The 288,358-nt window shown below is 42.6% G+C and overlaps 5 protein-coding genes and 2 long non-coding RNA genes across 17 annotated transcripts in view; 3 read left to right on the forward strand and 4 right to left on the reverse strand.

The window, feature by feature from the left end:
* Nucleotides 1–899: 899 nt before the first annotated feature.
* LOC118363125 (uncharacterized) lies at nt 900–1,341 on the reverse strand. The gene is made up of 2 exons (XR_004821357.1): nt 1,245–1,341; nt 900–1,069 (listed from the first exon to the last, which is right to left on the reverse strand). It is a non-coding gene; the product is annotated as an uncharacterized LOC118363125 (long non-coding RNA).
* Nucleotides 1,342–1,453: 112 nt separating this feature from the next.
* LOC118363678 (transmembrane protein 163-like) lies at nt 1,454–51,146 on the forward strand. Its single transcript, XM_035744791.2, has 8 exons — nt 1,454–1,748; nt 2,699–2,818; nt 11,669–11,712; nt 14,164–14,255; nt 19,192–19,288; nt 34,261–34,372; nt 41,558–41,699; nt 46,362–51,146. Exons 1-8 carry the CDS (start codon nt 1,571–1,573, stop codon nt 46,420–46,422), a joined length of 846 nt encoding a protein of 281 aa, XP_035600684.1. The 5' UTR covers nt 1,454–1,570; the 3' UTR covers nt 46,423–51,146.
* A 210-nt stretch (nt 51,147–51,356) lies between these two features.
* Nucleotides 51,357–168,469, reverse strand: LOC118363989 (alpha-1,6-mannosylglycoprotein 6-beta-N-acetylglucosaminyltransferase A-like). Of its 3 annotated transcripts, none has more exons than XM_052488511.1 (17): nt 168,330–168,469; nt 145,303–145,763; nt 138,450–138,614; nt 111,464–111,540; nt 109,879–109,968; nt 108,184–108,255; nt 106,169–106,330; nt 104,523–104,692; nt 101,215–101,349; nt 95,426–95,559; nt 80,692–80,825; nt 63,008–63,157; nt 58,697–58,843; nt 58,090–58,206; nt 56,838–56,912; nt 56,251–56,408; nt 51,357–55,564 (listed from the first exon to the last, which is right to left on the reverse strand). In XM_052488511.1, the coding sequence occupies exons 2-17, from the start codon at nt 145,541–145,543 to the stop codon at nt 55,366–55,368; spliced, it is 2,226 nt and encodes a 741-aa protein (XP_052344471.1). In that variant the 5' UTR covers nt 145,544–145,763; nt 168,330–168,469; the 3' UTR covers nt 51,357–55,365. The 3 variants fall into 3 exon arrangements, with proteins under 3 accessions (XP_052344471.1, XP_052344470.1, XP_052344472.1); XM_052488510.1 differs by lacking the exon at nt 168,330–168,469 and adding an exon at nt 160,826–161,011; XM_052488512.1 differs by lacking the exons at nt 145,303–145,763; nt 168,330–168,469 and adding an exon at nt 160,826–161,011.
* A 23,595-nt stretch (nt 168,470–192,064) lies between these two features.
* On the forward strand, nt 192,065–220,072 carry LOC118363679 (parathyroid hormone 2 receptor-like). Of its 6 annotated transcripts, XM_035744798.2 has the most exons (13): nt 192,551–192,832; nt 193,632–193,731; nt 198,096–198,206; nt 198,998–199,119; nt 199,460–199,557; nt 202,059–202,242; nt 207,242–207,395; nt 207,674–207,734; nt 208,297–208,363; nt 209,758–209,852; nt 214,353–214,491; nt 217,383–217,424; nt 219,072–220,072. In XM_035744798.2, exons 1-13 carry the CDS (start codon nt 192,743–192,745, stop codon nt 219,447–219,449), a joined length of 1,641 nt encoding a protein of 546 aa, XP_035600691.2. In that variant the 5' UTR covers nt 192,551–192,742; the 3' UTR covers nt 219,450–220,072. The 6 variants fall into 6 exon arrangements, with proteins under 6 accessions (XP_035600685.2, XP_035600687.2, XP_035600691.2 ...); XM_035744792.2 differs by lacking the exons at nt 208,297–208,363; nt 209,758–209,852 and adding an exon at nt 192,065–192,176 and having other exon boundaries at nt 192,605–192,832; XM_035744794.2 differs by lacking the exons at nt 208,297–208,363; nt 209,758–209,852 and adding an exon at nt 192,356–192,475 and having other exon boundaries at nt 192,605–192,832.
* A 34,199-nt stretch (nt 220,073–254,271) lies between these two features.
* Nucleotides 254,272–279,097, forward strand: LOC118363682 (uncharacterized). Its single transcript, XR_004821447.2, has 3 exons — nt 254,272–254,866; nt 257,003–257,125; nt 278,769–279,097. It is a non-coding gene; the product is annotated as an uncharacterized LOC118363682 (long non-coding RNA).
* On the reverse strand, nt 262,610–277,415 carry LOC118363681 (1-acyl-sn-glycerol-3-phosphate acyltransferase gamma-like). Of its 4 annotated transcripts, none has more exons than XM_035744799.2 (10): nt 277,156–277,415; nt 268,931–268,988; nt 268,250–268,477; nt 266,944–267,113; nt 266,669–266,830; nt 265,986–266,139; nt 265,803–265,905; nt 265,593–265,668; nt 265,276–265,474; nt 262,610–263,648 (listed from the first exon to the last, which is right to left on the reverse strand). In XM_035744799.2, exons 3-10 carry the CDS (start codon nt 268,425–268,427, stop codon nt 263,557–263,559), a joined length of 1,134 nt encoding a protein of 377 aa, XP_035600692.1. In that variant the 5' UTR covers nt 268,428–268,477; nt 268,931–268,988; nt 277,156–277,415; the 3' UTR covers nt 262,610–263,556. The 4 variants fall into 4 exon arrangements, with proteins under 4 accessions (XP_035600692.1, XP_035600695.1, XP_035600694.1 ...); XM_035744802.2 differs by lacking the exon at nt 277,156–277,415 and adding an exon at nt 273,449–273,853; XM_035744801.2 differs by lacking the exon at nt 277,156–277,415 and adding an exon at nt 271,981–272,206.
* Nucleotides 279,098–279,237: 140 nt separating the features above from the next.
* Nucleotides 279,238–288,358, reverse strand: part of LOC118363683 (pyridoxal kinase-like) — a 28,473-nt gene continuing 19,352 nt past the window's right edge. Inside the window, exons 7-11 of the mRNA XM_035744804.2 lie at nt 287,298–287,343; nt 285,835–285,946; nt 285,568–285,704; nt 284,209–284,275; nt 279,238–284,035 (exon numbers count right to left, since the gene is read on the reverse strand). Coding sequence (XP_035600697.2) covers nt 283,917–284,035; nt 284,209–284,275; nt 285,568–285,704; nt 285,835–285,946; nt 287,298–287,343 — 481 coding nt within the window. The 3' untranslated portion in view covers nt 279,238–283,916. The remainder of the gene's footprint in view (nt 284,036–284,208; nt 284,276–285,567; nt 285,705–285,834; nt 285,947–287,297; nt 287,344–288,358) is intronic.

Genomic DNA, 288,358 nt, shown 5'->3' on the forward strand with positions numbered 1-288,358 from the left:
GATAGCACTAATCATTAATCATATGCTGCCTTCCCTGCTCCTATGTTCTTACCTCTTTCCCTGTCTTTTACACCTCTCTCACCGCCTTTCTTCCTGTTTTTATAATACACCACAGATTGAAGTACAGATTGAACTTGTATTTATAATATTACAATTATAATATTTGTAATGTATGTATTCATAACACTTGGGTAATTAACTTCTTTCAATAAAGCTTTTCACATTCTCTACTGGTTGAAATGCCACACCTATCCTGTGTTTATCAGATCAATGCAGATAACGGGTATTAGATAGAGATGAACTGGTTGTAGAGTATTTACATGATGCTTAGGAATTGTAGTTAACTGTTAAATTTTTTTTTAATGTATATATGAATTACAAATCAGCCTTTAACTAGTTAAATCCGGTTTCTAGTCTATTAGTTGCCATGTGTAACCATTGATGTCCCAGGATCAAGATTGGTAAACACTGTTGACATGTATAATTGTAATACATACATGCAGACACAGCATCATTCAAAGACTGGAATTTGATACTCCTGGTATTGGATATGACTGAAAAATTATCTCAGACATTCATACATGAACTGCACCTTTATTTGCCAAGGTAGGTTACATGATCAGTGAATATACAAGCTACTATGTGGGGATCTCATGCATGGTAATAACTACATGTATATACGAGTTGCATCCTATACAAGTTATTATATTCTACTCAATCCATAGGCTTCATTAATGTCATTCAGACTATTTTGAAGTTGATACAACTGGCTATGATATGAGGTTCATAGCTAGGTTCTGAACTAATATGTATACCAAACGTTTGTGTCCATAGAAGGGCTAGATAGCCGATTCCAGAAGCATACAGGGATTTTTATCCTCCACTGCACAATAAGCAAGAACATAGCTAGTTACTTTATTTCATCTATATGCATTGCATGGAAAAGATCAGCAAGGCAAGCTTAAACATGTGTACATTGAATTTGCAGTAAATGCTTTAGCTAGCTAGATTCTTTACATTCACTGTTTCACAAGACGACAGCCTGGTTTGCTGGTTGTTTCAGGAGTCCCTAAAACATTAAACAACCAGAATTACAATTTCATACTCACGTCACAACACCCATAAAGCTAGCCAGCTAATGTTAGCTAGCTTGCTAAATCGCGATTTTCGAAAATTAACTTTATGATTAAAATATGCATAATCGTTTGTCTCTACATTAACTAACATATTCCTGTCAACTGTACATTTTTTTGCATGATTCGTCATGACATTCGAATCCATTCTCGTATTTTTGTCAGCCATCTTCGCTGAAGAAAGTCTCCAGCCTTGGGACGCATAGCGTCAAATTCGTCATGGGAACTGCTCCCTATGATTGGTCATCGCCCAGCGGTCGCCGCTGGTGATTTGCATAAAGTTGGGAAAAGTTTATATTTTTCACCGCCTGAAGGTACCCGGCACTATCAGCTTTCCTTCCATTGAAATGAATGGCAAGTGGTGTTTCACCGCGCGGCATCCTGTGCTAATTGGAACCGTTTTTGGCGTTGCCTAATTGGAACCGCATTTTAGAACAATGACGGACTCAACAGCCTCAGATCTGGCGAACACCATCCCGGATCCAATTATTGTCGATCAGTCGACTGTAAACAGCCAGTGCGACCCGACACATCAACTGTCACCCAAAATCAACAGCCACCCTAAATTCACTATGGACCAGGAGATGAAAATTAGCAACAACGTGGAGGGGCAAGGTAGGCCGATATCTATGACAAATCAAACAAAAATAGAATACGCATACTATTTACACTTAGACTAGGCTACTTTAGCAGAAATATCTCCACAAATTAAACTGTCAATGCAATGCATTTGTGTTACTCTGAACGCTTATGGGCTACTCCCAGCATGTCTCGAATTTCCATTATACATTGTCTCTTAGCAGACTGGATACCTGAAACAATTATGGATACGACTTTACTTGAAGGGGGTATAGTAAAGGCAGCCATAACACATTTATTTAGTTTAACACTGACCGACAAGCTGCTTGATAATATCAGGGCACTTACTCCATCACTGATCCTACACATCTAAGAAATGCATCTGAGAAGTCTCAATGACCATCATAGTATAGCCTACATGCGGACTCCAAAATGAAAATGGCCACACCCTCTAGCTCCTATATGCAATTAACCTTGTTCAAAACACATTTTAGTTGACTGTATGTATTTATTATGACAATTCTGTTGCAAAACATTTCGCAACAGAAACCGTTTACTCCAAACTGAAAAAGTTTTGCATTCAGGTAGGTTTTTTCTTCTGTTTGCTTCCAATTGGTTCTTAAACGGTAATAGTTACTTGTTGTTAGACTTAATTATCTGCTAGTGACCAACTTGATTCAATGTCTAGAATATTTTTTTTTGATGGCCCACAGGACCTCATTATCACTATTGTGAGACTGTAGTTGACTGTGTAACCATACACTACTATCACACCAGTCCTCACACCTCTGGGCTTTCAGTAGACTACAATACAAGGATCCTTCAAATTTGTGCATTGCTTCATTTTTCTTTTGTTTCAGAAACCAGGAATCTTCATGGCACGTAGATAATCATAAGTCTATTGTATGCAATCGACAAATTAGGATATGAGTGCTAAAAGCGTTCTGGAAACTCACCCCTGCTTATTACTGTGTTGCTTTTGACAGGCTTACTGGAGAGCAGCATGAGGCTGAAGCCCCACGAAGCTCAAAAATACCGCAAGAAAGCGCTGTGGGTCTCCTGGGTTTCCATCTTTGTGACGCTGATCCTGGCAGTAGCAGCTTTCAGTGAGCATACGTTACTTTGTTCTCTCTGAGGGAATAAGCCTGATCCCAGATCTGTTTCTGTTGTGTTGATAAGACAGCACAAACAGATCTGGGACCAGGCAATGTCTTCCTGGTGATGATTTTTCTATGCAACAGCTTCCTTTAAACTCTGATGAAACTGTCAATTTTTCAAATCTTATGACTTATCGATAACATGTGGCGTGCTGTTTGGGTATATCTACTCTAACACATAATATACTGTACACATACCATATTGCACATGTTTACTAAACACACTACATGGCCAAAAGTATATGTGGGCACCCATTCAAATGAGTGTATTGGACTATTTCAGTCACACTTGTTGCTGACAGGTGTATAAAATCGAGCACACAATTCTGTTGGGGGTCAAGGAGTTATTTCTAGACTGTTACTAGTTTGTTTCTGTTCAACTATTCTCCATGTAACATTACAGACATCATCTGTGGTGGACACATTGACAATAAAGCAAACAAAGCATGTTCAAATAGTTATTGAAAAGCTCAGATTTCTCTGTTTTGTATTAGAATACAATACGTTCTACAGTTCTCACAATATCTCTTTTGTGTGATATAGCTCCATAAGGTTACCTCAGGATGGGACCCATGTGGGTAAGATGACTCGTGTTGTGCTTTGGGGTTGCACTGTCGAGTATGGAATCAGCTTTTTCCCCCCAGCCAGTGTATGAATCTCAACCCTTCTCATTACAGTTCACGAGACATGCTTGTATACTATATTTCCAAGTCGGTTAGGTCATGACGTTTCAAATGGGACTGAGAATGTTATGTCATTTGCATTTTTGGGGGTGAAAAGAGCTGTCCACTCCATTGTGGAGTAATATTGAAGACATCAAAACGATGAATTAACACACATGGAATCATGTATTAACCAAAAGTTAAACAAATCAAATAATATTTTATATTAGATCCTTTGCCTTGATGACAGCGTTGCACACTCTTGGCATTCTCAACTTTTGACTTGTACTGTACATTAACCACATGTACACACCCCTTCGCAGTTCTGAATTCAATGAAAGCCAATATTGATTGATCATATTGCATTATCACACCAGTGGTGTAGGTTAAGTAATTAACGTTATTTGACATTGAGTTTAAATGGGACAATATGGCTCTGCGATCCTTTTTGGATTTTTGTGTGTAATCCAAAACAGATGTTTTGGTGTGCACTGTATCATCAGTGTGTCTTTTCTATGTAAGACAAGTAACTGGCTATTATGGATATCTATAGCACCTAGGGTCTTTCTCTGTACTGTAGATGTCTACCTGAACGATGGCAACTGGGGCATGCAAACAGGAAAGCATTAGCATTAAGGAAACACTGTCTCAACCATTTTTTTTTTTTTTTGTGCAAATTCTCAGTGATGCGTGCTGTAGCACAAATACATTTGCCTTGGGTCATATAGATTCCTTGGTGCGCAGATCAATAGGGATGTGTTCAAGGTGATCAACGTGGAAAGCACAGCTAGCTTGCTTGTGTTATTTAATTGTCCCCTGCTTCCCGAGTCTATGTGATTTCAAAGATACTTGACCACAGTCAAATCTCACTACGGAAATGGCATTTTCTAAGCTGCTTGTCATCTGTGACAGGTTTTAAGGGGCAGGGAGGTAGGGAAGAAAACGTGCGCCATCCAGGCTGATGTAGGAACAAAAATTTCCCAGATACTTCACATCGTCCTCGGGATACAATTAACATTTAGTGGCACGTCATCGGCTCTCAAATGGCAGATTCATTTGCATTCCATTTGAGGCCAATCGCTCTCTCTCGTGTGTCTGTCAATTTACTCAACTCTGACTGTTTTGACAATGTGGATTCCAGGTGGAGCTTCTGTTTCGCTCTTCCTGCCCCCTCATTCGTTGGATGTCGCAGGATAATCCGGTTCCACAATTGCCGTGTGTGTGTGTTCCTCCTTTGAAAATGTGTTGTGCTTGTTGGATTACACTAAATAGTACCTTTTTGAATTTCAATAGCTTTTCCTTGGTTTGCTTTACAAATAACTTTTTTTCCTTTGACTGCTTTTTGGGTACCCTGAATATCAATTTCACAACAAATCACATTACCCAACACAGGGCTTAGTGAAATACCAGCCACATGTCACCATGCTGTCTGTTCCCTGTGTTTTGAGTGGGAGTGCCCTACCGGTCTAGATGGTGGCTGAGCGATCGATGCCAGGGCTTACTGCCCTGAGGTACCCCCTGAATACAGATAACATCGCTCTGTGTACCCTGGAGAGAGACAGAGACACAGCGATATGCACAGACGTACGCACATGCAGTTATGCACGCACGCACACCCAACCACACAGACATACAATTGAGATGCTATATAGAACTTCAAGGCCACATGCACAGTAAAAAACAAACCAAAAAGGAACAATCTAAACTAGAGACTGGGGGAGATGCGTCCCATTATTAATGCATTCAGAACTGTGCGCGTCTATAAGCTGGAGCGCAAGCCCCCAAAGAGTCTGCAGTCTAAAAAATAAGAGCTGCAGGAGGTGCATTTTGAGAGAAAGAGGGAGGGAAGCTCTCCCTTCTCTGTTCTCACACGAACAGCAGGAGCAGACTGAGGGATGAAGGGGACGGAGGCTCAGAGTAGTGGGTGTAGGGGCATGGAGTTGACGAAGTGATTGTCTTCTGTCATGTCTACTTCACCTCCCTGCCCTTGGATGGATAGGCTGGGGGGAAGGGATTGGGCGAGGGGTTCAAATAGTGTTTGCTTTTCACATACTTTGGCTTAATCAAAAGGTCAAACTGGAGGGCTAGATGGGTTGAGTTTCTACTTTTGGGAGGTGGAGGTAGTGTGCTTCGTTGGGCCCTGTCACATGACATCAAACGCAGTGTGTCCTCATACCTGGGCAGGTCAATTCCTGAGGGGGGGGTTGACAGTATGCAGAAACTCCAGCTTTCAAGCAAGGCTTTGAAAGCATTGTTTTATACCTCTGTAGGCTAGGTAAGGGCCTACGGAATGTCTGTGCTTGTCCCAGCTATTTCTATGCACAACACACACACGCACAACATTATACATTGTTTAATAATTCAGTATCATAATTTCACAGTTCACCAGCGCTTGTTTTGCCAATAATTTTAGGGTTAGGGTTAGGGAATCATGCTGACCAAGCAAGCATTCAACCACACCAGTAAACAAATATACAAATAAAATCGTAATATTATAGTGTACTATGGAATATTACGGGGAAAACACTGTGCTGATAACCCTCCTAATTGTAAATTGTGTCATCTGGGACTGGACTTAGTCTCATGTTGGTAAACAAATGGAGGAATATTATGGGGAAAACACATCTGCGGTTATATTACCGTTTGATAGTAAAGAGTGTAGTGAACTCCATTTCAACTGATTAACCTGCTCTCAATTGCTGCTCTCACTGATGGAGATACAGCTGGCACACTGACACTGCTCTACAGGCCATGGGTTAAGCCTAATGCTCTTGGGGGGGGGGGGACTGGCATTGGCCCCAACACGAGTGTTATTCATTGATGCCAGGCTTCCACCAAAAATGTACCAATAGACATTTAAATTAATATTTGGTCTGTTTTTCTTAATTTTTCTTCTTCTGTCTGGTCCAAATGAGTATGACATTGTTGCCCCCTGTAGCATTGAATGCAAGGGCAGCCAGCGAGCACTTGCCCTCCCTTGATTTTAAATAAAAATCATTGCCAGTCAATGTTGCACTAAATTGAGTGGGCTCAACAGTGACTGGTCTTGGCGCAAACAAGTGTCAAGAGAAGCCAGTTTGGATTTGGCTTCACACCAGTCACATCACAATAAAAACCAAACATCATTGACAGAAAAAAAACTGGAATTGTTGCATCGCATTGTTTTGTTGTCGTCTGGTGGCTGGCTAGCTAAAATGGTTCCTTTCCTAAATTAGCCATGGTTGGGGATTTGGACTTGTGGTTTTACTTAATTCTCTGTACTGGCCTATGATTATAATGGTGATTCTGATCCAACCATAAATTCATACATTGTGCCCCTGGCCTGAGAGGATGAAGTTCAATCTGTAGCTAAATGTAGTTAGCTAATGTTAACTAGTTTCATTCATGGGCAACGATGAGCCAGCTAAGTGTGTAGCCAACTGTATGACAGTCAGACAATTTCGGCAACATGAAAAAGAGGAGGCTGGCATTGGTGTTTCTCTACAAGTATCGTGAGTCAACATGTTTTTTTTCTACTTATACACACAGTACCATGGACAACCACATCATATTTGGCTTACGTTGATTGGACGAAATTGTTTTAGCTACCTTTTTTTTAGACTAAGCATTGGTGATTTGAGAAAGTTGAAATGGTGCTGGAATAGTGGAGGCAGCCCCTGTTTTATTCGTGACTGGTAACTCTCCGTGGTTCTAAATCAATAGTTATTTAGTAGTCTGAAAACGTAGGAAACATTAAATTGATTGACCATGGTGTAGGTCATAACTGTTTGTTACATGCAATATGCTTTGTGTACAGATGTTGCTCTCCAGTTTTGTGATGAAACAAAGTTGTTGAATTTATTCTGCCACTCTGTCTTGTCTCTGCCTTAGGCTTACTGTATATATCACAGTGGCAAGGCATATGAACTAACATATGAACTAACAGAGCAAACACAAAGCTCACAACACATAGGTTGTAATATTGCATTCATGCTTGGCTTCCTCAGCTATTTCTATTTATTTATAACCCCCACACTGCTACTGCAACAGTCTGTCTGGGTAGCTACTCTGTCCAGTGTATTTTCTGACTCTGCCCACTGTCCCATATAGGATCTTTGAACCTTAAGGTTCCTTTAAAAACCTAGGCAGAGCTAGCATATTTGTTTAAAACTCTCTCCACTCTTGACATATTTCCTGTGACTGTGAGATTGTGTTCTCTTGGACATTTCACGTGGGTATATCTTAGCACTTGAATTTTGTCAAATCTGTGATCGCTTTCAAAGGACTTGATCATAGTCATATCCTGTCTGCATTGACACTTACAAAGATAATTGACACATAAATTAAGTAATCTGGAGTGGTTGAGGATCCAAAGAACTCTCGTCTATAATGTGGAAAGGGACTGACTTTTGTCACTGTCTCTCCGGAGACCTATCTCCCATCTGCTCTGATGTCTCTCACTCTGGGTGACCGGAGGAGATGGCGCCAGAGGGCGGAAGAGAAAGACAAAGATGTGCATGTATGAGATCATACAGAGATTAGTGTTGTCACGGTGTGCTATAGCTTGGAAAGTAAACCAATGTGACATTAGGCTGTTTGTTTCCAACAATAGGACTGTTTTCCTCAAGAAATGGAGTGCTCTTACACCCCCCCATCGTAAACAAGAAGAATTGGTTAAACTAACTCTTCAACCTCAAATACTGATGTCTGAGCCATTGAATTCCTAGCTTTCTGGTGGTGCAGCTGGTTAAGACGTGTCAATAGGTAAGTTACATGTGTTTGAGACGAGGGGTTTCTCAATATGCTCCGAGCACGCAAATTGGACCACGGGACAGGTCGGCGTATGAGTCAAAATCAAAGTATGAGAAATGGAACATGGAGGGCAGTTCTCAGATGTGTTCTTCGTTTGTACATATTTCTAAGCATGCATCGACGCAAGCTTCAACTGAAATATGACCAGTATTGTTGACGTAATATAATGCAACCACCTAAAAAAAATACGCAAAATGTCCTGAAGTCAATGGCGGCTGGTTTTGAGCTGACGTGAGAACTCGGACATTGGAATGAGAAGTTGTCAAACTCTCCTCATATGATGCCTGACTAACCATAATGTGTAAATGTTGGCCTGTTTAACTCCATAGAATAACCTCTGTGCCAAGACTGACAAAATGTGTCAATGTGGCTAGCTAGCCACCCACAAAGAATTTGTAGCTAACGCTGGCCATTTACCTTTAACATTTGTTTAGGTCGTATTTTTATTTTTTACATGTAAAACTAGTTGGCCAGTTTGATTAATACAATTCACATATAACTGATAATTATGAACTTTGCATTTTCTTTAAGTACATTTTTATGCATTCTCCACACATCCTCACAAGAACGTACTCAAGAGAACGCCCTTGGAGAATGCATATTGAGAAACATTGAATATCAGTATGGGCTCTTGAGGAAGTAAGTGGTACTGTTACTTAATCAGTGTGACTCCTGTTACACCATGATACCTACGAGTAATGTGACAACACTAAGATGAATACCTTTACTGCGCTGCGTTGGTTTAAGCCCTCTTAAACCCTTTCTCTGCGACACTTGATCTGGCTTGACAAAGTGAGGAGAATTTATCACTTCTGCCTTCATTTGTAAACGACTGGTCACTAACCTAATTTGTTCTGTCACACGGAGACCCTAGCTGTGTCCGAAATGGCACCCTATTCCCTATATAGTGCCTTATGGGCCCTGTTCAAAAGAAGTGCGCTATATAGGGGGAAAAGGTATAATTTTGGGTGTAGTCTTTCTGTTCTCGGTGTGGCTGGTGTTCTGTCAGGGTGATGTGCCAGCCTCTGTCACTGTGACGTGGAGGGTGGGAGGTTTGACATGGACTGGGATAACCCAGAAAGATCTGTTTGTCACCCACCGTGTGTCACTGTTTAGATGGATAAATGGATGGGGGCTTTACACCCCAGGAGGACTTCAGAAAGAGAACCTGGGTCTTGTTCATTAGGGCACGCAAGCTAAATCATTTTTAAATTATAGTTTCTTATTGGACAAGTCCAGGTAGTTCCTCCCTGTTTCAGTCTTTTCTTCTGTTTGGTTCCTTTATGAACGCTACCTAGAATACTAAAAGCCTTATTGGTCTCTTATCATTATTGGTCTCTTAAATAAAATGGTACTGTAGTGGAAAGAGATGAGGTAGTCATTCAAACATCGTGTTAAACACTATTGCAGACCGAATGAGCATTCAACTTATGTGACTTGTGAAGCAAATGTTTACCCCTGAACTTATTTAGACTTGTTCTAAAAAAGGGCTTGAATACTTATTGACCCAAGATATTTCAGATTTGAATTCATAATTAATTTGTAAAAACAATGCATTGTGTCTCGGCCAGTGGGAAAAATATCTACATTTCTGCAGTTTCAGGTACACCCATCCAGTACAGGGTCGGACCCCCTTTTCCTCCAGAACAGCCTGAATTCTTTGCCGGCAAGGTTCCACAGGGATGTTGGTCCATGCGGACACGATGGCATCATGCAGTTGCCCACTGGAGCCGCTTCTTGTTTTTAGCTGATCGGAGTAGAACCCAGTGTGGTTGTCTGCTGCAATTAACCAGTCTGTGACGAGGATCGCCAATTTGTGCGTTCCGAGATGCCGTTCTGCACACCACTGTGCCATTTGTCTTTGTGGCCTGCCTGTTAGCTTGCACCATTCTTGCCTTTCTACTTTGACCTCTCTCAACGAGCTGACAGGACAGGCGCTGACTGGATGTTTTTTGTTTGTCGCACCATTCTCAGGAAACCCTAGACACTGTCGTGTGTGTGAAAAGCTCAGGAGGGCGGCTGTTTGAGGTACTGGATCCGGCGCGCTTGGCACTGATCACTCGTGTTGCCCATTCTTCTAACCTTCAATCAAAAAATAACAGAATGCCTTTTCTTTATAGCAATCCACGGCCACTTGAATACAGTGTATACATATGAAGTGGGTAAAACAGTATGTAAACATTATTAAAGTGACCACTGTTCAATGACTATGAACATAGGGCAGTGGTCTCGAAAGGTACCGGGTGGTAGCCGGCTAGTAACAGTGACTAAGATCAGGGGATGGTATTTGGTGGAGGCTGGTTAGTGTTGGCTATTTAACAGCAATTGCCGTACCAGGGAGTGATACAGCCCAACAGGATGCTCTCAATGGTGCATCTTTAAAAGTTTGTGGGTCTTAGGGGCTAGGCACTTCTTTTTCTTCATCCTCCTCAGGTTGAGGCACTGTTGCGCCACCTTCAGTCTGTGTGGATGGACCATTTCAGGTTGTCTGTGACGTGCACGCCGATCTCAACTTGAAGCTTTTCACCCCATCTACTGCTTCCCTGTGGATGGGGGCGTGCGCTCTCTGCGACCTCCTGAAGTCCACGATCAGCTCCTTGCTTTTGTTGACGTTGAGGGACAGGTTAGCGCCCTATGGGCCCTAGTCAAAAGTAGTGCATTAAATTGGGAATAGGATGCCATTATTTTGGAAAGCAAAGCCAGTTGTCATTAGCCTGGACTGCATTAGTATGGACTTTGCGTAGTCTTCAGTGCTGGGTAATCCCTCTGGTTTGGGGTTGGATGTGTTTTGAATTCCATTATGTCATGTCCTGAATATGGTAATCACTCTGGAGTTCAACTCTGGGGTAAGGTTGTGTGTGTTCGCAGAGTCTTAGGCTACATTACAAACAGCTGTGTACACACTGGTGGGGTACTCAACCCTGTGAACTGACTATGGTGTGGATGCTGAATGCTAGCACTACACATCTTACTACTACACCTGCTGAATATAACTAAGTGTTGTAGTTGCGCCATATGAGACCTGGGTTTAATTACTTTGAGCATTTAATTGAGCCTGTCTTGTTATTTTGGAATGCCAGATGGGTGGGGTTTGCACTTTTGGGACTATTCTATTGGTCCCATTGTCGCAGACGTTCAATCAAGTGCAGCTAAAGTAGTTAAAAGAGAACCAATAGTGTTTGACTCCAGGGACTACTGGTAGGCTGAGTCTGTTTTGAGCTAACCGTCCGTCAGTGTTTGGTGTACAACGGGTATTCTCAAGTCATTCACAACAGTACCACTGATATTTCATGTATGAATGTTCTTCATGTATAGTAAAACTTGTTTCTCTTGTTTTTTCCCCCAGCTGTTTCCTTCATGAGACACAGTGCCTCGGCTTTCGGATTCGCTGTAGGTACTTCTTTAAAATGCATTTGAATTTCTACTGAGTGCTATAGGGCAGATGTCATTACTAACGTTACAATCAGTGTGTTTTGAGGTCAGTTTGAGCAAGGTGAGGCACAGGATCACGGATCTTGATCACATAAAGAGTAGTAGCTGCCCATCGACAGGAGCCTGGTATACCAGACGAGTTAAATTACTTCTATGCTCGCTTCGAGGTGCTTAACACTGGAACATGCATGAGCGCATCAGCTGTTTCGGATGACTGTGATCACTCTCCGTAGCCGATGTGAGTAAGACCTTTAAACAGGTCAACATTCTCAAGGCCAGATGGATTACCAGGTCGTGTACTCTGAGCATACACTGACCAACTGTCAGAGACCTCAACAACCTCTCCCTCAACGTGATCAAGACAAAGGAGATTGTGGAATACAGGAAAGGAGGACCAAGCATGCCCACATTCTCATCGACAGGGAGCAGGTTGAGAGCTTCAAGGTCCTTTGTGGCCACGTCACCAACAAACTAACATGGTCCAGGACAGTCGTGAAGAGGGCAGGCCAAAAGTGCAAATTCTAGGTCCAAGAGGCTTCTAAACAGCTTCAACCCCCAAGCCATAAGACTCCAGAACAGCTAATCAAATGGCTACCCAGACTATTTGCAGTGCCAGTGTATAGTCACTTTAAATACTCTACCTATATGTACATATTACCTCGAATAACCGGTGCCCCCGCATGAATCTGCCCCTGCATGAATCGTTGAATCCGTATCGGTACCCTCTGTATATAGCCTCGCAAAAAAATTCACTACTTGGCAGGTATTTTTCTTAACTGCATTATTTGTTAAGGGCTTGTAAAGTAAGCATTTCACTCTAAGGTATTCGGCCAATATGATTTGAGATCTTGCTAGTTACAGTGCCTTGCAAAATATTCATCCCCCTTGGCTTTTTTCCTATTTTGTCACATTATAACCTGTAATTTAAATGGATTTTTATTTGGAATTCATGTAATGAACATACACAAAATAGTCCAAATTGGTGAATTTTGTTTAAAAAAAATGTTTAAATGGAAAAGTGGTCCATGCATATATTCACTCCCTTTGCTATGAAGCACCTAAATAAGATCTGGTGCAACCAATTACCTTCAGAAGTCACATTCGTTAGATTGCACACAGGTGGACTTTATTTAAGACTCACATGATCTAAGTATGTATATGTGTGTCTGTCTGTCGAAAGGCCCCAGAGTCTGCAACACCATTAAGCAAGGGGCACCACCAAGCAAGCAGAACCATGAAGACTAAGGAGCCTCTCTAAACAGGTCAGGGACAAAGTTGTGAAGTACAGATCAGGGTTGGGTTATATAAAATATCAGAAACTTTGCTTATCCCACGGAGTACCATTTTAAATCTATAAGAAAATGGAAAGAATATGGCACCACAACAAACCTACAGAAGGCATTAATAAGAGGCAACAAACAACCCTGAAGGTGCTGCAAAGCTCCACAGCGGAGATTAAAGTAAAAAATAAGCAAACAAAAATATGCAAACAAAAAAAGCTTTTGCTTAAAGTAAGAAATAAGCAATTTGGTGTTCGCCAAAAGGCATGTGGGAGACTCCCCAAACATATGGTTGAAGGTACTCTGGTCAGATGAGACTAAAATGTAGCTTTTGGCCATCAAGGAAAACGCTTTGTCTGGTGCAAACCCAACACCTCATCACCCTGAGAGCACCATGTTTTTCATCGACAGGGACTGGTAAACTGGTCAGAATTGAAGGGATGATGGATGGTGCTAAATACAGGGAAATTCTTGAGGGGAGTCAATGCCCAGACATAAATCCAATTGAGAATATGTGGTATAAGATTGCTGTACATCAGCGGAACCTATCCAACTTGAAGGAGCTGGAGCAGTTTTGCATTGAAGAATGGGCAAAACTCCAAGTGACTAGATGTGCCAAGCTTAGAGACATACCCCAAGAGACTTGCAGCTGTAATTGCTGCAAAAGGTGGCTCTACAAAGTATTGACTGTGGGGGGGGGGGTAGTTCTGTTTTTTGTCTCATTGCTTGTTTGTTTCACTAAAGTTTCTATCAATGGTAGGCATATCTAAATCAAATTATACAACCCCCCAAAAAAAATAATTTTAATTCCAGGTTGTAATGGCGGCAAAATGGGAAAAATGCAGAGGGGGTGAATACTTTCGCAAGCCACTGTATTTGGGATGCAAGATGATCCTGCGCAGAGCAACTGCAATGTAGTCGATCTCAAAAACACACTAGTTCCACAAGGGCCTGGCCATATCGAGTCCTGCTGCCTTAGGAGTCTAAGCTTGTAATTTAGGCAAGATTTTGCATTGTCTTGGAGTTATTGGGATAAGGATAACTGAAGGGTACAATAATATAAGTGAACCCCCATTTCTCATGGGTTTCTTCTGAAAAGCTGGTGAGTGTTGATGTTTACCCTCTGCAGTTTGATGCCGCCCTGGACGTGCTGTCCTCCATCATCGTGGTGTGGCGCTATAGCAATGCCTCCGCCGTTCACTCTGCACACAGGGAGTACATGTGAGTAGATATAGCACCACCATATTTGTTGTTTTTGATGACCAGCAAAACTATATAAAGCCTAAATTATACTAGCACTGTTCTTTTCAGCACACTAAGCTCTCTTCAGCATAAGCGCTGCAGTTATTACAATGCATTTCATTCTTTGTGCAGGGATTGGGACTGTAGTGTACAGTATTAGAACTCCAGCATTGTCTCTCCTCCACCTTACTCAGTGCACTGTAAATGGCTGTGTGCCCATACAAAAAGAATACATGTCAAATGTGCGTTTTCACATGTGAATTCACTGTTTTCACATGTTGAGCTTACATTTACATGTAAAACAACTCCACATTTAAAAATGTCACTTTTTGCAAGTTTAATCATGTGAAAATGTCACATTTTCAGGTTCATATGCAGGAAAAGTCCCCCAAAAATGGTGCTATACATGATTCTGTATACATGATTCTGTATACAGTGCATTTCAATCGCAGATAAAGACGCTAGGTTACTTAAGATAGAAACGATAGGAGGGAGGTTGGTCGGGGAGGATTGGTGAGTGTACTGTATATCGCGAGTGTCGAGCAACCCGAAGGTTGCGTTCAAATCTCATCACGGATAACTTTAATATTTTTGCAAATTAGCTACTTTGCAACTACTTAGCATGTTAGCCAACCCTAACATTAATCCTTTAACCACTTAGCTAGCGTGTTAACTAACCGCAATTTTAACCCCTAACCTTAAAGCTAACGTTAGCTGCCTAGCTAATGTTATGAAGAAAGGCACACACAAAGTACATTTTGAATAAGTAATTTGTCTTTCACAATAATCTGTGATCGTGTGTTGCATGGACTCTGCAAAATGAGTGGTCCCTCAGTTGAGCAATGAAAAATACATAAATGGAACATCCCTTTTAAGCATGGTGAAGTTATTCATTACACCTTGTATGGCGTATGAATACATCCAGTCACTACAAAGATACAGCCGTCCTTCTTAAACCGCTCAGATTTAACCATGAGGACAATGGTGACTTTAAAACGGTTACAAAACCTCTTTGCCAAGGCTCCTGGCACTGCCAAGGCTGCCAACAATACTAACCAGAGTGGGAAAAAAAGGAAGCCTGTACAGAAATATTGCAAAACATGCATCCTTTTTGCAACAAGTTACTAAAGTAATTCTGCAAAAAATGTGCCAAAGCAATCAGTTGTCTTGAATACAAATGTTTGGTGCAAATCCTATACAACACATTACTGAGTACCACTCTCCATATTTTCAATCATAGTGATGGCTGCATCATGTTATGTGTGTGCTTGTAATCAGTAAGGACTGGGGAGTTTTTCAGGATACAGTAGAAATGGAATGGAGCTGAGGAATCTGAGGAAAACCTGGTTCAGTCTGACACTGGGAGATATTCACCTTTCAGCAGGATAATAACGTAAAACACAAGGCCAAATCTACACGAGTTGTTTACCAAGAAGACCGTGAATGTTGCCAAGTTACAGTTTTGACTTAAGTTTATGGCAAGACCTGAAAATGGTTTTCTAGCAATGATCAACAACCAATTTCAGAGCTTGAAGATTGGGAAAATGTCCCACAATCCAGTTGTGGGAAGCTCTTAGACTCACAGCTGTAATCGCTGCCAAAGGTGCTTCTACAAAGTATTGACTCAGGGTTGTGAATACTTACGTAAATTAGGTATTTCATTTTCAACAAATTAGCAAAAAAAAACAAATGTTTTCACTAAGCGTTGTGTGTAGATGGGTGAGAAATCAATTGAATACACTTTGAATCCAGGCTTTAACACAACAAAATGTGGAATAAGTCATGGGGTATGAATATTTTCTTAAGGCACTGTAGCTGGAAGTAGTGAAAAATGAAATGTGGGGATTAAATAAAAAATGTGAAACTTCACACGTGAATGTTTCCCCTATATTCATTTAGCAGCGGTCACCCACCACTGCAGAAAATATATATTTTTTGCTGAGACGCCCTTTAAATGGACAGTCTTTGGCTCAACGACGAAGTCTGTGGGAACCGCTAGCATGTCATTGCGCAATGCCCCCCCCCCCCGCTGGTTTCCTCCAGCGTCCAACTCCACCCCATGTAGACAGGCCAGGTGGCAGGTCCTTCGAGACCCAGGCAGAACTGTCTCACCTGGGGCCTTTGTCCCAGACAGAGCCCTTTTTTATTTTATTACAATAATAAATGGATATAGCGTTTTTCATTACAAATTGAATCTCAGTCGCTTAAAAAAAATACCGATCTGGATGTTCTTATGACGTGTTGGTCTTCCGAAACTTCATGTGATAGGCAGTTTGGAAAAGTAACATCTTGAGTGGAGGGTGCAATGATGGTGCAGGGAGGTAGAAAAACATCTGACAGCCCCCCGGTGCTCTTCACCGGGCACGTCGTCTTCGATGTTCACAGCTCCTCTTTCGTAGGTCAAATCAAATCAAATTTTATTTGTCACATACACATGGTTAGCAGATGTTAATGCGAGTGTAGTGAAATGCTTGTGCTTCTAGTTCTGACAATGCAGTAATAACCAAGTAATCTAACTAACAATTCCAAAACTACTGTCTTATACACACAAGGGGGATAAAGGGGATAAAGAATATGTACATAAAGATATATGAATGAGTGATGGTACAGAGTGGCATAGGCAAAATACAGTAGATGGTATCGAGTACAGTATATACATATGAGATGAGTATGTAAACAAAGTGGCATAGTTAAAGTGGCTAGTGATACATGTATTACATAAAGATGCAGTAGATGATATGGAGTACAGTATACGTATACATATGAGATGAATAATGTAGGGTATGTAAACATTATATTAGGTAGGCTGGCTTGTCCACTCTCAGAAGTGAAGCACCCACCTGGGTGATGAAGCGGCAACGGTAAAAGTAGCAGTAAGACCTCCATACTTTGGCAGTAGTCCAGAAAGGCCCCCTACAAGGCGAGCATCTGTGTCCCCTCACACCGCAGTCCACTTCCCTCTAGGAACCGGGGCAGGCCAAAAGCGAATGCTGCATCATTCAAATCTTATTAGCTACAGTATCTAGCCAAGCCAAATATAAACTGACTTGCCATTATCAGTCCTGCAAGTACATAGGTCACCACCATGTAGTTCAGTTAATCTCTCAAAAGGTTTATTCAAAAATGCAATAAAAAAAACACTTAAATACATTTAAAATATGTACAATATTTAGAGAGCTCTCTGCTCAGGCTTCCTCACAGCGCCATGGCAACCACATAACTGATTATGGTGTGTGAATGAATGATGGTGTCAGAGGCAAGAAGCAGGATAGGGGAAACCAAAAGGAGGTGAAGACCTGACAAGCCGCCCACCTCCCTCTTCTTCCGTCCTGACAGACACCATCTGCTGTAGTCTCGGCTGTTTTTGTGAATGCAGATCGCCATGGAGCCTCTGGTGTATTAGCCTATAGCCTGGTTAAACGAGCTTGAATGCTGATTTCACCATTTTGAGGGCAGCATTCAATCTGGTTTAACCAGGCTAATATGAGCCTTCGGTTGTAGCAGTAAACATCGCTTTGGTTCAGAATCCTAATTGGAAGGTTTGTTACCCAGCAGCTAGTAATTGGCCTCTCCTAGGTGTGTGTTGTGGGGGGTGAATGTGTGTGTAGATGTGTGATCCCTCAGGGGAGAGGCCAGGCAGGAGTAAGTCACTAGGCCACTGGACAATCAAATTACCAGGTCTGGAGACGAATGAGCGAGCAGCATGAATTTGCGGCACTTTTTTTTCTTTCTTCCCCACTGTAATTGGAAGAACATTGTTGTATTTGCCTGCTGACATGACACACGGAGCAGGAGAGAAAGGGTCGACCGACTGGATGACTGCGTGCGTTTGTCCTCAGTCTAGTCAACCACAGTTCTGTCAAGTCCTTGCATCTTGTGACTTTAATATCAAAACCATCAATCTTGCAATGTGCTTGATGCCAATTGCCTTGAGTCGACAAGACAAAAAAAAAGGGACTTTTCTAAGCAGCAGGATCTTTGAAGTTCAAATGGCTGTTTCAGTCAGCTGAGCTGTTGGTTGGGCAGGTTTGTTCTGAGGGGGAGTCTGTTGATGCACTTTACACAGCTCTGGGAGGTCTCTCTCACTCACAGACAGAGCTCTGGGTCTCCGTCTTCCGCCGCACCACTGAAACTATTCCTACATGACCGGTTTGGACCCAGGGGACTGGGTGCTGCTGAGTACGAGCCAGCTATGAGCGTAAGCGCACGCATGCGCACTGGCATCCATTATTGCTTTTGTCTGAACATCATGTATGTTATCTATAATACACTATACTTATTTTTTCAACAATTTCTCTTGTTTTTGGACTCTTGATGTGTTTGCTGGGTATAGTAAATCTGCGCTAGACTACTAGATTAAGTAGGGGAGAGGGCAGACGGTATAAACAGTGGGCTAACCTGACTACCCCAGATGACTTTTTTTTTTTGTGGGTTTACCTAATTGGATAAAACTGTTAAAAAAATAATAATTTAAAACCTCTTCTCAAATTGATCCTCTGAGACTGTGTTCACTCTCTCTGCCATAGAGAAAAGCAAAATGGTTGTTTATTTAATGGATACCTTTTCTCTTCCACGTGCATGGACGTAATGGAGACTATTTTCTATTGTATTACTTACTGAAAGTTGCAATGAACTTGTATGATGTGTCGTTGCAGTAGGTCTACTTTGTCATGGAAAGGTCTTCCAGTGGTCAAAGATTTTAGAAATGTTTTAATGCATTATATGATCCCTCACTGACATCTATATTAATGACTGGATAATGTAAATTACTGACATATTCTTTCTCTTGTGGAACTGTATATTTTCAAAGCAGAATATTCTTAATCACTGTTCTCTGACTCTATTTCCTTCCATTTCCTCTGTCTCCCTTCATCTCTCTTGCTCCCCTTCTAACTCTCACCCCCTCTCTCTACAGAGCCTGTGTGATCCTGGGTGTGGTCTTCATCCTGTCCTCCCTGTGTATCCTGGGAAAGGCAATCCATGACCTGGCTACCAAGCTAATGCCTGAAGTGGTAAGATGCCATGTCCTGACGTTGTACCCTTAAGCAAGGCACTTACCCTTAACTGCTATAGCTTTTTCAAAATAGAGACATAGGACGCAGTGTGCCACCCCTGGATTGAGAGCTATAGGTCCAGGAGCCACATGAAAAGCTATTTTTGGTGAACTTAAATAAAAGGTTAATTATATATTTTTTAAAAACTAGGCAAGTCCGTTAAGAATGAATTCTTATTTACAGTGACGGCCTAGGAACAGTGGGTTAACTGCCTTGTTCAGGGGCAGAACAACAGATTTGTTTTACCTTGCCAGCTCGGGGATTCGATCTCGCAACCTTTCGGTTACTGGCCCAACGCTCTAACCACTAGGCTACCTGTGCCATATGGTCCGGCTTAACGAAAATACTCAAAGGTAGTGCGCTACATAGCCCTATGGGAATTGGGTGCTGTTTGAGAAACAAAGCGCTCTGCTCTGCTCCACATGTCTGGGCATGTGGGTGTTCATTAAGATCAGTTCTGGGTACTGTAATACCAGTCTTGGCAGTGCCAGCAGCCTTGGCAAAGAGGTTTTACTGCAGCAAAGGGATTCCAATGAACATCTGGTTGGTGTGCTGAAATTGCTTGTCAAAAACAGAGGAGTGACTTGGTTACCTTGCCTAGTGGTTAGAGCGTTGGACCAGTAACCGAAAGGCTGCAAGATCGAATCCCTGAGCTGACGAGGTAAAGAGCTGGCAGTTAACCTCTTGCTCCTACCCGACACGCAGGCGTCCCATCTAGACATCTGGAAATGCAAATGCACTACGCTAAATGCTAATAGCACTTGTTAAAACTCAAACGTTCATTAAAATACACATGCAGGGTACTGAATTAAAGCTACACTCGTTGTGAATCCAGGCAACAAGTCAGATTTTTAAAATGTTTTTCGGCGAAAGCATGAGAAGCTATTATCTGATAGCATGTAACACCCCAAAAGACCCGCAGGGGACGTAAACAAAATAATTAGCATAGTCGGCGCTACACAAAACGCACAAATAAAATATAAAACATTCATTACCTTTGACCATCTTCTTTGTTGGCACTCCTAGATGTCCCATAAACATCACTATTGGGTCTTTTTTCGATTAAATCGGTCCATATATAGCCTAGATATCGATCTATGAAGACTGTGTGATCAAGGAAAAAAATAGCGTTTTATAACGTAACGTCATTTTTTTAAATTAAAAAAGTCGACGATAAACTTTAACAAAACACTTTGAAATACTTTTGTAATGCAACTTTAGGTATTAGTAAACGTTAATAAGCGATCAAATTGATCACGAGGCGATGTATATTCTATAGCTGTACGTCTGGAAATAATGTCCGTGTAAATCTCAACCAAAATATCCAGTCGGAGACCAGAAGAAAGGCGCTACCTTGTGTCCGTTTGACCAAGAAACAAATCGTAGGCAAATGACAAGACTGTTGACATTGTGTGGAAGCTGTAGGTAATTGCAACCTCGGCCCCATTTAATGTGGATCACTTTCAACAATGGGTTCTAGTGGCGCATGGATATATTTTCCCATTTTCAGTGATCAGATTTTCCTGTGCTTTTCGATGAAACGCACGTTCTGTTATAGTCACAGCTGTGATTTAACCAGTTGTATAAACGTCTGAGTGTTTTCTATTCACACATACTAATCATATGCATATACTATATTCCTGGCATGAGTAGCAGGGCGCTGAAATGTTGCGCGATTTTTAACAGAATGTTCGAAAAAGTAGGGGGTAGGAGTAACAGGTTAACCCACTGTTCCTAGGCTGTCATTGTAAATAAGAATTTGTTGCGCACTGTATGTGCAGACAAAGGGTTTTCTCGTCTGTACTGTATGCTACACATATTTTAGCTTCAAGACAAAAGCACAGTTGCTATAGCAGCAGTCTTCATCAAGTAACATTAGCCTATCAACAAAAATGTATGATTTAACCCTCTCATACGAATAAAAAAGTACAGGTGGCCTTCCTTAAAATGTTACAACAAACCCAGCAATTTCTTTTTGCAATATCATGCAAAGCATTACATGTGGTAATTGCAGCTGAAAACGTTGGCAGAAATGTATTCACTGACAAGCTGTTATGTGTATATCACACACACAGTTGTAAGTTTACATACACCTTAGCCAAATACATTTAAACTCAGTTTTTCACCATTTCTGACATTTAATCCTAGTAAAAATGCCCCGTGTTAGATCAGTTAGGATCACCACTTTTATTTTAAGAATGTGAAATGTCATATTTCAGTTTTTATTTCTTTCATCACATTCCCAGTGGGTCAGAAGTTTACATACACTCTATTAGTAGTTGATAGCATTGCCTTTAAATTGTTTAACTTGGGTCAAAGGTTTTGGGTAGCCTTCCACAAGCTTCCCACAATAAGTTGGGTGAATTTTGGCCCATTCCCCTGACAGAGCTGGTGTAACTGAGTCAGGTTTGTAAGCCTCCTTGTGCGCACATACTTTTTTTTCTGTTCTGCTTTGTGATAGCCACTCCAATACCTTTACTTTGTTGTCCTCAAGCCATTTTGCCACAAATTTGGAAGTGTGCTTGGGGTCATTGTCCATTTGGAGGACCCATTTGCGACCAAGCTTTAACTTCTTGACTGATGTCTTCAGATGTTGCTTCAATATATCCACATAATTCTCCTGCCAGTCGTGGTAATTTCATGTATTACTAAACATTGAGAGAGCAAACCACACAAGTCAGAGTTATATTATAAAGTCCATCTTTAATTATATATGAGATTCACCATAGCCTTGTGACTCTCAGATCAATTCAGTGTCTACAAATGAATTCTCTGAGTGCTTACAAAATAATTCATAGTATCATTTATAGCCAAGACACACCCATCTCAACTCACATGACGAAACACAGATCTCAGGAACAGTTCACAAAGAACCTTTTTACTTGAAAGAGGAGTATCCCATAGCTAGGTAATTTATAACTAAAGCTATCGTTCAGTTTGGTCTCTTTAGACAAGATTCTAATCTCATTCTTGGTACCACTTAGGACCAAAACATTACCTTATCCAATAGCATATATCAATTGTCAATTCTAGATACTCCCATCTCAAATCCCCCCTGGACAAGATCAGAAAAGACAGTGAGCCTTCTTAGGTCATATACTAGTGCTGTTGAGGCAATATGGAAAGTCTGAGAGTGGTTGAAACCCAAGTAGAGCTGTTTGATAGCCTATCTGTGGAGGATTGGCCTGCAGTTTATCTCCCTCTTAGACAAAAGGCCCACCGCCAAACACTTCTCCTCTCTTACATGCATCTTCACTACTACTATAATAAATTATAAGGGCATCCTCAGAGGGGACATACAATAGTTACAGACACATTCCCATAAGAAGACAAGCCTCCATTATGTCCTCCTCCCCTTCTGATATTCTTCATAGCATCACATGGTTTAACAGATACGTTGACATATGAAGACAAGCCTGACCTCTCCCCTCTCTGGGCAACAAGTGACAAAGCCCTGGAGAAGAGAGAGGAAAATGCAACTGCCAACAGCATTATCCAAAAGACGTTCTAATGACATATCTCACATAAGCATTATTATGTAAATAAAACATCTTATTTATCAATGTTACCTAACTAATTCTGATTCAGCCACGACATGCCTCATGATGCCATCTATTTTGTGAAGTGCACCAGCCCCTCCTGCAGCAAAGCACCCCCGTAACATAATGCAGCCACCCCCGTGCTTCACGGTTGGGATGGTGTTCTTCAGCTTGCAAGCTTCCCCCTTTTACTGCCAAACATAATGGTCATTATGGCCAAACAGTTCTATATTTGTTTCATCAGATCAGAGGACATTTCTCCAAAAAGTACAATCTTTGTCCCTGTGTGCAGTTGCAAACTGTTGTCTGGCTTTTTTATGGCTGAGCGGCCTTTCAGGTTGTCGATATACGACTCGTTTTACTGTGGCTATAGATACTTTTGTACCTGTTTCCTCCAGCATCTTCACAAGGTCCTTTGCTGTTCTGGGATTGATTTGCGCTTTTCGCATCATCTCTAGGAGACAGAACGAGTCTCCTTCCTGAGCGGTATGACGGCTGCGTGGTCCCATGGTGTTTATACTTGCATACTATTGTTTGTACAGATGAACGTGTTACCTTCAGGCATTTGGAAATTGGTCCCAAGGATGAACCAGACTTGTGGAGGTCTACAATTTTTTTTCTGAGATCTTGGCTGATTTCTTTTGATTTTCCCATGGTGTCATGGGAAAATCAAAACTAGCCTGGTAAAACTAGCCTAGAGAAACCTATGCGCTCTGACCTAATCGGTGCCAGGGGAAATGTAATGTCCATGTTTTTATAGCTTTAGCTATGTAGATATGACTGGAATTAATCAATCAACACAATAATGTATGAGTATCTTTTTAGTTAAATGCAATGGCCTACACTGTTACCTTGCATATACAGCAAGCTCGTTTTTGTTTTATTGTCCAATCGCAGCTGTTGTCTCGTCTGTGTATAGGGTTTTGTTTTCATACACCTTAAGCCCAGGAGTATTTCCAAAAGGAATTTCCCCCCTTTTTGTTTTAAACAATATGCCCTGACTATAAAAATTCTGGTCCCATCATAGCCAACCTATCACTTTGTCATACACTATCACTATACTATATCTCTCTCTTCATTACTCAATGCCTAGGTTTACCTCCAATGTACTCACATCCTACCATACATTTGTCTGTACACTATGCCTTGAATCTATGCTATCGTGCCCAGAAACCTGCTCCTTTTACTCTCTGTTCTGAATGTGCTAGATGGCCAGTTCGTATAGTCTTTAGCCGTACCCTTATCCTACTTCTCCTCTGTTCCTCTGGTGATGTGGAGGTTAATCCAGGTCCTGCAGAGCCTAGCTCCACTCCCACAGTGCTCTCATTTGTTGACTTTTGTAAACGTAAAAGCCTTGGTTTCATGCATGTTAACATTAGAAGCCTACTCCCTATGTTTGTGCTAAAGCAGTGAGTTTAACACTCTGCCAACCCAGATGTCTAAGCCGTGTCTGAATCCTGGCTTATGAAAACCACCAAAAACCCTGAAATCTCCATTGCTAACTATAACGTTTTCCGCCAAAGGGGGCAGATCTCAGCGATCACTGACTCATTGCCTGCATCCGTAATGGGTCTGCGACCAAACGACCACCCCTCATCACTGTCAAACGCTCCCTGAAACACTTCTGCGAGCAGGCCTTTCTAATCGACCTGGCCGGGGTATCCTGGAATGACATTGACCTCATCCCGTCAGTAAATGATGCCTGGTTATTCTTTAAAAGTGCCTTCCTCACCATCTTAAATAAGCATGTCCCCCTCAAAAAATGTAGAACTAGGTATATATATAGTCCTTGGTTCATGCCAGACCTGTCTGCCCTTGACCAGCACAAAAACATCCTGTGGTGTTCTTTATTAGCATTGAATAGCCCCCGTGATATGCAACTCTTCAGGGAAATTAGCAACAAAAATACACAGGCAGTTAGAAAAGCTAAGGCAAGCTTTTTCAAACTGAAATTTGCATCCTGTAGTACTAACTCAAAGTTCTGGGACACTGTAAAGTCCATGGAGAGTAAGAGCACCTCCTCCCAGCTGCCCACTGCTCTGAGGCTAGGAAACACTGTCACCACCGATAAATCCACTATAATTGAGAATTTCAATAAGCATTTCTCTACGGCTGGCCATGCTTTCCACATGGCTACCCCTACCCCTGGACCCTCTCTAAAATTATCTGCCGAAATTGTTGCAAACCCTATTACTAGCCTGTTCAACCTCTCTTTCGTATCATTTGAGATTCCCAAAGCTTGGAAAGCATCCTCCTCTTCAAAGGGGGTGACACTCTAGACCCAAACTGCTACAGACCTATATCTATCCTACCCTGTCTTTCTAAGGTCTTCGAAAGCCAAGTTAACAAACAGATTACTGACCATTTCAAATCCCACATAACTTCTCCGCTATGCAATCTGTTTTCAGAGCTGGTCAGGGGTGCACCTCAGCCACGGTTAAGGTTCGAAACGGAATCATAACCACCATCGATAAGAGACATTACTGTGCAGCCGTATTCATCGACCTGGCCAAGGCTTTCGACTCTGTCAATCACAACATTCTTATTGGCAGACTCTACAGCCTTGGTTTCTCAAATGATTGCCTCGCCTGGTTTACCAACTACTTCTCTGATAGAGTTCAGTGTGTCAAATAAGAGGGCCTGTTGTCTGGACCTCTGACAGTCTCTATGGGTGTGCCACAGGGTTCAATTCTCGGGCCGACTCTCTTTTCTGTATACATCAATGATGTTGCTCTTGCTGCTGGTGATTATCTGATCCACCTCTACGCAGATGACACCATTCTGTATACTTCTGGCCCCTCCTTGGACACTGTGTTAACTAACCTCCAGACGAGCTTCAATGCCATACAACTCTCCTTCCGTGGCCTCCAACTGCTCTTAAACGCAAGTAAAACTAAATGCATGCTTTTCAGTCGATCGCTGCTCGCCCATCCAGCATCACTACTCTGGACGGCTCTGACTTAGAATACGTGGACAACTACAAATACCTGGGTGTCTGGTTAGACTGTAAACTCACCTTCCAGACTCACATTAAGCATCTCCAATCCAAAATGAAATCTAGAATCGGCTTCCTATATCGCAACAAAGCATTCTTCACTCATGCTGCCAAATATACCCTCGTAAAACTGACCATCCTACCGATCCTTGACTTCGGTGATGTCATCTATAAAATAGCCTCCAACACTCTACTCAACAAACTGGATGCAGTCTATCACAGTGTCATCCATTCTGTCACCAAAGCCCCATACACTACCCACCATTGTGACCTGTATGCTCTCGTTGGTTGGCCCTCGCTTCATACTCGTCGCCAAACCCACTGGCTACAGGTTATCTACAAGTCTGCTAGGTAAAGCCCCGCCTTATCTCAGCTCACTGGTCACCATAGCAGCACCCACTCGTAGCACGCGCTCCAGCAGGTATATCTCACTGGTCAGCCCCAAAGCCAATTCCTCCTTTGGTCGTCTTTCCCTCCAGTTCTCTGCTGCCCATGACTGGAAAGAGTTGCAAAAATCTCTGAAGCTGGATACTCACATCTCCCTCACTAGCTTTAAGCACCAGCTGTCAGAGCAGTTTACAGATCACTGCACCTGTACTTAGCCTATCTGTAAACAGCCCATCTATCTACCTACCTCATCCCCATACAGGTATTTATTTATTTATTTATTTATTTAGCTCCTTTGCACCCCAGTTTCTCTACCTGCACATTCATCTTCTGCCGATCTACCATTCCAGTGTTTAATTGCAATATTGTAATTACTTCGCCACCATGGCCTATTTATTTCCTTAACTTACCTCATTTGCACTCACTGTATATAGACTTTTTGTTCTCTTTTGTTCTACTGTATTATTGACTGTATGTTTTGTTTATTTCATGTGTAACTCTGTTGTGTGTCAAATTGCTAGGCTTTATCTTGACCAGGTCGCCTTTGCAAATGAGAACTTGTTCTCTACTAGCCTACCTGGTTAAATAAAGGTGAAAAAAATTAAATAAATAAATAAATACAGTGCCTTGCAAAAGTATTCGGCCCCCTTGAACTTTGCGACCTTTTGCCACGTTTCAGGCTTCAAACATAAAGATATAAAACTGTATTTTTTTGTGAAGAATCAACAACAAGTGGGACACAATCATGAAGTGGAACGACATTTAATGGATATTTCAAACTTTTTTAACAAATCAAAAACTGAAAAATTGGCCGTGCAAAATTATTCAGCCCCTTTACTTTCAGTGCAGCAAACTCTCTCCAGAAGTTCAGTGAGGATCTCTGAATGATCCAATGTTGACCTAAATGACTCATGATGATAAATACAATCCACCTGTGTGTAATCATGTGGTCCTTCTGTGGCTCAGTTGGTAGAGCATGGCGCTTGTAACGCCAGGGTAGTGGGTTCGATTCCCGGGACCACCCATACGTAGAATGTATGCACACATGACTGTAAGTCGCTTTGGATAAAAGCGTCAGCTAAATGGCATATATTATTATATATTATAATCAAGTCTCCGTATAAATGCACCTGCACTGTGATAGTCTCAGAGGTCCGTTTAAAAGCGCAGAGAGCATCATGAAGAACAAGGAACACACCAGGCAGGTCCGAGATGCTGTTGTGAAGAAGTTTAAAGCCGGATTTGGATACAAAAAGATTTCCCAAGCTTTAAACATCCCAAGGAGCACTGTGCAAGCGATACTATTGAAATGGAAGGAGTATCAAACCACTGAAAATCTACCAAGACCTGGCCGTCCCTCTAAACTTTCAAGGAGAAGGAGAAGGAGAAGACTGATCAGAGATGCAGCCAAGAGGCCCATGATCACTCTGGATGAACTGCAGAGATCTACAGCTGAGGTGGGAGACTCTGTCCATAGGACAACAATCAGTCAAATCTGGCCTTTATGGAAGAGTGGCAAGAAGAAAGCCATTTCTTAAAGATATCCATAAAAAGTGTCGTTCAAAGTTTGCCACAAGCCACCTGGGAGACACACCAAACATGTGGAAGAAGGTGCTCTGGTCAGATGAAACCAAAATTGAACTTTTTGGCAACAATGCAAAACGTTATGTTTGGCGTAAAAGCAACACAGCGCATCACCCTGAACACACCATCCCCACTGTCAAACATGGTGGTGGCAGCATCATAGTTTGGGCCTGCTTTTCTTCAGCAGGGACAGGGAAGATGGTTAAAATTGATGGGAAGATGGATGGAGCCAAATACAGGACCATTCTGGAAGAAAACCTGATGGAGTCTGCAAAAGACCTGAGACTGGGACGGAGATTTGTCTTCCAACAAGACAATGATCCAAAACATAAAGCAAAATCTACAATGGAATGGTTCAAAAATAAACATATCCAGGTGTTAGAATGGCCAAGTCAAAGTCCAGACCTGAATCCAATCGAGAATCTGTGGAAAGAACTGAAAACTGCTGTTCACAAATGCTCTCCATCCAACCTCGCTGAGCTCGAGCTGTTTTGCAAGGAGGAATGGGAAAAAATGTCAGTCTCTCGATGTGCAAAACTGATAGACATACCCCAAGCGACTTACAGCTGTAATCGCAGCAAAAGGTGGCTCTATAAAGTATTAACTTAAGGGGGATGAATAATTTTACACGCCCAATTTTTCAGTTTTTGATTTGTTAAAAAAGTTTGAAATATCCAATAAATGTCGTTCCACTTCATGATTGTGTCCCACTTGTTGTTGATTCTTCACAAAAAAATACAGTTTTATATCTTTATGTTTGAAGCCTGAAATGTGGCAAAAAGTCGCAAAGTTGAAGGGGGCCGAATACTTTCGCAAGGCACTGTATATAGCGACAAAGTCTAGGACGCTGAGGATGCAAACACTCTTATTCGACATCTGTACATTGAGTGCTTTACCACTCTCCATCACTGTGGAGTACTGCTCCGCTGGTATGTTTTGCGCAGAGAGGGGCAGCTCCCGCCTTTGCAATCAACTTGTCTGCCAGGGAAATTAATGTGAAGTTGTCCATGGTCACGTTTCTGCCTTTGCCCGTGCAAGGCTCTACGACTATGAAAACCACAAGTCGCTGGCTGGTTTTATTTTTCCCCTGATATGGAAAGCCATTGAGCAAGTACTTGGTTTTGACATAGGCAGCTAACCAACACTTAACTGAAGTCACATGCACTATTTTGACATGATAACAGGATAATTTACTGTTACTCATGTTTGCTTAGTAGCCAGAGCAATGCTGCCACGTGAGTGGTCATGTGCTGAATGCATGGACAGCACAGACATTCTAGGCAAAAGTGAAATTGGAACAAGGGCTGCACCTCCTTGAATTTTTAGAGTTACTTGACAAAGGTGAGTGTCATAGAAACTGCAGAATATGCGCTTTCAGATACTATATAATGGGTCGGCAGGTAGCTTAGCAGTTAGAGCGTTGGGCCAGATACCGAAAGGTTGCTAGATCGAATTCCTGAGCTGACAAGGTAAAAATCTGTCTTTCTGCTTCCGGACAAGGCAGTTAACCCACTGTTCCTAGGCCATCATTGTAAATAAGAATTAGTTCTTAACTGACTTGTCTAGTTAAATAAAATAAAAAAATATAATGAGTTTTACCTGCATGTGACTGTCAATTACAAGATGCCCCATCTCTTCATGTACAATTTGACAACTGATAGGCCTAATATTGTCAATGTAATCTTGTCTATAGGCTAACTCGTATGTGTGAAATTCAATTTGGTGTAGTTTCGATTTGCAGGCTGACTGGCATCGTTTTCCCCGCTCATCAACTTGGATAGCGTCAAGGATATGTTTTGCAACACACACAGCTGCACCAATGTGTCAGAGGAAACAACATACGCCTGGCAAAGGTGTCAGCCTGCATTCGTCCAGACCGCCATAGGAGTCCCTAGAGCGCAATGGGACAAGGACATCCCAGCCGGCCAAACACTTCCCTAAACCAGACGACCCTGGGCCGATTGTGCGCTGTCTCACGGGTCTCCCGTTCTCGGCCCGCTGTGACACAGCCCTGTATCAAACCCAGATCTGTAGTGACACCACAAGCACTGCGATGCAGTGCCTTAGACTGCTGCTACGCTTTTCATTAAAACACCGTTGACTACAGTTATTATTCAAATGTACAAATGCGTACTTGCTATGCCTCGACTGCTACCTGAGGTCGGTCACGAAACTCGCCCGACAGTTATCCCCCCTTGAAGCAGGGAAGTGTAAACAGAAATCTTGTTGAGCCAACACTCCTACATTATAGATGGTACTAGCGGAGCAATCTTTTTGAAAAGGTTTAAATGTATAGTCATTTTGCTAATGTTTGAAAGTAGGGTATGAAATAGTTTTTAAAAATCGTTGACACTGGGTGTCAAGTAATGACCATCATAAGCATGTCATAAAATCAGCAAAAAAGAGACGTCCCTTTTTCAGGACCCTGTCTTTCAAAGATAATTTGTAAAAATCCAAATAACTTCACAGATTTTAATTGTAAAGGGATTAAACACTGTTTCCCATGCTAAAGAGGCTTTTCTACTGACTCTGAAAAACACATGCCCAGGCATGTTGCCAGGAGGCATGAGGACTGCAGATGTCGCCAGGGCAATACATTGCAATGTCCGTAATGTGAGACTTCTAAGACGGCGCCACAGGGAGACAGGACGGACAGCTGATCATCCACGCATTATCAAACCACGTGTAACAACACCTGCACAGGATCGTTACATCCGAACATCACACCTGGGTTTACAGGATGGCGGCAACAACTGTTCAAGTTACACCAGGAAAGCACAATCCCTCCGTCAGTGCTCAGACTGTCCACAATAGGCTGAGAGAGGCTGGACTGAGCGCTTGTAGGCCTGTTGTAAAGGCAGGTCCTCACCAGACATCACTGGCAACAACGTCGCCTATGGGCGCAAATCCACCGTGGCTGGACCAGACAGGACTGGCAAAAAGTGCTTCACTGACGAGTCGCGATTTTGTCTCACCCAGGGATGATGGTTGAATTGTTTTTTTTTTTTTTTTTTTGCTGAGTTTGTCTTAACAGCTGACAACTTGTCATAACCTGTTTACAATAGTCACAACATGGTCATGACACTTATATTTAGACCTGTTCTGGCATATATTGTTATTTTATGGCTGGCTATGACACCTTCATACTGTAAATGTCAAAACCCACATTTATTAAATGTAGTTTTTTTCCCTGCCAAGACGTTTCCATTATTTTTTAAAGTTTGTTTCATAAATGCTTTGATGAAAATATTGAAACACTTTAGACAGACAACGAGAACCATTACAATAAAACTAAAAGGGCTGAGCTCGCTGTATGCAGGGTTGAATTGTGTAGGCCTTTGCATTTGTAATTAAAACGATACTCATACAGCATGTCATTATTGTTGATTTAATTCCAGTTTAATGCCGAGCCACATACAGTTCGATTAACCGACGTTGGATCACATTCACATTTTCTCAGAACACAAGTAATGGGCCTATTTTAGGCTATAAAAACATGACGTTATGTTTTTCCTGGCCAGGCCCAGATGGGATCAGAGCACATAGGCTAGTAGTAGCTGTGGTTATCAGTAGACTACAGTCAGACTGAAGCACAGACAGTGTACACGTTGACACATCAACAGGCATTTTATTTTATTAAATGTTTTTAGTGTTGCTGGTATGTGCTTCCCAGTGAATTCACTTATACCCATTTTTTCAGTTACAATTTGCTATTACACATGTAATGATTTGCATAATAGTTATACAAATTAAGCCTGGTTTGTTGTCATCTTGAAAGGTAGGTTTACTGTGCTTTTATATTAATATGAGAAGGTTAATCGTAATTATTTTAATATGCTATTGTTACTTGAAGACATGCTGTTAGCAACTCTGCTTTTGTCTTGAAGCTCAAATGTAATGAGTAGCCTACAGACGAGAAAATAAACCTTTTTAATTGTCTGCTCATGTTTGTGAATTGTTCCATTCAACAGTGTAGCTAATATGTTTTAGGAGAATAATTTCTGTCATTGTTGAATAGTTTGTGCTTAGGGGCTACTGTAATATTTACGGTCAATTTCAACTGTGGACCAATGTTGTGTTGCCAGCCACAATGAAAGTTATGGTAAGGCAAGGATGGAATGTGAACTGAATAGTAGAATTCTGTTTCGCCACCCTGCTCCTCTCTCTCCTTCATATCTCGTAGTGAGAATAGGGTCGGAGTTGTTCCGAAACGGGTGTATTAAAATTCAGTTTAAGAGGAGAGACACTTTCTGCATTGACTAACTAGATTTACCATTGTAAGACAAATGCACACTTCAGGAGAAGGCTAGAAAATCGTGACTCCGCTTTTGAGATGTGCATTCGAGTCCTCACAGAAAATCCTGGACTGTAAATGTCAGGCTCTGTGTAAACGCACCTGAGTGTGTCTGTCTGCATTCCAAACAACCCCCTATTCTCAACTATATAGTGCAATACTTTTGACCAGAGCCATATGGACCCTGGTCAGAAGTAGTGCACTAGATGGGGGGTATTAGAGAGCGTGACTCACCCTCTGTATGGCGCTGATCTCTGCTCTCATCTCCTCATCTCCTCAGATGGCTTTTAAATGCCATGTGCCGGTGCTTCGTTCAACCCAAGCACCTCAGTGCTAAGAATTTTCAATATTAAAAAGGGTGTCAGAAGTCATTGGGGGAGCAGGTCTCTTTTGTGCTGTATATCTAGCTTCTACAGCCATAGAAGATCAAATGGATCTGGGACCAGGCTAGGACTTTTTGAAGACTTCCCATAAAAGAGATTTGAAATGGTGCGCACTGCGCAGCATAGTAGCATTGGGGTCAATTCAATTCTAAATTCAGGAAGTGAAATTATTAAATTCATGAATTTAAACATCCTCATAGAAAACAATGGCATTTTTAAACGTTTATCACATGTATACAATTCACTTTATAGCCCTTGTATACTATACTTATAGCTAACTACGTATATTCACTCAGGGGCACAACAATGGTTTTAGAAGTGGGAGAGGACAAACAATTTATAATCTTAAGCTAAGTTCCTGCATATTACATTGTCAGTGTGAGAACAAAAAGTTTAAATGCATTAGCTAGGGAAACTGGTAAATCAATACATGGCTAAACAGACTCATCTGAATATTAATCTTTAATCGCTTGGCCGCTGGTTTTATCTTGATTTGATTCTGGTCCAGAGTGAGACAATTTAATAGCTAGTGCTAGCTAGCCATTGGCTAGCTCTCTGCCATAAAAAGAGTGCAAACAAATACACTGACAGCAGCAGCTGCAGCAGCAGCTCTCCCATGGTCCTAAAGCCAGTCTTTCAGTTTGCTTTCACACAGCCTGCCCGACTGCTCCGAGTATTCTGCATAGTCCTAAAGAACACGGGTCCTTTTTGTATCAGTGTATTGATAAAATCTAGGAAAGGAATTTTAGAACGTGAGGGTCATGACCTTCCCCGTCCGTAGTGGTTGTTGCGCCCCTGCACTAACATCTGTTTCTTTCTGAGCTCAACAATGACTCAGGAATATACTGTGTGTTTACTGGGCTTGCAGGCTTCTCTGTCCTTCTACTTAATTGTAAACTATCTCTGGCTTTTATTTGTTGCCTGTTTTAAAATGCTTCGAGTCCCACCATCACACTGGCAGGATTTAGGTCTTCTAACCCCTTGTAAGCATTGTGTGTTTGAGCTACAGACTGCTGGGTTGTTGCATTTGATTGGTCTGTTTCTTCTGCATCATGATACCATAAGTGTGATTTAACGGGGACTGAGCTACGGCGTTGTATGTGAGACAAGGGCAGACCCGAAAACGGTTGGTCTAACAAACTATTATGACCCTTATATCACGAACATGCACATGTAACCTGTTTTGCTCTGGCACTCACAGGCCACACGAATCGTTAGAAGGTAAGGGGGGTACATAGAAGATCATTGGAAATCCCAAGACAGTGTCTAATACTGTATTAAGCGCACATAGTTGCTGTCGAACTCCACACAGTTGTCACTGGCTAGTTGGATATTCATTCCCCACTGAGCAGACAATTCCTGTACTTACAGCATTATTATAAATTCATTTTGTCCGATTTTTTTTTTGTTTTTTGGTGGCCTTATTTTGTTGACATTTTTCAAAAACTCAAATTAAACTATGGTTGTACTGAAAATGAAATGATAAAACACTTCAATGTGAGGCTAAATATGAGGGCAGAGCAAGCAGATTAATGAGTGGTGCTTTTTTTTCACGAGGGGATTTAATGGGATTGATGAGGTTATTAACCTTGCAGAAATGCAGCTTTTCATGCCTTTTAAGGCCATAGTGCAATATTAATGCTACTGCGGAGGCTCTGCAACACTTACCCTCTCTTTCTCTCTTCGTCACCTCTTTCTCTCTCTCAATCCCCCTCTCAATCCCCCTCTCATCTACTCTTCTCTGTCAGGATGACTTCCTCTTCAGTGTGTCCATCGTCAGTGGCGTGATGTGTGTCATTCTGGCCGTGGTCAAGATTATGCTGGGTAGGGTGCTCACCAGCAGAGCCCTCATCACAGACGGTAGGTATCTAACTCGGTGTGTAGCTGCTCCGTTTTTTTTCTTCTCAAATTAGGATCTTTAGAAGATTATCCTTGATCTTTAACTAGGGGAAACCTCACCCTGGAGCTACCCAACTCTGAGGAAGCATGCATACTTCTATGCCTGATCTAGGCCACTTGAGTTCAAGCCAGTTAGAGAATTGGGGGAAGGTGGAGCACGAGGTTGAAAAACTCTGTAGGTAATCTTTGAGAGAAATTAAAAGGGGAAAAAGTCTGGTGTATAGGAGGCTATGGTTGTCTGAAATGGCACCCTATTCTCATAGTGCACGGAGATGGAAGGTTAGAAGGCTTAGACAAAGGTTTAGACACCATCATGAAATCTGTGAAATATATTGGGAACTACTTAGTACACTAATATAGGGCAGTGACCATCAATTAGATTCAGCTGCAGGCCAATTTCTTTTCCTGAGCAGATGGTCAGGGGGCTGGAACATATACTGAAGATTGTGCCGACTGACATGGTGGCTCTGCTTCTAGCTCCTGAGCAACTTTGCACAATTGTTTTATTTTTTACATTAGACCAGTTTGTTTTGTGTTATTACATACAGCTGGTAAATCACTTTTGGATATCAGAGCGGCGGTATTCACCAGCATTACAACCAGGAGTACGACTTTCCCAAATTGTGTCCTTTGTTCGTACCATCCAGAGCAATTTAACTTCTCTGAGGCTGCTCCAGGACGCCGCCAGCGGAGAGGAGTTATTCAGTGGACTTCTAGTCCTACTCAGGAGGCGTGCACACCATCCACCGCTTCCGAGTATATTACTCGCTAATGTTCTGTCTCTGGACAATAGGGTGGATGAGGATCTCCTTTCAGAGAGACAACAGGGACTGTAACATAATGTTTCACAGAATCATGGCTCGCTCTGGATATACTGTTCCCGTCCATACAACCAGCTGTGTTCTCCAGTACATCACGCAGACAGGACTAAAGAACTCTCCGGGAAGAAAATAGTTGGCGGTGTATGTTTCATCATTAATTATTCATGGTGTGATAATGTACAGAAACACATGTCCTTTTGTTCACCTGACCTAGAAAACCTCAATCAAATGCAGACTGTATTACCTCAGAGAATTCTCTTCGGTTATAGTCACAGCCGTGTATAATCCCCCTCAAGCCAATAACACGACAACCTTCAAGGAACTACATTGTAGCTTGGGATTTTAACAAAGCAATTTTGTGGAAAAGGTGACCGAAGTTCTATCAACACGTGAACTGTAGTACTCATGCTGCTAAAACTCTCGACCACTGTTACTCCCCCTTCTGGGATTCCTACAAGGTCTTCCCCCGCCCTCACTTCGGAAGATCAGATCACAACTCCATTTTGCTCCTATAGGCAAAAACTCAAACAGGAAGTACCTGTGCTAAGGTCTATTTTAACGCTCATCTGACCAATCGGAATCCACGCTTCAAGATTGTTTTGATCACGTGGACTGGGATATGTTCCGGGTAGCTTCTGAGAATAACATAGACGTGTACACGGACAATGGGACTGAGTTCGTCAGGAAGTGTATAGGGGATGTTCCCACTGACTATTAATAAAACCTACCCAAACCAGAAACTGTGGATAAATTGCAGCATTCGTGCAAAACTGGAATCGCGAACCTCCATTTAACCATGGCAAGTTGACTGGGAATATGGTTGAATACTAAGTGTAGTTATTCCCTCCGTAAGGCAATCAAACAGACAAAATGTCAGTACAGAGAAAGTGGCAGGGTCTACAGACAATCACGGATTACAAAGGGAAAACCATCCAGGTCACGGACACGTCTTGCTCCCAGACAAGCTAAACCCCTTTATCCACTTTGAGGATAACAGAGCGCCACTGACACGGCCCACTCCCAAGGACTGTGGGCTCTCGTTCTCCGTGGCCAACATGAGTAAGACATTTAAGCGTGTTAACCCTCGCAACGCTGCAGGCCCAGACGGTATCCCTAGCCGTGTCCTCGGAGCATGTGCAAACCAGCTGGCTGGCGTGTTTACGGACATATTAGGGGCGGCAGGGTAGCCTAGTGGTTAGAGCATTGGACTTGTAACAGGAAGGTTGCGAGTTCAAACCCCTAAGCTGACAAGGTACAATCTGTCGTTCTGCCCCTGGACAGGCAGTTAACCCACTGTTCCTAGGCAGTCATTGAAAATAAGAATTAGTTCTTAACTGACTTGCCTGGTTAAATAAAGGTAAAAAAATATTTTTTTATCTTTTCCTTCCCAGTCTGCTGTCCCCACTTGATTCAAGATGTCCACCATTGTTCCTGTACCCAAGAAAAGCTATCGCCCTGTAGCACTCACTTCTGACATGAAGTGCTTTGAGAGGCTTGTTAAGGACCATACCATCTCAATCTTATCTGACACCCTAGATACACTTCAATTTGCATACCGCCCCAATAGAGCCACAGATGATGAAATCGCCCATCACACTGCCCTATCCCATCTGGACAAGAGGAATACTCTTCATTGACTGTAGCTCAGCCTTCAACACCATAGTACCCTCCAAGCTCATCATTAAGCTTGGGGCCCTGGGTCTGAACACCGCCCTGTGTAACTGGGTCCTGGACTTCCTTATGGGCCACCCCCAGGTGGTAAAGGTAGGAAACAACACCTGCACTTCGCTGATCCTCAACACAGGGGCCCCACAAGGTGTGCTCAGCCCCCTCCTGTACTCCCTTTTCACCCATGACTGCATGGTTATGCACGCCTCCAACTCAATCAAGTTTGCAGACACAACGATAGTAGGCCTGATTACAAACAATGACGAGAGCCTACAGGGAAGAGGTGAGGGACCTGTAGGAGTGGTGCAAGGAAAATAACCTCTCCCTCAATGTCAACACAATGAAGGAGCTGATCGTGGACTTCAGGAAACAGCAGAGTGAGTACACCACAATCCACATCAAGAAGACCGCAGTGGAAAGGGTGTAAAACCCTCCTTGGCGTACACATCACTGACAAACTGAAATGGTCCACCCACAGTGTGGTGAGGAAGGCTCAACAACCCCTCTTCAACCTCAGGAGGCTGAAGAAATTTGTCTTGACCCCTAAGACCCTCTCAATTTTACACATGCAGAATTGAGAGCATCCTGTCGGGCTGTATCACCGCCTGGTACAGAAACCACACCGCCCGTAACCGCAGGGCTCTCCAGATGGTGGTGCGGTCACACTGCCTGCCCTCCAGGACACACATAGCACCCGAAGTCTCAGGAAGGCCTAAAAGATCATTAAGGCCATCAACCAGCCGAGCCACGGCCTGTTCATCCTGCTATCGTCCAGAAGGTGAGGTCCGTACAGGTGCATCAAATCAAGGACCCGAGAGACTGGAGAAACCGCTTCTATCTCAAGGCCATTACTGTTAAATAGCCATCATTAGCCGGCTACCATCCGGTTACTCAACCCTGCACCTGAGGCTGCTGCCCTATACACATAGACATGGAATCACTGGTCACTTTAATGTTTACAACCTGCTTTACTCATTTCATGTGTATATACTGTATTTTTGTCAATGCCACTTCTGACATTGCTCGTCCAAATATTTATATATTTGTTAATTCTATTTTTACTTTTAGATTTGTGTGTATTGTTGTTAATTGTTAGATACTGCAGTGTTGGACCTAGGAACACAAGCATTTCGCTACACACATATTTAGCAGATGTTATTGCGGATGTGATCAATAGTTTGATTTGATAATTTCAAAGATTTGACTGAGTTACATTTCATAGAATGAAATCAGTCAATTGAAATAAATTCATTAGGCTCTAATCTATGGATTTCACATGACTGGTCAGGTGCGCAGCCATAGGTGGGCCTGGGAGGGCATAGGCCCACCCGTTTGGGAGCCAGGCCCAGCAAATCAGAATTAATTTCCCCCCACAAAAGGGCTTTATTACAGACAGAAATACTCAGTTTCATCAGCTGTCAGGGTGGCTGGTCTCAGACGAGGTCCTGGGCTGGCGTGGTTACACATGGTCTGCGGTTGTGAGGCCGGTTGGACTTACTGCCAAATTCTCAAACGACGTTGGAGGCCGTTTATTTAGAGAAATGAACATTACATTCTCTGGCAACAGCTCTGGTGGACATTGCTGCCAATTGCCTGCTCCCTCAACTTGAGACATCTGTGGCGTTGTGTAACACAACTGCACATTTTAGTGGCCTTTTATTGTCCCCATCACAAGATGCACCTGTGTGATGAGCATGCTGTTTAATCAGCTTCTTGATATGCCACACCTACCAGGTAGATGGATTATCTTGGCGAAGGAGAAATACTCACTTTGAACAAATTTGTGCACATTTTATAGAAATAAGCTTTTTGTGTGTATGGAACATTTCTGGGATGTTTTTATTTCAGCTAATGAAACATTGGACCAACACTTTACATGTTGCGTTTTATATTTTTGTTCAGTATAATTACAAATCATTTGTAGACTGCAATTGACCGCAAGAAGCCCAAACAGATATAACTAAAACCTTTAATTTAAAATATGCACTCTTTCTATATTTTTAGAGCCGGCAGGTGCTGGGTTTTTACCCACACAGACCGGTGAATTGCATATAGTATGCGCTGAGGGCGGCGGCCTTAACCTCAAGGCCACCCTCGGGTACTCAGCCGCACATCTATTTACTTCTACACCCGAGAAAGTTGTTCACTACTTATGAGTCTTTATTGACAACTCCGAAGCTGCTGAGCTCTTAATGTCCCTTCTCGTTTCAATAAGAGATTTGTGGCAAACAGACTGGCGTCAAACCAGTTTGAAAGGTCAGCTTTGGATGGAGACACTTGCTCATTGAAGTGTATGTGGGGTTCGTTAAATTGTATGTGATAGTGACAGCTCGCAGAATAGAGTAGGAGTTATTTGCCTACCAGATTTGTCTCGATGTGACATGAAACAAGCCATCAAAGGGGCAATCTGTGATTGCTACATACATTTTTAGACTTAAGGTAATGATATATATACACTGCTCAAGAAAATAAAGGGAACACTAAAATAACACATCAAGATCTGAATGAATGAAATATTCTTATTAAATACTTTTTTCTTTACATAGTTGAATGTGCTGACAACAAAATCACACACAAATTATCAATGGAAATCAAATTTATCAACCCATGGAGGTCTGGATTTGGAGTCACACTCAAAATTAAAGTGGAAAACCACACTACGGGCTGATCCAACTTTGATGTAATGTCCTTAAAACAAGTCAAAATGAGGCTCAGTAGTGTGTGTGGCCTCCATGTGCCTGTATGACCTCCCTACAATGCCTGGGCATGCTCCTGATGAGGTGGCGGATGGTCTCCTGAGGGATCTCCTCCCAGACCTCGAACTAAAGCATCCGCCAACTCCTGGACAGTCTGGTGCAACGTGGCGTTGGTGGATGGAGCGAGACATGATGTCCCAGATGTGCTCAATTGGATTCAGGTCTGGGGAACGGGCGGGCCAGTCCATAGCATCAATGCCTTCCTCTTGCAGGAACTGCTGACACACTCCAGCCACATGAGGTCTAGCATTGTCTTGCATTAGGAGGAACCCAGGGCCAACCGCACCAGCATATGGTCTCACAAGGGGTCTGAGGATCTCATCTCTGTACCTAATGGCAGTCAGGCTACCTCTGGCGAGCACAGGCCCCCCCAAAGAAATGCCACACCATGACTGACCCATCGCCAAACCGGTCATGCTGGAGGATGTTTGCAGGCAGCAGAACGTTCTCCACGGCGTCTCCAGACTGTCACGTCTGTCACATGTGCACAGTCTGAACCTGCTTTCATCTGTGAAGAGCACAGGGCGCCAGTGGCGAATTTGCCAATCTTGGTGTTCTCAAATGCCAAACGTCCTGCACGGTGTTGGACTGTAAGCACAACCCCCACCTGTGGACGTCGGGCCCTCATACCACCCTCATGGAGTCTGTTTCTGACCGTTTGAGCAGACTCATGCACATTTGTGGCCTGCGAAAGATCATTTTGCAGGGCTCTGGCAGTGCTCCTTCTGCTCCTCCTTGCACAAAGGCGGAGTTAGCGGTCCTGCTGCTGGGTTGTTGCCCTCCTACGGCCTCCTCCACGTCTCCTGATGTACTGGCCTGTCTCCTGGTAGCGCCTCCATGCTCTGGACACTACGCTGACAGACACAGCAAACCTTCTTGCCACAGCTCGCATTGATGTGCCTTCCTGGATGAGCTTGCACTACCTGAGCCACTTGTGTGGGTTGTAGACTCAGTCTCATGGTACCACTAGAGGTGAAAGCACCGCCAGCATTCAAAAGTGACCAAAACATCAGCCAGGAAGCATAGGAACTGAGAAGTGGTCTGTGGTCACCACCTGCAGAACCACTCCTTTATTGGGGGTGTCTTGCAAATTGCCGATAATTTCCACCTGTTGTCTATTCCATTTGCACAACAGCATGTGAAATGTATTGTCAATCAGTGTTGCTTCCTAAGTGGACAGTTTGATTTCACAGAAGTGTGATTGACTTGGAGTTCCATTGTGTTGTTTAAGTGTTCCCTTTATTTTTTTGAGCAGTGTATATATTACTCATTGATTCTTGAAGAATATAACTTTATAAATGCTTCATAGGCTTAGTTCAACTGTTGTACCCCATCGGAGCCCAAAGTATAAGCTAGTTTTGCTCCCTTGTTTTTAAGAAATGTCATTGTAAACAACCACTGTAGTCTCTGTGTAATTTTGATCTCATGGATGTTCAGTCCTTGCATCCAATCCGAGTGGTTACATTTCTCCAGCCCTGTCACTTAGCTGTTTAACACTGGCGGGGTGTCCCCTTTGTTATTGTTGTTAGTACTGCAGATTGCCCCTAGGAATAAAGCGCCATAGATGATATTCTTTACAGAGGTAATTGACGTGCCCAGTCTGGTTATCACACATACAGTATGTAAAAGACTGGCAGAGGTCCTTGTCAGTCTGTGTGTTTTTGAGGTGCAGAGAGAGCCAGTTGAGTGGGCTCTTACGAATCGAATGAGGAGACCCAATCGAAAAGGATTCAAAATCCGTCTCTGTTCATTCTGTTTTATGGACTTTCGGATTAAGATTCTGTGGCAGACTACATGTAATTTCATGAAATGTTTTCTTTGTTGTTAATGTTCACGCTAGTTCTATTTCCCTCTGTGGGATAATACAGTTGACTAAACTGCCTGTCTTGTCCGATCTACAGGTTTCAACTCCCTGGTGGGCGGGGTCATGGGCTTCTCCATCCTAATCAGTGCCAAGGTGTTCAAGCACGATCCCAAAGTGTGGTACCTGGATGGGTCCATAGGGGTCCTGATAGGCCTCATCATCCTGGCCTACGGGGTCAAGTAAGTGGGTACATTTGTGTATGGCCCTCAAACTCAACTCTGGACCTCAAAGCCAGTTCCATTTCATTTTGTCATTGTTCCCCTCTTATCAGGGACTGATTTAGACCTGGGACACCAGGTGTGTGCAATTATCAGGCAGAACAGAAAACCAGCAGTCTCTAGACCTCGTAGGGTAAGAGTTGAGTACCCCAGGTGTAGGGGGAAGCTGCCTCTAAACACTGATCTTGGGTAATTTTGTCCAGCAATGGTTAGGATTCAGGGAGGGGAAGCTAATCCTAGATCTGTATTTAGAAGAAACATATTATTCAATCACTTTTACACACACGTTGTCCCCTGAGAAATACACTTATTTAAATAACAGAAATGTTGTCATTTTAAATTGTAACCATTCAGAAGGCCACTGGAGTAGAAACTTCCATTGTACATACCAGTGGAGGCGCACGTTTTACATTGCCCGGTGCCCCAGTGGCTGGAGATTTCACCACGTTTTGCATCAATGAAAAGATGCAAAACGAACACGGCCAGTGTTTCACTTAGATTGTTTTCCAGGTGGGGCTGAAAGCAACATTCAGACAAACGGTCAATACGCTTGTAAACATTAGTGGAGACACTTTTGGTGTTAACTGTAAAAAAGTTAATTGTTTCCCTCACACAGTAAATTAACTGCTCCTAAATCAAAAAACAAATTGTCTGTAGTGTCAATAACACGCTTTTAAAAAATTAGAAGGGTATTTGACAGATTTTTACCTACTTCACTTTTACTATTCTCTGGACAGTCAGGGGGGAAAAAAGTAATGTCAAAGTATGTAGAGGGAAAAATTGTTGCGGAAGTAATGAATGTAGAACCGCAGCGCGGCAGAGAAATAGAGCTTTCCTTGCATGGATCCCAGCGGTGGGGACCCTCATCTGACTGGGCAGTCGGGGAGAGAAGATGCTGCCGCTCTCTTTCATGCTCTTCATGCGTCTTCCCAGGTAGCACATCTCAACCAAACCATCGGATAGACATTTTATTTAAAATTATTTTTAAAACAAGACATTTGGAGGACCAGACACAAGGCCATTTATTGATGTACAGTAAAAGTGCTGTTTGTCTTTCCTGATAAAGCTTGAGAAAAAATACAACTAGTTGAAAGTTCAACAGCGAAGTCAAACCAACAGAACAACACTCTGTTGATTAAATATTGCCCAGTCGATGATGTTTTTGATGTTCCTCTTCACCCAGGTAAAAGAAACAATTAATCCAAATAGTTTGACATGCTGCCGGATACAGTGTACCTCACTACCAAATAAAAGGGAAAGATGAGCTCTAGGTACAGACTTCAATTACAATACCAGGTACTGTAGACTGTGGTGAATCACACCATAGATCCCACTAGTCTCTTCACATGCTGTTTCAGTCTCTCTCTGCCTCACGGTGGATGGAGCATGCAGAAGGACAAAAATATGTTTGCCAATATGTTGAGAACAGCTAGAGGAATGTTGACTATGGCAAAGGCCAAGTAACTCAGTAAACTGGAACTGCATTTCTGACGAGACAGAGGAGCTCTCCTAGTGATATCTTCTCTCAATGTTCCAGGTGCTCAAATGCTGAACACGCTACCAGAACCTGGGATTTCAGGTATCTCTTTAGGCATTAACTAAACTAGGCAAAAAAAGAAACGTCCCTTTTTCAGGACCCTGTCTTTCAAAGATAATTCGTAAAAATCCCAAACTTCACAGATCTTCATTGTAAAGGGTTTAAACACTGTTTCCCATGCTTGTTTAATGAACCATAAACAATTAATGAACATGCACCTGTGGAAGGGTCGTTAGTGTCTTAACAGCTTACAGACGGTAGGCAATTAATGTCAGTTGTGAAAACTTAGGACACTAAAGGGGCCTTTCTACTGACTCTGAAAAACACCAAAAGAAAGATGCCCAGGGTCTCTGATCATCTGTGTGAATGTGTCTTAGGCATGCTGCAAGGAGGACTGCAGATGTGGCCAGGGCAATAAATTGCAATACAGGGAGACAGGATGGACAGCTGATCGTCCTCGCAGAGTCAGACCACGTGTAACAACACCTGCACAGGATCGGTACATCCAAACATCACACCTGTGGGACAGGTACAGGATGGCAACAACTACCCGAGTTAAACCAAGAATGCACAATCCCTTCATCAGCGCTCAGACTGTCCGCAATAGGCTGGACTGAGGTCTTGTAGGCCTGCTGTAAGGCAGCTGTAAGGGTTACAATGAGGCCTGTACTCTGCGGGATCGAGGTGGAGAGTCTGTCATGGTCTGGGGCGGTGTTACAGCCTCATCGGACTGAGCTTGTTGTCATTGCAGGCAATCTCAACTCTGTGTGTTACAGGGAAGACATCCTCCTCCCTCATGTGGTACCCTTCCTGCAGGCTCATCCTGAAATGACCCTCCAGCATGACAATCACGTTCTGTGCGTGATTTCCTGCAAGACAGGACTGTCAGTGTTCTGCTATGGCCAGCGAAGCGCCTGGATCTCAATCCCATTGAGCACATCTGGGACCTGTTGGATCGGAGGGTGAGGGCAAGGGCCATTCCTCCCAGACATGTCCAGGAACTTGCAGGTGCCTTGGTGGAAGAATGGGGTAACATCACACAGCAATGCAGGTGGTGGCCACACCAGATACGGTTACTTTTAGCATATTTACATTGAACAAGAGGAAACTAATGCGCTGTAGAAAACTAAAAGAGAAACTATGGAAATATAGAACATTGCATAAGCTTCACGCTAATGTGCGATCATTGGAGGAAGAGGAATTCAAATGTCCCCTGACAGCACTACTGGTGAACTAGAAGAACCATTATTAAAGATTCTTGAGAAACTGTTTTTGGTGTCAGGATGGCATGATATATCAGCTTTCATATCAGTATTGGAAGGTAATGGCTTAATTACTCGTCATCAGTATTGAACCGCCTTAGCCATCTTTTTTTGCTTAAAGAAATTGGGTGTAATTGTGAACAAAAGGAATATCAGACAACATCCCAATTGACGTAATCATTGGTTTGGTGAAGTTAGTGGCATGTGCTCGGCATTTTGAAGGCCCGAAGACCAGTGTTAGTGATTTCTGCAATATTGTGTTCTGTGAGGCAGTTCCATATTCAAATAGCAGACTGTATAGGCCTCTCTCCAGGGAATTTTTATTTATTTTACTTTTGTTTAACCAAGTAGGCAAGTTGAGAACAAGTTCTCATTTGCAACTGCGACCTGGCCAAGATAAAGCAAACCAGTTCGACACATACAACAACACAGAGTTACACATGGAGTAAAACAAACAAACAGTATGAAATTAAGTCTATATACGATATGAGGTGAGATAAGGGAGGTAAAGGCAATAAAAAGGCCACGCTGGCGAAGTAAATACGATATAGCAATTCAAAACAATGGAATTGTAGATTTGCAGTAGGTGAATGTGCAAAGTTGAAATACTGGTGTGCAAGGGAGCAAAATAAATAAATACAGTAGGGGATGAGGTAATTGTTCGGGCTATTTATAGATGGGCTATGCACAGGTGCAGTGATCTGTGAGCAGCTCTGACAGCTGGTGAGGGAGACGAGTGTTTCCAGTTTCAGATCTTTGTAGTTTGTTCCAGTCATTGGCAGCAGAGAACTGGAAGGATATATATATATCTGTTTACCAAACATTAAGAACACCTGCTCTTTCCATGACTGACCAGGTGAAAACTATGATCTGTTATTGATGTCAAGTGTTAAATCTATTTCAATCAGTGTAGATGAAGGGAAGAAGACAGGTTAGATGCAGCATTTTGTGTCAAGAACTGCAACGCTGCTGGGTTTTTCAGGCTCAACAGTTTCCCGTGTCTCAAGAATGCTCTTCCACCCAAAGGACAACCAGCCAACTTGACACAACTGTGGGAAGCATTTGAGTCAAAATGGGCCTGCATCCCTGTGGAATGCTTTCGACAGCTTGTAGAGTCCATGCCCTGACGAATTGACGCTGTTCTAAGAGCAAAATGAGGGGGATGCAACCCAATAGGTGTTCCTAATGTTTGGTATACTCAGTGTATTTTTAAATATGATAATCTTTTAAATAACAACCACCAAAATAAAAGCCGGACAGTGAGGGAGAATCATCTAAAATTCCCAAATATCATAGCATGGGGCATCATTGATTTTGTTATGTTTTGTTATGTTTGAGTCACTCAGATGGCAAAAGCCATGGAATTAGCTTTAAAACCTTCATTTTTCTGTCCTTTGACAAAATCTGTAGAATTGCAGGAAAATAGCTTTAAAACAAAAAAATTGGTCTCCGTGTCCAAGAGGGGTTCCTCAAAAAAAAAATGTTGTCACAGTTGGCGCCATTGGAGACTCGGGGGAGAAATAAATACAAAGATGACACCACAGAGTGCACCACAGAGTGCACCACAGAGTGCACCACAGAGTGCACCAACAAATTAATCAACAAAAGCAGCTGCAGTGGTTGTACAAATGTACTAAAATGATCTGATGTGATAGATTCAGTTACTCAACACATTCTGAACTAGATTAATTTCAGAATTTCACTACAAAGAACGGTTTTCACTCATTTAATATTGGCAATGAAATGGAGTTGTAGCTCTCATTGTGTGTGTACCTGTGAATGTCAGCTATTTTCATTAATATGAATGTCTCTTTCCTGTCCCAGGCTGCTGGTTGATATGGTCCCTCGAGTGCAACAGACAAGGAACTACGAGCGCTTTGAGTGACAGAAGACCACGGAAGGGCAGTGCGGGCTCCGAGGGGGATGGGTTCTAGGTTATATACGGTAGAATTACATCCAGTGTCTGTTCTAGGGTATGTATATCTGCGCCCAGTCCCTATCCAGCTCAGCTCCATTCTTCCTGGTAGATCTCTCCAGTCACCATGACAAACCTATTGATTGGTTTAGACCTCAAGGTGCCAGCCCACTGGCGTTTAGTCCGGTCTCTCTGACTCCGAACCTGATCCGTCCATATGAGTCATTACAAAGTCAAAGAGAAGACTGAGGTTTCCCTCTAGCTCCTCTACTGAAGCAGGGGGAGGTGGAAGGACAGAATGTGCACTGCTGAGTCGTCAGGGAAATGTCACTGCCTCTACAAAGGCACTGCACCGTCTCCACTGATTAGTCTGGTGTTCGTTCATATCTCTATCTCCCTTTGGACAACATGGCTGATTCAGATACGCATTGTAGGATTTCAGTCCTTATGGGATTTCAGTGGTTTCTAATAGGCGCTTTCTTTTGATCAGTAACATTGTGTGTGTCCCAAATGGCACCCTATTCCCTTTATTGCACTACTTTTGACCATGGCCCATTAAAAGGTGCATCAATTAGGGTGGCATTTAGCACATACACCTATTTCTGTTTGACACCACTGTTCAAAGTAGATGTGTTGCTTTTATGTAGTCATGATGTAGTAGGGGTGGCAGGTAGCCTAGTGGTTAGAGCTTTGGGCCAGTAACCGAAAGCTTGCTCGATCGAATCCCCAAGGTAAAAATGTTTTTCTGCCCCTGAACAAGGCAGTTAACCCACTGCTCCTAAGTAGTCACTGTAAATAAGAGTTTGTTCTTTAACAGACTTGCCTAGTTAAATAAAGGTAAAATAAAAATAGTAGTTGGTAAAGTATCACTTAGGGTACTAGTTGCTACTATTAGTAGCAGTAGGACATGTTTTCTATCCCCCCAAAAATCAACAGGGAAAATAGATTTCTGAGATGCCCATTGTAGACAGGCTGTAGTATGGAGGACAATAGTACAGCAGTACAGTATGTTCAATAGCAACATGACAGAAGACTCATCTATGGCCTGTGTCCCAAATGGCACCCTATTCCCTACATAGTCACTATGGACCCTGGTCAAAAGTAATACACTATAGGGAATAGGGTGCTATTTGGGACAAAACCTGTATCATTTGATTAGTGAATATGAAAGCACAAATGTCCCTGTCGCCAGCTCATGTATGGAATCGGTGTTTGCTTTATTGCTTAAGGGGTGTTGAATAAAAGCTTGTGGCAGACCATCAACAAACACCATGACTGGAGCCAAAGACTCTAGCCAGAGATTACTAATCTGGAATTAAAACAAGCCTTTCTGTGCACTACAGCCAAATCTGTTGGCTAGAACACAAATCATCCCTTTTAGGCCATTCCCTCTTCTTTAATTCCTTAACAAAATCTGAGGGGGCAAATGCGGTCTTCCTGGCAAGTAAATATACCATTATAATTACGTTTTAAGATTTCACAATCTGCCACGCTGGATGTAATTGTAGATGTAGGATACACACATGACCAAAAGTATGTGGACACCTGCTCGTCGAACATCTCATTCCAAAATCATGGGCATTAAGATGGAGTTCCCCCCCCCCTTTCAGCCCCCACTCTTCTGGGAAGCCTTTCTACTAGACGTTGGAACATTGCTGCTGGAACTTGTTTATATTCAGCCAGAAGAGAATTAGTGAGGTCGGGCATTGATGTTGGCCGATTATGCCTGGCTTGCAGTTGGCGTTCCAATTCATCCCAAAGGTGTTCGATACGGTTGAGGTCAGGGCTCTCTGCAGGCCCGTCAAGTTATTCCAGTTATTCTCTACAAAATATTTCTGTATGGACCTCACTTTGTGCACAGGGGTATTGTCATAATGAAACGGGAAAGGGCCTTCCCCAAACTGTTGCCAAAGTTGGAAGCACAGAATCGTCAAGAATGTCATTGTATGCTGAACATTTCCCTTCACTGGAACTAAGGGGCCTCGCCCGAACCATGAAAAAGCCCCAGACCATTATTCCTCCTCCACCAAAATTTAAAGTTGACACTATGCATTGGGGCAGGTAGCGTTTTCCTGGCATCCGCCGAATCCAGATTCGTCTGTCGGACTGCCAGATGGTAATGCGTCATTTCTTACTCCAGAAAACGTGTTTCCACTGCTCCAGAGTCCAATAGCAGCAAGCTTTACACCATTGCAGCTGACGCTTGGCATTGCACATGGTGATTGTAGGCTTGTGTGTGGCTGTTCTGCCATGGAAGCCCATATCCTGAAGCTCCCGACAAACAGTTCTTGTGCTGATGTTGCTTCCAAAGGCAGTTTGGAACTCTGGAGTGAGTGTTGCAATCGAGGACAACACTCGGCGGTCTCTTTCTGTGAGCTTGTGTGGCCTACCACTTGTTTCTCCTATACGTTTCCACTTCACAATAAACAGCCTTTACAGTTGCCCGGGGCAGCTCCAGTAGGGCAGAAGTTTGACGAACTGACTTGTTGGAAAGGTGGCATCCTATGACGGTGCCAAGTTGAAAGATACTGAGCTCTTCAGTAAGACCATTCTACTGCCAATATTTGTCTATGGAGATTGCATGGCTTTGTGCTCGACTTTATACACCTGTCAGTAATCTGTATGGCTGAAATAGCCGAATCCACTAATTTTGAAGGGGTGTCCACATACTTTTGTGTGTGTGTGTGTGTGTATGTGGTTTGCAAAATGAAAATAATCCACATAAATTGTTGTTATATGAATTACATGAATATAAATGTTGACATACTGCAACAAGGAGGGTGCTTAAGGGCTCTACTCAATTCGAATCGCAGAAATGTATTGAAGGCAATGTTCCCGGGTTAGAGGAGACTGCATTCATGGTAAACACTGCAGATGTCGGCTCAATAGGAAATGACCTTTTAAATCAGTAATGCTTCAGGCTACAGATTGACTAGAACCCTAAAGGAAGACTATTGAAATCTAGCTGTGTATACCTATTCAGTCTTTCTGAATATTGTACCAATGAAAGTTGTCAAGAAGACATTAGTTATTATAGTACAAATACATTTTTGTCCATATAGAAAGGGATTTTTGTTTACAGGTGGGACGGGTCATTACACTCACTCCAAATGGCTTTTTTAGACCAGGATTCAATCCCAGAGGCTTGTTATAGAGCAGTGCACTGGACAGCTGACAATGCACTTTTAAAAAAGTTAATTTACACTGAATTTAATTTCACTGCCGTGAATGCCATCTCCATGAACACCGGGGAAATTGCCTTTATAAAGGGGGCGTTGTTGCATGTCAACTGTGCTGCACAGTTTCTCTGGACCCCAGTAAGTTTGTTATTATTATATATTTTATTTTTCAAGGTCTGACCCACTGGGCACAGACACCAATTTAACGTTAATTTGATGTTAATTTCATGCTCTGGATTGAATCCCGGCCTTACTATAATTATTACCAAGACCTTTTGTACAGAGCAATGAATTATTGTATATAATGTAATATAAGTTGATATGTTTACATTGGTATTGCCAATTTAAGCAAAAACTAGATTTGTTAGTTAATCGGTTGCGCTGATGTTCTGTGTTAAGAGTGCTTAAGATAAGAGTCAATATTTGTGTTCACAAAGGAAAGTGTCATTAGATGTACTAAGTTCAGGATTTAGGATGTTTGAGTTTACTTCGATAATGTAATTGGGCAAGAGTTGCACCCTGTAACCTTTGTTTTCTGTGACGGTTTTCAGTCAAAAAGTATGGATATTACCACAACCCCCTAACTTTCTGCCTGTCGTCAAGCACAACACTAAGGCTGCGTTCCAGGCTGACTATATTACAGAAGCATTCCAGATCTCACAACCCCTAACCCTAATATTAGTTTACCATGTCATATGATAAATTAATCTGATACTCAACTCTGCAGCCGATGATGTGACACACAACCATTGGTTGATGCAATGCATGTCTGCAATGTAGTCGGCCTGGAATGTGACAAGCTCCTTGGAGTCCCATGGCTCTTTGCCCAAAGGCTAGCAGATTGGCGATATTGAGTTGTTTAATCTTACCTTCCAAACGCATTGTATGCAGCTGGCAATACGCTTGTCACTCGTGGACCACTTCATACCTAAAACATTCTCCATTCAGGCCTCAATGTTGTCAATTTCCTCAACTATATTTAATGGTGAGAAGGCAACAAAAATGCCTAGGAATGGTAGTCTCAAATGTTGCGTATCGTTTTCAGCCAATCGGGTTGCAGCAGTCTGTTTACCCCTGGCTGAATGCAGGGAGCAACATCATGAAGTAGAATTAGCCACTCTGGCATGATTGTGGAAAAAGGCATACTTTCTTTATGAAACACCAATTTTCCCCACTTTCTCACCATTAACTATATTTAAGGAGGAAATTGATAACTTTTCAGCCTGAATAGAGAATGTTTTAGGTACAAACTGATCCATGGGGGATACGCAGTTTCTCTGGACCCCAGTAAGGTTGTTATTATTTTATATATATTTTTTTCAAGGTCTGACCCACTGGGCACAGACATCAATTTAATGTTAATTTGATTTAATTTCATTGAAATTACGTGGAAACAATGTTGATTCAACCAGTGTGTGCCCAGTGGTGAGGCACTTTTTCAGTTACATTTACTAAAGCCCAAGAAACAAACACTTAGCTTCCTTGTACATATGGAAATTAAAAAATGTTTCTGAATGACTTTTGGGAGGGTTACTGTCAAAATGATGTATTACATAAAAAAAAGTCTGTCAGGCACATGGTCCCTCAGCGCTCGTGGGCCCCCTCTCGTGGGGTGTCTGGCTGCATACAATGCATTTGGACTGTGAAATGATTCAATATCACCATCTGCCCAGCCTTTGGGCTACATGGCTCGCTGGTCTCAGACACCAATCAAAGACAGTGAGGTATCAAAGGAAGCATATCATTTATTAGTAGATGGAAATGTCATCCTTTCCAAGCCACATTTTCACTGCACAGAAACAAAGCCTTTATACAGTATGTGCCCCCAGGTCAATGGATAAGTAAACTGCTCAGAACATTGCAAATAGACATTTTTATGAATAGAGTTGATGTGTTATTTTACAAGATGGAAAATCATATCTGCTCTACAAAATGCATATATTAATATTGTATAACATTGCATACCTGAACAGACCACACAATTCTGGAAACGTTAAGTTTACTTGCAGGGAACTGCTCTTGTAAACACTGTTTGATTGTCTAGCATAGTTGGTAATGCATTCACATAAATGATTCAGTGTTTGTGGTGCATGTGAGGTCTATGCTGTATGCACTCATTTATTGGCCAATAAGAAACAACCGTTTTCAATTGGAAAACACAAATGTTTTTCTCTGCATGACTTAATGAACACGACCTAGGAATATGTTAAGGTACTGCAAAAGTTAATTTGAGCTCCTACACAACTTAGGGTTGGATTCGTTGCTTATCGACGAAGTTCAGCTATATATAGTATACTTGAAGTTTAAAGGTATTTCCCATTGGGCCGACATGCAGTCTCCGCTAACACGGCTAAAGCAACGATTGCCGTTAAAATGTTACAGGCTACAATGTGGAACTTCAGCGCTCCGGATTGTATCTAACCCTCAAACGATTGTAAACTCTGCACAATGTGGTTCAGTGGTCCGTTTTTGATAGCAGTTAAGATTTGCTTAGGCTTTACACAATCAACTGTCAGTAAAACAGCAGAAAGGCAGACTACTCCTGTTTGCTAACACAGACGAGGTGTGTAGTTTTGTGCAAATGTAAATATTGTAACTAATCCTTGTAGTGTTAAACAATGTACATTTCTATAGAACACACATGACAGACCCATTTGTCACAGAAAAAGGTTTATTGAAAAATAAAGTTATATCCCACTTCGTCAAACTGAACATGTTTTTGTTTTTTTGTACAGTCGTAATTTAGTCCCAGAACAATCGTTGCTTTAGCTTTTCCATGATAGCTTCAAACAAGGTTGAGATTGGGGGAAAAAAATCTATGAATATGTATGAAGGCAAATGCAGATTTGACAACGGAGACATTTCGATGTTGGGTTAAAGAGACTGAAGGAACTCTTCTCATGTCCATAACACATCTTCCTTTCAGCTATCATTTTAGGACAAACCCATTTCAAATAGACAATTATAGAGGCTATTTATATTGGTTCTCAAGATCCCTCATTTATAAATAACCAATGAAAGGAAAGAAATAGTTGACAACATACTCTAAGTCTGACTCTAATACAAGTAGAACAAGGCCACTGCCACAAAAAGCAGATGCTTCATATGCTGTATTTTACCCTACTATAAGCCTTCGGTAAACATGTCCACAACAGCATTAAGACATTTGTTTTAACCATCAAAGTCCAACACATACAATTACTGTTTACCTTCACAGTTAATGTTTATAACATTATCCTTCTAGCAAACTATGTGAACTCGACTAACAATTCTCTGGCACTAGGTCCGGTAGATCTATTGGGCAGGTACGATAAGCGGAGTCTAGTAATAACCAAGGCACGTCATTTACTTTTTATAATGGTAGCTTGGCTGCAGATCGTATACACTAACTTAATAAAAACTGATCTGGACAGAACGGGAAAAATAGCAAGTCATTAAAATGTAAGTGACCATCTAAAAGACAACGTATCTATATTTACACATGTGCAAATGGTTTGCATTAAGATCTGAAAATAAAAACGTCACGAGGTTCTTGCTGGCATTTACAATAAAAAAATCAAAAGTGTGCGCTGCTTTTGTCCCAATGTCATCATCACCCCGAAAGCACAGTGATGAGAGGAGAGCGACATCTGTCACTACTGTCCAGCCCAACACATTTCATCAGTGTCTTTGTGGACGGTCTCAAGGTGTGTCGGAAATGACACCCTATTCCCTATATAGTGTATTACTTTTGACCAGTTTCTACGTTGTTTTTTTGCTGCCAAGTTTCCAAAACATTTGGATATCTTTGTAATTCCTCATTCTCTCTCATCACTGTTGCTGGAGGGTGGAGTCAGATTGGACAAACAACTCCCGTCTCATCCATCCACTTGAATGTACACGTTATATTATTTTTCGATAAATACAATTAGCCTCTGTAAAGAACTTTTCTATAAATAAAAAGAAACAATTCAGCAAACATATCTGTATACAAAATAAATAAAACAAATTGAAACCCATAAAGAATATACAGTATTAGTAATATATTTTGTTAAAGTAGTGCATTATTTCCATTCACAACAAGGACTACTAATTCAAACTTTTATTGTCGCTTAAAGAATAAAAACTTGGCAGGCAAATTAGGATCCTAAACGATCTCCAAATGAAGGAAACAAACTAAAGTTGCAGGTGTGTGTGTTGCTCTGTCAAGAGCTGTTATTTCTATGGATGTACTGTATATAATCTTTCGGTCTAGTGTATACATAAATACTTACCTAGAATACAAATATTCTTGATCAATATATCTTTAATTTAGAATATTTTTCAGATAAATCTATTGTGGTCAAGGCAATGGGCATGTGTGATACCGGTGATTGAGCTGATGTTTGATCTGCCTGGGTGACCTTTCCCACTACAGCACCACACTATATAATCTATGTCACACAGACTAGTAGCTATTGCATGTGACTGATCTGATAATAATTTCTTGAAACATTTGATTGAAATTTATTAATTCAAAATTATGATATTCATTGGCTACTGGCCAATTATTTTGCACACACACACCTCTTCTCCCCAGCACATCCCAACTGGTCAGTCAGGCGTGTGTGGCAGTGAATGTGTCTCGTCTGCACATTGGGAACATGAGGAGGGTCAATCTACCATGCAGGGCTACAGAGGAGCTATGGTGTACTGTGTGTATGTGAGCTGTCGTTGGGAATTCCTCAGGATTAAAAGTGATTTGTGATTTGGAACATCAACATATCTACATCTGACCACTCCCGTCTAGACGCGACTATGGGGAGCGGTACAGTTACAGTGTAAAACTCGCTTGGCTTCTTCTTCACACTAGCATTCTTTTTGGTGAAGTTTCCCTTAGGTACAGATCTAGGATTAGCTTCCACTCCCCCCAATCGTGATCTTAACCATAAATAAGGGAAAATAAAAACTGACCATAGATCAGGATCTATGGGCAACTTTCCATTGGAGTATAGCATTCAGAATACATGCCCTGTGCATTGTTTCATCCTAAGTAGTATGCTAGTGTGGACATTGAGCCTTATTGCCTGGGACAGCCCCTTATGGGTCTCCAGTGCAAACCGACATCGCTAAAAGAGTTCAAAGGGGACAGGGGCAGAAAGGAAAGCAGGCCGAGTGTGGCGACACACCAGCTCGTTGCGACTTCAAGCTTGGAGAGAGAGAGTACCACCCACTGCCATACAGCCTAGGGGCAGTGGGGGGCTCTGTTGCCATGCGCTCCGCCTCAAATATACAGCGACTCTCATTGATTCAAGTAATTCAGGCTGATGCTCAATGTCTCTTTTCTGTACCCTCCTTTCCTCCTGCCCCGTGCCTTACTGGAAACTGTTTCATTGACATTCCTAGTTCCCAGAATATGTATATAGCCCACTGGCCTCTGTCCACCGTTTGAATTTCCAGTTTTCTGCCGATTCTGTGTCTGTCTGACAAGCTGATCAAAATGCCTTAAAAAGGTCAAAGTTCAGGTGAATAAAAACAGACATAAATAATACAAATGTCTCATGGTTGTCTAGTTCCCAGGTGGCTCTTCCTCTCTCCAGAGGACTGGCTGTGGGAGGAGTTAGGCTGCAGGTGTGGAGCTAGGGGGAGGAGTCAAGCCGTCTGAGTGGTCAGAGCTAGAGGTCCCCAACCCCCCATTTCCCTGCAGCGCTCTGGAAGGGTACGGGGTCCAATCCACACCAGTTCGATCCTCTCCACACACCCAGACAGACAGGGGCTATAGGCAGCCTTTGCACAGCGCCACCTGGCCCTTCATGTAGTCCCGGCATGGGCAGACGCGTTTGAGGGAGGGGTGGGCACCGGCGCAGCTGAACAGCAGCAGGTCCGACTGGAAGACGCAGTGGTGACGTGCGTCGCTGTACGCAGGCACCACCGTGTCGCCTGACGACTCCACCGTCTGGCAGTCCATGCCGAACCTAAGACAGAAAATGGTAAATATGAAGTTCTACTTTATTGTCCACACAGGGAAATGAATTATGCTGCTGGGAGTACATAAGACACAATACACAGAACAAAGACACACAAGTAAAAATGTATCTGTACTTAAACATCTGGGATATCAGTCTGGACAGACAGACAGATTGAGCATCACTGTGTCTGCTACGATGCACTGCAGCTCAAAGAGAAAATTCCTTTACTTGATCCCCATTTTAAAAATGTTATATTGAACCTTTATTTAATTAGGCAAGTCAGTTAAGAACAAATTCTTATTTACATTGACTGCCTACCCCGGCCAAACCCGAACGACTGGGTCAATTGTGCGCCACCTTATGAGACTCCCAATCACGTCCGGATGTGATACAGTCTGGATACATACAGCCATTACATTGAGTCCTGACGTCTCAATAACCACTCACTGACGACTGAGTTTAATTTGAAATTGCTTAAGTTGGCATTTGACAACTGCAATAAATTGTTTCCCTCAGATCTGTCTCATTTTTTCTCTGAAACTTTATAAAGGGAATAGCTTGTGTGTGACCTCTAGTGATGCAAATTCAGCACAGCAGCGGACAGATATTGAATATAAATGTATGCTATACTGCCACCTGTTGTGTAGAAAGCAAAATGCATGTTAAGGTGTACTATATGTGCAGACACTAACCGGGCCAGGTCCTTGTCCTTGTTGAGGTGCTGGAAGAAGGAGGGCTCGCAGATGAGCTGCTCCTCCTGACACACCTTCTTACAGGAGCACCCCGGCTCAGCCAGCTTCACCTGCAGAGCACTGAGGGGAGGCCACATCACCTGGCCATGGCAGAAATCCTAGAGAGAAAAGGAGAGACGGAGGGAGTAAAGGGTGAACGGGGGAGAGAAAGGGAAGGGAAAGAGAGCGAGAGAGGCAGGGAGAGAGAACCCCTCTTATTTACCCCCTTATTTAGAGGTCACCCCTCTTATTTATGACGACGTAAAACATCAAACTGATCCTAGCACTCCCTACTCCCTACTTTGTTAATATGGGCCTTGGCGCCAGTCTGCTGAAGCAAATCAGAGAGGCATAGTTAGCTAGCCTTTCCCTGCCTAAACCATGATAGAAAGAAGCAGTGTGTAACAAAACTATGCTGATCTTGTTCCCGATCTGCACTTACTGGAAAGCGTGCCCAAAAAAATGACAGTTGGGGTCGGCACAATTGTGTGCAAAGGCTCTGACTGCTGTACCGGAGAATGGAGAGGACAGTAATAGCGAGGTCGTACCTGATTCTCAATGAAAGCGTTGACTCTTTGCAGCATCCCCTCACAGGTGAACTCATAGGGCAGGTAGGGCTCGATCTGAGGATAGAAAACACAGAGTCAGGCTAGAGTTGTACGCTGTCGAATGTTAGTCAGCTTGCTTAGAGTACATGCATGTCTGCTTCAGATGTGCCTATAGTGGGTCAGTGAGAAAAGAAAGGGCTGAAGAAAGGGCTGAAGAGAGAGAGAGAGAGAGAGAGAGAGAGAGAGAGAGAGAGAGAGAGAGAGAGAGAGAGAGAGAAAGTGTGTGTACAGTATGTGTGCGCACGCGCGTCAGAACTCTCCAACCCTGACCGAGGCCTTCTAGACGGACACTCCTGAAATATATATACACAACCAACTACCTACAGTAGCGCCAAGGATATCAGCGAGAACTCCACACACTATAGTCATTACGTTCTGTAGTCAACAGAGCAAAACTCAATGAGACAAACTACTGAGCTGCATCCTTGTTCCATCGAAACAACTTCAGATAAGGTGCTGTGAAACTCTGTAATTGGTGAATAAATCTTTGTGATTGGTGGAATAACATTCTACGCTCTCTGCCTTAAGAGAGAGGAGACAGAGGGTGCATGGTAAATGCCACCCTATTCCCTGCATGATGCACTACTTTTGACCAGAACCATGGCCCTGGGTCAAAAGTAGTGCACTATAAAGGGAACAGGGTGCCATCCAGAGAGAAAATTAAGCTGAGGGCTGTTGGTCTGGACACCATATGAGACACAGAAACCATGAGACTTCTCTAATGAACATACCCATTGTTTGGGCACCCCTGCAGAATAACACGAGGTCAGTGTTCCCAATGGCACCGCATTCCCTAATCCTTACATAGCGCACTACTTATGATCAGAGCCCATAGAGGAGTGCACTATATAGGGAATAGGGTGCCATTGGGGACACAGACACGAGGTCTGCTTGCCCCTGGACTTAAATATGCACGGGACCAGTGAGGGGAGAGAGAAAGAAAAGCTCTCACTGCTATTCTCAATTCATCTCTCTCTGAATTACTCTTATTCTTCTATTCGGGCCCCCTTGGAATTTGTGATCATGCTCTCTGGTACAATCGTTTGTGTATCTGAGGCTTTAGGAAATGGGACTGGGAGAGTTTTCATTTCAGACTGTGAATAGAAAGGAGAGAATGCAAGCAGGGAAACATGTATTATGCTTGCGCGTGTGTGTGTGTGTGTGTGTGTGTGTGTGCGCGTTTTAAGGGTACCTTCTGACTGAGGATTGAGCGGATGGCTCTCTCCACCTCCGCAGGGTTGTCGATGTTCACCGTCCACACGTGGGGCTGGCCAATATACACCTCAGCATATGGGTGCTGGGAGGTCAACTGCATGAGAACACATTTTTATTGAATTTCTTCAACTGCCATAAAAATATTTTTGACAAGATACATAGTGCTATGTTTTATTATTTATTCATGTTTATATTTGAGCAGGTTTGGCAGATGCTCTTATCCAGAGATGATTGTGCACTATCAATCATCGACCTCAGACAATACTGAAGTCACATTGGCTGAATAAGCTAGTCAGCTAATAAATAGACAGTCCCTTGGCAGGCTAAAAACAGGATCAAACACACGACACAGTAGTTCACTTCAATAGGGAGAGCCACATCACAGAAGAAGAACTATCGTGCACACACGCTCAACAAACTAGACCCTATCCTTCAACAAACACCAGACTGACTTATTACGGAGGACCTGTCATGAATAAAAGAAAGGAGAGGTAGCAGCACAGAAGGGAATAGAGGACTAGGTTGTCTCTCTCCCTCACACACACGCTTTGACTGGGGTCCCTGGGCAGAGTGGCGCCTCTCACCTCTCTCAGGGTGGGCTTGCCTTTGAAGAAGTCTGTGTTCTTGCTGCTCTTGGGAGGGGTGAACTTGGGGTTGAGGAAGGCACAGCCATTGGCTATGGCCTCTAGGGGGGCGGGGCCTTCGTAGGGGAAGGACAGGCCGACAAACAGCTGTGGAGAAAAAGAGCATTACATTTACATTGACATTTAGCAGATGCTATTGTCCAGAGCAACTTACAATCAATGCATTCGACTAAGTTAAGTAGGAAACAACAACTACATAGCACAGTTATTGCAAGACCCCATCAGCAGAATCAGTGCCAGGATGAAAAAAACTATTGCAGGTGTGAGTGCGAGAAATATTTTCCTCTTCTGAGAAATAAGAGGAGACACCTCTTACTTCCTGGAATTCCCACAGCCGTGTCCGTTTGTTTGCTCTGCACCAGTAGCAGACAGCTTTTATTGTTTTTTTTAACCATCCCTAAGTGTTCTGCTATAAAACTGGGTCGTAAAAAAGAGGGCTTCTCCTGTCTTGCTTTTGTGTGGTCTGTGTGTGTGTCGGCCCAAGGAGGGGCTAACGAGGAGATCAACACACATGGTAGAATGAAAACGTGCACACAGAGACAAACAATGACCAGAGGAGGAAGTAAGGGGTGTGGGTGTTGTTAGGGTTGGTCTCTGGATATGAGACTCATGGGTTTGAAACCCCTGACCTGTTTTTACTTGGGGAAAAAACACATGCATGCCAGGGATAAAATGTTAATGACTGAATTAGTGAGTGGTGAATATTATTATTTATTTATTTTTTAAATATAAATAAATAATAATACACATATATATATATATATATATATATATATATATCTTGTAGCAATAAAGATCTGTATTAAAAAAGCAGAATATTGGCATAGCCAGACTCTGTAAATAAGTGTGTTTTATGTACTTCACATTGAAGCCATCTCGTTCACGGACTACTCGGCACTGATACAAGTACAGCAGCTACAGCACTTGTATTACTCGCACTTCTCGTGAAAAAAAACGCTCAACGCACAAATACGGTCCTGTCATTGGAGAGAAGAGGCCATGCCAATCACCCCAACAAAGACTCCACACACACACACACAGAGGATAATAGAAAACCCATTGAGCTGGATGACCAAAGCAAATATCTGAGAGGCTCTTCTAACATGCTGGAACCAGAGGTGACTAGCCCGTGAAGCGTGCCACAATAATGTGTTTGTCTGAGGCCCCATTAGTAAAAAGAGAGCCATTGGAGCTGGGGTTGTTATAGCGGAGGGCCGGTGACGGCCACAATGGCTGGTCTGTGAGTCGGCGAGGGCCAGATCCCACCGGGTCAGTGCCGGCCCTGCATGGGGAGACAGAGGGTCTCTTCAGTTCGGCCCACTGTTGGCAACACTGCTGTACATGGACTCTCCCATACCATTCCTTTCTCTTCAGGCTATACCCATATCATCCTTCTCCTCAGCCACTGTACCGCACTACTCTCCTTAAGAGCTACTGGGTGTGCAGGGTTTTGTTCCAGCCCTGCAGTAACACATCTAATTAATCTAATCATGGTCCAGAGTGAAATCCTTATCATGATTATTTAAAAATCAGGTGTGTTAGTGACGAGCTGGAGCAAAAGCCCGCAGTCCCAGGAGAGTAGCTCCCCAGAACCGGAGTTGGAGAACCCCAATGTAAACACTGAACAGCAGTGGGACAAACAGTAGATAGGATTGACTGCAGCTTTCAGCGTTTTGTCAACAGGTGGCAGCAGAGGCTGACTGGTGGTGCTTCCACCCAGGCAAGACTGCAGCCCAGTGAGCCCACAGGCCTGACAAACAGCTGCTATTTATAGAGCAAACTCCTCTCAGACAGTGTAGTGTAGCATAGCACAGCATAGAATTGCACAGCATACAAAAGCATAGCGTAGCATATGCTAAATGGAAATTGTGAGAAGGAATCTATATAGGGGGTATTGAGAAGTTGAGAGGCAACCAGGCTAGTTGTAAGTGCTTCAGATATCACTTAGAAACAGGTAGCTAGCGATGTGAAAGGGAAAAGTAGTAAATACCTTCAATGAAATACAGTACTTGAACAACTTCAGAAGAAGAATGTGGTCATATGCCAGTATAAATAAGGCCGAGACCTAGGAGAGAAAAGCCAGTGATCCAGGACTAAATACTGCAGACTAATGTGTCACATTGGACTGTTATTTCCACAGAAGGGCCCTTTTGCAATAGCATGGATCTGGAGTGAAGTTTCCCCTAATAACAGAATAGATGCTTGCAAGCATGTTACTGTACTGTGCTGTGCACTGGACAAATACACTCTGATTTGATTTTGTTCTAGGGTCAGCTTACCCTCCCTGAATCTTAACCATAACCATAAGTGGGGAAAATGCTAAACTGACCCAAGATCAGAGTGTAGGGGCAACGTCACCCTACTCCAGACCAATGCTTCATCTTGGACTGTTATTTCAATAGAAGGGCCCTTTGGCATAGCATGACAGAGGAGATGAGATGAACCCGTTCGACTGGTCTGAGGGATAGGCTGGCTATGCAAACAACCCATGGTTAAACCTCATACCACACAGGGAAGACGCAAATTGCATGTAGAGCGGGAGGAAAATAATTGTAGCCTACTGTACTTCATTCTAGGTACAAAATTCTGTCTCTCAAGTCATAAAGAGATAATTAGGACCTTAGATCCAATGAAAGCGGGAACAACATGGGCCTCGTCTTCAATACGGTTGTAAACGCAAGTTAGTGTATGTTTCAGGAGAATTAGTATTTAATTAGAATCCCCATTAGCTACAGCCAAAGCATTAAAATCAAATCAAATGTTATTGGTCACATACACGTGTTTAGCATATGTTAATGTGAGTGTAGCGAAATGCTTGTCTTAGTACCAATGCCATATAATATTATACTAGGGCAGTATAATACTGGTTCATTGCCAACTCAATACAGTGCCTTCCACCCCTGCCCTGTTTTATACTGTATCTATGTATTCCATGTCGTATTGCCAAAAATCTCGTGGGAGCAATTAACACAGGCAATCTGTTAGCAGGTAAATGCTTTATTCATAAAGAGGAGCAGGGAGGAAAGCGTGGCTGGAAAACACCTTGCCTCCTTCTTCTTGTTATCCCAACAACACAATGCTGCTGCTAAACAGGTCTGGATTTATGGTGATTCATTAGCGCTCCCTCCGGGCTTCCAAACACCAGGTTAATGAGAAGATCTTGAAGATCTCCTCCCCTCTCTTTCTCTCCCTCCAAAGATCTCCTCCACTCTCTCTCCCTCCCTCTCCTTCCAAAGATCTCCTCCACGCTCTCTCCCTCTCCTTCCAAAGATTTCCTCCACTCCCTCTCCTTCCAAAGATCTCCTCCCCTCTCTTTCTCTCCCTCCAAAGATCTCCTCCTCTCCCTGTCCTTCCAAAGATCTCCTCCACGCTCTCTCCCTCTCCTTCCAAAGATCTCTGATCACTCTCTTTTCAAGCCTGAATCTTGCTATAGTTTGATTTCCGGATTTAACACAGTTTCTTGCGACAGGCTTGCACATAATCACAGCCTCTTTTCAGACTATTTAGGACCGGTATAGCCTGGCCCCAGATCTATTTGAGTGCACCAACATATGAGTGGGCTATACAGAACAAACAGACCAGTTGTGTGGCTTGAAAACAGGCAGTGTGGTTGGAGCTTCAGAGGGTCGTTGGGCTATACAGCACAAACAGACCTGGGACAAGTTGTGTGGCTAGAAAACAGGCAGTGTGGTTGGAGGTGCTTCAGAAGAAGTGAACCTTGAGCAGTTGCATTGTGTCACGAGCAGTGGCAGGCCTGGGCATGACATGAATGGAGGCCCTGCTGAGGCACTCTGGGTGAGATCACTATGACTAATGAAGTGCTGAGAGATCCTGACACTCGCCTTGACACTTTGAGCGACGTCATTATGGCAGTGACATCATACACCATCTACTCACTGCGATGCATAGTGAAGTCACGGGGGGTGTCTGTATGAACGTCTTAGAACACTTATTGTTGATGTTGTGTACATGCTGTTGATTGACAAACCAACTTTCCATCGGGGATAAATAAAGTATTTATTATCTTATCAGGAACCAAGGCTTTTTTTAAATGAGCAATCACATCACTCTTAGCAATGATTTGGTACCTATGCCCCCGAGTCCTACAGTGTGGCAAGTGTGGTTCCTCTCTCTAGGGCAGGATTCTTCAACTCTGGTGTATGTGTGTGTGTGTGTGTGTGTGTGTGTGTGTGTGTGTGTGTGTGTGTGTGTGTGTGTGTGTGTGTGTGTGTGTGTGCGCGTTGCTCTCACCTTGGTCTCCCTGAGGAGGAACTGCAGGTCACGGCCGCTCAGGATGCCGTAGTTTCTCACGTAGCTGGGCAAGTGCACAGTGCTGGTACCGTGCACGGTGGCGTGCACCTCCGTGTAGGTGTGGATGATGTCAAGGTAGGTCTTCTTGTTCTGAAACACACAGTAAGTGGTGGTTACCAGTCAGTGAGACCCTACTACTGTACATGTTGTAGTTCACACTGTGTTTTGTACACAGTACATAACCTGGCCTCATTGTTGAGATTCTCAAAACAGGGTTAAAAGGAAACAAAGTATTATATTGTTATTGTATCTGGAACTCTGCAATGTACTCTTAAAAGTGGAAGACACACAGACAACATGAAAACAATGTCTGGTAACACTTAACTTGAATGCTGACAGGCAATGCATTATGATGTGGTTATAACGCATTATAAGACTTATAATATGTCTTATTACAGTCTCCTTACAATGATTTGGATTAAATAACAGCCATAACCTATTATGAGGCCTACTATAATACATCATAAAGGTTCGTACAAGCTTATAACAATTGGAAATTACTAGACTATTATAGCTGAGACTAACACAGGAAATTATGTCAGGCAAGGAGCTCATTGCTGATAAGAGATGGCTCCTCGCTGGAGTAAACTGACTCAAAACACTTTCGAGCAAAACAAACGGAGTGAGAACTGTTGGATCAACATGATCTCTCTCGCAAACAAAAGGGAGATAAGCAGAGATCTGCGCCCCAAATGGCACCCTATTCCCTATAAAGTGCACTCCTTGTGACTAGGGCGCATAGGGCTCTGGTCAAAAGTAGCGCACTATGCAGTAGGGAAAAGGGGATGCAAAAATACGTTTCAGGGAGAATGACAACTAGTATCCACTGAGAGATGAAAGATGACTCATGCCTTCATTTCCGTCTCATTATCAAAACTGTAATCATGGATATTCATTGGGTTGGTGGCGATTTACAGTAAAAAAAAATACATCATAAGTAAGTAAGAGATTTGTTCATACGATTTGAGAAGTCTTAATTATAACACTTTAGGTAGGTCTAATGTTTGCAACAATTTCCTGAGCTGTCACACCTAAATACTTTGAATGCAGAACATTCCTAAACTAGTCCATAAAATTGGCTAGTACTCATCAGGCATATTTTTTCACTGCACTGCTCATAGAAAGAAAAATGCAATATAGTGAAGGATAGGATTCAGGCGACAAGCAGACAGCGGGAGGGGATAACCAGTTTGATCAAGCATCGATAGCGACATCCTCCCCGGAGAAACCCCTAATGGTAGGCTGCGGCAGGGCTGCCGTTTAAACTGAAGCAAGGAACAAGAGACTGGAACAGCTGCTTTCCTCTCACCCACGCACGTACATCCTTCCAAGCAGCCCACAGGTGTGCTCAGGTAGTGGCAAACTGCGCTGGCACCACACATTAGCAAGTCATTTCCAACCCGACAGGATCTGATCATTTAACAAAAAAATCAGTTTAGAATATGTGTGGACCAGATCTTGCCCTGCAAGTCAGCAGTTTTTTTTGTCTTATCTGGCAGTGAACATGCATTTTTGGTTGTAGGCCCTTCTAATATAATTTACTTGTGGTGTACAGTTTAACATTTTAAACTAAAGGCAGGTTTATAGCCTGTACAATTCAAATAGGCTACGGAAGGATGGAGTCTCCTGCATTCCCACTTCCTTTCCAACAATTGCGATTTAAGAGAACATGTCGGCCTACCGTCCAGAGAGTTAATTAAAGATTCATAATTGAAGAGAGAAGTTCTCCTGATATTTCTTATACCATGCCTTACACAATCAATAAATTGGCAGCCTTTCAACATAAGGCTACAATATTTTCTGTCTATAGGCATAGGCTATCAGTGTACCACACAAGCACACACACGCTCACAACATGAGCAGATTAACTTGGTCAAAATGTTTCTTTATTAAAGACTATCAGAAAGAATGTGTCGGTAACTCATAACTTAGACAACGTTCCCCCAAAAATTCGAACTTCTATGAAAATCCATATTCGAAACATTCCAAAAACAAATCAACCTGCCTAAAAGCTAATTCTTTCTGTGCAAAGCAGGCTGATACAGAATGTCTCCAGCGCACACAGCATCCTTTGTTAGCTTTAGGAACAGGAAGGAGAACAGTGGAGTGACTACAGTACATCAGGCTCTCCTTTGAGTGTGTCTTACACAGGCCAGTCGCCCGGCCCCTAGGGATGCCCTATCAGATGCCTCCTGGCAGCCCGTTGTAATGGGAGCCTTAGAGTCTGAGTCCCAAATGGCACCCTATTCCCTATATAGTGCACTACTTTTGACCAAAGCCCAATAGGCCTTGGTCAACAGTAGTGCACTATAAAGGGAACAGGTTGCTGTTTGGTTCTCAGACTTAGAGAGAGCAGAGATCCAGGCAGGGTGGAGGTGGCTACCTGTAATTAGATGGTGAAATGTCTACTCTCTAATATGTGTACCCCAGAGAGCTGGGGCTTGGGTGGAGGGTTAGAGGAAGGTTACGGTAGAAGAGTGGAGAGTAGGAAGGCGTGGATTGTGTACACACACACACACACACACACTAGAATGGCAAAAGTATGGAAATGGTGATGATGATATATGATTACAACAGTGAATCCCACAAGTTACCGCAGTGCAGACTGATTGTTCATTCTCAGTGCCGTGCCTATAAGGGGGTGAGGGCTGTTTAGGCCAGTAGTATGGCTACAGGCTAGGGCTCGGCTATTTGTAGTCTAGCCCAATTATTTTCAAAGACATTTCAAAGTAAGTATTTGAAGTAAGTCGTATTGGAATGCATTTGGAAATACAATTTGAAAGTATTGGCATTTTTAAATACAAATATTTAAATACTCCTTGAATTTGAAACCAGGTCTGTTTGGTCATAGGGGTATTTGAAGTAACGTATTTGGAAACAAGCATTTCAAAATAGTTTAAAATAGTAGGAAATCATTTAATAATAATAATTTGGCCACATTTGAAAAATACTCAAATACACAGACAAGAAGTATATCAAATACAAATACACATGTAATTGAACCGGAGCGGAACTTTCTCTAGGGCGAGGGGTCATGTCCGCAGGTCTGCTGTCGGTATGTGAGGACTGGAATGAGGTGTTTGCTATAGCAACATTATAGCTTACACTCGCTTAACTGGTTTGGTTTATTCATGTCTGGAGGGTCACTCATACCTTCTGTGCTGTTTTTCTGAGAACTCCAGTCAGTTGAAACATGTAAAGCGTTGGTTGAGGATGGTCATCACAAAAAAGGCATAGGCTATGTACACGTGAAGATATCATACAGCTAGGCCTATTTTCTCAAGATGGATACGGTTTTTGATACATCTTCATTTTTGATTAGCGTAACTATTTTCTTACGACAAATGTTTGTGATAAATGTGTGTGCATGCTTTCTAGTTGGTCTTGATCTATAGTCTTGGATGGATTCAGTTATTTTTTGTCAATGATCTACACAAAATACTCTATATAGTCAAAGATGAAGAAAAATAAAACATTGCTATACTTTGATAAAATAAGTATTTAGCCCCTTGAGCCAATCAATGCATGTTAGAAACACAGTCTTTTGGGGTACGTGTCTAAGACTGTGGATTGTGCAACATTTGCCCATGATTTTTTAATCAAAATTCTTCAAGCTCTGTCAAGTTGGTTGTCTTGCCATAGATTTTCAAGCAGATTTAAGTCAAAACTGTAAAATCGGCCACTCGGGATCATTCACTAGAAAAAACTGAAAAGCAAAGGAGGGGAGGAAAGGAGGAAAGAAAAGGGAGATATCATAGGAGGAAAGGGATCTAAGAAAGGAGGAAAGGACAGTCATCTCCTGCATAGACTGAGGGTGTCCTAATATGGACACTATAGCCACATTTGTGGATTGTACAACAAAACCAGTAGAAAGGGAGTCTGAAAATTCTGTAAACAAGAAATACAGATCCACAAGCAAATATGTACGTGTAATTGCACATCCAATAGTTGTAAATTGTCCTGCTGAAAGGTGAATTCATCTCCCAGTGTCTGGAGTTTGCCTGTGCTTAGCTCCATTCAGTTTATTTTAATCATTACAATCATACCCATAACATGATGCAGCCACCACTATGCTGGAAAATATGGAGAGTGGTACTCAGTAATGTGTTGTATTGTATTTGCCCCAAACATAACACTTTATATTCAGGATAAAAAAGTGATTTGCTTGCCACAATTATTTTACAGTACTACTTTAGTGCCTTGTTGCAAACAGGATGTATGTTTTGGAATATTTGTATTCCATACATGCTTCCTTCTTTTACTATGTCAATTAGGGTGGCTACTTTGAAGAATCTAAAATATATTTTGATTTGTTTATCACTTTTTTGGTAACTACATTATTCTATACGTGTTAGTTTTGATGTCTTTACTATTATTCTACAAACGTAGAAAACAGTAAAAATAAAGAAAAACCCTTGAATGAGTAGGTGTGTCCAAACTTCTGACTGGTACTGTATATTTACCAAATTAAGAGTCTAATCTCACTCCATAAAAGGTTCTTAATTAAAGAACATTATTCCAGTTCAGTGTCGTTTCTGGAATGAGGACATGCTGGTTTATTGTAAGTAACTTATACCTTCTGTGTTGTTCAGAGAAATCCTGTCAGTGTGTGTGTTTGTGTGAGAGTGTCTACGCTAGTGTGCAAATGCGAGTATGTGTGTGCGCGCAAGCACTTGTGTGCCTCCCACCTGTAAATGAAAACTGAGGGACATTGACCCGAGGACCAAGATAATGAAGACAACATGATGTCAGGCTGACTTTGGTGAGGAAGCTGATTCACTGCCTTCCTTAGCCTTTATGGGGAGTAGTATTAGGGAAATAATCAAACCAGTACATCAGCTTGGGGCAGATGATCAAAACGAGAGAGGATAGGCTTTTATTACATTGTAAATCACCTGGAAAAGTATGTGTGTGTGTGAATGTGTTCTGGAGTTGGGTTAAATGCGGAAGACACATTTCAGTTGAATGCATTCAGTTGTACAACTGACTAGGTATCCCTCTTTCCCTTTCGGAGGTTTTGTATTGTTTGACAAGACTGCGTTAGCCCATTGAGCTAAGCCGAAGAGGCCCTCGTGTTATGCAGGGCTCACCAGCATGTGTTGGGATACTGGAGCAGATTATTCTGGCAGTGGAGAGAACCTACCAAGTGTGAATACAACCCATGTACTCTCACAGGGGCAATATGACCTAACGCTAAATCATTTGTAATGGGTTATGAGCTTCATTGAATCCAATTAAAATAGAACAGCAGAGGAGCACTTCTTTGGTTTATAGTTCATCCATGAGTTGCTCTTTGATCATGGGATGAAATACTATAGAACAAAAATAAGTCGATGCTGGATAGTAAACAATGTAAAATATTTGATTGGAAGTTTGTTTGCACAAAGGCTTTTCCGGCATTGTTCACTATCCATCATTTTTTTGTTCTACAAAATAGAACTGCATTCAGTTGTAGAGAATCACAGCCCTTGGATTCTCCAGATACCGTATCTTGGTACGTTTGTAAGTCTGTTCCTGATTCATCAGTCGTGTGTTCTTTTTATTTAACTAGGTGTTAGAGGAAATTGTAGTTAAGATGATTAATTATGTATACATTATTGATTAGAACCATTTATTCTAATACTATTATGTTATGATATGAAAAGTAAAAGTTATTGGTTAAGCTGTTACTGAAAATGTAAGCAGAACTAATTTGATTGTCTGTGCCTCTTGGGAAGGTTAAGGGGGAGAAAAAGCTTTTCAGACAAGATAAGAATGTTTGGGTTTTGTTCCATTGGTAGGAGAAAAGTATATCTTCTAGACAGGTTGTAATGTCTGGTTTATGAGGGGAGTAGAAAGCATCTCCGGACCTAAACAAAAAACAACGGGGCTATCGTGGGAAACTGATGATGTCATTTTGAGTTTATAACCTGTGGAAATCTGTGTATGTAGTTAGTACTCTCTGGAATTAAACACTCTTTACCTGGCTTTTAAAGACTGGTCTCGATCTACTTCATGCATAATTAATGAACTTACAATTCATTAATGAATTAGAAATGAGTGCGAATTGGTTTTGGCAATTAAAGCATAAAGGAATTTAGAATTCCTCTATCACTAGGCAAGTCAGTTAAGAAGGAATTCTTGTTTTACAATGACGGCCTACATCGGCCAAACCCGGACGACGCTGGGCCAATTGTGCGCCGCCCTATGGGACTCCCAATCACGGCCGGTGGTGATACAGCCTGGATGTAGCCTATATTTCAGTGAGTTTTTCTGTACAGCTAGAAGAATATGTGTGGGTTTGTTTGTAAGCCTGAGTATTTGTACGTGTGCGAGTGCACACGCTAGTGTATGCGCCCAAGCGTGTCTGTGAGTGGCTCAGTGAGGAAAAACATGTCAGGGTTACATTGATGGATCTTTGTGCACTGGGAGGACTGTGGGTGCTGTCTGTCAGCCAACATTAGCATTTCAAACACCAGTGTCATCCTCCCCTGATCTAAGGCCAGGGGGACCGGTGTTTCTTTTTTTATATCCATCCCTCCCTCCCTCCCCCCCTCCCTCCCGCTCTCTGTCTGTGTCTAACTTTCTCTCTCCATCTCCATGTTCACACCCTCCCACCGTCTCTCCTTCCCTACCTCCATCTTTCTCTCTTCCTCTCTTTTTCTCACCCACCCTCTCGCTGTCTATATTCTCACCGCACTTTCTATTCTGAATAAAAATATAAACGCAACATGTAAAGTATTGGTCGCATGATTCATGAGCTGAAATAAAAGATCACAGAAATGTTCCATATGCACAAAGCATATTTCTCTCAAATTGTGTGTACAAAATTGTTTCAAACTGTTAATGAGTATTTCTCATTTGCCAAATTAATCCATCCATCTGACAGGTGTGGCACGTCGTTTTAGAGAATCCGCAGACCACGTGTAATCACGCCAGCCCAGGACCTCCAAAGTACACACAGCCTCAACCACCTAATCTCACAACAACAAGACTCAAACAACTGCTGTTTCAGAGTGCGGCAGAGCCGCAACCAACAGTCACCCTTCATCCTGCCTCGGTGAGTGTGCTCGGCTCAAGCCGGGTTGCCGTGGCAACGGCTCCTTGAGAGGCCTGCTTTTTGGCTGCTCGGTTATCACCTTCTCTCTCCCACTTCAAACATGTCTGTGACTGTTCGAGATGACCTGGTAGATTCAACCAGTTTGCATTGTAGCTCTTGGACACTGTTGGTGGTGTTGTTTAGGGCTATTAACCTGAGGGTTGCTGGTTCACATCCCATGGCTGACCTGGACAATGTAAAGGGAGTGAGTCAGCAGCCAAAGGCATCAGTATTCCACGTGCTACCTACTGCCATTGTGCACTTGAGGAGTAAGATATATAAGTGATAATGCCAGAGAAGCCAGTGTTGAGGATATATTGGAACGAGTGTTGTTAGGCCCAAGTTAAAGTCGAGGCCCGGTTAACCGTGCAAATATATTTAAAACAAATTCATTAAAAATGAAAAGCTGAAATGTCTTGAGTCAATAAGTATTCAACCCTTTGTTATGGCCTAAATAAGTTCAGGGGTAAACATTTGCTTAACAAGTCACATAATAAGTTGCATGGACTCACTGTGTGCAATAATAGTGTTTAACATGGTTTTTGAATGACTACCTCCTACCCCACACATACAAACACAGATTCAGCCACAAAGACCAGGGCTGTTTTCCAGTGCCTCACAAAGGGCACCTGTTGGTAGATACGTAAAAACAAATTTGCAAACATTGAATCCCTTTCAGCATGATGAAGATATTAATTACACTTTGGATAGTGTTACCCAGTCACTACAAAGATACAGGCCTCCTTTAAAACAGTAACAAAGTTTAATGGCTGTGATAGGAGAAAACTGAGGATGGATCAACATCACTTTAGCTACTACATAATACTACCTTAACAGAGTGAAAAAAGTAAGTCTATACATTTCAAAACATGCATCCTGATGGCAACAAGGCACTAAAGTAATACTGCAAAGAATGTGGCAAAGCAATTCACTTTTTGTCCTGAATACAAAGTGTTAACTTCGGTGCAAATTCAATACAACACATTACGGAGTACCACTCTCTATATTTTCAAGCATAGTGGTGGCTGATTCATGTTATGGGCATGCTTGTAATTGTTAAGCACTGGGTGGGGTGGTTTTCAGGATAAAAAATATACGGAATTGAGCTAAGCACGGGTAAAATCCTAAAGGAAATCCTGGTTCAGTCTGCTTTCTCGCAGACACCGGGAGATTAATTCACTTTTCCGCAGGACACTTTCATTTGGTTTGACCTATTGACATTTCTTTGTATATATATCCATAAAATTATGCCGATTCATGATTTCATGAAGCGGTATGTCTTGTCCATCCACTTTAATTCTCAATGGGACAGTGGAGATTGAATTTCAATATTGAAACCATGTTGCAAAGGTCGGAGACAGACAGCAAGGTTTTTACAAATTTCCACTGTTGAAAACCCAAGGCTAGTCGAAAAGGAAGGGGAGATGATGTCATGTTTTTTTTTACAGTAGAGATCAAGTTTATAAATTCTCTGGTTGTGCTGATGAGACAGTGGATTGGTCAGTGAGATGGAACAGTAAATAGGCATTTCAGCATCATAGCCTTGGCAGGAGTTAACTTGTGGAATAGACACCGGCTAGAACACGGTTTTAACCAATTAGCATCCACGATTAGAACCACCCCGTTGTATAATGTAGTACACCTACAGATGACACCTACAGTTGAAGTCGGAAGTTTACATACACTTAGGTTGGAATCATTAAAACCCATTTTTCAACCACTCCACCAATTTCTTGTTAACAAACTATGGTTTTGGCAAGTCGGTTAGGACATCTACTTTGTGCATGACACAAGTCATTCTTCCAACAATTGTTTACAGACAGATTATTTCACTTATAATTCACTATATTACAATTCCAGTGGGTCAGAAGTTTACGTACACTAAGTTGACCGTGCCTTTAAACAGCTTGGAAAATTCCAGAAAATTATGTCATGGCTTTAGAAGCTTCTGATTGACTCAAATGATGTCAATTAGACTATTGGAGGTGTACCTGTGGATGTATTTCAAGGCCTACCTTTGAACTCAGTGCCTCTTTGCTTGGCATCGTGGGAAAATCAATAAATAAAATAAATCAGCCAAGCCTTCAGAAAAAACATTGTAGACCTCCACAAGTCTGGTTCATCCTTGGAAGCAATTTAGAAATGCCTGAAGGTACCACATTCATCTGTACAAACAATAGCACTGTCAATGACCTTTTTTTCTGTCGCAAATGTAGTACATTTCTCAGCGTAAGGAATCAGTGATATTTAATAAAAAGTTGGTGCTGTCTCATATCCATATCTCTGCTCTCGCTCTCGTTGTCTCGGTCTCTCTCTTTCTCCCTCTATTGTCGCGCCTGTCCTTCCCCTTATGTTTGCAGTTTCGGTGGTAATGTTCTACTCGGTCACAATGTTTACAGGGAGCCTTACACTCCCGGGCGACATGTCCTGTCTTATCGCAATTGAAACACTTTCTATCGTCTGATCCTGTCCACTATTTCCCCTCGTTTCCTGGGTCTCTTCCCTTAAAGCCTCCTTTATGCTTATCTACAATTACCCTAATAGTTACTATTAGATACTCTGCTCCTTTCTGTTCTTTTCCTCTTCTGAGTCTGGTTGTGGGCGCCTGACCTTTTTCTCTCTCTTCTTGCCTTTGTCCCCTGTCCTTATTCTTTCTACAGTCTCTGTGATTGTGGCCCACCTTATCGCAGCGCATGCATGGTTCCTCACACTCCTTGGCCAAATGTCCTGTCTTGCTACAGTTGTAACATTTAGGTCCCTCTCTGTCTTCTCTCTTCAAAGTTCTTTGTCTTTTCTCACCTCCACCCTTCTCGGCTATCTCTCCAAGAGTGGCCATTAGATACTGTTGGCTAGTTACTTCTTCTTTCTTAGTTACTTCCTTTTTCTTTGCTCCCTCCGTTCTCTTTCTAGCTTCAGCTAGCCGCACCCTGGCTGTGTCTAATCATTCTACCTGCTGTTTTCCCTCATTATCCCTGCAATTCTTATGCATTTGTATGATCATGGCTTCTAACTGATCTGTGTCTAAACCTCCAGTGAACCCGTACCCCTTTCTCCATTTTGGGCCATAATATACATTTATTTTGTCTTTTGACTCCATATATCTCTCATCCCGGTACATCCCGGGACCTCCTATGAGGATTTGCCACCCATGGTATCCTCTGATGTTGTTTTTTGTTTTTTTAGAAAATTCTCCTATACGGTATAGGATTATATGGTTGTTATTTACCTACACACGTTCTTAGAATAATCCTAAACCCTTTTTAATTGGATTTCTATCTGTTAACTATTTTAATGTATCTCTACACCAATACTCAACAAGTTCAACCTAGCGGGATTTCTATCTGTTAATTATTTGAATGCATCTCAACACCAATACTCAACAAGTTCAATCCTAGCGGGATTTCTATCTGTTAATTATTTGAATGCATCTCAACACCAATACTCAACAAGTTCAATCCCCCCTGTATATTTTCAACAGTCTCGGTCTATCTCAATACAGGGTAGTTTCTTTTGGTAATGGACTTAACTACCACGAATCATTTCAGACCAGTCCCCTTGTTTCAGTGATCTGGTACGCAGTGCCGCAACACTAAAATAGATATTTTGTATTTAAAAACACTCTACATTAGATTATATGGACGGTATACCAGATACAAATCAATTCTGTTAGTTTTAAGAATCAACCCTTTCCCACTATTTTGACTAATGCACTAGAGGAATTTAATTCAGTCAATTAAAGTACATTTTAAGCAAGTTTTTAAACTTAACTTCTCTAGGGTAGGGGGCAGCATTGGGAATTTTGGATGAAAAGCGTGCCCAAATTAAACTGCCTAGAATATGCATATAATTAGTACATTTGGATTTTAAAAACTCTGAAGTTTCTAAAACCGTTTGAATGATGTCTGTGAGTATAACAGAACTCAAATGGCAGGCAAAAACCTGAGAAAATATCCAAACAGGAAGTGGGAAATCTGGGGTTTGTAGTTTTTCAACTCTTGGCCTATCGAATACACAGTGTCTATGGGGTCATATTGCACTTCCCAAGGCTTCCACTAGATGTCAACAGTCTTTAGAACCTTGTTTGATGCTTCTACTGTGAGGTGGGGGCAAATGAGAGTGGAATGAGTCAGAGGTCTGCCAGAGAGCCATGAGCTCAGACTCTTGCGTTCACGTGAGAGCGAGCTCTGGAGCTCTGTTCTATTGCAATTATACAGACAAAGGAATTCTCCGGTTGGATCATTATTGAAGATTTATGTTAAAAACATCCTAAAGATGGATTCTATACTTCGTTTGACATGTTTCTACGGACTGTAACGGAACTTTTTGGACTTTTCTTCTGTACTTTCCGCTGGATTTGCATGAGTTTGGATTATGTACTGAACGCGCGAACAACAAGGAGGTATTTGGAAATAAATGATGGACATTATCGAACAAAACAAACATTTATTGTGGAACTGGGATTCCTGGGAGTGCATACTGATGAAGATCATCAAAGATAATGCAATTTCTGACTTCTGTCGACTACACAACATGGCGGATATCTTTAAAAAAAAAATTTTTTATTTATGTTTCAAATATTTTTTATTAAAACACACACAAGAATGGTGTATAGGTATACAAGACAGGTATACAATTCTTATCTAAACATAAAAGAGCATACAGGAACAACAAGACCCAGAGTTCTGGGTGCAGAACAAATAATACAAAACACAACATACAAAACAAGGACACGTAGAAAGAAAGAGGGAAGATGTCCCCCCAAAAAAGTATTTAGTCAGCCACCAATTGTGCAAGTTCTCCCACTTAAAAAGATGAGGCCTGTAATTTTCATCATAGGTACACTTCAACTATGACAGACAAAATGAGAAAAATGAGTTTCTCAATACTTTGTTTATATACCCTTTGTTGGCAATGACAGAGGTCAAACGTTTTCTGTAAGTCTTCACAAGGTTTTCACACACTGTTGCTGGTATTTTGGCCCATTCCTCCATGCAGATCTCCTCTAGAGCAGTGATGTTTTGGGGCTATTGCTGGGCAACACGGACTTCGTTGCCCGGGCGGTGTGTTTGGGATCATTGTCATGCTGAAAGACCCAGCCACGTTTCATCTTCAATGCCCTTGCTGATGGAAGGAGGTTTTCACTCAAAATCTCACGATTCATGGCCCCATTCATTCTTTCCTTTACATGGATCAGTCGTCCTGGTCCCTTTGCAGAAAAACAGCCCCAAAGCATGATGTTTCCACCCCCATACTTCACAGTAGGTATGGTGTTCTTTGGATGCAACTCAGCATTCTTTGTCCTCCAAACACAACGAGTTGAGTTTTTACCAAAAAGTTATATTTTGGTTTAATCTGACCATATGACATTCTCCCAATCTTCTTCTGGATCATCCAAATGCTCTTGAGCAAACTTCAGACGGGCCTGGACATGTACTGGCTTAAGCAGGGGGACACGTCTGGCACTGCAGGATATGAGTCCCTGGCGGCGTAGTGTGTTACTGATGGTAGGCTTTGTTACTTTGGTCCCAGCTCACTAGGTCCCCCCGTGTGGTTCTGGGATTTTTGCTCACCGTTCTTGTGATCATTTTGACCCCACGGGGTGAGATCTTGTGTGGAGCCCCAGATCGAGGGAGATTATCAGTGGTCTTGTATGTCTTCCATTTCCTAATAATTGCTCCCGCAGTTGATTTCTTCAAACCTAGCTGCTTACCTATTGCAGATTCAGTCTTCCCAGCCTGGTGCAGGTCTAACATGTTGTTTCTGGTGTCCTTTGACAGCTCTTTGGTCTTGGCCATAGTGGAGTTTGGAGTGTGACTGTTTGAGGTTGTGGACAGGTGTCTTTTATACTGATAAGTTCAAACAGGTGCCATTAATACAGGTAACGAGTGGTGGACAGAGGAGTCTCTTAAAGAAGAAGTTACAGGTCTGTGAGCCAGAAATCTTGCTTGTTTGTAGGTGACCAAATACTTATTTTACTTATTTTCTGTTGTTTTGAATTTGGCACCCTGCATGTTCACTGGCTGTTGACGAGGTGGAACGCTACCGTCCCATGTACCCTAGAGAGGTTAACCCCGAAACGAATTAATAAAGATTACTGACCTTATCCTTGCAGCTGAGATTCAAATTTTGGTTGGATCTCATCACCGTTTCTGTCGTGTACCAGTTCGCCATCGGCCTGTAAAGAACCCTCAGAATGGGGCCAGGTCTTTAAGCTAGTGCACGGTTTTCGCCACTCCCATGGGATGACAGAAACAGGTATTGAGATCCGGCTCGAAGGACCAAGTTGTCAAGAGAATTCCCCCCACACACACTCGTATCACTTTTCTACCAGCCTTGGCAGTTTCTCGCAGTTCCTCTCCTCCCTAGATTAGAGGCCTTGGAAGGGCCCTCTTTCCTGTTGTCAGCTTTTTCAGAGCCATAACCAGGTCATGTGTAGTCTACCAGCCTCTGTTTTCTCAACCATACATTTATCCCTCTTAACTTGTCCCACACATACATTATTGGATTATAGTCTTATAATTCTAATACATTTCACACCGTTAAATACATTTCAGGGTGGAATTCTTTAGTCATTACTTTAAACATATACATTCCTTTATCAAGTACGCAAGTATAAACACCATGGGACCACGCAGCCATCATACTGCTCAGGAAGGAGACGCATTCTGTCTCCTAGAGATGAACGTACTTTGGTGCGAAAAGTGCAAATCAATCCCAGAACAACAGCAATGACCTTGTGAAGATGCTGGAGGAAACAGGTACAAACGTATCTGTATCCACAGTAAAAACGAGTCCCATATTAACATAGCCCGAAAGGCCGCTCAGCAAGGAAGAAGCCACTGCTCCAAGACCGCCATAAAAAAAGCCAGACCATGGTTTTGAACTGCACATGGGGACAAAGATCGTACTTTTTGGAGAAATGTCCTCTGGTCTGATGAAACAAAAATAGAACTGTTTGGCCATAATGACCATCGTTACGTTTGTAGGAAAAAGGGGGAGGCTTAAAAGTTGAAGAACACCATCCCAACCTTGAAGCACAGGGTGGCAGCATCATGTGTGTGGGTACTTTGCTGCAGGAGGGTCTGGTGCACTTCACAAAATAGATGGCATCATGAGGTAGGAGAATTATGTGGATATATTGAAGCAACATCTCAAGATATCAGTAAGGAAGTTAAAGCTTGGCCGCAAATGGGTCTTCCAAATGGATAATGACCCCAAGCATACTTCCAAAGTTGTGGCAAAATGGCTTGAGGAAAACAAAGTAAAGGTATTGGAGTGGCCATCACAAAGCCCTGACCTCAACCCAGTTCTATAGAGAATTTGTGGGCAGAACTGAAAAAAAAGTGTGCGAGCAAGGAGGCCTACAAACCTGACTCAGTTACACCAGCTCTGTAAGGAGGAATGGGACAAAATTCACCCAAGCTTGTGGAAGGCTACCCAAAACATTTGACCCAAGTTAAACAATTTAAAGGCAATGCTACCAAATAATAATTGAGTGTATGTAAACTTCTGACCCACTGGTAATGTGATGAAATAAATAAAAGTTTAAATAAATAATTCCCTCTACTATTATTCTGACATTTCACATTCTTAAAAAAAAGTGGTGATCCTAACTGACCTAAAACAGGTCATTTTTACTCGGATTAAATGTCAGGAATTGTGAAAAACGAAGTTTAAATGTATTTGTCTAAGGTAAACTTCAGACTTCAACTGTATGTTCATGGGGAAAAGTAGGACTGAAGGTTGATGTTATGGAAATGGCACCTTGATAACTATGATAAGTTCCTGCATTGGAGTTAACAGCCTACCTTTACTTCATCTTTCATTGCAGTTAACTACTACCAAATCATACCAGACCTTTTTTTAAATTCATTAACTCAAATCAAAACCATTGTGTAGCCTAAGTAATAAATTATACATTTTGCTCTAATTGAGATTTAATACTTCGGCAACACATTTACTAGCACGAGAGCAGCGATACGCATGGAGGCACTCCAGACAGCAAGAATAGTGGATTATTCTCATTAGAGTTTGCCGGTGAAATGATCTGAAAGTTGTGCTCGAGTATGTAGACCACACAGTGACGGCAGACAGATGCCTCCTCTGCTGTGCCTAATTACATTTAAAGCCACTCATAAAGCCGATAAATCTCTCCTATATGGATACAGCAATTACCGTCCATTCTGTACCCGTTATAAATCAGACCTCCGCACACAATTGCTGCACCACAAACGGCACCCTATTCCCTACATAGCGCACTACTTTGGACCAGGGTGCCATTTGGGACGCAAACGGCTCCATTCACACAGCTGCAGAGAGGGGAAGAGAGAAGCTAGCGGTGCACTTCAGCATACTGATAAGAGATAGGGAATATTCCCCTTAGTGAAGAGCTTCTGGGTTCTGTGTGACATTACATGGGAAAAACAAATGACCAGAGACAAAGCGATTGGAGGCAATGATGTTTGTTTGGTCCCTGAATGTTGTTAAAGTCGCGAAAGCACTTGGTACTAGATGTCTTACTACACAGGATCTCTGACCTCTTATTTTTGTACGCCCACCCCTCATGTTCTAGCCTTGTAGGGAGCAGTAAATACCACAATCCCAAGATATGAGGGAGTTGAAAGGCTGTTTCCTGGTTTCCTTGATGAAAAGCAAATAGCCGATCAGGTCTCGTGACATCATCACAGTAGTCCCTCACAAGGCACTGTAGCCAGCACCCGCAGATTCAGGGAGGGAAAGTGCGAGGGAGGCCTTTTCTTCTCATGTTCATTCATTACCAGACTCCTCTGAAATGGCTGTTTAATTAAAAACTGAGGTAATGAACACGGCGGGGTGTCTGATTAGCTGCTAATGATTTTCAAGGAGAAGTGATGGGAGTTTGGCACTCTGCCCTTTAAGAGAGACTAAATGGCCCACTGTGCTGTGCCGCATGCGGGTTTGAGAGGGCGTGTGGCAAGCCGCACTACATGGTTAATATAGGCCTGTTGTGTTAGACAAAAAGTGTTGTGTGTGGATGCTGGTTCTGCAAGACATGGTCATTTCTTTGTGTGGTCACAGACCTGAGTTCAAATAGCATTTGTTGTTGAATGACCTGGCGCAATGGCACCAATCGAATAGTCCCAAAAGTGCAAACCCTGCGCATCTGGTACACCAGGCTCAATCTAATACACCTTTGAGAGAAAATAAATACTATTTGAACCCAGGTCTCTTAACCGGGATGACCAGGTTGGGTTATGAGTGGCATGACTGGCATCTCAACTCTCATCTGCCGACTATGTGTCAGCTATGATAAAAGCTAGGCGTTGTTCGCCACAGATCTGAAATTACCTGCTTTTTTGTTTGTAGAATCTGCTTCCGCCTGAGTTCCACTGGTTGCGTCCAAAATGGCACCCTATTCCCTTTATAGTGCACTACTTTTGGCCAGGGCCCATTTGGGATGCACACCCTGTGTGTTAGACCTCCGAAAGATGGCTGGCTTAAAATGTTCCAACCGGCTTCTTTACAATGTTTGTCATCATCGCAGCCCTTATCAAATCTCACCAAGACATACAGAGTAGGCAGTAATCCAACAATGTGTAATGTGCCAATGAGCGAATCGCACGCAAAACGCTTGTGGCTGGTGTAGCTACAATCTATAAACCCTTTATGTCTTAGATGAAATAATCCCTGCGACAATGCCTCTGCACAACAGAGTCTGAATTGGAATATATTATAACTAATCAGTGAGTAGAGCTGAAATCAACTATTTATCAACATAATAATAAGAAACTTGGGAATATGGTTTCTAAAGGAATACTACTAGTCTCCATTAAATCTAACAAAAAACTTTGCCCAAGGTTTTCAAAGTGTTCCAGTGACTTTCTTTCAAGAGTTAAGGAACTGGGTTACAATAGATTCCATATACCGGGTCCCAAGAATTTATGGTGTAGCGTGTCTGGTGCTTTCATCTTGAAAGGCATTCTGTGCAAAGCAAGGCTCAGTGGACACTGTCACTTCAGTCACTACAGTCTCCTTAAAAGCATCCACAGTGTTGTCTATTTCCCTGTGATCAAGGGATGGGACCAGTTTCCTATTGAACTCAACTGAGCAGCACTTCCTTCTCTTTGAGCTCTATTCTAGTAGTGTTGATGTCTGGGAACTAGATCACTTATCATTTGTTGTTCTAAACAAGGAGAGTCTCCAGTTGGTGACATGATATTCAAAATTCCAACTGAAGAACACTACTCTACCATATTCAGCTTCACCTTCAATGCTGATGTAGACAAAAGCATATATTTTTGTCCACGACAAAACGTTACCACTGCTCCCAAATAACTAAGAGCTGAGCAGAGTTTGTACACAATGTAAATAACATTATAATAAATGCTATGTAGCAGACACACTTTCCCAAAACAACAGTGAGTGCATTCATACATTTTAAGTATGAGGGTGATCAGATTTTAACGTCAGACAACACCAAGACACATTAGGCACCCCCAAGAGTGAATGTTTAATTTGAACACTGGCCATGCCAGCCACACGGGATACACAAGCTGAAGCGCCGTACCTTCCAGAAGTTGTCCACCTTGCCGTAGACCAGCGACTGGTTCTGCCGCTTGACTTCGTCAATGTGGCGGATGTCGCTGGCGTTCAGGTGTTGCTCCACCACAAAGCCCAGGAAGCTGTTGTCTGGCGTGTGGGCTGCAGGGGAAATAAACCACACAATATAACTGTCATTACACAGCCCAACTGGGATCACAATGATTATAGTACTGAAGATAGTTAGTTCACATTCATCCATTTATATACAGGAAAAGGAAAACATGCCACAAACACAGGCTGTCATTGTACAGTTAATGGGGAACACAATGATGATTATAGGTGGGTGATGTTAGTTCATTTTAAAAAAGCAATTCAATTGCCAGCACCATATCGCTATGAGATCTGCATAGGACAACAACTATTTTTCTCTACATTAGTTGATTTATTCATGCATATGCTGTACAGAAACGAGTGAATAGCATGACAATAGGCCTAATGATTAGGCCTATGAGTAGGCTATCTGTTGTGTTAGTGAAGTAGTCGTCTGACTCATGCCTAGAAGTGGAAAGTAAATATGAGGCTTATGTTAACCAATGAACACAGTTCCACATAGAAATGTGAAGTGGTGCGGCGGAGTCTGGCGCAGTGGTAACGCTCCCAAATCCGGACCACACGTGCCCCCATGGAGACGGGTGTTTGAGTCCCGGCTCGGCCAACTGTCTATTCCTTAAATAATTTCTGTGCCCCACTCGCTCTCCCTCCTTATCTGTATCCACATCTGCCCCATCATAAAACAATACAATTATGTAAGGGGATCTCCAGAATAAAAGAGAAGAAAATGTAATGTGTTAATTAAATGTGAATTGATGATTTAACGTTCTATGATTAGAGCCTTAGTATTCCGTTTCTTCGTTGCGAAATGGATGGTGGTACTGTAACTATGGAAATTAGCTTGGCAACAGGTCAGAAATGGGCAACGGCACATACAGAGATTTGAAAATTAAGACAATGTAAAAAAAAATGTTTTAAATGGGGGCTCCCGTGACCCCCCCCCCCCCCAAAAAAAAAGCCAACAGAAATCTAATTGAAATAAAACTAGGTTGGGTCCCAAAGCCCACATGGCAGTACACTTTTGACCAATGCCCTGTATGCTGGTCCTATGGGACCTGGTCAAAAGTAGTGCACTATATAGGGGAAGGGTGCTATTTGGGATGCTTCTCATCCTGACTCTCTGGGCTTTGCTTATTGATGGACTTGTACCCTCTTAAAGATCTACACTACATTCTCTGCTTCAAGAAAGGGGAGGGAGGGTTTTAGGCTACATGTAGCATCCTGTTCCTTCTCCACCGGGCCTGTTAAGTTGTTACATGAAGCAGTTTGTGGAAGTGATTTAATATACGCTCCTCGAGGGAGTTTACTGCTATTTTAGAGCCATTGCAGAGCGCCAGTAAATCATGTGCAGAGACGACGTGTTGGGGGAGAAATTCACGGCCACCACGCAATGTGGTGATAATGGAGGCTGGCCTCCCTCCGAGCCGACTGAGAAGGAGGAAGAGTGGGTGAGAGAGGGAGCTGCCGTCAGTTTCTACGGCCCAGGTGGGAAAGGGATGTGTTAGGACAACATGAGTTAAATCTTTCAACACAACAGAGAGCATTCCTCTAGACAAGCGGGTATGGGATGTGCACTGCATGCTCCCCCCGATTGCCATGTAGGGAAGACGGCGATGTCATCTACAGCTTCCAATACTCTACTCAGCAAACTGGATGTAGTCTGACATAGTGCCATCCGTTTTGTTACCAAAGCCCCTTATACAAGTCACCACTGCGACCTGTATGCTCTAGTCGGCTGCCCCTCATTACTTAAGTCTATGATAGTAAAGCTCCGCCTTATCTCAGCTCACTGGTCACGATAACAACAGCCACCCGTATCACGCGCTCCAGCAGCTATATCTCACTGGTTATCCTCAAAGCCAACACCTTTGGCCGCCTTTCCTTCCAGGTCTCTGCTCCCAGTGACTGGAACGAATAGCAAAAAAATAAAAAATTGCTGAAGCTAGAGACTTATATTTCCCTCACTAACTTTAAACAGCTATCTGAGCAGCTAACCGATCGCTGCAGCTGTACTTGGTCCACCTATAAATAACCCACCCAATCTACCTACCTCATCCCCATACTGTTTTTATTTACTTTCTGCTCTTTTGCACACCAGTATCTCTACTTGCACATCATCATCTGCTCATTTATCACTCCAGTGTTAATCTGCTAAATTGTAATCACTTCGCTACCATGGCCTATTTATTGCCTTCCTCCTCACGTCATTTGCACACACTGTATATAGACTTGTTTTCCTATTGTTATTGAATGTACACTTGTTTATCCCATGAGTAACTCTGTGTTGTTGTTTTTGTGTCGCACTTCTTTGCTTTATCTTGGCCAGGTTGCAGTTGTAAATGAGAACTTGTTCTCAACTAGCTTACCTGGTTAAATAAAGGTAAAATATATATATATTTTTAAATAAAAATGTAGCATGCGTCAAATGGCCCCCTATTAAAGATGTTGTGCACTACTTTTGGCACCCTATTCCCTATATAGTGCACAACTTTTGATTAGAGGTCTGGGGGGGGGGCACTAGTGCACTAAAGGGAATAACTAAAGGGAATAGGGCACCAACCCCCCTGTAGTAATATACCTATTCCAAAACCTTCCTTTACTGTTACATGTAATTTTTCCAAATAATAATAGCGCTGGGGAGAAGGAGAAGGGAGGCCTCTGTCATCACTCAGTGTATAAGTGGACGTGACAGTCTGCAGAAAAGTTTTGTGGGCCCAGCTGGACTATGCCAAGACTTCAGGCCAGTCGACTTCAATCAGCCGGCCAAAACAAGACACACACCCGGGCTCGGCACTTCATAGCAGGCAAACCATGCATAATGTAATTTGGGTAATTTTGTGGAAGTCATAAAAAGTAATTGGAAAACGTCTTGCACTCAAGCTGACTGGATACGGTCAAAAACGCACCGGGAGACTTTGTTCCGGTTCCGTTGGCATGCATTGAAATGCGTTGAAAAATAACTGAATTAACAGATTTATTTTCAAATAATTTGATGACCTCCGGATTAAGGGATGCCACCAAAGGTTTTCTTAAAAAAACAACTGGGGGGTTCTACTAAGCTATATGGAATTGCTTTAAGAAAGTCATACCAAGGATCATTTTGCTATTTTATTGGGAATCTTAAGACCCCCTGAAGTATAAAAACACATTGTAATTTGGCTTTACTGCTATTAGCCCATAGAAACGCATTGAATAGCATTCACTAAATAGAACCACAGACACCAAAAAATCTAAAGGCAGTTTGTTCAGAAGTGTCCGTCCTATATCTGAGAGATATAACAAAGATCAGGAACCACATTTATTGGGGACATGCATTTGACTGCTTATTTTTACCATTAAACTATCCCCATATATACACTGAACAAAAATGCGACATGCACCAATTTCAACGATTTTACTGATTTACAGTTCATGTACAGTAGTGTCCAAAAGTTGAGAATGACACAAATATTAATTTTCACAAAGTCTGCTGCCTCAGTTTGTATGACAATAATTTGTATATACTCCAGAACAGTAAGAAGAGTGATCAGATTAATTTAAATTAATTGCAAAGTCCCCCTTTGCCATGCAAATGAACTGAATCCCCCCAAAAACATATCCACTGCATTTCAGCCCTGCCACAAAAGGACCAGCTGACATCATGTCAGTGATTCTCTCGTTAACACAGGTGTGAGTGTTGACGAAGATAAGGCTGGAGATCACTCTGTCATGCTGATTGAGTTCGAATAACAGACTGGAAGCTTCAAACGGAGGGTGGTGCTTGGAATCATTGTTCTTCCTCTGTCAACCATGGTTACCTGCGAAGAAACACGTGCCGTCATCATTGCATGGCACAAAAGGGGCTTCACAGGCAAGGATATTGCTGCCATTATCGGATCATCAAGAACTTCAAGGAGAGTGGTTCAATTGTTGTGAAGGAGGCTTCAGGGCGCCCAAGAAAGTCCAGCAAGCGCCAGGACCGTCTCATAAAGTTGATTCAACTGCGGGATCCGGGCACCACCAGTACAGAGCTTGCTCAGGAATGGCAGCAGGCAGGTGTGAGTGCATCTGCACGCACAGTGAGGCGAAGACTTTTGGAGGATGGCCTGGTGTCAAGAAGGGCAGCAAAGAAGCCACTTCTCTCCAGGAAAAACATCAGGGACAGACTGATATTCTGCAAAAGGTACAGGGATTGGACTGCTGAGGACTGGGGTAAAGTTATTTCTCTGATGAATCCCCTTTCCGATTGTTTGGGGCATCCGGAAAAAAGCTTGTCCGGAGAAAACAAGGTGAGCGCTACTATCAGTCCTGTGTCATGCCAACAGTAAAGCATCCTGAGACCATTCATGTGTGGGTTTGCTTCTCAGCCAAGGGAGTGGGCTCACTCACAATTTTGCCTAAGAACACAGCCATGAATAAAAAAAATGGTACAAACACATCCTTCGAGAGGAACTTCTCCCAACCATCCAGGAACAGTTTGGTAACGAACAATGCCTTTTCCAGCATGATGGAGCACCTTGCCATAAGGCAAATATTGATATTTTGGGTCCATGGCCAGGAAACTCCCCAGACCTTAATCCCATTGAGAACTTGTGGTCAGTCCTCAAGAGGTGGGTGGACAAACAAAATCCCACAAATTCTGACAAATTCCAAGCATTGATTATGCAAGAATGGGCTGCTATCAGTGGCCCAGAAGTTAATTGACAGCATGCCAGGATTGCAAAGGTCTTGAAAAAGAAGGGTCAACAACACTGCAAATATTGACTCTTTGCATCAACTTAATGTAATTGTCAATAAAAGCCTTTGACACTTATGAAATATTTGTAATTATACTTCAGAATTCCAAAGTAACATCTGACAAAAATATCTAAAGACACTGAAGCAGCAAACTTTGTGAAAATTTATATTGGTGTCATTCTCAAAACCTTTGGCCACGACTGTATTTCAATTGACTGATTTCCTTATATTCATTAGGCCCTAATCTATGGATTTTACATGACTGGGAATACAGACTGTTGGTCAGAGTTGGTCATAGGCTGTTGGTCATAGAGTTGATCAGGCTATTGATTGTGACCTGTGGAATGTTGTACCACGCCTCTTGAAATGGTTGTGCGAAGTTACTGGATTTTTGCAGGAAACTAAACACTGTCGTACAGATTGATCCAGAGCATCCCAAACAGGCTCAATCGGTGACATGTCTGTTGAGTATGCAGACCATGGAAGAACTGGGACATTTTCAGCTTACAGGAATTGTGTACCAGATCCTTGCGACATGATCCTGCCCACTGAAGTCGGCATTCCATTTGCAGCCTATGGCTGCCTGAATAAATAATTAACTTAGGTCATTTAAGAACTCATAATAGTAAAATAGGAAATCATAATGGTATTAATTAATAAGTGCTGCGCTTATAGCACACTATATCTTATGATCATGTTATAAATATATGTTTGTTAACAACTAGGGGTTATAATGCTATCGATTAACATATGTAGCCTATAACGATGTTGGAAAAAATGGTTTCATTTGGTTTTGTATTCAGTTAGTGCAGTATGTATTCATTCATATGATCTCATTTTAAGAAGGGATGTTCTCTACCCTGACACTTGTTTTAACCATGTCTACCAAGTTTTCAACCAAGTGTTTGAAAATCGCAAATCATAATCTCAATTCCAATATCTGGCAAAAGAAAAAGGCAATTCGATATTTTGTCCAAATCATGCAGCCCTATAAAATGTTAAAGTGTTTATCCTCGAATAACCATCGACTATTACATATCTTAGATTTTTCATCAGAAACAACAGCTTCTTGGGCTGTATTATCCACAGGTGGTAGGTGGCACCTTAATTGGGGAAGACGGGTTCACACTAATGGCTGGAACGGAATAAATGGAATGGTATCGAACACAATCAATCACATAGTTTCCATGTTCTCCATTCCAGCCATTATTATGAGCCGTCCTCCCCTCAGCAGCCTCCTGTACTAGGAACATATGGAAATTGCCAATTTCATTAATATGGTTACAATACTATATACCTATCCCTCAGCCATATTTGAAAGAGAAGATCATAGATCAATTCAGCTTAATCTCAAGTTATACCTAACCAAATTCTCCCTACTGCCTCTCAAGACCCTGATGGAGGACTCCAACTCTACTTATGGAAACCTAATTTGTTTTTCAATTTTAAATATTTGGGAGTAAATATACTATATTTCCTACCTTAGATAAAACCACTGCCAGAAACTTTAACAGAATGCTCAAATCAATCCAACCTCTACTAGATGGAATATTATACCGGTTGATTTAACTGGCAGAATATCTATTGTCTCAATGCTTCCCATGGATCCCCTTCTGGCAGGTGGGAAACATGGCTTCCGGGTGGGGCTGGAAGATGCGGGCTGGTGGATGGGGACTGAGGGGGGAAATGGGTTGGGGTTATCATTGTAGGCATTTCTCCCAAAATAATTGTACGTGTGCCCCTCTGGAATTTTTAAAAAATACAAATAAAGTTGGCCACTAAAAAGAAAGAAAGGCAGCAGCAGCGAGTGAGGACGGCCAAGTGTTGTTACTGGAGAACATAGGACAATTAGTTTGAAAAGTGATTGCCAATTCTATGAACATAAATAATGTATAGAAGCAAAAGGGGGACCAACTCCATATTAATGCCCATGATTTTGGAATGAAATGTTCGACGAGCAGACCACCTACTTTTGGTCATTTAGTGTACATTTTAAGTCAGAAGTTTACATACACTTAGGTTGGAGTCATATAAACTCGTTTTTCAACCACTCCACAAATTAATTAATCTTAAGCACCTTCTGATTATGAGCCGTCACTCCACACTGGTTGCCTCCATACCTTGCATAAGGGACAGAAAGAAGAAGAAGAAAAAGAAAACATCCTGCTTAATGAATAACCCTCACTAACTACCATAGGGTTGTCGTACACACACACACGGCCCCATCACACGCACGCTCTCAGGAAGCCAGCATGTTGTCCATTCACTAGCGTTGTCAGGGAGGGGTGTAAAGGGGATGGAATGCACAAGGCTCAGTTAAGTTATCACCAGGGCTTATGTGTATCGAGAGAGAGAGAGAGAGACACACACACACACAGAGACAGCGCGAGAGAGAAAGAAAGAGAGAGCGAGAGCGAGAGAGAGAGCGAGAGCGAGAGACCCCCTGACTCAGCACTTTGTATCCCATTGAGGAGAAAATGCTAAATGAATGCAAACATCAAAGCAGGCCCAGCCCAGAGCAGCATTGGCACAAAGGATAAGGCTGAACCTGTTGTTCTTAGAGATGAGCACTCACATTATTTGGCAGGTAATCTTCTCTCTCCCTCTCTGTATCTCTATCACTACAACTTTCATTATCTCCCTCCCCGTCAGTCTCTCCCTCACTCTTAGTGTCCCCCTCACTCGCTGTGTATAGTGGACTACTTTTTACCAGGGCCCATAGGACCAGCTCATAGGGTATAGGATGAAATAGGGTGGAATTTGGGATGACTCTCTGGGCTTTACTCGATGGACTTGGCCCCTCTGAAGTTTATGCTGATAAAATAATGCAACCGTTCCTAATCAAAGGAGGGGTAGGGAAAGCAGCCGGTGCCCTCATTCTGTAGCATCCCATTTCACTGGGTCCTTATCGTAGCTCCTGGCCAAGGAAGGATGACTACTTCACAGCTGTCATCTGGCCATAATTCATCATAATCAGATGTTTATTTCTGCCTGAATTTTTAAAATGTCAAAAAAGGAAAACACCATCTGCTGATAAGAAATGTAAGAAAGTGCACTGAGGCCATATGCATTTCTGCGTGGCTTGTTGATTGTTAAATTCAAAGATGTTGAAATTGAAAGACAAAACATTCTAGCGTGAAATGCAATTCTATTCTGCATAGGTTTTGATAGGCCTTAAAGTGAAATGCAGGTGTGTCTTTTACGCCTGCTACATTAGGTTAATGTACTCTAGACTAAATGCACGCCCCTTCAAACCTCCTCTGCTTCTGCATTTCCCCTGCTTGTTTGTTTTCATTTAGGTAAATTCAGTTCAATGTTTTTCCTGAGGTGGAAGAGTAGATTTAAAATGAAAAGGGGAAAAGTAGCAATGGCAAAAAAGGAAATAACCATCTGCTTGATAAGAAATGTAAGAGTGCACTGAGGCATGTCCTTTTCTCTAGGGTTTAATGAATGTTAAATTGAAAGGTGTTGAAATTGAAAGACAAATTCTAGTGTGAAATTCTATTCTGCATAAGTTTTGATAGGCCTTAACGTGAAATTATATTAAAAATACAATTGGCTGGACATACAGAGACAGCTTTTGATCTACCAAGACAATTTCAGTTCGACATTTAGTTTCCCTATTCAGAACTTGTGGAACATTATTAAGATTATAAACACTGAACTGAAATGACCTAAATGAAAACAAACAAGCAGAGGGGAAATGCAGAGGCAGAGGTTTGAAGGGGCGTGCATTTAGTCTAGAGTAGATCAACCTAACGTAGCAGGCGTAAAAGACACACCTGAAACTACATCCCCTACATACTGGTCTTGACAAGAAGAAAAAATAATAATAACTAGTCGGGGGTGGTTCTCTTCGGCACTGTTCAATCCAGTAAATGTGGAGGAGTTAAGATGGAGTGCCTCCTTGTTAATGTCCAAAAGCGGAAGTCGCGTCACAGGCTCTCTTGACATTTCCCCTGAAAACGGAACATCCGGGTTGTTGGGGACTCGGCAGAGGCTAGGAAGAGATAAACATCACTGTAATCAACTTCAGCATTTTACAGGGGGGAGTTTCCCTCTGACAACAGCCGGGATGTGTTCATTAGGGCACGCAACAAATATTTGTATTTACGCTTTGCAATGGAAAATGGAAATTAAGGTTTCTTGTTGGACAAGTCCAGGAATAGCAGTCCTTGTTTTAGTTAGTTTTCTTCTGTTTGGCACCTGGTAAACCCCACCCAGGGCTGGTCTTCTAAACACAAACAGAGAAGACTAGACTAGACAACCTTGGCTGAAGACCTCTAAATGCTCCATTGCGCTGTGCTCCTGGGCCCATATTCACCAAGCCTCTCAGAGTATGAGCACTGATCTAGGATCAGGTCCCCTGTTTCCATGAAATCTTATTAAATATGATAAAAGAGAAAACTGATTCTAGATCAGCAGTCCTACTCTGAAATGATTGATGCATACAGCCCCTGATACCTGTCCCTGTGAACTCTGACAGACAAAGTAGAGTTAACTTAAGTTACATCTCCAGAATACTGCAGTGTCATCTCAGGAGTTGGGTATGGAAAACATCAAACCATGGACAGTGGTTGGTGTATGCAAGTCAATGCATTTCCCACATCAAAGGGATCTGCTCGAATTCTCTGCACCGTACCATACATGCACTCACTCACTCCTGCACGCACGGACGCTCACTCATGCACACACATCCCAAACGCTGCTACCAGACTCTTATTATACTGCTCAATTTATACACTTTCCCCCTATCCCCCCCTTCCCCAATACACGTGTAAATATTGGACAATAAATTGTGCATTCCTGTATTGTACTTATGCTAAAATTGTATTCTATTCTACTGCGATTTGAGTTTGTATTCTTATCTTTTATTATTTCTTGTTGTTACATTGTCGAGAAGGAACCTGCCAGTAAGCATTTTGCTGGACGATGTTGTCATGATGTTGGCCTGGGGGTAGGTTTATGACAGTCATAAATACCTCTCCCCCCTTTTTCCTCTCTCTACCCTACTGATGTTACATTTGGAAACCCCTTGGTTAACATAGAGATTCTGGGAACATCAGAAGGTGGGGGGAAATTAACCATATTCTGGTAATCCGACCAATTGAACATATGCAGTGGTACTTAATGGATATGATGTCAGTCCGGTTGTCATCTGAGACATTCTGATCAATAATAAGATGACAAACTCTACAGTATAAAGTCTACACATCAGAGTTATCGGATTCACATGGAATTGTTGTTCAATTTAAATGTTTGAATATGAAATTATTCGTGATGGGATGAAATATGATTTTAGCTTCTAAAATGTAAGAATTGGGTTTTCATGAGTGAATTAGGCCCGACTCAGTGGCCCGCCCACGTGAAGAGACATAGGTTGTAAACTATGAAACAGACCCTTCTTCTCCCTCCACTATATAAGCCCTTGACGAAAATATAACCTCCTGTTCCGAGGATGTGAGGACGACGGTCCGATGTCAGAATGGTTCAGATAACTACAGAATGAAGCAAACATCAGTGTGAGCTTTGGTTGCGAATGGTATGAACTTTGAACTCTTATTCACTACAGAAGTGATACCTCCTAGCCGTTCAGTTAGCAACAGCAGCTGCAAACGAGGGTTAGGAAGGAACAGACAGAGTATCCCGTCTATCGCACAACGATGTTACTACAACGTATCCAATTTGACCACAAGAGACATTCTTCAAAGGACAAAGGACTTGGTTTGGCAACACGTCCTTCCATCTACCACCAACATACCGAAGTGCAGCTCAGAGTAAATATTTATTGCATTTTCCTTTTCCAAATGGGTGGTAATTTAGAATGCATAAAATACTATATTTACGATAGCACAGCGTCTTCCTTTGGTCCTCAGTCTTCCCGCTCTTTCACTCAAACCCAGCCCTTTTCTTTTGTGTAACCAGCCGTCATATCTGTTCCGCCCGCTAGGGACGTTTTCCTTTATGATATAATTTGTAATCTAGGTATAATTCATTCTTTGTATATGTAATTCTGTGTGATTAGCTAGGTATTTAGTAAATAAATAATTAAACCCAATTTTGCATTGCTGATTCAACTTTTTAGCCAGGGTTCGTGAAAATAACCAAGAATTTACAATTTACAACCAAGAATTAAGGTGACGATTAATATTGACTGCTATTGATGTAAAATATTACTAGGTCTTCAAGAGTTTATTCGGAAGATAACAGCTCTATAAATATTATTTCGTGGTGCCCAGACTCTAGTTAATTACATTTATATGATTAGCTCCATCAGGTAATATTAATTACGGCGAAATTATTCTATAGAATAGCATGTCATATCACTTAATCTGGCATAGCCAAAGACACAACAATGTACACCATGCGTATACCGTACATACAACTAATAACACTTTAAACTTACGATAGTTTTGGTTTGTTCTTAGAACTTTAAAACATATGAAGTGCTCACTCCCAGAACACACATATCCGTCCCAAATGGCATCCTATTTCCTATATAGTGCACTATGTCTGACAAGGCTCTGGTCAAAAGTAGTGCATTATATAGGGAATAGGGTGCCATATGGGACGGGCCTATACATTAGTCCACTTGGAAATGGACTTGCATGTGTTTGTGTACGCCAGCCCTGGCCAGGTGATGGAAGCCAAGAGCCAGAGTAACAGAACAGCCAGGCTAAGTCATGTACCAGCTGGAGCAAGAGCAGGGGAAACATTTGCTCACTGAAGGGGGTGTGTTAATCCCTTTGCCTGTTTATAACTGTACAGATGGATGGCCAGGGATGGATGTAGGAGAGTGGTCCAGCAGAACCCTCAAACACACACACACACACACACACACAATTCAGGCCAGTGAAACATGACCCTTGAAACCCTGCTCACACATTCGCCAACTGGGAGGGCATCGTGCAGAACGAATCTCTTGCCCGTGTGAACAGGGAGTGTGACTGGTTCCAAACCAATCATCAAATCTCACTACAGACAATGAATAACCTGTATGTACCATCTGGCTTCATTTGCATGATAGAAAAAGTATCACGTTTGGCAGATATGTACACTGAACAAAAATATAAACGCAACATGCAACAATCAACAATTTTACTGAGTTGCAGTTCAAATAAGGAAATCAGTCAATTGAAGTCAATTCATTAGACCGTCATTGTAAATAAGAATTTGTTCTTAATTAACAGATTTTCCGAGTTAAATAATGGCTAAATAAAAATAGATGGAATTCACATGACTGGGAATACAGACATGAATCTGTTGGTCACAGATAGCTTGAAAAAAAGGTAGGGGAGTGGATCAGAAAACCAGTCAGTATCTGGGGTGACCATTTGCCTCATGCAGTGCGACATCTCTTTCGCATAGAGTTGACCAGGCTGTTGATTGTGGCTGTGGAGTGTTGTACCCCTCCTCTTCAATGGCTGTGCGAAGTTTCTGTATATTGTCGGGAACTGGAACACTGACGTACACGTCGATCCTGAGAATCCCAAAAATGCTCAATGGGTGACATGTCTGGTGATTATGCAGGCCATGGAAGAACTGGGACATGTTCAGCTTCTAGGAATTGTGTACAGACATGGGGCTGTGCATTATCATGCTAAAACATGAGGTGATGGAGGCATCTCTGTGCACTAAAATTGCCATCAGTAAAATGCAAATGTGTTTGCTGTCCGTAGCTTTTGCCTGCCCAACCATAACCCCACCACCATGGAGCACTGTGTTCACAACCGGACATCAGCTCACCCACACAACACCCTACACGCGGTCTGCCATCTGTCCGGTACAGGTGAAACCAGGATTCATCCATCTTCTCCAGTGTGCCAGTGGCCATCGAAGGTGAGCATTTGCCCACTGAAGTCAGTTACGACGCCAAACTGCAGTTAGGCCAAGACCCTGGTGAGGACGACGAGCACGCAGATAAGCTTCCGTGAAACGGTTTCTGACAGTTTGTGCAGAAAAACTTTGGTTGTGCAAACCCACAGTTTTATCAGCTGTCTGGGTGATTGGTCTCAGATGATCCCGCAGGTGAAGAAGCTGGATGTGGCAGTCGTGGGATGGCATGGTTACACATAGTCTGCAGTTGTGAGGCTGGTTAGACATACTGGCAAATTCTCTACCCAAATTATGGTAGAGAATTTAACATTAATTTCTCTGGCAACAGGTCTGGTGGACATTCCTGCAGTGAGCATACCAATTGCACACGCCCTCAAAACTTCAGACATATTTGACATTGTGTTGTATACCAAAACTGCACATTTTGGAGTGTCCTTTTATTGTCCCCAGCATAAAGGGGCACCTGTGTAACGATCATGCTGTTTATTTTGCGTCTTGATATGACATACCTGTAGGGTTTTAAAAATTCTGGGAACTTTCAATAAATTTCCTGGTTTTCCCTGGAATTTATTGAAAATTCCTGGATTTTTGCAACCCTACTACACACCTGTCAGGTGGATGGATTATCTTTGCAAAGGAGAAATGCTCACATTGGCAGAGCCCTTTCCCTCTTCTGTCTCATTGGCCAGAGCCCTTTCTCTCTCGTGTCACATTGGCAGAGCCCTTTCCCTCTCGTGTCACATTGGCAGAGCCCTTTCCCTCTTCTGTCTCATTGGCCAGAGCCCTTTCTCTCTCGTGTCACATTGGCAGAGCCCTTTCCCTCTCGTGTCACATTGGCAGAGCCCTTTCCCTCTTCTGTCTCATTGGCCAGAGCCCTTTCCCTCTCCTGTCTCATTGGCCAGGGCGCTTTCTCCTGTCTCATCGCTTTCCCTCGTCTGCACCCTTTATCCAGTGATTTATGCAAGACTACTTAATGGTAATGAATGGAACCCAGGGCTAGGATTGATTTCCCGTTGCGCCTTCTTTGTCTTAATGTCCTCTGTTACATCTTAGTCTTAGGATGGAAGGAAATCCAACCCTCAGAGTTAAACATATTGAAAATACAAGTTTTGTTTATTCAAGCCCCATTGTTGTTGTGACACAACTGCAAGTGTGAGATACAATGACTTCCCCTAAGCCTGGAAACAGAGCAGTAATGACAGGATATAAAACAATACGCTGGGGATAAGGTGAATGTTTCTCCATAGGCAAGAGAAGGGGACACAAATCCAACATGCCCGATGCACCGGAACAAATCTGTGTTTCATTTCGAACTCATGGTGTTACCGATGTCCGTTTGATTAGTTACAGATATCATCTAACCCTTGCAGCTAGTAAACTGGATGACATGAAAAGACCTGCGTCGTATGAGAATGGCATACTCTATCCGCAACACAAAGGGTCTATTGAGGCTGGTCTGCTATTCCAGCCTGACGTGGGCCAAACCACTGAAACTGAGACCGGAGAGAGGTATTCATTCATTCTGGGTAACATTTTACTTTCCATCAGCCATGGGGAAAAGGTTCAAACCCCCTGGGGTGGTGGAATCTCCCTCCCCACCCCTGGGTCGTGTTCATTAGGGCACATAACAGAAAACTTAACGTGTTTTGCAACGGAAAACAAAAATTACTGTGTCTTATTGGGCTCCCGAGTGGCGCAGCGATCTAAGGCACTGCATCTCAGTGCTTGAGGCATCACTACAAACACCCTGGTTCGAATCCAGGTTGTATCTCAACCAGCCATGACTGGGAGTCCCATAGGGCAGGGCACACTTGGCCCACCGGGTTTGGCCGGTGTAGGCAGTCACTGTAAATAAGAATTTGTTCTTAGTTAAATAAAGATTAAATGTAAAAACCTTTTCTTTTTCTTGGATGAGTACAGGTTCCCCCTCACTGTTTAAGACCATTTGCTTCCATTTGGTGCCTTATGAACAATCCCTGTCATTAGGTGGGAGTAGGGTGAAGTTGTTGAATTTCCCCCACTAATGGTTAAGGTTAGGATTAGGGAGGAGAAGCTGATCCTAGATCTGTACCCCAGAACCATGAGGTGGTACTTACGGAACATGGTGTTGAACTGCTGGGGGTTGAGGTTCCACTTGCCCCAGGGGGTCTTGTGGCCCTTGGACTGAGCATAGTGGGCGTGGTTGAACTCGGGCTCTGTGCCGAAGGAATCCAAAACCCGCAGCATACACCTGTCACACACCACATTATAGTGTTAGTATACATCTGTAATACACATTATATGCAATTATAGCATTAATACACACTTACAGCTGTGTCTCAACCACTAATAAATGGTTAATGAATTACATGATGCCTATATTTTCCATACCTTCAGCATGGTCACAGATAGTGTACAAAGCACAGAGAGAGCTTCCTACTGATCAGACGGGAACAGTAAAGGTTACACATCATGACTAATTAGAGGACCAGAGAAAGGATGTTATGTGGAATGGAATGACACATTCCTGACCTTTTCTCTCTCGCTTTCTCTCAGTCCCTCTCTGCCAGCCCCCCCTTGTCTTTAGCTTTCTCTCTCGATCTAGCTCTCTCTCTCTCTTTCAGTCACCCTCTCTCAGTCTTTAGCTTTCTCTCTCTCTCTAGCTCTCTTTTTCAGTCACCCTCCCTCAGTCTTTAGCTTTCTCTCTCTCCATCTATCTAGCTCTCTCTCTTTCAGTCACCCTCTCTCAGAGTCCCTATCTTTCAGTCTCCCTGACACATGCTTTTTCAGATAATAAGTCCCCCCCCCCCGAGACCAAACAAAAATGTCTAAAGCCTAAAAATAAACACCTGGCTATGCTTCACCACTATTCCTTTCCATCTTTAATCCTTCTGGACAGAGCCCAACATACTCATCTGATTGGTGGAGGTGTAATAATGAGTATTAATCAAATTGATGAGGGGCCAGGAGTACCAGAGGGGTCGGCTAAGCTCAGTCTGGCAGCCCGGGCAAGGCCACTCCTGACCACGCAGATGTTTCGCAGATGGTGTGTGTGTGTGTGTGTGTGTGTGTGTGTGTGTGTGTGACTGTGTGTGTCTTCTCAAGATGCTCAGGAAATATGGTAAATGGATTCACAATGAGGAAACTTAAGACTAGTGAGACTTTATTTTACCTTTATTTAACCAGGCAAGTCAGTTTAGAACAAATTCTTATTTTCAATGACGGCCTAGGAACAGTGGGTTAACTGCCTGTTAAGGGGCAGAACGACAGATTTGTACCTTGTCAGCTTAGGGGTTTGAACTCGCAACCTTCCGGTTACCAGTCCAACGCTCTAACCACTAGGCTACCCTGCCTGACACTTGGGTATAGTCAGACGCAGTACAACATTCTTAGGAGATGATGCGAGAGAAAGAGATTGAGGTGAAATACTCTTTCAAATTAGATTGTTGTAGACTGGATCAGTGGCAAGGAGTACAAAACTGTCACATTTACGATATCATCGTCGTGTGTTTATAATGATTTCCATGTAGAATTGAGAATTAGACAAACTGAAATGATAGCGTATTATAGCCAGCAAATAACGATTATAGTTGATACGATGACTGACGATGACTGAAGCAAGAATTGGTTTTCTGCAGTGAGAGTGATAGACCAATACATAGATCGATACAGAAAGAGAGAGAAAGACAGAGTGAATGTGTGTATGTGCATGCATATGTGTGTGTGCGCACGTGCGTGTGCGTGTGTGTGTGTGTGTGTGTGTGCCTGCTTGCATGTGTGTGCGCAAGAGGGAAGAAGAGTGACAGGACAGGAGAGGCTCATTCAATTCTAAAACGACTAATACTGCTGAGTCGATCACTGAGATTCTCCCTACAGTCCTTTCTCTGCCCTGAACAACCACACTCACTTCCACTTTGGCCTTGGAACACAATCCTCGCTCTCAAATTCTCTTCCCTCTTGAGACTCAGACTGCTCCCTAATGGCACCCTATTCCCTATATAGTGCAGTGCACTACTTTTGACAAGTGTACCACAGGGCTTTGGTCAAAACTAGTGGACTACAGTGAGCTCCAAAAGTATTGGGACAGTGATACATGTGCTGTTGTTTTGGCTCTGTACTCCAGCACTTTGGATTTGAAATTATACAATGACTATGAGGTTTTATTGTAAATAAGAATATAATATTTTTTTTAACACTTCTACATTCGTGATTATTTTGTGCCCAATAGAAATGAATGGTAAATAATGTATTTGTCATTTTGGAGTCACTTTTTATTGTAAATAAGAATATAATATGTTTCTGAACACTTCTACATGAATGTGGATGCTACCATGATTACGGATAGTCCTGAATGAATCGTGAATAATGATGAGTGGAAAAGTTAGACGCATAAATATCATACTCCCCAACGATGCTAACCTCCTCTGTTATTGTAATGGTGAGAGGTTAGAATGTCTTGGGGGTTATGATATTTGTGCGTCTAACTTTCCCACTGATCATTATTCACGATTCATTCAGGACTATCCGTAATCATGGTAGCATCCACAATGTAGAATTGTTCTATATTAGAAGCTGTTCTGGAGAGGCTGGAAAATGAAAGACACTTAATGATGCAGTCCAGGATCATAAGCACGACAAATTTGTAACATATTGTACGAATTGGATTTGTAACATATTATAGGAATTGCAAAAAATAACATAACATACGTAATGAATCACATAGTACACAATTGGATGACGTAGCACACAAAAAAATATAGGGACCCGTTTTGGCTGGTGAGCACCCTTTTCAAAACTACTGGCTGAAATTATACAAAATGTTCTGAAGCATCACTTTAAGTGGAGAGGGAAAGAGCTGGATAGACAAGGAGGAAGGAGAGGACATATGCAAGAAGAACATAAACAAGACAGGGTTAGACTATGGGCGAGACCAAAACAGTTCCACTACGTGACTAGTCAGTTTAAAAATCTAAAATGCACATTCAACAGAAGTTGTCTGAAGTTACAGTAAAACAGTGGCATCTTTTAACCTTCCTGGAAGTGCACGTCACAAAATCAACACTGAATGAAGTGGCCAAATGTAAATGTCTTCACCAATATGTATAACGAGGAATTAATCAATGCACTCATGAAAATGCCAGCTGGATCCTGCATTACGACCACACAGTCTGTATAAAGGTTGATTCTGTGTACACAACGCAATTTCAGCCCAGTGAGAGAGAACAGTTTGATGATAGCCACTGAAACAGAGGTGATTCTCATGATAGTGAGCTTGCTTGATGACTAACCTTGCATAAGACCTGAAGACTTTTGTTAGCTTAAAAAAAATAGGGGCTTCCAGAAGAAAAACCCATCCACCCATAAAGGCAGGAGGAGCTGGCCCACCTCGGTCTGGTCTGCATGGCCCCCCGAATCTGATCTGGGGTCCCGTGTGACTCAATTGGTAGAGCATGGCGCTTGCAACACCAGGGTTGTGGGTCCGATTCCCACAAGGGACCAGTATGAGAAAAAAGTATGAAAATGTATGTACCCACTACTCTAAGTTTCTCTGGATAAGAGCATCTGCTAAATTACTAAAATGTAAATCCAGCCTGGGTTTCAGCCTTCTCATTCAGATGATAATGAGTGTGTAAATCACATCTGCCCCCCCCCCCTCTGTGCCTGGATCTTTGTCACCTGAATAGCTACCCCACCAAGTATCAAATGAGCTGCAAAAAAATAGGCCTCTTTTCATCCTGCCAACCTCTCTCCGTTGCTCTCCAATCAGTAAATGAGTAGTGGGCGAACCCTCTGACAACGTGCCTCAGCAAGGTTTGGCATCCTACAGGGAGGGACACAGCCTCGGGAGACTCAGAGGGACACAGACAAAGAGCCTGACAATGTGAATGCACCAATTTGTAAGTCGCTCTGGATAAGAGCGTCTGCTAAATGACTTAAATGAAATGAAATGTTACCACTTCCAGATTAGTCAAAGCAGCAAGGAGGATGCGGATTCCAAAGAGACCTCATCACGTGACAGACGTAAATGAGGATACTAGGAAACTCATTGGATACAAAAACTAGGATATTCATACTTGAACTAAGACATTTTATGACAACTCCATTAGATCTCAATCTGCCTAAATTAACAACATCATCACACACACTCCCGAGTGGCGCAGCGATCTAAATCAAATCAAATTTTATTTGTCACATACACATGGTTAGCAGATGTTAATGCGAGTGTAGCGAAATGCTTGTGCTTCTAGTTCCGACAATGCAGTAATAACCAACAAGTAATCTAGCTAACCATTCCAAAACTACTACCTTATAGACACAAGTGTAAGGGGATAAAGAATATGTACATAAAGTTATATGAATGAGTGATGGTACAGAGCGGCATAGGCAAGATACAGTAGATGGTATCGAGTGCAGTATATACATATGAGATAATATAATAATAATATATGCCATTTAGCAGACGCTTTTGTAAACAAAGTGGCATAGTTAAAGTGGCTAGAGATACATGTATTACATAAGGATGCAGTAGATGATAGAGTACAGTATATACATATGAGATGAATAATGTAGTGTATGTAAACATTATATTAGGTAGCATTGTTTAAAGTGGCTAGTGATATATTTTACATCATTTCCCATCAATTCCCATTATGAAAGTGGCTGGAGTTGAGTCAGTGTGTTGGCAGCAGCCACTCAATGTTAGTGGTGGCTGTTTAACAGTCCGATGGCCTTGAGATAGAAGCTGTTTTTCAGTCTCTCGGTCCCAGCTTTGATGCACCTGTACTGACCCCGTCTTCTGGATGATAGCGGGGTGAACAGGCAGTGGCTCGGGTGGTTGTTGTCCTTGATGATCTTTATGGCCTTCCTGTGACATCGGGTGGTGTAGGTGTCCTGGAGGGCAGGTAGTTTGCCCCTGGTGATGCGTTGTGCAGACCTCACTACCCTCTGGAGAGCCTTACGGTTGTGGGCGGAGCAGTTGACATACCAGGCGGTGATACAGCCCGACAGGATGCTCTCGATTGTGCATCTGTAGAAGTTTGTGAGTGCTTTTGGTGACAAGCCGAATTTCTTCAGCCTCCTGAGGTTCTTCACGATGCTGTCTGTGTGGGTGGACCAATTCAGTTTGTCTGTGATGTGTACGCCGAGGAACTTAAAACTTACTACCCTCTCCACTACTGTTCCATTGATGTGGATAGAGGGGTGTTTCCTGAAGTCCACAATCATCTCCTTAGTTTTGTTGATGTTGAGTGTGAGGTTATTTTCCTGACACCACACTCCAAGGGCCCTCACCTCCTCCCTGTAGGCCGTCTCGTCGTTGTTGGTAATCAAACCTACCACTGATGTGTCGTCCGCAAACTTGATGATTGAGTTGGAGGCGTGCGTGGCCACGCAGTCGTGGGTGAACAGGGAGTACAGGAGAGGGCTCAGAACGCACCCTTGTGGGGCCCCAGTGTTGAGGATCAGCGGGGTGGAGATGTTGTTGCCTACCCTCACCACCTGGGGGCGACCCGTCAGGAAGTCCAGTACCCAGTTGCACAGGGCGGGGTCGAGACCCAGGGTCCAAGAATTGTTAGCTAGATACTGCATCTCAGTGCTAGAGGCGTCACTATAGTCCCTGGTTAGATTCCAGGCTGTATCACAACCGGCCGTGATTGAGAGTCCCATAGGGCAGCGCACAATTGGCCCAGCGTCTTCCGGGTTATAGGGTTTGGCCGGGTTGGGCCGTCATTGTAAATAAAAATGTGTTCTTAACTGACTTGTCTAGTTCAATTAAGGTTCAATTTTAAAAAGAAAGAAAGAAAATATCACACATCCCAGCCCATAACTTATGGATGACGTGGGTGTGTATAAATACTATCACACACACACAGACACACAGACAGAGTTGATGATATGGAGTACTTACTGATAGTGGACCCAGGAGGGCCCCAGTGTCTTCTTGAACTGGGTCAGGCCCACAATGTCAATGTAGATGAGCTCCACCACCTTGTCCCCCTGGGTGGGGCAGCTGGACTTGTTCCCCATCACTCTCCTCATGATCCTGCACGAAGAGAGGGAGTGGGCTTAGTTAGGACCCACAGGGTGTATCTGAAATGGCACCATATTCCCCTATACAGTTCACTACTTTTGACCAGGGCTCCGGGGTTGAGAACAGTTTTAAATTCACTGTAACATGTACAATAAATGTTGTATTGTAATAAATATACTTTTTAAAGAGAGCAACAACATGAAAATACACAACAAACAAAGAGAAGAAAACTATGGATTGTTTACACATAGTAAACACCTCTTATTAAACAAGTGGCGCCACAGAACATGGCTGACGTTTTACATTCTCCCAACGAATTGTGCAATTTTTTTCTTTTTTTGCGCAACTTATTTTTTAAAACTTATTGTGTACATAATGTTACTGCTACCGTCTCTTACGACCTAAAATAACTTCTAGACATCAGAAAACCGATTACTCAACACTGAAAGAAAATGACTTGTTTTCCTTTAACGAGTCCGACGAGAAGGATATCCTTCTTTGACTGGAACAGGCCCAGAGCCACGCCTTTTGCGTGAAGAAAAGATGCCAGAAAAGGGGACGCAGATCGGGGATCCTTCTGAGAATCCGGAGGCGAGCGAGTAAACTCCCAAATGCCTTACATTCTCCTTGCTAACGTGTAATGTTAGAAAATACAATTGATGACCTGTTATTAAGATTATCCTACCAACGAGACATTAAAAACTGTAACATGTTATGTTTCACCGAGACGTGGCTGAAAGTAAAAACTCACAATATAGAGCTGGCAGAATTGTCCATGCACTGGCAGAACAGGGATGCTACCTCTGGTGTCTTTTTGTCAATAACAGCTGGTGCACGATGTCTAATATTAAAGAAGTCTCGAGGTATTGCTCACCTGAGGTAGAGTACCTTATGAAGCTGTCGACCACACTATCTACCAAGAGAGTTCTCATCTGTATTATTCGTAGCCGTCTATTTACCACCAAAGTGAAGCTGGCACTAAGACCGCTCTCAACTAACTCTTTCTGGCCATAAGCAAAGAAGAAAATGATCACACAGAAACGGCGCTCTTCGTGGCCGGGGACTTTAACGCAGGCAAACTTAAATCAGTTTTACAAAATTTTTACCAGCATATCACATGTGCATTTTCAACCTCTCCCTGACTGAGTCTATAATACCTACATGTTTCAAGCAGACCACCATAGTCCCTGTGCCCAAGGAAGCGAAGGTAACCTGCCTAAATGATTACCGCCCCGTGGCACTCACATCGATAGCCATGAAGTGCTTTGAAAGGCTGGTCATGGCTTACATCAACAGCATTCTCCTGGACACCCTAGACCCACTCCAATTCGCATACCGCCCCAACAGATCCACAGATGAAGCAATCTCAATTGCACTCCACACCGCCCTTTCTCCCCTGGGCAAAAATAACACCTATGTGAGAATGCTGTTCATAGTCTACAGCTCAGCATTCAAAACCATAGTGCCAATGAAGCTCATCACTAAACTAAGGACTCTGGGACTAAACGCCTCCCTCTGCAACTGGATCCTGGACTTCTTGACAGGCCACCCCTAGGTGGTAAGAGTAGGCAACAATACGTCTGCCACGCTGATCCTTAACACTGGGGCCCCTCAGGGGTGTGTACTTAGTCCCCTCCTGTATTCCCTGTTCACCCACGACTTTGTGGCCAAACATGACTCCAACATCATCATCACGTTTTTTTTTAAACCTTTATTTAACTAGGCAAGTCAGTTAAGAACAAATACTTATTTACAATGATGGCCTATGAACAGTGGGTTAACTGCCTTGTCCAAGGGCAGAATGACAGATTTTTACCTTGTCAGCTTGAGGATTCGAACGAGCAACCTTTCGGTTACTGGCCCAATGTTCTAACTACTAGGCTACCTGCTGCTGAAGACACAACAGCAGTAGGCCTGATCACCGACAACGATGGAACGGCCTATAGGGAGGTCAGAGAACTGGCAGTGTTGTGCCAGGACAACAACCTCTCCCTCAATGTGAGCAAGACAAAGGAGCTGATCGTGGACTACAGGAAAAGGTGGGCTGAACAGGCCTAACACCTAACATTGACGCAGCTGTATTGGAGCAGGTCGAGTTCCTTGGTGTCCACATCACCAACAAACTATCATGGTCCAAACATACCAAGACAGTCGTGAAGAGGGCACAACAAAACCTTTTCCCCCTCAGGAGACTGAAAAGATTTGGCATGGGCCCCCAGAATCCTCAAAAGGTTCTACAGCTGCACCATCGAGAACATCCTGACGGGTTTCATCACCGCCTGGTATGGCAACTGCTCGGTATCTGACCGTAAGGCGCTACAGAGGGTAGTGTGAACAGCCCAGTACATCACTGGGGTCAAGCTTTCTGCCATCCAGGACCTATATAATAGGTGGTGTCAGAGGAAAGCCCATAAAATTGTCAGAGACTCCAGTCACCCAAGTTATAGACTGTTTTCTCTGCTACCACACGGCAAGCGGTACCGGAACGCCCTGTATTTAGCGTCGTTATTGTTATTTAAGTGTTACTTTTTATTATAACTTTCTTTTTTAGCCTACTTGGTAAATATTTACTTCTTCTTGAACTGCACTGTTGGTTAAGGGCTTGTAAGTAAGTATTTCACAGTAAAGTCTACAATTGTTGTATTCGGCGCATGTGGCAAATAAAGTTTGATTTGATTATTCAAGTAGGAAGTAATTTGAGACAGGTTTTACCTAACAAAGCAGGACTAGAGTACACAAAGAACATGTGGTAGTTATTGCAGGTGGGTTGCAACCACCTCACATTACACTAGCTTTAGCTGTATTGTGAAGTTATACTTCTGCTCATTCCATAGGTGACTTTGGGGAGGTAATCCCTGGGGCTGTATGTATCAAGCATCTCAGAGTAGGAGTGCTGCTGATTTAGGATCAGTTTCGCCTTTTAGATCACAATGAAGACTACATGGACAGGGGAGACCTGGGCCTGTATCCCATAAAGCGTCTCAGAGTAGGAGTGCTGATGATCTGGGATGAAATCCTAACCTGTCCATATAATTTTATTCATTATGATCCTAGAATTGTTCAATAAGAAACGCCCTTTATAATTTTTTCGTTGGAAAACATTTTAACCGTTTTGCTACGGTACTCTGCACTGAACACCACCCAGATGTGTCCGAGGGGTGCACACACACACTCAACGGACTCACTCTTTGAGCTCGGCCAGGGAGGCGGAGATGCGTACGTCGTGGCCCAGCAGGTAGAGGGTGGTGATGAGGTCACTCCATTGCACCAGCTCCCCCAGGGGGCCCCCACTGAAGGCGTTCTCTGCAATCTTGAAGCCCGACTCCTTGGTCAACAGGCCCAGGTGCACCAGGATCTGATGTAGAGAGAGGGGTATAGCGTGTCAGTTCAGTTTAAATCTATTGTTTCTCATTGTGGCTCAGTTGGTTAGAGCATGGTGCTAGCAATGACAGGGTTGAGAGTTTGATTCTCAACGGGGCTATCAATATAAAGATTTATGGGAATGGGATATATTATCATCAACATATAAAAAATTCATACACTATTACTGGAACCCAATAAAATCACTGGGTGTAATATAGTGTGCAACTTTCTGTTGTTTTCTTTTTCAAGTATGTTAGGCAAATCGCCAACCATCTGGGTGTATGTCTTTAGTTCTTGAAATAATCCAAACACAAATCAATGGGTTGGAAAAATGTGATAAGGCATTTTCCCTATTCAAACGTAGCAGAATGTACGTCAAAGATGCACTCCACAGAAGACGTATCATTATTAACATCAGAGCGCACAAGTCTCCTTCTATTCACCAAGGAACACACAGACACAGGAGAGAATCCGACATTACAATGTTCTGTGCTTTCTATGGACATCTCAACACACTTTCAGCTGCTGTGTTAGCCAGCCACAATAATGCTTCCCAAACAGCACCCTATTCCCTATACAGTGCACTACGTTTGTCCAGTTCCCATAGTAAACTATGTAGGGCATAGGGTGCAATTTGGGACGGAGACGCAATCACTCAGGTGCATTGCAGTTTGTCCTATATTTATGTTGTATTTAAAAAAAATATATATATGTTTATCCCAGGCCCCCGTTCCCGCAGGAGGCCTTTTGCCTTTTGGTAGGCCGTCATTGTAAATAAGAATTTGTTCTTAACTTACTTGCCTAATTAAATAAAGGTTCAATTTAAAAAATTGTCCAGGAATTCATGGGTAGAGAGAGGATTATGACTGTAATAATATAAAAATATCTGTTTGTGCGGTCTTGCCAAGTTGGCTCCAAGTTGGCAAAACAGCGCAAAGAGATCTTGGATCAGGCTACTTTGTTCCTGCTCTGAGCCTTTAGCATGATAGAGGTAGTGCTGAGTCCCGATTCCCCACACTTCTCCCAAAGTGTACTCTTACTCACTCAAGCCAATGCTTACACCAATCACTTCTGGAAAAAAGTGAAGAATTGGAGTTTCAAGTGCAAGAGACTTTGTTCCACTCTAACTAGAGGGAGTAGGGCTCTCCCATATGTCATATCCATACTGTTTGAAGCCGTAGTCAGAAAGAGGAGGTGGAGGTGAATTATTTACAGTTCTGAAGATCACTAGGGAACTGAAACCTCCATTATTAATTGTTGGGGCCAGGTAGCTACCCAGAACACAATGGACTTTCCTTGTTTAAAATTTCTCAGTTCAGAAAGGCATGGGCTGATTCTGTTCTCTCTTTTCTGAGGTGTGTTTGTGTGTGTGAGTGCGTGCGTGCAAGTGTGTAAGTGCAAGCTTGCATGAGTATGTGTGTGCGTGCGTGCACATGAGTATGTGTTTGTGAGTGTGTCCGTGTCCTACCTTTTTCCTCTTGCGCTTGGCCAGGTTCTGCTTGGCAGCCAGGGTGCGGATGGCGTTGATCCAGGGGTCTTCCATGCGCTTGATCCGGAGCATCATCCAGCGGAACTCCTCTCGCCGAGACATGACCCGATATAGCTCCTCGAAGCTCGTCCGGATCTCCGTCTAGGAAGAAGACAATACAATTTAGACACCCCTACTCTTTAGGCGTTATGGTTTAACCCATTAACCTCTTTCAAGGTTTACCCTATAGAAGGAGAATGTTAGCCTCTGAAAGGGGGTAGGTAGACAGTCAGTAGGCACTTTTGTTTTGGATCGGCAGAAGCCCCAGGTGGGCGGAGTGTGCACATTTTTGACTAAAGTCAAATCTCCACCCACTTGGGGCACAGGACGATGACAAACGAGCACGCCCAACTGTGTTTGTCGTGATCAGTTTGAGCAAGGAGGCAGAGAATCGCTGATCTTCATTACATAATGAGTGGTTATGTGTGCCTTTTGCACACAATGTATATAGTCTCCCCTTTTTTTCTACTGTGTTATTGACTTGTTAATTGTTTACTCCATGTGTAACTCTGTGTTGTCTGTTCACACTGCTATGCTTTATCTTGGCCAGGTCGCAGTTGCAAATGAGAACTTGTTCTCAACTAGCCTACCTGGTTAAATAAAGTGAAAGTAAAAAAATAAAAATGAGTGGTTATGTAGGGTTTGAGGTCATTTGTAGATCAGTGATTCTGTAATGCTGTCAATCTCCAACACGCACATTGGTATCGAAATCCATCGATTCACTTGAAGGGATCGGTCACAACATACAGGATATAAAGAGGATTCTCATCAACTTAAACTACAAAGTGCCAAGTTCTGCCAGGCACTATTTGCATTACAAAGACATATGGCTCCTCACTGAATGCTGGAATGCAATGATAGCAATCTACACATTTCTCAGCTTCTCTCGGGTCAATATTTAAGAAAGCTTTCCCAAAGCCGGCTTGGTTGAGATGCAGCCCTGCCTACCATTAACAGCTGCTAAAGCTGGGGAAACAACGCACTAACAACACTCTGGCAGTGTATTACCATCCCTCATCAGGACAGGAAATCACTGGGAGAGACAGGTCTGGGGTTGTGTCCCAAATGGCATCCTATTCCCTATATAGTGCACTACTTTTGACCATAGCGTTATGGGCCCTAGTCAACAACAACAGAAAATCACAACCACCATCAACGGTGATCTCAAAGACAAAAGGATCACTCATGTTGACATATCCGAAGGGGGGCAAAGAGTATTCAATTTGGACTTATGGCATTGTCCATAACCGGGAGCGGAGTAATATTTAAAGCCAATAACGACGAGCCACGCCCGGAGCTCTGAGCTCAGACGGCCCTGGAGGGAGATTTGAGCGAGTGCCCATTGGCATGGCGACAGGCATCATGGTATAAATCCACTCCCGCTCTATAGTCAGTTACTAGCAGAATCATTGGAGTTACTCTACAGACAGTGTGTGTGTGTGTGTGTTAGCCTAATGTGCACTAACATTGCTTATCCATTTGTCGATACCATTTGAGCTAAAATACAAGCGGAAGAGGTCATTTCTAAAGAGCACATGATGTCATAACATTATAAAAGCAATTCAATGCCCTCGTGACTTGGCATTTGTCTTCAGGCCGGGTATTCGTCGTTATTGGCTTTAAATATTACTCCGCTCCCGGTTATGGATAATGCGATAAGTCCAAATTGAATACTCTTTGCCCCCTGGCCAGTCCCCAGAGGGGTGAGAGTGAAAAGGACTCCAGACTGTTGGTCTTTCAGCAGGGTGCAGAGACTGGCACTTTTGCCCTTTTCACTACTGTGTTTTAAGATATTTTCTTATCACACTGTCATTTTCACATGGTGTCAACCTGAACCAAACTGTGTTGGCTGTAATATTATATTTTCCTGTTGTTCTTTCCAGCGCGGTTCTAGCAACTATACTCAGTTTGACTCTGCTTGGCAGTGTGGAAAGCCCTTCAGTTCAGACACTCACCTGGCCCCTCCGGTCGGCCTCCTCATTCAATGTCTTGGTTCTCCACGGTAGGCGCGGGCACCAGTTCTCCACCTAAAATTACATTAACATCAGAACATAACATCAGAAGGAACTGAGATGTAAAATGTGACAGAGTGATTCATATGGGGCCTGTGAACTCTGCCAACGAAGAGGAGAGAGAGGAAAGGACGCAGTGTCGAGGGAGGGAGGAAAGGACACTAGGGTTGTGTCCAAAATGGCACCCTCTTCTCTATATAGTGCACTACTTATGACCAGAGCATAATAGGCCTTGGTCAAAAGTAATTCACTATATAGGAAATAGGGTAACATTTGGGATGCAACCTAGGGGGAAAATCAGGCAATTATTAGACAGGTAATTATTTCAGTGAAAGCAGATGTCATGCTGACAGAGGCCTGGCTCGCTTTGTTCTCACTTCAGAAGTTCTGGGGGGGTTGATGCATCAACTAGCTATGGTGGGACCAGCCTCACTGTTGAGTGCAGATACAGAGATAGTCATGTACTGTAATGACATCCTATTCCCTATATAGTGTGCACTATTTTGGGGGGTGTCTGGCTGATAGGGTGTAGGGCTCTGGCCAAAAGTAGTTCACATTGGGGATAGGGTGCCATTTGGATAAACTCTTAATCAATTAAGCCTCAATCAACCTCATTCACTAACTGAGCCAGTGAGGCAATCAGTGGAACCCTGATACACTACAACTGGCCCTTTCTAGGAATATTTATGTCCGTTGCGTTATGCTAATTAGTGTCAGTCGATGATTACGCTCCCTCATGCGGGATGGGGAGTCACTAGAGGTTAAAGGAAAATTCCAGCCCCACACACACACACACAGTCCCAAAATGTTTTATATGTCAGCAATCAAGTTCAAGATATATAAACTTTAAAAAAATACAGAAATACAGCCGGTGTTATGCATTTTGTGTCATATGATGCTGAGTGTTGCATCATGATGCAAAATGCATCATACTGGCTTTTTATGAAAGGTATACATCTTGATTGCTGACAAAACATTTTGGGACTATGTCAACAATGGACTAATGAAACAAATACCAGAATATAGATTTGGGGTGGAGTTTTCCTTTAATGAATCTGGTGCATGTCTTTCCAAACAGTTTTTTTTCAGTAGAGTAAAAGTACATTGCATGGTTCTTCCCCCAAGCACTGCTCTCAACCGATACAACATTTAGAAGCTCCCATATCTGACCAGCTCCCATATCTGACAGAGAATAATCAGCATAAAGAGTCAGGGACTTGAGTTTGATTAAAACAAACTACAGTTGGGTCATTGCTACTTAGCAATAAGCTTCTCATATACCACCAGAGGACAAACCTTATTTGTGAATGCTACGGTATAAATGGGCTTTACATCTCAAGTGTAGTGTTTGCATCTGAGTACCCTACTCGCTAAGGTCATCAGATAGCTACAGTACATGTTTCCATATTAACGCCTTGAAAAAAAATGCACCGCTGTAGGATAATTCACAAGTAAATAGTTCAGTCGTCAAGGGCGCGTGGAGATGCAATGGGTGAATACGTAAAGAGCTGGGGAGTTCCACATCCCCCAGGCTGTTAACACTGAATGTCAACGAGTAGATCATACCATAACAAACATAAGTGGACAACCAAGGACACACACACACACACACGGACACACACACACACGGACACTCACCTCGCTGAGATATATGAAGAAGGAGCAGGTGGAGCCGTCCACGCCGTAGTTAGTGTAGCATGAGTCTGACCGCCACATGTCCTTCATCCACTGAGGAAGAGGAGGAGAGACTTGATCAGGACTGAACACAATAGATACCAGTATAGCCTATCAATCCACATCTTGGCCAGTCCTCCCATCCCATGTCTGTGTGTGAGGACTCATCAATCCAAGAAAAAGTACCAGGCAATATAAGCAAAGAAACAGTGACAAAAATGTGACTGGGCAAAGTGTCAACAGCATTGAAAGTGGAAAAGTGTTTTTGTTAAATGGGCTGATGTTTTTTCGAGACTCAACCGCAAAATACAGTGTTTTCAGATGTTCACAGATGGAGATGTGCAAAACAGTCTGCTGAAGCCCAGTGAAGGAGTAGCGTGAAGGAGCAGAGTGGGGCTACAACTTGGCCAAGGCTACGGGGGAATATGGCAATCACTTACACATTCTGGGTTAGGAATAATGGTGTTCCACTCCAACACTGACACATTAAGGCTGAGTCTCAAATGACACCCTATTCATTATGGGCCCTACATAGGGAATAGGCTGCCATATGGGAAGTAGCCTACCTCTTTCCATCGCTGCAATTTCCATTTGATTTTATAAATCGGATTTCCATCCCATTGTTTTTGAATGACTAGGCTATGCAGAGTGGGTGTAGGTTTATATGAGACTGCCCTAACTAATTCCACTGAGATTGACAGCCACCCAAGTAAATCCCCTGGAATGTGTCACGCCAGGCAGCTGAAAACATCATTTGCAGCTAATTGACTTAAAGGTATTCTACAGGGGTTTATGAATTCCGAAGTATATTGTAATCGGGAGGAGCAAGAAGTCTTCAATTTGTCTTTTGTTCCTGCTTAAAAACCTTCTGAAAGATTTTTCAAATAATTATTATCCATCAGAGCACAATAACAGGATGGAAAAGGTTGCCAGTAGGAAGTTTGTACCATGTACAGTATTATATAGCACTGTGACAGCTGGGATTTCCACCATACCCCATAAAAGCGCCCGAGGAATAAAATAAACTGTCCGAAGTTATTTTACTAGCCGACAGTTTTATCAGCAGAAACATTTAGGCCACGCGCAACAGAATACATTGAAAAGCTGCATTCTGATTTAACCTCAATAAAACACTTGAGATGTCATGTGGTTGAAATAATCCCATAAAAAAGAGAAAGGAGATAGACATTTGAGACAAACGGAGGCTAAATAGGACAAAACAACTCATCTGTTTCCGCTATGGAGCCTGTTTGAGCCCTGTTTTGGCTCTTTTAAATGGTGATCGGCTAGCCATGCCTGCCTTTCCTTGGTGCCAGTGCCAGTAGAGGCTTGGGAGCAGCCCGCAGAGCAGATGGCCTTTATGATATGACGGTATCTGCTCCGGGCAGACTCCGGCCTGGGGCTGTAGGACTGTGATTACTGCTGCTGCTGGTGGTTGCTATGTGTGTGTGTGTGTGTGTGTGTGTGTGTGTGTGTGTGTGTGTGTGTGTGTGTGGGTGTGTGTGTGTGTTTGATTGGGTGCGTGGGTGTGTGCGTGCGTCTCGCTCACCTTGACTTTGGCCTCACAGTGAGGGAAGCCGTCCATGGGGGGAAGCTCACATTTCTCCTGAGCGCCGTTCAGCAGATCTGCAGAAAGAGAGGAGAGAGAAAGGAGAGAAAAAGAGAGGAGAGAAAAATAGAGGAGAGAGAGGAGGGGATCAATAAGGTCAGGCACCAGCGTTGGGAGCAAACCGTGCAGGTGTGGAACTGACAGAAAAAAAGACGACACAGAGAGATCAATACACACGCATGAATGAACCACACTCCTGTGCACATACACACTGCCTCAGGCATGTATGCGTGTGACACATCAAAAATACACTCACACACTTTGGGTTTACACATCAAAAAGCTCCGAACAACCAATGACTTCACTGGGTCTGTAATTCCATGTATCCTCAGGGGAGTGATGGCATTTTGAAGAGACTGAACATGGCCCAGAATTGAAACAACATATGTACACATGTGATGTGTGCTCTCTCCCAATAGCACGAGCACAGGTAGCATAACTTCAGGTTCAGATAAGCTCGCCTCACACCGACAACAGACGTGTGGAATTTAGATATGCCAGGGCTACTAAGAGGCTTCAATGGAATGGGGTGCTGGGAACAGTCACACTGCAAAAAATAAAATGTGATGGCATCTCCCATAAATAAAAGATGACTCGTTTCAATCGTTTTTTGTCCAAGAATGATTGGGTGCTATTCCATATGTAGGAAATAGGGTTGCCCTTTTTTAACTGTTTGTTTCTCTAGATTTCACAAAAACAACAAATGTTACCCTCATATTCCTGTGAAGATGAAGACACCAAGGTTGGGAGAATTTGTCCCATTAAGAAATGGCTGTTACATGACATAGGTGGTGATGAGGCTCAGACAGGGCTCTATTTTCTCGGGGGGCTGTCTGAAAGGCTGTCATCATGCCCATCGTCATTATGGGCCCTACATAGGGAATAGGACGGAGGATTGGAGAGAGGACAGGAATAGTGGGGGGGAGAGAGAGAAGAGAGAGATGAGGCCAGACGAGACAGCCGGTGTGAAGGTAACCTTGAAGGGATACTTTGGGAGACAGAGACAGATGAACTTGTAGATACCATCTGTGTCCAGTATGAAGGAAGTTCGAGGCAGTTTCTCAAGCCAATGCTAACTAGCAATAGCACAATGACTGGAAGTCTATGGGTATCTACTAGCATCTAGGGCCTCATTGCCAAAATCCAGAAGTATCTCTTTAATGACTGGCCTGTCTGAGAGGTGGACCGGATTACCCCGTCATCAATTCAAGGCTGATACTCTCTCACAGTCCGGGGGAAACTGATACTGAGGATATTGCCATTGGGTCTGTTGCTTGGCCACGAGTGGATTACCGGTATCAGCACTGGCATTTAAACAAATTCGATATCAATAAGAGAACCTTTGCAGACTACGTGTTTTGGACAAAAATCCCAAGGTTCCTGTTAAAAATCTCTTAACAGTCACTACCTGTTCTGTGATCATTTGTTCTGAAGTAAGAAGCAAAGCATCGGCACAGAATGGAGAGAAAAGAAGAGGCAGGCTTTTTACCATTTGCGACCCATGGTGAGCTTGCCAATAACAAAGACGCAGACAGAGTGACAAAATCTTGCACAGAGCCAAACATTACACAATATACATCCCTTTGTTCTATAGCGATTGAGCAGTCCCGGATTCAGGACCGGCTCGCCTCAAACTCTGAGTTCTGACGAGACCCGCAGTGTTTGGGCTAAAGATTAGACTAAAACTCTACAGCGCATAGACCAATGAGAATATATTCCTTCTGCACCGAGTAGCAATCACTAAGAAACAAAAGAGATTTCAGTGAGAGAGAAGAAAATGTATCAGAATTCTAATGAACAGAATGTCATGTGATCGCTGCACGCAAAAGGTATTCTATACGACCACGACAGGAGTGTGTATCTGTTACTGAGGGGATCTCAGGCTGATAACAGAGTATGTTATCTCTACTCCAGGAAACAAACTCACAGATTAAAATGTGTTTAATGCACACAGCGCTTTGGCTTTAATAACCCTTGATGTAATGAGCTCATGCTGCGACGCTGCCCTCTCGTCTATTTGCCTTGTTGTTTTCATACTCGCCATGAGTACACAATATATAATACACAGCATAGGGGTGGATGCAGTAAACAATGGTGATAGACAAATGAGAACGGTCCGGGGTGAAGTTCCACCTAGGTACAGATCTAGGATGAGCTTCCTCAAACTTAACATTAAACATAGTGTGGTAAATGCCAAACTGACCCGAGATCAGCCTCTAACGGATACTTCAACCTACACCGATGAGAACCAAATAAGAAGAGGGACATTCACTGCTATTCACCAACTTCCAGCGGGTCCAAGCACCTAAAGATGCCTTTGAGGCTGCTCTCTCCTGTTTCAGTCATAATCTGCTAAAAGAAGCCTTTGAACGAGATGAGACAGTCAATCAGCATGTTTGAGGGGATCAGCTTGAAGGAGGCGCTGAATCAATCATCACATAATGAGTAAGCCCGAGCAGTGATTCTGCACAGTCCAACTGCAATGGAATCCAACATGCACAATGCAACACCTGAGCCAGTGTGTGTGACATTCCAGGCTATGCGTTTTTGCATGCACCCATTTATTGATTGCATTTCGTATTTGATGCGTGTATTTCTGTAGTGCTAATTTGTAAAAGAGACCAGGGTATTAATAAGACTCCCTGTTAAAACAAAGGTGAAATAAATGCAGATATGGACAACGGTCATGTGGTCATGAGACGGCTAGCCTGAGACGAAAGGGCCTCTGGTTTAGGCATGGTTTCCCAGGGCAACAGGAGCAGGAGAACAATAGGGGGAGGCAGACAGATTATTATTGAAGTATTTTCTATCATAGCCTTTCGAACAAAAGCCTCGCACTGGACGAAGGGGAGAGTAGCGGACCTCATGCTGAGCCCATCAGCCTGTGTCCCCACACACACACGTCTCCCTCCTCCTCTGGACAAGACGAGACCAGCTGATATGAGCTGAGACTGGCTGAGATCTCACCAGCCAGAGTGTCAGAGCCAAAACATGGTTTCTTAAGTCGCTGCTGCTTTAATCAAGCAGAAAGAGCTGCCTGTCGCCGAGTGGCAGGCTAAATATAGCCGCATTATAATCAAGTGTCAGAGAGGTGGTATTTAAACCTAAGAGAGCTCTCCACATGCTGTGCCTTCTTCACAGAGCATCTTTAAGCCCGATGAGCATCTTTAGTCTGATGAACCACACAACGGTGTTTAAGATTTAGATTGACATGCTGCACTGTGGTCACGGCAACTGCAACGCTTGCATAATAGTACTCTGTGGAACATGAAGCGTAAAAGAGGGGTTGGGGGGGGGGGCGGACAATGCAAATAGTCCGGGTAGCCATTTGATTACCTGTTCAGGATTCTTATGGCTTTGGGGGTAAAAAAATGTTGAGAAGCCTTTTTGTCCTAGACTTGGCACTCTGGTACCGCTTGCAATGCAGTAGTAGAGAGAACAGTCTATGACTGGGGTGGGGTCTTTGACAATTGTTAGGGCCTTCCTCTGACACCACCTGGTGTAGGCAGCTTAGCCCCAGTGAAGTACTGGGCCGTACGCACTACCCTCTGTAGTGCCTTGCGGTCGGAGGCTGAGCAATTGCCGTTCCAGGCAGCTGTAGAACCTTTTGAGGATCTGAGGACCCATGCCAAATCTTTTCAGACTCCTGAGGGGGAAATAGGTTTTGTCGTGCCCTCTTTATAACTTTCTTGGTGTGTTTGGACCATTCTAGTTTGTTGGTGATGCGGACACCAAGGAACTTGAAGCTCTCAACCCTGCTCCACTACAGCCCCGTCGATGAGAATGGGGGCGTGCTCGGTCCTCCTTTTACTGTAGTCCACAATCATCTCCTTAGTATTGGTTACGTTGAGGGATAGGTTGTTATTCTGGTGCCACCCGGCCAGGTCTCTGACCTCCTCCCTATAGGCTGTCTCGTCGTTGTCGGTGATGAACCAAACCTCTACTTGACAGGTTGAGAGAACTAAGGCGGTGATGGTGGAGAGATGACACATTTAGCAGCATTGCATAAGACTACTTCCACTGAATGAAGGAAACATGAGGGTGCTACTCAATGACACAGTAACACTGGAGATCTTTGAGGAGGAGTTCTATGGTTTGCCAGTACAAAATGTCATCCGATCAGAGTTGGAGTTGCAAAAATTAATTCCATTATACCCTTGCTCGAAATCCAGATGGAACTATTAACAGATGATATAAGATCCAGACAATCACAAAATACAATTCTGGAATTGTACAAGCCTAAATCAGAAAGGAAGGCAGCTACTAACAGTAGTAGTGCTGTATATCCAAGGTAGAAAGAGGAAGGAGGCATTTTCTCTCCATTGTCATTTTGCTTCTCTGAGTTGATCATAAAGCTAAACCCAGGTTTAGCTTGGGTTAACCCGAAATGGACTTTGGACTAAATACATCAGGCTCAAGTTACACCCCCTCTTCTTCCTCAGCCCCCCTTCAATCTCAATCCTTTCCTCACAGTCCTGCGCTCATCATCACCCACCTTCTGACATTTTAGCTTTCTGGACGCATTATGTAAGGAAGAAGCATCATGGAATCCACTCAACAATGAAAGGTGCCGTTACAGAGTGGGAAAGATACATGGGGTGCCCTATTCACTATATAGTGCACTACTTATGACCAGAACCCTAAGGGCCCTGGTCAAAAGTAGTGCACTATAAAGGAAATATGGTGCAATTTCAGACTCAACCATGGTCCAAATCCATAATGGCAAGATATAAAAAATATATTTTCCGCGCTTTGAATCTCTCTCACCGCTTCTGTTCCATCAAGACCACAGCTCCTCGGCCAACTTTGGGTGTACTTTTCCCTGCGAGTGACGAGCAACGACATTTTTGAACACCTCATCAATTAAGCAAGAGGCAGCTAATGGAGAGTGCCCTCTCAGCCACAGAACAGCTATAGGCTCTCAGTGGGGTGACAGGAGGAGAGGGGCTCTGTGTGTGTGTGTGTGTGTGTGTGTGTGTGTGTGTGTGTGTGTGTGTGTGTGTGTGTGTGTGTGTGTGTGTGTGTGTGTGTGTGTGTGTGTGTGTGTGAGAGAGAGAGTGTACACACTTGTTTTCCTACATTATCAGGATGCAAATCTCCTAAAAAATCTTATAATGCCTTGACAAGGTAGGACTCTTTTTGTTGTTGAATTTGGTCAAATTATATTTAAATGTTTAGGTTGAGGTTTTTGGGGTTACGGTTAGGGTTTTTGGGGGTTTAAGGTAAGAGTTAGGTTTAGGGGTGATGAGGGAAAAAAAGTGGAATTCCACAAAAATAAGGCTGTGTGGACTTTGAGGGGATGTTGTGGAAGCGGAGTAGCTGGATGATGACCATAATCAGGGGTGATTTTCCAGGGAGGAAAAATATACACCCAGACAAACCTGGAGCGAAACTGCCAGCGTGGCTGCTGTTGATTGACTCTAGTCTAGAGAAGTCATCCAGAACAGTCTTTATTCTCTACAGGACTTCACAACAGTGTAAGAACATAACAACATGCCTGTTCTAGTGTGTGTGTGTGTCCGTGTGTGTGTGTGTGTGTGTGTGTGTGTTAGTTCTCGGCTACAGGCTCTCACCAGGGCTTGTTTTCCTAAAAGCATCTTAAGGCTAAGTTCAGTGACCTCAATGGTTCTAACGACGAACTTAGCCTTGAGCTCAATGGTTCTAATGATTAACTTAGGCTTAAGATAATTTTGGTAAATCAGGACCAGAACTTCAGTCTCACAGCAGCGTAAATAACAACAGTTCCCAGAGTGCCTGTGGCAGCCAAAAGCCTTGATTTATCATTTCATCATCTCCCAAGCATGACTAACGTTCCCCGGATCCAAATTAATTAAGAAGAGCTATGTAATATTTACTAATGAGACAAAGCCGCAACGGAGGGAAGAAACCATCGCGAGGATAACATTTCTGAGAATTCAGGTAGTCAGGGACTGGGCTTTGAATAGCATTTGAACAACATTGACTCTGTACCGGCACCCCCAGTATATATCCTTGTTATTTTATTGTGTTACTTTTTATTTAATCTTTTATTTTTTTCTTAACAATATTTCTTGAACTGCATTCTTGGTTAAGAGCTTGTAAGTAAGCATTTCACGGTAAGGTGTTGTAACCTGTTGTATTCAGCGTATGTGACAAATAAAATGTGATTTTAAATGTTTATTCCTCATTGAAAGGGCTTCAATGTGCTGTGTGGGTTAAAGTTGCCCCTAGATGCTGCATTTCTTCCACTAATGGTTAACAGGGCCTAAAATTAACACCATCCACCTGCGGGTAGATTTTGGCATTGACGGGTGGTCAGGGCGAGCATTTCACTCGCATTTCTGAATACAAATAGTCAAGAATTATCACATTTATAGTCAAATAAATGCTGCAGTAGCTGTTTTCAAAGTATTTCTGCCTTGTCATTTCATAGCTGGTAAATTAATCACACAAAGTGTGAACTACGTATCCTATATAGCTTACTCTGCTTTGCGCTACAACATCGCCTGGCTGGGGTGTTGAGTGAAATATACATTTTTTGAAGCACTGCGCCCAGCCATAAAAGTCTGTCTAATTTACTTGAAACTAAAGTCTGCTGAAGTGAGACTTTGTCCTTGGGTTTCTTGGCTATTTACATTGTTTTGTTCATAAACTAGGTTGTTTTTCCATGTTGGAGTGTCAACTACTAGGAAATAGAAGGAAATGCTTCTACTAGTCAGAATCAATCTCAAAAGGCACAAACGGTACTTAAGTCTGCACTACAACGGTAACCTTAAAAGTGCAGGTGGACATGTTTGTCTCCTCTGTGATACACAAAAGTAGTGGATTCAGCTATTTCTGCCACACCCGTTGCTGACTGTTCGTCGGGAGCTTCATGAGCAGCCCCACACAAGGCAAACCTAAGATCACCATGCGCAATGCCAAGTGTCGGCTGGAGTGGTGTAAAGCTCGCCGCCATTGGAGCAGTGGAAACGCTGTTCTCTGGAGTGATGAATCACGCTTCACCATCTGGCAGAATCTGGGTTTGGTGAATGCCAGGAGAACCCTACCTTCCCGAATGCATAGTGCCTACTGTAACGTTTGGTGGAGTAGGAATAATGGTCTGGGCTGTTTTATCATGGTTCGGGCTAGGCCCCTTAGTTCCAGTGAAGGGAAATCTTAACATTAAAACATACAATGACATTCCAGACAATTCAGTGCATTGAACTTTGTGGAACAGTTTGGGGAAGGCCCTTTCCTGTTTCAACATGACAATGCCCTAGTGTACAAAGAAAGGTCCACACAGAAATGGTTTGTCGAGATCAGTGTGGAAGAACTTAACTGGCCTGCAAAGCGTCCTGACCTCAACACCATTGAACACCTTTGGGATTAATTGGAATGGCGACTGCGAGATAGGCCTAATTGCCCAACATCAGTGCCAAACCTCACTAATGCTTGAGGCATTAGTGTCTCCGCAGCAATGTTCCAACATCTAGTGGAATGTCTTCCCAGAAGACTGGAGGCTGTTGTAGCAGCAAAGGGGGACCAACTCCATATTAATGCCCATGATTTTGGAATGAGATGTTCAATGAGAAGGTGGCCACATACTTTTGGTCATGTAGTGTATTTTGGTAAAAAACAATAAATAAATATATACAGTTGAAATTGGTGGTTTACATACACTTAGGTTGGAGTCACTAAAACTCATTTTTCAACCGCTCCACAAATTTCTTGTTAACAAACTATAGTTTTGGCAAGTCGGTTAGTCGGTCTACTTCATGCATGACAAGTCATTTTTCCAACAATTGTTTATAGACAGATTATTTCACTTATAATTCACTGTATCACAATTCCAGTGGGTCAGAAGTTTACATACACTCAGTTGACTGTGCCTTTAAACAGCTTGGAAAATTCCTGAAAATGATGTCACGGCTTTAGAAGCTTCTGATAGGCTAATTGACATAATTTGAGTCAATTGGTGGTGTATGTATTTCAAGGCCTACCTTCAAACTCAGTGCCTCTTTGCTTGACATAATGGGAAAATCTAAAGAAACCAGCCAAGGCCTCAGAAAAAAACATTGTAGACCTCCATGAGTCTGGTTCATCCTTGGAAGCAATTTCCAAACGCCTGAAGGTACCACGTTCATTTGTACAAACAATAGTACACAATTATAATCTCCATGGAACCACGCAGCGGTCATACTGCTCAGGAAGGAGACGTTCTGTCTCCTAGAGATACTTTGGTGCAAAAAGTGCAAATCAATCCCAGAACAACAGCAAAAGACCTTGTGAAGATGCTGGAGGAAACCGGTACAAAAGTATCTATATATCCACAGTTAAAACGAGCCCTATATCGACATAACCTGAAAGGGTGCTCAAGCAAGGAAGAAGCCAGTGCTCCAAAACTGCCATAAAAAAAGCCAGAGTACGGTTTGCAACTGCACATGGGGACAAAGCTTGTACTTTTTTGAGAAATGTCCTCTAGTCTGATGAAACAAAAATAGAACTGTTTGGCTATGATGACCATCGTTATGTTTGGAGGAAAATGGGGAGGCTTGCAAGCTGAAGAACACCATCCCAACTGTGAAGCATGGGGGTAGCAGCATTATGTTGTGGGGGTGCTTTGCTGCAGGAACAACTGGTGCATTTTACAAAATAGAGGGAGGAATATAATGTGGCTATATTGAAGCAACATCTCAAGACATCAGTCAGGAAGTTAAAGCTTGGTCGCAAATGGCTCTTCCAAATGGACAATGACCCCAAGCATACTTCCAAAGTTGTGGCAAAATGGCTTAAGGACAACAAAGTCAAGGTATTGGAGTGGCCATCACCAAGCCCCGACCTCAATCCTATAGAACATTTGTAGGCAGAATTCGCACTTCGCTCTGCAGGTTGTATAACTTTTTCATTACATTTCATTATAGTACAACGGTTGATTTGTCTAATCTTAGCAATTCTTCTTAGCTAGCTACATAGCCGTCCTTGTATCAGAGATAATTGCATAATTATCGTATTTCGTCGCCCTAACGTAGCCTTCACTGCTATTCGCCCAGGAGCTAGCAAGCGCTAGCTAACGCACACAGATTAGCATCACTGTAGTGCTATTCACTCAACTGTACGACTTGATTAGTCTAGTGTTAGCTAGCTACATAGCTGTCTTTGTTTTCAAGATAATTGTGTAGTTTAGTGTGTGTAGCCTTGGAGTGATTATCTTAATTCACTGAGGTTCGCTAGCCAGCTATTTGTCGTCCTTAACGTAGGAGACTCTGCTAGCTAGCCAACAGCTAACAGCTAACAGCTAGCCAACAACAACCCGGTCGCATTCCGCTTCGCTCCACAGTTAGTATCACATTTTCATTTCATTTCATTACAGTACAACGGTTTGATTTGTTTGATCGTAGCTAGCTACATAGCCGTCTTTGTTTCAAAGATAATTGTGTAGTCTAGAGCGATTTCCTAGGTTAGCTAGCCAGCTATTGTCGTTCTTTTAACGCAACGTAACGTAAACAACACTGCTAGCTAGCCAGCTAGCCCCCGATTAGCAGCACTGTAGAAACTATTACACTCAACGGAACGACTTGATTAGTGTAGTGTCAACAACGCAGCCACTGCCAGCTAGCCTACTTTAGCAGTATTGTATCATTTTAATCATTTTAGTCAATAAGACTCTTGCTACGTAAGCTTAACTTTCTGAACATTCGAGACGTGTAGTCCACTTGTCATTCCAATCTCCTTGCATTAGCGTAGCCTTTTCTGTAGCCTGTCAACTATGTGTCTGTCTATCCCTGTTCTCTCCTCTCTGCACAGACCATACAAACGCTCCACACCGCGTGGCCGCGACCACCCTAATCTGGTGGTCCCAGCGCGTACGACCCACGTGGAGTTCCAGGTCTCCGGTAGCCTCTGGAACTGCCGATCTGCGGCCAACAAGGCAGAGTTCATCTCAGCCTATGCCTCCCTCCAGTCCCTTGACTTCTTGGCACTGACGGAAACATGGATCACCACAGATAACACTGCTACTCCTACTGCTCTCTCCTCGTCCGCCCACGTGTTCTCGCACACCCCGAGAGCTTCTGGTCAGCGGGGTGGTGGCACCGGGATCCTCATCTCTCCCAAGTGGTCTTTCTCTCTTTCTCCCCTTACCCATCTGTCTATCGCCTCCTTTGAATTCCATGCTGTCACAGTTACCAGCCCTTTCAAGCTTAACATCCTTATCATTTATCGCCCTCCAGGTTCCCTCGGAGAGTTCATCAATGAGCTTGATGCCTTGATAAGCTCCTTTCCTGAGGACGGCTCACCTCTCACAGTTCTGGGCGACTTTAACCTCCCCACGTCTACCTTTGACTCATTCCTCTCTGCCTCCTTCTTTCCACTCCTCTCTTTTGACCTCACCCTCTCACCTTCCCCCCCTACTCACAAGGCAGGCAATACGCTTGACCTCATCTTTACTAGATGCTGTTCTTCCACTAACCTCATTGCAACTCCCCTCCAAGTCTCCGACCACTACCTTGTATCCTTTTCCCTCTCGCTCTCATCCAACACTTCCCACACTGCCCCTACTCGGATGGTATCGCGCCGTCCCAACCTTCGCTCTCTCTCCCCCGCTACTCTCTCCTCTTCCATCCTATCATCTCTTCCCTCTGCTCAAACTTTCTCCAACCTATCTCCTGATTCTGCCTCCTCAACCCTCCTCTCCTCCCTTACTGCATCCTTTGACTCCCTAGGTCCCCTATCCTCCAGGCCGGCTCGGTCCTCCCCTCCCGCTCCGTGGCTCGACGACTCCTTGCGAGCTCACAGAACAGGGCTCCGGGCAGCCGAGCGGAAATGGAGGAAAACTCGCCTCCCTGCGGACCTGGCATCCTTTCACTCCCTCCTCTCTACATTTTCCTCCTCTGTCTCTGCTGCTAAAGCCACTTTCTACCATTCTAAATTCCAAGCATCTGCCTCTAACCCTAGGAAGCTCTTTGCCACCTTCTCCTCCCTCCTGAATCCTCCCCCCTCCTCCCTCTCTGCAGATGACTTCGTCAACCATTTTGAAAAGAAGGTCGACGACATCCGATCCTCGTTTGCTAAGTCAAACGACACCGCTGGTTCTGCTCACACTGCCCTACCCTATGCTCTGACCTCTTTCTCCCCTCTCTCTCCAGATGAAATCTCGCGTCTTGTGACGGCCGGCCGCCCAACAACCTGCCCGCTTGACCCTATCCCCTCCTCTCTTCTCCAGACCATTTCCGGAGACCTTCTCCCTTACCTCACCTCGCTCATCAACTCATCCCTGACCGCTGGCTACGTCCCTCCCGTCTTCAAGAGAGCGAGAGTTGCACCCCTTCTGAAAAAACCTACACTCGATCCCTCCGATGTCAACAACTACAGACCAGTATCCCTTCTCTCTTTTCTCTCCAAAACTCTTGAGCGTGCCGTCCTTGGCCAGCTCTACCGCTATCTCTCTCAGAATGACCTTCTTGATCCAAATCAGTCAGGTTTCAAGACTAGTCATTCAACTGAGACTGCTCTTCTCTGTATCACGGAGGCGCTCCGCACTGCTAAAGCTAACTCTCTCTCCTCTGCTCTCATCCTTCTAGACCTATCGGCTGCCTTCGATACTGTGAACCATCAGATCCTCCTCTCCACCCTCTCCGAGTTGGGCATCTCCGGCGCGGCCCACGCTTGGATTGCGTCCTACCTGACAGGTCGCTCCTACCAGGTGGCGTGGCGAGAATCTGTCTCCTCACCACGCGCTCTCACCACTGGTGTCCCCAGGGCTCTGTTCTAGGCCCTCTCTTATTCTCGCTATACACCAAGTCACTTGGCTCTGTCATAACCTCACATGGTCTCTCCTATCATTGCTATGCAGACGACACACAATTAATCTTCTCCTTTCCCCTTCTGATGACCAGGTGGCGAATCGCATCTCTGCATGTCTGGCAGACATATCAGTGTGGATGACGGATCACCACCTCAAGCTGAACCTCAGCAAGACGGAGCTCCTCTTCCTCCCGGGGAAGGACTGCCCGTTCCATGATCTCGCCATCACGGTTGACAACTCCATTGTGTCCTCCTCCCAGAGCGCTAAGAACCTTGGCGTGATCCTGGACAACACCCTGACGTTCTCAACTAACATCAAGGCGGTGTCCCGTTCCTGTAGGTTCATGCTCTACAACATCCGCAGAGTACGACCCTGCCTCACACAGGAAGCGGCGCAGGTCCTAATCCAGGCACTTGTCATCTCCCGTCTTGATTACTGCAACTCGCTGTTGGCTGGGCTCCCTGCCTGTGCCATTAAACCCCTACAACTCATCCAGAACGCCGCAGCCCGTCTGGTGTTCAACCTTCCCAAGTTCTCTCACGTCACTCCGCTCCTCCGCTCTCTCCACTGGCTTCCAGTTGAAGCTCGCATCCGCTACAAGACCATGGTGCTTGCTCACGGAGCTGTGAGGGGAACGGCACCTCAGTACCTCCAGGCTCTGATCAGGCCCTACACCCAAACAAGGGCACTGCGTTCATCCACCTCTGGCCTGCTCGCCTCCCTACCACTGAGGAAGTACAGTTCCCGCTCAGCCCAGTCAAAACTGTTCGCTGCTCTGGCCCCCAATGGTGGAACAAACTCCTCACGACGCCAGGACAGCGGAGTCAATCACCACCTTCCGGAGACACCTGAAACCCCACCTCTTCAAGGAATACCTAGGATAGGGTAAGTAAGGGTAAGTAATCCTTCTCACCCCCCTTCCCCCAAAAAAAAAAAAAAAAAAAAAAAAAAAGATTTAGATGCAAGTGGCTGTTCCACTGGATGTCATAAGGTGTATGCACCAATTTGTAAGTCGCTCTGGATAAGAGCGTCTGCTAAATGACTTAGATGTAGATGTAAAAGAGTGTGCGAGCAAGGAGGCCTACAAACCTGACTCAGTTACACCAGCTCTGTCAGGAGGAATTGGCCAAAATTCACCCAACTTATTGTGGGATGATGTGGAAGGCTACCCGAAACTACCCAAAATGTAAACTTCTGACCCTCTGAGAATGTGATGAAAGAAATAAAAACTGAAAGAAACCACTCTCTACTATTATTCTGACATTTCACATTCTTAAAATAAAATGGTGATCCTAACCAACCTAAAGACAGGGAATTTTTACTAGGATTAAATGTCAGGAATTGTGAAAAACTGAGCTTAAATGTATTTGGCTAAGGTGTATGTAAACTTCCGACTTCAACTGTGTGTGAGAATGAATATATAATATATATATATATATATATATATATAAATAAATATTATTGTTTTTGAAACATTACAAAGCATGCTAATCCATTTTTGTATGTTTTATTGGTGTACTTTTTTTTGCCACAGTGGCTGGTGGACCAAAAAGTAAATTTTATGCCCTGATGGTTAAGGTTAGGATTGGGGGAGGAGAAGCTGATCCTAGATCTGTACATATAGGAAATGCCAGAGTGCAATGTGCAAGAACAGGTGTACCCATTCGTGCTCCCATTCATTTAAACCTAGGCCTATGTTTCCAAAGGTTGTTCTGTAATATCAGCATCATAAACTACTTTTCACCTAGCATCACCATAAACGACCTGATTTGCAGAGGCAAAAGAGAGGTTTTACATTTACAGCTCTAGTGTTTTGCTGGCGGCGACTTTGTGCCTTCACACAAAGGCAGACCATAAACTGGTTTAAAGTATATAGACCATAAAATATCAGAACTGTGATTGAGAACACATGACTGTTTGTACTTCTATGGGGTAAAGTCTCTCCTTGGTACAGATCAAGGATCAGCTTCCCTCCCCCCAATCCTAACCTTAACCTTTGGCGGGAAAATGCTAAACTGACAAAAGATCAGCATCTGAGTGCAACTTCACCCTACACCCAGCAACACTAGCTAGCACCAATATGACTAGCCTGTAGTCAAATGTCTCATACTGCAGCTACAATATTTGCATAGAATTATCCATGCAGGAAAACATTGGTCCTTCCCAAGGCTGCATGATAATATGTTACTGTGTGTACGTACAGCCAGCATGAAACAATCATGCCTTGTTACTGACTGTAGAGGGATCAGGCTATCTTAAGTGTATCCTCTATTATGATTCCTGTCAACAAAAACATCAGCACATTCTCTAAGACCTGCCTCAATCACTAAACCTAGGTTAGACTAGCCAGGTCCCAGATCTGTTTGTATGGTCTTGCCAATTCCTATGGTCATTGTCACGTCAACTGAGAGCACAAGATCTGGGACCAAGCTAGGGTTGTTGGAGAGTGCATTGATGAATTAAGAAAAATAGTCAAATCTACCACCGCGTACCAGAGTAGAAACAGATGCGACCTCCTCAACAACAACACATGCTGTACAAATGTAGGGCCCCAGATGAGGCTACTGTTGATCCTCTCTGAATGTATACAGAGCCACTGTTAGTTCTAACAAAACCCAAATATCTGTTTTAGAAAGGGGGGAGTTAATACAGTGCAGCGCTCTGTTTACCGCCCCCCTGAATACGGTTGCCTCGTTCAGTACGGCTCAAACAGTCGAACACAAGCCAGCGGAGGAGAGAAAAAGAGACAGAAAGGGAGAGGAGTGAAACTGAGTGGCGCACATGGCCTGGCTGCTGGAGCCAGCCAGCTGGAGCCAGCCAGCCAGCCATCCCATCCAATCCAGGCCTTGATCAGGCAGGGCACTGCAGAACACGTTTTCGAGGAGTGGCCACATTTCTCAACCTCTCGCAGTTTGTTTACATTTAGATCCTCATCCGCACTCCATATGAATAAGTGTCTATGGGGAGACCTCCAATACTTGCTCTAAAAAAGTGAGCGAGACAGGGGAAGAAAACATTGCATGTTGTACTGCAAATGGTTTGCTAAATCTGAACTGATGCAAAGCAGAGGCCTTCCTGGGCTGTAACCCCAATGTCACCCTATATAGTGCACTACTTTTGACCTGGGCCCGCAGTAGTGCACTATGTAGAGAAAAGGGTGCCATTTGGGACGCACCCCCATGAGTTGTTTCCAACTGGATCTGTTAGCAGCCTGTTCCAGGAAAAGCCTAGAAACGTTCAGCAGTGCACTCAAAAACATGCTAGAATGTTTTCCATTATGCTGTCATGCAGGTGGAACACAGAGCAGGTTTTATCTCACTTCCAGAGGAGATAAGGAAATTCAAAAGCTCATGGAAATGATTCAGAATACAAATGTCCTTTCTGGCTCCTAAGATAGCAATCTTGCTTTGTAGTGGGGCAATTTATTCAAAAAGCAAGACTATCTAGCCTACTCCTTGTTCAAAAGCCTTTTCTCTTGCCTACCTCTGCGTGGTGTCGGTTACCCAGTACCGATGCCTTTACATTTCACTGTGCAATTGCCAAACCAATTTGAGAGGGCGGTGGTGCATGTAACAGAGGTGGTTCGATGAACCACGCTGGTGTGATGAGTAACTTTGTTTGCAATTTGGATGAGACCAGAAGCCTAGGCTTTACCTCAGAGAGATGACACGTTTGCAGGAGACCCGGGTTTGAACCCAACCAGACACAGATACAGACCCACACACAGCACTGGCTTCAGTGGCTGGCGGTCCTAACCCAGTTCTCACTGTCTACACACACCCAGCAGTAAGTTCCGGAGCCTGACCCTCTCAACACGGCTTGCCAGACATGTTCCTGCAACATCCTCCAAATGTCAGACCGTGTAGCATGACGGACTGTGTATTAATGGAAAGGAGGTCAGGTGTTACAGTGAAGAAGTGACTCTCACAATGTCAGGCTGTCAAGGTAGTCAATGCGCCAAGCTATGAAGTGTTTTCTGATGCACACACGACACACACGCTCAAATGTGCACGAGGTCAGAGTCTCAAACAGGAACTCAAAACATATAATAAACAATCCATATCCGCATGATCTTTTTTTTCTCCCAAGATGGCATAGCAGTCAGACGTCCTTTGTCCTCATCTTGTCCAGTATGCATGTATACACACACACACACACACATATATATATATACACACACACACACCTTTCTTCGCATATCTTTTATATATTTTCTTTTACAAAAACTCAACTTCAAAACACCCGCCTTAGCCACCAATTGTGCAAGTTCTCCCACTTAAAAAGATGAGAGAGGCCTGTAATTTTCATAGGTACACTTCAACAATGACAGACAAAATGAGAAGAAAAAAATCCAGAAAATCACATTGTAGGATTTTTTATTAATTTATTTGCAAATTATGGTGGAACATAAGTATTTGTTCAATAACAAAAGTTTATCTCAATAGTTTGATATATACCCTTTGTTGGCAATAACAGAGGTCAAATGTTTTCTGTAAGTTCTCACACACTGTTGCTGGTATTTTTGCAGATCTCCTCTAGAGCAGTGATGTTTGGGGGCTGTTGCTGGGCAACATGGACTTTCAACTCCCTCCAAAGATGTTCTATGGGGTTGAGATCTGGAGACTGGCTAGGCCACTCCAGGACCTCGAAATGCTTCTTACGAAGCCACTCCTTCGTTGCCCGGGCGGTGTGTTTGGGATCATTGTCGTGCTGAAAGACCCAGCCACGTTTAATCTTCAATGCCCTTGCTGATGGTAGGCTTTGTTACTTTGGTCCCAGCTCTCTGCAGGTCATTCACTAGGTCCCCCCGTGTGGTTCTGGGATTTTTGCTCACCGAGGGAGATTATCAGTGGTCTTGTATGTCTTCCATTTCCAAATAATTGCTCCCACAGTTGATTTCTTCAAACAAAGCTGCTTACCTATTGCAGATTCAGTCTTCCCAGCCTAGTGTAGGTCTACAATTTTGTTTCTGGTGTCCTTTGACAGCTCTTTGGTCTTGGCCATAGTGGGGTTTGGAGTGTGACTGTTTGAGGTTGTGGACAGGTGTTTTTTGTACTGATAAGTTCAAACAGGTGCCATTAATACAGGTAACGAGTGGAGGACAGAGGAGCCTCTTAAAGAATAAGTTCCAGGTCTGTGAGAGCCAGAAATCTTGCTTGTTTGTAGGTGACCAAATACTTATTTTCCACCATAATTTGCAAATAAATTCATTAAAATCCTACAATGTGATTTTCTGGATTTTTTTCTAATTTTGTCTGTCATAGTTGAAGTGTACCTATGATGAAAATTACAGGCCTCTCTCATCTTTTTAAGTAGGAGAACTTGCACAATTGGTGGCTGACTATAAATACTTTTTTGCCCCACTGTATATATTATTTACCTCAAATCTGAAATCCACAATAGAAGTTAGCCAGAAGCTAACCAAAAGCTAGCCAGAAGCTAGCCAGAAGCTAAACAGAAGCTAACCAATTTACTGGCTAACGTTAGAATTCAGCTAATCACTGTTTTTGGTCATCAGCTATCCTTTAGCTCGAAAATCTATCGGCAGTTTTCTACAACGCGACTCAGACCAGAACATACCGGACCCATCTCTCTCTCCATATCCCCGGATTTCAACCGCAAGCTCTGGACATTTACACCTGGATCTCGCAACTGGCTAGCTGCTATCCGTGTGACTATTGGCTTACGTCTGATCCCGGAGTAAACTTCAATTATTCCGGAGCTAGCCACCTGAAGAGTTCCATCAGCCACTCCTGGGCTACAATCACCTATCCGGACCCCTTTTACTGCCGATGCTGAGCCCCACCGGGCCTTCACGACTAGACTATCGATGTTATCTGCCCGAGGGAGTTATCCAACTGGCCCCTCCGTTGCGACGTTCCCTGAACGCCCATCTGCGGCCCACTAATCGTTAGCCGTCTTATTGGCTACTATCTGAATAGGTCTATCGGACGATTTTTCTTGTGTCACTATATCCATTTTGCCAATTGGATTGATCCCCTCTACCACACGGAACCCCACTAATCTACTGACAGAAACGCACGAGGTGGCTAAAAACAAACCTCCATCTTATGATAGCTTGCTACCGATGGCCCGGCTAGCTGTCTGAATCGCATTGACCCCAAACAACCTCACTACTCACTGGACCCTTATGATCACTCGACTAAGCATGCCTCTCTATGTCAATATGCCTTGTCCATTGCTGTTCTGGTTAGTGTTTAATGGCTTATTTCACTGTAGAGCTTCTAGCCCTGCTCATTATACCTTATCCAACCTTTCAGTTCCACCACCCACACATGCGATGACATCACCTGGTTTCAATGATGTTTCTAGAGACAATATCTCGCTCATCACTCAATACCTAGGTTTACCTCCACTGTATTCACATCCTACCATACCTTTGTCTGTACATTATACCTTGAAGCTATTTTATCACCCCCAGAAACCCCCCTTTACTCTCTGTTCCAGACGACAAATTCTCATAGCTTTTAGCCGTACCCTTATCCTACTCTGGTGATGTAGAGGTGAATCCAGGCCCTGCAGTGTGTAGCTCCACTCCCAGGCGCTCTCTTTTGATGACTTCTGTAACCGTAATAGCCTTGGTTTCATGCATGTTAACATTAGAAGCCTCCTCCCTAAGTTTGTTTTATTCACTGCTTTAGTACACTCTGCCAACACGGATGTTCTAGCCGTGTCTGAATCCTGGCTTAGGAAGACTGAAATTTTCATCCCGAACTACAACATTTTCAGACAAGATAGAACAGCCAAAGGGGGCGGTGTTGCAATCTACTGCAAAGATAGCCTGCAGAGTTCTGTCCTACTATCAAGGTCTTTACCCAAACAATTTGAACTTCTACTTTTAAAAATCCACCTCTCTAAAAACAAGTCTCTCACCGTTGCCGCCTGCTATAGACCACCCTCTGCCCCCAGCTGTGCTCTGGACACCATATGTGAACTGATTGCCCTTCAGAGCTCGTGCTGCTAGGCGACCTAAACTGGAGCATGCTTAACACCCCAGCCATCCTACAATCTAAGCTTGATGATCTCATCCCGTCAGTAGAGGATCCCTGTTTTTTTTTAAATGCCTTCCTCGCCATCTTAAATAAGCATGCCCCATTCAAGAAATTTAGAACAAGGAACAGATATAGCCCTTGGTTCTCTCCAGACCTTACTGCCCTTAACCAAGACAAAAACATCCTATGGCGTTCTGCATTAGCATTGTACAGCCCCCGTGATATGCAACTTTTCAGGAAAGCTAGAAACCAATATACACAGGCAGTTAGAAAAGCCAAGGCTAGCTTTTTCAACAAGAAACTTGCTTCCTGCAACACAAACTCAAAAAGGTTCTGAGACACTGGAGAATTAGAACACCTTCTCCCAGCTGCCCACTGCACTGAAGATAGGAAACATTGTCACCACCGATAAATCCACTAAAATTGAGAATTTCAATAAGCATTTTTCTACGGCTGGACATGCTTTCCACCTAGCTACCCCTAACCCGGTCAACAGCACTGCACCCCCCACAGCAACTCGCCTAAGCCTTCCCCATGTCTCCTTCTCCCAAATCCAGTCAGCTGATGTTCTGAAAGAGCTGCAAAATCTGGACCCGTACATATCAGCCAGGCTAGACAATCTGGACCCTTTCTTTCTAAAATTGCCACCCCTATTACTAGCCTGTTCAACCTCTCGTGTTGTTTGACATTCCCAAAGAATGGAAAGCAGCTGCGGTCATCCCCCTCTTCAAAGGGGGGGAACACTCTTGATCCAAACTGCTCCAGACCTATATCTAGCCTACCCTGCCTTTCTAAGGTATTCGAAAGCCAAGTCAACAAACAAACAGATTACCGAACATTTCGAATCCCACCATACCTTCTCCGCTATGCAATCTGGTTTCAGAGCTGGTCATGGGTGCACCTCAGCCATGCTCAAGGTCCTAAACGATATCTTAACCACCATCGATAAGAAGCTATACTGTGCAGCCGTATTCATTGACCTGGCCAAGGCTTTCGACTCTGTCAATCACCACATCCTCATCGGCAGACTCGACAGCCTTGGTTTCTCAAATGATTGCCTCGCCTGGTTCACCAACTACTTCTCTGATAGAGTTCAGTGTGTTAAATTGGACGGTCTGTTGTCCGGGCTTCTGGCAGTCTATGGGGGTGCCACAGGGTTCAATTCTTGGACCGACTCTCTTCTCTGTATACATCAATGATGTCGCTCTTGCTGCTGGTGAGTCTCTGATCCACCTCTACGCAGACGACACCATTCTGTATACTTCTGGCCCTTCTTTGGACACTGTGTTAACAACCCTCCAGGCGAGCTTCAATGCCATGCAACTCTCCTTCCGTGGCCTCCAATTGCTCTTAAATACAAGTAAAACTAAATGCATGCTCTTCATCCGATCGCTGCCTGCACCTGCCCGCTTGTCCAACATCACTACTCTGGACGGCTCTGACTTAGAATATGTGGACAACTACAAATACCTAGGTGTCTGGTTAGACTGTAAACTCCCCTTCCAGACTCACATCAAACATCTCCAATCCAAAGTTAAGTCTAGAATTGGCTTCCTATTTCGCAACAAAGCATCCTTCACTCATGCTGCCAAACATACCCGTGTAAAACTGACCATCCTACCAATCCTCGACTTCGGCGATGTCATTTAAAAAAAATAGTCTCTAATACCCTACTCAATAAATTGGATGCAGTCTATCAACAGTGCCATCCGTTTTGTCACCAAAGCCCCATATACTACCCACCACTGAGACCTGTACTCTCTCGTTGGCTGGCCCTCGCTTCATACTCGTCGCCAAACCCACTGGCTCCAGGTCATCTACAAGACCCTGCTAGGTAAAGTCCCGCTGGTCACCATAGCAGCACCCACCTGTAGCACGCGCTCCAGCAGGTATATCTCTCTGGTCACCCCCAAAACCAATTCTTCCTTTGGCCGCCTCTCCTTCCAGTTCTCTGCTGCCAATGACTGGAACGAACTACAAAAATCGCTGAAACTGTAAACACTTATCTCCCTCACTAGCTTTAAGCACCAGCTGTCAGAGCAGCTCACAGATTACTGCACCTGTACATAACCCATCTATAATTTAGCCCAAACAACTACCTCTTTCCCTAGTGTATTTATTTTGCTCCTTTGCACCCCATTATTCCTCTCTACTTTGCACATTCTTCCACTGCAAATCAACCATTCCAGTGTTTTACTTGCTATATTGTATTTACTTTGCCACCATGGCCTTTTTTTGCCTTTACCTGCCTTATCTCACCTCACTTGCTCACATTGTATATAGACTTATTTTTCTACTGTATTATTGACTGTATGTTTGTTTTACTCCATGTGTAACTCTGTGTTGTTGTATGTGTCAAACTGCTTTGCTTTATCTTGGCCAGGTCGCAACTGTAAATGAGAACTTGTTCTCAACTTGCCTACCTGGTTAAATAAAGGTGAAATTAAAAAATGTAAAAAATGATCCATGGTTGGGACTCAAACAAATATTTGAATAATGTGTCTGGGCGGTTTTGTGTCAAGGTCCAATGAAAATGTAAAATTTTGAATGCACATTTTTTAATGCGATAGGACTCACGCATATTTGGACCAGTGTAGGCCATAATGCAGTCGACACTGCCAATACAGTACAGCATTACCAACCTGAGAGAAAGTGCATTGGAGATCCTGTAATTGCCAGGCCTCAGATGCTGCGTCCCAGTAGAGACGTTCTTTGTCAAGCAAATCTTATGACTGCCATTGAACCGGGAGGTCTTTAGTGGTCAACATATTTGTCCTACCTGCCCCTGACTACTGAGCCAAGACATATTTAGCACTGGCAGGTCTGGGGTTTGCATTGTACACAATAACCCTAGTCAGTCTATAGGAGCACGTACAGAAAGCTGTGGTGTAGTTATGGAGGTGAAAAGCTCTAAACTTTGCAGATAGAATAAGAATGAATAGAGCCAACAAATCTGACAGACAACCATTTAATGTTCTACACAACACGTGTCTATCTGAATATTCCGTAACCCTATAGCCTCCGGAACAGGCACCATGTTCTTGGGAGGCGGAGAGCGGCGGAGAACTGGACTTTGATTTGTTTAAGAGAGAGACATCGGATTGGATAGCGTCCGTCAGTCGGTGGGTGATGTATGAGTGTTTCTGGAGGGGACAGAATCTCCTAGAACACAGAGCGGTGCACTCTGTGAGAGGAAAACACACAGCCTCTGCACTCACCACTAGTAGACCTCAGATCATGTCTAATCCAAAGCAGGGCTAGACGGTTGGCCCAACATTTCGGCACAAAAACTCAGATTCGCCAACGTCTATATATGACATGGCAGTGACATGACTCATCCATGTTATGTCAACGGCTACATTATGTTGAACGACAACATTCCCAGAGGGTCTTTGATAGTCAACTGTTCAGGGAGAGTAGTATCCCTTCCTCAGAGAGAGAAGCACTCTCTGTGACAGCAGCAGTCTGCAAGGTGAAATTGTAAGCGCTATTATAATCCTGCCTTAGCTCTGCCATGATGCATTAGGGTTGTCGTGCCCAGGGAGGCAGCGGTGTCATTGTCCCGTGCGGCATCACTGAAACCTTAGCCCGCTGTCCATTGTTGGCAGTCATCTGTCCTAGGTCGGGCATGATGCGATCGATAAGAAGACAAAGAGATGGGCCATTCTGAGGCAGAAAAGGGCTTTTCTGTCCCCACTTACGGCCGGCAGAGTCTCAAAAACAACAGCCTACTCGCTACAAATCTCACAGAAGGCCCAACTTGCGGCCAATGCCAAAAGCAACATCCACACCTTTCAACGGCAGCCAGCTAGGTGGAGACGAGAAGAGAGCCAGCCAGATCTCAGGAGCCTGGCACCTGGCCTTTCATCCCCCCTTCACTTCACTTCCTCCATCTACCAGCATGATTGCATTTCAGCAGAGGGACAGCTAACGCGCTACGCCAACACTCAGAGGAAAACACTGCTTGGTGATTGGCTGCATCAACATGAAGCAGGCAGACAATTGTCCACACCAAGGCCGTTCTGAGTTAGGCTGAATCAATCTGAATCAATCCTCTACCACTGAGCCAAATCCAGATTGAGCCATCCTTGTGCTGTTAAGAGCCTCTGTGATCCTCTGTGTCTCTAGCCCAGCGGAGCTGAATGGTGGCAGCCAGACAGTGTAGTGGATGTGCCAGGTATCAGAAGCTCAGACCAGGCGAGTGATAGCCTTTCCCTCAGAACTCACATCAAGTGGCTCTGGACAGAGAGGAGACCCAGGCAGCTATTTAGGCCCACCCGATAAGGACCTCTCAGAATCACTTCTTAAAAAGGTAACCTTCTAGAGTTCAAGTAACAGATGGAAACTAGCCTGCTAGCTAAATCTGGCATATTTACTGAAATGTTGTGGAATGTGAATTGTCCCTGTCAAATAAATGTAATTTTAAACAGTGAAATGCTCTGATGCCCCCTAATGTAACATGGAGTAAGAAGATGTTCAGAACTTATAGAAGCAAATATACTGAAAACAAATATAAAAGTGTTGGTCCTGTTTCATAAGCTGAAAAAACAATGTCTGAAGTTTTAGTGGACCTAATGAATTTATTTCAATTGACTGATTTCCTTATTTAAACTGTAACTCAGTAAAATCTTCAAAATTGTTGCATGTTGCGTTTATATTTTGAGTTACAGTTTAAATAAGGAAATCAGTCAATTTAGCTAGCAGGCATTAGGTCCACTGCCCCTCAGACGATCCCGCAGGTGAAGAAGCTGGATATGGAGGTCCTGGGCTTGGTGTGGTTACACGTGGTCTGAGGTTGTACGGCTAGTTGGACGTACTGTCAAATTCTCTAATACGACGTTGGAGACTGCTTATGGTCAAGAATTGAACATTCAGTTCTCTGGCAATCGCTCTGGTGGACATTCCTGCATTCAGCATACTAATTGCACTCTCCCTCAAAACTTCAGACATTGTTTTTTCAGCTTATGAAACATAGGACCAACACTTTTATATTTGTGTTCAGTATAGTTGCTTCTATAAGTTCTGAACATCTTCTTACTCCATGTTACATTAGGGGGCATCAGAGCATTTCACTGTTTAAAATTACATTTATTTGACAGGGACAATTCACATTCCACAACATTTCAGTAAATATGCCAGATTTAGCTAGCAGGCTAGTTTCCATCTGTTGTCACTTGAACTCTAGAAGGTCACCTTTTAAGAAGTGATTCTGAGAGGTCCTTATCGGGTGCCTGGGTCTCCTCTCCGTCCAGAGCCACTTGATGTGAGTTCTGAGGGAAAGGCTATCACTCGCCTGGTCTGAGCTTCTGATACCTGACACATCCACTACACTGCCTGGCTGCCACCATTCAGCTCAGCTGGGCTAGAGACACAGAGGATCACAGAGGCTCTTTAGATGAGAAGATATAGTAACAATATAGGACAACAGGGAAGAAAATGGCAGATTGACATCCACACTAAAGACAAGCATTTTTTTAAAACTAGGCCTAAATACCATTGTCACAGTATAGAATCCTGGTAATGAAACTCAAAGGTATTAATGCCATGTGGCTTTTCTACTTCAGCTTATCTGCAGGTAATGTTATAGGTCATAGAATAATGTTAGGGTCTGGAGGAGGCTTGTGCAGCAGTCTGCAAACCACCAATAGCCCTGACAGGTGCTGTGCTCCCAAACAAGGAAAACATTGGGAAATGTAGACATTAGGAAGGGAAGACTCTAGATAGATATTAGTCTACTTCTGCATATCAGTCCTCTAACAGAGACCCCAATTGGCTAAGAGTAGTCATCAAATGAGGGATGCAAAATCGCCACTACATCATAAAACAAAGATAAAACCGTGTGTAAATAAGTCCGCAAAAGGACAGTGAAGCCCTGTTCTCATTAACACTTCCTTATTTCACCCACAACCCCATAAAATAGACAAAAACAAAACTGACTTTGTTCTTTTATTCCAAGTTAGGCCTACACAATACAATGTGTAACTTAAATAGTTACACCCCAACATACCTCGCATGAACTTCCTTATCTGACCTCAAATTTGCTCATCACTGCAAGGAAGCAGAGTGGCCACTGCAGACCCTCCCTGGTCACATGACCTGACAACATCTTTCAGATGCTTTTAAGGGTCCTCCTCCACCAACAGTCTGAGAAGCCTGTTAGCTCCATGAGGTTAGGCCATTCAATTGCAGAGTAGGTCTCGAATCCAAACTGTGCCAGTGCCAGCAAAAACAGATAAGCCTAACAAGTGTTTACTTTGTTTTTATTTAGTCCACACGGAGGAGGCATTGTCAAATACCTTCGTCCCAAACAGCTGCTAATGGGTGGCGGTGGGGGGGCTCTCTCAGAGTCGAGAGCAGTTAGGAAGGGACTAGGCGTTGGCCTCCGAGTTCCGACTGTGTGGCTGGTTGTGGTGACTCAGCCACATCCATACACAGCTGTGAGGTGGGTCAGGCACTGGCCAGAAGTGACATGTTTGGGATAGCTTTAAAATGAGCACATTGTAAAGCTATCTAGCTGCGACAATCAAATTCGGGAGATAGCTGTTTACTTCATGATTATACCAAAATGTGCATATTTACAGTGATTAAAGCAGCATATTTTGTCTAAGCAGTACATTGGCGGTAGTTAAGTCTGATAGTCAGAACAGAGGCCTCTCTCCATGGCTGAGCAGGGCCCAAACTGTCTGACTCAGACACAGTGTGGTAGCAGGGAAGGGGGGGGAGCACGACACCTCTTCCTGGGGCCCTGGGTGCTCCACCTTGATAGCTAGCAGCCTCTCAGAAGACATGCGTGGACCCATCACTGTCCAGATCCTATCTGGGTAATTGCCTTCCCAGCCCCACATGGCCCAGGGGAAAACAGCAAATGGGTTGGCAGGGCTGTCTGCCACACAGGACAGAGGTGGAGAGGAAGAGTGGTGTTTCAGGGACGACTCAGACTGTTGGGGCAAACCACACGGCCAAATGATACATGCGTCTATTTACAGGTTAGAAGTCAAGACAACCAGTATGGTCTCTTTCCTTTGACTAAGTCCAAAGCCAGAGTATTCCATTGGTTGACAAAGGGTGGGATTGAGATATCAGTGCACCGTTAATGTGGTATGGGAGATAACCTCCATCTTGTTATCGCTGTTGCACAGGAAGTAGCGGTTGCTGCAGTACAGAAGGACCACAATGTCCTGACCGACACAGCTAGCAGGGAACTGTCACTGATACTGAAGCAGCCCAAGACGGAGGCAGTATTCTTATTTTTTTTTAGATACAAAATCATCCTAACACAGAAAATAGGCCGAGTTGAACATTCTTTCTTTTGTTTAAGAAACGTTCTGAAGCCTGAACGGAATGGGCCTAGCTCTCTCAAGAGTAAAACGCTCCCTTTGTAACTCAATCGTCATAATGTAATTCCGACCATATTCAGTCGCCACACAAAGTCCCCATTGAAACCTCTAAATACTTCATCAACTACTGAGAGCCAATCCCAGGGCCCACCCGAGCAAACAAACACTCAGTATTTCCCAGCCGGCAAACATGTCATCTTAAAACTGAAAGAAAAATAAATGAAGGCTAATAAAATGGGGCCCGCCGCATGTGTGAATGAGAGGCCTTATTCAAGCTATGTTCAAGGCCGCGGCCTATAAGAGTGCTTTCTATGTTCTCGCAGAAAAGGTATGCAAAAGCAGAAAGGTTTTCTATGGGTTTGAATATTGGAGCATTCAACTGCTTACAGTAGATTAAGGACAGAGGGGTAACTTAGGTGAATAGAGCCATTTCAATGCAGGCTCAGAGCACAGCTTTATGCTTATCAGGATAAATAGCACTATTCACCTAAGCTCACATCGGATTCACTGGAGAACTGAGTGTCTGTTCATTTGTTTTTGTTATTTCCTTTCAATTAGTGTCCGGACCTAGAAAACCAGGTGAGTTCCTAACTAACTTAATTGGTCAATCAAGTACAAGGGAAGAGCGAAAACCCGCAGACACTCAGCAACTCCAAGAATTGAGCTTGACACCCCTGCTATAGGCCTATGTCTTATTACTTTGACATGTTCCAGAAATAGGACTGGGGATTTTCAAGGTGCAATGTCTTGTTTTGAATGTCTTCAATAAAGGAAGAGGGGGGTAAGCTCGTGAGGGAGAGAGTGAGCCTCACCTGCCACGTTGACCTTCTCTGCATTGGAGGCGCTGGGCGTGACTGTGCTGGTGCCGTTGGTCAGGTTAGCCCCTGTGCCGTTGTAGATGTTCTCCACCTTGGACTCCAGCTTGCCCAGCCGCACCATGATATTGTCCAGGAGCACCGCCAGAGTCTTCTTCAGATCTGGAGGAGGGAACACAGTATAGAATGAAGCATAGATACCTCATGTCAGTCTTACTGCTAACCAGCTAACATAACTTGAGGCTAAAATATACAGTACAGTGTTTTCTATATTTCCCTTTCATTTTCCTATCATTTTTATTGATCTCATGAATAGTCATATTCTAATCTCAGATTGACTTCTTGAAGGACAAGGAGAAAATGACAGCATAGTGATATAATACCAGTGAGTATCTCTCCACACTCACCCCCAGAGAAAATGATTTTCTATTTTTATCTTCATAACTAGGCTAATCAATATATCGTTATGGTGTGAGTAAATCGGAGTATGCCTTGTATACTGAGACGGACCGTTCTTATTGGCCTTCCTCTGAAAAACAAGAGGAGAGGATCAGCTTATTTTCAGCGACCCCAATAAATCATTGGATTTCATGCTGTCCGTTAAGGGACTCATTTAAAATGTTTAACTGAGCTGGCGGGTATCTTTGAGAATGACCTTGCTGCTTCATTTAGGTCTGTGGATTTCTATGGTCATCTCCTGACTCCGGTAGCTAGCCAAAAGGTGGGATGGACGATGGGACTGAAAAAAGTAAGCTGACATTCACAATAGTTGTGTCCCAATAACGTCTCCTTCCTGAAGTGTGCCCTCGTTCACTACTTCCCACAAATCTGTGTATTGATTTGTTCACCACCATGTTTCTTATACCACTCATCTCGTTTCAAATAGTGGACAAATGCATATTTAGGGAGTAAGGAGTGATAATTGGGACATAGCCCAGTAGCTAGCCAATAAGAAGTGGGGTGGGATAGAAAGGACACAGTGATTTGACATTCAAAATTACATCATCTCTGTTAATTTCAGTAGCATTTCAGGAAATGGTATGCAGGGCTTGGCATTTCAGTGCGAAGGCTTAATGGTGTTTATCTGATATTTACCATCCAGCAGCCATGAGGACATTGAGTGGCTTCAATTCCATTTGTTATAACTGTCAGATTTTTGTATTATTTACATATTATTGTTTATGGTGTTGTAAGATCTCACGGTTGATCAATGTTGACTTGTAAATGCAACACACATTTTGGCTTCAGTTTCAATTTTATCAGTTTGCATATAACTCTGATAGAACAAAATCCAACATGCTTAACATATTGTTTATTGGAATGAACTAAGATCTTGCCACAAAACAGTTGATCAATTTTGACTAGTAGCTACCGAGAAAATGAAATATGGCATGACCCTTCTGCCCCTGAAATGTTTTCCTTTCCTCCCACCGCTCCAAGAATATTCCAGAATGTCGTCAACCTCATTAACATTCCATGAGGCGGTGGAGCTGTGAAGACAGCGATCGCACCCAGTCTGTCACGCGTCTGCGCGCCGACTGCGGTGCAATTTCTCTGGCCGCGCGTCGCATTTGATATGTTACTCCCTATCGTTCCAGAAAGACGCCGTGGAAGGGGAGGAGAGTAGGCGTGAGGGAGAGAGGGAGGCTGCAGCGTTTTGTCTGCTCTGCACGGCTGGGTAGGGATTCCGGGAGGGAGCGTCGCTGCGTCAGACAAGGAAGAAATCAACTGAAAGCTGGACCACGGCCCAAATGCCACCCTATTCCCTATATAGTGCGGTACTTTTGACCAGGGCCCATATGACTCTGGTGAAAAGCAGTGCACTGTCTGAAATAGAGTGGTGCTGCCACTGCCAGGGCATCAGGCTGAACATAATTACACACACTAGATTGTGCCCTCGGAAAACACATTGCCCTGAGCATTAACCCGCCCGGACTGACCTCTATCAACACTGACAGAGAAACGAGCACTAGAGAAAGAAACACACTGCCACCCAGTCCAAACACACTGCCCATTCCATCAATCTCTCCCCAACCTGGACAGGGTAGAGTAGGCTATCTCCCCACATGGCTGATCTGTGTGTGTAGCTAATTAAATGTTTTACAGGTCGCAGCCAATTGAGTCTCAGAAATAAACATTCCTCGGCACGCTGTAAATAATTAAGCCAGCTTAAAACAAAGGGAAATGTAAATGCGTGGCTCAGGGCGGAGTGTGGACAGCCTCCATTCAAGTGGCCAAGTAATGTAATACAGTAGGTGTGAAAACAGGCTTGCTATAATCCATGGGATAGATGGGCTTAATTGTAAGAAAAGTAAAGTACAATTCATAGCATCAAACCACTCAGAATTGGGTATTCGGCCAAAACGTTGGTAAAAATACTACTATTACATAGATACGTTGATTTAAAAAGACAGTGGTGGTAGTAGTATGTTACTTATCCAAGTTCTTTGGTTCAGATCACTTTCTAGACACCCACTTATTAAAAGCTACTGTTACAGAACTGAATAAACATACGGTTGTGAAAGTTGTTTTATAATCACCCCATTCATCGTTACCACCTGTCTGCTAAAAAAAAAATTCATGACTTGACTTAGTCTTCATTCCCAAAGCAAAACAAAGCAATACGTTTCAAAATGAAACAGAGCTGAAATATGCATGCGAAAGCCGGACACGTTCATTCTCCACAGAGGCACCCATAGGGAGGGAGAAAAGCTTACATTGCAGTCACAGTGCTTTACAGATACCAACTGTGTTAGTTGAGTCACGTTCTTCACTCATGTCAAATGTCTACATGAGCCGATACGTGGTACGTGATGAGCATGGAGACAGACGGTCCTAAAATGGCTCCCTATTCCCTATTTAGTGCACTACTTTTTACCAGGGCCGATAGGATTCTGGTCAAATGTAGTGCACTATTAAGGAAATAAGGTGCTCATTATTTCAGTGACCCTCACGGTCAGCCAAGTGTCATCTTTCAAGAGACTGACCCACAAAAAAATAATAATTGCATACTGAGTGAGTAGACTAAAACAGACAAGCTAACTAAGAGAGCAGACCAAGCAAACTAAGAGAGCCGCTATCTGTTAATAAATAATATTCAAATTCAGACTAATTTGTGAGGTTGTAAAAATGGGGAACCAGCCCAGATCTTTAATAAAATTGGTTCAGTTAACAAAGTAGGCCAACATCAAGATGAAAAAATATATATAGGCCGATTTCCCCCCTAAAGGCACAATCTGTAATTTCAACAGCCTGACCCTGTCACCTTTTTTGGTAAACAGAGATTGAGCTTGGTAAATGTAACCACTCGAATGATGGGAGCTCCATAAAACATGATTGTTTTAAACATACTGTACAGTATTTTGAAACTATGCAAAACATTGACATTACAAAGACTCAAATGAAAGCAATACCTCCAAAAGAAAATGCATTATATTGGAGACAATGCAATAAATTACTTTCCCATCATTTTCTGATTATGTGGTGTACAAATCCAGAGATTTATTTACTTGGAGTCGGACTGACAGACGGGGAGACTAATCCATATTTCTATGAGGCTGTGTGCTCGCTCTCGGCCTAGTGATATTACACAGTATCACATCACAGTCCACTTGCACAAATCCCACAACACTGATGTGAGCTGATGGCAGATGTAAGAAATGTATGCATCTTGTAATTATAGTGACCTTACATATTACCATTGCCAAGTAACCACATGTGATATAATGTTTTTAGAATCTCTAGGAACTCTACTTACCATACATGGAGTGAAATGTGTCCCTCCCTATCAAGTAAACACCTGAACTTTTTTTTTGTCTGTTAAGGAGAGTTCCTAGAGATTATAAATATGCTATTTTTGGGGTGAAGCCAGCTACACTGTGTTATGGTGCTTTTTCATGACCACCCACCAGATCGATGCACAACTCAGGGAGTCCAACCAATACACACACTCCCGATGTTGTGTCCCAAAGCTACGTTCAGCTATGCAGTTAGTGCAGCTTCCTCATAATTCGACCTTCATTCCAGTCTGTTACAGAAGGCTTCCCTCGCTCTCTCTCTCTTATTTATTTAACTTGTATTTTAAACAGGGAGTCATGGTGAGATCAAGGTCTCTTTCACAGATGAGCCCTGTATACACATCAATATACACAAAAAAGCTAAACAATCATTGAAAACAAAACACATTCTTCAGTAAAAAGGTCCTCAATCAGCCTTTTGAAATTGCCCAAGAGGCACCAATTCATCCAATTTTAGAGAGCCTTGGATATCAATCCACAAGCAAGGTGCAAAAAAAGCAGATAGATCAAACTCAGTAGATGGAAGGGATCTCTAGAGTTAGCCCTCCCTGAGACCGGGTCTGATATCTCGTACATCTAGTTAACAATGACGTAAGGTATGGTGGAAGTTTACGCATGAGGGCTTTAGAAACAAAATGAGTCAAATCCATCGATGTACGAGACTTTTTGATACAGAATGCAGAGATGTGTACTGAACCTATTGCCTGTAATAAAAGCGTAGTGCGCCATGATAAACTGCCTCCAACACCTTCAATAGAGTAGCAGCTGCATTCAGTTATACAATAACGTCATAGTCCATAAACGGTATGAATGTCCACTAAATAATTTGTTTTCTGCTATTTAATGAAAGGCATGACCTATTCCTATAAAATAAGCTCCTTCTAATTCTTAACTTGCTCATCAACATGCATTATGAAAGATGGGTTTTCATCAAAACCAGATATTTATAACCCTAATAAACTCTTCTCATAAAAGGAAAGTGTGGAAACAGGTTAGCTGGAATTTGGTTTAGTTCAGCGCTTCTCTCTCTTCAGTCCAAATTCCCATCTACTCAAACTAATAAACAATGTTCAATGCACCACATAAAACCACCAGACCAAATCAGTCTTGATACAATATTTAATTAATGTGCACTCAGATTTTATGGGTAATTTACTGAGAGCAGAGAGGAAGTCATAATTCCCTTTAAATGCATTAATGTCATATTGAGATGAATCCTAGATCTGCAGAGGGAGCACAAATACTGTAGCATGAAGCAAATCTCTCTCCTTACTACTTTTATTTAATCGAAAGCATAAAAAAAGGATAGAACTTATAATTACATTTTTATGGCAGAGAGTAAACAGTGTTCAAGTCTCAAGAAGTACATTAAAAATCGTTCTCTCTCATTTGAACATGTCTCAAACAGGGAAACTGGTTTCATCCAGTCCATTTTAAACTGGTTCCAGACTGGTTCTTTAGACCTAGGTCAAGACATCATAAAAACGTTTCTTCCATTTGATGCATTAATAAAGTTTATTCAATGAAATTAAAAGTTCAGGCTACTGACAGAATATTATGAATCTGTTCTGATAAGATGAAACCGTATCACAGATCTTTTTTCTCATTGCCTCCCAAATAATAGTGTTTGCAGCAACAACTAATTTCATGCTTTTCTGGAGATAATTAATGACATGATTAAGCAATTAGCCCATTACATTGAGCCGATTATATCATTATACAGGTCTGGGATAAAGCTTAGGATTTCTTTCAACACCCTCCTCCAGGTCATTTAAAAACGAGTCGGAGAGCACTGGGCTGCTAGAACAACAGACTTCTCGGTTGTATTACAAATGGCATCCTATTCCAAATTTAGTGCAATACTTTTGACAGGGCCCATAGTAGCGCACTAAATAGGGAATAGGATGCCATATGGGACGCATCCCGGCTATGTACGATCAAGGGTTTCACCAAGGCAGATGCTTCAACACTCTGCATCAATGTTTTAACACAGACCCTAAGGGGAACAAGAGCAGCTAAATGCTCCGTGTTCGCCAGTCAGTACTCTTGGGGTCTGGCGATTAGCAGACTGTGGCAGAACTGAGGTTGATAGGCGGGAGGCTTCCTGCCTAACAAACCCAGATAAATTCAATTTTACAGGCCAAGAGAGTTTTAAGACAAATCATATTAGGCATGGCCTTTTCAGAGAGCTACTTTCCTGGAAGAGGACCAGTGGCGGTTGGTTGGTTACCCGGTCATTATACAGTATTTTCTTGTTTTTCGCCGTCCATTAGAATGTATTCAGAGTAATCAATTCCAATCTCATGTTTCTAATGAAGCCTCTCATTGACCCAAACGGGTCTATTAACGGCATGAATAACTTATTGATGGCTGTTCGCGAGGCGTTAATAGGTTATGGCGGGAAAGCAGCTGCATCAGCATAACACTCACTTCCGATGCAAGTGGCTGTTCCACTGGTTGTCATAAGGTGTATGCACCAATTTGTAAGTCGCTCTGGATAAGAGCGTCTGCTAAATGACTTAAATGTAAATGTAAATGTTAGTGCAAGTCAGGTTACTGGCTGGCTAGCCCCCTAATACTTTACTTTCCTTTTTCCAACATGAGGCAGCACCCTGCTGTAGACTAAATGGACATTTATATTTTCTTCTCGTCTTCCCTGTTGTCTATGCTTACATTACAACATAAACAACATAAACATAAATAGCCAACATTATACATTTTGTATGATCTGTATATCAGAGGATGTATAGGGCTGGCTATTTTGACTTTGAAGGCACTTCTACTTAGCCTACATAGTAAATCAATTCAGCCTGTCCTTATTCAATAACAGTGTGTTCTCTAAGTGAGGTTGAGCAAATATTGCAGCACTACCAACAACTGGCAAATCAGAATTCCATTCAATAAAACATTCCAAGTGAATGAATGGAACATCCCCAGTGTACCATTAACAAATTCTGAGTTCTCACAACCACAGCTTTGCAAGGTGGAATCATTCTATTTTGAAGAGAGCGCAAAGGACGGAGAACACTACTTGTGCAGTGCTCGGTATTCACCATAGGCCGTCATGGTTCCCACGTAGGGCCCGTCCATGACGCTCTGGTTCTCCTCAGCCAGGGCCTTGATGTAGCGCTTGCTGAGCTCCAGGATCTGCTGTCGCAGCATGGTGCTGCTCTCGTGCGTGGCCCGCTGCTGGATAGTGAAGTGGAGCAGCATCATGCCCCAGATGAATCCAAAGCTCACCAGGAAGAAGCCCAGCTTCTGGGACGACAGCTTCCACAGGTAGGCCGAGGCCATAGCGAGTGAGACCCGCAGCTCGACTATATCTGTGTGTGAGGGAGCGGAAGGGACTGAGTCGGAGGAGAGTTTAGGAGGGGAGGTGGGGCATGGTGGCGCTCGGCGTAGTTTAGTCGCTATGGTTCTGTTTGGCCTCTCCACCACGCCTCACCAGTGGGCTCTACTTCTTTGGCCCATCCTTATCGGTCACTCCCACCAGGTTGACTGGACAAGCTGCATTCTGCCAGAGAGGAGGAGACATAAGAAAGGCTGTTAGAGGCACACACTGCAGTTCCAGAAGCAAAAAAGGAGTAGTATTTACATGGGCATTCCCAAGGCAGGTGTTAGCTACTGTAGCTATAGCCATCCAATGTTTCCCCTATAAGTGTGGCATAGCGCCACACCTTCTGACAAGATTAGCTTTTAAAAGGGATAGTGCGAGATGTTGGCAACTAAGCCCTTTTTCTACTTACCCAGAGTCAGATGAACTCATGGGATAACCCTTTTTGTCTCTGCCATCCGCATCCAAAAACACAAGTGCACACCACACAAACTATAGAGAACCTCCTTTCCTTGCTGCAATGCGTTACAAACAACCTGCTATAATTTTACCACTTTGATTTAAGTTTGTTTTGATTAAACAGCCGGAGATAGAACTGCGCCTTGAAACGTGTGCCAAGAACTATACGGAGACAAACAAACTGTATCAAAGCTGACACATCCGTGCTAAGATTCTCATGCAAAAAAAAGATGCAGTCAGCGTGAAGTGAAAATGGTGAATAATCACTGTCTCCACAGGGAAATATAACCCAACCCAGTCTCTCTTCAGAGTTAAGCCTACTTCAATATGTTAAACATCTGAAAGAAAGCTAAATGTTATTTTATGTTATCTATGTCTATGTTCAAACCTGTAAGGTCTACTGTGTAATTATTTTAACAAAAACAATATGTTGATAGCTTGGCTACAAGAAACTGAATGAGTGGGCAGGTTACCCTTAGGACTACTGGCCAAAAAAACATTTCCATGAGACACAAATATACCGCAAGTCAACTTTAGTGGAGGTATGAGGAGTTGGGAAATATTTCAGTGATACAGTTTAGAAAAAACAGTATCCTGCCCACTCAAGGATGGAGAAAAACAGGATGTTTCGCTCTTGGGTGAAATGGCAATACTTCTTGCACATCATCTCCAGCCAAGAGGTGAGGCTATTTCGTAATGTACCCGAAAAGTCTCGCTAACCATAAAAAGTCCTTCATAAGCCTTTCAATGAACGCACTGTGAGGGAGAGAGAAATGGAGGGAGAAGAAAGGAGAGAAGAGAGAGAGAGCGATGATAAGTAAGCCTACACTACAGAAATGGAAAGTTTGAAATAAGGCTGCTAATATGGAGTTACATGTAATCTACACTAGAGAAATGGAAAGTTTGAAATTAAATAAGGGTACCTTATAAATGGGATAATTGAATGGCTACAACATTCAACGTAGTATTAGTTTTATTAAGGGTAATGTAAAAAAGTAACTGATGCACATACATTTTTAAAATGTATTTCGCCTTTATTTAACCAGGTAGGCTAGTTGAAAATAAGTTCTCATTTGCAACTACAACCTGGCCAAGATAAAGCAAAGCAGTTCGACACATACAACACAGAGTTACACTAGGAATAAACATACAGTCAATAATACAGTAGAAAAGGAGTATGTGCAAATGAGGTAGGATATGGGAGGTAAGGCAATAAATAGGCCAAATGTTATACATTTGTCGTTCAACTTCGTTATCGTGATAATTCAGTCAATTTATTGTGACATGGATTTTTGTTGCAAGTCAAGACTTCACAGGAGAGGCATTAGAACATTTATTTGTATTTTCTTTATCAAAATGTGTTTTTTGGCAGAAATGCCTTCTTGAACCTTTGAGCTTTCATTTGCCTTAATAACAAACTTGTATTCCATCTGTAAATAAAGTTGTTAAATTATGAGCCTAGTTGGTTTAGCCACAGAAAAAGACATGAACCTTCATGCTAGCCATGATTGGCTGAGATAATGAATGGGCTAGACATGCCGAGAGATGAGTTCGGATTGGTCTGCCGTGTAACGGCGATCAACAGTGTTGTCGTCAATTAAGAATTTGAACGAGATTTGAAATCAGTGGAATGTCTGGTTGAAGCAAAGTATGATAAGGAGATGAATACAATTCTGGTGTTTGATTGCAAATGCAAAGGGAGTCAAAAAGAGAACACATAAGGATGTTGTATAAAACACCTGCCTCCAGATTATATCTTCAAACTAAGGGCAACTATGGCATTGTGACAGAGAGCGAGAAAGATCTGATGATTCTTATGGCATTGCACACAGTCAGTATGAACCAGAGAGTGACTTTACAACGGGCCAAGCAAGCTGTACAAACAAAACAGAAACGACACAGGTCGTCTTACTTAATGAAAGGTGTTGCAGTCTGCCGTAAAGTGGGCATCAATGTATATGGGTAAGAGTCAAGCTACAGTTGTTTCAGATATAATACGTTTCTAATTTTGTCAGAAAGTTGTTTTCATTGCAAGTTAAAAGCTTACTTTTAGCTAGCTAGCTGACATTGTGTATGAGCTGTGTATTAATATTATCTCAGAAAGCCATTTGATCTATTGATGTTACTGATTTGCTGGAGAGCACAACATGCACTCTGCTAAACATTGCAGATCGAGAAATGTCATGAATATAGCTGAGATGATTCCTCAATCTATCAGAACATTCCCCAACGTTATGCCCTACCGAACACGTCTTCCTGAAATAAGTTTGGTTAAAAGGTACCAAAACCAGCAGACGTGTGCAGCCCCCCCTACTAGCTATAGGAAGTGAACACAGAGTAGCCACACACAGCCACAGAGATACATTACCTCACGGTAATGACTGCTTGCACCCTGCGATGCTGCCAGCTGAGACAGACACGACCATGTTCCAAAAATGTTCCAACAGATCAATCTAGCTACTTATATGATAATGTGTTTCTGAACTTCAATGTTGGGACAAACACACTCACTATGATAAGTGTGGACTTTATAATGCATGAAACAACTTCAAATTGTTCTTTAGAGACCCAATAAGCTTGATGATATTCTAAATGGAAAAATTACATTGCTTTTATTTTTTTATTCAGATCAGTTGCCACAAAGCTTTGTCAATTAACAAGCATCAGATTTTAACGCTTTGATGAGCATTAGATAGTTATAGGCCTCAAGAATTTCAGAAGCAGTTAAAGAGAATTTTCCTAATAGGTCTTTCTCCATTAGCAAGCACATTTGAAGATATAAATGCCTCGAGACATATTATAAAATGAAAATAAACTTTAGGGCCGGTATTCACAACGCATCTCTTACTAATTGTGATTAAAAAGGCAAAACTACACTAAAATCGGCACTTCTGAGATGCTTTGTGAATACAGGCCCAGGGATGAGGCAGTGGAGAACTGACTGACGGCACCGTCACATGCAACACAAAGGCCCTCTTCCCCTTCCAAATGATCCCTGGGAAAATTGTTCAGTGCTGCAATACATGAGCAGTCTTTCCTCCAGCAGTGAAATTTCACAGGCTGCGCAATACTTCTGACAGAATCTCAACACCGTTATGTGCCAGTGTTCCTTGGATATTTAGGCATACCACCCCTAACAAATATTTGTTTTTTTTCTGTTGAAAACTTCTATGTCCGTGTTGCCATTGTCACCTGTTTTGAGACGAACAAGACCATTTAACAAATCATGAAGGATGGAATAAGGGGAAAAAAAGTTTAATTATTCAATTCAATTAAAATGTAGCCAAGTCAATCTTTTTCTTCTGCTAACACCTATGCTGCAGTTTGATCATCTCGAATGTGATACAGTGCAAAAGAAATGAAGCCGTCGGGCTTGAAAAACAAAATCTCTGCACTGCGCTTTAAAATTCTCAAACCTACTTCAGCACGCTGCAATCTGCTGCACTGATAACATTGACTGTCTCTCACAGGTCTGGGTTCTGTGAGACAGAGTTAGGAGTTGCCATTCTCCGCCGATAATGAGAGAAAAGGAGAAGGGTTGGGGGTCATTACAGACGTGACCCTGTGTCAACATAGAACTGGCTCGGTAGCGGTCGCTACTTTCTGAACTTGCCCAATAAGACATTTTCGTGTTCTGTTGCAAAAGTTTTTCTATGATGTGCTTGTGCCCTAAATGCACAAGACCCTGCCTGAAACTAACAGAAACCCCCAAAGTGCTCGTTGACTTTTGTCACAACGCCTCCTTGTTCTTTAGAAGGGAAGCGTTACAGAATACAGACCGATTTCTCAGGTTTCTAATTCAGGACCTTCATTTGGCTGGCAGGGTGCCTTCTGGCTCTCAACAGCGCCTATGAAACCCTGCGTGCTGACGGCCAGCTTCGGTTTCACAAAATACAATACCACCACAACCGTTGGAGTGGGTGACATACAAATTGCTGAATTGTCTTTTTAATGGCTGGAACCCACACACACACACTCAATTAATCTCTAGAAGGGCTGAGAATCCCAACTGCTGCGAACAGATGTGATTATTTTTAGGCTTATACAGTTGTCAGATCACAAAATACTGTGTGCTCACATAGATAGGCATACAGTATATCACAAAAGTGAGTACACCCCTCACATTTTTGTAAATATTTGAGTCTCTTTTAATGTTACAACACTGAAGAAATGATACTTTGCTACAATGTAAAGTAGTGAGTGTACAGCTTGTATAACAGTGTAAATTTGCTGTCACCTAAAAATAACTCACACAGCCATTAATGTCTAAACCGCTGGCAACAAAAGTGAATACACCCCTAAGTGAAAATATCCAAATTGGGCCCAATTAGCCATTTTCCCTCCGCGGTGTCATGTGACTCGTTAGTGTTACAAGGTCTCAGGTGAGAATGGGGAGCAGGTGTCGTAAATATGGTGTCATCGCTCTCACACTCCCTCATACTGTCTGGTCACTGGAAGTTCAACATGGAACCTCATGGCAAAGAACTCTCTGGGGATCTGAAAAAAAATAATTGTTGCTCTACAGAAAGATGGCCTGGGCTATAAGAAGATTGCCAAGACCCTGAAACTGAGCTGCAGCACAGTGGCCAAGACCATACAGCGGTTTAACTGGACAGGTTCCACTCAGAACAAGCCTCACCATGGTCGACCAAAGAAGTTGAGTGCACGTGCTCAGCATCATATCCAGAGGTTGTCTTTGGGAAATAGACGTATGATTGCTGCAGACGTTGAAGGGGTGGGGGGGTCAGCCTGTCAGTGCTCAGACCATACGCCGTACACTGCATCAAAGTGGTCTGCATGGCTGTCGTCCCAGAAGGAAGCCTCTTCTAAAGATGATGCACAAGAAAGCCTGCAAACAGTTTAATGAAGACAAGGAGACTAAGGACATGGATTACTGGAACCATGTCCTGTGGTCTGATGAGACCAAGATAAACTTATTTGGTTCAGATGGTGCCAAGTGTGTGTGTGGCGGCAACCAGGTGAGGAGTACAAAGACAAGTGTGTCTTGCCTACAGTCAAGCATGGTGGTGGGAGTGTCATGGTCTGGGGCTGCATGAGTGCTGCCGGCACTGGGGAGCTACAGTTCATTGAGGGAATCATGAATGCCAACATGTACTGTGACGTACTGAAGCAGAGCATGATCCCCTCCCTTCGGAGACTGGGCCGCAGGGCAGTATTCCAACATGATAACGACCCCAAACACACCTCCAAGACGACCACTGCCTTGCTAAAGAAGCTGAGGGTAAAGGTGATGGACTGGCCAAGCAAATCTCCAGAACAAAACCCTGTTGAGCATCTGTGGGGCATCCTCAAACGGAAGGTGGAGGAGTGAAAGGTCTAACATCCACCAGCTCTGTGATGTCGTCATGGAGGAGTGGAAGAAGACTCCAGTGGCAACCTGTGAAGCTCTGGTGAACTCCATGCCCAGGAGGGTTAAGGCAGTGCTGGAAAATATAATATTCCATACGGGACACCAGGCCGAGGATCTCTAGATTAATTCCACCGCATTGCTCAGAGTCTGAAAGAGAAAGTATCCTACTGAAATGGAATAATGTTCTTTAATAAGAGCCTTTTCCCCCTCATGTTGCAGGAGCTGAACAAAAGCAGTGAGATGTGAATAGATATGCTAAATCAATAATGGATCAGAATTTTTTTAAACCTAGGCTGCATTTCCCACCTAAAAATAAGTCAGAATCAGGTGACTTAAAAGTCCAATCCAACATTTACAGGTGCAAACTCTTGATTTAGCCAAAGCTAAAAACAATAGGAATGACATTCCCTAACACTTTTAAACTGTAGGACTATAGCCTCAAGTGGGCACTGGTAAGTCCCTTCACACAGCCCTTGAAGCGTCCAGACAGCATTCTGAGGTAATGGATACGTGAAACTGATGATGGCCATGCTGCCATGGAGACGAGTGTGACTGTGCATCTTAATAGGCTACTTCTTCACACTCAGCAGGGCCCCCATTCAGTTATTAATTCCCAGCTCCAGTCTAGACAAATGGCCATACCTTACTGGTGTGAACGGCACACAATACTCTGCCCAACAACACCTCGGATTGGCTTTTGACACACTGTATTTTGCATTGTCATTCTGAAGATTTCTTTACACAAGAATGCAGTTCTGCTGGTCTTTATTAGAAATCTACCTATTTGGGATTTTTGGGTCCGATACCGATTTTAGGGAGGCAAAAGTCACCGATTACTGATAAATCTGCCAATATATCATTTTTAGAAATGGAATGAAAAATATACTTTTTTTATACAAATTGTGCTCCAAAAGATTAAAACATATTCTAAATGATGATTTCTTAACTAAATAAAAATTTACATTTTATCTGTGGTTTACAGCAGGGGTTCCCAACCAGGGGTACTAGGACCCCTGGGGTTACTTGGCCTATCCACAGAGGGTACTTGAGAAGACTCGTGAGACCATAGGACTACTGGTAAAATGCACATAAGGGGGTACTTCAGAGGTACTCAGGGCAGAGTAAAATGCAATTGGTGGTACAATAACAAATAGGTTGGGAACCACTGGTTTACAGGATATCCACTGACCATAGGCTATCTGTTCCTTACAACAATATGTTCTTACAGAAACCATATGTACATTACACTGATTCTCAATACAAAATGTATTGGCTGTACATTTCAACTGCAAATGGCATGTGCTAATGACAAAACGTTTACGCAGGCAAATGCTTACGAGCTAGCGTTAGCTACTTATCTCACCATAAATACAAGCACGTGGCCTAAATGACAGATCTGTGCAAACTCTTGTTTTTACAGATTGCGGAAAACTAACTAAATAAGCCCACTAGCTAACATAATAGACCCAGACAGTAACAGGCTTATTTTTGTATCAAGGACAAGTGTTCACTTTGGCATCAGTCCAGTGTTGGCACATAATTGGCACAGACAGCTAGCTACTTCTGTAGCTCAGTTGGTAGAGCATGGCGCTTGTAACGCCAGGGTAGTGGGTTCGATTCCCGGGACCACCCATACGTAGAATGTATGCACACATGACTGTAAGTCGCTTTGGATAAAAGCGTCTGCTAAATGGCATATATTATTATTATATATTACCTTGCTGGCATACATTGCTGGCTACCTGGCTAACTACCATGCTGGCTGGCTAACTACCATGCTGGCTAAATAGCCAGCTAATGTTAAGAATGTGATGAGGACAGGGCTGCTTGCTTGGTGAAGTGTACTTTCGATTATTTACTTATTCAAATATGCTGGCTGTGGAAAACTACTCACTGTCAAACCATCATAACTACCATCTCTCACGTTGTGACCTAGGCCTAAATGCTGAAAATATATATATATGACCGCAAATGAGCAGACATACAGTTGAAGTCGGAAGTTTACATACACTTAGGTCGGAGTCATTAAAACTTGTTTTTCAACCCCTCCACAAATTTCTTGTAAACACATAGTTTTGGGAAGTCGGTTAGGACATCTACTGTGTGTATGACACAAGTAATTTTTCCAACAATTGTTTACAGACAGATTATTTACATATACTAAGTTGACTGTGCCTTTAAACAGCTTGGAAAATTCCAGAAAATTATGTCACGGCTTTAGAAGCTTCTGATAGGCTTATTGACATCATTTGAGTCAATTGGAGATGTACCTGTGGATGTATTTCAAGGCCTACCTTCAAAGTCAGTGCCTCTTTGCTTGACATCATGGGAAAATCTAAAGAAATCAGCCAAGACCTCAGATAAAAAATATACACCTCCACAAGCCTGGTTCATCCTTGGGAGCAATTTCCAAACGCATGAAGGTACTACGTTCATCTGTACAAACACCATGGGACCACACAGCCGTCATACCGCTCAGGAAAGAGATGCGTTCTGTCTCCTAGAGATGAAGGTGCAAAAAGTGCAAATCAATCCCAGAACAACAGCAAAGGACCTTGTGAAGATGCTGGAGGAAACCGGTACAAAACTATCTATAGTCACAGTAAAAGTCATATTTCGACATTACCTGAAAGGCCGCTCAGCAAGGAAGGAAGGCTCCAAAACCGCCATAAAAAAGCCAGACTACAGTTTGCCATGGCACATGGGGATAAAAATGTTACTTTTTGGAGAAATGTCCTCTGGTCTGATGAAACAAATATAGAACTGTTTGGCCGTAGAACATCATACCAACCGTGAAGCACGGGGTGGCAGCATCAAGTTGTGAGGGTGCTTTGCTGCAGGAGGGACTGGTGCACTTCAAAATAGATGGCATCATGAGGCAGGAAAATTATGTGGATATATTGAAGCAACATCAAGACATCAATCAGTCAGGAAGTTCCAGCTTGGTCGCAAATGGGTCTTCCAAATGGACAATGACCCCAAGCACACTTCCAAATATGGCAAAATGGCTTGAGGACAACAAAGTAAATGTAATGTAAAATGTAATGTAAAGGTATTGGAGTGGCCATCACAAAGCACTGACCTCAATCCTATAGAAAATTTGTGGGCAGAACTGAAAATGCGTGTGCGAGCAAGAAGGACTACAAACCTGACTCAGTTACACCAGCTCTGTCAGGAGGAATGGGCCAAAATTCACCCCACTTATTGTGGGAAGCTTGTGGGAGGCTACCCGAAACGTTTGAACCAAGTTAAACAATTTAAAGGCAATGCTACCAAATACAATTAGTTGAGTATATGTAAACGTCTGACCCACTGGGAATGTGATGAAAGAAATAAAAGCGGAAATAAATCACTCTACTATTATTCTGACATTTCACATTCTTAAAATATAGTGGTGATCCTAACTGACCTAAAAACAGGGAATTTTTACTAGAATTAAATGTCAAGAATTGTGAAAAACTGAGTTTAAAATGTATTTGGCTAAGGTGTATGTAAACATCCGACTTCAACTGTATGTGTATTTTATGTACATAATATCACCGATTTAATCTGTGGAACCGATTAGTCTTTATATCAATTGAATCGGTTTATTCTTTGGACAAAATATAACTTATCACTGTAGGCCTAGGGATGTGACAGTTTTAGTATAATAGTGTAATTGACGAATATGGATATAGACGGTCTTGAATTATTATTATTTAAAAAGATGACAAGTGCTGTCGAGTCTGTTTCATCGGTAACGTTAACTTTTTACAAAGTTATGAAACTTTTCTGCTTCTTGTTTCAGCAAGGTGTTGTAGCAAACAACCCTACGACCAGAAAAGCCACTGCGTATTTAACTTCAGTCTGTTTAAACCAGGCAATGGCATCGTGTCCTTTGTAGACAAAACAGCAACACTAAGGCACGGGATGGGTAACTTAATACTGAGCTTGATCAGTGAGACAATCAAAACAGGCTGTTCCCAGACACCCACGCTGAGCTTAACATGACAGCGGCGGTGCTGAGTGAAAGAGCGAGTGAGAGAGATCACCATTTCCTCAGAAGAAGAGTGCAGTTACAGATCATTCAGATAGAAATGCACTGGTGTAGAACGGCCATGAGCATCTGTCATGTAGAATAAGGCATAGGCCTATTTGTCAGCTCTCGTCATTAAGTCTGCATTTCTACCTGCGAAGTGCTAGGCTTATCAATGTACCACACTGAATAATCTCCAGTTCCCACCTGACCTCCCCTTCATTGGCTGAGCTATCATTTCCCAGCAGTCTCTGCACTCAAGCGGTTGGCACCACACACACGTGAAGCAGGCGGGCACAGCACCATGACCAATCTGTGAAGGTCACCTCACCAGCCAGGCAGGGCTGCTGGCCACAGCCTGCCAGCGGAGTGGGCACCACCATCCTGCCACCGGGAAGCCACCGGCCTCTTGCCCATGCCTGGCTCAACACAGCACCACAGTCCGGGAAACAAACAAACAAACTGTTCAAAAGTTTGGGGTCATAAATAACATCAAATTGATCCAACATACAGTGTAGACATTGTTAATGTTGTAAATGACCATTGTTGCTGGAATATGGAATATCTACATAGGCTTACGGAGGCCCATTATCAGCAACCATCACTCCTGTGTTCCAATGGCACATTTTGTTTGCTAATCCAAGTTTATCATTTTAAAAGGCTAATTGATCATTAGAAAACCCTTTTGCAATTATGTTAGCACAGCTGAAAACCTTTGTGCGGATTAAAGAACCAATAAAACTGGCCTTCTTTAGACTAGTTGAGTATCTGGATCATCAGCATTAATGGGTTCAATTACAGGCTCTAAATGGCCAGAAACAAAGACTTTCTTCTGAAACTCGTCAGTCTATTCTTGTTCTGAGAAATTAAGGCTATTCCATACGAAAGATTGCCAAGAAACTGAACGTCTTGTACAACGCTGTGTACTACCTCCTTCACAGAACAGCGCAAACTGGCTCTACCCAGAATAGAAAGAGTGGGAGGCCCCGGTGAACAACTGAGCAAGAGGACAAGTACATTAGAGTGTCTAGTTTAAGAAACAGACGCCTCACAAGTCCTCAACTGGAAGAGTCATTAAATAGTGCCTGCAAATTACCAGTATCAATGTCAACAGTGAAGAGGCAACTCCGGGATGCTGGCCTTCTAGGCAGAGGTCCAGTGTGTGTTCTTTTGCCCATCTTGTCTTTTCATTGGCCCGTCTGAGATATGTTTTTTTCTTTGCAACTCTGCCTAGAAGGCCAGCATCGCAGTCGCCTCTTCACTGTTGATGTTGAGACTGGTGTTTTGCGGGTACTATTTAATGAAGCTGCCAGTTGAGGACTTGTGAGGCGTGTGTTTCTCAAACTAGACACTCTGATATACGATGCTATTGCCTCAAACTAGAGGCAATAGCATCGTATATCACAATGTTTTATGGGCACATAATCACAATAGGACAAAGGTTGACATCGCCTCAACCCTACACACCAACTCAGAGTTAGAGTTGTGTGGGTTGTTTACCCCTTACTGTGTGTTGCGTTCCAACAGAGTACAGACCAACGTTTCTGTTCTCTTCACCTCCTCTGAATAAAGAGGCAGTTGACTGCACTGCAGCGCACAGTAAATCAAACATGGTTTCCTGCTGCTCTCCGAGGGAAGGCACATTTCAGACGCCCCCTTGGGCTATGTTTTTTTTTAACCGACTCTTCTGCTCACTCCTGAGCAGTTAAACTGATTGGGATACTGTATTAGACAGTGATCATCTTAACTCCAAATCCGTTCAGGTCAAGCGGCAGTAAAACAGTCAGGACTAGTAGGTACAGTAAAGCACTCACTTTCACAGTCAAGCTTTCCCAAACAAGTGTCTCATCTCAAAAACAACAGTGATGAAGACAACAATACTCAGAAACATGAATTCATTATATATTAAGATGATAGTTACAATAGAGACTGACTTTATTTTTCCCAGAGGAACCTTCATTTGTGGACTTGTGGCTTTCAGATTACAAAAAGTTAGGCCTATCAGTTAACCAACACAGCCGTTGGAAAGATGGGTTAATTAAATATAAAGATGATCTGTAAAAGCCACAGGACTGTTTGTCTGTATGTAAGGAATAACCTAAATCAGGATGAGCATAGCAACAAGTGACCATTTAACTAAATCATAGCAATACATCCCCCCTCATCCCCAGAGATTCAGAAAGCAGCTAATATCCTGGTCTGCTGCTTGTGTTTGAAATCCACCAGAGCAGAAACAGAAGAGCACTTTATCCTGGGTGTCATTTGATCTCAGTATGGATGCGAGGACATTAATAATTTGACTGGAGCAGAATGTCATGAAAACCTATAAAGTACTGAACCGTCCTGCAGCACATCCTGTAACACAGGATGTAGACTTCCTTAAAGCTGCAATATATCACTTTTTGTGTGACCTAACCAAATTCACATAGAAATGTGAGTTACAGATCTGTAATTGTCATTGAAAGCAAGTCTAAGAAGCGGTATATCTGTTATATGTGCGCTATATCAATGCATCCCGTTACTAAGTGTAGTTTTTGAGTCTTTTACTTTCAAAACAGCAGAAAATGCAATATTTGTAGTTATGGGAAGAGATATTTCACAGCGGTTTAGATGGTACAATGATTCTCTACACTAGGGGTATTTTTACCCTATGAGGTCCAGAACCTGCTGGTTCTGTTCTACCTGATAATTAATTGCACCAACCTGGTGTGCCAGGTCAAAAATCAGTCCCTGATTAGAGGCAAACAATGGAAGAAAGCAGTGGAACTGGCTTGGAGGGTCAGAGTTGAGTTTGAGGGCTCTACACTATAGTTGCTTGTTTTGTCACATACACTGAAATTAGGGGCACTATTTAAATTTTTGCAACCAGGAAATGACGGAGCGATATCAGCAATGTTGTATAAACAAAGACCACGTAGAATAACTAGGTTATTTATATATTATAAACAGTACTAATGAAGGCATTGAATCCAGTCCCAAGTTAAAAGCTCCCATTTGTGTTCCTCCATGGCTAAGCTGAATAAAGCAACTATTTGCTTTTAATAGAAAGTTGTGTAGTATACAAGCAAGTGTTAAAATACTGACTGCTGTATATTTAGCCCAAGCTTTTCCATATGCCTTGACAAAGTGAGATAGATATGATTCAATCTACAGCATAATCAAGTGATGAATGGCTTAATTACAAGCTCTACCTTGCACTTCAAAGGAATCATTAACAGCTCATCTCTTTGATACAAAAACAAGCACCAAGGTGAGGCAATCTTCAATCCCTCTAAAAAATACTAACACGTTCGAAGCGAATATTAGCCTACGTCTCAATACAGAATTCTCTAGTGATGTGACATTTTTCAAGGAAAACCAGAGGCTTAGAAAAATCTGAAGCTTTGGATATTCCCAACCATTTAAACAGAAGGTGGTTGTATTAGGCTATACTGCGGTGTTAGCCTAAGTCAGTTTGAGCCGAACACAGTGACCACAGTGAGTTGGTGGCACAAAGGGGGGGAGCAGTGGTGTGTGTATTATGTACAGGCCGTAAGGAGCAGGACCCCTTTAATCAGAGAGACTTAGTGTTCCGCAGCTCTGGGCAAAACCATCAACAATCCCACCTCCGTTCCATCCCTCCATCACCTCCAGCCTTGCCCAATGATGGGGTCCCAACGATTTATCTTGCCAGCAGCAAAGCATGCCACTGGAGCAAAGCTCCTTTCAAGCAGATTTATACTCCCCAAGAGCTGCAGCGAAGGCACTTGACAGAGCTCTTTATAAAAAGGCAAGGAAGCCAGCGGCTCACCTCTGCTAACTGCAGTCCCAATGGCCGTTTGATAGTCAGGATAATAAGCTAAGCAGGGAGGTGAACAGAAACAGAAACCCAATATCACCTCAATTAAACCTGCCAGTCTGTCCTCCATCTTAATCAAAAGTCTTCATTACCAAGGGGATAAGAAAGAGCCAACCTCCAAGAGAAGATACTAAACATCAAAAGCTGAATGCTTTATGTTTTCATGGAACCAACCATAACTTTACCTGTAGCTGAGCCAAATTCCTTAGAGTATACTGTAGAGAATGTGGACTATGTTTGTAATTACAGAGTACACTGGACTGTTTCCAAGGGGATTTCTGGGTGTTTGAATACATCTCCTGGGTTGTAAGAGAAGCACTCTCAGATCTACTCAGAGGATTGCAGCCAAGGCAGTATTGAGCAACCCAATCACTGAACTATAGGAAGTTAGGAACGCATAGTGAGCTAGCTCTCACAGTGGAAAGTGTGGGGAAAGTGTTTTCATGCTTATCCACAAAGGACTCTTCACATCTTACCATGTTCACAAAATATTTTCATTGATAATACAATACAACTACAAATGTGAAAATGTAACATTTCTTTATGTATAAAAAATATATAAAAAGACTGCAAATTATCCAAATATAGACAGTCAAAAGACCATCAAAAGATATAGGCTGTACATAACAAAATGAGATTTTTTTTTTTTTTTTAATGACAGGTGGGAGCTACAACTCCTAAAACTAGGCAATACCATGCAGTGTCAGCCCGAACCATGCATTTTATATTCGTAGAGATTATCCATACTCATTCGATTTGGGGAAGAAAAGGTTAACACCTCTAGCTAGCTAGCAAGAAACATTTTAAACAGCAATTCTAGTGACAAAGCCGGTAGTGTCCCTTCTATCATATCAAGACATGGATCAAATTCTAAATAATGTTAGCTGTTGTTATTATTAAATCAATGCAACCAGAGCTATAATTCTGTATCATCATGAATCAAAATACATTGTTGACAACAAAAACTGCACTGGCTGGTTTGTTATTGTTGGTGAAATAACTGTCAATGACAGGTAGGCTATAACATGGCGAGCTAGCTACTCTCGTCTGACATAGCACTGATATAATCGACAACAGACAATTTTAGCAAGAAAGGAAGTAGCTCTGCTCATAACTAGACACTATGTTTTTAGGGCTAGCAAGGAAGCCAGTATGTTTGCATTTCAACGGTTTTAAACTACCAGGTTAGCTGACTCGCTGACAAGCGAACCATTGTATTGTTATGACAGGTCAGATTGATTATTAGCGCTGCGGTATGCGATTCTTTACTAGCTCGCGTTAGCTGTCACGTGCAGTAGTTTCTCGGCTAGCCAACTAACGTTAGCTATCTCAAGGAACTAACAATAACATTACTGTAATGGCTGTTAGCGAGAGATATGACATGAAACGCGAACAAACTGAAATAGCTAGCGAGGTATGAGTCTGGCTTTTTGGTCATCCTTCCGTCATTGAGCAGCACTTCTAACCGCAGTAACAAGTCGCTCGTAGTACGATTGGGAGAAGAATACTGCGACTCTGCAATGAAAATGCTATGTTGTGGAAATCATATTACAGCTTACCTTTCGGATAGTAGAGTGCCCCAAATTGACTTCAGGACTCGGGTTTTGTGTTATGCTGATATGATAACAGATGCTACAGGATTCCGTATGAATGGACAGTTACTGTAGCTTGCTATGATTTTCCGCTCTAGCGCTCGAGCCTTTTCTATCGCTCTGCCACTTCCAGCACCTTGTCCTAACGCAAAGGCTATTTAGGGATCCTCTGAATGTTGACATCTGCTGGGGGGAAAAAAGAGAGCAATATTTACCTTTATGATAAAATGATAAGAATACATTGAATTACATGTCACATCGGTCCAATTTTATTCATATTTAGAACCTTTTATATTTCGCATACACCATACACAAATAGGGGAAAACGATATGGATAAACTATTCATGTGGTCAATAATTCCATGATAACTGAAACGATATATTATTTATATAGTTTTCTTGCTTTCATGATATGTTCATTATAAGTAGCCGAATCTACACATCAGCCCAAGGCTGCGTAGTGTCATAGGACAACAAAATCACCATTCTCCCTTGAAAAGGTGAACAAAAGACTAAAAGACACGCTTAGGGATTGCTGCCATCTGCTGGCTTTTTGTATACTGAAAGTAAGCATTATAGTCACCGTCGTTCACTTCACACTTATGTCACACACTGGGTGCTACATTGGGTGCGTCACTTAATTCAGAAATTATCATCTATTTTAGCTGATAGAGTGTAAAGAAATCAAAACTGTTGATCTCAGAGGCCCACTAGAGGGTATCCACAGAACAGTTTGTTATGCCAATATTATGGGGACATGAATTAGAACATGTGAGGGAAAGGTTTTTTTAATAACAGGATGTGAAATGGCACACCAATCCTCCTTTTCCTTCACCTGGTTGATAATAGGCTATGTAGATTACTTGTCCAGCCTTTAAATTAGTGCATTGACTTGAATGATTATGATTTGATAGCAGTCTATCACAAACAACAACATTTATGATTGGCTCTGCCCACTTACGAATATTAACAGTGAAAAGAGTTCAATATATTATATTGTATTAATAAACACAAATTTGATGTTTTCCTGCCAAAATACAGCAACATTCCTGACCTACCCTCTTATCTAATCCATAGCAAGTGACACATTGATATTCAAACTAGTTTATTACAGGATTATTTTAGATTTGCTTCATATTTTTGATTTTGATGATGGTTTGTTAAAAAAAAAATGTGGGGAGCATTACCACAGTCCTTCAGGCCCAGACATTGGCAACCTATCCATATCACATTGATATTCTAATTGTTAGGCTGTGGACCACATTATGAAAGCACTCCATCTTCAAAGGAAGTATAAATTACAGATAAGCCCCCTCCCAAAGCTCAGAATTATTGTATCAGAGGATTTCTTAATGTCTTTGCCCCTCTCGATTCAAAGACATACTTCTATGAAGAGGCCCCTCTCAAATTTGAGAGGAGAATGTCTTGTACTTTCCATTGAAATCCAAAGAGGCTCCAAATAAAACCTGCGTGTGTAGTAGGCCTTGTGCACCACCTTACTCAAAATGGACCGCATTTAGTCAGGATCATTAGGAGATGATTATGATAAGACATTATTAGGGAGTCATACATGCTCTTTATGACAAGTCTTACATTGCATTATAACTGCATCACAATGCATTAAATGCTTTAAGTAAAGTGTTACCAAAGTTCAATCTAATCCAAACTAAGTGTAAAGTAGAGCACCTACTGTATCAATTGGTAGCTACCAGCAAGTTAACCTGTAGGAAACTGGGTCCCATTGGAATGTTAATGATACTATGGCCACTAACCATCTCTGCTGCATATTCCCCCTCAATGCAATAATGACTCATGGCTCAGAGCCTCAGACACATTCACTGAACAATTCATGCAGAGGGCTCATAATAATTTGTCATGGTATGTACCCGCCCTCTGTGAAATCTGAGTAAATCATGTTGCTCCTCAGCATAGAAATATCATCTATTAATCTTCTAATCATGATCTTATTATCTAGTCATTCTGTGCCAGTTGGGAAGTTGATTGACTATATAAGAGGTGATTGTAATGGTAACCGAATTGAGTCAATTCAGAAAAGCAAACGATAGGCCTACTATGATCATCTTCCTTTTGTGCAGTGGACATGGTCCCCATTTGTGCATTACTTTTCACCAGAGCCCTGATCAAAAGTAGTGCACTATGTAGGGAATTGGGTGCCATTTGGGACACAGACATGATTGTGACCATTTTACTTTTCATCAGCCTAAATATACTGTATTATATCCAGGGAATTATGGTAATTTACAACTTTGGATAACCCTAAACATCCTGTAACACATCTTGTAACTGACACATAATCAGACAAAGGTTACAGTCAGTGGCAACTCATCATTTACGGCAGGTGTTTTGCATGTTATTTTGCCAATTAATACGTGTCACATATCAGTTTGCAAACAATGTAAAAAAAAAAATATATATATATATATATATATTATTGAGTTAATAAAGCGGCATACAAACATGGTCTCTTTTTTGCTTTCTTGAGTAAGCCAGCTCCAAAATGCAGGCGTTTCAGCCTAGCTCAGTGCTTTCTGTGGTGGTGGGGCAGCCAACAGAAAATACGGAGCGTAGGGGTTGGTAATGTTCTCTAGTTGCGCCGTGATTGGCTCAGTGTTCTGTCACTCATGGGGACACTACGAGCCATACCATACCATACCATATCATAGAGTTAAATTAGAAGTGCACATCCAAGAAGGCTCAATGTCATTGGCCACAGATAAAATTACGTCAAATCCCATGATATCTACCATAGCTTTGATTAGACTGATCACGTCAACAGCAAGCTAGCAGTCATCATCATGAATCAAGTTGACAATTTACTGGCAAATCATTTTCAATCCTTGTCATATGAAGAGAAATTATGAAGAGAAAATATAGATAAAACATATCGGTGCTCATCGACCATTGGACATAAACATTACACAACAAGTTGGAAGTCAATGAGTGATTTGGAAGAAATCAGTGGCTAACTGCAAGTGTTACAAAGCAATCACTAGCCGGCTATTCAGTGGAGTGGGTGTGTGGTCCAAGTCTGGGTTTAAGGGTCTCTTTTCCAAGCTTAAAATGATAAACATTCAACATTGGCCATGCTGTCAATCCAGCATGACTTCTGCCGCGTTCAAAACAACTGAAAACACAGGAACTGGGAAATCTCAGACTTCAGTGAGTTCAAGAAAACTGGGAACTTGGAAAAAAACTAGCTCCGACTGGGAAAATACATTTTGAACGGTCATCCAACTTGGAATTCCAAGTCGGGAACTCAGGCCTCTTACTAGAACTCTGGCCAGAAGATCACTTACGTCATGATTCAACCTTGTTTTTTTCCCACCCGAGTTCCCAGTTGTCTTGAAAGCACAATAAATCCAGAGAATCCCGGACTATGATCACAAAGTTTGATGACAAAATTTGCCCATGCCACTTTCCTGTTCAAGTGAGCACTGTACAACAAGGTGAGTCCAATAATGTATTGTATGCTGCTGCATAAATGATGTTATATGCCAGGGAGAAATATATACTGTAGCTACTGTATGAAAGTAATACTAAGTTGTGTAGTAAACTGTTAGTAGCCCATGTGCCTCACCCTAATAATTTGGTCCCTTTCCTCCTTATAATGTAGCCTACTGTTCTGATTTGGTGGTGCACATGTAGCCTATAACCTGTTTTAGAGAAATGTCTTCATCAAATATTGTAAGCGCTTTCATTGTCTGCTTCTATGCCCCCTTTATTTATTCTACGGCTCTGACTTGGTGTACAGGGAGAATACTGTAAGAACGGCCCATGTCCTGAATTATGTCACTGTACAAAAGTGCTGAACAAATAGTTATATTGACTACATCTGTCCTAGCTCGCTCATTAATGTCTTAATTTAAGTTACGGATTGCCTTTTATGCGCTCGTCTTCCCCTTATGCCATAGTTTGTACTGTACATCTCAATTGTCAGTAGAAACCACATCAAATGTTGTTTAAGCAAGTCAACCATATCAGCTATATTTTATAGGCAGTAAATGAGGCTGAATTAACTGTTTCCCTGCCAGAAAAGTCTCAGCAGATTCACTCCATGGTGCTGAAAAGAAACTGTTGTTGGGACAGCTTTATGTAGGCCCTAACAGTTTTTTAAATGTATATATTTTTGCATTATTATTTATTGAATATATGAAACATACAATATACTTGCAGTGAAGCCGCTCAACACCTACATCATACCAGTCATCCAACAGATTCCCATTCAGAGCGACACACAGAAGCATCCAGGGTCAATGCCCTGCTCAAGGGCATGTTGACAAATCTACCACCAGGCCAAAAAACGTGAACCCAAACCCTCCAAGATCCCCCCACAGTTCCCCAATTAGCTGTCCCTCAACCATTCGAGACTCCTCGCACAGCCTCCCCCCCAAGAAAAAAAAATACAATTAATTCCATTCCCCACCCCCAAGAACCACCCAATGCACCAACAACCAAGAGAATGAACTCAAGAGAAAAAAGAAAAAGACTAGGCTACTTGCCTACTTGCCTCCACTATATGTATGTGTACAAACACCTGCACGGCATCAGCCTCAGACAAACCGGCATTAGTTGTAAAAAAAAAAAAAAAAAAAAAAAAACTACCCCTCAGTGTCATTCAAACTGACTTTTTATTAAGTTGTATTTGGACTTTTAAATTATTATTATTATTATTTTTAAATATTTGACCATCATTCTATCTCCAACACAGAAACTCCATTCCCACTTGTCTCCAATTCCACATCCCAACCCTCAGCTTCCCTCAGCCCATCCCATCTATCACCCGAAGTGCTGGCCACCCACTTCGGGTTTCGATGCAACACATATCTTTCAAATATGCTGTGTTGTTTGACGTACAATTTCAATCTATATAATCGAATAGAATCCACAGATTGCGAGTTGAAGATAAATACTTTTACTAAGAGTATTAGTATATTAGTAATTGACTCTCCAGATCTCCTAACAGTACTATTTCTAGGGTCAATTTTAGATCAATGCTATGCATTTTCAGCAATTCCTGAACCTGAGACCAGAAACAGGCTACCTGAGGGCAATACCAGAATAAATGGTCTATTGATTCTGTATCCTCACAACAAAATCTGTAGAGCTTCGATTACTTTATGCCCCAAATATTCAACATTCTGTTGGTGGCAAGAATTCTATATAATCATTTTAGCTGAAAAGTACGAGGTCTTGAATCTTGCGTTGTTTTATATATCAACTCTGTACCATGGAATCGGTACATCAAAAATCTCTTCCCAACTATTTTGCAATCTGTAAGGCACAGTTGTCACCATCCTGGTCCTCAAATGAAACTGGTATACTTTCCTATTTATGCTATTTTTATTAACTCCATGAAGGACATAACTCTACCATTCCAATGTACAATATAATTTAAGAACAAAATACCCTTTTCAAACATATTTCCCACAAATACAGGTATTTTATCAACCAGCTCATTTGAGTTCAGCCATAATATTTGTTCTATCTTTTCAGGCGGATGAAAATGAAATTGTAGCCAGCTCTGCAATGCTTGTTTGAAAAAGAGAGATCCTTTGAAAAAAGTTATATTTTCAATTAATTGAAAATGAGACATGGCAATCCTCACAAAGGCAATTTTTAAACAATGGATGAGCTTTTCTTAGTATTCTACTTGAGAACCATTTAGGGTTCATATAAAACTTTTGAATGAGTGAAGCTTTTAGAGAGAGTTTTAGTGCAGTGCCAGCTGTGCCACCAGAGACTCTGGGTTCGCGCCCAGGCTCCGTCGTAACCGGCCACGACCGGGAGGTCCGTGGGGCGATGCACAATTGGCCTAGCGTGTCTCATCGCGCACCAGCGACTCCTGTGGCGGGCCGGGCGCAGTGCATGCTAACCAAGGTTGACAGGTGCACAGTGTTTCCTCCAACACATTGGTGCGGCTGGCTTCCGGGTTGGATGGATTCGCGCTGTGTTAAGAAGCAGTGCGGCTTGGTTGGGTTGTGTACCGGAAGACGCATTACTTTCTACCTTCGTCTCTCCCGAGCCCGTACGGGAGTTGTAGCGATGAGACAAGATAATAGCTACTAACAATTGGATACCACGAAATTGGGGAGAAAAAAAACAAAGGCTCGTTTTATTTTGTCTGGTTCAGTGTCCCAGATAAAGCAAAATCTTTTTTGCTCGTATGATTTGAAAAACGAATCATCAGGAGTAGGCAGCGCCATAAGTAAGTGAGTAAACTGAGATATGACTAAGGAGTTCATCTGGGCAATTTTTCCATAAATAGACAGGCAGTTATTGAATGTACACTTGGAATGCAATGAATAGATCAAGATGAATGTATGCATATCAAATGGCTCCAACAGTACCGGTCAAAAGTTTGGACACACCTACTCATTCAAGGGTTTTTCTTTATTTTTACTATTTTCTACATTGTAGAATGTCCATGGTTACAGGATCTTGTTCTATTTAAAGAGCTTTACATTTACATTTCTATTTAAGAGCTTATATATTTTGTGATTTGAATACTGAGTATGTCTACTTCACCATCATTCCATTTTATAGGTAAACTGCAGGGTAATGTAAAAGTTGTATTTTTTATGTAGGCCCTAACAGTTTGTGGGCACCATTTATCACCGTTATAGTACAATTTAATGTATTGTTTAGTGGTGTGTTGTGTTGTATAGTGGCTTTGCTGGCATGCATCAAACTTTTGGGGGGAGTTTGCCCCACTAAGATTTAAAAGCTAAAAGCTACAGTATATATCTTTGACACTTATCTTTCACTCCTCACAAATAGATTAGTTGCTTTAGGTGTGGCAGAGAGCAACAGAGATCAATTTTGAACATTTTATCAAATAACATACAAAGTTACATGTCGAAAATAAGTAGTAGCCAGTGCAGTCTATGAGTAGTGCACACATTGTGTTGAGTACTGCATAAAATTGAACCTACACTCCATGTACCATAATCAAATGAATGACCTTTACATGGATTTATAGAGAGTGAAAGAGAAGGACAAATGTATGACTGATCTTATTCTCAATCTGACAGCTTTCCTGCCAACACTAAAGCAAAAAGAGAAGAAACTGTTTCTTTAAAAAAAAAAAAATATCCTTCAGCAGTTAGGAAAGCCAGCTCTTTTGAAGTGCACATGAAATAGATGATCATATTGCCTTATACTGTCACGTCCGGACCTTAGTTCCTTTTTTTTACATCTCTATTTTAGGTTGGTCAGGGTGTGAGTTGGGGTGGGCATTCTGTTTTGTTCTATGTTTGTATTCCTATGTGTTTGGCCTGGTATGGTTCCCAATCAGAGGCAGCTGTCAATCGTTGTCTCTGATTGAGAACCATACTTAGGCAGCCTGTTTTTGCCCTTGAGTTGTGGGTAGTTGTTTTTTGTCTCTGTACCAGACAGGACTGTTTCGTTTTGTTCTAGTGTTCAGTGTAATTAAAAGATCATGAACACGTACCACGCTGCACCTTGGTCCTCTCCTTCTTCCACCTACGGAAATCGTTACATATACTGTCTCATCTGATCCTGCCACGCCCTGTAGTGCTCATCCGGTGTCTCCTTGACCTGCCGCTGCTCCCCCAGTGCTCTCTCCCTCTCCCTCTGTGTGTGTGTGTGTGTGATTGTGGGGGCGGAGACAGGTGTGCTGGAGTCAGAGCAGATCCCCACCAGCTGCAACCTGTTCCATAATCAAGACCTCTACAAATACTCAGTCCTGCCACTTCCCCACTGCCAGATCATAATCGCTGCCCAGTTTATCCATGTTTCTAGTCGTTGGTTCCTGCTGTGCCTGTGTTCCCTTGCCCGATGCTGTTTTCCGCTCTGCTACAGTTCTGCTTGCTCTGACTCTGGTCCCTGTCTCCAGTCCATCTTCTCGTCAGTCCTGCTACTCTGTCCTGGATTCCCCACTCTACGCTCCCTTGAATTCCCCTCCGGACCTGCTTACCCTGTCCCCACACCTCTCTTTCCAGCCTCAACCTCCGTACCTGGTTTCCAGCAACCCGCCCAAGCTTCCCCTGATCTGCACTCAATCTTCCTCCAGTGTCAAAAAATACCTTGGTTACCTCATTCCAGTCTCCTCATTGGAGTCTGCTCTTGGGTTCACTTGTTCTGCTCTGTGTGACAAATACAAAGGGAGATATCTCACAGTAATATGATGGGGGTTATCTTGACTACTGTGAGGCGACTGAACATGAATATATCAATAGTATAATTTGAATAAATGATTTGATAAAAACATCAAATTAATGATTTTAAAGTCAGACATAAGAATGACATTGACACGAGTGACATTCTCCTGAACCAGACAATAGTTATCATTTGTCATTTAGCAAATGCACCTATTCAGAGCAACTTACAGCCAGTGCAGTCAACAAAGGTAGGTAAGACAACCACATAATCAGTTATTGCAAGTAAAACCATTCCTTGAAAAAGCAGCTATCAGTAAAATCAGTGCTAGTAAGAAAAGACAAGTGTAAGTGTTAGTGCAAGAAAGACAAGTAAAACACTAAGAATTTGTTGTTTTTTTATTACGAGGGGTGCTAAGGGTTTCAAACAAGGTGCTCTTTGAACGAAACAGACAGCACACACACAACTGATAGGTTATTGTGGCTAGCAAAAGCAACTCAGCCAAAGAACAGAACTTAGAAACCCACCCTAAACATACCAAACAATAGCAGGTCACAGTGAAAGAGAATCACACAAAGCCAGTATAAGCCAGTCCCGCATGGGTATGGTTCTCAATCAGGGACAGCTGTCTATCTTTGTCTCTGATTGGGAATCATACTTAGGCATCCTGTTTTGCCACCTTAGTTGTGGGATGTTGATTTTTGTTAGCTCTGTGAAGCCTACAGAACGTGAGGTTCGTTGTGCTTTTGTTTTGGTGTTCTGAGAAAATAAAGAATCATGAACACGTACCACGCTGCACCTTGGTCCACTTTTTCCGATGGGCGTTACATCAATTTTCTTGTAATTGCTGAGTGGTTGAACGGTTAACGTTAAATAACAACCTTGTAAACCTGCCATGACTCACCTGTGGACTTTCTGTATGTTTTATCAATATTTTAGGCATTTACTGTCTGTGGTGTGTGTGTAAACGGGTACCAATATAGGGGAAGAGGCGGGAGAGGCATCCTAAATCCCACAAATCCTTTAAACATCCTTGGAATTGAGTACAGGAGAGAGGAGGAAAGGATGAGCGAAGGTCTGCTGTGGAGAGATCAAGAGGCAATAGGCATTGGCAGCCTTGGAGAAGAGTGCAGTGGACACATGCACACAGGGGGAAGGGCAATGTACAATGTTAAACATTCCCTGCTGGTGACTAAGCACACAATCTCATTCACACAGCCCTCTCAGAGACAAACTCTGTAACTTCCTAACTTTGACAGAATGCTCCCCTCCGCCACTGGAGCCAAGCAGGCCAAGGGGGTCGTAAACTGGCCCTTCGAACCTAAGGCTCTGGTCACCGATTGTTGGCTAGGGGTCATGGTTACTATGGGCCTTATCACATCGTGGGGTCAGCCAATCACAGGCAGTCAGCTTGGGTCCCAGATCCTCAACTCCTGCCTCCTCCTCTCAGTCTCCCTGAAGCAGTGACAGAGAGCAGCATCTCTGTTGCTGCCCATAAACAACTGGACTCAATAGCATCTCTTTAGACTTGTGGGATGGTGTGCATGCACAAGGTGACTTGTGTGACATGTATAATGTTATGTGTGCTCCCTCCCCGGCCTCTAGGTCACCAGGCTGCTCGTTATGGCGCACACCTGTCACCAGCGTTACGCACATAATGACACTTACCTGGACTCCATCACCTCCTTGATTACCTGCTCTTTATCTGTCACTCCCTTTGATTTCTTCCCCAGCCGTCTTTGTTTCTGTTTCAGTTTCATGTCTGTGCGTTGTTCATGTTTCTTGTTTTGTATTATGTTGTGTTTATTTATTAAAACACTCACCGACTCCCACGTTACATATAAATTGTTCTTAATAGTTAGTTATTGTTACATTCTGTGTTACATTCTGTATGCTGCTTCTGTATAGCTTGTAAACTGTAAACACGTTCGGGGATTATGCCATTTATACGGTCCATTATTACACCTCTCCTGATTTATTATTAGAACTGAACACTGAATAACGAAAACAACAAAGAGAACGACCGAAACAGTTCTGTCTGGTGCAGACACAAAAACAGAACACAACAACCCACAAAACACAGGTAGGAAAAGGTTGCCTAAGTATGATTCTCAATCAGAGACAACGATAGACAGCTGCCAATGATTGAAAACCACACCCGGCCAAACACACAGAAATAGAAAACATAGAACACAAAACATAGAATGCCCACCCCAACTCACGCCCTGACCAAACCAAAATAGATACATAAAAAGGATCTCTAAGGTCAGGGTGTGACATGACCACGTAAAATGCTTAATGTGTCAAATATATAGCGGGAAACGAACATTTGGAGGTCACACGTGACACCTTTGATTTCATCCCTGGCAACAACAAAAAAGCTGTCAAACATGCTCTAGCATATTCCGACGTGAGAACTACCAAGCACCCCATCAGAGGAGCAAAACAGGAAGGGGACCCAAGAAGCCCTCTTCTTGTCAGCTATAGGGGCTAACAGATGGCAGAGGTGGGATTAGGGCTCTATGAGATGAAATATCAGTCAGATGAAAGACTTCCTCGCTGCATCGACGTGCACAGGCACGTTATTACTACGTTATTATTACTAGTTTATCACAGAATGACATGAGTTCACTAACTCTACATAAACTGGGGGATTTTATACATTCACTTTGAATCAAACTGATGGACATGTCTCTTTTAGAACAACACACAGACTCTATTTGGCAATCTGATAGTAGTAATAGTAATATATACCATTTAGCATATGTTTTTATCCAAAGAGACTTTGTAGTTACAGTATATGTGATCCATGCAGGAATTGGAATTGATCACACAACCAATTGAGCCACACAGGATAATGATTGCTACATTATTCATTTCGGAGAAATGAGCACCTCTAAAAGCTCACAGCACATTACAGGGCAACTGTAATGTCAACCAGCTGTCCCCGTGGCAGGATGCAGTGATCAGAGGATGGTTACATAAGTATGCATAAAGTGGGATGCAATTTGTGCCATTTGGGATGCATACAAGTCTTAGTGTGAGTCCGGATATATAATAACCATTGAGTTGTGTTAACACCCAGTGTTACCATTATTAAACAGTCACAAGGTAACGCTGCTTTTGAGTCAAGACAGATCAAATACTTTAGATCTTTCGAGTGGCTAGGAAGTTGCAAGAATCTTCACAGGTGTACAAATAACTCTGAGTACGGATGTAGGGTAGTTGGTGCCATGAAGGGACTAATTGAATAACCTACAGAGTACTATAAGGTCCCATATGCTGAGCCCAGCATGTGACATGTTTTCTTTAGAATAATGGGTAATCACTGCTTTAAACAATCACATGAGCCTTTTCTGTGGTGTCCTCTGAATGTAATGTTACTGCTCTATTGAGCATTCTGTCATGATACTTTTTGTGTTTGTTTTGTTCTGGGTAAATTACTTTTCCTGAGGAGAAAATATTTTGAGCATTCTTTCCAACTTGTTCTTGATTCAATTTTACGTGGTTCTTGCATGAAATGTGTATTTTATTCATACATTTTTGTGTACTGTTGTAACGCCTGCTTCCAACTCACACTCTCAAACACATAGATTCCCTGAACGCAGCTCACTTTCCAGCCCACTTTCCAGCTCACACTCTCAAAACACATAGATCCCCTGAACGCAGCTCACTCTCCAGATCCCAATCACCTGAATTCTGATCACCTGTTCACACACCTGTATGTCATTTACACACACTATTTAGTTCAGTTCCTTGCAACCCATCATTGTGAGGTACTGTTTGATTTTTGTCCACATTCCAGCGAGAGCTCTGTTTATTTCCTTATTAGTCCTCCCGTGTATCCTAGTTTTTGGCCATACTCATATACGATGTTATTTTGCCTATTCCCTGCCTGTACTTTGCCTTTTTGGATTCCCTGTGTATGACATTCTGCCTGTCCCTGGACCATAGTACCTGCCTCCTCCTGTGGCCCTGTACTAAATAAACCAGCACTCTCTCCCATCATACTCATTACAACTGTGTTGATAACAAACATTGATACTAGATAGTACATAGCATATACTTGGACAAATTGGCCCAAGCGCTTATATGGGAAACCAGACCATCAAGGAGAAACAGTGTGAGGGTCTGCTCCCAGGCTTAGATGATAGGTGGCTGATGCGTACAGTACTGTAAGTACTATACAGTTCAGAATGTACAGCGCATTCGGAAAGTATTCAGACGCCTTGACTTTTTCCATTTTGTTACGTTAAAGCCCTGTTCTAAAATATGTAGATTTTTTAATGTGGAAAAAGTCAAGGGATCTGAATACTTTCCGAATGCACTGTACTTGCACTCAAACCATAAAAAGGAAAAACCAAGGAGGCAGAGATGCCAAAGAACATTCTTAATTTAATGTCATGCCCGAAACAATACAAAAAGTGCCAGTGCAAAGTGCAATAAAGTACTGAACAAAAGATACAGAATTGTTTCTGCTTCTATGCTTCTATGCCATAATTGTTGATTGTACGGAAGATGGCATAGACTCTGAAATGAATGTTCTCTTTTTGTTTTTCACTTTATTGCACTGGAACCTTTTGTATTTTTTCGAGCATGGAGTTAAATCAGCCTCTGCCTTGTTTTTTCCTTTTTACACAAAACCCACTTAGATAGTATGAATGAATATATGACAGAGATAGAGTCCATTAGCAGGACAACTCTAGTGGTCTCTTTGGATTCTGTTTTCCACAAAAGACAGGGACTTCCTGTAAATGGATAGGACATCAGAGGAGCAGTTTAATTCGTCATGTCAAATGAACTTGATGTATGATGTAGTGCAGAGGTACCCTTACCAAAAAACAGGCTTCTGGCAAACAGTTGTGTCACACATTTTAGACCATTTGCCTCTAATTTGCCTATAGGCAACCCTGGTCCGAACATACCACAGATACAGCAGTATTTAGTTCCAACCAGGCTGAATTCCACCAATGAATATGTTATTGTATTGTATTTTATGTATTGTATTGGGGAATGAGTTGTGTTGTGTATTGTATTTTTTATTTGGAGGGTGTGGTGTTGATTGTGATACTGTACTTGTAACTGGCTTGCCTTTCTTGCCCCTGGAGGGATAAATGCAGTTGTATTGAATTGAATATACCTACCTGGCCTCCCAGGTCTAGAGGTGGACTGTAAAAAACCTGAAATAACCGTGGAACTCCAGGACCAAGGTTTCCTATACCCTCTGTTGTTTGTACTTCACAAAAGGTGAATTTGTCTCCCAGTGTCTGTTGGAAAGCAGACTGAACCAGCTTTTCCTCACAAATTTAGCCTGTGCTTAGTTCCATTCCATTTATTTTTATCCTAAAAAAGTCCCTAGTCCTTGCCGACAACAGGCATACCCATAACATGGGCATACCCATAACATGATGCAGCCACCGCCATGCTTGAAAATTGACGAGTGGTACTCAGTGATGTGTTGTGTTGGATTTGCCCGAAACATAATGTTTTGTATTCAGGACATAAAGTTAATTTCTTGGCCACATTTTTTGCTTTTTTACTTTAGTGCCTTATTGCTAACAGGAAGCATGTTTTGGAATATTTGTGTTCTGTACAGGCTTCCTTCTTTTCACTCTGTCATTTCAGTTAGTGTTGTGGAGTAACTACATTGTTGTTGATCTATCCTCGGTTTTCTCCTATCACGGCCATTAAACTCAGTAACTGTTTTAAAGTCACCATTGGTCTCATGTTGAGCATTTTTCTTCTCCAGCAACTGAGTTAGGAAGGACGCCTGTATCTTTGTAGTGATTAGGTATATTGATACATCATCTACAGTGTAATTAATATCTTGACCATGCCCAAAGGGATGTGCAATGTCTGCTTTTTAAAATGTTTACCCATCTACCAATAGGTGCCGCCCTTTGTGAGGCATTGGACAACTTCCCTGGTATTTGTCCTTAAATCTGTGGTTGAAATTCACTGCTTGGCTGAGGGACCTTACAGAAAGTTGTATGTGTACAGAGCTGAGGTAGACATTCAAAAATCCAGTTTAACACCATTTTGGCACACAGTGAGTCCATGCAACTTATTATGTGACTTGTTAAGCACATTTGTACTTATTTAGGCTTGCCATAACAAAGGGGTTAAATAGTTATTGACTCAAGACATTTCAGCATTTCATTTTGAATTCATTTGTAAAAATGTGTAAAAACACATTTCCACTTAGACATTATGCGATATTGTGTGTAGGCCAGTGACACAAAATCTAAATTCGATACATTTTAAATTCAGGCTGTAACACAACAAAATGTGGAAAATGTCAAGGGGGTTGAATACTTTCTGAAGGCACTGTATACAGTATGCAGAAGTCTACTTTCACAATTTTACTTAACACATTTACTTGAGGAACAGCGCAGATGCAAAGCTTGGCAAACTAAATCTCCCTCAGTTTTTTACATAGCCACATTTTCCAAAAATTCTGTTAAATATCTAGTCTGAATAAAGATTCAAATATGTCTGCAGAAAAAGTGGGGTGTCAGCTATGAAAGGACACCTATATTTTGGTTATTGAACTACAGTAAGCAAGGTTGACTCAACACCCGGTAACAGAATGACGGTAACAGAAGACACTAGACAATATTTCTTAAACCTATAGAAGGCAAATCATTTATGCAAAACTAAGTATACATTAGTATAAATTATTAGTTTGCAGGGGCCTTTACTTCAAGATTATTGTGTTTTTATGTATTTCTAATACCTTTTAAGACTTCTTCTAGTAGATGATTTCTAAGACCCCTTTTACATTTTTAAGATGGGAAATGGTTTAAAAATGTATCTATGCCTTCATTTCCCCCAATAATAGAATCTTAGCTTTATTTGACACCAAATGCCATATGCTCTTCTAAACTTCACATGTTGGCGCTCAAATCAAATTTTATTGGTTGTGTACACAGATTTGCAGATGTTATCGCAGGTGCAGCAAAATGCTTGTGTTTCTAGCTCCAACCATGCAGTAATACCAAGCATTAAGAAACAATACTCACATAATCCAGAAAATAAATAGAAATGAAGAAATATCAGAACTAACAATGTCAGAGACCGGAATATGCATTTATATACAGTACCAGTGAAATGTTTGGTTACACCTACTCATCGGTTGTGTTGTGACAAGTTAGGGGTGGTATATAGAACATAGCCCACCTTGATAAAAGACCAAGTCCATATTATGGCAAGAACGGCTCAAATAAGCAAAGAGAAATGACAGTCCATCATTACCTTAAGACATAAAGGTCAGTAAATACAGAACATTCAAGAACTTGTAAAGTTTCTTCAAGTGCAGTCGCAAAAACCATCAAGCGCTATGATGAAACTTGCTCTCATGAGGACCGCCACAGGAAAGGAAGACCCAGAGTTACCTCTGCTGCAGAGAATACGTTAGAGTTACCAGCTTGAGAAATTGCAGCCCAAATAAATGCTTCACAGAGTTCAAGTAACAGACACATCTCAACATCGACTGTTCAGAGGAGACTGCATGAATCAGGCCTCCATGGTCGAATTGCTGCAAAGAAACCACTACTAAAGGACACCAATAAGAAAAGGAGACTTGCTTGGGCCAAGAAACACGAGCAATGACATTAGACCGATGGAAATCTGTCCTTTGGTCTGATGAGTCCAAATTTGCGATTTTTGGTTCCAACCGCCATGTCTTTGTGAGATGCAGAGTAGGTGAATGGATTATCTCCGCATGTTTGGTTCCCACAGTGAAGCACGGAGGAGGAGGTGTGATGGTGTAGCACACTTAACCAGCATTCTGCAGCAATACACCATCCCATTTGTTATTATTGTGACCATCATTTGTTTTTCAACAGGACAATGACCCAACACACCTCCAGGCTGTGTAAGGGCTATTTGAACAAGAAGGAGTGATGGGGTGCTGCATCAGATGATGAGATGGTTTGGGATGAGTTGAACTGCAGAGTGAAGGAAAAGGAGCCAGCAAGTGCTCAGCATTTGTGGGAACTCCTTCAAGACTTGGGAAAGCATTCCAGGTGAAGCTGGTTGATAGAATGCCAAGAGTGTGCAAAGCTGTCATCAAGGCAAAGGGTAGCTACTTTGAAGAATCTGAAATATAACACTTTATAATACAACGCTTGTTTGGTTACTACATAATTCCATGTGTTATTTCATAGTTTTGATGTCTTCACTATTATTCTACAATGTAGATAATAGTAAAAATAAAGAAAAACCCTTGAATGAGTAGGTATGTCCAAACCTATGTCCAGACTGGTACTGTACATATAATGTATATAATTATACATATAATGGTATGTTTTGTATGTAAACATTTGTAAACATTATTAAAGTCACCAGTGTTCAATCACATAGGGCAGCAGGTGTAGGGTAGAGTACTGGGTGGTAACGGCTAGAACAGTGATGAACACGGAACCCAAACCGGCTGTGCGCGTGCGCCATCGTGCAGAAAGGTATTTTGTCCCCCCACACCAAACGTGATCACGACACGCAGGTTAAAATATCAAAACAAACTCTAAACCAATTATATTGATTTGGGGACAGGTCGAAAAGCATTAAACATTTATGGCAATTTAGCTAGTACTTGCTAGCTCATTTGTCCTATTTAGTTAGCTTGCTGTTGCTAGCTAATTTGTCCTGGGATATAAACATTGAGTTGTTATTTTACCTGAAATGCACAAGGTCCTCTACGCCGCCAATTAATCCACACATAAAATGGTCAACCAAATCGTTTCTAGTCAGCTCTCATCCTTCCAGGCTTATAATTCTCTTGACTTTGTATTGCGATTGGCAACTTTCATAAATTAGGTGCATTACTGCCACTGACCTACTTCGTCTTTAAGTCACCTACGTGGGTATAACCAATGAGGAGATGGTGCGTGGGTACCTGCTTCTATAAACCAATGAGGAGATGGGAGAGGCAGGACTTGCAGCGCAATCCGTGTCAGAAATAGAACTTATTCTATTTTAGCCCTTGGCAACGCAGTCGCTCGTTGGCGCGCACGAGCAATGTGGGAGCAATAATTGAAAAACTGATTTCTAAATTTACGTGACGCGAGTGGTGTGGTCACTCTATAAGAGTAGTGGTGACTGTTTAACTGTCTGATGCAATTGCTCTACCAGAGGGTGATACGGATACAGCCCGACAGGATGCTCTCAATTTCTTCAGCCTTCGGAAGTTGAAGAGGCACTGTTGTGCCTTCTTCTCCATGCTGTCTGTGTGAAGGGACCATTTCAGGTTGTCAGTGACGTGCATGCAGAGGAACTTGAAGCTTTTGACCCTCCTTCACTGGAGCCCCAACGATGCACTGCAAAAAGTCAGCTCTCAAAAACAAGAAAAAAAACCAATACAATTGGGGAAATATTACTTAAAATAAGTCAAAATAAAATAAAAAATATCTAGTCTCAAGGTACGCAAAGAAATCTTTAAACTAGTGTGGCCAGACTAAAAACAAATACATTTATCTGGATACAAAGAAAATATTTAATATGTAGGAAAATGTGCTTAAATTTGGCATCCAATGCTATTGCAATCGTCTTGAAATAAGCCTACAGTGGGGTAAAAAAGTATTTAGTCAGCCACCAATTGTGCAAGTTCGCCCACTTAAAAAGATGAGAGAGGCCTGTAATGTTCATCATAGGTACACTTCAACTATGACAGACAAAATGGAGAGAAAAAAATCCAGAAAATCACATTGTAGGATTTTTTATGAATTTATTAGCAAATTATGGTGGAAAATAAGTATTTGGTCAATAACAAAAGTTTATCTCAATAATTTGTTATCTACCCTTTGTTGGCAATGACAGAGGTCAAATGTTTTCTGTAAGTCTTCACAAAGTTTTCACACACTGTTGCTGGTATTTTGGCCCATTCCTCCATGCAGATCTCCTCTAGAGCAGTGATGTTTTGGGGCTGTTGCTGGGCAACACAGACTTTTAACTCCCTCCAAAGAGTTTCTATGGGGTTGAGATCTGGAGACTGGCTAGGCCACTCCAGGACCTTGAAATGCTTCTTACAAAGCCACTCCTTTGTTGCCCGGGTGGTGTGTTTGGGATCATTGTCATGCTGAAAGACCCAGCCACGTTTCATCTTCAATGCCCTTGCTGATGGAAGGAAGTTTTCACTCAAAATCTCATGATACATGGCCCCATTAATTCTTTCCTTTACACGGATCAGTCGTCCTGGTCCCTTTGCAGAAAAACAGCCCCAAAGCATGATGTTTCCACCCCCATGCTTCACAGTAGGTATGGTGTTCTTTGGATGCAACTCAGCATTCTTTGTCCTCCAAACACGACGAGTTGAGTTTTTACCAAAAAGTTATATTTTGGTTTCATCTGACCATATAACATTCTCCCAATCTTCTTCTGGATCATCCAAATGCTCTCTTGCAAACTTCAGACGGGCCTGGACATGTACTGGCTTAAGCAGGGGGACACGTCTGGCACTGCAGGATTTGAGTCCCTGGCGGCGTAGTGTGGTATGCTTTGCTACTTTGGTGCCAGCTCTCTGCAGGTCATTCACTAGGTCCCCCTGTGTGGTTCTGGGATTTTTGCTCACTGTTCTTGTGATCATTTTGACCCCACGGGGTGAGATCTTGCGTGGAGCCCCAGATCGAGGGAGATTATCAGTGGTCTTGTGTGTCTTCCATTTCCTAATAATTGCTCCCACAGTTGATTTCTTCATACCAAGCTGCTTACCTATTGCAGATTCAGTCTTCCCAACCTGGTGCAGGTCTACAATTTTGTTTCTGGTGTCCTTTGACAGCTCTTTGGTCTTGGCCATAGTGCAGTTTGGAGTGTGACTGTTTGAGGTTGGGGACAGGTGTTGTTTATACTGATAACAAGTTCAAACAGGTGCCATTAATACAGGTAACGAGTGGAGGACAGAGGAGCCTCTTAAAGAAGAAGTTACAGGTCTGTGAGATCCCAAAATCTTGCTTGTTTGTAGGTGACCAAATACTTATTTTCCACCATCATTTGCAAATAAATTCATTAAAAATGTGATTTTCTGGAGAATTTATTTTCTCATTTTGTCTGTCATAGTTGAAGTGTACCTATGATGAAAATTACAGGCCTCTCTCATCTTTTTAAGTGGGAGAACTTGCACAATTGGTGGCTGACTAAATTTACAGAAAAATAGCATATTGTGCTTAAAATAAGTAATCCTGAGTAAGATAAATGTACTTGTACTACTACCTAGAAATGAGATTTTCTTGCTTAAAGAAAGAATTAATCTAATTTCTTTTCACTTCCTTATTGAGGACTCAGTATATCCAGCGGCTGCATATGGGCAGAACAAAGGATGCAAAAACAACAATAACAAAGGTCATTGGTGGTCAAGGTGAAAATGAAAATGAAAATGTAAGACCTATGTCAAGATAACAAACGTAACAGTGCTTTAAACCTTCTTATAATAAACAACAAACGCCCTGCCTATTTATTAAAGGTTATCGGATCGGTTCTCGGATCGGTTCTCGGATCGGCCGATACGCACAGTTCTGTTATCGGGACCGGAAATGAAAAAATTGTATCGCGCAACCCTAGTCAGTAATGAACTTTTTCCACTCGGCCATAGCCTTGTTATATGAAGAAGTCATGTCCCGGTCGTGGATGGCATCCGAGAGGACTTCTGTCTGCAGCACAGAGAGGACTGTGAGGTGAAAGGCGTAATAACACGCCAGAGGATACGTCACGCTGCCATAGATGTCCTCTTTTGGGAAGGTCAGCAACAGGCATGTTCCAATGGCCAGTATGCAGATAGTTTCGCAGACAATCACGACAGGGCTTGAAGAGTGGTCTCGCCTGAAGAAAGTTGTTGGGGTCTTCTGCAGACTGACACAAACACAAAGAGAAAAACAAATATGACCACAAAAACAATTCACACTCTTTGTATGTTATGATCAAGTAATATGAAAATTCTAATACATGTACACATTTTCTACCTCAAGGATGTGAAGCATCGCCTCACTTGCGTGTCCTAATTTCTTGGGTGGAGACACCGGTGATGGGAACATGCCTGGTAAAGCCTTCATCATGGCGATTGAGCGTTTCACTGTTAAAAAACTAAAATTGTCTCATTTGATTCACTGCAGCCAGATATTTAAACAAACATAAATACTTTCATGGGATTCTCCATTGTCAACAGAGCCAGTAATTACCTTTGTCCAGCAGCGGTGGCTTCATGACCTTTTTGAGCACTCCATAAAACTGTGCCTTGTTGTAGAAGGTCTCCCAGTGGGTCTTCGGTTCAGGTATGAAGCGGGAGTTCCCTCGATCGAGGATCCACCGGAGTTCATCCATAACTTGACACACAGACAGAGACAGAGAGAGATATATAGTCTTACACTATCTAGCTGGAGGCGTAGCACCAGACCGAATTCTCGCAAGCCCACTGTTTTACATTTGCCCGAAGTAGTTTACCTCTGTCACTGCTATGGCTTCAAACGCTGGTTAACCAGGCTAAGGAAGCATAGGCCTACTTAAAATTAATACACTTGCTTGATCCAGTTCTCTGAAGCAGGGATACGCTTGAAGTATCTTGGTAGGCCTGTCCTGCTCCTTGGTTGTATCAGAGTCGATGAAGGCCCATCTGGCTTGGAATTCAAGGTCCAGAAGCTGGGTAACATCCTTCTGGTTGGGTCTGGCCTTGGTTTTGTACATTCCCTGTACATTCCCTGTTCCTTCTAATGTCTCGCCTGCTTCTGTAGGCTCTCAGTAATGTCTGATGCCAGAAAACATAACAAACCCCATCAATTAACATTTAAAAATGTAGCCTGAAAGACCAATGTTTCATGTTTTCGCTGCCCCCCCCCCTGGTAACATTGCCCCCTATTGGTGAAACTAAATACAATTTCAAATAATAATCTGTTTCTTTGATGTGTGGTACACAGGACAACATTCAACCCGATCAGCTTCTAGCTAACTCCAGCATCACTGATCAACAACTCCATACACCTGACTCAGATGAAGGGCAAAGGGGCATTGACCAACATGGAGCTGTCACAGTGCAACAAGTAAGTTACTTGGTTGGTGGCAATCTACTGAAAATGACCATGTTTTTTTGAAAGTACTTTTTTTTAAAGCTATACTAATAGCATTCATAACCACTTCTCCTGTCACAACCATTCTACTGCACATGTCAGGATACTACATTCAATGTCCACTTTTTTTAAGGATCTGACAACACATGACACTGGTTTGGTGATAAATGCCAGAACCAAGCGTCGTCTCTCACAGGTAAGAGTTTTTTTTCTGAACAGAACACAGAATTTGGTTAGTTACATTATGCAGGGAATTTTGTAGTAGTTCAGTGATGGTTGAGTTCATTCTCAGTGCTAGGTTGTCTCTCTCTCCCTCTCTCTCTCTCTCCCTCTCTCTCTCTCTCTCTGAAAGGCATGAATGACATTGTTGCTGGGTTACAGCAATATCAATCATTAATAATGGACAACCTCAGGAATCAGATGGAGGGAGTGCTAAAGAACCATTCAGGAAGCACATCAGGTCATCTTGAAAAATATGCAATGGATATATTTGACAATCTCATTGACCCTTTTGCTGGTGTTGCAACAACATTTAGACAGGACCGTGTTATTAAAACCTCTCTGGAATATGTGGGACGCGTCCCACCACGCCAACAGCCAGTGAAACTGCAGGGCGCCAAATTCAAAACAACAGAAATCCCATAATTTAAATTCCTCAAACATAAAAGTATTTTACACCATGTTAAAGATAAACTTCTTGTAAATCCAGCCGCAGTGTCCGATTTCAAAAGCGATTTACGACGAAAGCACACAAAACGATTATGTTAGGTCAACACCTAGTCACAGAAAAACACAGCCATTTTTCCAGCCAAAGAGAGGAGTCACAAAAAGCAGAAATATAGATAAAAGTTACACTATGACACTCATAGGACTTCATGTTACAAAATACATGTATGTTTTGTTCGATAAAGTTCATATTTATATCCAAAACTCTCAGTTTACATTGGCGTGTTATGTTCAGTAGTTCCAAAACATCTAGTGATTTTGCAGAGAGCCACATCAATTTACAGAAATACTCATAATAAACATTGCTAAAAGATAAAAGTGTTATGCATGGAATTTTAGATCCACTTCTCCTTAATGCAACTGCTGTGTCAGATTTTTAAAAAAATTCACGGAAAAAGCACACCATACAATAATCTGAGTACAGCGCTCAGACACAAAAACAAACAATACAGATACCCGCCATGTTGTGGAGTCAACAGAAGTCAGAAATAGCATTATAAATATTCACTTACCTTTGATGACCTTCATCGGAATGCACTCCCAGGAATCCCAGTTCCACAATGAATGTTTGTTTTGTTTGACAAAGTCCATAATTTATGTCCAAATATCTCCTTTTTGTTAGCGCGTTTAGCCTAGTAATCCAAATTCATGAGGCGCGAGCACTAGGTCCAGACGAAAAGTCAAAAGTTAAAAAGTTACAGTTCGTAGAAACATGTCAAACGATGCATAGAATCAATCTTCAGGATGTTTTTAACATAAATCTTCAATAATGTTCCAACCGGAGAATTCCTATGTCCTAATTCCTAACTCTCACGGGAGTGCACGAAACTGAGCTCATGGCACTCTGCCAGACATCTGGTTGAAACAGCTCTCATTCCCTCCTCTTTCATAGTAGAAGCCTCAAACAAGGTTCTAAAGACTGTCGACATCTAGTGGAAGCCTTAGGAAGTGGAATATGACCCCATAGACACCGTATATTCCGTATATGAAAAACTACAAACCTCAGATTTCCCACTTCCTGGCTGGATTTCTTCTCAGGTTTTTGCCTGCCATATGAGTTCTGTTATACTCACAAACATCATTCAAACAGTTTTAGAAACTTCAGAGTGTTTTCTATCCAAATCTATTAATTATATGCGTATTCTATCTTTTAGGCCTGAGTAGCAGGCAGTTTACTCTGGGCACCTTTTTATCCAAGCTACTCAATACTGTCCCCCAGTCCCAAAGAAGTTTTAAGAAGCAGTTTAGCTGTTTGGACGCAGAGGAAATTCCGATTGCTCAAACCATATGCAGGATGAAATGTGGAGGATCAAAAGACATTTTCATCAAAGATAAATGATTTCATTATGTACCATTAGTCAAAAGTCTAGAGCACTTTTTTATCACACCCAAGGATTTTGTCTATGGTTGAAAAGGACTCCAGATGTGCTTGGAAAGTTGTTTTCATGACATTGTTGATGGTGCTCTTCTAAAATCACATCCCTTATTTTCAGAGATAAAAAATCTACACAGATGAAGAGATCTGTAACCCACTAGGATCCTTTGCATAAAAAAAACAAGTTGTTAATGCTGTACTACACCCTAGGAAATATAAATCCAAAATACAGGTCTAAACTGGCTGCTATCAGGCTACTTGCCATGGCTAGATCAGCAGACCTCCGTCAATCGGATGTAGATGTACTATTGAATAGAATCAAGGAAGACATGGTTACATTGGGGGGTTAAAATGCAAACTTTTAATGGAAAGAAAACGATATATGGTGCCATGGTCTCTCTCTGTGGAGACACCCTGACACTACACGAACTAGCAGGGTTCAGAGAGGGTGTGGGCTTTGCCTACAGTAAGCTCAGACACTGGAAATGTTCTTTTGAGGACATGCAGACACACTTCAATGAGGATGCATATACTAAAAGGACATTGGAGAAGCATGTCAGACAGTGTGATGAAATAGAAAAGGCGCAGACGGACTTGCTTCACAACAGCCTGAGAACAACATATAGGATCAATAGAAGGAGCAAGTTAGTTGAGTTCCCAGCCTTTGAAATTATACAACAAACTCCGCAATACATTATGTATGTAATTCTGGAGGGCATAGCCCCATTGGAAATCAAATGTGTTTTGAATCATCTTGTTGAGTCAGGACAGATTGATCTGAACTGAATTCTGCTATTCTTGGTTTCCCTTATTCCCCTCTCTAGATGTTAGAGATTGGCCATCCCCAATTTACGTTAGTACATTAACGTCAAGTGATGTTAAACCAAAACAATCATCTGGGAAAATGCTTGTCCTGCTAAGGATATTGCCATTTGTTTTGGAGAGTTTGGAAGTCAATGCATACATACTGTAACGATCTTCTTCATCTGAAGAACAGGAATATAAAAGATCGGACCAAAATGCATTGTGGTACGTGTCCATGTTAAATGTATTATATATAAGAACACGAAAAATACAAAATAACAAACTTGAACCAACGAAAATCGAAACAGTTCTGTATGGTGAAAACACAGACACAGAAAACAACTACCCACAAAACCCATGTGGGCAAGAGCTACCTAAGTATGGTTCTCAATCAGAGACAACGACAGACAGCTGTCCCTGATTGAGAACCATACCCGGCCAAAACCAAAGAAATACAAAAACATAGAAAAATGAACATAGAACGCCCACCCTAGTCACACCCTGGCCAAACCAAAATAGAGAATAAAAAGCCTCTCTATGGCCAGGGCGTGACAGCTCCATGGCAGCTCCGGAGTGAAGGGCAACTCTGGCAGCTCCGGAGTGAAGGGCGACTCTGGCAGCTCCGGAGTGAAGGGCGGCTCTGGCAGCTCCTGACAGACGGGTGGCTCTGGCAGCTCCTGACTGACGTGCGGCTCTGGCAGCTCCTGACTGACGTGCGGCTCTGGCAGCTCCTGACTGACGTGCGGCTCTGGCAGCTCCTGACTGACGGGCGGCTCTGGCAGCTCCTGACTGACGGGCGGCTCTGGCAGCTCCTGACTGACGGGCGGCTCTGGCAGCTCCTGACTGACGGGCGGCTCTGGCAGCTCCTGACTGACGGGCGGCTCTGGCAGCTCCTGACTGACGGGCGGCTCTGGCAGCTTCTGACAGATGGGTGGCTCTGGCAGCTCCTGACTGACGGGCGGCTCTAGCAGCTCCTGACTGACAGGTGGCTCTGGCAGCTCCTGGCTGACGGGCGGCTCTGGCAGCTCCGGACAGGAGGGAGAACCTGGAGGGAGGAGACGGAGAGACAGCCTGGTGCGTGGTGCTGCCACAGGACCCACCAGGCTGGGGAGACCTACAGGAGGCCTGGTGCGTGGTGGAGGCACCGGATGGACCAGGCTGTGGGGGAGCACTGGAGCTCTGGTGCGCAGCCTTGGCACCACTCCTCCAGGCTGGATGACCACTTTAGCCCGGACCCTCCAGAGTGCAGGCACAGGTTGAACCGGGCTGTGGGGGAGCACTGGAGATCTGGTGCATACCACTCGCATCTCTCCCTTAGGCTCCATGCCCACATTCGTCCGGCACGGGCAGGGCTCAGGCATAGGGCGAACTGCACCCTCCCAGCGCCCCGGAGACACAGCACGCAGCGCCGGCGCAGGATACCCTGGGTCGAAACGGTGTACCTGAGACCAAACACGCTGAGTTGGCACAACACGCCCTGGCTGGATGCCCACTCTCGCATGGCACTTGCGGGGGGCTGGCCTATAGCGCTCTGGGCTATGAGTGTGCACTGGCGACACTGTGCGCTTCACTGAATAACACGGTGCCTGACCAGTACTACGCCTCTCCCGGTAAGCACGGGGAGTTGTTTCAGGTCAATCGCCTGACTCCGCCAATCTCCCCATGTGCCTTCCCCCCACCCCAAAAAAATATTTTGGGGCTGCCTCTCGTGCCTGTTACGCTGCTTTACCTCATAATATCGCCGACGCTCAGGTTTCGCTGCCTCCAATTCTTCTTTGGGGCGGCGATATTCCCCAGCCTGTGCCCAGGGTCCCTTTCCGTCCACTATCTCCTCCCATGTCCATTTCTTCAGATATCGCTGCCTCTCGTTACCATGCTGCTTGGTCCTTTCTTGGTGGGTAGTTCTGTAACGATCTTCTTCATCTGAGGAACAGGAATATGAAAGATCGGACCAAAATGCAGTGTGGTACTTGTCCATGTTAAATTTATTGTATAAGAACACGAAAAATACAAAATAACAAACATGAAGCAATGAAAATCGAAATCGTTCTGTAAGGTGAAAACACAGACACAGAAAACAACTACCCACAAATCCCATGTGGGCAAGAGCTACCTAAGTATGGTTCTCAATCAAAGACAACGACAGACAGCCGTCCCTGATTGAGAACCATACCCGGCCAAAACCAAAGAAATACAAAAACATAGAAAAAAGAACATAGAACGCCCACCCTAGTCACACCCTGGCCTAACCAAAATACAGAATAAAAAGCATCTCTATGGCCAGGGTGTGACACATACAACTGATAATTGAGCTAATAGAGATTGTACAGATAGTATTTGCACCTGTTCTTTCCATTGCGACTGTGTCTAGGTTGAAGTTACTCATTGAAAAACATTTGAAGCATTGGAAGGAGCTTTTTCCACACCGCAATGTTACACCTAAACAACATTATATGATACATTTGCCATCATATATAAAATCACTGGGTCCAATGGTAAGACATATGTGTATGCGGTTCGAGTCTAAACATTGTTTCTTTAAACAATGGACTTCCAAGCTCAATTTAAAAAAAAATATTTGCAAGTCTTTGATTAATCAGACCCAAATATATGAATGCTGCCAAAATGTTGACATTTCAATGCACCCAATTTTTTCAAATGAAAGTGTAATGCCGTGTGTGTAGGTGGCAGGGAAGTCAGGCACAGTAGAATTGAACTTGGTATAAATGGAGTCGTTTAATAGACTTAACAAAACTCCATAATCAAAAATACAAGATAAATAAAAGTGGGTACAAAAACCCGTCGCGCACCAATACATAATACACGAACATACAAAACAAACCATCTCTGACAAGGACATGAGGGGAAACAGAGGATTAAATACACAACATGTAATGGAACCAGGTGTGTAGGAAGACAAGACAAACCAATGTAAAATGAAAAATGGATTAATGATGGCTAGAAGAACTGTGACGTCGACCGCCGAGCACCGCCCGAACAAGGAGAGGCATCGACTTCGGCAGAAGTCGTGACAGAAAGGGAGAGGTTAAAGATCTACAATATTTACGTGGAAAATTGAGGGACATCCTAGGTTTCAATGATAAATTGCTGTATCAGTCAAATGGCGTGTGATAAATTGTAATAAATACATAACTCAGAAGTCCATGATCTTTGCCAAAGTACTGAATGGTAATATGACATTTTTGTCGATTCTAGTGGAATATGTACCATTTTAAACTATATGCTTTGATAGAAATGTCATGGCTTACCAAGTTGAGCTCCCACACTTTGCACAGGCCACTGAATTAGTGGATGACTGTAAGTCGCTTTGGATAAAAGCGTCTGCTAAATGGCATATAATAATAATAATGATGAAAAGCTGGTTGATTTGACCTCTTATTACACAATTAGCAACAAGAGCCAAGCTTATGGACAAGTTAAATTGTCACGCCCTGACCATAGAGAGCCTTTTATTCTCTATGGTGGTTAGGTTGGGGTGTGACTAGGGTTGGTTATCTAGGTTATTGTAAGTCTATGTTGGCCTGGTATGGTTCCCAATCAGAGACAGCTGTTTATCGTTGTCTCTGATTGGGGATGGTCAGGGCGTTTATTGTTTTTGTGAGTTTCATTTCAATTAAACATGTGGAACTCTACGTACGCTGCGCTTTGGTCCGACGTTCATTATAACGATCGTGACAGAAGATCCCACCACAACAGGACCAAGCAGCGTGCCCGGGAAGAGAAGGTATCCTGGGCTTGGGAGGAGATAAAGGAGGAGAAGACATCCTGGACTTGGGAGGGAATTATGGCTGGAGACGAAAGCCTTCCGTGGAAGCAGACGCAAGCGGTGAGGGAAGGACAGCGACGACGCCAGGGTTCGCGGCCAAGACGCAAGGCCAAAAGACAGCCCAAAAACATTGTTTTGGGGGGAGGCACACGGGGTGTTCGGCGACGCTGAGGTGTGAGTCAGAGACCGAGGAGGAATATTGGGATAGATTAAGCGAGGAGTGGTTGGCGAAAGTTGAGGAGATTGATGAGAGAGAGCTGTTGGTTTGACTGGAGAGGCAAGACAGTCGCCCTGAGGAGCGTGTTAGCCATCCGATGCCACCTGTGCCAGCTCTCCGCACTCGCTTTGAGGAGAGTGTCAGTGTTCTGGTACAATGTGTGCCGGTTCTACGCACCGTGTCTCCAGTACGCATCCACAGCCCAGTGCGTCCTGTGCCAGCCCCCCGCACTTTCCATGCGAAGGTTGTCATCTGTCCAGGACACGTTGGGCCAGCTCTACGCTCCAGACCTCCAGCGCGCCCCCACGGCCCAGTACGTCCTGTGCCAGCTCCTCGCACTTGCCGTGCGAGCTAGGTCATCGAACCGGTACCATTGATGCCGGCTATACGCACCAGGTCTCCAGTACACCTCCACAGCCCAGTACGTCCTGTGCCGGCTCCATGCACTAGGCCTCCAGTGCGTCTTCACAGTCAGGTGCGTCCTGTGCCTGCTCCTCGCACTCGCCCTGAGGTGTGTGTCACCAGTCCGGTGCCACCTGTACTGGCCCCACGCACAAGGCTTCCGGCGATGGTTCCCAGTCCAGAGCTTCCGGCGAGTTTTCCTAGTCCAGAGCTTCCGGCGACTTTTCCTAGTCCAGAGCCTCCAGCGATGGTTCCCAGTCCAGAGCTTCCGGCGACGGTTCCCAGTCCAGTGCTTCCGGCGACGGTTCCCAGTCTGGAACCTCCTGAGATGGTCCACAATCCGGAACCTCCTGAGATGGTCCACTGTCCGGAACCTCCTGCGACGGTCCACTGTCCGGAACCTCCAGCTCCAGGGCAGGAGCCTTCCTCTGCGCCGAGGTCCAGTCCGAGCACGGTGTCCAGTCCTGCTCCATGGCAGGAGCCTTCCTCTGCGCCGATGCCCAGTCCGAGCATGGCGTCCAGTCCAGCTCCATGGCAGGTGTCCTTCTCTGCGCCGATGCCCAGTCCAGGCATGGCGTCCAGTCCCGCTCCATGGCAGGAGCCTTCCTCTGCGCCGGTGCCCAGTCCAGGTACGGTGGTCAACTCAGCTCCATGGCCAGAGCCTTCTTTGGAGCCGGTGCCCAGTCCGGGTGCGGTGTACAACCCAGCTCCATGGCCGGGGCCCTCCTCTACACTGATACCCAGTCCTGGCACGGCGTTCTACCCGGCTCCATATCCACGAGCAGAGTGGGTACTTCGCCTTGCACCAGAGTCGCCCCCGACGTTAGATGCCCACCTGGACCCTCCCCTATTGAGTCAGGTTTTGCGGCCGGAGTCCGCACCTTTGGGGGGGGGGGGTACTGTCACGTCCTGACCATAGAGAGCCTTTTATTCTCTATGGTGTTTATGTCGGGGTGTGACTAGGGTGGATTATCTAGGTTATTGTAAGTCTATGTTGGCCTGGTATGGTTTCCAATCAGAGACAGCTGTTTATCGTTGTCTCTGATTGGCGATCATATTTAGGCAGCCATTTCCCCCACTGTGTTTTGTGGGATCTTGTTTGTGTGTAGTGGCCTGTGATCACTCCATGACTTCACGTTTTCGTTTTCTTCTCTGTATTGTTTTTGTGAGTTTCATTTCAATTAAACATATGGAACTCTACGTACGCTGCGCCGTTGGTCCGAAATTCATTATAACGATCGTGACACAAATACCATCTTGGGGATGTAATAGAATTGTACAACAGTTCAAATTACTCATAGTGTTTTCCCCAGATATGAAAAGTTGTTTGTTCTGTACTGTTGTTTGTTCTGTACTGTATTTTGTCTACATGATTGCTGTGCTGTGTGTAAGATTGACAATAAAACAGTGAACTCCATTTGGTCATTATCTGTTCTTAATATGTGAAGAGATGAAAAGGATAGGATGCTTGAAAGAAGAAATTCTGACTTCGACAAAGCAGTTTTGCACTTGTCAGTGTTGATCAAACAGCTTTATAATTCTGGGAATTCTAGATTCAAGCATTAAGTTACTCAGAACCAGTAATAAAATCCTAGTAACAAGTTATTAAGATAATTAAGGACAAAAAAGCTTGAAACAAGTGAAATGCTCTAACGTAAAAACTGACTGGTAAAAAACACATATTTTCCTGGCATCACTCAGCTGGGAACCCCACCTCCTCCCTGTAGGCTCTCATTGTTGTTGGTAATCAGGATACCACTGTTGTGTCATCAGCAAACTTAATGACTGAGTTAGAAACGGCCGGGGCCAGGCAGTCATGGGGGAGTAGGCAGTACCAAAGGGGCTGAGCACGCACCCTTGTGGGGCCCCCGTTTTGAGGATCAGCATGGCGGGGGTGTTGTTGTCTACCTTTAACACTTGGGGTCGGCCCATCAGGAAGTCCAGGACCCAGTTGCACAGGGAGGGGTTCAGACCCAGGGCCCTGAGCTGAGTGATGAGCTCGGAGGGCACTATGGTATTGAAGACTGAGCTGTAGTCAATGAACAGCATTCGTACATAGGAATTTATTTTGTCCAGCTGGGATAGGGCAGTGTTTAGTGCAATGGCGACTGCGTCATTCGTGGATCTGTCGGGTGATCAGCGAATTGTAGTAGGTCTAGTGTGTCGGGTAAAGTCTTGGGTGCTCATGGGTCTTTTTTTGACATGGAATGACCTCGACAGAGATATGGATGCAAGGACTGACCATCCATGAGATCAAAATTATAGTTAAAACCATGTTTTGAAACTATACCGTGTTTAATACATTATTTACAAAACAAAATGTAAAACAAGCTTACAATTTGGGTTCTGATGGGGTAAAACCGTTGATCTAAACTCATGAGGCATTTGTATGTTATATTTGTCAAGAATCAATGGCTTTATCATGAATTTTAAATTAAAAAAAGTGATGCACTTTCAATCACAGACTGTAGCTTCAAGATTTCTGAACGCTGTAACCTGTTCACACAGAACATTTGACAGAATCTGACAAACTCTGAGTCTTACCAAGATTCTACATGGACATTATTGTTTGCAAACAATTTGTTCTCAAAAAAACATTAATTTTTAATTTGTGTCATTTAGTTTTTAAGACACTCATGACTTTCCCAAAATGCATTTATTTACATTTTATGTAAATTCGTTTTTAAGACACTCATGACCGAACACACACACACTGAATCCTGCAGACCGCTGCCGACATCTCTTCCCACATCGCAAGATACCAGCACCACAGATAGATAGCACCACTACTCACGCTCAGCCGAGACATGCAGTTATAGGTAGGTTGGCTAGGCTACAGTATAGATGAATAGTTATTTGGGTTGTCAGGTGTCAGCAGCAAACTCGATTTTACCCGTCTAGCCTATGGATAATTATGGTTGGAATTTTCTTGCGACTTTTTGACCGTAATGAATATTCATTCGTGTTTAACAAATATATTTTTAATGTTTAATGGTAGTTAACGTTCGTGGCCCCTAGACGAGACAACATGCCCAAACTGTCTCTGTAAAGATAAAAAAAAACTACAACAGGACACAAGTAGCCTGAATGGCCAGTCATATAGCCGATATATTTTAAGGTACACAAGTGATCAGTAAACTTTTTGAACAAGTTTGTGGTACATCCTTATTTCAGACGGAAGACATAAAAACTCTGACCAATGCTACGCTATTTCTGCGCCCTTTCCCCTGAAATCCTCTTTCAACAGACTTCCAAGAGCGGTGGATGGAAATACAGAGAGTGGGATAGGCTACCTACAGTCAGACTAGCACGAGTTTGACACAACACCTGAACTACTGCGTGCTTCAAAAACACAGCTGATTTTTGAGTTTATCGAAACCTTTGTATGCAACGTTGTCCACCAATTATCTTCAAAATGAACTTTGCGAAGTTTATTTTATGCTGGAATGCAGTTTACCTACACGTTTACGCACAGGTAAGTAGGCTAGCCAATCGAGTGATATTGTTTATGCATTTTTTGTAGAGGAATTAATCCATAGGGTTTACCCCTGTTTTGTTACAGGAGCCTACACTGTTCATGTAATAAACCATACACATACGGAATTTGCATGACCATTTTACATAGGCTACCAGCAATATGATGCTAGATGATATACACGAGTGCACAAAACATTAGGAACACCTTCTCCACGACAGACTGACCAGGTGAATCAAGGTGAAAGCTATGATCCCTTATTGATGTCAAATATTTTCATTTACAAAGTGGTGGCCATCATCCAATTTTTTTTCCCCACATTATGTTTCTTCCTTTGGTGCTATTTCATATGGAAATGTAATCGGTTATGTATTGTTATTCAGCCATGCCTGCTTCCATACTCAGTCAGTGTTTGCATATACATTGTTGACTGGTACTCAACATCCACTGTCTCCTTGAATGCATTTAAATGAGGCAGAAGTATGAGCACAGTTCATCAGCATGTGTGTATGTGGCGATTGCTTACTGTGATGTATGTGACTTGTTTTTAATTTATGAAGTATGTATGTCACTGTAATTATGACATTAGATTTTTATCAAAGTTTTTAATATCAAAGCCACTTTACCATTTCTGCTCTTGTCATCTATAAGATCCAAATGATCTCTGGGGTGAAGATTCCCCTAGGTACATATATAGGATCAGCTTCCCCTCTCCAATACTAACCTTAACCATTAGTGGGGGAAATTATTATCATCTAAGGGGCAACTTTTTGAATCAATGCTGCAATCTACTCTGTAGGTTCATCCAGAGGTCGGCATCACAGCACTGGAGCAGATGTACCTACTGTATGATGTCAAAGTAGAGTGTCATCAGAACATCTCTACACACAACCCTGCAGGTGGGCAAACACTGACTTGCGTACATAATTTTACTCTTTGGGCAGCATAGGAAATGTACCAACTTTTTTGTATGTGTTTCTGTAATTGATACCCACTAAGCAGATGATTGGTCTACCTAGCTTTACCAGAGCCCCATTGGCCAGCGTGTTTCCAGGTGGATCCAGACAGATCTTTATGGCAGAGCCACCCACCATACTTCATCCTTTCTCGAGAGACCAAATCCCATAACTTTACCTGTTATTGCCTCCTGCGTATTGGAAAAGGGGTTGTGTTTTGAGACTCTAGCCTGCTCCACGTCTGCCCACATTCTCCCAGGCTTCACTCAGTCAGAGATTGGAGTTGGTAAAAGAGACTGGATATGGTGCTGCTGCATGTACACTTTGACACACTGAACTCCTTGCATTTCTCACATTGTCAGTCAATGTTCAACATGAGATTTACTGAATTGAGTAATGCTTTCAGCAAAAAAATTCTGTTCTGATATTTATCCACCCCCAAATGTTTAATTGGGGGCTCTTGAGACAACTTTTGATACAGCATGGATGAAAACTACAACTACAGAAGTGGTCTTAGGGAGGGGGGAAAAGAACTGGGATGATGGCCACCACTTAGTAAACAAAAACATTTCTAAAAATTCATCTTAGTTTTCCCGTATAGGCACTCTTGACGAACGGAGGGAGGAACTTCTTGAAAAGCCTTTATTTACTTGGAATACCACTGCAATTTGATAAAGATGATCAGAGGAATTTTACTCGCTACACGCTTCAGCACTCGGCTGTCCCGTTCTGTGAGCTTGTGTGGCCTACCACTTCGTGGCTGAGCTATTGTTGCTCATAGACATTTCCACTTCACAATAAGAGCACTTACAGTTGACCCGGGCAGCTGAAATAGCCGAATCCATTAATGTTTACAAACGTATGTAAACATTCTGTCTTTTGTGCTTATTCTTTTACCAGTGTTTGGTTCTTATTTTTCAGAGTAAATAACACATGGACACTAGAGAAGCTAACAAAAGTTTAATTATGTCCAAAGGTTCTGTACAGCTGTAATCCCAACAACCCAACATTTCTCACATCAGATATATATATATATATATATCCCACTTAAGACACTCCTTCTCTTCAATCATTTCATATTATGGTTCTACAGGAAAAGAGTAACAGGATATTAAAACCTTATTACTCACTTCAGGTGCATCTGACCTCACCTCCTGACCTCAACCCCTCCTTCACCTAATCCACAAATGTCCATCTGTCTTTCCTGTATCAATTCAGTGCTCTCCTCCCGTACCCCAACACATTCCAACGCCATCTGGCTTTCTACATAGAACCATTAACTTCAGACATAAAACCCAGTCTCATTCACTCCTAATATTCTATGCTTCTTCTCTATCATTTATTTAATATCTCAATGTTCAAAATTTCGAATCCAACACCAGGTACTGCTGGAATGTTTACCAATGTCATGCATCTTTTTGTAGGAAATTACACTGGTCTCTGAAAACATTTAAGGTATTTAAAAAGTATAAATAGTGCTCACTTTAGATTAGGGACTGAAAAATGACTTTACTAATCACAATTTTTTATAAATGCCATAAATGGTTATGGACCCTTAATAAAATAGTGTTACCAAAATGACATCAATGAAACAACTTATTGGCTAAATGATATGCTGCCTTTCATTAGAGTAAAATAAATAAATATTTACAAAATTGTATAACACCACTTCCCCTCAATCAGTGGTGTATTTTTCTATTGTATTTGGTTTTTCCAGATAACTTAATCCAGATCTAAATGATCTTGCGGTCCCCTATAAGATTGCGTTCTCTTTTCAATTTTAAATGACGGGGCATTCTGTGATTTGTTCACCCATTTGGGCCTTTAAATTGATGATATATAGCAATTATATAGCTCTGTTTTATTCTGAGATTGTCCCTTTAAAGGCAATGGTCCAATTCTAACCATTATTGGCCACCGTATTACTGCCAGGTGTTCTCTCGTTAAACCATCAATACGAGCTAAGATCACCCACACACCTCAGTTGCAACCATTATTAGCCATCATATTACCACTCCCGCGGTGTTAACAAGGTCGCTGTTATCTTCAAAGATGGTAATTGAGCAACCTAAGTGTAACGGTTCTCTTGGTGTGAAGGAGAGTCGGACCAAAATGCAGCGTGTAGATTGCGATCCATGTTTTAATAAACAAACGTAACACAAATCTAAATACAAACACTACAATAAACGTAACGAAAACAGCCTATACTTGTGTACACTAACACATAGACAGGAACAAGGACACTAAGGACAATCACCCACGACAAACTCAAAGAATGGCTGCCTAAATATGGTTCCCAATCAGAGACAACGATAAACACCTGCCTCTGATTGAGAACCACTCCAGACAGCCATAGACTTTGCTAGATCATCCCAATTACATTTAACATAACATTTAAGTCATTTAGCAGACGCTCTTATCCAGAGCGACTTACAAATTGGTGCATTCACCTTATGACATCCAGTGGAACAGTCACTTTACAATAGTGCATCTAAATCTTAAAAGGGGGGTGAGAAGGATTACTTATCCTATCCTAGGTATTCCTTAAAGAGGTGGGGTTTCAGGTGTCTCCGGAAGGTGGTGATTGACTCAATATATACACACCACATACAAAAACCCATGCCACACCATGGCCTGACCCAATACATGAAGATAAACACAAAATACTTAGACCAGGGCGTGACACTAAGGATGGCTGTATCTACAGTATTTGAGAATCATTCTATACATCTGAAATAAAGTATTTTCTCATTTACCACGACAAATCTACAGTGGCATTTTTCCAGATACATTGTATGTATTAAACTCATGTTGGTGTACATGAGTATAAAACATTTATATTTGTTTCTAATTTATGTAATCCGTTCATTTGAACTTGGTTTAATACAGTAGGGTTATGGACATTTTAAGAGAGAAAAGTACAATATTCCTGAACATTGTCCATGTTTAAAAATTTAATTTAAATCAAGCCTATCATGATTGTTAATATTTATTTTAATCAAAAGGCGTTGTATTCTAATAAAATTAATTAAAATTGCACATTATTATAATTGTTGACATGAAACAGTTGTATGATATAGACTTCATTATTACAATAAGTATTTTACATTCATTCGGCTACAAGCGGTTACAAGCGGAGGTTTAAATAGACATTGTGGAAGAAATATTTTTTTCTCCTTGGAGCCGAGTTTTAGTATGTACATCCTTCTTGAATGTGTTTCATTGATGACATTGATGTGGACTGAGTGCACGCTGCTGGGTATTTGCCATTGAGTGGATCAATATCTAGTGTCGTTCTGTCCCTGAACAGGCACTTAATCCATTGTTCCTAGGCAGTCATTGAAAATAAGAATTTGTTCTTAACTAACTTGCCTAGTTAGTAAAGGTTAAAAAACAAAAACAAATTGACCGTCATCTTGAACTTCTTCCAACAGTTGTTGCCTTCTCACCAAGCTGCTTGCCTATTGTCCTGTAGCCCATCCCAGCCTTGTGCAGGTCTACAATTTACCCCTGATGTCCTTACACAGCTCTCTGGTCTTGGTCATTGTGGAGAGGTTGGAGTCTGTTTGATTGAGTGTGTGGACAGGGGACTTTTATACAGGTAACGAGTTCAAACAGGTGCAGGTAATGAGTGGAGAAAAGGAGGCCTTCTTAAAGAAAAACTAACAGGTCTTTGAGAGCCGGAATTCTTACTGGTTGGTAGGTGATCAAATACTTATGTCATGCAATAAAGTGCCAATTAATTACTTAAAATCATACAATGTGATTTTCTGGATTTTTGTTTTAGATTCCGTCTCTCACAGTTGAAGTGTACCTATGATAAAAATTACAGACCTCTACATGCTTTGTAAGTAGGAAAACCTGCAAAATCGGCAGTGTATCAAATACTTGTTCTCCCCACTGTATATATTGGTTTTATAAAAACATTGTTTTTACTTTTCTTTTCACCTCCACGGCTCTGAAGTCCAGACAAGTGCTTTCTGATTGCTCATTGGACCATATGTGAAAGTTAAAACTACAGTTTAAATAAGTCCATTCACCACGAATTGGCCCATAAGCAGGCAATTAAGTCACTAAGTTGAGAGCCTGTGAGAAGGTCTATGAGAGGGGTTTGTTCATGCAGGAACAGTCATGTACAGTATAGGTTTTTACATAATAGTGCAAGTTAACAGGAAGGTTAATCCAATGTCATAATATGCCGTCCATATATTGATATCAAATGCAAATAAACCAATATCATATAAAATTATCAGTATTGATGCCCACCACTAACATTACCTTATTCTCTTTTCCCACTACGTGTCCAGATGATCTTTGTCCCCCTGGCTGGGATGGTCTTATCTGTTGGCCCCAGGGATCCACCGGAGCGTTAACCAAGGTCCCCTGCCCCAGCTACATCTACGACTTCAACCATCAAGGTATTGGGGTATAGATAGGCAACACACTTGCTATACTCATGGAGACAGATTTACTAAGCGTTTGCGCTAGGTGCAAAAGTTAGCCTTTTTTTTGTTGAAAGAAGTTTTTGTTTACACTTTACCTTAAAGCTAGAATATTTAGTTGCTATATCAATTTTTGGACGTTAATGGTAGACACCCATTGATTCTTGAAGAATATACACTGAGTATACAAAGCATTAGGAACACCTCCCTCTTTCCATGATCAGGTGAATCCAGGGGAAAGCTATGATCCCTTATTGATGTAACTTGTTAAATCCACTTCAGTCAGTGTAGATGAAGGGCAGGAGACCGGTTAAAGAAGGATTTTTAAGCCTTGAGACAATTGAGACCTGGATTGTGTATGTGTGCCATTCAGAGGGTGAACGGGCAAGCCAAAAATTGTAAGTGCCTTTGAACGGGGTATGGTAGTAGGTGCCAGGCGCACCGGTTTGTGTCAAGAACTGCAACGCTGCTAGGTTATTTACGCTCAACAGTTTCCCGTGTGTGTCAAAAATAGTCCACCACTCAACCACTTTGTTTGTGTTTTCCACCACAAACAAAACACCAAATTATATAATTTATTTTTGAAGAATGGTGTCGCGTCCCTCCAATAGAGTTCCAGGCACTTGTAGAATCCATTCCAAGTTTGCTTGGAAGCTGTTCTGGCTCGGGTTTGCCCAACGCCCTATTAAGACGCTTTAAGTTACTGTTTCCTTTGTTTTGGCGGTTACCTGTATGTTGCAATGTAAATGACCAGACCGTGTGTCCAGGTCATGCATACAGGGAGTGTGACGTCAACGGTTCCTGGGTTTCTGTGGAGGGGTTGAACCGAACGTGGTCCAATTATTCCGACTGCTTGAAATTCCTTTTACCTGGTCAAGAGGAGGAAAAGGTAATCCCAATCGCCACTTCAGTCACACCAAAAATGCCAATTAACATTGTTGTGGTTGCAGACTTGACAGATGACAATACTTGAGTTGCTCTGACTCGCGCTAACAGCGTAGCTACACTGGGGCGTTGGGAAAACGGTAGGTTTTAAGCTTCTATGCTAGACGCCTAACGTTTTGCCGGTGTAAACAGTGTAGTTTGTCAGATACACTGCATGGTCGGAACTAGAAGCACAAGCATTTTGCTACACTCGCATTAACATCTGCTAACCATGTGTATGTGAAAAATAAAATTGGATTTGCTTTTGTTTTGAGCAGGCCTGTAAGATATCAATTTGTCTCTAGCAGGACTTCTTTGACCGGCTGTACGTCATGTACACCATTGGATATGCACTGTCCTTCATCTCTCTTCTAGGGGCCATTGTCATCATAGGCTACTTCAGGTAAGACTGCCTTGTGTCCCAACAATTGGTCCTTTCTCCAGAAGTTTACAAATAGTTTTTATTTTTTATTCTTATACCAGTCATTTAGTTTCAGCCATAGACCATTGCAGAACAGACATGTTCCCTAGTATCAGTGTTCCCTTCAATGACACGTTTTTGGTGCTCTATCCACCTGTGTAAATGCCACTGAGGTCATACAGCAGTAGGCCTCATCTGTTCATCACCATTTTCCAAAAACAGCAAACAAGTAAAGATAAATATCCTGCCCAATCATCTAGACTCGTCTCCAAATTCTCTGGGAAATGCCATCTCAAAGATGAAAAAAAATGCATTACCTGAAGACCAACTGGGTACAGCATGCCATTTTAATGTGGATATTTGGCAACTTTCAACCATTTAAAAGCACAACAAAATTGAATTGGTGGATATTTGGCAACTTTCAACCATTTAAAAGCACAACAAAATTGAATTGGGAATACAATGTCATATTTTATATTTATACAACAACTTAATGTGTTATTACTGTGCTTCATGGAACAAATTGCAAAAGTCACTGAAGCTGGAGACATGTCTCCCTCTCTAACTTTAAGCATCAGCTGTCAGAGCAGCTTACTGTACCTGCACACAGCCAATCTGTAAATGGCACACCCAACTACCTCATCCCCACATTGTTATTTATCTTCTTGCTCTTTTGCACCCCAGTATCTCAACTTGCACATCATCATCTGCACATCTCTCACCCCAGTGTTAATGCTAAATTGTAATTATTTCGCCTCTTTGGCCTATTTATTGCCTTACCTCCCTAATCTTCTACATTTGCACACACTGTACATAGATTTTTCTATTGTGTTATTGACTTTACGTTTGTTTGTGTAACTCTGTGTTGTTGTTTTTGTCGCACTGCTTTGCTTTATCTTGGCCAGGTCGCAGTTGTAAATGAGAACTTCTTCTCAACTGGCCTACCTGGTGAAATAAAAATAAACATTAAAATTACATTAAAAGTACATAGTGCAAGTGATCAATGCTGTTCAAGATTCTCCACAGGTTATTATAGAAATTGTAAAGATCTGCACAGACCTGCGACCTTTGCATGCGATCTTGAACATGCACACTTTCTTTGATTACATAAGAAGACATTTATAGTTACAGTAGGCTAACCTCAACATTTGGTCATGGATGTGTGACTCATTTTAAGTTTGAATTAACCCTGTTACATTAGTTTGTAACAGCCTTAACTTTAGGCTGTTTGCTGTATTACAAAATGATTATTGAATTGTGTTTGGTTGACAACTCAGCCAAATGTCAACATTTTAAAGGATATCTAATTCTTGGATAGTTTCATCTGAGCCACTGGCTTAATCCTATTCTTAACTTTTTTGGGGGTTTAGTTGGAGATGTGAATCCAACATATAATTTGTTAACTTATCGAAAAGTTAACAGGCTATTTACTGTATTGTGTTTGGTTGTCAACACAACCACATACAGTGGGGCAAAAAAGTATTTAGTCAGCCACCAATTGTGCAAGTTCTCCCACTTAAAAAGATGAGGCCTGTAATTTATCATAGGTACACTTCAACTATGACAGACAAAATGAGGAGAGAAAAAATCCAGAAAATCACATTGTAGGATTTTTAATGAATTTATTTGCAAATTATAGTGGAAAATAAGTATTTGGTCAATAACAAAAGTTTCTCGTTTCTCGCTTTTCATTATGAGTTGTCAATATTTATATTATTTCACCTTTATTTAACCAGGTAGGCAAGTTGAGAACAAGTTCTCATTTACAATTGCAACCTGGCAAATATCATGAATGCAATTAGAAAAGGAAGTATTACTCTCAAGCATCTTCTCTCAGTATTTCCTGAGTGGCTCAGCGGTCTAAGGCACTGCATTTCAGTGCTAGAGGCGTCACTACAGACACCCTGGTTTGAATCTAGGCTGTATTACAACCGGCTGTGTTGGGAGTCCCATAGGGCAGTGCACAATTGTCCCAGCGTTGTCCGTCATTGTAAATAAGAATTTGTTCTTAACTAGTTAAATAAAGTTTCAATTAAACACAGTACACTGTAAACCTAACTCAAATCGTCTGAGGAAACTGATTGTGGGGAACCATTTTGATTTTAAAAACTGTGGAATTTAGTGTATTTTACTCAATTCAGGTTATTTTATTCAATTCAGGTTACTCAATGCAGTTTGGCTTTATAATGTATATGTATTAAAAGTACATTTCCAAATTCCTCTCAACACAATAAACTAGGTTTAAATGCCAAAAATGTAGATGCCTAGAATTTCTCGGTTTCTCCCTAGGTTTCTTCCTTCGAGGTAGTTTTTCTTAGCCACTGTCCTTTTGCTACTGCTTTGCTTGCTCTTTGGGGTTTAGGCTGGGTAAAGCACTTTGTGTCAACTACTGATGTAAAGGGGTTTTATAAAATGTATTTCATTGATTGATTATATTGATTGTTGAGCCTTGAGTGTTTTACCTCGGTCTGCCTGCCATGCAGACGCCTCCACTGCACTAGGAACTACATCCACATGCACATGTTCATGTCCTTTATGCTGCGTGCCGTCAGCATCTTTGTCAAAGACAAGGTGGTCCACACCAATGGAGGTCTGCAGGAATTTGACACAGCGCTCATGGACAACTACAAGACCATCTCTGCTAAGCCTCTTGACAAATCCCAGTTTGTGAGTACAGTAATGTTCTTCCCTTCAACTGCAAGGTCAGTTTGTTTGTTGTATGAAATGCACTTAAAAGCTTGCTCTCAAGTGTCAGCAGCACAACATGGGGGGGGGGTTGATAAATACACATAGAATACAAGACATCGAAAATCTAAATCACATAAAATGTTATTGATCGCATACACATATTTAGCCAGATGTTATTGTGGGTGTAGCGAAATGCTTGTGTTCCTAGCTCTAATAGTGTAGTAATATCTAACAATACACACACATTTAAGAGTAAAAGAACGGAATTAAGAAATATAGAAATATTAGGGTGATCAATGAGTCCAGAGTATAAATATACAGTGCCTTTGGCAGGTATACACCTTGACCATTTCCACATTTGGTTACGTTACAGCCTTATTCTAAAATATATATATTTTTTAAATGCATCAGCAATTTGCACACAATATACATTTTTGCACATTTTTATACAAAATAAAAACTGAAATATCACATTTACATAAGTATTCAGACCCTTTGATATGAGACTTGAAATTGAGCTCAGGTGCATCCATTGATCATCCTTAAGATGTTTCTACAACTTGATTGGAGTCCCCCTGTGATAGATTCAAATGACTGGACATGATTTGGAAAGGCCTGTCTATATAAGGTCCCACAGTTGACAGTGCATGTCAGAGCAAGAAACCAAGGAATTGTCGGTAGAACTCCAAGACAGGATCGTGTCAAGGCACAGATCTGGGGAAGGGTACCAAAAAAAGTCTGCAGCGTTGAAGGACCACAAGATCACAGTGGCCTCCATAATTCTTAAATGGAAGAAGTTTGGAACCACCAAGACTCTTCCTAGAGCAGGCCGCCTGGCCAAACTTAGCAATCAAGGGAGAAGGGCCTCGGTCAGGGAGGTGACCAAGAACCCGATGGTTACTCTGACAGTGCTCTAGAGTTCCTCTGTGGAGATGGGAGAACCTTCCAGAAGGACAACCATCTCTGCAGCACTCCACCAATCAAGCCTTTATTGTAGAGTGGTCAGATGGAAGCCACTCCTGAGTAAAATGCACATGACAGCCCGCTTGGAGTTTGCCAAATGGCACCTAAAGACTATTTAAACCATGAGAAACAAGGTTCTCTGGTCTGACAAAACCAAGATTGAACTCTTTGGCCTGAATGCCATGCATCAAAGTCTGGAGGAAACCTGGCACCATCCCTATGGTGAAGCATGTTGGTGGCAGCATCATGCTGTGGGGGAGTTTTTCAGCAGCAGGGACAGGGAGAGTAGTCAGGATCGAGGCAAAGATGAACAGAGCAAAGTACAGACAGATTCTTGATGAAAACCTGCTCCAGGTTCACCTTCCAACAGAGAATTCAATGTTAATTTCTCTACCATATGCCACCTCCAACGTCGTTTTAGAGATTTTGGCAGTATGTCCAACCAGCCTAACAACCGCAGACCACGTGTAACCACGCCAGCCCAGGACCTCTACATCAGGTTTCTTTACCTGTGGGATAGTCTGAGACCAGACACCTGATGAAACTGTGGGTTTGCACAAATGAAGAATTTCTACACAAACTGTCAGAAACCATCTCAGGGAAACTCATCTGCGTGCTCGTCATCCTCACCAAGGTCTTGACCTTACTGCAGTTTGGCGTCGTAACCAACTTCAGTGGGTAAATGCTCACCTTCGATGGACACTGGCACGCTGGAGAAGTGTGCTCTTCACGGATGAATCCCTGTTTTAACTGTACCGATGGCAGACAGCGTGTATGGCTTTGGGTGGGTGAGCGGTTTGCTGATGTCAACGTTGTGAACAGAGTTCTCCATGGTAGTGGTGGGGTTATGGTATGGGTAAGCATAAGCTACAGATAATGAACACAATTGCATTTTATCGATGGCAATTTTAATGTGCAAAGATATAGTGACAAGATACTGAGGCCCATTGTCGTGCCATTCATCCGCCGGTATTACCTCTGGTAATGCACTCCCCCATGTCGCAAGGATCTGTACATCATTCCTGAAAGCTGAAAATGACCCAGTTCTTCCATGGCCTGCATACTCACCAGACATGTCACCCATTGAGCATGTTTGGGATGCTCAGGATCGATGTGTACGACAGCGTCTTTTAGTTCTCCTTCGCACAGCCATTGAAGAGGAGTGGGAGAACATTCCACAGGCCACAAACAGCTTGATCAACTATGCGAAGGAGATGTGTCGCACTGCATGAAGCATATGGTGGTCACTCCAGATACTGATTAATTTCAGATCCACGCCCAACTTTTTTTTTACGGTATCTGTGACCAATAGATGCATATCTGATTCACCAGTCATGTGAAATCCATAGATTAGAGCCTAATGAAGTTATTTCAGTTGACTGATTTCCTTATATGAACTGTAACTCAGTAACATTATTGCATGTTGCATTTATATTTTTGTTCAGTGTGTGTATATGTATATGATGACATGTATAGACATTATGGAAAGTATATAGATAGTATTTGTATAGCAATAGTTAAGTAAGATAGGCCTTGACTAGAGTACAGTATATACATATGAAGTGGGTAAAACAGTATGTCAACATTATTCTATTGACCAGTGTTCAATTTCTATGTACTGTACTTAGGGCATCAGCCTCCTAGGTGCAGGGTTGAGTAACCGGTGGTAGCCGGTTGGTGACAGTACTGGTGACCGTGACTAAAGTTCAGGGAAGGTTACTGGGCGGAGGCCGGCTAGTGGTGACTATTTAACAGTCCTATAGTCTTGAGATAGAAGCTGTTTTTCAGTCTCTCGGTCCCAGCTTGGATGCACCTGTACTGACCTCACCTTCTGGATGGTAGCAGGGTGAACAGGCTGTGGCTCTTGGCCTTCCTGTGACACCGGGTGCTGTAGATGTCTTGGAGGGCAGGCAGTGTGCTCCCGGTGATGCGCTGGGCAGACTGTAGCACCCTTCCGGAAAGCCCTGCAGTTGTGGGCGGTGCAGTTGCCGTACCAGGCGGTGATACAGCCCAACTGGATGCTCTCAATGGTGCATCTGTAAAAGTTTGTGAGGGTCTTAGGGGCCAAGCCAAATTTCTCCAGCCTCCTGAAGAACTGTCTGTCTCTGTGGGTGGACCATTTCAAATTGTCAGTGATGTGTATAGCGAGGAACTTGAAGCTTTTCACCTTCTCCACTGCGACACTGTCGATGTGGGCGGGCTCCCTCTGCTGTCTCCTGAAGTCCACGATCAGCTCCTTCGTTTTGTTGATGTTGATGGAGAGGTTATTTTCTAGGCACCACTCCGCCAGGGCCTTCACCTCCTCCCTGTAGACTGTCTCGTCGTTGTTGGTAATCAGGCCAACCACTGTTGTGTCGTAAGCAAACTTGATGATTAAGTTGGAGATGTGCACAGCCACGCAGTCATGGGTGAACAGGGAGTACAGGAGGGGTCTGAGCAAGCACCCTCGTGGAGCCCCTGTGATGATGATCAGCGTAGTGGAGGTATTTTTGCCTACCGTTAGGAAGTCCAGGACCCAGACCCAGGGCCCCAATCTTAATGAGCTTAGAGGGTACTATGGTGTTGAAGGCTGAGCTGTAGTCAATGAACAGCATTCTTACGTAGGTATTCCTCTTGTCCAGCTGGGATAGGGCAGCGTGCAGGCGATTGCGTCATCCGTGGATCTATTGGGCAGTATGCAAATTGCAGTGGGTCTAGGGTGTCGGGTAATGTGGAGGTGATATGTGTTCCTTCACTAGACTGCACTTCATAATGGCAGAAGTGACTGCTACAAAGGCGATAGTCAATTGGGTTGTTTCCCGCCATTCGTTCATTTTGGTACTTTGATTATTAGCTGTAGTCAAACACGTGAGTCTGGAAAGACAATTCTCTTCAGTGTGCAGTGACTTCATCCTAGGGAATGTATACTAGATATATGAAATCCTGGCTTTTACAGCACACATTTTTAGAAATGTCACATGCTATAAATCTTTCTGTTTTTACATTAGAGTACTATTTATAATGCAGGTAGGGGTATTCAGACAGGCCCAGAGACTTTTTCCCAGATGTTTTATTTTTATTTAGACAGTTCAGAATGTAGATATACTGTGGATGTATAGTTTGTGGAGGGGAGAAAGTGGCTGGGACGGGGATTCAAACCCATGTCACTCCTATGCGTGCATGGTCGATTGCAGCACTACCGCTGCGCCACACTGCTACACCTAACCAACGTCTTTGATAATGTGGATGACCTTGCGGTGGCAACGTCATATGACTTCAATGGAATGACACTGCATCAGTCATTTTCTGTGCCGTCCTCATAATCCTCAGCTTGAACTGAACTTTATCAACAGTCTCTTCGTACTGTTTCTCATACTGTGAGTCTAAGCTTAGCCGCAGTGGGAAATGACTGTGAAAAGAGGATCAACGGTTGAGAATGTCATGTTCGTGAAGACCTCGGTTGCTCTTTTCCTGTATGTCAGGATATCCCCAGGCAGGCGGCAATTTCCTCTATACAAATATCTCCATCACGACAGACCAACATCAGGGAAAGAGAATAGCATTCAATGGTTTTTCTTTTCCCAGAACTTAATTTGTATTACTAGACGAACCTAGAATTTAGTTAAGTATTTAGTTTGTATTACTAGAAAAATATTATTCACTCAGCAGGTAAATCATGACAAAAATACAGATGTGGCTTTTTGTGCATAGATGAAAAAACATCTGTTTGCAGCTAAAAATGTAGGCACCAACACATCTTGATATCCATGCTACGACTAATAATTAAATCAATATGTTTCGCGGTCACAAAGCATTGTGGGGTTCATCTTGTGGGGCTAGGCTAACAATCACATCCTTTCATTTGTGCTTTATTGATAGATAGATTAGAGTGGGAGATAAGTGACGAGGAGGAGACATAGTGAGAAGGGAGCATGCAGGGATTGAACCCTGGTTATGTGTATGGACCTGAAAGTGTTACCACTGGAACACGGCTCTGCACTACAGGATGTTTTTAACAAGCTGTTGTTTTTACCAGGTTGGATGCAAGATCACTGTGTTGCTCTTCATTTACTTCCTGGCAACCAATTACTACTGGATCCTAGTAGAAGGGCTGTACCTCCACAGCCTCATTTTCATGGCCTTCTACTCGGACACCAAATACCTGTGGGGCTTTACCCTGATTGGATGGGGTGAGCTGCTCTGACGTCTTAGAAGCGCATGCGGTCACCAAATCACAACAGCGCTCATGTTGTTGACGGCCACATGTTACTACAGCTGTTATTCGTAATAGGAAATGCACTCAGACATATGAGTTTGCTTGTTGCAGGTGCGTGGGAATAGTTTTGTATCTTAAAAGAAGAAAAAGAATCCCACTGCTCTTGCCAGTATCAATTGAATTTCTTCAGTGTACTGAATCTTGTAAGATCTTGAGATGGCAGTAAGCAATCATTGTCCTCTCTAATTTCAGGTGTCCCTGCTCTCTTCGTCGCCGCCTGGGCTGTTGTCCGGGCAACGCTGGCAGACGCACGGTGGGTGAGAGTGACGCTCAACTTCCTCCTTCACCTACCATATTCCAGACACCTCCAGCAACACAATTTAAGTGGAGGAGCCCAGCGTAGCATGTGTGCCTGTTGAGGAACTTTGTGCATCAGCTGTCTCGGCTCCCCACAATCATCTGGTTTGGAAATAGGATCTTCCAGGATGTTTTTGTTCAGGGGTAGAACAGATTTTTACCTCATTTACCTTCAGCTCAGGGATTCGATCCAGCAACCTTTCGGTTACTGGCCCAACGCTCTAGCCACCAGGCTACTTGCCACCTCAGTACTCTTGTTCTCATTCAGTCAGCGGCCTACTTGCCTTAATGTTGCAGCTGCACACCTTTGACATGACACCATTACACTTTTATTAGCCTCTTCTCACAGCCATTGTGTGTGCGGAGAGCCCTGAGACTGGCAAGAGAGACTACACTTTTGTTGCACAACGACGTACTGTTTTGAGAGCAGTAAGGAACTCCTGCAGTACAAATGTACTCTCTCTTTCTTATTCTCGCTTTCTTTCTCGCTCTCTCTTTCTCTCGCTCTCTCTCAACAGATGCTGGGAGTTAAGTGCGGGTAACATTAAATGGATCTATCAAGTTCCCATCCTTACAGCCATTGGTGTAAGTGACTTCAATTGCAGTAAAAAAAAACATAATGCCTCTCCCCAATTCATCAATCATAGCCATTGAGGCGAGAATCCCGTAGTTTGCATCCATTACTAGAAGGTTACATTGCTGACTTATCTTGATTTTTTTTTTTTTAAATTTAAAAGTGTTTTGTTCTCTATATAGCTGGATTCATGTTAAAGTTTTAGCAACTTTGGTCAAGCTTATAGCTTAGTTTGCTCTACACAGCTTCACACCTGGAGTCTCTGGGCGAAGTCCTTATTTCGGGAGACAAAGTAAAGAAATTAAATCAAGACAAATAAGAGAAGTTGAAACCTGATACCAAAAACTGCTGACATACAAAAAAGAAATGGTGGTCCTGGTGGCTTTTTGTCATGTAAAATCTATTTACTAACTGTAACTCTTGTTGTGTATAATACTCTTGAAGAACTCAAATCCGAAGAGAGGATTTCATCTGCTTTTCTCCGGGCCAGAAGGTTTCTCTCTGCCCCTTGGAAAAGTGGAGTGACACCTTGCTCCCTGGTGTATACCTGTCCCAGCTCCCTAGTGGCCTAGTGACTCCCTAGTGTACAGTATACCTGTCCCAGCTCCCTAGTGGCCCAGTGACTCCCTAGTGTACAGTATACCTGTCCCCTACCTGAATACCTAAGCCTAGTGTATACCTTCCCCTCTCTGTTCTTAGTCAGCCACCAACACTCTCAAACTGACACCACTGACTCAGTCTCAGCAGAGATACATACATTTGCATCTCTTTCAATACTATTGCTCTTATCCTGCCACATGAGGTGGACCAGGGACTTAGGTTCTCCTAATGAAATCAAAGTAGACTACAGGCTACAGTCTCTTCTTTCGATTTAAAATGTAATCTCATCCAAACCTTTGATGGTACAAGTTCAATGGTATCATGGTAGAAATGTCATGATGAGAGATAACGGTGAGGGAGTATTGATGCCCAGAATCTTGTTTTTTTGTATTTATTGAGACCAACATAACAGAGCGGGAGACAGTCAGGTGGGATTAACAGATTAATGAGTTGGAGTGGGGATTGAAACCCGGTATCCAGTGGGGAGAGGAATGTGTCTAAGCCGGGAGCTAGGCCACAGGCACTGCACAATTTGTTTTTCTATCCAGACTCCTGAGTGAGAATGCCAAAGCAGTGGGTTAGACCTTTGAAATGATGTGCTGATAGAGCCTCTCCTTCTAGTATTATTAGTGGGTTTAGTTCAGTAGGAGTTTCAGAGGACTGACTGACCCGGCTGACATCTACTCCTCAGGGCCCTAGTGCAGATCCAGACAATGTAACCTACAGAACTGTAAGCCCACTACAATGACACAATCCCAGTACAATGAGCAGTGAGTGAATCATGCAAGCCTTTTTTTTTTCCCAGCTCAACTTTATTTTGTTTGTGAATATTGTGCGAGTGCTGGCCACAAAAATCAGAGAGACGAATGCTGGGAGATATGACACTCGGAAGCAATGCAGGTAGGGTTGGTGTCTTAGTGCCTTGTTCCTTCAGTCAATCTTATTTATGTAATTTTTGTGGGGGAAAACATTAGAAACTGTAAATACCGCATTTGATTAAATTTGCCGTTTTTATAGAAATAGCTTATTCTAAATATGTGCCTTTGAGTTTAATCATTCTTCCTTCATATTCATGATCCATGTGTTTGTGTTTGCAAAGCTTTCACGTCATTTACTCAGGCTTAGGATACAGGTTATGAATTTAGAGCAAGTTCATCTGTGTCTGAAACTCTGAAGGCAGCGTAGCTCTGTGTTGTTATTTATTAAATGTATTGCGTCGTAGCCATGAGAATGCATCTTTTATTTTCTAATATGTGTATTGGAAAAGATTCATTGAACATGACTCCCATAATGCATTGCGGTCAGGCAAAAAGCTGATATTTTTTTTTTATGCCAATAACCAGTCTGAACCAGTGGAGGCTGCTGAGGGGAGGATGGCTCATAGTAATGGCTGGAATGAGTCAATGGAATGGTATCAACCACATGGAAACCAGGTGTTTGATACCTAATCTTTAGCATATTAAACCCAGTTGTGGGCATCAGGTATCTTAGCGGTTAAGACCATTGGGTCAGTAACCGTTTTTTGGAATGAACAGTCCATGCATGGCTGGGGTCCTTGATGATGGTGCTGGACTTCCTGACTACTCTGTTCATTGCAGAGGTTGAGAGCTCATTGTCCCAGCTGCGGTGTTTGTACATGCTCTTCTCATATCTAAGTGCAAGACACATTTTGACATGCTGTGAAGCCATCCCTATAGGGCTGCCTGAGTCTTTGTTTAATTCCAACTTAGTGTCTTGCGAAAGTATTCAGCCCCCTTGAACTTTGCGACCTTTTGCCACATTTCAGGCTTCAAACATAAAGACATATAACTGTATTTTTGTGAAGAATCAACAAGTGGGACACAATGATGAAGTGGAACGACATTTATTGGATATTTCAAACTTTTTAACAAATCAAAAACTGAAAAATTGGGCGTGCAAAATTATTCAGCCCCTTTACTTTCAGTGCAGCAAACTCTCTCCAGAAGTTCAGTGAGGATCTCTGAATGATCCAATGTTGACCTAAATGACTAATGATGATAAATACAATCCACCTGTGTAATCAAGTCTCTGTATAAATGCACCTGCACTGTGATAGTCTCAGAGGTCCGTTAAAAGCGCAGAGAGCATCATGAAGAACAAGGAACACACCAGGCAGGTCCGAGATACTGTTGTGAAGAATTTTAAAGCCGGATTTGGATAAAAAAATATTTCCCAAGCTTTAAACATCCCAAGGAGCACTGTGCAAGTGATAATATTGAAATGGAAGGAGTATCAGACCACTGCAAATCTACCAAGACCTGGCCGTCCCTCTAAACTTTCAGCTCATACAAGGAGAAGACTGATCAGAGATGCAGCCAAGAGGCCCATGATCACTCTGGATGAACTGCAGAGATCTACAGCTGAGGTGGGAGACATTTTACATTTAAGTCATTTAGCAGACGCTCTTATCCAGAGCGACTTACAAATTGGTGCATTCACCTTATGACATCCAGTGGAACAGCCACTTTACAATAGTGCATCTAAATCTTTTAAGGGGGGTGAGAAGGATTACTTTATCCTATCCTAGGTATTCCTTAAAGAGGTGGGGTTTCAGGTGTCTCCGGAAGGTGGTGATTGACTCCGCTGTCCTGGCGTCGTGAGGGAGTGTGTTCCACCATTGGGGAGCCAGAGCAGCGAACAGTTTTGACTGGGCTGAGCGGGAACTGTACTTCCTCAGTGGTAGGGAGGCGAGCAGGCCAGAGGTGGTTGAACGCAGTGCCCTTGTTTGGGTGTAGGGCCTGATCAGAGCCTGGAGGTACTGAGGTGCCGTTCCCCTCACAGCTCCATAGGCAAGCACCATGGTCTTGTAGCGGATGCGAGCTTCAACTGGAAGCCAGTGGAGAGAGCGGAGGAGCGGGGTGACGTGAGAGAACTTGGGAAGGTTGAACACCAGACGGGCTGCGGCGTTCTGGATGAGTTGTAGGGGTTTAATGGCACAGGCAGGGAGCCCAGCCAACAGCGAGTTGCAGTAATCCAGACGGGAGATGACAAGTGCCTGGATTAGGACCTGCGCCGCTTCCTGTGTGAGGCAGGGTCGTACTCTGCGGATGTTGTAGAGCATGAACCTACAGGAACTACAGAACCTACAGAGGAGACTCTGTCCATAGGACAACAATCAGTCGTATATTGCACAAATCTGGCCTTTATGGAAGAGTGGCAAGAAGAAAGCCATTTCTTAAAGATATCCATAAAAAGTGTCGTTTAAAGTTTGCCACAAGCCACCTGGGAGACACACCAAACATGTGGAAGAAGGTGCTCTGGTCAGATGAAACCAAAATGGAACTTTTTGGCAACAATTCAAAACGTTATGTTTGGCGTAAAAGCAACACAGCTCATCACCCTGAACACAACATCCCCACTGTCGAACATGGTGGTGGCAGCATCATGGTCTGGGCCTGCTTTTCTTCAGCAGGGACAGGGAAGATGGTTAAAATTGATGGGAAGATGGATGGAGCCAAATACAGGACCATTCTGGAAGAACCTGATGGAGTCTGCAAAAGACCTGAGACTGGGACGGAGATTTGTCTTCCAACAAGACTGATCCAAAACATAAAGCAAAATCTACAATGGAATGGTTCAAAAATAAACATATCCAGGTGTTAGAATGGCCAAGTCAAAGTCCAGACCTGAATCCAATCGAGAATCTGGAAAGAACTGAAAACTGCTGTTCACAAATGCTCTCCATCCAACCTCACTGAGCTCGAGCTGTTTTGCAAGGAGGAATGGGAAAACATTTCAGTCTCTCGATGTGCAAAACTGATAGACATACCCCAAGCGACTTACAGCTGTAATCGCAGCAAAAGGTGGCGCTACAAAGTATTAACTTAAGGGGGCTGAATAATTTTGCACGCCCAATTTTTGATTTGTTAAAAAAGTTAGAAATATCTAATAAATGTTGTTCCACTTCATGATGGTGTCCAACTTGTTGTTGATTCTTCACACAAAAAATCAAAAAATACAGTTTTATATCTTTATGTTTGAAGCCTGAAATGTGGCAAAAGGTCGCAAAGTTCAAGGGGGCCGAATACTTTCGCAAGGCACTGTATGTCTGTGGTAATGTGTTGGTTGGCAGCTCTGTGCCAAGGCTGAGGGGGTAACACTCCTGTCAGTCATTAGTAAACAGGCCCAACAACAGACAATACTTCAGATCCACGTTGTCTCTTGAGCCACTCCATTCTCGCAGGAGTAGATAGGATTAACACTGATAAGGCTCTGGGCAAAAGTACTGTACAAATACGGAATATGGTGCCACTTGGGATGCCGACTTTGTTTTCCTTTTGCTCTCTCTAACTCTTTCTCTAGCTGTGATTTTATTCCATTTTTTTAAAAACTGAGCATCTTCAAACAATTTAGATGCAAACGTTGGCTCGATATTGATACTAACGTCGCAGATTGTAATGTGCAATCATCCTTGGCTATTGACATTTGTATCACAAATCTGTTGAGTGGAAAGTGCACAAATGCACAAGGGAGCAGTGCTTCACTTGGGCCAGAGCTCACCGGAGTGGAGTACCGGCACCTCAAATGTTCTACTGCTTGAGCTCCTGTTCCTCTTATATTACCTCAAACTTATTGTGGAACATGTAGCTAAATTTAAACAGTACCAGGGACCCAAAATGAGTACCAGCATATATTCCAGTCCAAGCCAAGCACTGCAAGGGACTGTGAGATAAAGATGGCTGCCAAGAAATTCTATTATTTTAGCTCGATCCCAGCTGCATGTGGTCTTCTCCATCTTGTCCCTCTCAAACTCCATCACATGTACTTTCCAAACACATGTCAAATGCACTTTTCCAGACATATATCACGGACAGTGTGCTCTCTCATATAGCCTGCTGCAGGGGTGTCAAACTCAATTCCTGGAGGTCAGAGTTTCTGCGGGTTCTCTTCTCCCTTGTACTTGATTTATCAATTAAGGTTATTGTTGAGGTAGGAACTCCCCTCAGCCAGTTGTATAGGTCTTAATTGGACACGCATCTAAAGGAAATAACAAATATCAGCAGACACTCTGCCCTCCAGAGATTGATTTAGCCACCCCTGGCCTAATGTATTATGACAATAATCTCTAACCATGTTGCAGGTCTTTTTAAAAAATATATATATATTTTACCTTTATTTAACTAGGCAAGATCAGTTAAGAACAAATTCTTATTTTCAATGACGGCCTAGGAACAGTGGGTTAACTGCCTGTTCAGGGGCAGAACAACAGATTTGTACCGTGTCAGCTCAGGGGTTTGAACTTGCAACCTTCCGGTTACTAGTCCAACACTAACCACTAGGCATTGTTGGGTTGTTATATGTACATTGACTGTTGTATGATGCTGCACAAAGGATTACTTCAATAGAGGATTATACCGTTTTCTACTGTCCCTTTCACAGGAAACTGGCTAAGTCCACTCTAGTGCTGGTGCTAGTGTTCGGGGTCCACTACATAGTGTTTGTGGGCATGCCACACTCTATCAAAGGGGTCGGATGGGAGGTCCGAATGTACTGTGAGCTCTTCTTCAACTCTTTCCAGGTGCTCACTTTCACCCCAGTTGGGGATCCTGTTTTGTATTGCATGTAACTGATCTGTCATATATTGCACATTGCGAATAGCTTTTGAACTGTAGAAAGCAATAGTGCTGAGCGATTAGTGCTTTTTGAGGTCGGCTCATTTTCTGTTCAAATATAAAAAAAATTATCACGTTTTTTCAACATTTTTAAAAAAAAATGTTTTTTACATGAAATGCACTATGCATTAACACAGAATGAATAAAAGCCCCATAATGGTAGTGACTGCCATTACTTCTTACCACTTATTAACCATCATTTATTCACATTACTTTACTTTAATAAAATATTTGTTGTTGGGTATATTTATTTGAATACTTTGTTGTTTCATTCCAAGTCATCATCTCATCTCTATAGAGCTGCTGTCTGACAAAACTCTATTTTAGTAGTTCTTCAAAGTAAATACAGCATACTTTTATGAATGCTGAATACCAACTATCAATCACTTAGTACTTCATGTATTTTCAGGTAGAGATACCTCGCGATGCAACTGCTTCATCCCTCTTGATCATGCGTTCTCTCTTGTCTCCGGACAAGTAGGCGTGCATTGGATTATGGTAATTATAGTTTTAAATCGCACATTTTCTGCGCTAAACAATATCGAATATTGGCCTGTTGTACACTACTACTACAGTTGAAGTCGGAAGTTTACAAACACTTAGGTTGGAGTCATTAAAACTTGTTTTTCAACCACTCCACAAATTTCTTGTTAACATGCACATCTACTTTGTGCATGACAAGTCATTTTCCAACAATGTTTACAGACAAATTATTTCACTTATAATTCACTATCACAATTCCAGTGGGTCAGAAGTTTACATACACTAAGTTGACTGCCTTAAAATAGCTTGGAAAATTCCAGAAAATTATGTCATGGCTTTAGAAGCTTCTGATAGGCTAATTGACATAATTTGAGTCAATTGGAGGTCTACCTGTGGATGTATTTCAAGGACTACCTTCAAAGTCAGTGCCTCTTTGCTTGACATCATGGGAAAATCAAAAGAAAATCATCCAAGACCTCAGAAATTTTTTTGTAGACCTCCACAAGTCTGGTTCATCCTCGGGAGCAATTCCAAATGCCTGAAGGTACCACATTCATCTGTACAAACAATAGAATGCAAGTGTAAACACCATGGGACCACGCAGTTGTCATACCACTGAGGAAGGAGATGTGTTCTGTCTCCTAGAGATGAACGTACTATGGTGCAAAAAGTGCAAATCAATCCCAGAACAACAGCAAAGGACCTTGTGAAGATGCTGGAGGAAACAGGTACAAAAGTAACTATATCCACAGTAAAACGAGTCCTATATCGACATAACCTGAAAGGGCGCTCAGCAAGGAAGAAGCCACTGCTCCAAAACTGCCATAAAAAAAGCCTGACTACAGTTTGAATCTGCACATGGGGACAAAGATCATACTTTTTGGAGAAATGTCCTCTGGTCTGATGAAACAAAAATAGAACTCTTTGGCCATATTGACCATCGTTATGTTTGGAGGAGAAAGGGGGAGGCTTGCAAGCCGTAGAACACCTTCCCAACCGTGATGCACGGGGTGGCAGCATCATGTTGTGGGGTGCTTTGCTGCAGGAGGGACTGGTGCACTTCACAAAATAGATGGCATCATGAGGTAGGAAAATTATGTGGATACATTGAAGCAACATCAAGACATCAGTCAGGGAGTTAAAGCTTGGTCGCAAATGGGTCTTTCCAAATGGACAATGACCCCAAGCATACTTCCAAAGTTGTGGCAAAATGGCTTAAGGACAACAAAGTCTAGGTATTGGAGTGGTCATCAAAGCCCTGACCTCATTCCTATAGAAAATTTGTGGGCAGAACTGAAAAAGCATGTGCGAGCAAGGAGGCCTACAAACTTGACTCAGTTACACCAGCTCTGTCAGGAGGAATGGGACAAAATTCACCCAGCTTATTGTGGGAAGCTTGTGGAAGGCTACCCGACACGTTTGACCCAAGTTAAACCATTTAACGGCAATGCTACCAAATACTAATTGAGTGTATGTAAACTTCTGACCCACTGGGAATGTGATGAAATAAATAAAAGCTGAAATTAATCTCTCAACTATTATTCTGACATTATTAAAACAAGTGGTGATCCTAGCTGACCTAAAACAGGGAATTGTTACTTGGATTAAGTGTCAGGAATTGTGAAAAACTGAGTTTAAATGTATTTGGCTAAGGTGTATGTAAACTGACTTCAACTGTACCTACTACATTACACTGTATGGGCTTGATTTGATGTATCTATTCGAGAAACTAGTGAGAAAATGCGAATTGAGTTCACGGGGAGAAAGAAAATAGAATTCAAATAATTGAAATTACGTCGGTCAATTAGTTGTGTAAAAACTCAACATACATTTTGGTTAATCGCTCAGCACTAGAAAGCAATATTGATATGATTTTAAATGTGAAAATGTAAGCATTATAGCTAAAAGGGACATTAGACTTTCAATTATCTCAGATGTTTTCAGACCTCTAATGTAGTCTAATGTCAAGATCAAACCACATCATGACAATCTAGCTATGAATAAATTAGGATGTGTCAATCTGTTCATTACACTACTTTTTAGGTCTGATTTGTAGAGATCCAGGGAAACATGGTATGTTTTTTTTAAGGAATTGTGTATAATAAAAATATGAAAAGTAGATACAGCAAAAACAAACCCCATCTATCATATGTGTTTTTCCTCTAAGAGCTCTCTTTCCTGAGTGCATCATGTCGATATTCTCCAAAGGTCATGGACACCTCTCATTCGTAGAGAAGGTCACATTTATACTGTCAGACGGAATTGGACCTTTCAACACATGCCTCTAACCGAACTCGCTTTCACCTTTTCGCAGGGATTCTTTGTGTCCATTATCTACTGCTACTGCAATGCAGAGGTGAGTACTATTGACCAGACCCGGCCAGCAGGTTAATGGTCTTCTCCACTTTAAAGGTCTTCTCCGCGTTCGAGAATCTATCATGCTGGACTCTCGAATTGAACCTAGGTATCTTGCCCATTTATAAGTATAGTAGGAAGTTCTAGGAACTGACCATGATGAGAGAGCGAGAGATATGTTATTAGAACTAATGGAACTTAGTGATGTCATTTATTAGAACAATAGAACACTCATACTCTGCACAAGTGCACGCTGTGCGCACACATTGCACCCATCAGTGATCCTAACCTTTAGGGTTTGAAGTACTGTAAGAAAATAGGTTACTAGAAAATACCCTTTGTTACTACCTCATAACTTGCTGGTCAATACCATTGTAAAAACACTAGCTGCTGTAAAATAAAGTAGTATTTTCCCCCAAACTGGTGAACAACCAGGTCTATAATTTCCTCATTTATTAGTCCTCTCTGAAGCCATATACAATATTTAGGGAGTTTGTTCATTTCGATCTTAATGTTCCGAGAGCACCCCTACTCTCGTCCATGTTCGTTGCTAAGTGATAGGTTTGGGCTGTTATTTCTGATAGCTTTTAAAACCTCTGGAAAAAGTCCAGTGAAAGCGAATAAAATTTGTTGGCACCACAAAACAATAGAAACTTTGGCATTGGCAATAATATGTATTCAAGTCTCTATTGTTTTGTGTTGTCAACAAATTTCATTGTGAATGCCAGTCGGTAAAAACAACATTTGAATTTTCTTATTTGCAGCAAGTAATTCCATTGAGAATGGTCAGAGGCATTCTTGTATTGTTACATCAATAAAGGTTTCAGGATAAAGGCACTAACATTGCGTCCGTTCTAAAAGTTGTCCGAACTCTCCAATTAAGTTTCTTCCATGACCCGTACTATAGGCTACCATACATACCATGACCCGTACTATAGGCTACCATACATACCATGACCCACACAATACCATGACCGATACAATACTATAACCTGTGTCGTGGAAATTTCCTCTATTTACCAAATCATGGGAGCAAACCACACACGTCAGAGTTAGTTATAAAAGTCCATCTTTAATTATATGAGCTCTTATCACAATCCTGTGACTCTCAGATAAATTCAGTGTCTCCTAGTGAAGATTCTGAGAGCCCCTTAAAATGCAACAGAGTTCCTTTTAATAGCAAAGACACCCATAGTCAGACAGCATAGACATAATTCATCGTTCAGCTTTGTCTCCTTTCCCAAACCCATAAACCAAATCCTCCATATCAACAGGCATATATCAACTTGTCATTTATATACAACCCACTCTAAATACAAACTCACAGAGAGGGGAGTGACCCTACAGGTCAACAAAGAGGGAGCATAGAATGATTCCACCCTCCTTTCCCCCATGAGAAAAATAGGGAGTCACTGCCACACCGAAAAGACATGTTTACACATGACACTTTGACCTCTCAGCGGCCCATGCAACTTAGTCCTGACAGAACAGATAACTGCCAATGGCCACCACTATAGTACAACAAAATACATTCTTATGAGAAGTAACTTACACACATTTGATGAATATTAAACATCTTACAAATGTTACCAACAAATTCTGATAATTCCACGACACCTGACCCACACAATCCTCTTGTTCTCTTCAGGTCCAGGCAGAGATCAAGAAGACCTGGACCCGCTGGAACCTGGTGTTCGACGGGAAGGGACCGGCGACATGTGTCAACAACCGGTACGGTCTCAACCAGACCACTACCAGTCAGCCGCAGCCGCTGGCCGTGATCTCGGGCACCGCCTCCCTATTCTCTAGCCACGTGTACCGCAGCAGCAAAGCCAGGCACAGCGTCGGCACCCACACCACCTTGCCCGGCTACGTGTTCAGCAACTCTGAGGTGGATAGCCTGCCCCCATCCATCCCAGAGGAGCCAGACGAGAGAGCAAAGCAGGTGGACGACATCTCCCTCCGAGAGTCCTTACCTGTGGTGAATAACACCAGCATAGGAGAGGACTTGGAGGAGACACTGTAGAGAGAGAGAGTAGGGGGAAAGTGGGAATGTACAGCTGACAACAATTGTTTTATTTTTTTTGAACGACAGGACAGCGGGAAGGTAGAGCAGGAGATACACAAGAATGAGGGCCACAAACAGAAAGTGGCTGAGACCGAACTCAAGACCCGAATCCGCATCGCCAAGGCAATATGTGGTTCAGAGTTGGCAGCCTTACGACTCCGGCAGATATCTTTGATGTTTTGCGGCTACTTGTTGGAGGAAATTATGGTTAAAATGACTAATTATGTATACATTCCAATCAGAACTGACTAGTCCAAATGCTATAATGTACTGTACATATATGTATTTTCTCTTGCTCCCATTCCCAATTGTATATCATGTAATCAGGAGTTTAGTAACAATGACTGTCTGTTCCTTGTACAAATGAATGTACTATCTCCAGACTGTCTAGAATGCTGATTTACAGTGACTGACCTTGGCTTTAGGAGAGGAGGGAAAGCTCGAGAAACTATAGGGCCTCTACCGGTGTTATGAAGAGAGAACATTTAGAAAACGCTGACGTCATTTTCAGTTTATAACCTGTGGAAAAATGTGTATGTGGCAGTACTCTCTTGTAATAAACGCTGTTACCTGACTTTTAAGACTGGTCTCGATCTATTTCATGCATAATTCATGCATTTACAACTCATTAATGAAATGGAGAGAGTGCGAATTTTGTTTTGGCTACAAAACATATAGGAATTTAGAATTCTTCTAACAATTGGTCCTTCGATCCCGGATCTAAATACCCCTCCCTGTTATCTGGAGGTAGTACGCTGAAAATCGTGCACGGACGAGTTTGACTCGTTTTACTAAAAATACCTGACCTCCGAATTGAGGTTAAAATTCAGGCCTGCGGAATTTTCACAGAAAATCAGGAAGGGTGACTAGATACAACGAACAGCGCTTATCCCAGTCGGCAGCAGGTAAAGTAGCCTTTATTCTCGAATTTGGGAGGTATTATTTAGGATATTTATTGATTAAAATGTTATGAAGGAGTTGAATTTGATCAATAATAGGTGCTTGAATATTCTGAACAAATAAAATGGGTTTCTACTGGGGGTTTTAACCAAAATCGATAGGAAGGAAGCAGGTCTGAAATTGACCTGTGGTAAGGTGCGCTACCATCAAATAAACTGGAGCTTAATAAATCCTGGTCTTGCAAGCCAGAAGGTTATTAAGGAGGATATTGTACACATTGGAGAATTAGGACACTTGTTCAGTACAAATATGATAGCCAATAATTCAAAAGACAAAAGACATACCTAAATAAAGATTAATTAGGCTTGGTGAGAAGGCAGGGTAATTCTAGGCGAACAGAATAATTTAACCTGTACAATGCTTAAAGAAATTAATATCAAAAGATAAGTGATTAGTCTAGATTAGTGAGATATGAGACATTAACGTTGAAAGTCCCAAAAGGAATATCCTATGGGTGAAATGTGATGTCCGATCAAAAGTCTTCAATGGACGCGGTTCACAGGAAGGAAAATACATACTGATTATTTTTAAAGGAACACACACATAGGCAGACAGGAAAAGACAAAGTAACTAAGTAATGGTAAATTACAAATTTATAGAACTGCACGCACATATAATTTAAAATGTATATAGAAAGGCATAGATAAGTGATTAGATACCATAGCTACTAGTAACGGCAAGGATTTAGAATGGGTGGGAATGCTTCAAAGAAAGCCCTGGAACTAACGGGAGACTAGCGTTATATGGAACAGAAAGACAAGAGAAACATCGATTTCGGTCTAAGATGGAGAAAGAAATACGATTTTGATGGCCGTCTAAATGTAGAAAAGCTGGAATCCCTTATAAAAAGATACATAAGGAATGTGGTAATAATGTGAAAAAGCAGAATAAACAGGGGTTATACACAGCCGGAGTTTGGCTTTCGGAAGCAAAAAGAGAATGGGACGCGCAGGAAAAAGGTTAAATCTAACAAGACTCGAGAGGCACTACCCACTGCTCCCGCAGCTGAAAAAGTTAACCAATTGAGTGGGCGTGAGGGTAACAAACTATATCTTCCTCGATTATACCAACAATACAGAGATAATCCAGTCGACGAAATAGTGGTTATAAGAATACGGCTGCAGGAGCTACCTGTGAAATTACCACCCAAGTATGTGGATTCCGCTGAAGCCGAGGGAGGTATAATGGAGTTAGAGAAGGGAATAAAGTCGAGAAAAATGGATAAAGTGAGTCAAAAGAAAAATACAAGATGTTTTAATTGTAACGAAATTGGACATTTCGCCCGGGAGTGTAACACTCCCTGCAAAAGTCGTCAACAAGGTTGTAATTTAACTGTGGGGAAAGTCAGAGGCGACAATCGGGTAAAGAAAGAGAAGGTTCAGATACAAAGGGAGCGAGATTAACGAGAATTCTAACTGAGGGAAAACTTTGGGAGTCTAAATTGGGGCTTTCTGTTGTCTAAATGTCGGAGTTACAAATTTAAACAGAGAAGATGGGTCTATTTGCGGAGAATCTTAGTCAGTTCCAGGGTTGGTAGTATACTGGTTCCCGGCCGAGACGGTTAACTAAAATTGATTTTAGATTGTAATTGACCTATTTGCATGTTTTGCCTGAAAAATACGGTCACCAGTGTTTGTAAAATATATTAAATGAACGTTTATTATGTGTTTTACATAGAATTGAAAAAGTCATTAAAAATAATGGCGAGACAATTTCGATGTAATACGCTATTTTGCCCAAAATGATCTGGTGGAATAATGTATTGAGATGGGAGTCGTATTTAAATAAATATATAATAGAAGAGAAAGTCACCTAAAGTTAAATGTAGGGAATAACGGAGAGATACGATACAATTTCGGGCTATCCGGATGTTATAGCTATTTATGAATCGACTGACATATGATACGTTTAGCACAATACATGGTACGTTTAAATGTTAGAGTATGGTAAGTTGAAGTTGGGTTGGTTTTACTCTGATGATTAGAATTTAAAACTGAACGCAATCTGAATATGGAATATATATTTTCTAAATGATAACAAAGAAACAATTACGATAGATTTATGCCCATCGAAATGTTTTTATAAAATTAGCGAATTTAGAGATATTGGTTGGGGCGGTAAATTATAATTCAGGATTTGAACAGATGTGATAAATTTAGGTTTGGTTATCGAACAACAATTATTTACAATTCATTGAAAGTCGCTACGAATTGGGCTGAGGTTGAGCGCTTGATGATGACGTCACTAGCAAGGCACTTTTGTCGCCAGGGACTGGAGGTAACGTAGAAAATTGTTTGTCTGTTAGTGTGTGTATTAGTGTTTCGAGTAACCTTTCAGAAGTTGATATAAATTACAAAATATATTTTTAACAGTAATTTGAGAGTTGCCAGGATAGTCAGGAAAGATGCTAAAAACTATCAGCTGATACCTAGGTAGGCATAAGATTTGTGGCGTTTGTTTATGGGAGAGAGAGACTGGATGTATGAATCGTAAAACATCTTGGTAATGGATTCTGATGGTTATTGATTCCTGGTTTGATTGTTTATGTAACACCAGTGAATTTGAGCACTGTTTCCATAGTGTGGAACCATGTTAGGATATTTAAAGTTTGAAAAGCAACCTCTATAGAAAAACATAACTGCATATGTTTCGGGAAGTAAGCTAGGTTGAATTTGGTTATTCAAACTTTTCCCCTGATACGTAGACATGCGTGCTTAAGTAGGATTCTTCAGTCCGGGACGGATGGAAGTTATCTAAAATAAGTCAATTAAAGGAGCCATGGGAGAATGCGAATGCATATTTATTAAATATCGGGGATTAAATTAAATATTTCTTACACTGAGAAATGTACGACATTTGCGGCAGAGGGGAAAAAGTAATACAATAATGTTATCAGGTAAATTGTATCTAAGGGTAGCATGGTCATTTAAGTAAACATATACATTGACGTTGTTTAAAATTTATGATTAATGATTTTAGTTAAAGGGGAATCATCATTAGATTTAGTTCATAGTTCACTTTTGAGTTTCTGAATCGGAATTAGCATAGTGAATGCTAGTTAGGAGTGTTGTGTTCTTCTGGGAATATTCATGTTTAGGTGTCTCAATTTTAGATGTTTCCCGGGATTATAATCTTGGGGAGAATGAGGCCATAAACAACCAAATTAAAACAGGTCTGCAAGTATATATACACATAAAACCATTGTTAGGACTATTTGTTTTAGTGCAAAGGTATTTTAAAGAGGCACGCTCACATATGGAACTTTATGAGTTTTTAGTTTATGAGTTAATTATACAAGTTCATTTATTTTTATGACCTATTGATCTTATCGTGACTGTCTTCTGAGGTCTGATCAGCCTCAGGGGAGAGTCATTTGTATAATGAATGTGGTCATATTGAGTTACTCGTTTTAAGGTAAATTCAATATAATGGAGTTTTGGTTGGGGGTTAGAATTATTGTTTGAACCGCAAATGAGAAAGTGGTTCAGGATTCTGTTTTACAACATTAGCTGTGAAGTTTTTGAATGGGCTATTAATGATTTGGTATTGTAACAGAGAAGAAGTCATATTTATCATTGAGAATAAATAGGGAAGAGAAGAGAGATTAAGCCAATAGGGCAGGGAATTACATAGAAAAATAAGTTGCAGTTTAGGGGTGATAAATTACTGTAGATAAGGTATTCCACACTTTTTGCAACACATTAAATTCATGTTATTGTCAGAGAATACTGAGGGTCCCCGAAGGAGAGGGCTTGTTAGTGTAGGAAGGATTTTAATATGGTTAGCATTTATTAGACTTTGTTTGATTATTATAAGTTTTGAAATAGTATTACATTTAACAGGAATATAGGACATCTGTGATGATTTAGGATTATTGTTAGATTGATTAAGGAAATGTTTTTTCTAAAATCAATGATTGTAGATAAAGACAAACAGTTTGAAGCTTAGTGGAATTTGAGAGATATGAGAGAAAAGGGTTATCGGAATATATATATTTAAGAAAATATATAAGTAGCACAGATAGTTCTTTAAAGTAGATAAGAAACTTGACAGAGTATTGTTACAGGATTGACATGAATGGACGCCCAAGAGAGAATTGGACATGTGGAACATTTAAAAGGGGCTCCTACATGATGATGTTAGACATTAGGATAATTTACTAAATCTTACTTAATTTTACCCATGGTTTAGACGATGAGGATTTTGTTCCAAAATAAGCATAAAGAGATCCCTAGATCTGGGTAGAGGAGTTTGGGCCGGTATGTTCACGAAGGCAGGAATGCCAGATAATGACAGTATTCATTTGCACTATTTAAATCCCTAGGTTCCTCCCTTTACAGTATCCAGAGGAGATTATTACTGTTTGGCCCGGTATAGTACTCATGGAAAATATGTGGGAGAAGTTAGTACTTGTAATAGAACAGAGAATGTTACCACTAATAAGACCCTGTTGGATTTGAGAGGTTGGTTAAACTCTGAAGATTTCAGTAAAGTAAGGTCGGCCAGGGCTGACATCTGGTGGTTGTGTGGGGGAACATTTCTATGGCCAGTATTACCCACAGATTGGGTGGGGTCATGTGCATTAGTGCATTTGGGGATGCCTTTTATACTCATTCGACACCAGGACATGAAGTTATCTAAACGGGAAAAGAGAAGCACTCCATCTGGGCCATTTGATGACAAGGTATACATTGATAACATTGGGGTTCCAAGAGAGGTGCCAGATGAGTCAAAACAAGAAATCAGATCCTAGCAGGATTAGAGTTAAGCATTTCGGGGCTCTACTCTCATAAGAACGTGGACTGGATTAATTATATTTATGATAATCAACAGTGCTTTAACAAGTATACTAGAGATGCTATTAAAAGTTTTGCAGAACAGACTGAAGCAACCAGCTGGATGGCTTGGCAGAATATAATTGCATTAGATATGTTAATGGCGGAAAAGGGAGATGTGTGCGTCATTATCAGGACCATGTTTGTGCTTACATCCCAAATGACACAGCTCCGGACGAATCAGTGCCCGAAGCCTCAGCTGGTTTGACCACCCTGGCTCACGGGTTGGCAGAAACTCTGGGGTGGATACTTCTGACTGATTGGGTTTTGATAATACGTTTGGAAAATGGAAAAATGTTATGATCACTGTGGGCTACATTCACCTGTGTGACTGTTTTAGTTGTAAGTCGCTCTGGATAAGAGCGTCTGCTAAATGACTTAAATGTAAATGTTAAGGGGCTGTTGTCTAATCCCCTGTGTATGAGGCCTTATTTCCAGGACTCTGGAGTAATCTATGACAATAGATGGTGCGGTGTGGGAAGATTCCAGGTTCTGACCCGTGGAGGACTGGATGCCTGACTACAGAACAAGTGGACGAATCTGGATCTTTCATCATTGGGGAATTTATGTTTGATGAGACTAGTGTTGAGGGAATTAGATTGTACTTTGTTTCAATATTAGACTGTTTTTTTAATAAAGATTGTAACAAAAATCCTGTTAAGAAGAGTTATAATTCTGATGTAGGTTTAAGGGTTAAAATAAGGTTAAGGTTAGATTTGATTAATGATGGGTGAAGAGTCGGATAAACATTTATAATAATGTTGGTTATGTGTCTATTCATATGATAAATCTGATAAACCTTTATAGTAAGGTTAGTTAAGTTTGTTCATATTTTTATTTTTATGTTTGATAAAATTAGATGTAGATTTGAATGTATAATATTTGATCAAAGGGAGGATTGTTGGAGGAAATTATGGTTGAAATGACTAATTATGTATACATTCCAATCAGAACTGACTAGTCCAAATGCTATAATGTACTGTACATGACAATTGGATACCATGAAATTGGGGAGAAAAAGGGGTAAAATAAATAAAAAAGATTTGCTGTTTTTTTCTATATGATCATTGGTTATTTTCATGGGCTGTTATTTGTCACTTTGAGTGGTGGCTAGACAATCACAGGTCTGTGGCTAAATATGGACTGGAAGTGCTGCAGCTACAGACTAGTTTGTGTCATTCGTAATGCTGAGGACAATTACAGTTCCTTCAGAAAGTATTCACACCTTGACTTTTTCCACATTTTGTTGTATTACAACCTGAATTTAAAATGGATTAACTTTAGATTGTCACTGATCTACAGTGAAATTGTACATGTCTACATGTCAGTGGAATGATGTTTTTAGACATTTTTACAAAATAATAAAAATAAAGCTAAAATTTCTTGAGTCAATAAGTATTCAACCCCTTTGTCATGGCAAGCCTAAATAACTTCAGGAGTAAAATAATAATTTGCATGACTACCCCATTTCTGTACCCCACAAATACAATTATCTGTAAGGTCCCTCAGTTGAGCAGTGAATTTCAAGCACAGATTCAACAACAAAGACCAGGTAGGTTTTCCAATGCCTCGCAAAGAGCACCTATTGGTAGATGGGTAGAAGAAAAAAACAGACATTGAATATCCCTTTGAGCATGGTGATGTTATTAATTACACTTTGGATGGTGTATCAATACACCCAGTCACTGCAAAGATACAGGCGTCCTTCCTAACTCAGTTGACGGAGAGGATGGAAACAGCTCCGGCATTTCCCCATGAGGCCAATGGTGATTTTAAAACCAGTTAGAGTTTAATGGCTGTGATAAGAGAACTGAGGATGTATCATCAACATTGTAGTTACTCCAAAATAGTAACCTAAATGATGAGTTAAAAGAAGGAAGTCTGTGCAGAATACAAATATTCCAAAACATGTATCACATTTATAATAAGGCAAGTAATACGGCAAAGAACTTGGCAAAGAAATGAACTTTTTGTACTGAACACAAAGCATTATGCTTGGGACAAATCCAACATAATACATTACTGGGTACCACTCCATATTTTCAAGCATGGTGGTGGCTATGTCATGTTATGGGCATGCTTATCATTGGCAAGGGCTAGGGAATTTTCTTGGATAAAAATAAAAGGAATAGAGCTAAGCACAGGCTAAGTCCTAGAGGAAAACCTGGTTCAGTCTGCTTTCCAACAGAGACTGGGAGACCAATCCACCTTTCAGCAGGACAATAACCTAAAACGCATGGCCAAATATACACTGGAATGACTTACTATGACAACATTGATTGTTCCTGAGTGGCCTAGTAACAGTTTACAGGATAGCAGAGCCAAAAATGAATTATACATAATAAATAAAACACTTGATTGCATAATGCACATTAACCAAATCAATCACATTCAGCGATAATATAGCATATGATCAACTTAAGACCAGGCTATGATGTAAGCTAGGCTATTATAGATTTTATCCCCTTACCAGGTTAAAGACCCTACTTCAAACCCATGTGTGTAGTACCGACCATATCCATGTTCTATGTCTGTATTAATAGAACCCAATTAGTTGTACTCGTGCCCTGTCATTTCTTCAGTACACTACATTTAACATTACATTTAAGTCATTTAGCAGACGCTCTTATCCAGAGCGACTTACAAATTGGTGCATTCACCTTATGACATCCAGTGGAACAGCCACTTTACAATAGTGCATCTAAATCTTTTAAGGGGGGTGAGAAGGATTACTTTATCCTATCCTAGGTATTCCTTAAAGAGGTGGGGTTTCAGGTGTCTCCGGAAGGTGGTGATTGACTCCGCTGTCCTGGCGTCGTGAGGGAGTTTGTTCCACCATTGGGGGGCCAGAGCAGCGAACAGTTTTGACTGGGCTGAGCGGGAACTGTACTTCCTCAGTGGTAGGGAGGCGAGCAGGCCAGAGGTGGATGAACGCAGTGCCCTTGTTTGGGTGTAGGGCCTGATCAGAGCCTGGAGGTACTGAGGTGCCGTTCCCCTCACAGCTCCGTAGGCAAGCACCATGGTCTTCACTGGCTTCAACTGGAAGCCAGTGGAGAGAGCGGAGGAGCGGGGTGACGTGAGAGAACTTGGGAAGGTTGAACACCAGACGGGCTGCGGCGTTCTGGATGAGTTGTAGGGGTTTAATGGCACAGGCAGGGAGCCCAGCCAACAGCGAGTTGCAGTAATCCAGACGGGAGATGACAAGTGCCTGGATTAGGACCTGCGCCGCTTCCTGTGTGAGGCAGGGTCGTACTCTGCGGATGTTGTAGAGCATGAACCTACAGGAACGGGCCACCGCCTTGATGTTAGTTGAGAACGACAGGGTGTTGTCCAGGATCACGCCAAGGTTCTTAGCGCTCTGGGAGGAGGACACAATGAAGTTGTCAACCGTGATGGCGAGATCATGGAACGGGCAGTCCTTCCCCGGGAGGAAGAGCAGCTCCGTCTTGCCGAGGTTCAGCTTGAGGTGGTGATCCGTCATCCACACTGATATGTCTGCCAGACATGCAGAGATGCGATTCGCCACCTGGTCATCAGAAGGGGGAAAGGAGAAGATTAATTGTGTGTCGTCTGCATAGCAATGATAGGAGAGACCATGTGAGGTTATGACAGAGCCAAGTAACTTGGTGTATAGCGAGAATAGGAGAGGGCCTAGAACAGAGCCCTGGGGACACCAGTGGTGAGAGCGCATGGTGAGGAGACAGATTCTCGCCACGCCACCTGGTAGGAGCGACCTGTCAGGTAGGACGCAATCCAAGCGTGGGCCGCGCCGGAGATGCCCAACTCGGAGAGGGTGGAGAGGAGGATCTGATGGTTCACAGTATCGAAGGCAGCCGATAGGGTCTAGAAGGATGAGAGCAGAGGAGAGAGAGTTAGCTTTAGCAGTGCGGAGCGCCTCCGTGATACAGAGAAGAGCAGTCTCAGTTGAATGACTAGTCTTGAAACCTGACTGATTTGGATCAAGAAGGTCATTCTGAGAGAGATAGCGGGAGAGCTGGCCAAGGACGGCACGTTCAAGAGTTTTGGAGAGAAAAGAAAGAAGGGATACTGGTCTGTAGTTGTTGACATCGGAGGGATCGAGTGTAGGTTTTTTCAGAAGGGGTGCAACTCTCGCTCTCTTGAAGACGGAAGGGACGTAGCCAGCGGTCAGGGATGAGTTGATGAGCGAGGTGAGGTAAGGGAGAAGGTCTCCGGAAATGGTCTGGAGAAGAGAGGAGGGGATAGGGTCGAGCGGGCAGGTTGTTGGGCGGCCGGCCGTCACAAGACGCAAGATTTCATCTGGAGAGAGAGGGGAGAAAGAGGTCAGAGCACAGGGTAGGGCAGTGTGAGCAGAACCAGCGGTGTCGTTTGACTTAGCAAACGAGGATCGGATGTCGTCGACCTTCTTTTCAAAATGGTTGACGAAGTCATCTGCAGAGAGGGAGGAGGGGGAGGAGGATTCAGGAGGGAGGAGAAGGTGGCAAAGAGCTTCCTAGGGATAGAGGCAGATGCTTGGAATTTAGAGTGGTAGAAAGTGGCTTTAGCAGCAGAGACAGAGGAGGAAAATGTAGAGAGGAGGGAGCGAAAGGATGCCAGGTCCGCAGGGAGGCGAGTTTTCCTCCATTCCGCTCGGCTGCCCGGAGCCCTGTTCTGTGAGCTCGCAATGAGTCGTCGAGCCACGGAGCGGGAGGGGAGGACCGAGCCGGCCTGGAAGATAGGGGACATAGAGAGTCAAAGGATGCAGAAAGGGAGGAGAGGAGGGTTGAGGAGGCAGAATCAGGAGAGGAGAGAGTAGCGGGGGAGAGAGAGCGAAGGTTGGGACGGCGCGATACCATCCGAGTAGGGGCAGTGTGGGAAGTGTTGGATGAGAGCGAGAGGGAAAAGGATACAAGGTAGTGGTCGGAGACTTGGAGGGAGTTGCAATGAGGTTAGTGGAAGAACAGCATCTAGTAAAGATGAGGTCGAGCGTATTGCCTGCCTTGTGAGTAGGGGGAAGGTGAGAGGGTGAGGTCAAAAGAGGAAAGGAGTGGAAAGAAGGAGGCAGAGAGGAATGAGTCAAAGGTAGACGTGGGGAGGTTAAAGTCGCCCAGAACTGTGAGAGGTGAGCCGTCCTCAGGAAAGGAGCTTATCAAGGCATCAAGCTCATTGATGAACTCTCCGAGGGGACCTGGAGGGCGATAAATGATAAGGATGTTAAGCTTGAAAGGGCTGGTAACTGTGACAGCATGAAATTCAAAGGAGGCGATAGACAGATGGGTAAGGGGAGAAAGAGAGAATGACCACTTGGGAGAGATGAGGATCCCGGTGCCACCACCCCGCTGACTAGAAGCTCTCGGGGTGTGCGAGAACACGTGGGCGGACGAAGAGAGAGCAGTAGGAGTAGCAGTGTTATCTGTGGTGATCCATGTTTCCGTCAGTGCCAAGAAGTCGAGGGACTGGAGGGAGGCATAGGCTGAGATGAACTCTGCCTTGTTGGCCCGCAGATCGGCAGTTCCAGAGGCTACCGGAGACCTGGAACTCCACGTGGGTCGTGCACGCTGGGACCACCAGATTAGGGTGACCGCGGCCACGCGGTGTGGAGCGTTTGTATGGTCTGTGCAGAGAGGAGATAACAGGGATAGACAGACACATAGTTGACAGGCTACAGAAGAGGCTACGCTAATGCAAGGAGATTGGAATGACAAGTGGACTACACGTCTCGAATGTTCAGAAAGTTAAGCTTACGTAGCAAGAATCTTATTGACTAAAATGATTAAAATGATACAGTACTGCTGAAGTAGGCTAGCTGGCAGTGGCTGCGTTGTTGACTTTGTAGGCTAGCTGGCAGTGGCTGCGTTGTTGACACTACACTAATCAAGTCGTTCCGTTGAGTGTAATAGTTTCGACAGTGCTGCTATTCGGGGCTAGCTGGCTAGCTAGCAGTGTTGATTACGTTACGTTGCGTTAAAAGAACGACAATAGCTGGCTAGCTAACCTAGAAAATCGCTCTAGACTACACAATTATCTTTGATACACAGACGGCTATGTAGCTAGCTATGTAGCTAGCTACGATCAAACAAATCAAACCGTTGTGCTGTAATGAAATGAAATGGGGGCGGCAGCGTAGCCTAGTGGTTAGAGCGTTGGACTAGTAACCGGAAGGTTGCGAGTTCAAACCCCGAGCTGACAAGGTACAAATCTGTCGTTCTGCCCCTGAACAGGCAGTTAACCCACTGTTCCCAGGCCGTCATTGAAAATAAGAATATGTTCTTAACTGACTTGCCTGGTTAAATAAAGGTAAAATAAAAAATAAAAAAATGAAAATGTGATACTACCTGTGGAGCGAAGCGGAATGCGACCGGGTTGCATTACACCTGAGACCCACATGGCACCCTATTCCCTTCATAGTGCACTACTTTGACCAGGGCCCAATAGAACTCTGGTCAAACGTAGTACACTATATTGCGAATAGGGTGCCATTTTGGATGCATACTATATGGACCAATTAATGGCATTTATCTAGAAAATGCATTCATTACTGCTCAGCCAATAACACTCTGGTCGCTTTGGTTTCCTGTATGAGTAATAGTTAATGACTGAATCAGAATACAGAGTGTATTCAACAAAGAAGTGTGAGATTTGACAGAAAAGGCACAATCCCTGCAAATACCAGTTTGGTTTTAAATGGAAGACCTGGGTGACAACTGACAACTAAAGTATAAACAGTACATACCTGGTTGCTTCTCACTCGTCAAATAAGCATGTGTAATTTCACACGGCACAGCTTGTGGTAGTACGTCTGGCATTTTACTTTAACCTGGACCTCTCGCTCAGCTACAGAAAAATCTATTCTTCAAATGGCATGTGGTTTCAGCCACAGTTTATCTGAACATGTCAATTGGCTACTTTGTGGTAGTACTGTAGTGAAGTAAGTTACCTGTAAAATAAAGATGTCCATGTGTTTTCGTAGCTTTAGAATTCATTAATTGCACACTTTTCGGAAACACTTTTAACTTGTCATAACCCATATATTTAAGCCTGTTGTGACATATATTGCATTATTTTATGGCTGGTCAAAACCCATTCATTTTTTCTCTGCCAAGAAGTTTCCTTTCATTTGAAAGTCTGTTTCTTAAATCCTTTGTTGTTTCAATTAATTCTTAAAAGTAATGTTTTTTTTTTAGGCCTCTCGGGTGGCACAGTGGTCTAGAGCACTGCGTGTGCCACCAGAGACTCTGGGTTCGCGCCCAGGCTCTGTCGCAGACGGCCACGACCGGGAGGTCTGTGGGGCGACTCTCATCGCGCACCAGCGACTCCTGTGGCGGGCCGGGTGCAGTGCGCGCTAACCAAGGTTGCCAGGTGCACGGTGTTTCCTCCGACACATTGGTGCGGCTGGCTTCCGGGTTGGATACGCGCTGTGTTAAGAAGCAGTGTGGCTTGGTTGGGTTGTGTTTTGGAGGACGCATGACTTTCGACCGTAGCGATGAGACAAGGTAGTAACAATTGGATACCACGAAAAAGGGTGTAAAATTCAAAACAAACAACAAAAAAGTGTATCATATTTTAAACAACTTGTAGAAAATACACTTTATAATACAGTCAAGAAGCATTATGACCATCATAGATAGGCCTATCACGTACATACCCTTAAATCAGTCATCAGCATTCATCCCAGTCATCAGCAACAGAGCATTGGGGTAGGTGCATGTATGACAATGTGTGCGCAAATACAATTATAATTGAATATGGTAAAAAATATATATATATATATAACAAACATACTGTTGACACGTAGGCTATGGTGTAATGGAATGTTTTGCCTCGTGTGGTAGGGTTTGTGTGTTTTGACACTCTTGTATAGATGTCAAAATCAGCCATAAAATGAATACAATATACAGTTGAAGTTGGAAGTTTACATACTTAGGTTGGAGTCATTAAAACTTGTTTTTCAACCACTTCACAAATGTCTTGTTAATTAACAAACTATAGTTTTGGCAAGTCGGTTAGGACATCTACTTTGTGTATGACACAAGTAATTTTTTCAACAATTGTTTACAGACAGATTATTTCACTTATAATTCACTGTATCACAATTTTAGTGGGTTAAAAGTTACATACACTAAGATGACTGTGCCTTAAACAGCTAGGAAATGAAGTAATGTCTTTAGAAGCTAATTGACATCATTTGAGTCAATTGGAGGTGTACCTGTGGATATATTTCAAGGCCTACCTTCAAACTCAGTGCCTCTTTGATGGACATCTGGTTCATCCTTGGTAGCAATTTCCAAATACCTGAAGGTACCACGTTCATCTGTACAAACAATAATACACAAGTATAAACACCATGGGACCACGCAGCCGTCATACCGCTCAGGAATAAGACGCAATCTGTCTCCTAGAGATGAACGTACTATGGTGCGAAAAGTGCAAATCAATCCCAGAATAACAGCAAAGGAACGTGTGAAAATGCTGGAGGAAACAGGTACAAAAGTATCTATATCCACAGTAAAATGAGTCCTATATCGACATAACCTGAAAGGGCGCTCAGCAAGGAAGAAGCCACTGCACCAAAACTGCCATAAAAAAGCCAGACTACGGTTTGCAACTGCACATGGGGACAAAGATCATACTTTTTGGAGAAATGTCCTCTGGTCTGATGAAAGAAAAATAGAACTGTTTTGCCATAATGACCATCGTTATGTTTGGAGGGAAAAGGGGAGGCTTGCAAGCCGTAGAACACCTTCCCAACCGTGATGCACGGGGGTGGCTGCATCATGTTGTGGGGGTGCTTTGCAGCAGGAGGGACTGGTGCTCTTCACAAAATAGATAGAATCATGAGGAAGGAAAATTGTGGATATATTGAAGCAACATCTCAAGACATCAGTTAGGGAGTTAAATCTTGGTTGCAAATGGGTCTTCCAAATGGACAATGACCCCAAGCATACTTCCAAAGTTGTGGCAAAATGGCTTAAGAACAACAAAGTCAAGGAATTGGAGTGGCCATCACAAAGCCCTGACCTCAATCCCATAAAATATTTGTGGGCAGAACTGAAAAAGTGTGTGCGAGCAAGGAGGACTATACAAACCTGACTCAGTTACACCAGCTCTGTCAGGAGGAATAGGACAAAATTCACCCAGCTTATTGTTTGAAGCTTGTGGAAGGCTAACCGACACGTTTGACCCAAGTTAAACAATTTAAAGGCAATGCTACCAAATACTAATTGAGTGTATGTAAATGTCTGACCCACTGGGAATGTGATGAAATAAATCAAATCTGAAATCATTCTCTCTACTATTATTCTGACATTTCACATTCTTAAAATAAAGTATTGATCCTTAGCTGACCTAAAACAGGGACTTTTTACTAGGATTAAATGTCAGGAATTATGACCAGTCGTAAACTTTCTCTCTCTTGCCTTTGCAGTATTGAGAATGTAATGTCTGTGCGTTACAACCGAGAGAGACATTGCAGTACTTTAACATCAAAAGATTTGACATTGAAACAATATTTCTAGCATAAAGAATGTGGGAAATGGTTGGTGGGGATCGAAACAATCATGTCATATCATTTAGCATTTTGTGATGTCATTAGGGATGGTATTGCAAGATATCTATATTGTGAAAGCTCTTAAAGATATAGTTATCAGATTTGCATCTAAATGTTGTAAAACGTATATGATTAAATATGAAACTAGTTGTGAAAAGATAGAAATAGGATTTTAGCCTTCCAAATGAATATTGCTTTTTTGCAAAACTTGTGGCAGTTAGTGTCCACAACTGAATGAGGTCAGAGTTCGTGTCCACATGATGGAACGCCCCTTTTTCCAGAGTGCATAAAAGGAGCTGACTGAGCTGAATGTTACAAAATGGTTAGAAACTCTCAACACGAGTGAAGAAGAAAATCTCTAGAGACCAAAACATGCCGGGTTGCTGCCGGTGTGTAAAGTGGTCCTAGCTGTACCCTGAATAATCAACCATTGAGACCAGAAAATGGTAAGACAGTCACACTCTCGATGAGTGAAGGTGAAGACTGGACATTCACAGTCTGCAGCTGTATATGTAAAATAGTCTAGGAAACTCGACTGAAGACGAAAGAAGAACATTTCCCTATGATCACCATTGTGGTACGTCTGAAGGATCCATTCTAAAACGGACACTGAGACAAAAAAGGCTACTACTACCAAGGACATTGTGACCTTGCTATTAGTTGAACTCTTGGGCTGTGAAAGCAATTGTTGGATCCTGTATTTTACATTATAGCCATTAAATATATATGATTAAATATTATCTGATGTTGGTTGTGTGAGGTGTCTGCATTTGTGCACTGGAGCATCATTATGAGATTAAACAACTGCTTGCTACTTGCCTGTTTGTGTGTGTGACAAGAACTGAGTAACATGGTGTGACCTGCATGTTGCAAAACTGTAGATAACAGCCCAGCAGATGCTTTGTCCTTGTGTTTGTATGTAACAATATTGAGCACATGGTGTGACTTGCTGTATCTTACAAAGTTTTGATAGGGAGGGGTGGTCATCATGAGGTTTAACTGAGATGGAAAAATACAGAAGATGCAATGAATTGGGGGCACATTCAGAGCGGGGTGTTGCGAGAACAAGCAGTCTTTTGTTAGATAACAGGAGCCAGGTGCGAGATAACGGTATGGAGCATGAGAGCCTGGATGTTCTTCACAAGCAACAGTTACATCTATCAACAGAAGCGCCAAGAGGCGGGCACCCGCCTGAGCGCCTGCAATATAGGCTGAGCAAGTTTAAACCACGCCCAGTCTCTACTGTGATAGGCCAACAGACGGGTTGGAACTGTCTATCACAGTATAAAGAATACTGTTTTACATACGTCTTGTCAGTTCTCTGTTCTGCCTTGCGTGGTATTACAGTGAGCCCGTATATACGAAAGTTGCATTTGCCATTTATTACTTAGCTAATAAAAATACATAGTATAAAATCGGTGACTCATTGTTATATTTATCCTGATACCAGATTTGAATTTACGCAACTCTAACACTACCAAGGACATTGTGACCTTGCTATTAGTTGAACTCTTGGGCTGTGAAAGCAATTGGTATATTAACTTGAAACTCTCCGCAGTAATTCTGATAAATATTCTAAAATTGCCCCAGGAGCATAATAGCCGTCCTCTCACTTATTTCACAAAGTATTACCCTTAAACACGAGTAGCACACAGCATGACAAGATGTCTAAGAAATTAAATTACTGACTAAGAACAATGCAGAATAGTAGGCTGTAGCCTACTGTGGAAAATCGACTAACTTTTTCAAAATAAATTAAGAAATTAGCCATTAGCTAAATTCATGTTTACCATTAAAAAGTATGTCTTTATCTCACACTGGGATAATGAGCAGCCAGAGAATAAGAAAATGGCAGCAACATTTTCACACCAGTAGCTAGGTATCCATCAGATTTCCATTGCTTATGTTATAAATTCCACATTAAGAAAATATGCACATTTTCCCACCAGTGGTGTGTTTCCACCAAACTCACTTCTTTTAAGTTCAATGTGTTTTCATCACATTTTCAACTCAACTGTTATTATTAGCAAGTGTGCCTACTCTGGTGTTGACAGTGCACTTTAGCCAACAGCTCTCAGATACTGTGCGTGTAGGCTAGTCTACATGAGGATGTTATTATGGATGAGACAGGGAGGATATTTTTATTTGTCAAACGGCAGTCAAACATCGATCATCATGTACCAGAATAAGAACCTCTATATTTATTGGAAAGCAGTATCAACCTGTTCACCGGGCACTTTCAACACCCTGCGAAGTTCAGGCACCCTGTAATTTATTTCATCAAGCCTAATAACCTGCATGGTTTCCTGAGTCAGTGGGAGGACCACACACCACTTCCTCGCGTGAATCCAAGTTAACTTCGATATGATGGTTCTTATATCAATATTTGTGCATAAAGGTGTTTTCCACCACCATTTCTCTCAATTAAATTTTACAGACACAAAAAAAGATCCCACGATGTTGAACAAACAAATGATCTGTCGGCATTTATCAAATTTTTCAGAAACTGTTTCCATTTCATCATTAGGGTAATGTATGATTCCACTATATGCACAGTGTTATTGGGGTCGTTACACTGTGTGCCTCTGCATGATTAGCTCACAACTGAGAAACACTCAGACCACTGGGCACAGAAATCAGTTCAAGGTCTATACTATTCCAACGTTTATTTAATTGAAATGGCGTGGAAACAACGTTGATTCAACGAGTGTTTGCACAGGGCGGGGCTCTTCATCCTATACCTTCCTGATAATAGTACTCCACACAATCACCAAATCATTGAAGTAACTGTATGGTAACAAGAAATTGAGCTAACTCTGCAAATAGCACTCACTGCTCTTAAAAGTCATTGTCAATCAATAATATAATAATACGTTTAGCACAAATGTTACAATCTGTAGAAACTATGAGAATAGAAAGATTCAGAACATTTGAGAAACATCACAGTACAGTTGGAAAATATATGGCAAATATAACTAAAAAATGGATAGTGTTAAAAGATAGATTGGAGGGGTTGAGTGGAGGTGAAGGGTGGGACTAAAAACAAGATAAAATGTCAAATGTATACAGGCTCAGAACTTGTGAAAAAGCACACTTAAAAATATATGGCAAATAGATGGATGGTGGATGGTCTTCAAAGATAGACGGGAGGGGTTGAGGGTAGCTAAAGGATGGGATTCAAAGCAAACAAAATATAACTATTGTAAAATATATTGTGTCCGTAAAATATTTATAGTAAGCTGGTAGTAGAAGTGTTGTTGTCCATTAGTTTACTCCAATTAGGGGAGGGGTGGAAGGGTTAGGGAAAACAATAAAGGAAAATATAAGAAAATGTATTTGAAATATTAATAATATACATATATACAGTGCATTCGCAAAGTATTCAGACCTCTTGACTTTCTACATTTTTACGTTACAGCCTTATTCTAAAATGTATTAAATACCATGTAAAACAGAAATACCTTATTTACATACAGTACCAGTCATAAGTGCAGACACCTTCTCATTCAAGGGTTTTTCTTTATTTTACTATTATTCTACAATGTAGAAAATAGTAGAAGACATCAAAACTATGAAATAACACATATGGAATCATGTATAACAAAGAAGTGTCAAACTAATTAATATATGTTATATTTGAGATTCTTCAATGTTGCCACCCTTTGCCTTGATGACAGCTTTGCACACTCTTGGAATTCTCACAACCACCTTCATGAGGTAGTCACCTGTAATGAATTTCAATTAACAGGTGTGCCTTGCTAAAAGTTTTGTTGGAATTTCTTTCCTTCTTAATGCGTTTGAGCCAATCGGTTGTGTTGTGACAAGGTACGGGTGGTATACAGAAGATAGCCCTATTTGGTAAAAGACCAAGTCCATTATGGAAAGAACAGCTCAAATAAGCAAAGAGAAATGACAGTTCATCATTACTTTAAGACATGAAGGTCAGTCAATCTGGAACATTTTAAGAACTTTCTTCAAGTGCAGTCACAAAAACCATCAAGAGCTATGATGAAACTGGCTCTTATGAGAACTGCAACAGGAAAGGAAGACCCAGAGTTACCTCTGCTGGAAAAGTTAGAGTTAACTGCACCTCAGATTGCAGCCTAAATTAAGTAACAGACATCTCAACATCAACTGTTCAGAGGAAACGGCATGAATAAGGCCTTCATGGTCAAATTACTGCAAATAAACCATTAATTAAGGACACCAATAATAAGATACTTGCTTGGGCCAAGAAACACGAGCAATAGACTTTAGACCGGTGGAAATCTGTCCTTGGTCCGAGTCCAAATTTGAGATTTTTGGTTCCAACCGCCGTGTCTTTGTGAGACGCAGAGCAGGTGAACGGATGACTCCTGCATGTGTGGTTCGAACTGTGAAACATGGAGGTGGTGTGATGGTGCTTTGCTGGTGACACTGTCAGTGATTTGTTTAGAATTCAAAGGCACACTTAACCAGCATGTCTACCACAGCATTCTGCAGCGATACGCCATCCCATCTGGTTTGCGATTAGGAGTATCATTTGTTTTTCAACAAGTCAATGACCCAACACATCTCCAGGCTGTGTAAGGGCAATTTGACCAAGGAGAGTGATGAAGTGCTGCATCAGATGACCCCCACAATCACCCAACCTCAAACCAATTGAGATGGTTTGGACCGCAGAGTGGAGGAAAAGCAGCCAACAAGTGCTCAGCATATGTGGGAACTCCTTCAACACTGTTGGAATATCATTCCAGGTGAAGCTGATTGAGAGAATGCTAAGAGTGTGCAAAGCTGTCAAAGGCAATGGGTGGCTACTTTGAAGAATCTCAAATATAAAATATATTTTGATTTGTTTAACACTTTTTTGGTTACTACATTATTCCATGTGTTATTTCATAGTTGATGTCTTCACTATTATTCTACAAAGTAGAAAATAGTAAAAATAAAGAAATATATACACACACACACACACACACACACACAGTGGGGAGAACAAGTATTGGATACGCTGCTGATTTTGCAGGTTTTCCTACTTACAAAGCATGTAGAGGTCTAATTTTTTATCATAGCTACACTTAAACTGTGAGAGACGGAATCTAAATAAATAAAGCAGAAAATCACATTGTACGATTTTTAAGTAATTAATTTGCATTTTATTGCGTGACATAAGTATTTGATACATCAGAAAAGCAGAACTTAATATTTGGTACAGAAACCTTTGTTTGCAATTACAGAGATCATACGTTTCCTGTAGTTCTTGACCAGGTTTGCACACACTGCAGCAGGGATTTTGGCCCACTCCTCCATACAGACTTTTTCCAGATCCTTCAGGTTTCGGGACTGTCGCTGGGCAATACGGACTTTCAGCTCCCTCCAAAGATTTTCTATTGGGTTCAGGTCTGGAGACTGGCTAGGCCACTCCAGGACCTTGAGATGCTTTTTACGGAGCCACTCCTTAGTTGCCATGGCTGTGTGTTTCGGGTCGTTGTCATGCTGGAAGACCCAGCCACGACCAATCTTCAATGCTCTTACTGAGGGAAGGAGGTTGTTGGCCAAGATCTCGCGATACATGGCCCCATCCATCCTCCCCTCAATACAGTGCAGTCGTCCTGTCCCCTTCGCAGAAAAGCATCCCCAAAGAATGATGTTTCCACCTCCATGCTTCACGGTTAGGATGGTGTTCTTGGGGTTGTACTCATCCTTCTTTCTCCAAACACGGCAAGTGGAGTTTAGACCAAAAAGCTCTATTTTTGTCTCATCAGACCACATGACCTTCTCCCATTCCTCCTCTGGATAATCCAGATGGTCATTGGCAAACTTCAGATGGGCCTGGAGATGGGCCTGGACTTGAGCAGGGTGACCTTGCGTGCCCTGCAGGATTTTAATCCATGACGGCGTAGTGTGTTAATGGTTCTTTGAGACTGTGGTCCCAGCTCTCTTCAGGTCATTGACCAGGTCCTGCCGTGTAGTTCTGGGCTGATCCCTCACCTTCCTCATGATCATTGATGCCCCACGAGGTGAGATCTTGCATGGAGCCCCAGACCGAGAGGGATTGACCGTCATCTTGAACTTCTTCCATTTTCTAATAATTGCGCCAACAGTTGTTGCCTTCTCACCAAGCAGCCCATCCCAGCCTTGTGCAGGTCTACAATTTTATCCCTGATGTCCTTACACAGCTCTCTGGTCTTGGCCATTGTGGAGAGGTTGGAGTCTGTTTGATTGAGTGTGTGGACAGGTGTCTTTTATACATGTAACGAGTTCAAACAGGTGCAGTTAATACAGGTAATGAGTGGAGAACAGGGGGGCTTCTTAAAGAAAAACTAACAGGTCTGTGAGAGCCGGAATTCTTACTGGTTGGTAGGTGATCAATTACTTATGTCATGCGATAAAATGCAAATTAATTACTTAAAATCATACAATTACATTTTCTGGATTTTTTTTCTCATTTTGTCTGTCATAGTTGAAGTGTGAGAACTTGCACAATTGGTGGCTGACTAAATACTTTTTTGCCCCACTGTATATGGGGGATTGGAAATGCTGCAGACAATTACAATGATGGAAGCTACAATCTGCTATTAAAAAACAAAAGGGGCAAATTGTAATGAACTTTAACATTGCATCAAGATAATTGTTATGGTTATCCTTTTTCTCTGTCCGTCCAAAACGAAAGGCATATGATGAAAGGGGGAAAATGACATGGCTGATATGTGTGCATCGACAGACAGACAGAAGGGGTGTCGATGAATGTCCTTCGGTTCAGTAAACGGTGAGTACAGAATTCCTGTGCTGTGGCACATTAGATTCAGTAGCAAATTAGTAACTGCACTTACTAATACTTAGTCCTCATCGAGCCACATTACTTGCAACAAAGCACAAATTGTGATTGTTAAAACTCCACACACACACAATATAGGAATAACCTGTGTTGATCTCAGCTGTTCCAATCTAGCACTGCATGGTCTATTAGACCATTCACACACAGCAGGTATTAAAATACATGTTACACAATATTCTTATGATGTGCTAAAGCTATAGGGAATAGGGTGCAACTTGGAACACAACCATAGAATCCCAAGAAACTGCCAGAATTTTTAATGATAAGATCATCCTGGAACCGCTACCTCTCTGATCATACTGTGTGCAATAATGAGAGGAATATGTGGCATTATTTTCCATTTATAACAATGCAGATACAAAGTGAAACAATGACACAAAGGGAGTGTGAAAAGACGACTGTACATTTTTTTTTGGGGGGGGATATAATGACAGGAATGTGAATAATAGCGGTGGAGACCGATGGGGCACACAGTGGCCCAACATCTATACACTCTGATCCCAATCATCTGAGGGGCATTGTTGTTGGAACAAATAGTGCAGTAACGCATCGAGGGAACATTGAGGAAAACACTATTTTGGGGAAACTGAGCTCAATTGAAGACAGTAATGTCTCCATCTCTGATAAGTGACAACACACACACAAACACACAGAAATAATGAGCAATAATCTTCAGTAGCATACACCCCTTATCTGTAGTTATCAATTTGCCTCTGTAGTGTTTTATTGTGAAATGTGGGAGTGTTGTTTGACTCCTGTGTCGTGCTGTGCAAGCATGTGGGCAACACAGAGATAGTGAGAAGATGTGCTGTTGGCCATTGATCTAATACTCTGAGTTAACATGACATTTAGTGAAACAAACTCCATCCCAAATGGCACCCTATTCCATATATAGTGCACTACTTTTAACTAGAGCCCTATGGGTCCTGGTCAAAAGTAGTGCGCTTTAATTTGGGATGCAGACATGGTTCATTTAAGCAATAAGGCCCGAGGTGTGGTATATGGTCAATATACCACGGTTAAGGGCTGTTCTTAGGCACGACGCAAAGTGGTATGCGGTCTGATGTACCACGGTGTCAGCCAATCAGCATTCAGTGCTTGAACCACCCAGTTTATAATTGTCATTAATCCCTCTCATCTCAGAGTGAGAAATATTATTAATAAAGATTTCTGACCTTCTGTAATGAATTTCCTCCTCTTCTTCCGAAGAGGAGAGGCGAAACGGATCAGAGGACCAATACGCGGCGTGGTAATTGTCCATGGTTCTTTTAATGCGTTAAGGTACACATGAACAACTGACTACAAAAAGAAATGTGAAAACTCAAAACAGTCCTATCTGGTGCAAAGACAGAGACAGAAACAATCACCCACAAACACACAGTGAAACCCAGGCTACCTAAGTATGATTCTCAATCAGAGACAACTAATGACACCTGCCTCTGATTGAGAACCATACTAGGCCGAAACATAGAAATTCCCAAAACCTAGAAAAACAAACAGACTGCCCACCCAACTCACGCCCTGACCATACTAACTAAATACAAAACACAGGAAATAAAAGGTCAGAACGTGACAGTACCCCCCCCCCCCAAAGGTGCGGACTCCGGCCGCAAAACCTTGACCTATAGGGGAGGGTCTGGGTGGGCGTCTGTCCGCGGTGGCGGTTCTGGCGCGGGACGCGGACCCCACTTTACCATTGTCTTAGTCCGCCTTATTGTCCGCCTCCGTGGCTTTCTCACCATGGCAACCCCTCTCAATGACCCCACTGGACAGAGGGGCAGAAGCTCTGGACAGAGGGACAGGGGCTCTGGCGCCTCTGGGCTGAGGGGCTCTGGCGCCTCGGGGCTGAGGGGCTCCGGCAGCGGCGCCGGACAGGCGGGAGCGCGGACAGGCGGGACGCTCAGCGGCGCCGGACAGGCGGGAGCACCTGCAGGGAGGAGACAGAGACAGCCTGGTGCGTGGAGCTGCCACAGGAGGCAGCGGCGCCGGACAGGCGGGAGGCTCCGGCAGCGGCGCCGGACAGGCGGGACGCTCCGGCAGCGGCGCCGGACAGGCGGGACGCTCCGGCAGCGGCGCCGGACAGGCGGGACGCTCCGGCAGCGGCGCCGGACAGGCGGGACGCTCCGGCAGCGCCGGACAGCGGCGCTCCGGCAGCGGCGGACAGGCGGGACGCTCCGGCAGCGGCGCCGGACAGGCGGGAGCACCTGCAGGGAGGAGACTGAGAGACAGCCTGGTGCGTGGAGCTGCCACAGGAACCACCAGGCTGGGGAGACCTTCAGGAGGCTTGGTGTTAGGAGGAGCCTGAAAGACCGGGCTGTGGGGGAGCACTGGAGCGCAACCTTGGCACCACTTCCCCAGGCTGGACAACTACTCTAGCCCGGACCCTCCAGAGTGCAGGCACAGGTTGAACCGGGCTGTGGGTAAGCACGGGAGATCTAGTGCTTACTACGCGCACCTCTCCCTTAGGCTCCACTCCCACATTTGCCCAGCACGAGCGAGCGCAGGCAGAGGACGCACTGCACCCTCCCAGCGCCCCGGAGACAAAGCACGCAGAGCCGGCGCAGGATACCCTGGACCAAAACTGCACACCGGCGACCAAACACGCTGAGCAGGCACCATACGCCCTGGCTCGATGCCCACACTCGCATGGCACTGTCGGGGGGCTGCCCTATAGCGCACCAGGCTATGGCGACACCGTGCGCTTAACCGCATAACACGGCGCCTGACCAGTAATGCGCTGCTTATAATAAGCACGAGGCGTGAGCTCAGGTCTGCTACCTGGCTTAGTACCACACCTCGTGTGCCCCCCAAAATTTTTTGGGGCTGCCTCTCGTACCTGTCGCACTGCCGTGCTGGCTCCTCATATTGCCGCCGCTCAGCTCTCGCTGCCTCCAGCTCTGCTTGGGGGCGGCCATTTTCCCCAGCCTGTGCCCAGGGTCCCTCTCCGTTCAGTATCTCCTCCCATGTCCAGGCGTCCTGTGATGCTGGCCTCTGTTGTTGATGCTGCTGCTGCTGTCGTCACTGCTGTTTACCACGCCGCTTGGTCCGATTTTGGTGGGTGATTCTGTAATGAATTTCCTCCTCTTCTTCCGAAGAGGAGAGGCGAAACGGATCAGAGGACCAATACGCGGCGTGGTAATTGACCATGGTTATTTTTAATGCGTTAAGGTACACATGAACAACTGACTACAAAAAAGAAATGTGAAAACTCAAAACAGTCCTATCTGGTGCAAAGACAGAGACAGGAACAATCACCCACAAACACACAGTGAAACCCAGGCTACCTAAGTATGATTCTCAATCAGAGACAACTAATGACACCTGCCTCTGATTGAGAACCATACTAGGCCGAAACATAGAAATTCCCAAAACCTAGAAAAACAAACAGACTGCCCACCCAACTCACGCCCTGACCATACTAACTAAATACAAAACACAGGAAATAAAGGTCAGAACGTGACAGTTTCACTATCAAGGATAAGAATCACACATTTTGTTCTTCACAATTTTGTATAATATATATGAATGAATTAAGCATTAGAGGCTGAAATACATCTAGCACCCAGAATTTTTTAAAATGATTCAGGGTGACTAATCCTGAAGAACAGTGATGTGATGTTATCAATGGTAGAAAGTACTGGTTGTACTGGTTCAATCAAGGGAACTTGGATCTATTCTTTAGAATTTCTGGGTTTATCCAACAATGCCATCCTTTGGCAAGTATAAGATAGCTGAAGGGCTAAGCATCACATTAAAAGCTCTGAGGGACCATTCTTAAAGACCATACATTCACATCATATTTTATAACGGAGTTTAAAGCATTTTTCTCTATTAACTCTCAAATCAACAGATAACCACTCGCTCCTTTGGGAGACCTGTAAAGCGTATGCCAGGGGTCTGATTATGTCATACACAGCTACTAAGAGACGGAAAAAGCAAAAAATGTTAGAGGGTGAATTAGGAACTAAAGAGAAGGACTACATTAAAACTCCCACTCCTGCCCTATTAAAGGAAATATCAGTCATTAGACTCTCTCCTAACACAGGACGCTGAAAAGAAAATGAGATTTGTCAGGCAAAAGCAATATGAACATGGCGATAAGCCAGGAAAGTACTTGGCATACCTAGCCAAAAAGAGAGCTGACTCAGTCAATTGCTACTATTACTGATTCTGATGATACAACAGAGACAAAGCACACAAAAAAACCAGCACTCACCTACACATACGCTGTTTTTTTGTGTGCTTTGTCTCTGTTGTTGTATCTCTTAATATGGGTGAAAATGGTGAAATTCCAATAGAAATACTGTTACAAAAAAAAGCTCTGAGGGCTGTGGGCTTTCTGGAGGATGGGACAGATGAGTGCAAGAGCTTCCAGGTCATCTACACCACCTCCCTCCCTCCACCACTGAACCTCAGACCAGTTAAAACTGTATGCAGATAGCTTGGTCCCAGATCGGTTTGTGCTGCATGATAAAGACCATACGATATGGCTATCCAGCACAAACAGATCTGGAACCAAGCTATGAAATGTGTGCTCACACTCCAGGTATTATAGATAGATACAAGCCTTTGAAAATATTTGTACATTGAGTGTACAAATCATTAAGAACACCTGTTCTTTTCTTGACATAAACTGACCAGGTGAATCCAGGTGAAAGCTATGCTCACTGATGTCACTTTTTAAATCCACTTCAATCAGTGTAGATGAAGGGGAGGAGGCAGGTTAAAGAATGATTTTTGCCTTTGAACTGGGTATCGTAGTAGATGCCAGGCCCGCTGGTTTGTATCAAGAACTGCAACGCTACTGGGTTGTTCAGTCTCAACAGTTTCCCATGTGTATCAACAATCATCCACCACCCAAAGAAAATGCAGCCAAGTTGACACAACTGTGGGAAGCATTGGATTCAACATGGGCCAGCATCCCTGTGGAACACTTCAACACCTTGTAGAGTCCATACTACGATGAATGAGTGAGGATGGTCTGAGGGCAAAAGGGGGAAGGACCACCACGCCACCTTCCTGTTCAAGTGAGCACAGCACAACAACGGTGAGTCCAAAAATGTCTTGTATAATACTGCATAAATTATGTAATATGCCAGGAATATATGTATACTGTAGCTAAGGAAGTAATACTAAGTGTATGTTGTGTAGTAAGTAGCCCATGAGCCTCACTGTAATAATTTGGTCTCTTTCCCCCTCAGAACTTAGCCTACTGTTCTGACTTGGTGGTGCACATGTACTGTAGCCTATAGCCTGTTTTAGAGAACGGTCATCATCAAATATTGTAAGGGCTTTCTTTGTCTGCTTATATGCCCCCTTTATTTATCGTACGGTTCTGACTTGGTGTACAGGGAGAATACTGTAAGAACGGCCCATGTTCTGAATTATGTCGCTCTACATATCAAAAGTTCTTAACAAAGAGTTATTGACTACGTCCATCTTAGCTCGCTCATTAATATCATAAAAATAAATTACGGATTGCCTCTTATCCACTCATCGTTCCCTTATGTCATAGTTTGTAAATCTCAATTGTTATAGACATATTGTTTATATAGGTATAACTCATTAGTATCCTATTCGTAATTTTAGGCAACGTTGGAATGATTTCATTGTTTTGCTTACTTTGTATTATAATTAGCTCATGTGCTTCTCTTGATATGTTGTTGGTCTGTAACCATATTTGTCAGTGACAGTCTCTTCCCATTCAAATATTTGTTTTCAACAAAAAGTTCAGAAATAGACCCATGTAATTCCAGTTGATATTGCAAGGGTGGTTGTTTTGTTTGCGCAATTCGCTGTCAGTGCGTCGGTATGTTGTATATAAAAGTGTATGCTCATGATTGTATTTTCCTTCCTTTTAAGACCACATAGGCCTAATAACATACTTCCATGGTAGACTAACCAAGTCTGTCTCTTTGTGGTGACTTAAAGAAGAGTGAAGTTAAAGCCTCAACATCTTGCTGAATTTATCTGAAATACAGTGGGGCAAAAATTATTTAGTCAGCCACCAAGTGTGCAAGTTCTCCCACTTAAAAAGATGAGGCCTGTAATTTATCATAGGTACACTTCAACTATGAAAGACAAAATGAGGGGAAAAAAAAAATCCAGAAAATCACATTGTAGGATTTTTAATTAATTTATTTGCAAATTATGGTGGAAAATAAGTATTTGGTCAATAACAAAAGTATCTCAATACTTTGTTATATACCCTTTGTTGGCAATGACGGAGGTGAAACGTTTTCTGTAAGTCTTCACAAGGTTTTCACACACTGTTGCTGGTATTTTGGCCCATTCCTCAATACAGATCTCCTCTAGAGCAGTGATATTTTGGGGCTGTTGCTGGGCAACACAGACTTTAAACTCCCTCCAAAGATTTTCTATGGGGTTGAGATCTGGAGACTGGCTAGGCCACTCCAGGACCTTGAAATGCTTCTTACGAAGCCACTCCTTCGTTGCCCGGGTGGTGTGTTTGGGGTCATTGTCATGCTGAAAGACCCAGCCATGTTTCTTCTTCAATGCCCTTACTGATGGAAGGAGGTTCACTCAATCTCACGATACATGGCCCCATTCATTCTTTCCTTTGCACAGATCAGTCGTCCTGGTCCCTTTGCAGAAAAACAGCCCCAAAGCATGATGTTTCCACCCCCATGCTTCACAGTAGGTATGGTGTTCTTTGGATGCAACTCAGCATTCTTTGTCCTCCAAACACGACGAGTTGAGTTTTTGCCAAAAGTTATATTTTGGTTTCATCTGACATTCTCCTATTCTTCTTCTGGATCATCCAAATGCTCTCTAGCAAACTTCAGACGGGACTGGACATGTACTGGCTTAAGCAGAGGGACACGTCTGGCACTGCAGGATTTGAGTCCCTGGCAGCGTAGTGTGTTACTGCTTTGTTACTTTGGTCCCAGCTCTCTGCAGGTCATTCATTAGGTCCCCCATGTGGTTCTGGGATTTTTGCTCACCGTTCTTGTGATCATTTTGACCCCACGGGGTGAGATCTTGCGTGGAGCCCCAGATCGAGGGAGATTATCAGTGGTCTTGTATGTCTTCCATTTTCTAATAATTGCTCCCACAGTCGATTTCTTCAAACCAAGCTGTTTACCTATTGCAGATTCAGTCTTCCCAGCCTGGTGCAGGTCTACAATTTTGTTTCTGGTGTCCTTTGACAGCTCTTTGGTCTTGGCCATAGTGGAGTTTGGAGTGGAACTGTTTGAGGTTGTGGACAGGTGTCTTTTATACTGATAACAAGTTCAAACAGGTGCCATTAATACAGGTAACGAGTGGAGGACAGAGGAGCCTCTTAAAGAAGTTACAGGTCTGTGAGAGCCAAAAATCGTGCTTGTTTGTAGGTGACCAAATACTTATTTTCAACCATAATTTGCAAATAAATTCATAAAAAATCCTACAATGTGATTTTCTGGATTTTTTTCCTCATTTTGTCTGTCATAGTTGAAGTGTACCTATGATGAAAATTACAGGCCTCTCATTTTTTAAGTGGGAGAACTTGCACAATTGGTGGCTGACTAAATACTTTTTTGCCCCACTAACATCTGTCTGCATTTGTCGGTATCCATTTTGAAAGTGCTGAACGAATAGGCCTACCTTCGTCGTAGCTCGTTTTCTTGCACTTGCTTATACTTAGAGCTAAGTGTTAATGATATAGGAATAAACATTAAGAATTCACTGAACATAAATATAATAATGTTTGTGTATGGTTCGAAACTCAAAACTCATTTTGGCATTCGTTATTATTGAAAGAGAATGCAATTCTTATTGACTTACCCAAATCCACAAGGAGTCAGTAACCACATTTGTTTAAGCAAGACAGCCATATCAGCTATGGTTTAAAAAAAGCAGTAAATGAGGCTGAATGACCCGTTTCACTGCCAGACAAGGCTCCGCTGATAGCCAGATGTAGCAGTGTTAAGGATTCACTCCATGATGTTGAAGAGAAAGCTCTGCTGTTGGGACAGCTTTATTTAGGCCCTAACAGTTTGTTGGCACTCTGTCACCATTATAGTGCAATTAATGTACAGTTGAAGTCGGAAGTTTACATACACCTTAACCAAATACACTTCAACTCAGTTTCACAACTCCTGACGTTGAATCCTAGTAAATAAAAATTCCCTGTCTTAGGTCAGTTAGGATCACCACTTTATTTTAAGAAAGTGAAATGTCAGAATAATAGAAGGGCAAATGATTTATTTCAGTTTTATTTCTTTCATCACATTCCCAGTTGGTCAGAAGTTTACATACACTCAATTAGTATTTGGTAGCATTGCCTTTAAATTGTTTAACTTGGGTCAAACGTTTCGAGTAGCCTTCCACAAGCTTTCCACAATAAGTTGGGTGAATTTTGTCCCATTCCTCCTGACAGAGCTGGTGTAACTGAGTCAGGTTTGCAGGCATCCTTGCTCGCACACGCTTTTTCAGTTCTGCCCACAAATTTTCTATAGGATTGAGGTCAGGGCTTTGTGATGGCCACTCCAATACCTTTACTTTGTTGTCCTCAAGCCATTTTGCCACAACGTTGGAAGTATGCTTGCGTTTCATTGTCCATTTGGAAAACCCATTTGCGACCAAGCTTTAACTTCCTGACTGTTGTCTTGAGATGTTGCTTCAATATATCCACATAATTATCCTACCATCTATTTTGTGAAGTGCACCAGACCCTCCTGCAGCAAAGCACCCCCGCAACATGAGGCTGCCACCCCCGTGCTTCATGGTTGGGATGGTGTTCTTCAGCTTGCAAGCCTCCCCCGTTTTCCTCCAAACACAACAATGGTCATTATGACCAAAAAGTTATATTTTTGTTTCATCAGACCAGAGGACATTTCTCAAAAAAGTATGATCTTTGTCCCAATGTACAGTTGCAGTAGTCTGACTTTTTAAATGGTGGTTTTGAAGCAGTGGCTTCTTCCTTTCTGAGTAGCCTTTCAGGTTATGTCGATATATGACTCATTTTACTGTGGATATAGATACTTTTGTACCTGTTTCCTCCAGCATCTTCACAAGGTCCTTTGCTGTTGTTCTGGGATTGATTTGCACTTTTTGCACCATAGTACGTTAATCTCCAGGAGACAGAACGCGTCTCCTTCCTGAGCGGTATGGCGGCTGCGTGGTCCCATGGTGTTTCTACTTGCATACTATTGTTTGTACAGATGAACGTGGTACCTTCAGGCATTTGGAATTGCTCCCAAGGATGAACCAGACTTGTGGAGGTCTACATATTCTTGGCTGATCTCTTTAGATTTTCCCATGATGTCAAGCAAAGTTTGAAGGTAGGCCTTGAAATACAGCCACAGGTACACCTCAAATTGACTCAAATTATGTCAATTAGCATATCAGAAGCTTCTAAAACCATGACATCATTTTCTGGAATTTTCCATGCTGTTAAGTACAGTTGGGAGAACAAGTATTTGATAACCTGCAAAATCGGCAGTGTTTCCTACTTACAAAGCATGTAGAGGTCTGTAATTTCTTTTCATAGGTACACTTCAACTGTGAGAGACGGAATCTAAAACAAAAATCCAGAAAATCACATTGTATGATTTTTAAGTAATGAATTAGCATTAGGTTAAATAATCTGTCTGTAAACAATTGTTGGAAAGATTACTTGTGTCATGCACAATGTAGATGTCCTAACCAACTTGCCAAAACTATAGTGTGTTAACAATACATTTGTGGAGGGGTTGAAAAACGAGTTGCAATGACTCCACCCTATGTAAACTTCCGACTTCAACTGCTTGCATGCATCTAAAAACAAATGTTGAGTTTGCCCCACCAAAATGTATATGCTAAAATCAACACTGGTAGACACAAATTGACAACCACTAAAATTACCATTATACATATGTGAGATAAGACCAACACATTTCCACTATACAGATCTACAACATTCAAAACAAGCCATTACTCTCGGACATACAGGGTTATTTATCCCTTTCTCTCACTATCTAAAATCCAATGAATGTGCTTACCTTGGTGTTGTCTTTTGGTATTTTGTGTACCAGTGTCTGTGAAGTTTAAAATACATTTCTACTTCATACAAGGTCTGAGGGTGACATATGGGCCAAACCAATATCTAGCAGTGCATCATCACCATCACTTTGTGGTTCTAAACTACCTTGACTGCATTGTTAGCGATTGCTACCATATGAAACCAGTAATTATATCCCCAACCTGTGGTTCCCTTCATCTAAAACATATTGCTAGTGTCAGGTTAGTGCATGACATTACCTTAGATTTTTATTTTGGTTGAGAGGGAAGCAACTGGTGAGCTGGAGTTAGCTTCAGACAAAAGAAAGGTTCCCTCCTCCTCCTAACATAATTGAAGCAAGAAGCAATGACTAAAGTCTGAGTTAGTGGAAGTCCTAAATATCCCAGTCACTTTTTCCTAAATAATGTTTTGACACTCATCAGCAGTTTAGAGACTTATGTCTGTACACAGTTATTATACAATTGAACGGATGTCCGAGAGCTTACTTCAGCACAACAGTTGACTATTTTGTGGGGAATTTGTACATCAAACAGATATTTTGTAGACTTACTCTTTGGGGTTGGTGTTCTCGAGCAACATGGCACATCACCACTTTTCAATGCTGGCATGTCGGTTTAAAGGAGGTGAAAAAAGTGGATTGCCATTGACAGATGACAAAAATGAATATTTTTCACTATTATGTGAAGACATTTCATTTCTGGGTGATAGTTATTTCAGCTATTTCAGCTGGGAGAAGTCGAACTGGACAACCATTGCCAGGTCACGACTTCCGCCGAAGTCGGCTCCTCTCCTTGTTCGTTCGGCGATCGATGTCACCAGCTTTCTAGACATCGCCGCTCCATTTTCATATATTTATTTGTCTTGTTCCATACACACCTGGTTTTCATTTCCCCAATCAATCTAATTGTATTTAACCCTCTGTTTCCCATCATGTTTTGTGTGTAATTGTTTCATGTCATTTGTGGTGTTTTATTACGCGCTTTACTTTTGTTATGTTCAGTGTTTTGAGCATGTTTGATTTATGTAGTGCTATCGTTTTTGGAACTAAAATAAATGTGTGCCTGTTTACATCACTCTACTCTCCTGCACCTGACTTCGCCTCTAATACACCCGTTGACATGCCATGTACAATGTGTACTGTAAAAAATAATATGATGCTAAACAATTGTGCTACATCAAAATAAGGACACAATAAAACTATTGATCTTACCATCAGCATACATACTCCCAATGGTTCTCCTGTTGGGGAAGGCCCTAATTTAAAGAGGACAAAAATATTCCACACAAAGAAACATCAACACTTTGTGGACAGCAGGAGTTATTATGCAGTAATGTTTGAAACAATGGCTGGTAAAAAAACAAAACCGTACAACGTCAGGTCCACCGGATGATATACGCTGTGCATGTTGTGAGCTACTCATTACGTTTACAGCTTTCAAATAGACATTCTCCTCTACCCTGCAACTCTTCCCGGTGTCCTTGGGGTACAAGATATTTGTTTTCTGTCAATATCCCTGGTAAAATAATGGTTAATAAACAGTATTTATCATGACAGACCCCATAAAATAATATTGAGTATTTTCCCGAATTCAGTTTTCTCAGATTTATTTTTCCGGGTATGGAATTTATTTTTATTTTTTACTCTCAATATTACAATTATTCACAGAAAAACAACAAAAATTTGTTCTGAGTCCATATTTAGATTTTTACATTTAGAATTTTGAGTGTAATTCCTCTTTAATTGCCTTCAAGCAAGAGAGAAATGACGGTCGGCTACATCCAGCAAGAAGAGAAGGCGGGGGGACATTGAAGGAGCACATCGGAAAAGGAATGCGGAAAGAGCTCTTGTTTGAAATTGAAAAGAGTCGCGGTAGCTTTTGATAAAGAATAACATCAAGACGAGGCAGCTGCATTATAAGTTGAATGCACTGTTGAGCGCTACATCCCGAGGGGTTCGTGCTGATTGTACGGAGATTGTGACAGCCGTTTAAATGGCATCCCTTGAGAAAGCAAGAACACGATATATGTCAGGAGAAGTGCAGTATTATCATAAGGATACGTATACTTGGAATATAGAGGAGGAATGGAGGGAAAAAGAGAGGCAGAGGGGGGTCTAACAGAGAGGGAGGAAGATTAAAAATAGTGGGAAAATGGTTTGTTAAAGAAGAATGGTAGAAGGTGTAAGCAGAATGAGCTGAAGACGAGGAGAAATGGAAGTGAATGAGGGCGAAGTATCCGAAGTGGTAGGGGTGGTGAAGTTCTCGGGTCAATTGGGGCTAATCTCTGGCAGATGAATACACGGGCTCCTTTATATAATTGACATCTCATTATTTATTTTTTACATATTTTCTCATTGTTCCTGTGACCAAAAAATACAATTAACATTACATTAAATGATTTAAGTGTCCTGTGTAGTATTTTAGTATTTTGATACTTTGTGCAAGGCAATTGATAAGCATTAAAAGCTTTGTGGATGGAGCCTCCTGAGTGGCGCAGCGGTCTAAGACACTGCATCGCAGCGCAAACTGCGTTGCTACAGATGCTGGTTTGAGACCCGTGCCGATCGCGATCAGGAGACCCATGAGACAACGCACAATTGCCCTAGCGTTGTCTGAGTTAGGGGAGGTTTTGGCCTGCCGGGATATCATTCTCCCATCGCTCTGTAGTGACACCCGTGGCGGGCCAGGCGCATGCACGGTCACCAGGTGTATGGTGTTTCCTCCGAAAACAAAATTGTTTTTTTTTTGTGGATGTGTATAATGTGTATGTATAAATTGTTTAATAGTAATGTTTAAAATGACTAAATCGGGTAATTTTGTATAAATGTATTTAAATTTACATTGGGTCGCTTCTGGGGGGATTCTGGTAAGATGACGGCAAAGTCAGCTGAATTCCGATAGACAGAAATGGCCCGATGTACTTGGGACGATTCTGGGCAGTCATTCATTTTGATTCTGAGCCGAGTCTGACACCCGATTCTGGGGAGATTCAAACAGTTCGGGTCCCCCGGAAGAGGACCGTTTCTGGCCCGATTCCTCATTGCTAGCTGGGGAGCTACAATCCAGCACAAGTAACCTAGGTGCCTTCTAGGACGCCTGGGAGGAGCTGCTTCCTCACAGGCTGATGTTTAAGCAACTCCACCCATTCTTCCCCATCAGCCAATCAAATTCAAACAGCAAACGTGCGATTGAGAAAGAACAACTATTTTCCACTGTAGTGACCTTCACAGCTAGCTAACGTTAGCACATCAAAAAGGTATGCACATTGCATCAAAAAACACACAAAAATAAATAAATGGCAAGACTATTTTCATATTATACTGGCTAACCTTCTAAAACACTGAAATGGCAAGACTATTTACAAATTACACCGGTTGACATTTACAGTGCATTCGGAAAGTTTATAGACCCTTTGACTTTTTCCACATTCTGTACGTCACAGCCTTATTCTAAAATGGATTCCTCACCAATCTACACACAATACCCCGTAATGACAGAGCAAAAAGAGGTTTATAGAATTTTTTGCAAATGCATTCAAAATAAATAACGGAAATATCACATTTACATAAGTATTCAGACTTTTTACTCAGTACTTTGTTGAAGCACCTTTGGCAGTGATTACTGCCTCAAGTCTTCTTGGGTATGATGCTGCAAGCTTGGCACACCTGTATTTGGGGAGTTTCTCCCATTCTTCTTTGCATATCCTCTCAAGCTTTGCGAGGTTGGATGGCGAGTGTTGCTGCACAGCTATTTTCAGGTCTCTCCAGAGATGTTTGATTGGGTTCAAGTCTGGGCTTTGGCTGGGCCACTCAAGGACATTCAGAGACAAAGCCATTCCTGCATTGTCTTGGCTGTGTGCTTAGGGTCTTTGTCCTGTTGGAAGGTGAACCTTCGCCCGGTCTGAGGTTCTGAGCGCTCCGGAGCAGGTTTTCATCAAGGATCTCTCTGTACTTTGCTCCGTTCATCTTTCCCTCGATCAAATCAAATCAAATGTATTTATATAGCCCTTCGTACATCAGCTGATATCTCAAAGTGCTGTACAGAAACCCAGCCTAAAACCCCAAACAGCAAGCAATGCAGGTGTAGAAGCACGGTGGCTAGGAAAAACTCCCTAGAAAGGCCAAAACCTAGGAAGAAACCTAGAGAGGAAACAGGCAATGTGGGGTGGCCAGTCCTCTTCTGGCTGTGCCGGGTGGAGATTATAACAGAACATGGCCAAGATGTTCAAATGTTCATAAATGACCAGCATGGTCGTATAATAATAAGGCAGAACAGTTGAAACTGGAGCAGCAGCACGGTCAGGTGGACTGGGGACAGCAAGGAGTCATCATGTCAGGTAGTCCTGGGGCATGGTCCTAGGGCTCAGGTCTTCCGAGAGAGAGAAAGAAAGAGAGAATTAGAGAGAGCATATGTGGGGTGGCCAGTTCTCTTCGATCCTGACTAGTCTCCCAGTCCCTGCTGCTGAAAAACATCCCCACAGCATGATGCTGCCACCACCTTAGGGGTGGTGCCAGGTTTCCTCCAGACTGTCACACCCTGATCTGTGGTACTAATAGAAACCAGGACAAAACACCCCATAAACTTCCTCCCTGCGCTATGTAGCCATAGAAAATATCCCGATTTCACCAAGCGGTCACATTGTACTTAAACTAAAACAAAGAGAGGCATTCTGGCGGTACTGCTTAGACACTGTGGATCCAAAGACGCTAAATAATGATATTTCACTGTCCTCGTTTCTATAGTGTTGTTGCATATATTTTTTTGGTCTCTGTGTCTCCTGATTCACACCCAAATAACACATACTGCATATATATTTTGACATGGCTTAATGATAGACTAAATAGGGTGTCTCGCTTATTTGTGCTATAATTTCCCATTTACTTTTGAAACATATTATCATTATATTTGTTTACATTGTTGTCTCTCAATGGGCCACTAGGCTATAAATAGGATCTAAGTGCAACGATCAGGTCACTCTGAGGAAGACAGCTTGACATCAAAACGTCAGTCACTTCACATCCTGTACAAGTGATTAATTTTTGCTTACTTTAATCCATCTCTGCCTTTTTATTTGATTTTGCTTCTCAAGTCAGTTAAGAACAAATTGTTATTTACAAACCCTAACGGCGCTGGGCCAATTGTGCACCGCCCTATCACGGATACAGTACAGTTCCGCTTACACCATCTCAGTTCACTGCAGCAATTGTATACAAATACTGGGCTTAGGAATTAGAACCAGCTAAAAAAGGAATAACTTTTAGTGTATTTATGATTATTTTAATTTCATACTGTACATTGTTATCATAGATTCAATCACCAAATAAGACCAACTAAATTATTAAAATATCTTTCTGTCTCTCTTTTTTTCTTCTGTTTGTCTTTCTCTTTCTAGGAGAGGCTCGGGAACTGTCCGCGAGTGTTGGGAGGCTGGTAGCCAGCATGGTTGATTTGAAGAACATTCATGTGGTGGACACGGCAGCCTCCAAAGGGGCTTATGCAAACTCGTTGAATTTAAGTAAGTCTTTTTAAGGAGAAGAAAAACAACTCAAATGTAATTCACATCATGTGGTAGTTCTACTCAACTTCCTTAGGTGCCAACCATCACACATTTACAACAAGCGCTTGCGCACACACACACTTAGCACTGTGCAGGACTGAAGTCTCACTGGGATACTGTATGGGTAAACAGGTAAACAGATTTTGCACAAAATCCTGTTGAGTATATACAGTTTTCCTGCCACTTTGAGTTGCTTCAAGTACAGCTAAGTCCCATACTGTTGGAGTGTTTCTTACAATTTAACTATTGCAGATGTACAGCTCTGTAAACCTTGCCTGGCATGTGTTTTTTTTATGTAATGCATTGACGATTATACATTATACATCTACAAAAGTAGACACAATCACAAAGATCCCAGGCTGTGTCACAGCCGGCCGTGACCTGGAGACCCATGAGGCAGCGCACAATTGGCCCAGCGTCGTCCAGGTTAGGAGAAAGTTTGGCCAGCCGGCATTTCCTTGTACCATCGTGCTCTAGTGACTCCTTGTGGTGAGCACGGTGCCTACAAGCTGACTTCAGTCACCAGCTGGATGGTGTTTCCTCCGACACCTTGGTGCGGCTGTCTTCCGGATTAAGCGAGCAGTGTGTCAAGAAACAGTGCGGCTTGGCAGGGTTGTGTTTTGGAGGACGCATGGCTCTCGACCTTTGACCTCTCCCGAGTCTGTAGGGGAGTTGGAGCGATGGGACAAGACTGTAACTACCAGTTGGATATCACAAAATTGGGGAGAAAAAGGGGTAAAAATACACAATAAATAAATAAAAAACGTCAGCTCAGGACCTCTACATCCGACTTCTTCACCTGCAGGATCCTCTGTAACCAGCTGATGAAACTGTGGGTTTGCACAACCAAAGAATTTCTGAACATACTTTCAGAAACCATCTCAGGGAAGCTCATCCGAGTGCTCGTCGTCGTCACCAGGGTCTTGACCTGACTGCATTTCGCCGTCGTAACTGACTTCAGTGGGAAAATGCCCACCTTCGATGGCCACTGGCACGCTGGAGAAGTGTGCTCTCAAGAATAAATCCCAGTTTCAACTGTCCTGGGCAGATGGCAGACAGCGTGTATGGCGTTGTGTGGGCTAGTGATTTGCTGATGTCTACATTCTGAACAGAGGGCCCATGTTGGCGGTGGGGTTATGGTATGGGAGGCATCAAATCAAATTGTATTTGTCACATGCGCCGAATACAACAGGTGTAGACCTTACCGAGAAATGCTTACTTTACAAGCCATTGACCAACAATGCTGTTGTAAGAAAATATACAGTTGAAGTCGGAAGTTTACATACACTTAGGTTGTAGTCATTAAAACTCACTTTTCAACCACTCCACAAATTTCTTGTTCACAAACTATAGTTTTGGCAATTCGGTTAGGACATCTACTTTGTGCATGACACAAGTCATTCTTCCAAAAATTGTTTACAGACAGATTATTTCACTTATAATTCACTGTATCACAATTACAGTGGGTCAGAACTTTACATTGCATACACTAAGTTGACTGTGGCTTTAAACAGCTTGGAAAATTCCAGAAAATGATGTCATGGCTTTAGAAGCTTCTGATACGCTTATTGACATAATTTGAGTCAATTGGAGGTGTACCTGTGGATGTATTTCAAGGCCTACCTTCAAACTCAGTGTCTCTTTGCTTGACATCATGGAAACATCAAAAGAAATCAGCCAAGACCTCAGAAAAAAAATTTGGAAGTCTGGTTCATCCTTGGGAGCAATTTCCAAATGTCTGAAGGTACCACGTTCATCTGTACAAACAATAGTACACAAGTATAAACACCATGGGACCACGCAGCCATCATACTGCTCAGGTAGGAGACGCGCTCTCTCTCCTAGAGATGAACCTACTTTGGTGCAAAAAGTGGAAATCAATCACAGAACAACAGCAAAGGACCATGTCAAGATGCTGGAGGAAACAGGTACAAAAGTATCTATATCCACAGTAAAACGAGTCCTATATTGACATAACCTGAAAGGCCGTTCAGCAAGGAAGAAGCCACTGCTCCAAAACCGCCATAAAAAAATCCAGACTACGGTTTGCAACTGCACATGGGGACAAAGATCCTACTTTTTTGAGAAATGTCCTCTGGTCTGATGAAACAAAAATAGAACTGTTTGGCCATAATGACCATCGCTATATTTAGAAGATAAAGGGGGAGGCTTGCAAGCCAAAGAACACCATCCCAACCATGAAGCATGGAGGTGGCAGCATCATGTTGTGAGGGTGCTTTGCTGCAGAAGATACTGGTGCACTTCACAAAATAGATGGCAAGGACATCTACAGCACCGTGTCACAGGATGGCCAAGAAAATGAATCAAGGGCCTCAGCCACCTGAGACACGACCTGTTCAAGTGGTATGGCCTAATATATACTGTTGCTATGGTTACACCCCGTGGAACTTTTCCAGAACATGGGTGTTCCTTTCAGAGGAGCTAGCAGGATGACATGTCTGGTTATTTTTTGTAAAGTGCCATGGACTGTTGCTATGGTCCTACATGCATGCACCTGTCTTAGTCGAGAACAAGCCTGTATTTTAGAACTATTGGTGTGGCTCTACAGTTTCCATGCCCTAATATGAAACCAAACTAAAATTAGTGAAAGACGATAAGATAATGGTGGCTAAATGCCAGAGGGGATGAGTCATTAAGAGGAGTTACTGTTTGTGAAGGAGGACAAATTTATAAAAAGTATGTGCCAAGACTGGAAAGTTAGTTGTTTTCATGAACCAGCTCCGCTTTTATTATGTCGTAATAAAAGTCTATTTGAACTCACAGGCTCCGGTATTTATGAAATAATATTGACTGAATAATTCCACAAATTCTAATAACGTTTCAACTTTATTTATCTAGCCTATAGTTTATCATGACTTTGGCTTCATAGACTTGATTAAATAATCAACTTTGCATTCCCATAATGCATTGAAAAATAACATATTTTTATTGGTATTTTTATGGACATTACTGTAGTATTTACTTGTTTTTTTTGGGGGGGGGGGTGTAATACTGTATTTCCTGTTGTATTCTACAGTATACTACAACATTCTATAGTAAGTTCTACACATGATCGAGGGATACTATTGTGTAGTATAGTTTTGTAAAGTATACTACAGTAAACTGTCATATTTTTTAATATGGGTGTAAGGTGCATCCCTCTCGTTTCTAAAACAAAGCCTGTGCTGCTAAGGGTTTGTTGGAAAGGGAAATAGCCTCCTGCAATATTAATGGAGTTCATTGTACAGTAGAAAACTCACAATTCACAAACACACATGCCAGTGGTTAATTTGCCTTTTAATCATATGATTTACTTAGAGACCCTTGTCAAACATTATCCTCTGTGAAAACTAGAGGTAGACAACAGTTTTAGTGTTAACACCATGCTCAAGTAGTTTGAGCCAATCAGATGGTGGTCAGAATTGGAAGAAGTGGTGACAAGCCTTCGGAAGCAGCGTCAGCATGGAACCCATCTGCCATCTGGTGCCCATGCCTAGCAAGTCCTACCTGGCGCCAAACCTCTGTCACCTGGTGCCCCAATCCTACCTGGTCCCCGGGTTATCCACGTAACAGATGCAGTCCCTTTCCACCACTCTGGCATGATCAATGGACCCAGAGGCAAATACCATTGCCCACCACCCAGAGTACCCATGTGGCTTCCCATGCCCCTGCCCAAGCCAGTGCCCAACTCCACCCTGGGCTTCTGTCCTGCCTTCTGTGGCTGATCATGGACCAGCAGCTCCATCGTTTGGATATGCTGGTTCTGTTGACTCTGCTGATCCAAGCAGCAGCAGCAGAAGAAGCAGCAGTATGAGCAGCAGCGACAGCAGGAGCCACACAGCAACAGCAGGAGCAGCAGCAATAGCAGATTAATCAGTAGGCTGCTAACAGCTTTCCTTCCTCCACTGTCCAAAAGCCCCATACTGGGCTCAATACATACCTGGCTAACTAGCAAAAATATAATCTAGCCTGATCTAATTATTAGACCAGTGGGGTATTAATGCATATGGTTAACCCCAAGCTTTAGCCATCTATATATAGCCACTATGCTTCATCAGTTTTATACAATGTAGGTGATCAATCTTATTGCTAAAATAACACACCAGTCTGATAATAGGGGCCATGTAGGCCTACTTTTTAATAATATGTTATTGGGATCATTTTAGGGGGTGGGAGGGGCATAGCATTTTAGAATGCCAATAACTGGCCATGTACAAAGTGTTATGCCTATTTTTCTGAAATGCTGTAAAATCCAATCATGGATATGGGAAAATCCACTCTGCAAATGGCCTGTAAGTGCACTTCACCTGCTCTTTGTAAAAGCATTAATCTATTCTGCTGGCAGCCGAGTTGGATGGTAGGGATAGCCAGTGTTAATGATGGTGTTGTCCTCAGACGAGTCCTCAGCTCTTGGTCACTGGACGACTGCTATACTAGCTTTGTGTCACCTTATGATGGGCCTAAAGGCATTCAAACTGTGGTTACATATTTTATATTGCATACACTAATGGGGTCGAATAGACGGGGGACCGGGGTGTGGTGGTAGGCCTAACTATTTTACAATTAATTTATGTTAGATGTTGATCCACCATTGCCAAAAAAAATGCTCTTCACCTGTTATGGCTGCTGTCCCTGTACAGGGATCAACATCAGGGGAAATTTCAGAGTGACAACTAAAAATACAATTTCGTAACATTAAACATTCTTGAAAATGCAAGTGTCTTACACCCTTCAAAAGATTAGAATCTTGGTAATCTTAGTGATGGTGTTGTCCTCAGACGAGTCCTCAGCTCTTGGTCACTGGACGACTGCTATACTAGCTTTGTGTCACCTTATGATGGGCCTAAAGGCATTCAAACTTTGGTTACATATTTTATATTGCATACACTAATGGGGTCGAATAGACGGGGGACCGGGGTGTGGTGGTAGGCCTAACTATTTTACAATTAATTTATGTTAGATGTTGATCCACCATTGCAAAAAAAAAATGCTCTTCACCTGTTATGGCTGCTGTCCCTGTACAGGGATCAACATCAGGGGAAATTTCAGAGTGACAACTAAAAATACAATTTCGTAACATTAAACATTCTTGAAAATGCAAGTGTCTTACACCCTTCAAAAGATTAGAATCTTGGTAATCTTAGTGATGGTGTTGTCCTCAGACGAGTCCTCAGCTCTTGGTCACTGGACGACTGCTATACTAGCTTTGTGTCACCTTATGATGGGCCTAAAGGCATTCAAACTTTGGTTACATATTTTATATTGCATACACTAATGGGGTCGAATAGACGGGGGACCGGGGTGTGGTGGTAGGCCTAACTATTTTACAATTAATTTATGTTAGATGTTGATCCACCACTGCCAAAAAAAATGCTCTTCAAAACCCTCTGAACAATTCACTCCAGAGTACGGTAGGGAAATAAATGTAATCCCATCATTCAATCACTTTTGTATATTCAATGGAAACCAAATGATAATTGTTTTATTGTTTATAACAATAAGTATTTATGGGATCTACAAGCAATTCAGAAATCAACTCAGGCCCAAACCTGGCTTTAAATTAACATTAAATACTGCATTTTATTGGTGCGAGGTTGGCCATCACGTCTGTGCTTTTCTGGGAAGGACGGGAGGAGTAGCAGCATGCTCAATCTCATTTGTGTCAGGATTCAGCACAAGTTTCATGAGGAGACGGACAAACAAATAACAGGATGTGCTCAGAGGTGTTCAGATTCCTTCACCTCCACACCCAACCTTCATGGGGCTAAGGGTGGGGAGCTAAAGCATGCTGGGAATCTGGATTTTCCAGACAGTAAAGCCCCTTGCTGAAACTACAGAGGGACGTTGGGCTGGCCCAGTCAGAGATACTGAAGCAGAAAATGTGAATATTTGATAGGTGGAGAGCACTTCTTTAGGGTGGGCTGCTGTGGCAGGAAGTGGGGTGCATGTTAGAGGAAGTGGTACCGCTGAAACAGGAAAGTTCTGGAGCATGTGGCTGAGGAGAACCGCAAAGCTGTGCGGAGGAGACCGACAGGGGGCCTGGAGCTGGGGTGCAGGGAGCGTTTGGTGCTAGAGAGATACACCCTCTGGTATTTACCATTCTGTCCTGCTGTCTGTCACCCCCTCTCACTGAAAGGATGCATTCACTGGGAGTCAAATGCAACAATTCCATTAAAAATATTGTTCTGTGTCACAATCATCATAATTAATATTTTAACTTACGTCTAAAAAGTCTATTCAGTTATATCCCCCCCACCCTCCTGCTGAGTTTTAACTTATTTTTGAAAGAGGGTGGCTGCACAGGGTCTGTCTGTGCGGGGACCGCAACAACCGCTCAGACACCGAGCGTTGACAGTAGAGGGACCGTAATGTGACTGCCATAAAGAGTTCTAGTTTTCCTTTTTGCCCTCCATTTTGCCGTAAGTAGAGCCGGATTTGTTCACCTCAGATACACTGATCAGGCGGCGCACTGCTATGGAGGCTGTGGAGAGGAGACAGAGAGAGATTTGTCAATAACAGTAGAAAGAAAGAAGAAGACAACCAAAAAAACTGAGGTATAATACAAATGAACAAAGTGCAGATACAGGAGTAGGTAATCACATATACATACTATACAGGGCTCAACACTGCGACCAAAACACTCACATTTCAGTCATCATGCGCTGTTTGAATTAACATTTCTAAAGTATTTCCTAAAAAACTTCCCAAATTAAAATGTTGACTGCAGATAGAATCTGGAAAACAGATTTTACGAAAAGATAAAACTGATTTTAATAGGGCCCTACAACTGTAGAGTGACACTGTTCAGAATTGTTAACAATAGCACCTTTTTAAAGATCGCGCAAAGGATCTATTTTTTTTCCCTCAACAAACAATCAATGTGAATATGATAGTCAAGTTAAAAACCCCTTAGGTCAAAGGGCCCAGGGCTGGGTTAGCAATTTGATTTAGAATTTGAAACTTGTTTTTTGATGAACAATTTAATTTGGTCTTACTGCTATTAGCCCTTATTAACGTATTGAACAACATATTCATACATGGCACAACAGACAGTCCAAAAATAAATCAAAAGGAGATATGTTTAGAAGTGCCTGTCCAATATCTAAGAGACAAATTATAATTATTTTTACCTGTATTTAACCCCTTTTTTGGGCACTAAAGTACTTCCATATATTTTCCCATTCATTTTTTTTTTTTACTCGTATCGGTCTGTCTACCTTCAGACGAGGCTTGTGGGAATCCTGTATGTGTTTGTGAGAGTTATCGTTCCATAGAGGGGTCATATTATTTTGTGCCTCAAACCGTTCCGACACTACAAAAGTTTTCGTGAGAAGACTGATTTTCAGGATGTCTCCTGGTCTGACAAACACAGCTGTAGTTCTGCCACCTTCCACCCCAAATGCAGAAGGCCGACATCGGAGGATGCGGTGGATTGAGCAGCCCACGCAAAAACAACATAACTATTTTATTTCCGCAGGGGCGCTTACATGATTTAAAAGATAGCTAGTCATTATCAGCCTTGTTCTGTATGGAATGCAAAACCACAGGTCAAGTCATTAACTGGCGCTCGGTTGCAAAAAATTGGTACGACCAAATCTTGTGCTGGTGCCATCAACTGAAAAAGTCCCACCAGTGGAAAAAGGTGCTTTATAAAACTATACATTTAGAGCAGAATAATGTAATATGTATTTATTTATTTAACCTTAAATTTAACTAGGCAAGTCAGGTAAGAACAAATTCTTATTTACAATGACGGCCTACCCCGGACAAACCCGGGCCAATTGTGCGCCGCCCTATGAGTCTCCTAATCACGGCCGGATGTTATACAGCCTGGATTCGAACCAGGGACTGTAGTGGCGCCTCTTGCGCTGGGATGCAGTGCCTTCGACCACTGCGCCACTCGAGAGCCCTAGTCCTGGACTAAAATGCATGCTTAATGGAGAATCTCTATTGAAATAGCGTTTTAGTCTAGGACTAGGCTTATTCTGTGTTCGGGAAAACAGCCAATAACGAGTCAAAATGAGATTATATAGTATAGGCAGGTCCTAACAGCATAAGAACTTGGAAAAAGCAGTAGGCTTAGCAGGCTAAATGGGTGGCATCCGCACCGATAATGCAGAAGATCAAGAAGATGACGATAAGGAGGGGAGAGCCGCTGACAAACACCCCACAGGCGAAGTTGAGGAGGGGGGTAAGAAGCAGGGTGGCCCAGAAGAGGAAGTTGAGCAGCGTCCACAGCCGACGGGGGGGCTTGATAGCGGGACCGGGGAAACTGCCCTCCTTCTCGTAGTGCTCCTGCAGTGCATCCTACAGAAAGAGAAAGGAAGAAAGAGAGAATGTTGTCAATATTTAATTAGTGGAGAGAGTCATTAACTTATGGACAGAAAGGGTAAAGAAATGGGAGGGAAAGCTGAGTTTCCGGCACCTTCCGCTGGTAGAGCTTGTGAAGCCAGGTTGCACACTCCTTCTCGTCCTCTGGGATTTCCTCCACTGGGTACCGTCTATACAGGAAGGAGGGGAACTCAATTCAGTATAACGCTACTAAAGGGCAGCAAGTCTGGTGATACAGTATGTCAGCGGGTCAAAGGACCAGTGCACTGCCTTTGTCTGTTGGAGAGGGACAGGCGCCACCTACGTGATATTCATATCTGCCATGTACTTCTTTCCACTGACGATTCCCAGCAGTGTTGGGACCTTCTTGTCTCTGAAATTTAGTGTCACGTCGTACACAGCAGATACTGAGAAAGGAAAGAGTGCGACCATGAGTGTGATGCAGCAAATGTGTGTGTAAACGTGCTTGTGTGTGCTTGTGTCCCACCTGTGCCTTTGAGACAGCTCAGTGTTGTGGTGAAGCCTTTGGTTCTGGGCAGTAGATGGTATTTGAGTTTTGGTAGACCTTTACTCTCTGCTACCTCCATACTGATCTCATGCTTCTTCGGTGTGAAACGGGTGCCTTCACAGTACAATAGGAACTGAAGAAAGAGAGAGAGAGACAAGTCGACACACACGCACAACCACTGTTGCGGTCTTTGGAGGTGACCCTGTTGATGTCTTTGGAGCAGTAAACACTGAACACACTAAGCTCATGACCTTGTAATCCCTACGTGTCCCACTGGAAACAACAGAAGGTAGGAACGCCAACAGAGGTGCACTACCTCAGACACACCCTGATGTGCATTTCTGGCAACACTGTCCACTGTATCTCAGTTGTATTTCTTTGATTCCTCCCCTCAGACCCGCTCTTCCCTTGCATTTTCCCCCATGAGAGTTTGTCAGATTACTGGCTTAAATTGTGTGCACGTAGCCGGCAACGAATCTGGGGGGCGTGTTAATTTGTGCACTCAGTGGAAAACATTATTCAACGGTAAACAGAAATGTGCATTTTTCATCTGTTTGATGCTTAATGAACACACCCCAGGGTACAACTCCATACAGACACACGCTGATGGTCAAAGGGAGAGGGGCAAACGTCATTGTGTTTTGGTTTGTCGTCTTACTCACCCACATAAACTCAGGGTAATCCTTCAGCTGGGTCAGGCCTTTGAACACGGTATCTCTGTCCTCCTCCCACTTCCTCTTACAGAAGACAATCTCCAGGAAGTACCATGTCCAGCCAATCAGTGGCACCTTCAGCAGTTCGTACTTGGCCAAGACCTTTGAAGCCTGAGAAGACGAAACGACTTTGTTCAGCCAACCTACCAAACATTATATTTTCATAAACAGTAGATATAGGCAGCTAAACTCATTCCCCCTCTATCAAACACACACATACTCACTCCAAGCACGCCGTAGCGTTCACACATGGTCCAGCCGCAGAGGAAGTCGATCTCGTAGTTGTGGTTGAGGATGATGATGACGTGCTCCTTGCCAAATTTGTCCACCGTGGCCTGGTCTGTGAATATGGTGCATTCTGTACTTGACCACCACTCCAGCAGCATCACCAGCTCTACAGGACAGAGAGGGCCAGCAGAGAGTTAACAACGAACCAGTGTAAACTCCGTCACAATGAAGCACCCAGTCGCAAAATGGTGTCAATTTTGTCACCCCACACCAGACGCGATCAGGAAAGGCAGGTTGAAATATCAAAACCAACAATATAATTTGGTGACTAGTTGATAAGCAAACATTTATGGTAATTTATCCAGCTAGCTAATTTGTCCTGGGATGTAAACATTGGGTTGTGATTTTACCTGAAATGCACAAGGTTCTCCACAGACAAAAGGGTAAAAAGAGTTTGTTTCTAGTAATCTCTCCTCCTTCAGGCTTCTGACTTTATATGGTGGTTTGCAACCAACTTTAAGGCGCATTACCACCACCAACTGGACTGGATTGTGAACCTCAGTTCGTCTTTCAATCACCCACGTGGGTATATGCTCCTAAAAACCAATGAGGAGATGGGAGAGGTGGGACTTGCAGCGCGTCAAGTGTCACAAATAGAACCAAGTTCCATTTTAGCGCCTGGCTACGCAGATGTGCGCGGGCAGTGTGGGTGCAATGACAATAATGTGGATATTTATATTGCAACGCTATTGTACGCAATGGGAGTGGTCTGGTCAGCATGTAACCAGTCGCAACGAACCGTTGCAATGAACTACATTACACTAGTCTCAATTCCGGTTCTCTGATTATTAAACAATAAACTGACCGAAGTTGGATCAATTACTCAAATTCCACTTTGTTTTTTTTGTGAGCTCAAAGCGCGTTTTTCTAGAGAGAAATCCTATCAAGCACGAAATACATCAAATGAAGACTATGGGGGAGTCTAAGTTTTCAATAGACAAATATTCAACCTAGTTCAGTGCAGAAAACGTGGTAAATAACTATAATGACCAAAATCCATTGCGGCCATTGTTCACCGGCCACCCCACACAGACTGCATGAGAGGAATGCACACAACACAGCAACTAGAGGGATAGAGGGAAACACCAAAACCAGTACACCATGTTTATTTATTTAACTAGTCAAGTCAGTTAAGAAGAAATTTAAGACTGGTTTCTTTTGGGACATCAGCCAGAATGTGCTGCTCGTTGACGAGCCTACTCCCCCAGACACACACGACTCAAGACTATGAGTGTGACTCACGGCTCCAGAGGGAGTAGGAGAGGCGGGTGTTGATCTTCCTGTAGAGCTGCTTGTCGATGGGCCATAGGGCGCAGGTGCAGAGCTGGATGAAGTTGATGATGAGGCCGCTGACCACAAACACAAAGCCAACGAGCAGCTGGAGGATGAATAGGCTCTTGATGTACGCTATCAGCCCCATGGCCAGGGCTGTCTGGGGGCTAGCAGGGCTACCAACAAACTACGGCCGACCTGGGGGAGAACACCATAAAGAAACTATGCATTTCCATTTAATTCTGTTGAAAATGTCACCAGGTAGCACCGGTTCTCCATATAATGTTGAGAAATAGTGCATTGTGGGTAGTTATTAAGATATCCAAAATAAGTTAATAGATATGTAAAAAATTAAAAACACTTTGATCGTGACTACAGTAACTACGTTACTAAGTATTTGACGACACTGTTGTTTCTTCGGGTGAGTAAAAATGAATGTTTCCTACCTTTTAAAAGAGGAGGTTTATGAATATGATAGGGCAAGGAGTTTCCGCTGACTAACTGATCTGACCAGGAATAAGTCTGAGCCTTATTGGCTATGACGAGGATTCCTAGTCAGGTCACACGGTCAGGGAAAACTCCTGACCCCTTCGATGAGGCTGGGTTAATAGTGGAGGAGTGATCATTTTCTGAAATTCCAGTGCAACTTACCACGGTGGAATCCCTTCACAAGCCCCGTTTGCACGGCCCGTCAGCCAACACCACAGACCTGTGGGACAGAGAAGAACCCCATTACAAACTATTCACAATCTGTTTTTTTATTTAACTAGTCAAGTCAGTTAAGAACAAATTCTTATTTACAATGACGGCCTACCAGGGAACAGTGGGTTAACTGCCTTGTTCAGGGGCAGAACGACAGATTAACTTGTCAGCTCGGGGATCCGATCCAGTAACCTTTCGGTTACTGGCCCAATGCTCTAACCACTAGGCTACCTGCCGCCCCAGTTTAAAGGGAAAGATCTGAACAAACTCTTTCCCAAAACAGAATCTAACTTGCAACAAGAAAAGAAAAAACTGCAAACAACATACAACTGAGTTAATTATTCAGAGAACTGTGACAAAAAAAAGAAAAGAAAGAGCAGGTTCATTCTGAGGAGTTCAGCAGACAACCAGTTAGTTCCTGTGATTCATTTCCATTTATATTTCCCCAATATAAAATAGGAAACTATCAGGCTAAAAACACAGCTTGCCCACAAAAATAAACTCCCTTTCATCCAAATGGCGTTGCACATCATTTCCCTCTCACTGACATCTACATGTCCGCATACCTACACACACACACGCCCTTTCACTGCCTTGGACCAAGGCCAGCAACTTGCTTACTCACTCCCTTTTTCACACACAGACACCCACGCCAGGTGTCCAACTCCTAAACTAGCCCAATTCAGTGTTTTGACAACTTATTTTTCTCAACGTCACAGCATGAACTTGCCTTGCTGCAGCACAGCTGCGACCCCCAAAGTAGCGTTCTGTGCCTGTCAATCAAATCTATTTTATATAGCCCTTTTTACATCAGCAGTTATGACAAAGTGTTAACTGTTTGTGCGCTCTTGCTGTGACCTCTGTTGCAGATATTTACTTCCAGAATTGAATGGGAAAAGTCTCCAAATGCTATCAAAACTCTCCAAGGCAGCCTGATAAGTAGCTGCATTTGTTACTAGGCTCTTTTAACAGTAACAGTCTCTGGAGCAGTATCAAAACTTGCTAAATATAGCAACAACGTCTCTAAATTGGCAACAATGGCCCCATTCAGCATCTCTGGGATTCTGATATTTCCTCTCTGCTAACTCTAGACCCCACACACACCCTCAAACAGCAGGCCTGCACCACTCCACTCCCTCCCACATGTTACGATCATTAGTAATACTACAGAATTAGTAATACTGTATCCACGACAGACATTTCACCCACTGTGCCCCAATTCCTATGTCCAGTCTCAAGAATAAAACAGACTACTTTCCAAAGCTATACTGAACCCATCCTAAAACACTAATAACTACACAGTGGCCTAAATACCAGAATGAACTTTAAGTCAGTCACACTATTTTTGTCAAATCACATCCTAGAAACAAAGAGCCAAATCAATGGCTGTGTGTGTGTGTGTGTACTACAGGCCTGTAGTACCAACACACAGGAGGTCCCACCCACAGAGCGTGGACTTGAGTGACCTCAAGCATCTGATCAGGGGTCCAGCTCTGTGGTCCCTCCAGCCCTGTGGTCCCTCAGTACCAACTGAACCAATTTCAATCAAAATTGGCACCAATGCTTATTGTTATAAATGTAGAACATGCTGAGTATTTCAGCATCTACACAAATGTGAGAGTATATATGGAACCTACTGAATTGTTTAAATCACTATGACTTTGACCTTCTGTCAATATTCCAGCAGCCCAAACGGCATTTTCTGAGATGTATGTATCTCAGCATCTACTCAAGTAATTTGAACATATAGGGCTGTGGGAACTGAGGCAACATAGGGCTGTGGGAACTGAGGCAACATAGGGCTGTGGGAACTGAGGCAACATAGGGCTGTGGGAACTGAGGCAACATAGGGCTGTGGGAACTGAGGGAACATAGGGCTGTGGGAACTGAGGGAACATAGGGCTGTGGGAACTGAGGGAACATAGGGCTGTGGGAACTGAGGGAACATAGGGCTGTGGGAACTGAGGGAACATAGGGCTGTGGGAACTGAGGGAACATAGGGCTGTGGGAACTGAGGGAACATAGGGCTGTAGGAACTGAGGGAGGATATAGCTGTGGGAACTGAGGGAACATGGGGCTGAGAGAACATTAACTTGGTCCGGCTGAACAAACACTCACCATCCTCTGTGTGTGTGTAACGGAGTTGGATTCAAAACCTCACTACTTAGCGTGGGTGGAGACATTTTAAGCTATTGAACTGCTAGGTTTTCTATAGTTGGCTAAAGACACGGTCAAGAGGACAGTAGTGGTGCCGTGACCCGGAAGGAAGCTATACTGTTGAGCAAGCACAGTGACGCATGTGCATATTTTTCTGTGGGCTGACTATGATTTCCCAATACACTTTCTTAATACTTCAAGATTATGTTCTAACTTCACTGCCCTGAGGAGTTGTGATGGATGCCATAAAGCCAAGGCATAACAGGGTGTGGTGTAGGTCTGTAGGACCCATGTTTTAAATGGCCCATTAAACTAAGGCCGTTTCCTGCAGATAGCACTGAAGAGGACCAGAAAACGACCTTATCCGAAGCTCAAGAATCAAGCAGACATCAACAAGGGTGACATTCTCTACGGATACTGATCTTCAGGCATAGGCTATCAAACTTCAGGATTGTCCCACATTGACATCAGGTTGCAATGCCTTGGACTGCTTCCTTCACCAAACAACCACGGCAGTCAAACGTCAAAGCTGCAGCCGGCAAAGTCAACTCTGCAAACATACATATAATACAAGCAGTTGCTACAGTGTCTGGCATCTGCAAGCAGATAATAGCATGCATGCTTAAAATGCAGTTGATATCCATTGAAACTACTGGTATAGCCTCTCTCTCTCTCTACAATAGGAGCATCAGTTCACAGTCAAACAGGTGATTCTGGGTTTTAACACAGTATTACTAGTAAAATAAAAAAAATGGCTCCATCGTCTCAACGAGGTCAATATTCATTAATAACATCCCATTCACGCCAATAACCCCTGGGAAAGGAGCAGAAATACCACTAACCTTGTTCTGGAAGAGAGAGCAAGTAGTTTTGTCAAAGTGTGAAGCCCTAGCTTTGCCCACAGTCAGGAACAGAGTGAGAATTACAAGTAGTGGGAAAGAGAGCGCGAGAAACACTAGCGCTCCTCAGTAAACATTAGTTCATTTTGGAGTCTTGCCTAGGAGACAAATGACATCTCACAAGGCCGTCCATTAGCAGAGTGGGAAACTTGTCCCCACACAGAAGAAAAAGGGAGACAAAAGAAGAGAGAGGGAGTGGGAAGGAGGGAGACGCTCCCCCTAGCCTGCCTGACAAAGCGCTGCCTGGTGGAGTGGTGTGTTTGGGGGGAGAGGGAGGGGAGGGTCTGCAATCACCTGATCCCCTCAGACGAATGGCTGGCCGTCAATACTGGGCCAACGAACCGGGTGTGAGACACACACACAAGGAGGTTAAAAAAGTTCAGCCATAATTTTCCCCCAGGTATAAGGTGGTCGGGGAGACTGTGTCCTGCCTTCTCCACCCCTCCACACACACACAATTCTAATTACTGAATGAAATTGAGTGGAAGAAATAGAACACGTGTAAAAAAAATATATATATTTTTTTTTTTATTTTAAAAGTCTATACCCAGGCCTAGAGATTTTTGGGGGATGTTCAGATGTCTCTCAACTCATATCTTGCTTTCTATGGGCATGGTGCTTGTATAGGCTGCTTGTCTATTAGTTTGAAACCAACTGATGTGTCTGTGTTATTTGATGATAATTTACCCAAACATTTCCTAAGAAGTCCACTGTTTCTCAACTAGTTTTCAATAGATACAACTACAAATTGAAAATAACAGCAGTAAGGCTAAAACATCTCACATTTAGTATTTATGTATGCATTGACAGTTATAAAAATAACACTTCAAAATGTGATTTCTGATGTAGGGGGTCGTCCCCATATATTTGTTAAGCATTTGAGTGAGTCTTGAAACAGAAAAGATTTACAACCCCTGACCTAGCCTACAAGGCATGCAAAGGATGTAAATTGGCATTGATTATGTACTAGGTTAAAGCCATTTAGCAGAATACCAAGTATGCAAGGGTACACACACACACAAGGCCTGATTGGACGTTGGACGTGGCAGAGATTAGCAATAGCCACTCAGGGCTAAACTGATTAACAGGGAGAAACAGCCTGGCCTCCATTGGCCTTCCAAAGGCCAAAACAGGCTAAACTAAGGACCCGAGCCACTCCAGAACAAATAACAAGACAAACCCAAAGAAATCAACTTAATTTAAAGTGCTACAGAGACAACAACCAACCAAGCCCAGTCTACACTCTCCCAAATAAACAGTGTCAGGTAGTTCAAGAGATTTTAGATTATAGTTTGTGGTTGCACACAGCCTCACGCAGTTGGAGTCACTGTGGAACCGGGACCAGTCATGTCTATAAAGTTCTTATAAAGTTCTGACGTGGTCCTCGACTGCTCCCTTCAACAGGACTTACCAGTAGGTATAGTAGGCGATTGCCAGCACCACCAGTGCCCCACAGAGCCCTGTAAAGAGCATCACGGCCCCCTGGTTCAGCATCTTCGCCCCCCTCCTTGATTACCTTCCCCCCCAGGAGAAATGTTAAAAAAGGATCACGGGAAAAAGAGATAAAAATCTCCACAGCGTTTTAAGAGGAGGACAAATGGGAGTCAGTGTCCACGGTGCCGGAGACTCATGCTAATGTTAATCCCCATAGGAGACAAGATAAATTATGATGATGACAGCATGAACACTAAGTCCCAAGGAAAAGAGGAGGATGAGGAGGGAGCGTCCATCGGCGCAACAGGAAAGCAACTCAGGTGAGAAACGAAAGAGCTAGTCGGCGACGGCTTCGTACCAGATCGTCGCGAGACGAGAACAAAAACCAAGACACACTGTTTTAAAAGTGTTAAAACAGACAGAACACAGAAGGAGCCTCTCCTTTGTACACAGAGAATAATGAGAGATGCTCTAATCTCTAACAAAGCTCTAATCTGGTCCAGAACAGATTAGCACTGATTAGTGCTCTTGCAGCAGCACCCTGGATAAGTCACCTCTCATTTCCATCCATCTGTATGGGGGGTTGGGTGGAGAAGTTCAGCTGCTGTGATGGGTCCAGCCATGACGAAAGGCCTGGGTCGCATTCATTAGTCACCAAATGGAAGAAAACAGATGGAAACAGGGAGTGCCTGAATTGGACGGATAAGATGCACATTTTAACCTTCCGTTGCTAAACGTTTTAAAACACTTTGTTACAGTGCTTTCACGGAGGTGATCAGGCCCCATTCCACTGTCCTATCTTGGACTCAAAACTGGTTGTCCACTTCAGGCTTGCCTTTACCAGCTCGCATTACCGTTCCAGAAGCGGTTTCGCTGATTGTCCCAATACCTAAAAACAACTGGCCAAAAGAAAATAACGATTTACGCCCTAAATAGATCAGAGTTTGTATCAATTTAACCTTGTTTTTTTGAAAATGATTTCTCGCTGAAATGAAAGATAAGGTCATTATGGTTTCCGAAACCATACCACAAGCGCTCCGTGTTAATGTTCAGATTGAGCTTCGAGGCTCTTAACAAAACTCCCCCTACAGAAGATGCATTTACTCTTATGTGACTCTTATGTGTAATGTAATGGAACTGAGTCATGGTCAAGGGCTAGTGGTTGACTGACATTAGCTGGTCTAATTCATTCACACGTGGGAGCGTATTATAAACATAAATACTTGTTGGTTAATTCCACATGCATATTTAAACTGACTTTAGTTAGCAAAATAGTTAGTTAGCTAACACAGTCCAATTTTCATGTGAATGACAGCTTCAACTGAAAGTCACAGCTAGCTAGGCTAACCTCTGCTAGCTATCTAGTTTATCTTTTAACGTCAACTCGAACTTGGTCATAACCATAATATGTGAATGGAGTTGAGCCTATTATTTCAATTAATTGAAAGGCTATAGCCTACAAATAAATAAATTGTGAAGCATTTGCGAGTGCGACACACTAGGCCCCCATTAACATCGATGGGGCTGTAGTGGAGCCGGGTGAGAGTTTTAAGTTCCTTGGTGTTCACATCACCAACGAACTATCATGGTCCAGACATACCAAGACAGTCGTGAAGAGGGCACGGTAACACATTTTCCCCCTCAGGAGACTGAAAACATTTGTCATGAGTCCCCAGATCCTCAAAAAGTTCTATAGCTGCACCATCGAGAGCATCTTGACCGGTTGCATCACCGCCTGGTATGGCAACTACTCGGCATCTGATCATAAGGCGCTACAGAGGGTAGTGTGTACAGCCCAGTACATTACTGGGGCCAAGCTTCCTGCCATCCAGGACCTATATAATAGGCGGTGTCAGAGGAAATACCCAAAAATTGTCAGAGACTCCAGTCACCAAGTCATAGACTGTATTCTCTGCTACCACATGGCAAGCAGTACCAGAGCGCCAAGTCTACGACCAAAAGGCTCCTTAACAGCTTCTACCCACAAGCCATAAGACTGTTGAACAATTAATAAAATGTCTACCGGACTATTTACATTGACACCCCCCCTGCATTTGTTTTGTACACTGCTGCTACTCTGTGTTTATTATCTATGCATAGTCACTTCACCACTACCTACACCACCTACATGTACAAATTACCTTGACTAACCTGTGCCCCCGCACATTGACTCAGTATCGGGACCCCCTATATATAGCCTTGTTATTGTATTGTGTTATTTTTTACTTTTGTTTATTTGGTAAATATTTTCTTAACTCTTCAGTGGGGTTAACTGCCTTATACTCAGAGGCAGAACGACAGATTTTTACCTTGTCAGCTCGGGGATTCGATCCAGAAACCTTTCGGTTACCGGCCCAACACGAACCACTAGGCTATTTTATATTATGTAAGAACAATGGTGCAACACTAATAAAAATTATATAACAAATGCACATTCTCCCGCATTGGATAACGGTCACTGTCCGCGGTTCTGAAACATCAGTGATGAATTGAATTGACGCCTTTTCCTAGACCATGTTGTTATGTGCATAATAGCAAAGTTAACCAGCATTTTGGTGTTGAGAACAATGCGGCGGAGGCAGTAGCGTGGTTAGGAGATGAGAACTGTCTTGTGCAAAACATCACGCCAAGGTAAGCCTACACAAAACAGTCTTTAAGTGTTTCTGAAATCCCTTATGTGGAAAATGAATGGTGGAAAAATGATTGGAACCATTTCCTGTTTGACCACTAGGTTTTATGGGTATTATGACTCATGCTGTGGTACTCTATAGAAGCACACAAGTAGCCAACACATTTTTTAAATGAAATACAAATACAAAATAACAAAAATCATACAAAAAACAAATACAAATAATATATATATATATTTTAAAGTAGCCTACAAATGCATGATGGGCAGGCACACCGCCAGTGTTATTGCGCAAAATGGTATGCACTATCATCTGGATGTGGTGCACTATCATCTGGATGTGGTGCACTATCATCTGGATGTGGTGCACTATCATCTGGATGTGGTGCACTATCATCTGGATGTGGTGCACTATCATCTGGATGTGGTGCAACAAAAGAACATTCAGCTTCTACTACCATTTCTGTCAAACTGTCTACAGTTTGATGCACATGTTCAATAAATCCACACTGAACGTACTACAGCTGCCTCTGCAACGCAATGCTGCAAGGCAAACGCAGCGTTCCATTTGAAATAAATGTACTTCTGCTACCAAAATGCAAAACACTGTCAGTGTGATCGAGGCGTGAGCTCATGAAGTGAACGCTGCTGGAGAAGGCCGAAGTTCCAGCCTCGGGAAACTCGTTCTGCGCTCCAGTCAAGTTCACATACTGTGGTCACAACTCCCAACCCACGAAGGCAGTCTGTGCCAATACATTATGTCTGAGTCCAGACTGCTACGCCGTGATATGTTAAATTAGGTGGCATGTTAGCTGGCTACTGCAGTGGTTTCAGCTATCTAGTTAACCAGGGGTGTATTCATTACGAAAACCGTTTACCGTTTAACAACCAAACGGAAACAAACTGAATGAAACGAGGAGGGACCTACCATAATTTGTCCAATAGAAACTCTGGTTTACGTTTTCCGTCTGAGTAAACGTTTTGCAACAGAATCGACGTAAAGATGATTTTACACCCCTGCTAACTTGGATAGCATTTTAGCTAGCTAAAGTTACCTGATTTCTGGATCCTGACGACGATTATAACGTTACCAAACAGATCCGACGCGTTGGTTTTCAACTCAACACTGAAACAGCATTGGTGTCTTTGCACCCCAGAGCCATAGAAGTATTTATTTTTCAACATAAAGGTTTATCTTTGAGCTAACTAACTTCTAGCTAGCTACATCCTTCTGTGAAACATGCAACTTCCTGTCTATCCAACCACAACATTTGTCCCCTGGATACAATGCATAACAATAAAGATAATCTTATATTTTCAAGATAATCGAGTGACCGATCTAACAATGGAAATTACATGTCCTCAAAGATGGAAGGCATACGGGAGGTGGCGAGATCAGGTGGGACAATTCTACCCAATGAGAGGCCAGATACGCGTGTGCACAACGGTCACAACTCCATAGACACAACTCGCTAATAACGTTGTTGTTTATTTTTGCCGAATACAATTATATCAGTGTATTCGAAACAACCTAACCATTACCAAATTATATTGGATCAAATAAGCCTCACGTAGCAAATTCATTGTTTTTGTTGTTGACCAAATTCAACTCTCTCATCGACCTCGTTGGCAGAGAGTAAACACTCTCAGAGTAAACACTCTCGCTCTGCCTCTTCCTCTCTGATAACAAGCCAAAATTCTCATTATGTCCCATTTCTCTCCCAATTGTAATGCAGGTAGATGTCTCTGTGCCTCTTTTCGTCCTGAATATGTTAGGGGTTATTCCTACTGTACCTTGAACGTGTGAATTCCTTCAGATCATACATACTTTTAGCCAGTTCAGTCAAGGGTGACCACAGAGTTATGTCATTTTATGGGTTTCCATGGCAACACTTTCAGATTTGAAATGTTCTCCACAAGCTGTTTATGCGTTTTGTGTCTTATAATAACTGAGGTATACACTCATGAAACATTTATAATCATTAATTGACAGCCCCATGCAGTGAGAGGGGATGCAGCTTTCGGCAGAGAGTATTGCTGACCCTCCAGAAAGTAGGTGTATAAGCAATGCTTGACATGGGCAGGACCTCACCGGAGCTAAGGAGCTCACCTGCTTGAGCTCCTGTTCCTCTTATATAATATTAGCTCAAAAGTGTTGTGGAGCTCCTGCACATAAATATAAACAGTACCGGCACCCAAAATGAGTACCGGCACCTATTTAAGCCCAAGTCAAGCACTGGCTATAGGTATCCTCTTAGGTATTCTAATTCTGTGCAAACTGGTATACCTGTGTTCAGTTGAGTATAGGTAGACAGCATATGTGAGTATGATCATTCATTGACCATGCAATACAGATGTACAGAATACGGTTTTCGGCAAGCACCCTACCAGTGTCATGTTCATGAATTCAATGAAATTGTCAACCTTTGTTTGTCTGCTGTATTGGAGGAAACTAATATACATATTAGTTGCTTGTAGTAAAGTGTCCCCTGATAGGCATGCATTGACTTACGTACATGACAAGCATCGTATGGGATATGTTACCAGGAAAGATAGTTACCCAACATTGCAGGTAGATATTGAATGTACAAAATTCAAACACGTCTATTTCAAATATATATATTTTTGAATGTAATTTTTATATGCCACATTTTTTACGTACTTTCAGTTTCAGCCAATTATGGACTTCCATGACCGGCCCCTTCCTTTGGCTGTCACGACTTCCGACAAAGTCGGCTCCTCTCCTTGTTCGGGCGGCGTTCGGCGATCGACGTCACAGGCTTTCTAGCCATCGCCGCTCCATTTCTCATATATCCATTTGTTTTGTCTTGTTTCATACACACCTGGTTTTCATTCCATAATCACACTGCATGTATTTAGTCCTCTGTTCCCCTCCATGTCTTTGTGTGTAATTGTATATTGTTACGTTGATATTTGTCAGGCGCTGCACTTTTGTTATGTACCGTGTTTTTGGCACTAGTATATTTTATGTGCTGTCATTGTTGACCGGTATTAAAGTGTGCCTGTTTACTATAATCCGCTCTCCTGCACTTGACTTCGCCTCCCATACACACGCCTAACATTGGCAGTGTGTTGATACTAATTTACTTACAGAAAAAAAGCAGGTGGATATAATATAATCATTACTTTATTTTTTATTGCATCATAACATACATATTATATATTATAAATGTGGATTTGTACACTACAATCTTCATTTTAACATGTTATAAAATATTCAGGCTCAAAAAACGAAGCACTAAAAACTTTACCAAACAGTTAATACATTTCATTGTTTGCCCATTGAGAAAAGAAAATGTAAAAAGAAAATCTTCAACATAAGAACAAAAAGAAGAGCCAAGCATAGACTGGTCACTGTTAAAACCACTAAGGGACAGATACAGTTACAAAGGCAGGGGGTAGTAGGGGGCACTCAGTTACGCTTAATGCTTTGCTCGTAACCAAGTGAGAAGTGGGAATTTACCACATACAACTGGGAAAAATCCACTTGAACGGGCCTCCAACTGGTAATTACTTGTGGGAAACTCGTTCACCATCCTGAGCTCCCCTTTCTCCTACATGCTGACATCATCTACTAAGGACATAACCTCGAAACTGCATTTCCGGCAGTTAAATGCAACAAACATTATTTATAAAAAATCTATTAATATCGTTTTTGAATACTAATTTGTTTACAAGTGTGACAGCTGTACTTTTAGTTTATGGTTTTTGCAGTTTGTTGGCCATTAGTCAATCAGCGTTTCTCGACGAGTTCAAAGCAGGTAATTGCAACCAACTAGTATTTACGACTTCACAATCTGTAAATTCCCACTTCCCACTTGGTTACGAATGCTGCATTAGTCAAAGATCTCCCTTTCTGTACTGACATCATGGTTAATGTTCTAGTGTTGCCTACTGTTTCTTGTATACATATGGCAAGAGTACATGTTATGATACTTTGCCAAGGGACTATTTTAGGAGAGAGTCAACACTACAGCAAACACAGTGGTCCAAACAAAGAAACATGTAGGGGTGGGCATTTTTTCTCACTTTTTCTAAGACCTAAGACACAAAATGTTGCACACCATGTCAACAATCATCCTTAACCAATTTTTTTTTTGTTTCATCACTACTGCAATCGAGCCACGTGCTATTGGCTGAATATTAGGGAAGAAGAGATTCCGGAATGTCCCATCTGATTCAAGGCAGTGCCCTCAAATATGTTTCAGAAATTGGCCATATCTTTAGCACAGATTCATGATCCACAGTACATACATATTCCACTGTCCACAACATATTTATACATATACTATATATATATATATATATGTATAAATAACATAGATTTTGTAATCCACTGTAAACTATCCCACTACATTTCCCCCAGGGAATGTGCTAAAACATTGCTGCAACAACAGTCAATATGTTCAAACTGTTTCCATAGTTTCCCACAGAATACTGGGAGAGCTAAAGATTTGGTTATGACCAGACTCCATTTTTGCAAGGCAACCCACTTCAGACCAACATATATATCTTGCCAGAAGACACAGACAGCCTCGACCATCCAACTCCCCAAAGCTCCTACTCAAAGTACACACTCGGACCACTCAATGGCAGTTTTAGGTGCTTCCGTTTTGGAGTTCAATGACCACATACAGTATTTGGGTTCAAAAGCTGGCACAGCCAACAAACCTCACCACCACTGACTTAGTCAGCAGCTGGGCTATTCCTACGAGAGCACCGGAAAGGCTAGTTTCTGGATGATAAGTCATTGCTTGTCTTCTTCTTCTTTTTTTTTTACTAGTTTCCCCCCACCCCACCCCACCCCACCCCATGCCCTCCCATAAAACCCCCAAACCCCATTACAGGAAATATACACTTACATACATGTACATACTCTCACACACACACGCAAACACACAAATGTACAGTAACGCACAGTTGGAACATATATTAAACAGTTCACTGGTTTCATGAAAAGCTGAGGAGTAAGTACATGTCAGTCAGAGCAGAACTAACCCCTGATTGGTCCTGCACACGGACACCCCCCCTGTCTGATGAGAAATGGTTGTTTCCTCAACTTTGAGTCCCTGTAACAGAGCATCTCCAGAAAGATCCAATCGGCTTTCTCCACATTGTTAATTTTTCAGAACAGAGGGTAAGATATGGAGAATTCCCTACAAAGCAGGGGCAGACAGAAAACTTACAGCAAGTTGGCTAAATAACAGGATTCATATTAACTTTATTGCAATTTCATGTCTGTATCAGGAAACAGCCAGTTCGGCACTCTCTAACATAATTTGATTTCACAAGTTTGGCACAGACAGAGAAACCATATCAATATTATATCTGCCCAAGATATGTAAATATACAAATACACAAAAAAGTATATGAATGTTTTGCACGTATAAAACGAACAGTGTAGATTATCCTTGCTAGACCTTACATCCAATTAAGACCAAAATAAAAGACATACGCATGGTAATTCCAATAACATTGAAATTTGAACACACAAGGATCATATATCAACAAATGTTGAAATGATAGATCTCCAGCATTTCACACATTGTAAATAACAAATAACAAACAACACAAAAACATACAACCACAAAGTTAGTGACGTGCTTACAATGATCATACACTGATCATGATCTAAGCACCGAACATGGACAATTGATTTAAGAATCAACATACCCAAAACCATTGTCCTGTTGTGACATATGAGGTAAAACGTGTCTAAACCACCACTCCTCCACTGAAATAAGTGCCTCAGGTTCTATCCTATCCCTGATCAGTATTCTGCCCTCAGCTGTGCATGTATTTCACAGGGCTTGATTGATTGACAGATTGTTGGTTGGTTGATTTTTGCAGGCCAGATATTAGAGGTCGACCGATTAATCGGCATGGCCGATTAATTAAGGTCGATTTCCAGTTTTCATAACAATCGCTAATCGTCATTTTTGGACACCGTTTATGGCCGATTACATTGCACGCCACGAGGAGACTTCGTGGCAGGCTGACCACCTGTTATGCGAGTGCAGCAAGGAGCCAAGGTAAGTTGCTAGCTAGCATTAAACTTATCTTATAAAAAAACAATCAATCTTAACATAATCACTAGTTAACTACACATGGTTGATGATATTACTAGTTTAGCTTGTCCTGCATTGCAAATAATCAATGCGGTGCCTGTTAATTTATCATCGAATCACAGCCTACTTTTCCAAACGGGTGATGATTTAACAAGCACATTCGCGAAAATAGCACCGGCTTTACACCAATGTACCTAACCATAAACATCAATGCCTTTCTTAAAATCAATACACAAGAATATTTTTTTAAACCTGCGTACTTAGAAATTCATGTTAGCAGGCAATATTAACAAGGGAAATTGGGTCACTTCTCTTGCGTTCTGTGCAAGCAGAGTCAGGGTATATGCAGCAGTTTGGGCCGCCTGGCTTGTTGCAAACTGTGTGAAGACCATTTCTTCCTAACAAAGACCGTAATTAATTTTCCAGAATTTTCCATAATTATGACATAACATTGAAGATTGTGCAATGTAACAGCAATATTTAGATTTATGGATCCCACCCATTCGATAAAATATAGAATGGTTCCGTATTTCACTGAAAGAATAAATGTTTTGTTTTCAAAATGATAGTTTCTGGATTTGACCATATTAATGACCTAAGGCTCATATTTCTGTGTGTTTATTATATTATAATTAAGTCTATGATTTTTGATAGAGCAGTCTGACTGAGCGGTGGTAGGCAGAAGCAGGCTCGTAAGCATTTATTCAAACAGCACTTTCCTGCGTTTTCCAGCAGCTCTTCGCAATGCTTGAATCACAGCGCTGTTTATGACTTCAAGCCTATCAATTCCCGAGATTAGGCTGGCAATACTATAGTGCCTATAAGAACATCCAATAGTCAAAGGTATATGAAATACAAATAGCCCTATCATTCCTATAACAACTACAACCTAAAACTTCTTAACTGAGAATATTGAAGACTCATGTTAAAAGGAACCACCAGCTTTCATATGTTCTCATGTTCTGAGCAAGGAACTTAAATGTAAGCTTTTTTACATGACACATATTGCACGTTTACTTTCTTCTCCAACACTGTGTTTTTGCATTATTTAAACCAAACTGAACATGTTTCATTATTTATTTGAGACTAAATAGATTTTTACTTATGTATTATATTAGGTTAAAATAAAAGTGTTCATTCATTATTGTTGTAATTGTCCTTATTACAAATATATATATAAAAATCAACCGATTAATCGGTATCGGCTTTTTTTGGTCCTCCAATAATCGGTATTGGTGTTGAAATTTCATAATCGATCAACCTCTACCAGATATAACCTCGGCCTTAGCTAGACTGGGCCACCACATTGCCACTGTAGTTAGCTAGTGCTGCAACTCCAATAGGCCTAAGCCCTGTGATGCCTGGCCTTGGAATAGTCTAGGCCTGGGCTGGGCTGTGAAGCTGTGTGTGCAGGACAAACCAAGAGGTTAGGCGAGCTCATAGAGGGAGTGGGAGAGATGAAGAGAGACCGAGAGAGACCAGGTTATCAAAGGGAGGTGCGCGAGGTGCAGTAGCCCCCACCCCAGTCCACTCACGTCTTCCCCTCCTCTGCTCACCCCCCAGTCTGTCCATCCATACCCTGCTAAGTCTCCTCATATGGAAATGTTGTGCTCTGTAAGAGATTTCTAAGGCAATGTCACATTACAGATAAAAATGTACAACACCTATACATTGTGCGGTTGTGGAGCGGGTGGAGGGGTGGGGGAGGGGGATGGGATGTGGGGGCTCTATAGGGTTAGGACAGTAGCCTCCATCACGATGGCGGGGTCCTCGATGTCCGCTTTGCTCTGAACCATTCTCAGCTCCAGTTGAGGTGGGCTGGGTTTTCGGCCAGGCCCTGCTAACTCTGAAAGAGAGAAAGAGAGAGAAAGATGGAGGGGGGAAAAGAGGAGAGAGAGAATCACCCAGAGAAAGAGAAAAACAAAAGGAGCAAAAGAACGCTCAAGAATCTTAAACACGAGCACATGTACACACAAACACTTCTTAGAGTGAGTAAAATGATGCTTGATTTTGTCTTACCGTGAGCATAGGAGATGGTCCTCTTGATAACGTGATGCATGACTGAGAAAGTCTTCTCACATGCAGTCTAACAGAGAGAGAGAGAGAAAGACAGAGACTTCTTTGTCGAAGCAATATTGAAACTTTCAAAGGAAATTAAGCCGCCATCCTGATCCTTCTTTTACAATTGCAGTTTTAAAATCCTAGGACTGAGCACCCCGTCAGTGGTCCAGACAACTTTTGAAACATTGGGAAGAGTGCCAGCATACCACAACTATCAAGTTACCTTGAGAATTATTCGGGGAAGTTCGAATGGTGGGAATGTAGCTGACTGATTGATATCACTATTATTCTAAGTATGATGCTGACAGTATCATTGGTGAGATTTAGCTATAAAACCTAGACGGTGCCCCTCCAATCTTTTCTATTGATTGCTTCTGTGACAGCAGGGACAGCGCCACTGAGGGCCATTACTATCACACTTCGGGGTGAAGTTTCCCCTAGATCCCTTCCCCAATCTTCACCATTAGTGGGGGAAATGCAAAACTGACTCAAGATTAGCATGTAGGGCAGTGGTCCCCAACCGGTCGATCGCGATTGGTCCATCTCCAAGCCATTCCTACTCAATCACCAAAACATTTCTGTAAAAAAAACGAATGATAAAGCCTTGCGTTCCTCTTTAAAAAAAAAAAATGGTTTCATGCTGTTGGGGTAGGTGCACTTGATTCAGCAGCCCTAGTGCCAGGAAGGCAAAGTGTTACCATTTTAAACAATTTCATGTGTCTGAAGGTAGAACACCGCCTACCCCGGCAGGCCCAGAGAGCAGATCAAGTGAACCTAAAGGTCTACCGCTAGCCAATCACATAGCTCAGATCACCGTGTCTAGTTTCCTTGAACCATATGCTGTAAAAAGAAACCTCGAACGCACAGCAAAGTTGGTAATGTGAGATTTCAAAACGTTTAAAACCCCGACTAGAGAGAGACTCAACGAATACAGCAAAGTGCTGATGTTTTTATGAGTAAGTTCCTGTTTAAGTTATTATTCAGCACTGTCAACACTTTGTTCAACAGTTTTACAATGTCATACAATGTGCGTTCTCCCTACTTCCCTACAACCAGCACTGCAGCTGCAATGAATAAGTATAGGAAAGTGTTTCGATAAGCTTGCATAGTTATTATTAGATTTTAATTGGTTAATGTTGCATAGGCTTACGTTTTTTTAAGTCATGTTTAAAAAAAATAATCTGAGCAGTAGATCTCGACTTGCATTTTGACTCAGAAATGGTTAGTGACCAATGATCTATGGGCAACTTCATCTCAGTCTTTGGTGCCAAATCAGTCCTCTAGGTTTTATAACTGGCTTTAGTGTACACTGCAGACCTTGAGGTCGTTGGGGTAGTGGTGAGTCCAGGCCAGCAGCATCGCAGCAAACAGGTCCCCTGTCCCCACAAACACAGCGTCCACCTTGGGGATCTCCATACGGACCCTCTGGGTGGACTTGGTACCATCAGGCATCACTGGAGATGCAAGAAGAGGAAATGTTGCACCAATGACCAATGATTCACAGATGGGATATAAAACCATGACAGTTACATCAATTACTAATGGTCATTGTTAGTTTGCCCACTCTTGACCACACACACTTACACGTCCTCTGGCTGCCCAGGGACACAAGGAAGCGGTCACCCAGACGCGAGGGCAGGTCAGAGCTGGTGATGACCACCGTGTCAGGACCCATCTTATGGAGCAGGTCCATCACCTGGGAAAAGAGGCAGCAGCCAGGGGGAAAAGGTCAACTACCTGCTACATCTAATGGTGCCACGTCCCTATTCAAATACTTTAAAAAATGCACCCTTCTGTGTAGAGCCATGGTTGAGCTGGTAACACCCAGCACATATTCATGCCTCCCCAGCAGAGACAGGGCTCCAATCCCCGTCTCCACCCTTCTTGGGAATACAGATATGCATCTGTTGGTCACAGATACCTTTAAAAAAAAAGTAGGGGCATGGATCAGAAAACCAGTCAGTATTGGCGGGAATTGGAACACGCTGTCGTACACATCGATCCAGATCATCCCAAACATGCTCAACGGGTGACATGTCTGGTGAGTATGCAGGCCATGGAAGAACTGGGAAAAGTTCAGGAGTTGTGTACAGATCCTTGCGACATGGGGCTGGGTATTATCATGCTGAAACATGAGGTGATGGTGGCAGATGAACGGCACGACAATGGCACGTCACAGTATATCTGTGCATTGAAATGACCATCAATAAAATGCAATTGTGTTCGATGTCCAAAGCTTATGCCTGCCCATACCATAACCCCACCGCCACCATGGGGCACTCTGTTCACAATGTTGACATCAGCAAACTGCTCGCCCACACAACGCCATATACACTGTCTGCTATCTGCCCGGTACAGATGAAACCTGGATTCATCCATGAAAAGCACTCTTATCCAGTGTGCCAGTGACTATCGTAGGTGCGCATTTGCCCACTGAAGTCAGTTACGACGCCGTCAGGTCAACACCATGGTGAGGATGACGAGCACACAGATGAGCTTCCCTGAGAAGGTTTCTGACAGTTTCTCTTCGGTTGTGCAAACCCAGTTTTATCAGCTGTCCCGGGGGCTGGTCTCAGACGATCCCGCAGCTGAAGAAGCTGGATGTGGAGGTCCTGGACTGGTGTGATTACACGTGGTCTGCGGTTGTGAGGCCGGTTGGACAAAGTGCCAAATTCTCTAAAACAACGTTGGAGGCGGCTTATGGTAGAGAAATGAACATTCAAATATCTGGCAACATCTCTGGTCGACATTCCTGTAGTCAGCATGCTAATTGCACACTCCCTCAAAACTTGAGACATTATTTGTTTTAAATACACCATTTATTTTTGCCTTGAGGAAATCACAACTGTCATGGAAGGCTTGGTGAAAACAATGGTGTGGATGCCATCTGCTTACTTACATATCAGTGAATACCTCCAGGAAGGAAGAATCCATTTTATTGGTGTTTAAACATGGCCCATGGATTATGTACAAGGTTTGACATGACTTGATGACAACTTTGCAACATAATATATTTGTTGCATTGTTCTATGGCATCTAAGACTCACCTCCACTGCATCTTTCTCTGTGCTAATGTTCTTCCCTGTCAGGAGCCTGGAGGACAAACATGTGCACATTAATAAGGTCACACACACACACACAAACACACCCATGGTAATTTAACCTTGACACCAGAGGAGGCTGGTGGGGGGAGCTATAGGAGGACGGGCACATTGTAATGGCTGGAATGGAATAAATGGAACAAACACATCTGTTCCATTCATAACATTCCAGTCATTAGAATGAGCCCGTCCTCCTATATCTCCCCCCACCAGCCTCATCTGCTTGACACTAACACCACATTCATTGTATACAGCAACCAACAAACAGTCTAAGGAAGAGTCTGTTTAGTGTTCTTCTATAGTGTTCTAGTGCCATAGTGAGAGACAGTGAGCAACATTTACGCCATCATCTCCAAGTTAAACGACTGAGACTATCATTAGGCTGTGGAAACACTTCAGACACAACGGACAGTATATTATTATTCATCTGTAATTCCATGGGAATCCACCAGAGGGACCCTGTGCATCACTAGAACTGGGATTGCAGTGACGAGCGAGGAGGTGATTTAGAAGTAGGGTTGAAAGGAGGGAGGGTAGAAGCAGTGGAGCAGACACACACAAACTGACACAGCACACACAAACCGACACAGCACACACAAACCAACACAGCACACACAAACCAACACAGCACACACAAACCAACACAGGAACAATGATGGAAGAATACAGAAAAAAAACACAAGCAAACAAACACAGAGAGGAGTGACTAGGTATCAAGAACCATCAACTCAGTGTAGCAACCACCTTACTGACGTGCTACACACCATACATAGGCCTTTAGTGTATCTGTATATCATTTGATGGGATATTGAGTAAAATTACATCAATGTAGTTGATTAGGATGTGGATGAGGCTTCGTGATGCTGATAGTAACAGATACGACACAGTCCCTGGGGTGCTTTAACGCTCCGTCTCTCACACACACACACACACACACACACACACACACACACACACACACACACACACACACACACACACACACACACACACACACACACACACAC

The sequence above is a fragment of the Oncorhynchus keta genome, chromosome 30 (genome assembly GCF_023373465.1).
Source record: "Oncorhynchus keta strain PuntledgeMale-10-30-2019 chromosome 30, Oket_V2, whole genome shotgun sequence".
Taxonomy (NCBI): Eukaryota; Metazoa; Chordata; class Actinopteri; order Salmoniformes; family Salmonidae; genus Oncorhynchus; species Oncorhynchus keta.

Coding starts and splice junctions, on each gene's coding strand:
- LOC118363678 (XM_035744791.2), top strand. CDS start 1,571: ATGACGGACTCAACAGCCTCAGATCTGGCGAACACCATCCCGGATCCA. Junction 2,819..11,668: donor CCTGGCAGTAGCAGCTTTCA/GTGAGCATACGT, acceptor TTTTTCCCCCAG/CTGTTTCCTTCATGAGACAC. Junction 41,700..46,361: donor ATCCTGGCCTACGGGGTCAA/GTAAGTGGGTAC, acceptor TTCCTGTCCCAG/GCTGCTGGTTGATATGGTCC.
- LOC118363989 (XM_052488511.1), bottom strand. CDS start 145,543: ATGGCCTCGGCCTACCTGTGGAAGCTGTCGTCCCAGAAGCTGGGCTTC. Junction 101,350..104,522: donor TCCCTGGCCGAGCTCAAAGA/GTGAGTCCGTTG, acceptor CTCTTCGTGCAG/GATCATGAGGAGAGTGATGG. Junction 95,560..101,214: donor CCCTCCTGGGTCCACTATCA/GTAAGTACTCCA, acceptor GGTGTGTGACAG/GTGTATGCTGCGGGTTTTGG.
- LOC118363679 (XM_035744798.2), top strand. CDS start 192,743: ATGCAACGTTGTCCACCAATTATCTTCAAAATGAACTTTGCGAAGTTT. Junction 207,396..207,673: donor CTTTACCCTGATTGGATGGG/GTGAGCTGCTCT, acceptor CTCTAATTTCAG/GTGTCCCTGCTCTCTTCGTC. Junction 217,425..219,071: donor ACTGCTACTGCAATGCAGAG/GTGAGTACTATT, acceptor TGTTCTCTTCAG/GTCCAGGCAGAGATCAAGAA.
- LOC118363681 (XM_035744799.2), bottom strand. CDS start 268,427: ATGGGGCTGATAGCGTACATCAAGAGCCTATTCATCCTCCAGCTGCTC. Junction 266,831..266,943: donor AACGCTACGGCGTGCTTGGA/GTGAGTATGTGT, acceptor TCGTCTTCTCAG/GCTTCAAAGGTCTTGGCCAA. Junction 265,906..265,985: donor GAGCTGTCTCAAAGGCACAG/GTGGGACACAAG, acceptor TTCCTTTCTCAG/TATCTGCTGTGTACGACGTG.